The 280,896-nt window shown below is 50.7% G+C and overlaps 6 protein-coding genes and 2 pseudogenes across 11 annotated transcripts in view; 4 read left to right on the top strand and 4 right to left on the bottom strand.

Moving 5' to 3' along the window:
* The window catches only part of LOC111943906 (uncharacterized), a 261,321-nt gene extending 260,947 nt beyond the window's left edge, over positions 1–374 (top strand). The window contains exon 23 of the mRNA XM_086853479.1: positions 255–374. The gene's annotated coding sequence lies outside the window, so the exon portion shown is untranslated. The remainder of the gene's footprint in view (positions 1–254) is intronic.
* The window catches only part of LOC147650241 (uncharacterized), a 293,456-nt gene extending 266,063 nt beyond the window's left edge, over positions 1–27,393 (bottom strand). Inside the window, exons 1-3 of one of the 2 annotated variants that reach the window (XM_086853483.1) lie at positions 27,218–27,393; positions 26,477–26,611; positions 26,056–26,201 (exon numbers count right to left, since the gene is read on the bottom strand). In XM_086853483.1, coding sequence (XP_086709609.1) covers positions 26,056–26,097 — 42 coding nt within the window. In that variant the 5' untranslated portion in view covers positions 26,098–26,201; positions 26,477–26,611; positions 27,218–27,393. The remainder of the gene's footprint in view (positions 1–26,055; positions 26,202–26,476; positions 26,612–27,217) is intronic. The other variant, XM_086853484.1, reaches the window with a different exon arrangement.
* A 21,350-nt stretch (positions 27,394–48,743) lies between these two features.
* On the top strand, positions 48,744–219,055 carry LOC147650238 (maestro heat-like repeat-containing protein family member 7). 2 transcript variants are annotated; one of them, XM_086853476.1, is made up of 16 exons: positions 48,745–49,296; positions 49,558–49,622; positions 49,731–49,880; positions 50,054–50,202; positions 50,487–50,634; positions 50,881–51,068; positions 51,158–51,295; positions 51,565–51,679; positions 51,833–51,970; positions 52,173–52,349; positions 52,474–52,629; positions 52,788–52,889; positions 128,590–128,748; positions 183,213–183,747; positions 185,242–186,610; positions 218,984–219,055. In XM_086853476.1, exons 1-13 carry the CDS (start codon positions 49,158–49,160, stop codon positions 128,641–128,643), a joined length of 1,719 nt encoding a protein of 572 aa, XP_086709602.1. In that variant the 5' UTR covers positions 48,745–49,157; the 3' UTR covers positions 128,644–128,748; positions 183,213–183,747; positions 185,242–186,610; positions 218,984–219,055. The 2 variants fall into 2 exon arrangements, with proteins under 2 accessions (XP_086709601.1, XP_086709602.1); XM_086853475.1 differs by lacking the exons at positions 183,213–183,747; positions 185,242–186,610; positions 218,984–219,055 and having other exon boundaries at positions 48,744–49,296; positions 128,399–129,046.
* On the bottom strand, positions 72,491–73,962 carry LOC147650240 (uncharacterized; annotated as a pseudogene).
* Positions 104,248–109,039, bottom strand: LOC111944951 (uncharacterized). Of its 2 annotated transcripts, XM_086853488.1 has the most exons (6): positions 108,883–109,039; positions 108,388–108,490; positions 108,068–108,124; positions 107,545–107,774; positions 105,997–106,807; positions 104,248–105,908 (listed from the first exon to the last, which is right to left on the bottom strand). In XM_086853488.1, exons 1-4 carry the CDS (start codon positions 108,922–108,924, stop codon positions 107,584–107,586), a joined length of 393 nt encoding a protein of 130 aa, XP_086709614.1. In that variant the 5' UTR covers positions 108,925–109,039; the 3' UTR covers positions 104,248–105,908; positions 105,997–106,807; positions 107,545–107,583. The 2 variants fall into 2 exon arrangements, 1 of the variants encoding a protein (XP_086709614.1); XR_015277139.1 differs by lacking the exons at positions 107,545–107,774; positions 108,883–109,039 and having other exon boundaries at positions 108,388–108,599.
* Positions 140,080–249,431, top strand: LOC147650237 (maestro heat-like repeat-containing protein family member 7). Of its 3 annotated transcripts, none has more exons than XM_086853469.1 (15): positions 140,080–141,223; positions 141,496–141,560; positions 141,652–141,801; positions 141,975–142,123; positions 142,408–142,555; positions 142,798–142,985; positions 143,075–143,212; positions 143,482–143,596; positions 143,750–143,887; positions 144,083–144,259; positions 144,384–144,539; positions 144,698–144,799; positions 248,356–248,458; positions 248,722–248,778; positions 249,071–249,431. In XM_086853469.1, exons 1-15 carry the CDS (start codon positions 141,085–141,087, stop codon positions 249,259–249,261), a joined length of 2,016 nt encoding a protein of 671 aa, XP_086709595.1. In that variant the 5' UTR covers positions 140,080–141,084; the 3' UTR covers positions 249,262–249,431. The 3 variants fall into 3 exon arrangements, 2 of the variants coding, with proteins under 2 accessions (XP_086709595.1, XP_086709593.1); XM_086853467.1 differs by lacking the exons at positions 248,356–248,458; positions 248,722–248,778; positions 249,071–249,431 and adding exons at positions 145,192–145,294; positions 145,558–145,614; positions 145,906–146,266 and having other exon boundaries at positions 140,634–141,223; XR_015277138.1 differs by lacking the exons at positions 248,356–248,458; positions 248,722–248,778; positions 249,071–249,431 and adding exons at positions 145,192–145,366; positions 145,417–145,614; positions 145,906–146,266 and having other exon boundaries at positions 140,647–141,223.
* LOC147650239 (uncharacterized) lies at positions 158,302–159,702 on the bottom strand (annotated as a pseudogene).
* Positions 249,432–253,324: 3,893 nt separating the features above from the next.
* Positions 253,325–258,953, top strand: LOC147650236 (maestro heat-like repeat-containing protein family member 7). The gene is made up of 14 exons (XM_086853121.1): positions 253,325–253,881; positions 254,159–254,223; positions 254,332–254,481; positions 254,655–254,803; positions 255,088–255,235; positions 255,482–255,669; positions 255,759–255,896; positions 256,166–256,280; positions 256,434–256,571; positions 256,768–256,944; positions 257,069–257,224; positions 257,383–257,484; positions 257,877–258,299; positions 258,592–258,953. Exons 1-13 carry the CDS (start codon positions 253,743–253,745, stop codon positions 258,144–258,146), a joined length of 1,935 nt encoding a protein of 644 aa, XP_086709247.1. The 5' UTR covers positions 253,325–253,742; the 3' UTR covers positions 258,147–258,299; positions 258,592–258,953.
* Positions 258,954–280,896: the final 21,943 nt, after the last annotated feature.

Raw genomic sequence — 280,896 nt, 5'->3', positions numbered from 1 at the left:
GGCAGCTCGTGCCCAAAGGAACACGGGAGTGGAGCTGCCAGAGGTCAGGGACGGGCAGAAAGGAAGCTGGGATGGGCTGAGCGAGCTGGGAAAGAGGCAGCGTCAAGGGGGGCCCAGCCAAGGTCTGCAGCAGCCCGAGAGGCAGAGAGAGAGGGGGGCAGCACGTGCCTGCCCCTGCAGCAGGAGTCCAGATCTGGTATGAGAAGCAAACCAAGGGAGGCAATGAGTGAGTCTTCTTCTCCCTGTTTTGGAAGCATGAACGGGAATTGTACCACCAGCAGCTGAGAGACCTGGAAAAGGACATGGGTGCACCTGACATCCAAAGAGGGAAGAAGATAACCCAGGAATTGGAAGTGGAGAGGGAAGACATGCAAGAAGAGTTGGACCACGGGACTGCTGCTGCCTTGAAGAAGAGAGGAAGAGAAGAAATCAAAGGGACAGAGAATGCTCAACTCCTGAGTGCTGCACTGAGGAAGAGTGAAATGGCCAAGGGGACTCTGAAGAAAAACTTTGTAATCCTGCAGAGAAAATCTCCTGACAACTGCATGGGCCAGTCTCATCTCCAGGTAGGCACAGGCACTGACCTTCAGTCCACTCCAATGTCCCTGAAGGATTCCAGTGATATTTCCCATAAAGAAGTGGGACTCTATATCCCTGTGAGTCCAGGCCTGCTTGGCCAAAGCAGCCCAAGCTGCGGCAGGCAGCCTTGTCTGTCTGCCTGGCCCCAGCCAGAGACCATTGACTGGCAGATTGTTTCCTGGCATGCCCAGAATGACTGCTACAGCTCTGGAGTTTGCTGTTCAGATCAGCTGCAGGCCAAATGCTGGGCATGGGGAGCTGCTTCTCCTGTGCTCACACAAGATCATGGCAACACGTGGGGATTTGGATTTGGTGTGGGAAGGAATGGAGCAGGTGAGCAGGGCGATGGACTAAACCCAGCAGAGTTTTGTACCAAGAGATGTGAGCAGCAGCAGCTGCACTGCTGGTGCCTCGAGGATGCTTGCCAAGATGGAGATTTCTGAGGGACAGCTCTTGTGGTGTTTGAAATAAGGCAATCATCTCCCCTCTGAATCCCCAGCAGGCTGTTGGAGCACAAGAGGAGCAGCTGTTACTTGTCTCACAGAGCAGGCTGGAACCTCAGCAACCGCTTGCATCAGCAGATGATGCCTGAATGAACCACTGAGCCCAGGAGAACTTTTGAGCACGTAAAATGGGCTTTCTGTGCCTCCACGGAGCCTCAGGCTCCTCTGGAGCACAGCACGTTTGCCCAGGCAGTGCTTTGCAGTGCCCTGCTTGTTTCCTTGCCTCTCCCTGTCCCTGCTGCAGGCACAGCCTTTTGTTTGTTCTGTCTCTTGCGGCAGCCCATGGCTTTCTCAAAGGTGCCTTCACTGCACTGTCTCCCTCCCTGGCCCCGTGTCCCTGGACACACCCTGGCCTCTCTTGCGCAGCCCCCAGCGAGAGCTTTTTGCCCCCAGTGTTGTCTGGTGCAATTCAGGCTCTCAGAGCAGAGATCTTGCATTGATGTCCAGAGGTTCTTTTGCTCCATGTTTGCTGACAGGTTTCTGTGACCTTTCTCCCATCCAATGTGCAGGTGGAACCTGAAGGAAGAAGAATCAGAACTTTTAGGAGAGTGTTCCCCCCAGAGTCCTTTACGTTCAGTGTCTCCAAGTCTGAGCAGCAAAATAGGTCAACTTCTGAAAGAAGCTCCAGCAGCTCAGGGGAGCAGCAGTAGCCCTCCTGCTGATGCACAGCCTGTGGAGCAAGGGGTCAGTGGCCCAAATGTGTCCTTTGGAAATGAGAGTTGGGTTCCTCACTGCTGTTGGAACTCGCTCTGCTAGACCTGTGGGGGCTGAGGGATGTATGTGGGAAGGGTTTGGCAGCCTTGGACTGGACTTGTTGATCATCTGAGCTCTGTTCAGGGCCAGTCTGGGAGCCTGTTCCTTTCCCCTTCCCCGAGGGCAGAGTGTTGGTGAGGGCTGCAGTTGGAGGCTGTGTCTGCCCTGACAGCCGGTACCGTGGGGCTGTGGATGCTGCTGCCAGCGTGGGCTTGTCTGAGCCGGGCCTTGTGCCTCTTTCAGGTGTCCCTGCTGCAGTCACAGCTGGCCCGAGACCGACAGCACCACCAGCAGAACTACATTGAGAGCTGTTCAAGGACCAGCCAGGAGCTGTCAGACCTTCACCAGGAGCTGTCCTGCTCCTTTGCAGCTGTGCTCAAGGAGCCCAAAGCTGCTCTTGTGGAAGCAGAGACTTGAAGCTGCATCAGTCTCTGAATCTTAACTTGGCAGGGACATCCTTGGGCCATCAGTCTCTGGAGAGACAGGCCCTGGAGAAGGCAGGTGCAGCTCTTGTGCACAGAGGATTTGTGCCCTGCTCAGAAGGCAGTTCCTGTCAACTGGGGCACAGAAATCCTCCCTAGGACACAGACAAACACTATCAAAGATGAGGGCAAAAAACACCTGCCAAAGCTCTTCCAAGCAGACCCATTTGGTTCTTGAAGGTCTGTTCCTAGTGAGGAATCTTTGATGTAAGCAGCAGGACTTTTCTTCTGCCTAGAAGACCTAGTGATATATTCGCAAACAGAGAGCAGAGCAAGAAAAACATGCACTTGTGGCTGTCTCAGGATTCTTAATCCATTTTATGAGCTGACGCTGCTCTTGGCCGCCCCGGAGCTCTGGGCTGGCTCCACAGTGCCCAGGGTCCAATGGGAGCTCGCGGAGGGAGGGGTAAGGGGAGGAGGTTACAATACCAGGGACCAATGGGGATACAAAGAAGGCGGGAATACAACATAACAACCAATAGTGTTTTGAGGAAGGGATGACATACATGGAAGGAGCTGGAAGGGGAGGTGGGGTTTACAGGGATGGATGGGGAGCTGGGGCAGGGTAAAGGTGATTGACGGGGAACATTCAGAAAAACTGGGAGGGGTTTACATAACAGACAAATGGAACCAACCAAAGCAGTAAATGGGAGACAACCAGGAACATATCAAACAGACGAAATACTAACAATTTTAACAGAACTGAATAAACATACTACAACAATGAGCCTTAAACACTGCAGCTCTAGGCATTTCTGTGTAGGAATTTGAAAAGTCCCTGAAACACCATTTTTCCTCCTCAGGTGGCTGTCCTAAAGGCAAAGCTTTACTTTCCATGAATATTTATAAACACCAAGAACCTTTTTAGGATTTTTCTTACATTTCCCCTTGGTCAGTGTCCTGGGGTGACTTTATGATACTGGTATCCCAAATCGTCTGGTTTATGTTATATATTAAGTTGTGCACCTTTAAGACTGGCTTTGAGAGCAAGAGAGGGGGAAGAAGAAGCGTGCAGTGTGTTAAGGAAAAACATCACTCCCACACATCCCGCTTCTGGACTGTGGTGTCGGCAGCACAGACAGACAGCGGGACAGAGCTTCTCTCTGGCTTTTAGTTGGTTTTAGCTAGCTGAGGCAGAGGAGTTCCCTGGACCTTTGTTTTTTTTCCAATTTTTTTGGATCTGTGCAAGCCTGCTCTGGACTGAACACCCAGCCAAACCCCGGGAGCTCACGCCTGTGGCCCACCGGGGCCTGGGCCTCGGCACTTTCCAGCGCCGGAGGGACTGATAAGAACCTGAGCGAGCCGAGCTACACCACATGAAAAAGACTTTTTCTTCCTAGATTTGCCATCCCATCGAACAGCAAGAGGTTTTATTATTTAATATTATTCAATTTCTGTTAAAAAACCAGCTTTTTCCACTTCTCTCCAAGGAATCTTTTTTTTTTCTCTTTTTTTCCTTTTCCTGAACCAGTTGGTAGGGAGGGGCATTTCCCTGTGGAAATCCCCATTTAGAGTTTTCCTTCCTGATTTGCCCTAAACTAGGACAGTCAGGGAAGACAGGAGAATTCCTGTGACTCAGGAACTAATCGCATCCCAGAAGAGCATGTGGGTCTTGAGAATGCTGAGCCTTAAAACTGGTGCTGCCTGGAGCAGCAACATGGAACTCATGTTATGAGCCAGGTCCCTGCCCAGCTGCCCAGCTTGGGCTTGGACCTTGCGACGGCCAACAGCACTTTGATCGTGTGCTAGTGACCCTGCAAAGGCCAAGAACGTTTGAATATTTGGGTTAGGACCCGGCAAAGGCCAAGGGCCTTTGGACACTGGGGTTAAACCCTGCGAAGGCCAAGGGCCTTTGGACACTGCACTTTGGACACTGTTTGTGCCAAGGAGCGGATGGACATGCGACGGGTGAGTGAGAAAGCCACTGCTCTCCTTGTGCCAAGCCCTGCAGGGGCCTGGGTGGGCCTGGGCTGTGCCTCAGGGAAGGCTTCCCTCTGGGAATAGCAAGGGTTTAACAGTTGCTGTTCCAGAGCTCCAGCAGCTTTGGTGCTTGCTGTGGGGACAGGCCTGGGAGGGAATGGGGGGCACCTGGCCATCCCAGAGCACAGCCACATCTCCTCCTCTATCCTTGTCCAACGGGAGGGGCCATGGGCACAAACAAGGGTCATCCCCTTCCCCTCAGCCTAATTTACAGTGCAGCCTCAGCGCTTCCCAGAGGCAAACCGGGGTTTCTCTCAGACATTTCTGAGATGATCCCCAGTGGCCTAGGGGAGGCCATGGGGATAACAGGAAGATGCTCCAAGGGCTGGAGCACCTGTGCCAAGGGCAAAGGAGGCAAGAGTTGGGGTTGTCCAGGTGGGAGAAGGTTCCAGGGTGATCTTAGAGCTCCTATCAATGCGTGAAGGAAGGGCCTGCAAGAGAGCTGGACAGTGACTTAAGGCAGGGGCCTGCAAGGACAGGACGAGGGAAAATGGCTTCCCACTGAGACAGGGCAGGGATGGATGGGCTATTTGCAGGGAATTCTGCCTTGTCAGGGTGCTGGGGCCCTGGCATAGGATGCCCAGGGAAGTCTGAGTGTGCTCTTCCCTGTGCTCTTCCAGGGAGCTCGAGGTCTTTCTCACCAGGGACAATCCTCCCGAGCCCCTGAGGTGAGTAAACTGTGCTGAGCTGGCTGGGATTTTGAAACTGAATGGACACTGGTTCTTGTGGGATCAGAAGAGGCATCTCAGTGGTCCTTTGGAATAGGAAGAGAATGCATGACTAACAGCTGGATGTGGGCTTTCAGGCACTGACAGACGACAGTGACAGCATGGCCCATTCCGTCGTCTGCACTGACAATCCTGGCAGCATCCTCTCAACTCTGACATCCACAGATAAACAGGATCCCTTTGCATTGCTTTGGGAAGTCTCAGGGAATTGTGGGCGCTTGCAGGAAAGTATTGGTCAAATGGACGAGGAAACCCAAACGGTCACAAGCCGCTATCAGAAGATGGAGGATCTGATAGAAGAAATCAGAGGGTGAACATTTCCTCCTCCTCCTCCTCCTCCTCTTGCATTCCAGATGCAATCTGCTTCCAGGTCTGGGAGTTCAGAGGTTCCTGGGTGAAGAAATCACCTGCCCTACCATGTGTGGCTCTTGAGCATCGTCCTGTCAGGGTTTTTCATGCTCTACTGTGACTCCTAAGGCTGTGTGGGAGATGCACAGCCATGTTGGAATAGAAGACTCCTTCTTCTCACCATACCGCTTCCCTGAATTCTGTTCTTTGCGTGCCTCTGCCCAGCCACTGCTTCTCACTGAAGGAAGGCAAAATCCTGCCTTCCTTTCCCTTTGCCTCTGGAGGATTTCCTTGGGAGGGAAAGAGCAAGGTCTTTCTTAGCCCACTGCCCCCTGCTCCAGCCTGGAGTGCTAGAAATGGGATCGGTGACTCTTGAGGCCTCTTTGTTCTTCTGACTGAGCCTTGTCTCTGCAGTTGCTGTGAAAACATTGAGAAGTCCAGGGAAAAGCTGCAGCAATGCATGGGAATCCCAGAGCCAGGAGCCTTGTGGCTGCGTCAAAGGAACACCGAGCAGCAGAAGGAAACGTCACCCCAGGTGGAAAAGGCCCAGCAGCAGGACAGGATGGAGGTTGGTTTTTGAAATGAAACTGGCTTTCCCTTGAAAACTTGTCTTGGCCCTTCTTGTACAGTGGAGGCTGCACTGGAGGGAGAAGACCCCTCATTGCAGAGCGAGCTGTAAGTCAAGAGGCAGACACTGGAGGAATTGCAGCTTCAGAGGGATCTGCTGGAGCAAAGGAGGGATGATGTCACCATGGCTCTGGACACCTCATTGCTAGGCAGCACCTGTGGGAGTGGGAGTTGTGCCAGCCAGATCAGCCCAGATGCTGTTTCTGGCAGAAGAAGACAGGGACACTGCTGTGGACAGCTGCCTCAAAATGGCACACACCATCATTGAGGAAGGGCTCAAGGTGTACCTTGTCCTGTTTCCAGGTTTCCAAGGAGCAAGAGTCATCGAGCAGGGCCCTGGAGCAGCTGTGCCAGCAATCCTCTGGCCAAGGGCAACCACTGGCCCAGGTGCACAGAGAGAAGGAGCTGCTGGGCCAGGAGAAGGCTGCCTTTAAGGGACGACTGGCAGCTATGGAGCAGCAGAGGCAAGAGCTTTCCAAGCAGCTGGCAGACACCAGGTAAAGGCAGGGAGCAGAGCCTTTCAGATGTTTTTACATTCCACGGACATAAAATGGAAGTGTCTCAAAAGAAAAAAAAGTCACAATATGAAGGTTATTTTTCTGACATCTAAAGCCAACAAAGCTCTCGTCAGCCTTGGGCTCCTGTTTGTGCTGCCAAGCACATTCCTGTGGGAAGTCAAAAGCAAGCCACCCAGCCCTGAATTGAGTAGTAGTTAAAGCATGCAGAGGTTGAGTGAAACCTCAAGTTTCTCTTAGGTTTGGTTCCTTATGCTGGGCATTGAACATCCCTCGTTTGTTACCAAGTAGCTTGACATGATCTTGATCTTCAGAACTGAAGCTCCATCTTGAGCATTCCAGGCTCTTACCTGGGGATGTTGGGAGTAGTGCACTGCGATTCTGGGTGAAGCCAGAGGCTCCTGCTGAAAGTCTTGAGGCTTTCTGCTTCCAAGCCTACTCTTGAGAAGTGTGGGCCAGGTGCTAGGGCTGGTTAGAAAGCAGCAGGGAAAGCCCTTTGGAATCCTCAACGACCTCTGGGGATTCTTTGTAATTCTTGATGGGCATCCACCTGCCAAGTCAATCAAAGTCCCTTTGCACGGTCCCTCTCACTCTGTAAAGAAGGACAAGCCAATTGGGCTACTGCCTGTTTAGCCAACAATACTAAAATAATGGTGGCAAGCCTACTCCTTGACCTTGCAAGAGTTTAAACAGCAGTCTCTGCATTTAGGGTGTTGGTATTTCTTACAAGAGCTACCACGACCTTGAGATTTTTCTGCATCATGCCAAGTAGTTCTGAAGTCTCTTAAATACACGGTGTCTGGAAAATGATGTACCTTTATGTCCATTTTCAAGAGTATTAAAATGTCAGGAGTTGAGCAGGACAAGAGACTGTCCTGTCCCCCTGCAGAGCAGCTTGCAAGTGCTGATGACAGAAGGGCTGTGAGCATAGGCTGAGACTTTGCTCATCAGCCCATCCTGTCCGGGCACAGCTCCCCAGTGTCATAGGTCAGGAACAGCAAGTGAAGCTTTGGCTGTTGAGGTCAAGTTGGGCTGGGCTGTGTGTGCTGTGCCAGGCCATAAGGAAGGCCAGGGCACTCCCTCAGAGGGCCCTGCTTTGCTATGGAAATGGCACAAAAGTGCCTTCTCTGGACGAGTTTCCATGTGATCCATTTTCCCTACTGATGTGTGGGGATCTTGAGCCTCGTTGTCCTGGAATAACAAGCTGTGGGTGTCAGGAGCAAGCAGCTCATGTCTCTCTGTATTTGCAACTTGTAGGTCGGCAAAGGACATCCTGGAATCCAGCCTGTCTGCTGCTCAGCAGCAGATATCTCAGCTGGAGATGAGCAGGAACCATGTGGAGGCTCAAGTGCTCAGAGTCACGCAGGCCAAGGCAGTGGTAGAAGGTGAGGACCTCGTGTGCTTTGTTTGTGGTGCCGCCCCTGCCGAGAAAAGCTAAGCACCCTGTAAAGCCACCTCTGTCCACAGGGCTTCTGAGGAGTGGTGGGGCTGGAGGTCCTGAAAGGGCCTGAGGTCAGTAAAGTCAGTAAAGACTCTGACTCCTGCTGTTGGTGATGTTTGCAGGACAAGTGAAATTCCTGCAACAAGAGCTGGAAGCAGAGGGAGCTCTCAGGAGAAAGGAACTGGAAGAGACAGCTCAGCAGCTCATGCAGGCAGAAAAGCAGAGTCAAGAAATGCTCAGGCTTCCAGGAACCGCAAAGCAAAGAGAAATAAACAAGCTCCTGCAAGACCTGGTAGGGGACAATATGCTTCTGAATTCAGGCTGGTGCTGGGACAGTAAATGCAGCCATGGCTCCAGTGAGGGTGTAAGAGGAGTTCCAGAGCAGGTTGGGCAGTGCCCACCCAAAGTGTGACAGCCCAGGGCAGGATCATCCCTGAATCCCTCCTGCCACGGAGCAGATGCCAACATGGAGCAGATGCCAACATGGAGCAGATGCCATCAGTGCCGCTGGCTGCAGGAGCGGGAACTTGGGTCCTTTCTTGCTGTGCTTCCATGATTGACACAGGGATTAGGTTTGGGCTGGAAGCCAATGGAACAGGCCCCTGGTCCTTCAGTGCTTGTGGCTGGGGCATCAGGGAGGGGAAGGTGACACCTCCTTTTGTGACTGCTTGGGCTCAATGCTTGTGAAGGTTTTTCCCAACAGAAATGATTCCATGAGGCTGTGATTCTTGCAGCTGCTGAGCCTCCTCTTAAATTCCCAGGCGGGACATGGTTTATGGAGTGCAGAAAGCCAGTGCTGTTGTCTTTTCAGGCTGGGGTTTGTGGGATGGATGAAGCTTCACTTTTTTCAGCAGGGAGCTTCCCTGCAACTTCATCTTGAAAATTTTTCTCCCCTCTTCAAAAAACCTTTTTTGAAAAAAGACACCATGCAGAGTTACAAGAGATGGCTCCCACTCTCCTTGCACTGCCATGACGAGAACCAGCGTGTCGTTGATGTGAGGACTCGGCAGCTGCCGTGGCTCCCTGGCAGGGCGCTCGGCTGCCTCCTGCTCTGCTGCCTCGCAGGCTGCAGCTCCCTCCTGGTCTTGGCCCAGGGACGTGGGTCCTGTGCCCTGGGCTGTGGTGCCATCTCTGGGTCTCTGCTGCTCTCCAGGCCTCCCGGGAAACGCTGCTCTGTTCCGCCCGATTGCTGAAGAGGCAGGATCTCCAGCAGATGCTGCAGGTGGATCAGACCTGGAGGTTCTGCGAGGGCCTGGTAAGGGCGGGCTGGAAGCCCCAGCCCCAGGCTGGAGAAGCTCAGTGTGTGCGGCTGGCAGCTGTGCCCTGCCCAGTGCCGCACCCAGGGCCGCCAGCCTGTGCCCCACACGCTGCTCCCTTCCCTGGGTCCCGCGGGCTCTACTCCAGCCCCCTGTGGCCCCGAGCCGTGTGCCCATGGAGCCCCGGCACCGCTGGTCTGTCGGGCAGGGCAGCACCGCGGCTCCCCGGGCAGCAGCCGGCCCTCTGCCCCCTCCAGAGCCCGGCGCCAGCGGCTGCTGCCCGGTGCCTCAGGGCTGGGCGGGCACGGGAGGCCGGGGCTGGCCGCAGGCAGCAGTGCCCGGCCGAGGGGCAGAGCCTGCACCAACCCTTCCCTCCCGCCGCCCTCTGCAGCTGGCACAGGACAGGAGCCGAGCGGCTGAGCACCTGCACCGGGCCCTGCTGTACCTGGACAGCCCACAGGAGTCCCTGCGAGCGGCGGCCATCAGGTTCATTGGTGAGCCACGAACCGGGCTGGGCTCCCTCCCTGCCCCGCCGCAGCTCGGCCCCAGCCCCGGCTGCTGCCCCGGCCCTGGAGCCCCGGCTGCCCTCGGGGCTGCTGCTGCCGGCCTCTGGCAGCCGGGCCCTTGGGCTGAGTCAGGATGCGGCAAGGGCCGGGGCTGAGCCCTGCCGGGGCAGGAGGCCGTGTGGCCCCAGGGCTGGCAGCGCCGCTGGCAGGGAGCTGTGCTGCTGGGACCCTGACAGGCTCTGTGTTCCCAGGGATGGCCGGGCAGCACCTCCGGGGGAACAAACGAGAGCTCCAGAGCATCTGTCAGGGTGAGTGAGGGCAGCGGGCTGCCAGCCCCGGCTGCCAAGGGGAGCTGCAATCCCTGCCCCGGCTGCCGAGGGCTCTGCTCCCTGTGCGGACCAGGCCTGGTGTGGCCAGGGCACACACAGAGATTTCAGGGGCACGAGTGCCAATAGTGTCCAGTGGCTTTGGGCTGATCCCTTTGGTCCCTGCTCCCTCCTGGCCATGGCCAGAGCCACCTGGGTTGGCCCTTGCACGGGGCTCTCCTCGGGTCCCTGCAGATCCAGATCTGACCATGGCTCTGTTCCTCTCTCTTGCAGCCCTTGATGACAAGGCACAGGACATCAGCCCTGCCATCAGAAGGCTGGCTCTGGAAACAGCCTTTGTCCTCCGGGCAGCTCCAGGCTCCATCTTGCAGAAGTGGCAAGATGGATTCCGCAGGGCACGCAAGAACCGCCCTTGTCTGTGGGCCCGTGGCTGGCTGTGCTGCTGGAGCTCTGAGGAGAGCTGATTTGAGAGGCTCTCTGTCTGTCGGGGCCATCTGAGCCGGGCAGGATTTTTCTTTAAGATGGTTTCTTTTTCCTTTTTCTTAGTTCTTCTTTAATATAGAAATATAGAAATATAGAAATACATAGAATATAGATATAGAATTATATATAGAAATATAGAATGTGCTCTCATACCCAGTGTCTCAGGTGCTTTCTCTGGTGCCCAGTGTGCGCAGGGCATAGGGGGAGAGGGGAAAAGGGTGCTTGTGCTTAGCAAGCTGCCCAGGAGTGCAGTGGGGAAGGGAAAATGGCCAGAAGGCCCTCGGCCTTGGGTGGTTCTGCTGAAGCCTTAATGCTGCCCACAGAGGAGCTGGGCAGGGGCTGGAGCTGTGGGGATCGCTGTGATTGTGGTGCCTGGAGATGGGCACGAGGCTTCTCCCAGCCAGGAAGCGCCGTCTGTGTCCTGCATCCTGTGGGTTGCTGGCGGGATTGCTGAGGGCTCTGATGCTCTCTCAATCCGGTTCCTCTGGAGCTCCATCGGGGCTGCGCCGCTGCCGGGCAGGTTGGCCGGGCTGGGGGAGACCAGAGGGGCTGGGGTGGAGGGAGGCCCGGAAGGAATGCGGTGCTGCAGAGGCCTTGATGGGACAAGGCAGTGGGAAGGCACAAGGGGCAGGTGTGAGGGAGGAGGTGGCAGGAGGTTCCAAGGGTACAGGAGGCCCCTGAGGGGCCGGGGTGGTGGAAGCACTGAGGTTTGGTCAACATGGAAGAGACATTTCCTTCCCCCATCTTGTATGTCCAGGTGGGAGGAGCAGCACCCTACAGCCAGGGGACGTCTGGCAAGTTCCCTGAGATTTACCAGCACCCATCCTACTTTCAGCTGGAGGAACAAAGGCCCAAGGCAGAAGTGGCAACAGAGGCTTGGAGCTCAAGCTGATGAAAGATGCAGAAACCTCCAGGCAAGCAAGAGTGCTCTGCCTTTCCTTTGTCTTCTTCTTGGAAGAAGAATCCTGTGGCACTGAAGACTGGCTTGACTTGATCAGCTGGAGGAGCCCCCCTAACCTTGCTCTGGTTTCTTGCATTCTTTGCACAGTCAGTAACACCTGTGAGTGTGGAGGGTGGCAGGGACCCTGCTTGAGCCCCTCCAGGCACCAGGGGGGCATTTTATCAGGAACAATGCACCAGAGACATTCTTGTTTCTTGGGTGCCTCCCAGGGCAATCTGGGCTTGATCAGCACTCAGGGCCTTAAGAAGGTTCTGCCCAGCAAAGGCATCAGATGCCAGGCTGATCAGATCCCAAAGGCCTCAAGTTACAGCAGCCAAGGTGGAGCTGATGGATGTATCCAGCTCCTTACACTGCAGCTCCAGCACTGTTAACACACCCACCTAACCTAACCTAACCTAACCTAACCTAACCTAACCTAACCTAACAGCACAACACTCCCTAGAGGGAAAGAGCTACCCCAAAAGCCTGTCTTCAGAAAAACTCCAACTGAAGGCTTAAAATATTAGAGAATGAACACAACATACAGATAATGAGATGTGTCTTCATGGAGAGTTCAGAATCTGCCACTTAGGAAATGCTGCCAGAGCCCCAGGTAGGTGCAAAGATGGCAAAGAGGGAATGCATTCACCACATTGCAGAGTCCCACAGGCTTTCATTTACCTGTCTCTTTCCCTCTCTAGGACATTCACGGAAGCCTGCAATTCAAAATTTTCCAGTGCCACTTCTTTGCATTCACTCCATTCCCTCTCCAGTTTCTGCAGCTTCACTTGGAGCTCCTTCTTCTGATGTTCTGCCTCCTCCAGCCTCTTCTGGATGTGTTCAGCCTCCAATTGCTTCTGCCTTGACTGTGCCTGGGCCTCGCTCACATCTTGCTGGGCTCTCTGGACTCTGCTTTCCAGGAACTCTCGGGAGGCTGCCAGCTGAGATGTCAACTCTTCCACCTCCAGTCAAACAGAACAAAGCACTCAGAGGCGACAGCCACAGCCTGCCACTGTCAGCCACAGCAGAGGCCATGAGGAAAGGGAAAGGACAACTTCCCATTTCTCCCTGTCCTGAAAGCACCAGATTCCAAATGGATATGGACAACTTGGTTAAGTCTCTAAGTGGCCCACCTGAAAAAGCACCTCCCAAACCAAGGCTAGCAAGAAGAGGCCAGCAGGAGTCCATGCTGATGGTTGCTGGCCAACAGCCCAGAGGACTGGCCCAGCTGTCCAGGGGGCAGCAGCTGAGATTCAGCAGAGCACTGAGTGTCCTTCAGAGCAGCTGCCATGGAGCCCCCAGAGCATGAGGCAGCCCCAGGGATCACTCCATCAGCTGCTGCTCTGCCATGGAAAAGCAAGAAGGCCACAGAGTCCTCCCTGGCTGACTGCAGTGCCACTGCTGTTTCACTCATCTGCTTTTGTAGAGCGTCCCTCTGCTCAAGGAGGACATTCATCTCCTCTCTCTGATGCCCTGAAGTTCTTCCTTGTGCCTCCTCTGCACTGCCAGCATTTCATTGTGAGCTTCCTGCAGCTCAGCTTGCAGCTTTGCCTTGATGGTCTGGCAACAAAATGCAGAGCGACTTCCTGGGACCTGCCCTCAGGCTCAGATTTTTGCACTTGCTGTCTCCAAATCCCATTCCTTCAGCCACTTCTTGTGGCTTCTCAACCCAGCTCTGCTTGTACTGCAAGCCCTCCTTCCTGGGCCTGAGCTCTGGAGCTTACCAGGCTCTGTGCTCCCACAGCCTGAGGCAGCCCTTGCCTCCTCACTCCCAGGAGCTGCCTTTTGTGCCCTTGTCCCTGCCCTGCACTCCATTCCCTGCCTACTCAGACTTACCTGTCCCTTCTCTTGCTGCTCTTTCACCTCCTGCCTGAGCTGCTGGACCTGCTGGCACACTTGGCTGAGCTGTCCCCGAGTTTGGAGCAGTGTCTCTGTTAAAGCCCTCTTCTCATTCTGCTCTTCCTGCAGCACCTGCACAGAAGCAAAGAGCAGAGGGTTTCACACTTGCCTGCAACATCTGTGTGGCAAGAGGCAAAGACGGATGGGCTCACGCGCCCTCAGAGCACTTGGCTGCTGCTCCCCTGGGCCACTGTCTGCCCTGGGGAGCCACAGCTGCCCAGGAAGTGACTTAAAACACAGCCCAGAAGACATCTCTGGGTTCCTCTTCAGAAATACTCCACATGAATCGTTAAATAGATTTTTCTCATCCTTGTCAGCATTTCTGACACCCTCCCTGTGCCCACAAAAGTCCTATGTCGTGGTTTTAATCCAATTACTAAGAAAATTACTTATTTCTTGTTGTGAGATATGGATTAGAACAAGAGCAAAACAGGCATAAAACTTAAAAGGAAAAAAAAAAAAAAGTTTTTTGACAAACTACAATAATAAGAACACCAGAATAAACTTCCAGAAAAACCTTTTCATCCCCTATTCACCCACTATTCCCTTGTTCACATGACAACAGAGACAAAAACTTCGGAACTTTGATGGTTAAAACAGTCCCAATTCTTGCTACAGTCTTTTCACCAGTCTTTGTAGAGAAACAGAAGTTTCTTCCTGTTAATTTATGGAGTTTCTCACAAGAAAACTATTTTTGTTATAGTTTTCCATTGCCCTAATGTTAGCTGCCCAGAGCTGCTATTATTAGAGCTCACTCCTCCCATTTTCACATCACTCTGAAGTGTGTATGGGCCATGAGTCCAGGGATAGCATTTTTAAGGATAAGTTATTCAAAGGCAAAAAAGTCTTCTTCATCTGTTTCTGTGAGCTTCACTAGAAAACAGTTTTCTCATTGCCTCTCAAGGCTTCAAATCTCCCAGCACTTCACTATACCATAATTACTCTACTTTTTACTCCAATTTACACTTTGAACCCTATTATTCCTCCCTAGATACTGTATCATGAATTAAAGGAGTTCTTTTCAGGACTTCATTGTCCATCTCCATAGTTTTAACAGAAAGATATTTCAGCTTAATGAAAGCATCTTCTTAATTCTCTACCTCTTCTGAAGCTTCTTTTCTTTCCTGTCACTGGTAGTTTATAAAGTCTCTTTTCATGTTGATCACTCTCTTTTTCTCTCTCTGGATAAAAAGATTAATCCGCAAGTCTCATCTGGGTAATGAAAGAGTTAAAATCTTGCCCAGGCTTTTGTAGATGGTTCGGTGATCTCTGCCGAACAGGAGCTGGAGCCGTCTGCGATGGGAAGTTCTTCATAGCTGCTCTGGAGAGTGTGGTCGCTGTCTCTGCTTGCTGCAGGTCCAGAGCCTCTCTCCTTCTTCACTCAGCAGTTTCTAGTGAATTTAGTTACAGCAAAACCTGCAGCCGAGCCAGAGATCGGCCTGGCCCGGCCCGGGCCCGAGGAAAACCTTCCCCAGGCCCCCCCATCTCCCGGGCAGGAGACGCGGCAGGCCCAGCCCCGGCCCCGCCCGGCCGCATGGCCTGGGCAGGGAACGGGAGGCCTGGAGCTCCGCCACCCTTCCAGCCAGGAAACAAAGAGAACCCAGAGAGCTCTGCTTTTACACTTTAAGGTAGGGTTCACAAGTTGATCCCACTTTTCAATGGCCTAAACTGCTGTCAATTCTCAGCAATGACTGATAATTGGTCAGGAGAAAAGACTCCAGGCAGTTCCCAGCAACTCCAACTCCCTTAAAGGTAAAGTAACTCCATGACACCCAGCTTGAGGAAATGAATGCAGAAGGAGGTGCAGAGTTGTTCAGAGAAGGTTTGGTGAAGATAAAACTAAGATAAAAAAGAGATTTGCTGCTTCTTTCTACCAAACTTCCAGTGTTTGGTGTGTTTGCAAAGCCCCTGCTTTGGTCAAGTGGCACATGACCATTTTCTCTCTCTCAAGATGGGTGCACAGGGGAAAGAGGTGCCTGTGTGGAAAATCTTGACATTTCCTGCAAAACAGTGAATTGCCTGGGTGTAAAAATAAACATCATAAACATAAACATAATATTATAATAGTTAATAATAATAATAATAATAATAATAATAATAATAATAATAATAATAGTAATGGCAGGGTGGAGGCAAGGGCTCTCTGCTTCTGCAGCAATGGGAGCACAAGCTTCTTGAACTGTAGAACTGGTGAGGACTCTGAAAAGCCTCTCCAGACCCCTGCAGCCAAAACATCTTCGAGACAGCAAGACAATAAAATTCCCTTTGAAAAGATCAAAGGGCAAAACTCCACTTAAAAATACTCAAAGTATTTTAGGGCATTTTTCTTTTAAATCTTTTTTCTCGCTCAAAACCATTCACTGAACCTCACCCTGAGCTGTTTCACGCCCTAGAAACATGGTTTTAGGGCAAACTCCCTGCAAATGACAATGTTTCACCCAGCTCTTGTTTTATAGCCAACGAGCATCAAATTTACAGATGCAGGAGGCACAAAGGTGCCTTATCCTGGTGCCAGGAGCTTGGAGCAAGAGGCCTGGGCTGTGCAGTCCCTGCTGTGAGCAGCCCTGAAATGAGTGCAGGTTTCTATGACAGCCCCCAAATGGCAGATCTGGGCCTGTCATGCACAATCCCGTTTTCTGAACCTCCACCCCTGAATCTCATCACTCAGGTTTTGTTATCCGCATCCTATCCTGACACTGAAGATCTCAAGGAGATAAGGGCTCAGATGCTGCTGGTATTGGACACCAGCACCAGCTGCTCCCCGTCCTCATTCACTCTACATTAAAGACCAGAAAGATCTCATGAAGTCAGAAGAAAGAAAAAACCATGGATATGTCATCTGGGATTCCTGCTGTTTGCTGGTAATTAAGTTTGTCACAATCTTGACAGAGCTGGGAACGATGGAGGGAATCAGAAAGAAAAGGCAGAGGGAGGGAAAATATAATAAGAGTCACTCTGGAGCTTTTTCCTTCTGATTCTCTTGCCAAAGAAAATGATTAAAGAAAATAACGTTATCTCCATGGTGGTTGCTCTCCAGTTCCACTAGAGACAGGAATTCAGCCTAACAATTTGTCAATTTTCTCTCAAGCTCAGGTGTTGCTATATTTTATATATTAGTAAAGGCCTGTATGCACAAACCAGCCTTTGAAATAAGTCGTGATATTAAGGGCTGAAATCCTTGAAACTTGCCTGCAGAAGAGAGAGTAAAGCAAAACAATATCCTTGTGTACAAGGATAAGAATGTAAACCTGTGTGTGTTAGCCAGTAGTAACTTGCTCTGCCCACAGACCCTGTAGAACCCTATAAAAGGTGTGTTAATAATAGAAATAAACGGCATTCACAATTACTTCTGCGAAGACTGGTGAACAGCTCGGGGGTCTTTCAACATCTGGCGCCCGAACAGGGACACCCCTGCGGGCAGAGGGGCTTTGGAGTCAGCGGAGTGGATCTGGGCATTAGACGTCGCGGGCTTGGATCGGCACCGGATAGGCAGCCTGAGCGCGGTGAAACGCTGAGCGGTAGGACGTGGAAAGTCAGGCTGCTGGGGGGGGCCCAGGAAGGCAAGGGCGTGGTAGAAGGGTCGCAACCTTCCCCCTTGCGGGTGGCCGTCAGCATGGAGGCAGAGTTTGCGGCGGCAGATAAACTGCTTCTCTGCATCCTCGTTAAACGAGGCGAAGCAGCCCAGGAAAAGGACCTGGATATGCTCATTATATGGGCTAATTGTCATGGGCATTTGCAGTGCTCACACTGCTTTTTGCGGTGCAAGAACGGACTGGTATGTCGGCTCTGATATGGGAAATGGCAATTACAGAAAAGAGCAAGGACACTGTGTCTCTCGGTTGAACTTGGCAGATTGCAATTAATACCTTAAAAGACAGAAAAGTGAGATATGCTGAGGCTGTGAGCCCCGTAATTCTACCTGCGTCACAGCGGCAGATGCCTTTACCTCCCACTGCTGGACAAGCACTCCTATCTATGCTGCCCATGGAGAGAGGGAGGGAGAGTCAGAGAGAAGAAAATAAAGAAAAAAAAAAAAAAAAGTTCCACAGCGAACGCTGAAACAACGAACAGAATCTGTTCAGTTATGGCAGGATGTGATACATCCAGAAATATTTGCTTCATTTTTGGAGTCACTTTTAGCATTACAATCTTATTAAAGTTCCATCTTTACCACCCTGGAAGAAAAGAAGCCAAATTTAGATTGGTTTCCACCCGAAGCAGGGGGACATGGGGGAGCACAGAGGTGGGCTCTGTGAGAACAAAGGCACCCTGGGGGCAGAAGCAGCGCAAGAAAAGTTCCAAGGCCACGCTGATAAGCTGCAATGATCGCTGTTGTTAGCACCTGGCCTGAGAGACTTTTCGTGTAACATCGCCTGCTTTTGTAAAATCGTGCCCTTTTTTCCTCTGTCAGAGAACAACATGAGAGATTGAGAGAAAAAACTGCATTTGTTAAAGTTAACTTTGTGAGGTTTTTCTTTCCCTTTCTCTCCGTTTTCCTCGCTGCGAGAGTATGTAGAGAATGTGAAGGAAGATAAGAGCAGAGCTGCAGCAGCAGCAGGGTGGGCAGCTCACCCCCCCTGCTCCCTCTCTAAGAAGAAGCACCCAGATAATACCAAGTTTGTTAAAAAGTCATAATTTATTGGGTTTTCAAAATGTTTTTATATGCCATTGTAGAGTTAATTTTGTGTTTTAAGTAATTATGAGTTTATGTAATTGGAGTTTTTAAGATTTTACTAGAGAAGTTATTGTGATTCTTTGAACGTTTAAAAAAAAAAAAAAAGAAAAAAAAGAAAAAAAAAGAAGAAAAAATAGAAAAAAAAAAAAAAAGAGTGAGAAAAAGTGTTTAAACATGGTGTGATTTACAGCTTCTAGGAAAACCTTCCAATTAATGATATCTACAGAAGAGATTTGTGGTTTAAAAAATAATTAGTTAAGAGAACTTTACTGTACAAGACAAAGTTAAGTTAAAGTATATATTATCTATTTGCTTGTTTTTTCCACAATTTTAATAAGGTAATTTTAATGTGAGTCCTTTTGTTATATAAAGCACATATAACTGCATATACACCAATTTGGATTTTGGGTTTTAGTTTAAGAATTGGACTTGATGTTTCTGAAAAAATGTAAATGTAGTACTTTTGAAAAGTGCTACAAAGCTGGATGGCAACTCACCAAATCCTGTGTTGTTGTGGTTTTTCTCTAGAAAAACTGCACTTTCAAATCCTAACCAATTTAAGCATATACTAAGCAAATTCCTGTTATGAATAAGTATTTTTAGTAACATTTGCAGTTATTGTGAGTTATTCTCAGAGCTAGATGACATAGAATTGTGATGTATTTGTTACATTCTTATAATCTTTATAGTGAATTCATGTTACTGTTATATTGTGTTTAAAAAGTATATATCAAACTTTTAGTTGCCTTTTTGTACTAACAGAATAATATTAAGTTATGATTTTATTTAATATAGATTAAGTGTTAATAGAATTAAGGATAGTTAAGTTTTATAATGTTTAGGCTTGAATGTTTTTAAGTTAAGTTTTCTAACTTAGATATTCTTTTAAGGTTAAGTTTGTTATTTCCTTTTATCATATATAATTATTGTTAGGTTTAAATATTGTTTAATTTAAATTGTTTTATGTTTTATTGGAGACACTTGTTTAAACTGAAAAGTATAGTTATTTTCCTAGAGATATGAAGACAGCCACAACTGAAACAGCAGTGATGGAACACTGGTGAACACCTGCTTGTGGATAGAAGGGAATGCAGTCTGTGACACCCTTGACTTCATCGGGAGTTCTATTGGTTGTTGCAATCTCTGCAGTTTTGTTTGTTATAGCTTTCTTATTTTTCAGTGTTTCCAGAATTTTAAGAAGATGTACCATTGCTGAGGATCAGCTGCCATAGGAGAGGCTTCAGATTAAACCAACTGCTGCATGGTTTAATTGGTCTGGTACCTGAGGCTTCTGATCATTTGATTTGTACAAATGCATTTTAACAGTTTGCTGTGCTGTAAGCATCTCATGGCTGCTACTATTGAGAACCTTGTTCTAGAAATATGTTAAGAGGCATCTTTCCAGTTTAAAGCCAGGCCCTGGCCAAGCCTTGACTTTACCTGGAGGGAACGTTTGCCATCAGATCCAGATGTTTTCTGTCCCAAATCATTATTTGAGTCACTTTTTGACTCAGCAATTTGACCCTGTTGATATGACAGCTGGATCAGTTTTGAAGTGGGCTTGGAGAATCATTTCCGGAGGTGATTACCCAATCCTTCACTGATTGTTTTGTTTCTGTTTGTTTGCTAACTATGGGATGCTGGTGCAGTGTTTTAGTAATTAATAGTAGTTTTATATTACATATGTTATTAATAATGTTTATGATTTAATTGATTTTTAACCGGTATAAGTTCTTATTAATTGTGTATATGGTTTTGTGTTGCTGTTGATGTTTATAACAGAAGTACACCTCATTTTATTTTTTTTTAAGAAAACGGGGGAAATGGATGCCCTAAAAACATTTGATTAGTGTAATTCATTAACTTCAAGGAGAGAAGTGCCTGTGTTTTGTTGGCAGGTTCAAAAAGGTCACCTGTTCATCTGACCAGACTGTCTGCCTCTGAACACATGAGATCCAGTGAACAGAGATGTCATCACACAGCCTTGGTACTCCAGACATGGATCAGAAGTGGAGCTGTCAGGACACAGTTGTGTCTGAACACTACACAGACAGTTGCCAACAGAACTTTTATGTCGTTACTATGATGTTATGTCTCTACCAATTTTTCAGGTATCCTTTGTTTTAAGATTTAGAAGGATCTGAAGAAGAACTTGAACATCAAAACCCTCAGTCACCCATCAGCTGCCAGCTGACATCACGGGAGCAGTGAACGTTCCAGGACTGAATCGTGTTAGAGAAATTCTGTAGAAGATCTAAGAAGTGTAGAGACTCCATTTAACTGTATATAAAGCAAATTGTAGTTGTGTGTTTACCCTTTCAGCAAATTGCTTTCACGCTTAGACTACATATATACCAAAGCACGTGTGTTAAAAGTAGTTCTATAATAGGTTAAGATAGTTTAGCCTGTGTAGTAATTGTTATGTTAGTATAAAGTATAAGTATTCCCCCTTCAAGAGCTAGTGTAAGCATCTTTGAAAGTTCATTTAACGATTGGAGTTTTAGCTGTAAGTTTGCAAATATGGTGTCATTTGCATGGAACAAACTGCTTATGGTAATTGTGTTGTGTATAGTCCTGACTAACTGTCTGCTAACTAACATCCAAAAGAGGCAGAACATGTGGGTCACTCTGGCACATTGAACTGGCCAAAAGTCAGTGTGTCTAAGCCTAGCCACACCTAGAGATCCTTTCGCACCTGTCTCGTAGGAGTCCCTGAATGGGATCCTCCAGCATTTAAAGATTTAATTAGTAATGAGACTCGACTGAATCGATTGGCAACGTTGCAAGAGTGCAATTGCACTGTTGGCTTCACATTAAGACAACCTGAAGCCTGTTGGCAAGCAAAAAATTACCAAAGTTGTCAATGTTACAACCCTCAGAAGAATTAGATTTGTTAAGTTCCACCAATACCGCAGGTGGATGGATAATGTTTGAACCCCCGACAAAAAGTCATTCTAACAAAGTAATGTAGCCCTGAGCTGCAGTCAACCCTATAGCTGATCTCGTTACTACCACTGAAAGTAAAGCCTTTGTTCGTGGTACAATCTCACAGGACAATTACCAAAGCGATTACCTAGTTCCATCTTCCTAATCTGTGGGGATAGGGCATGGAATGGGATTCCTGCTAGTCCACATGGAAGACCCTGTTATCTTGGGAAACATAACCTTGTTCCACCCAAGCTAACACCAATTGTTGAATATAGCTAGCAAAATGAAGAACATCAAACAGTCAAAGCGAAGCCTGAATGAATTAAAGTTTAGCCACCCTAAAAAGGCTCGCTTGCTGGACTAAGGTAGGATTGAACTTAACATCCACAATGTTAAGTGAGCTTTCAGCCAATGTGAGTAGTGTATGTCATGCAATATTATGAAATCGAGCTGCAATGGACCTTTTGCTCTTGGCACAGGGACGTGGTTGTGAGGAGTTTGAAGGCATGTGCTGCTTGGATCTTACTGATCATTCAGCTTCCATCCATAAGAACTGCAACAGCTACAGGATGTGTTACATGCCCTGAAAGAAGATAGTGACCCCACTGGAAGCTGGTTCGCCAGCTGGGGCAACACCGGATGGTTGAGGTCTCTTGTGCTAGAAGGGGGACGGACTTTACTTATAATGTTAATTGGGATGACAGTCTAAGTGGCATGATATCTTATCCAAAGCCTGGTTTGTGCAAAAAGAGAAAGGGGGAATTGTTGCTATATTTTATATATTAGTAAAGGCCTGTATGCACAAACCAGCCTTTGAAATAAGTCGTGATATTAAGGGCTGAAATCCTTGAAACTTGCCTGCAGAAGAGAGAGTAAAGCAAAACAATATCCTTGTGTACAAGGATAAGAATGTAAACCTGTGTGTGTTAGCCAATAGTAACTTGCTCTGCCCACAGACCCTGTAGAACCCTATAAAAGGTGTGTTAATAATAGAAATAAACGGCATTCACAATTACTTCTGTGAAGACTGGTGAACAGCTCGGGGGTCTTTCAACACTCAGGTAATGTCATTCCAATATTTACTGGGCTGCACACCGGTTCCTGGGGTTTCTGTCAATTCAAACCCAGGCTCTTCCTTTTTGTCTCTCCCTCTTTGTTGTTTTGTCCTAGTTTCAGCCTGTCTTTTACTTTGGGAGAGAAAACAAAGCTGAGCCCAGCTCGGCAGCAGTGTCCCAGTGTTGGGCTGAAGGGCACCTCAGAGGAAGGACTTGCCCATCCTCATCTTCCTGCAGGAAAAAGGCATCACTGGAGTTCATTTTCATCTCTTGCTGTGCTCACTGCAGCTCATTTGGGCTGGGAAAAGCTCTCAGATCATCAGACAGTGTGCAAGGATGCAGCAGAAGCAGGAGGTGTTGGCAGAGCTTCTTCTGGGTGCTGAGAGCTGCAGAGCCCAAACCAAGGGGCCACCACAGGCTTTGCCCTGCAGCATCCACAGAGCGCAAGAAGGGCTCTGCTGCTGGGGCTTCTCCAGTGGAGAGGAGTTTCTGGGCTGGAAAGACACATTTCCAGGGAAAACAGCAGCCTTGGTACCAGGAGTAGAGGATTCAGGGGTGAGGGGGGGTCATTGGGAAGCAGTTCTGGACTTGGCCTCATCCCTGCTCTGTCACAGCCCAGCTCTGGGGCTGCTGCTGGCACCTCCCTCTCCATGGGATCACTGGGAGGCCTGGAAAGGTTGGCTTCATGGTTGGATTGCATCTTAGAATCTCCTAGATCTTGGGATCTTTTCCAACCTAAAAATTTCTGTTATTTCTCCTTATGTTCCTTTGGTTTCCTGGACCAAATAATAATAATAATAATTTGCTCCTTATTTGAAAATACAAACCCTACCAAAATAACAGCAGGAAGTTGGAAGTATTCTCAAGGAAACAGGAGGAGAAATTGAGTCCATCTCACCTGTATCCTCAGAGCAAAACTTCAGAGGCATTTCCTGTGCATTCCCAACTTCATGGCCAGAGTTGGGGCAGGGTTTGAAAATGTGGACACCACAGGGCTGATGTGTGATGTGCACCTGGTGCTGCCCCACCTCCTCCCAAAGTGCTACATCTGCACAGGGCTCTCAGAGTGGACTTTGCAGAGGGCCATGAAAACAGATTTATTTTGGAATATTTTCACTTGCCATTACAATTTATCACCAGAAGCCAAGGCAAAGGAGTGGAGTTTATGAAAACATCAAGCAGGGAATGTGCCTGCAGGAAGCTGACAAATGGGACAGCCACACAGAGAGATGGTTTAGAATAATCCATTTTCATGCCAGCTCCAGTAAAGAGAACAGAGAAAGACTGAGCAGCATCCTTCCTTCTGACAACCTCCAGAGCATAACTGTGGCCCTCATCTGAAACCTTGCAGTGGCTCCTCAGAACATTTTTGAAAGACAAGGCAGTGTATTTTTCAATCTCTGTCTCAAGCAGGAAACTCAAAAGAGTTCCTTCTGCTGTGAAAAAATAAATGTTCCTCTATAAAAGAAGTAAATCCACATTTTTCAAACCCAGCCTCAACTCTGGCCATGAAGTTGGGAATACACAGAATAATGCCTTCTAAAGTTTTGCTCTGAGGCATTGGTGAGCTGGACTCAGTTTCTCCCTTTTTCCTTGGGAATGCTTTCACTTCCTTCCAGCACCTGCCAGGACGCAACAGGCTCCTCTGGGATGGGTCTTTGTAGGATAATGATGGGTTGCCATCATTAGGATGTCAGAGAAGTGGGGAGTGGCCTTTCCTCACTCAGCCTGGGTGTCCCTGCCCCAGTGAAGTGTCCCAACCTCCAATTTACCTGTGATGATGAAGAGAGCAGGAGGAAGAGAAGATCCCCTTGTAGTGATCCCACCTTTGGCTCTGTGCAGTGTCAGGTGCTCACAGGAGAGCGGATGGTTCAGGCCAACAGGAATTCCTCCACACTTGCACTGCACACACCAGAAATGGATTTTGTGTCCATCCAAACCATTGTGTTTGTTGCATCGTGGCAGCTGAGCTGTAAAGGGAGAACAAATGCCCAAAGTGCAGCCCTGCCCTGGGGAATCAGCTCCTAAATGCCCTGGATGCAGGTGTTTGGGGAAGGCTGGGGGGTCTGCAGTTTGGCCCTGTGGGACAGAGGGATGGAGTTCCCATGCCTGGGCAGTCCAGGGGAGGATGATCCAGAGCCTCATGGCTCTTGTCAAGTCTCTGTGTGAGGCAGATTTCCCCCAAGACCTCACTCCAGCCTTCCAGAAAGCAAATAGTTCTGTGTTCTGCTTCCCCAAACCTGTGTCTCCTCATCTGCTCCACCCTCTGAGTGCACTCACAGCCTGGCCAAAAAGAATTAAAAGTTTTTTGTGGCTGGCAATTCAAAAACTATGAAAGCTCACAGACAAATTCTGTGGGGTTGGTTGGAAAGACAGAGTGAGTTTTGGAGGGTCTTTGTTCTCTTTGCTCTTCATCTGCACAAGTCTTCACACTTTCCATTACAAGTCCCAGCCAGAGCTCCTGCTGGGGGAAGGAAAAGCTCCATAGCCATGAAGTGGAGCATTCCCTTCATTCCAGCAGCCCCTCATTGACCAGGAACTCCACAGGTCACCGTGAGGCAGTTCATTGCCAGATTTCAGCAGGAGTAATTCATAACCAGGAAAAGGCATCCCTGGGACTCCCAGAACTCCTGAATAGTTCATTATCCAAGGCACAATGCCTTCTGAGCATCCTCCTAGCAGGGAGGCTCCCATGTGGATACACCAAAATCCTCTCCAGCATTCCCCAGCAAGGAATCCCTCAGCTGGCATCTGCTCATTGCTGCAATAGCTGAAATTTAATTTGATCTTAATAATTAAACCTCCAAATAACAGCTTTCACATGCCAGCTGAACCATTAAATTCCAGGAGTGGATACAAGCCTTTTTGCAGTGAGTGGAGTTTACTCATGTGGAAATTTCCTGGTGTGCTACTGGACTTGTTATTGATGCAAATTTTGTGGCACTGAATAAAAATGTTTCTTTTCCCTTTCAGACGACGATAGAATCCGTGAGTTGTTTGGTTGGGTTGGTTTGGGTATTTTTAATCCGCTTGGCACAAAGAAACTCCTCGTTGTTTGAGCTGTGCCTCAGTGCTGATGCACAGGACCTTTTCCAGAGCTGGTTTTAGAACTGGAGTCACTTTGCAGCAGCCTCAGCTGGAATCTGTGGGGGTAAAAATCAACAGTGGTGCCTCCAGAACCCCTCTGAGAGTCTTCTGCAGGGCCTTGTCCTGAGCCTCACCCTCCAGGACACACCAGCCAAGAAATGCAGTGGGACCACCATGGCACCAGCACTCCCTGATAGACTCAACCACAGGAAATTACACCAGAGGGTGTGAAATATCAGATTTTCTCTTGTCCCTTGCTCTACTCAGTGCCCGTGGCTGTACAACACAGCCAAACATCCATCCCTGAGCTTGGCTCAGGAATCCTGGCAGCTTTGGAAAAAACCACTTTGCCACCACACGTGTAAGGCCAGCAGAAAGGCTTCCCCCGAGCAGCTCCTCCTGGATTCCAACCACAGACCTCTTCTTCTGGACACCTCATTGCTAGGCAGCACCTGTGGGAGTGGGAGTTGTGCCAGCCAGATCAGCCCAGATGCTGTTTCTGGCAGAAGAAGACAGGGACACTGCTGTGGACAGCTGCCACTGTCAGCCACAGCAGAGGCACTTAGGAATGAGAAAGGAAAACTTTCCCTTTCTCCCTGTCCTGGGACTGGCAGATTCCCAATAGAGATGGACAACTTAAGGTTAAATCTCTAAGTGGCCCACCTGAAAAAGCACCTCCCAAACCAAGGCTAGCAAGAAGAGGCCAGCAGGAGTCCATGCTGATGGTTGCTGGCCAACAGCCCAGAGGACTGGCCCAGCTGTCCAGGGGGCAGCAGCTGAGATTCAGCAGAGCACTGAGTGTCCTTCAGAGCAGCTGCCATGGAGCCCCCAGAGCATGAGGCAGCCCCAGGGATCACTCCATCAGCTGCTGCTCTGCCATGGAAAAGCAGGAAGGCCACAGAGTCCTCCCTGGCTGACTGCAGTGCCACTGCTGTTTCACTCACCTGATTTTGTAGAGCATCCCTCTGCTCAAGGAGGACATTCATCTCCTCTCTCTGATGCCCTGAAATTCTTCCTTGTGCCTCCTCTGCACTGCCAGCATTTCATTGTGAGCTTCCTGCAGCTCAGCTTGCAGCTTTGCCTTGATGGTCTGGCTACAAAATGCAGAGTGACTTCCTGGGACCTGCCCTCAGGCTCAGATTTTTGCACTTGCTGTCTCCAAATCCCACTCCTTCAGCCACTTCTTGTGGCTTCTCAACGCAGCTCTGCTTGTACTGCAAGCCCTCCTTTCTGGCCTGAGCTCTGGAGCTTACCAGGCTCTGTGCTCCAACAGCCTGAGGCAGCCCTTGCCTCCTCACTCCCAGGAGCTGCCTTTTGTGCCCTTGTCCCTGCCCTGCACTCCATTCCCTGCCTACTCAGACTTACCTGTCCCTTCTCTTGCTGCTCTTTCACCTCCTGCCTGAGCTGCTGGACCTGCTGGCACGCTTGGCTGAGCTGTCCCCGAGTTTGGAGCAGTGTCTCTGTTAAAGCCCTCTTCTCATTCTGCTCTTCCTGCAGCACCTGCACAGAAGCAAAGAGCAGAGGGTTTCACACTTGCCTGCAACATCTGTGTGGCAAGAGGCAAGGACGGATGGGCTCACGCGCCCTCAGAGCACTTGGCTGCTGCTCCCCTGGGCCACTGTCTGCCCCGGGGAGCCACAGCTGCCCAGGAAGTGACTTAAAACACAGCCCAGAAGACATCTCTGGGTTCCTCTTCAGAAATACTCCACATGAGTCGTTAAATAGATTTTTCTCATCCTTGTCAGCATTTCTGCTTCACACTCCCTGTGCCCACAAAAGTCCTACAATCTCACTTTGGCACTGAACACCTACCAGCACACACCAGAAGGGGAGTGGTAAGAGAACAGTGAAGAAACTCTGAGGTATGTCTTAGAAAAACAGAACACAAGAGCAGCACAAAAATCTCAACTTAAAGCTGATGTTTCTGCCTGTCTTCCTGTGACAGGGCTCATTCCTGGTCCCAAAGACAGACCCGATCATCTTTCACCTGCCCAAATTCAATGGAGAGGACATGGAGGACATGCTCCACACAGCCCCCATAGCCTGCTATCTCCACAGCTCCAGCCTTGCAAAAAATCACACCAGTTCTCCCTTCAGAACCATTACCTGTCGCTTGGCTTTTTCAAATCTAATTTGTTCATCTTGTTGGGCCTGCAGGGTGGCAACTTTCTGCCTCAGCTCAAGCAGCACCTTCTCGTGTTCCCGCTCTCTCTTTGCCTTCTCTTCTTGCCATTGTTCCAACACCTCAGCACGGTGCCTTTCACGTTCACTTCCCTGAGGAGGGGAGGTTTCTGCATTCCAGAAACAATGTCCTGACAGCTCTCTCTGCTTCCAGCTCTTGTTGCCAGGAATTTCACTTGTCCTGCAAACATCACCAACAGCAGGAGTCAGAGTCTTTGCTGACTTACTGACCTCAGGCCCTTTCAGTGCCTCCAGCCCCACCACTCCTCAAAAGCCCTGTGGACAGAGGTGGCTTTACAGGGTGCTTAGCTTTTCTCGGCAGGGGCGGCACCACAAACAAAGCACACGAGGTCCTCACCTTCTACCACTGCCTTGGCCTGCGTGACTCTGAGCACTTGAGCCTCCAGATGGTTCCTGCTCATCTCCAGCTGAGATATCTGCTGCTGAGCAGCAGACAGGCTGGATTCCAGGCTCTCCTTTGCTGACCTACAAATTGCAAATACAGAGAGACATGAGCTGCTTGCTCCTGACACCCACAGCTGGTTATTCCAGGACAACGAGGCTCAAGATCCCCACACATCAGTATGGAAAATGGGTCACATGGAAACTCGTCCAGAGAAGGCACTTTTGTGCCATTTCCATAGCAAAGCAGGGCCCTCTGAGGGAGTGCCCTGGCCTTCCTTATGGCCTGGCACAGCACACACAGCCCAGCCCAACTTGACCTCAACAGCCAAAGCTTCACTTGCTGTTCCTGACCTATGACACTGGGGAGCTGTGCCCAGACAGGATGGGCTGACGAGCAAAGTCTCAGCCTCTGCTCACAGCCCTTCTGTCATCAGCACTTGCAAGCTGCTCTGCAGGGGGACAGGACAGACTCTTGCTCTGGCTGACTCCTGACTTTTTAATGCTCTTGAAAATGGACATAAAGGTACATCATCTTCCAGACACCATGTATTTAAGAGACTTCAGAACTACTTGGCATGATGCAGTAAAATCTCATGGTCATGGCAGCACTTGTAAAAAATACCAACACCCTTTTGTCTGAACAAAAACTACCTGAATGCAGAGACTGCTGTTTAAACTCTTGCAAGGTCAAGGAGTAGGCTTGCCACCTTTATTTTAGTATTGTTGGCTAAACAGGCAGTAGCCCAATTGGCTTGTCCTTCTTTACAGAGAGAGGGACCGTGCAAAGGGACCTCGGTGGGTTTGGCAGGTGGATGCCCATCAACAATTAGCAAGAATCCCCAGAGGTCGTTGAGGATTCCAAAGGGCTTTCCCTGCTGCTCTCTAACCACCTCTAGCACCTGGCCCACAATTCTCAAGAGCGGGCTTGGAAGCAGGAAGCCTCAAGACTTTCAGCAGGAGCCTCTGGCTTCACCCACAATGGCAGCAAGCAACAAGGGAAAACATACAGGACTTCCCCTTCTAGAACAAAACACTCCCAATGTCCCCAGGTAAGAGCCTGGAATGCTCAAGATGGGGCTTCAGTTCTGAAGATCAAGATCATGTCAAGCTACTTGGTAAGGAACGACGGATGTTCAGTGAACAAGGGATGCTCACAAAAAGGAAGCAAACGCAAGAGAAACTTGAGGTTTCACTCAACCTCTGCATGCTTTAACTACTACTCAATTCAGGACTAGGTGGCTTGCTTTTGACTTCCCACAGGAATGTGCTTGGCAGCACAAACAGGAGCCCAAGGCTCATGAGAGCTTTATTGGCTTTAGATGTCAGAAAAATAACCTTCACATTGTGACATATTTCTCTTTTTTTGGAGACATTTCCATTTTCTTTCCATGGAATGTAAAAACACCTGAAAGGCTCTGCTCCCTGCCATTACCTGGTCTCTGCCAGCTGCTTGCAAAGCTCTTGTCGGTGCCGTTCTATGTTATCCATTCCTCCCTTAAGGGCAGCCTTCTCCTGGCCCAGCAGCTCCTTCTCTCTGCACACCTGGGCCAGTGGTTGCCCTTGGCCAGAGGATTGCTGGCGCAGCTGCTCCAGGGCCCTGCTCGATGACTCTTGCTCCTGGGAAACCTGGAAACAGGACAAGGTACACCTTGAGCCCTTCCTCAATGATGGTGTGTGCCATTTTGAGGCAGCTGTCCACAGCAGTGTCCCTGTCTTCTTCTGCCAGAAACAGCATCTGGGCTGATCTGGCTGGCACAACTCCCACTCCCACAGGTGCTGCCTAGCAATGAGGTGTCCAGAGCCATGGTGACATCATCCCTCCTTTACTCCAGCAGATCCCTCTGAAGCTGCAATTCCTCCAGTGTCTGCCTCTTGACTTCCAGCTCGCTCTGCAATGAGGGGTCTTCTCCCTCCAGTGCAGCCTCCACTGTACAAGAAGGGCCAAGACAAGTTTTCAAGGGAAAGCCAGTCTCATTTCCAAAACCAACCTCCATCCTGTCCTGCTGCTGGGCCTTTTCCACCTGGGGTGACGTTTCCTTCTGCTGCTCGGTGTTCCTTTGACGCAGCCACAAGGCTCCTGGCTCTGGGATTCCCATGCATTGCTGCAGCTTTTCCCTGGACTTCTCAACATTTTTGCAGCAACTGCAGAGACAAGGCTCAGTCAGAAGAACAAAGAGGCCTCAAGAGTCACCAATCCCATTTCCAGCACTCCAGGCTGGAGCAGGGGGCAGTGGGCTAAGGAAGACCTTGCTCTTTCCCTCCCAAGGAAATCCTCCAGAGGCAAAGGGAAAGGAAGGCAGGATTTTGCCTTCCTTCAGTGAGAAGCAGTGGCTGGGCAGAGGCACGCAAAGAACAGAATTCAGGGAAGCGGTATGGTGAGAAGAAGGAGTCTTCTATTCCAACATGGCTGTGCATCTCCCACACAGCCTTAGGAGTCACAGTAGAGCATGAAAAACCCTGACAGGACGATGCTCAAGAGCCACACATGGTAGGGCAGGTGATTTCTTCACCCAGGAACCTCTGAACTCCCACACCTGGAAGCAGATTGCATCTGGAATGCAAGAGGAGGAGGAGGAGGAAATGTTCACCCTCTGATTTCTTCTATCAGATCCTCCATCTTCTGATAGCGGCTTGTGACTGTTTGGGTTTCCTTGTCCATTTGACCAATATGTTCCTGCAAGGGCCCACAATTCCCTGAGACTTCCCAAAGCAATGCAAAGGGATCCTGTTTATCCGTGGATGTCAGAGTTGAGAGGATGCTGCCAGGATTGTCAGTGCAGACGATGGAATGGGCCATGCTGTCACTGTCGTCTGTCAGTGCCTGAAAGCCCACATCCAGCTGTTAGTCAGGCATTCTCTTCCTATTCCAAAGGACCACTGAGATGCCTCTTCCGATCCCACAAGAACCAGTGTCCATTCAGTTTCAAAATCCCAGCCAGCTCAGCACAGTTTACTCACCTCAGGGGCTCGGGAGGATTGTCCCTGATGAGAAAGACCTCGAGCTCCCTGGAAGAGCACAGGGAAGAGCACACTCAGACTGCATGCCTGCCCAGTCGCATCTAAGTGCTTCCCAGCCTGTCCCAGAGCGCAGCAATTCCAGCTGAGCTCTTCCTCCCCTCCTTGGGAATATTTTCAGCCCACTAGTTTGACAGCAGCACAAACAAACATGCTGGAATGTGTCTCATCATTTCTAAGGACACCAAAACAGGAGTTGCCCAGAGACCCATCCAACCTGGCCTTGAACACTCCCAGGGATCCAGTGGCAGCCACAGCTTCCCTGGGCATCCTATGCCAGGGCCCCAGGTCCCCAGCACCCTGACAGGGCAGAATTCCCTGCAAATAGCCCATCCATCCCTGCCCTGTCTCAGTGGGAAGCCATTTTCCCTCGTCCTGTCCTTGCAGTCCCCTGCCTTAAGTCGCTGTCCAGCTCTCTTGCAGGCCCTTCCTTCATGCATTGATAGGGGCTCTAAGATCACCCCGGAACCTTCTCCCACCTGGACAACCCCAACTCTTGCCTCCTTTGCCCTTGGCACAGGTGCTCCAGCCCTTGGAGCATCTTCCTGTTATCCCCATGGCCTCCCCTAGGCCACTGGGGATCATCTCAGAAATGTCTGAGAGAAACCCCGGTTTGCCTCTGGGAAGCGCTGAGGCTGCACTGTAAATTAGGCTGAGGGGAAGGTGATGACTCTTGTTTGTGCCCATGGCCCCTCCGGTTGGACAAGGATGGAGGAGGAGATGTGGCTGTGCTCTGGGATGGCCAGGTGCCCCCCATTCCCTCCCAGGCCTGTCCCCACAGCAGGCACCAAAGCTGCTGGAGCTCTGGAACAGCAACTGTTAAACCCTTGCTATTCCCAGAGGGAAGCCTTCCCTGAGGCACAGCCCAGGCCCACCCAGGCCCCTGCAGGGCTTGGCACAAGGAGAGCAGTGGCTTTCTCACTCACCCGTCGCGTGTCCATCCGCTCCTTGGCACAAACAGTGTCCAAAGTGCAGTGTCCAAAGGCCCTTGGCCTTCTCAGGGTTTAACTCTCAGTGCCTAAAGGGCATTGGCATTTGCAAAGTCTAAACCTCAATGTCCAATGGAGTTTGACTTTGCAGGGCCCAAACCCCAGTATCTAAAGGCCCTTGGCCTTTGCAGGGTCCAAACCCCAATCTCCAAAGGTTCTTGGCCTTTGCAGGGTCAATAGCGATCAAACACGATCAAAGTGCTGTTGGCCGTTGCAAGGTCCAAGCCCCAATGGTCACAAGCTGTTGACAGCTCCATGGTCCAAACCCAAATTGCCAAGAGCTGTTGATTGTTTCCAGGGTGCAACCCCCAACATTTCATGGACTGTTGACGGTTGCCACGGTCTGAGTCCCAACATTGCAGGGACTGTTGGAGAGGCCCTCCCCGGCTCTCGCCTCATCCCTGCTCCCTGCTGGCCCAGGCACCAGCCCTGCCTCCCCCATGTCCACACAACCCTGCTGGGCAGCTGGGCAGGGACCCAGCTCATGAGTTCCAAGTTCCTGCACCAGGCAGCATCAGTTTGCAGAGCCTCATCGGACAGAGCAGTTTTCTCTGAGGTGGAGCAAATCTTAAGAATTTATAAAATGTGATCGCATACAGTAATGAGTTGCATGCTTCCTATCTAGGCTGATTCTGTCTCTGGAGGAAAAGACCCTGTGCCTCAGATCACTGGAAGAAAGGAACCAGGTGCTGAACAATGAGCTGTCTCAGTTTCATTCTGCTCTTCAGCAGGCTGAACAACTCTCTTCAATTTGTGCAGGACAACTGAAGCAGCTCAACACCCAGGTAAGCTGTGCACTCCATCCTCTTCTCCAGGGACACACAACACCACCTTTGGCATGCTAGTCCCAACCTCTTTCCCCTCCCAGCAGCATCCACATGTTCTTCCCAGGCCTGCTGCTGCTGCTGCACCCTCAGGCCAAGGCTGGATCTGGTGTCTGCTGCCAAAGTTTTCCCCCATTCTTTCCTGGGTCCCAGCAGGAAATCTGGGAGCAGAAGCAGCAGCACACTCCTCTGGAGCTTCTCTGTCCCTCTGTTAGCAGTGCTGTCCCTGACAGGATTGGTGCCTGTGCCAGGCACTGAGCAATGTGGGGACACAGACGTGGCTATGGCAGGCTGGGCAGGGCACTTCCACCACAGCCAGTTCAGCCCGTGTTCAGAGCTGCAGCCTCAAGGATGCCCCTTGCCTCCCTTCCCCTGTTTTCTCTACCTTTGTCTCTACTGGATTCCTGGTTCTGCACCTTCTGTTTCTGGTGTATTTCTACCTGAAGTCATTTCTCCTTCAATGCTCTCCCTACTGCCCGCTCTGCTGCCTCAGGAGCAGCCCAGTCCCTGAGGCTCTCTGCATCCATCTTCCAGATCCAGGCCCTGCAGGATGCAGTGACAGAGAAGGCAGCTCAGCAGGACACTCAAGAGAAGGAGCTGCTGCAGGAGCTGGAAAAGTCCCAAGCAGGAGAACAGAGCTTGAGGGACGCTGTGCATGTGCTGCAGGCTGAGATGTCTGAGCTGCGTCTGAGGCTCCAGAGCTCTGAGGAAAGAGCAGAGGCCATGGCCACACACTGTGAGGCCATGGAGATGGAGCTGAGGATGGCTCAGGCTGACAACAACCAAATCAAGGCCTGCAAACAGGAGCTGCAGACACTGTTGGAGGAAACTCAGCAAGGTACAACTTCTCTCCCATCCATTGCCCCATCCTGTTCCACCAGCGGGGATCTCTGATCCCATGCAGAGGTAAAGGCCTTTGCCCAGAGATGGCAGACAGGAAAAACAACCAGCACGAGACTTCTCCATCCAGGCGCCAGTCAAAGTTTATCTCAAGGATGATGCTGTGGCTGGCGGTGCCAACTGGCTCTGCTGTGGCTGATCCCATACACAGCTGGTGCCTTTCAGGTGCTGTGTCTGTGCTAAGCAGCTGAAGCTGGATGCCTCAGCTCAATTCCCCCAAATTTCAGGCCCTGTCAAAGCCTCCAGGCTATTGGCCTCTCTGGAGCAGGGCTGCACAGGCATCCCAGCTGCTTTGTCTCTCTTGGAGTGCTCACTCTGCACAAGGCCAAGAGCAAACACACTTTGCTATTCCTCTGAACCTTGCCCCTGCCATTCCTGCTTTTTTCTCTGCCTGGAAATTTCCTTCATTTCTCTCACTTTTGGAAGCTCTTGTGGGCTTAAGGCCTGGCAAACCACGGCAGGCAGAGAAGACAGTGCTGTTGTCTCTGCAGGGTGCCCATCAGTTTACTTTGCTTTGCTTTCTCCCTTCTCTTTCCCCTTCCCTCCTGCAGCAATATGGAGGGCAGAACAGCAGAAGACCTCTCTAGAAACTGCCTTGAAGGAAGAGGCTGTGACTGTTCGTCAGAGGTGGCATCACTGCAGAGGAAACTGGAGAGTCAGGAGAAGGAAAGGAAGGATGTGCTGGTGAGAATGGCAGATGCCACAAAGGGCCATTTCCTAGCTATGTTTGCACCTTGTGTTACCAGTTCTAAGGAGCACCTTTTTCCAGTTTAACTTTCCTAATTGCATTCTTCTGAACAAGGAGGAAATGATGTTGTAGCCATGTCAAAGCCAGTTAGCACTGAGGCTGCTGATTTTCCTCCATGCTGGAGTTCTGTGCCCTGGAAGCTTTAGTTCTCCATGTCCACACTGTCTCCATTGACATTGCATGGTTTGGGCAATTTCTGGTGTCCAAATCCATGTTCAGATTTCTAAATATCTGGAGCTGGCAGGAGGGATGAGAAGACCTAGGTTGCTGTTAATTGAAAGGTGTTTGGCCTTGGCCGTGTGAGAGCAGGCAGTGGGGAGAGAAGAGAGGAAAGCCAGGTGCTGATGCAGATCAGGACGTGTGCCTGCAAGGGGAGAACTCGTCCTGAGTGGCAGCAGGGAATGACTGATCTGGCCATTGGTGCTGCAAGAGAGGGCAGTGGGGCTCTCGGGGATGCTGCCATGGAAAGTCTACACAGGAGTGTTGGAAAACCACTCCTGTTGCCCCAAGGCCTTGGAATGAAATGCTGAGGGTGTTTGCTCCTCCTTCCTGATGGAGAGCACATCCTCATGGCACTGCCTAAATCCTGCTTAGCATTGACTTGAAATCCTGGCTGCAGTTCTGGCAGCTCGTGCCCAAAGGAACACGGGAGTGGAGCTGCCAGAGGTCGGGGACGGGCAGAAAGGAAGCTGGGATGGGCTGAGCGAGCTGGGAAAGAGGCAGCGTCAAGGGGGGCCCAGCCAAGGTCTGCAGCAGCCCGAGAGGCAGAGAGAGAGGGGGGCAGCACGTGCCTGCCCCTGCAGCAGGAGTCCAGATCTGGTATGAGAAGCAAACCAAGGGAGGCAATGAGTGAGTCTTCTTCTCCCTGTTTTGGAAGCATGAACGGGAATTGTACCACCAGCAGCTGAGAGACCTGGAAAAGGACATGGGTGCACCTGACATCCAAAGAGGGAAGAAGATAACCCAGGAATTGGAAGTAGAGAGGGAAGACATGCAAGAAGAGTTGGACCACGGGACTGCTGCTGCCTTGAAGAAGAGAGGAAGAGAAGAAATCAAAGGGACAGAGAATGCTCAACTCCTGAGTGCTGCACTGAGGAAGAGCGAAATGGCCAAGGGGACTCTGAAGAAAAACTTTGTAATCCTGCAGAGAAAATCTCCTGACAACTGCATGGGCCAGTCTCATCTCCAGGTAGGCACAGGTACTGACCTCCACTCCAATGTCCCTGAAGGATTCCAGTGATATTTCCCATAAAGAAGTGGGACTCTATATCCCTGTGAGTCCAGGCCTGCTTGGCCAAAGCAGCCCAGGCTGCGGCAGGTAGCCTTGTCTGTCTGCCTGGCCCCAGCCAGAGACCATTGACTGGCAGATTGTTTCCTGGCATGCCCAGAATGACTGCTACAGCTCTGGAGTTTGCTGTTCAAATCAGCTGCAGGCCAAATGCTGGGCATGGGGAGCTGCTTCTCCTGTGCCCACACAAGATCATGGCAACACGTGGGGATTTGGATTTGGTGTGGGAAGGAATGGAGCAGGTGAGCAGGGCGATGGACTAAACCCAGCAGAGTTTTGTACCAAGTGATCTGAGCAGCAGCAGCTGCACTACTGGTGCCTCGAGGATGCTTGCCAAGATGGAGATTTCTGAGGGACAGCTCTTGTGGTGTTTGAAATAAGGCAATCATCTCCCCTCTGAATCCCCAGCAGGCTGTTGGAGCACAAGAGGAGCAGCTGTTACTTGTCTCACAGAGCAGGCTGGAACCTCAGCAACCGCTTGCATCAGCAGATGATGCCTGAATGAACCACTGAGCCCAGGAGAACTTTTGAGCACGTAAAATGGGCTTTCTGTGCCTCCACGGAGCCTCAGGCTCCTCTGGAGCACAGCACGTTTGCCCAGGCAGTGCTTTGCAGTGCCCTGCTTGTTTCCTTGCCTCTCCCTGTCCCTGCTGCGGGCACAGCCTTTTGTTTGTTCTGTCTCTTGCGGCAGCCCAGAGCTTTCTCAAAGGTGCCTTCACTGCACTGTCCCCGTGTCCCTGGCCCCGTGTCCCTGGACACACCCTGGCCTCTCTTGCGCAGCCCCCAGCGAGAGCTTTTTGCCCCCCGTGTTGTCTGGTGCAATTCAGGCTCTCAGAGCAGAGATCTTGCATTGATGTCCAGAGGTTCTTTTGCTCCATGTTTGCTGACAGGTTTCTGTGACCTTTCTCCCATCCAATGTGCAGGTGGAACCTGAAGGAAGAAGAATCAGAACTTTTAGGAGAGTGTTCCCCCCAGAGTCCTTTACGTTCAGTGTCTCCAAGTCTGAGCAGCAAAATAGGTCAACTTCTGAAAGAAGCTCCAGCAGCTCAGGGGAGCAGCAGTAGCCCTCCTGCTGATGCACAGCCTGTGGAGCAAGGGGTCAGTGGCCCAAATGTGTCCTTTGGAAATGAGAGTTGGGTTCCTCACTGCTGTTGGAACTCGCTCTGCTAGACCTGTGGGGGCTGAGGGATGTATGTGGGAAGGGTTTGGCAGCCTTGGACTGGACTTGTTGATCATCTGAGCTCTGTTCAGGGCCAGTCTGGGAGCCTGTTCCTTTCCCCTTCCCCGAGGGCAGAGTGTTGGTGAGGGCTGCAGTTGGAGGCTGTGTCTGCCCTGACAGCCGGTACCGTGGGGCTGTGGATGCTGCTGCCAGCGTGGGCTTGTCTGAGCCGGGCCTTGTGCCTCTTTCAGGTGTCCCTGCTGCAGTCACAGCTGGCCCGAGACCGACAGCACCACCAGCAGAACTACATTGAGAGCTGTTCAAGGACCAGCCAGGAGCTGTCAGACCTTCACCAGGAGCTGTCCTGCTCCTTTGCAGCTGTGCTCAAGGAGCCCAAAGCTGCTCTTGTGGAAGCAGAGACTTGAAGCTGCATCAGTCTCTGAATCTTAACTTGGCAGGGACATCCTTGGGCCATCAGTCTCTGGAGAGACAGGCCCTGGAGAAGGCAGGTGCAGCTCTTGTGCACAGAGGATTTGTGCCCTGCTCAGAAGGCAGTTACTGTCAACTGGGGCACAGAAATCCTCCCTAGGACACAGACAAACACTATCAAAGATGAGGGCAAAAAACACCTGCCAAAGCTCTTCCAAGCAGACCCATTTGGTTCTTGAAGGTCTGTTCCTAGTGAGGAATCTTTGATGTAAGCAGCAGGACTTTTCTTCTGCCTAGAAGACCTAGTGATATATGCGCAAACAGAGAGCAGAGCAGGAAAAACATGCACTTGTGGCTGTCTCAGGATTCTTAATCCATTTTATGAGCTGACGCTGCTCTTGGCCGCCCCGGAGCTCTGGGCTGGCTCCACAGTGCCCAGGGTCCAATGGGAGCTCGCGGAGGGAGGGGTAAGGGGAGGAGGTTACAATACCAGGGACCAATGGGGATACAAAGAAGGCGGGAATACAACATAACAACCAATAGTGTTTTGAGGAAGGGATGACATACATGGAAGGAGCTGGAAGGAGAGGTGGGGTTTACAGGGATGGATGGGGAGCTGGGGCAGGGTAAAGGTGATTGACGGGGAACATTCAGAAAAACTGGGAGGGGTTTACATAACAGACAAATGGAACCAACCAAAGCAGTAAATGGGAGACAACCAGGAACATATCAAACAGACGAAATACTAACAATTTTAACAGAACTGAATAAACATACTACAACAATGAGCCTTAAACACTGCAGCTCTAGGCATTTCTGTGTAGGAATTTGAAAAGTCCCTGAAACACCATTTTTCCTCCTCAGGTGGCTGTCCTAAAGGCAAAGCTTTACTTTAGATGAATATTTATAAACACCAAGAACCTTTTTAGGATTTTTCTTACATCTCCCCTTGGTCAGAGAAGACAGGAGAATTCCTGTGACTCAGGAACTAATCGCATCCCAGAAGAGCATGTGGGTCTTGAGAATGCTGAGCCTTAAAACTGGTGCTGCCTGGAGCAGCAACTTGGAACTCATGTTATGAGCCAGGTCCCTGCCCAGCTGCCCAGCTTGGGCTTGGACCTTGCGACGGCCAACAGCACTTTGATCGTGTGCTAGTGACCCTGCAAAGGTCAAGAACGTTTGAATATTTGGGTTAGGACCCGGCAAAGGCCAAGGGCCTTTGGACACTGGGGTTAAACCCTGCGAAGGCCAAGGGCCTTTGGACACTGCACTTTGGACACTGTTTGTGCCAAGGAGCGGATGGACATGCGACGGGTGAGTGAGAAAGCCACTGCTCTCCTTGTGCCAAGCCCTGCAGGGGCCTGGGTGGGCCTGGGCTGTGCCTCAGGGAAGGCTTCCCTCTGGGAATAGCAAGGGTTTAACAGTTGCTGTTCCAGAGCTCCAGCAGCTTTGGTGCTTGCTGTGGGGACAGGCCTGGGAGGGAATGGGGGGCACCTGGCCATCCCAGAGCACAGCCACATCTCCTCCTCCATCCTTGTCCAACGGGAGGGGCCATGGGCACAAACAAGGGTCATCACCTTCCCCTCAGCCTAATTTACAGTTCAGCCTCAGCGCTTCCCAGAGGCAAACTGGGGTTTCTCTCAGACATTTCTGAGATGATCCCCAGTGGCCTAGGGGAGGCCACGGGGATAACAGGAAGATGCTCCAAGGGCTGGAGCACCTGTGCCAAGGGCAAAGGAGGCAAGAGTTGGGGTTGTCCAGGTGGGAGAAGGTTCCAGGGTGATCTTAGAGCCCCTATCAATGCATGAAGGAAGGGCCTGCAAGAGAGCTGGACAGCGACTTAAGGCAGGGGCCTGCAAGGACAGGATGAGGGAAAATGGCTTCCCACTGAGACAGGGCAGGGATGGATGGGCTATTTGCAGGGAATTCTGCCTTGTCAGGGTGCTGGGGCCCTGGCATAGGATGCCCAGGGAAGTCTGAGTGTGCTCTTCCCTGTGCTCTTCCAGGGAGCTCGAGGTCTTTCTCACCAGGGACAATCCTCCCGAGCCCCTGAGGTGAGTAAACTGTGCTGAGCTGGCTGGGATTTTGAAACTGAATGGACACTGGTTCTTGTGGGATCAGAAGAGGCATCTCAGTGGTCCTTTGGAATAGGAAGAGAATGCCTGACTAACAGCTGGATGTGGGCTTTCAGGCACTGACAGACGACAGTGACAGCATGGCCCATTCCATCTTCTGCACTGACAATCCTGGCAGCATCCTCTCAACTCTGACATCCACGGATAAACAGGATCCCTTTGCATTGCTTTGGGAAGTCTCAGGGAATTGTGGGCCCTTGCAGGAACATATTGGTCAAATGGATGAGGAAACCCAAACGGTCACAAGCGGCTATCAGCAGATGGAGGATCTGATAGAAGAAATCAGAGGGTGAACATTTCCTCCTCCTCCTCCTCCTCCTTCTCTTGAATTCCAGATGCAATCTGCTTCCAGGTGTGGGAGTTCAGAGGTTCCTGGGTGAAGAAATCACCTGCCCTACCATGTGTGGCTCTTGAGCATCGTCCTGTCAGAGTTTTTCATGCTCTACTGTGACTCCTAAGGCTGTGTGGGAGATGCACAGCCATGTTGGAATAGAAGACTCCTTCTTCTCACCATACCGCTTCCCTGAATTCTGTTCTTTGCGTGCCTCTGCCCAGCCACTGCTTCTCACTGAAGGAAGGCAAAATCCTGCCTTCCTTTCCCTTTGCCTCTGGAGGATTTCCTTGGGAGGGAAAGAGCAAGGTCTTCCTTAGCCCACTGCCCCCTGCTCCAGCCTGGAGTGCTGGAAATGGGATTGGTGACTCTTGAGGCCTCTTTGTTCTTCTGACTGAGCCTTGTCTCTGCAGTTGCTGTGAAAACATTGAGAAGTCCCGGGAAAAGCTGCAGCAATGCATGGGAATCCCAGAGCCAGGAGCCTTGTGGCTGCGTCAAAGGAACACCGAGCAGCAGAAGGAAACGTCACCCCAGGTGGAAAAGGCCCAGCAGCAGGACAGGATGGAGGTTGGTTTTTGAAATGAGACTGGCTTTCCCTTGAAAACTTGTCTTGGCCCTTCTTGTACAGTGGAGGCTGCACTGGAGGGAGAAGACCCCTCATTGCAGAGCGAGCTGTAAGTCAAGAGGCAGACACTGGAGGAATTGCAGCTTCAGAGGGATCTGCTGGAGCAAAAGAGGGATGATGTCACCATGGCTCTGGACACCTCATTGCTAGGCAGCACCTGTGGGAGTGGGAGTTGTGCCAGCCAGATCAGCCCAGATGCTGTTTCTGGCAGAAGAAGACAGGGACACTGCTGTGGACAGCTGCCTCAAAATGGCACACACCATTATTGAGGAAGGGCTCAAGGTGTACCTTGTCCTGTTTCCAGGTTTCCCAGGAGCAAGAGTCATTGAGCAGGGCCCTGGAGCAGCTGCGCCAGCAATCCTCTGGCCAAGGGCAACCACTGGCCCAGGTGCACAGAGAGAAGGAGCTGCTGGGCCAGGAGAAGGCTGTCTTTAAGGGACGACTGGCAGCTATGGAGCAGCAGAGGCAAGAGCTTTGCAAGCAGATGGCAGAGACCAGGTAAAGGCAGGGAGCAGAGCCTTTCAGATGTTTTTACATTCCACGGACATAAAATGGTAGTGTCTCAAAAAAAAAAAAAGTCACAATATGAAGGTTATTTTTCTGACATCTAAAGCCAACAAAGCTCTCGTCAGCCTTGGGCTCCTGTTTGTGCTGCCAAGCACATTCCTGTGGGAAGTCAAAAGCAAGCCACCCAGCCCTGAATTGAGTAGTAGTTAAAGCATGCAGAGGTTGAGGGCAAGCTCATGTTTCTCTTAGGTTTGGTTCCTTATGCTGGGCATTGAACATCCCTCGTTTGTTACCAAGTAGCTTGACATGATCTTGATCTTCAGAACTGAAGCTCCATCTTGAGCATTCCAGGCTCTTACCTGGGGATGTTGGGAGTAGTGCGCTGCGATTCTGGGTGAAGCCAGAGGCTCCTGCTGAAAGTCTTGAGGCTTTCTGCTTCCAAGCCTACTCTTGAGAAGTGTGGGCCAGGTGCTAGGGCTGGTTAGAAAGCAGCAGGGAAAGCCCTTTGGAATCCTCAACGACCTCTGGGGATTCTTGCTAATTGTTGATGGGCATCCACCTGCCAAGCCAATCAAAGTCCCTTTGCACGGTCCCTCTCACTCTGTAAAGAAGGACAAGCCAATTGGGCTACTGCCTGTTTAGCCAACAATACTAAAATAATGGTGGCAAGCCTACTCCTTGACCTTGCAAGAGTTTAAACAGCAGTCTCTGCATTTAGGGTGTTGGTATTTTTCACAAGTGCTACCACGACCTTGAGATTTTTCTGCATCATGCCAAGTAGTTCTGAAGTCTCTTAAATACACGGTGTCTGGAAAATGATGTACCTTTCTGTCCATTTTCAAGAGTATTAAAATGTCAGGAGTTGGGCAGGACAAGAGTCTGTCCTGTCCCCCTGCAGAGCAGCTTGCAAGTGCTGATGACAGAAGGGCTGTGAGCAGAGGCTGAGACTTTGCTCATCAGCCCATCCTGTCCGGGCACAGCTCCCCAGTGTCATAGGTCAGGAACAGCAAGTGAAGCTTTGGCTGTTGAGGTCAAGTTGGGCTGGGCTGTGTGTGCTGTGCCAGGCCATAAGGAAGGCCAGGGCACTCCCTCAGAGGGCCCTGCTTTGCTATGGAAATGGCACAAAAGTGCCTTCTCTGGAAGAGTTTCCATGTGATCCATTTTCCCTACTGATGTGTGGGGATCTTGAGCCTCGTTGTCCTGGAATAACCAGCTGTGGGTGTCAGGAGCAAGCAGCTCATGTCTCTCTGTATTTGCAATTTGTAGGTCAGCAAAAGGAGAGCCTGGAATCCAGCCTGTCTGCTGCTCAGCAGCAGATATCTCAGCTGGAGATGAGCAGGAACCATCTGGAGGCTCAAGTGCTCAGAGTCACACAGGCCAAGGCAGTGGTAGAAGGTGAGGACCTCGTGTGCTTTGTTTGTGGTGCCGCCCCTGCCGAGAAAAGCTAAGCACCCTGTAAAGCCACCTCTGTCCACAGGGCTTCTGAGGAGTGGTGGGGCTGGAGGTCCTGAAAGGGCCTGAGGTCAGTAAAGTCAGCAAAGACTCTGACTCCTGCTGTTGGTGATGTTTGCAGGACAAGTGAAATTCCTGCAACAAGAGCTGGAAGCAGAGGGAGCTCTCAGGAGAAAGGAACTGGAAGAGACAGCTCAGCAGCTCATGCAGGCAGAAAAGCAGAGTCAAGAAATGCTCAGGCTTCCAGGAACCGCAAAGCAAAGGGAAATAAACAAGCTCCTGCAAGACCTGGTAGGGGACAATATGCTTCTGAATTCAGGCTGGTGCTGGGACAGTAAATGCAGACATGGCTCCAGTGAGGGTGTAAGAGGAGTTCCAGAGCAGGTTGGGCAGGGCCCACCCAAAGTGTGACAGCCCAGGGCAGGATCATCCCTGAATCCCTCCTGCCACGGAGCAGATGCCATCATGCAGCAGATGCCAACATGGAGCAGATGCCAACATGGAGCAGATGCCATCAGTGCTGCTGGCTGCAGGAGCGGGAACTTGGGTCCTTTCTTGCTGTGCTTCCATGATTGACACAGGGATTAGGTTTGGGCTGGAAGCCAATGGAACAGGCCCCTGGTCCTTCAGTGCTTGTGGCTGGGGCATCAGGGAGGGGAAGGTGACACCTCCTTTTGTGAGTGCTTGGGCTCAATGCTTGTGAAGGTTTTTCCCAACAGAAATGATTCCATGAGGCTGTGATTCTTGCAGCTGCTGAGCCTCCTCTTAAATTCCCAGACAGGACATGGTTTCTGGAGTGCAGAAAGCCAGTGCTGGTGTCTTTTCAAGCTGGGGTTTGTGGGATGGATGAAGCTTCACATTTTTCAGCAGGGAGCTTCCCTGCAACTTCATCTTGAAAATTTTTCTCCCCTCTTCAAAAAACCTTTTTTGAAGAAAGACACCATGCAGAGTTACAAGAGATGGCTCCCACTCTCCTTGCACTGCCATGACGAGAACCAGCGCGTGGTTGATGTGAGGACTCGGCAGCTGCCGTGGCTCCCTGGCAGGGCGCTCGGCTGCCTCCTGCTCTGCTGCCTCGCAGGCTGCAGCTCCCTCCTGGTCTTGGCCCAGGGACGTGGGTCCTGTGCCCTGGGCTGTGGTGCCATCTCTGGGTCTCTGCTGCTCTCCAGGCCTCCCGGGAAACGCTGCTCTGTTCCGCCCGATTGCTGAAGAGGCAGGATCTCCAGCAGATGCTGCGGGTGGATCAGACCTGGAGGTTCGGCGAGGGCCTGGTAAGGGCGGGCTGGAAGCCCCAGCCCCAGGCTGGAGAAGCTCAGTGTGTGCGGCTGGCAGCTGTGCCCTGCCCAGTGCCGCACCCAGGGCCGCCAGCCTGTGCCCCACACGCTGCTCCCTTCCCTGGGCCCCGCGTGCTCTACTCCAGCCCCCTGTGGCCCCGAGCCGTGTGCCCATGGAGCCCCGGCACCGCTGCTCTGTCGGGCAGGTCAGCAGCGCGGCTCCCCGGGCAGCAGCCGGCCCTCTGCCCCCTCCAGAGCCCGGCGCCAGCGGCTGCTGCCCGGTGCCTCAGGGCTGGGCGGGCACGGGAGGCCGGGGCTGGCCGCAGGCAGCAGTGCCCGGCCGAGGGGCAGAGCCCGCACCAACCCTTCCCTCCCGCCGCTCTCTGCAGCTGGCACAGGACAGGAGCCGAGCGGCTGAGCACCTGCACCGGGCCCTGCTGTACCTGGACAGCCCACAGGAGTCCCTGCGAGCGGCGGCCATCAGGTTCATTGGTGAGCCACGAACCGGGCTGGGCTCCCTCCCTGCCCCGCCGCAGCTCGGCCCCAGCCCCGGCTGCTGCCCCGGCCCTGGAGCCCCGGCTGCCCTCGGGGCTGCTGCTGCCGGCCTCTGGCAGCCGGGCCCTTGGGCTGAGTCAGGATGCGGCAAGGGCCGGGGCTGAGCCCTGCCGGGGCAGGAGGCCGTGTGGCCCCAGGGCTGGCAGCGCCGCTGGCAGGGAGCTGTGCTGCTGGGACCCTGACAGGCTCTGTGTTCCCAGGGATGGCCGGGTGGCACCTCCGGGGGAACAAACGAGAGCTCCAGAGCATCTGTCAGGGTGAGTGCAAGTAGCGGGCTGCCAGCCCCGGCTGCCAAGGGGAGCTGCAATCCCTGCCCCGGCTGCCGAGGGCTCTGCTCCCTGTGCGGACCAGGCCTGGTGTGACCAGGGCACACACAGAGATTTCAGGGGCACGAGTGCCAATAGTGTCCAGTGGCTTTGGGCTGATCCCTTTGGTCCCTGCTCCCTCCTGGCCATGGCCAGAGCCACCTGGGTTGGCCCTTGCACGGGGCTCTCCTTGGGTCCCTCCAGATCCAGATCTGACCATGGCTCTGTTCCTCTCTCTTGCAGCCCTTGATGACAAGGCACAGGACATCAGCCCTGCCATCAGAAGGCTGGCTCTGGAAACAGCCTTTGTCCTCCGGGCAGCTCCAGGCTCCATCTTGCAGAAGTGGCAAGATGGATTCCGCAGGGCACGCAAGAACCGCCCTTGTCTGTGGGCCTGTGGCTGGCTGTGCTGCTGGAGCTCTGAGGAGAGCTGATTTGAGAGGCTCTCTGTCTGCCGGGGCCATCTGAGCCGGGCAGGATTTTTCTTTAAGATGGTTTTTTTTTTCCTTTTTCTTAGTTCTTCTTTAATATAGAAATATAGAATTAGAAATATATAGAATATAGATATAGAATTATATATAGAAATATAGAATGTGTTCTCATACCCAGTGTCTCAGGTGCTTTCTCTGGTGCCCAGTGTGCGCAGGGCATAGGGGGAGAGGGGAAAAGGGTGCTTGTGCTCAGCAAGCCGCCCAGGCATGCAGTGGGGAAGGGAAAATGGCCCGAAGGCCCTCGGCCTTTGGTGCTTCTGCTGAAGCCTTAACGCTGCCCACAGAGGGGCTGGGCAGGGGCTGGAGCTGTGGGGATTGCTGTGATTGTGGTGCCTGGAGATGGGCACGAGGCTTCTCCCAGGCAGGAAGCGCCGTCTGTGTCCTCCAGCCTGTGGGTTGCTGGCGGGATTGCTGAGGGCTCTGAGGCTCTCTCTATTCGGTTCCTCTGGAGCTCCATCGGGGCTGCGCCGCTGCCGGGCAGGTTGGCCGGGCTGGGGGAGACCAGAGGGGCTGGGGTGGAGGGAGGCCTGGAAGGAATGCGGTGCTACAGAGGCCTTGATGGGACAAGGCAGTGGGAAGGCACAAGGGGCAGGTGTGAGGGAGGAGGTGGCAGGAGGTTCCAAGGGCACAGGAGGCCCCTGAGGGGCCGGGGTGGTGGAAGCCCTGAGGAATTGGGTGTCAGAGGCCACGAGCAGCCCCCGGGCAGTCACCTTGTTCCTGTCACCCGCTGCTCTGGTGCTTCCCCTGAGAGACTGCCATGCCTGCAGCAGAAGCCCTCGAGGCTGGGCCTCAGCAGCCCCGAGGTGCCCAGGCTGGGCTGGCTGGGGACAAGGAGGGCAAGGAGGCCCTGGCAGGGCACAGCCACTGGGTGCTGCCAGGGCAGCGGGCAGAGGCAGGGCTGGCGGCCAGCCCGGGCCCCCGCGCCTGCCCAGGCCACGGTGCTGAGACCGAGGCTCCCCTGACACAGAGCTCTGTGTCTGCACAGCTTCTGCCTCCATGGGGAGGGTGGTGATGTCTCTCGAGCAGCGCTGCTGAGTCGCTGCTGCTGAAGCGGCTCTGGACAGAGCAGAAACGGCACCAGAGCGTGCACAGGAACAGCCCTCAGGGCTGGGCTGGAGTGGCCAAGATGCCTCCTTCTCTTGCAGGAATAACAGAGATGGTGGACACAGTCCCTTCAGTATATATGTTCTATAGGCTGCAGTTAGGTTCTAATGTAAATACATTTCTTAGATTGCAATTGCTATAGAGGTCCTTTCATTGTAAATACATTTTATAGATTGTTGCTATGAAGATTCTTATAACGTAAATACATTCTGTAGTTCATTGGTGGTGGTGGTGCTGTTGTGTAAATAAATTGTCCTTGTTTGTCACAGGCTGTCTGTCTTTGCATTTGCTTTGGGCACAGGCAGCATTTGCACAGCTGTGGTTTCCCCTTGCCCTGGGTTCCTGAGGCTGGAGGTCCCTGGGGGTGCTGGCACAGCCACCTTGGGGCTGGGGTCCCCGTGCACAGGGGGGAACCACTGGTGGCACTCCCAGCACTGGGCACCGCTCGTGTTCCTGGGCTGCTGCAGAGCGGTGTCCCCAAGAGCAAAGCTGTCACCAGCAGAGAGGGGGCTCTGACAGGAGCAGCCCCTGCAGCAATGCAAAGCAGGCAGGAAACCTTCTGCCACCCTTCCTGCTGCAGCCACAGGGACTCCTGGGCTGAGAGCTGGCACCAAGCTACACGGATGCAAAATCCACATTCAGGCTCTGAAGGCCTTTATGGCCTTGGGAATTGCTGGAGCCAGCATCTGGGGAGCGGCTTTTTCAGCTGCAGGGGCTGATATTAAGGGCTTGGAGCCCCCAAAAGCTCTGGCCCTCCTCTGCTTTGCATTGCCAGTGCTCAGATTGTTCAAGAGACAAAAGCCAAGCGAGGGGATCCTGCCCTGCTTGCGTTTCTGCTGCTGGAACACGGGCTGAGACATCACAACTCTGGGGGCAGTGATGTTACAGGAGTCCTGGGACCACTTCCATTAGGGCCTGGAATGATGGAATCCTGGAATGGTTTGGCTTGGGTGGGACCCTATAGGTCCTCTTGTTCAGCCCTGAGTAACCTCCCACCTCCCCAGGTTGCTCAGGGCCCTGTTCAGCCTGTCCTTTAATGCCTCTCTGCACAGCCTGGCCAGGGCCTCACCCACCTCACACCAAAGAATATTTTCCTAACATCAAATCCACTCCTATTCCCCATTGGAACCCATTTCCCCTTGTCCTGTCACTACAGTTCCTGACAAAGAGTCACTCTCCCACTTCTCTGTAGCCCCTTCACACCCTGGAAAGGTGCTGCTCTTGCTCTCTTGGCTGCACGCGAGCATCACAGCCCCGTCTCCTCAGCAGCCATCCGTGGCTTCACATGTTCCTAGCGCAGGGCACAAATCAACTGCAGCCCTGCTGCTTTGGTTGGAGCCTCCCAGTTGGATCCTAAATGAGCTGCAGAAATGCCCAGGTGCTTCTGTGACTCCAGTGGATACACAAACGGTTGGCTTGAGATAACAATAGCCCTGCTTTCTACTGCCACTGTTGTGTTGGAGGTACCAACACTGCCTTGTTCCATTTTATTGCAGTGTCCTAGTTTGACACTAGGCTGGACACCAGGCACGCTGGTGCCGAGGCAGTGAGATAATGCTTCAGCTATGCAAAAAGCTGGATGCAGAAAGAATTAATTACTTTGTAAAAGGGTATGTGAATGCAGAATTTTTTGGAAATCAGCAAATTTAGCATGTGATTATGAAATAGGTTGCAATATGAAGGTTTGGAAAGTATAATGTGAACATTAAGTTAAAAAAATGTATAAAAGGTAGTACTGTGTGAAGAATGGAGGAGTGAGTTTGTGCTGAAGCTATGCCACTCCCTCCCGGCATCAAATAAATAAATACCTGCTCTATAGGCCTTTATACCATGGAGTACTGTTTTCTTGCCCAGCTTTAGGGCATCAGCACCATGATCAGAGACACAGACCAGCTTCTGTTCCCACAGTTATCCCTATGCTCTGCACTTCCCCAGGTGTCTGCCTCGATGTTCACTGGGGACCTCCCTGTTTGTGGCCGTCCATTGCCGTGCTCAGCAGGCCGCCAGCTGTGTTTGCACATGAGCTGCCACAGGCAGACACACAGCAACTGCAGCAGAGGCTGGGCCAATTCTTTTTCTTCCAAAATGCAAGAAAGGCAGAAAGGCACAAGGATACATGACAGCATCTCTGTGGAGTCTCTTTGTCCAGCGAAATTCAGTAGCTGTTGGTGTTTTTGTGCTACTGCTAATCCCTTCCACGAAAAACAACATTCCAGGAAGGAGCAACATCATCTGACACATCCCAAGTGTTGCCACCAGTTGTTCCAGGTGCTCTGGCCAACAGTCCCTGTAGGATGGAGCACAGCCCCCAATGCATGTTGGCTTTGGCTGCCCTCTGGCACAGAAGCCCCCCCAGGGCACAGGTCTCTGGGGCAGGAGATGGGCACCAGCACTGCCAGGGCTCGGGGGGTGGCAGGCCTGCTTTGGCAAGGATTCTGACACCCCTGCTGATTTCAGTGGGGTCAGAACAGCACTCGGGCCCTGGCCCACACGTTCCTGGTCTGTGTCACACCGCCACGTTTAGGATGGCCACCAGGCGGGACATGTCCCAAGGAGGCCGTGACAGCTTCTGTGGAGGGCCCCGCGCCCTTCCCGCCACGGCTGCCTCGGCAGCCCAGGGGGCTCCTTCTGCTGCCCTGAGCCCACAGAGCAGGGCAGCCTTTGCTGATGGTTTGAGCTGTTCCTAAAGATCCTGTTGGGCTGTCTGAGACACTTGGGCCAAGGCATTGCTTCCAAGCTGGGCCACTTTGGCCGGGCTGGGTGGAGCCCCAGGGCAGGGGGCAGCGTGTGCAACGGCCCTTGGTGACACGGTGCAGCATGGTAACCGTGGAATGGAACGGGACAGGGTGTCCAAGGGCCCTTTGTGACATGGGGCCTTGACATGGACATTAGTGTTGGCGGTGACACAGCCACACCACAGTGCCTGGTGCACGTGACAGGGCAGGACGGGACAGAGTGGTGCTGTGAGGAGCCCCCGCACGGCACACTCACTCCTTGCTGACCCAGAGCCTTTCTGAGGCGTTACTCCTGCAGGTCACCTCGAGGCCAGACCACAGCACTCGGTGACCTGCAGCCTTCCCGAGGCTTCACTTCTGGTGAGGTGAAGCACCACACTTCTCAGGTGTGCTCGAGCCCAGACCGTGGCATTTCCTCACCGCGGTCCTTGACGACGAGTCTCCTGTCCTTGTGGCACGAGCCCCTGAGACCCAAGTGCAAGACTGGCTGTCCTGCAGCCTTGCCAAGACTTCACTCCTGCAGGTGCCTTCCAGGCACAGCTGCAGGACTTGCCAACTCAGACCTTTTCTGAGCCACCTCTGCTGCAAGTAGCCATGAATCCAGGCAGTGATGTTGAGCAGAGACCTCCGAGTGTCCCCAAGATGACCTGGGTGAAGGAGGAGAAAGAAGGCCCTGGGACTGCCCCAGCACAGCAGCATGAAGAGCTGGAGCAATTCCAGCCACCGCAGCAGGGCGAGAGCAGACCTGGGCCTGCAGCCAGCTTGGCCTTGCCCCATCCCATCCCATCCCATCCCATCCCATCCCATCCCATCCCATCCCCCGGGGACACGTCCATGGACAGGACAGAAGTGGGGCTGGGGCAGACGCCCTGGAGCTGTACTCTGTGCCCTGGGGCCTCCTGGGGCTGTCCCTGCCTGGGGAGTGCAGGGCTGGGCTGTGTTCTCCGGCCTCTCCCGCAGCCCCTCAGCTCAAGCTGCGCTCGCTCTTTGCCAGGAGCAGCCATGGAGCGCACTCGAGAGCAGGAACGCAGCCGTGGCCTCTTCCGCACAACAGCGCAGGTACCTGCAGCCATCCCCCCCTGGGCTGGGCCTGCTGTCCCTGCTCAGCCCAGCACCACGCTTGGAGCATCCATACAATGTCCCTCATTTCTTGCCCTTCTGCTGCAGATGATTTGCAAATTCATGAAGAGAATTCGGGAGGAAGAGACCAGTGCCATGGGCACTGTGGTCAGAGCATACTCTCCCATCTTCAAAACCAAGGCCAGTGCTGCCCTGCTGGACATGCTTGTGGAGGAGGGTCCTTCCAATCCAAAGCAAGTAAGCAGCCTGTGGCCTGGCTTCGATCCTCCCAGGAATTGCTTGGCCACGCCAGCTGCTCACTGCGAGCCTTTGAGGCCGTGGCAGTGCGGTGGGAAGGGAAGCACTTCTCTGGGAAGCTGGGCACATTACTCCTGCTGGCAGCTTTCCAAGTTTCCCTGTGCCTTCTCCAGGTGCTCCCCATGGTGAGGTTCATCCACCAGTGGCTCAAGGCTAATGAGTTTCCTGAGTACAATCTGTGCAGGCCCCTTCTGGATCTGACAGAGGCACAGCCTGCTGACGTGGTGATGGCTCTCCTGCGTGTGGCCCCATGGTGTGACAGGTACAGGGCCCACGTGCCCAGAGGGCTCAGGGCATCCCCCTGCACAGCCTGGCCCAGGTGTCTGACAAACAGAGGATTCCAGGGCCCTGTGGCTCCTCCCTTTGTCAGCCCTGGCACAGCAGCCCCCGAGCCTGCTGCCCGCAGGGGCCAGTCCCCACAGGGCTGGGCTGCCACAGAGGGGCAGTGGGCAGAGGCAGGGCTGGCAGCCAGCTCAGCTCCCTGCTGCTGCCCAGGCCACGGGGATGTGTCCCAGACCCCCCTGACACAGAACTCTGTCCCCACAGAGCTGCTACCACCATGTGGAAGAGCATCATGTGCTCGTGCAGGGCTGCAGAGCCGGCCATGCTGATACTCTTGGATGTGCTGGGCACCTGGCCAGAGCTCAGCATGTGCACCTCCGACAGGGACCACACGGCTGTCCTTGCCCTGGCTGTGAGTTTCTGCAACTGACCTTTGCTCACCCCAAGGTCACCTCTCCCTCAGGTCTCCATCCTCCCTCCTCCCATGGCATCTCCCTGCCTCAGGCACTGGGCTCAAACCTGGCCTAGGAGCAGCTCCAGGGCCACCAGGCCGGCTGCTGTCCCTACATCTCCACTGGCCTCTCCCTGCCACGCTCGGGCCCTGCCACATGGACACCTGAGCACTGAGCACTGACTCAGGCTGCTCTGTCCTTCGCAGGCAACTGTGGTGATATGGAAGATACTCCAGCTGCCCTGTGTCCCACATGCAGTGACAGTGTATTTCCCCCGTCTCTTGGTGCATCTGCTCTTGCAAGTGCTCTTCAGCACATTGGATCTGCCAGAGAAGGTCGATACCTTCTGGAAGAGATGCCAGCAGCAACACGGCCTTGCCATCAGCCCCAACAGGTGCTCCATGCCAGTCCTCCTGTCCCTGCCATGTCCCCAGGGCAGCAGCCCGTGCTCCCAGCATCACCTGGGCTTTGCCGTGCACACAGGTTTGCAGTGCAGACCCTGAAGGCCCTGCTCTGCCGACTGCACTATGAGGATGTGGTGGCGGCAGTGGAAGACGAGTGTGGCTGGGACACGCTGCTGTGTGCTGGCACGCACCACTGTGCTGTGGGTGTGCTGGCCAGGTGAGCTGCCACCAAACAGCGCTTGTGCCCCGTGCCTGGGGTGCCCCACACAGTCCCCGTGGTCAGGGGCCAGAGGGCCTTGTCACCAAGGGATGGCCAAGGACACTGCACAAGCCTGGGAGAGGAGGGTGCCCAAGAGCAGCTGCTTCCCAAAGGGCCTGGGTCCCCTTGCAGGGTGGTGGAGAAGGGCCAAGCTCCTCCTGGGAGTCAGTCCATGGAGAGGTTTGTCCCGCTGGCTCAGGGTCTTGGTTCCTTTTTCCTCCCGTCAGAGCAATGCGTCACGTGTCCCTACCCTTGTGTTCTGCGATTGCATTCTACCTGCTCGGGCTGCTCAGCAAAGACACGGCACACGGGGATTTGGCCGCCATGGCGTTCCTTGTGGAGGTGAGCCTGAAGGGCAGCGCTGTCTCGCTGAGCTGTCTCCCAGCTCTCTGCCCTCTCGGTGCCGCAGCCGCCCGGGACGGTGCCCACGCCCTGTGCTGCTGCCTGGGCCCAGCCCTGTGCGCTGCTGCCCCATCACCGGCCTGTGCCCTTCAGATGTTGGAGTGCCTGGACTCGAGTGAATACCGTGACAGCGTCCTGGAGATCGCATCAAACAAACTGCAGAGCGAGTGCAGGGAGAGGCGTCGCTTGGCACTCAGAGGCCTTGTGGTGCTCGGCAAGAATTCCTCCATGGTGAGAAGGGGGCAGCGGCTGCCGGCGTGGGGCTGGGGAAGGCAGTGGCTTGCGCTTGGTTGGCCTTTGGGCACTGAGGCAGCTGCTGCCAGCTCTCCTGCCTCCTGCCTCTTGCCTCCTGCCCCAGGCCTTTGGCACAGGCCTTTGGCCTCTGGGCCCTGTGGCAGCAGGGTGGCATTTCACACTCTTGTGTTCCACACAGGCCAAAAGAATGTGGAGCCTGCATGAAAGGCTCGTGGAGCTCCTGTGGGAAAATGACAGCCATGTGCTTGGGATGAGCATCGCTCTCCTCAGCCGTTTGTTCCTGTACAATGGTGGCCCGATAACCATCCCCCTCGGCCTGCAGCTGGCTGAGGCGCTCCTGCCGCTCTTTGACAATGTAAGGCTCTGTGTCTCCAGCCATGGCTGCTGCCTGGGCATTGTGCCCTGGGCATTTGCAGGCCTCTGCCCAGGTGGGCCTGAAGCAGCTGATGATGAGGTCTTTATTTCTTCCTTTCGTACAGGACGATAGCCAGGTGCAGCTGTGCTCCATGTTCATCTTCCAAGAGATGATGGATTTAGTACCAAAGGAGGGGAAAAAGGCCCTGAAGTCCCACGTGCAGCAGAGCCTGCTCCCACTCTCCTTGCACTGCCATGACGAGAACCAGCGCGTGGTTGATGTGAGGACTCGGCAGCTGCCGTGGCTCCCTGGCAGGGCGCTCGGCTGCCTCCTGCTCTGCTGCCTCGCAGGCTGCAGCTCCCTCCCGGTCTTGGTCCAGGGACGTGGGTCCTGTGCCCTGGGCTGTGGTGCCATCTCTGGGTCTCTGCTGCTCTCCAGGCCTCCCGGGAAACGCTGCTCTGTTCCGCCCGATTCCTGAAGAGGAAGGATCTCCAGCAGATGCTGCGGGTGGATCAGACCTGGAGGTTCGGCGAGGGCTTGGTAAGGGCGGGCTGGAAGCCCCAGCCCCAGGCTGGAGAAGCTCAGTGTGTGCGGCTGGCAGCTGTGCCCTGCCCAGTGCCGCACCCAGGGCCGCCAGCCTGTGCCCCACACGCTGCTCCCTTCCCTGGGCCCCGCGGGCTCTACTCCAGCCCCCTGTGGCCCCGAGCCGTGTACCCATGGAGCCCCGGCACCGCTGCTCTGTCGGGCAGGCCAGCAGCGCGGCTCCCCGGGCAGCAGCCGGCCCTCTGCCCCCTCCAGAGCCCGGCGCCAGCGGCTGCTGCCCGGTGCCTCAGGGCTGGGCGGGCACGGGAGGCCGGGGCTGGCCGCAGGCAGCAGTGCCCGGCCGAGGGGCAGAGCCCGCACCAACCCTTCCCTCCCGCCGCCCTCTGCAGCTGGCACAGGACAGGAGCCGAGCGGCTGAGCACCTGCACCGGGTCCTGCTGTACCTGGACAGCCCGCAGGAGTCCCTGCGAGCGGCGGCCATCAGGTTCATTGGTGAGCCACGAACCGGGCTGGGCTCCCTCCCTGCCCCGCCGCAGCTCGGCCCCAGCCCCGGCTGCTGCCCCGGCCCTGGAGCCCCGGCTGCCCTCGGGGCTGCTGCTGCCGGCCTCTGGCAGCCGGGCCCTTGGGCTGAGTCAGGATGCGGCAAGGGCCGGGGCTGAGCCCTGCCGGGGCAGGAGGCCGTGTGGCCCCAGGGCTGGCAGCGCCGCTGGCAGGGAGCTGTGCTGCTGGGACCCTGACAGGCTCTGTGTTCCCAGGGATGGCCGGGTGGCACCTCCGGGGGAACAAACGAGAGCTCCAGAGCATCTGTCAGGGTGAGTGCAAGTAGCGGGCTGCCAGCCCCGGCTGCCAAGGGGAGCTGCAATCCCTGCCCCGGCTGCCGAGGGCTCTGCTCCCTGTGCGGACCAGGCCTGGTGTGACCAGGGCACACACAGAGATTTCAGGGGCACGAGTGCCAATAGTGTCCAGTGGCTTTGGGCTGATCCCTTTGGTCCCTGCTCCCTCCTGGCCATGGCCAGAGCCACCTGCGTTGGCCCTTGCACGGGGCTCTCCTTGGGTCCCTGCAGATCCAGATCTGACCATGGAGAACTGTTCCTCTCTCTTGCAGCCCTTGATGACAAGGCACAGGACATCAGCCCTGCCATCAGAAGGCTGGCTCTGGAAACAGCCTTTGTCCTCCGGGCAGCTCCAGGCTCCATCTTGCAGAAGTGGCAAGATGGATTCCGCAGGGCACGCAAGAACCGCCCTTGTCTGTGGGCCCGTGGCTGGCTGTGCTGCTGGAGCTCTGAGGAGAGCTAAATTGAGAGGCTCTCTGTCTGCCGGGGCCATCTGAGCCGGGCAGGAATTTTCTTTAAGATGGTTTTTTTTTTTCCTTCTTCTTTGTTCTTCTTTAATATAGAAATATAGAATTAGAAATATATAGAATATAGATACAGAATTATATATAGAAATATAGAATGTGTTCTCATACCCAGTGTCTCAGGTGCTTTCTCTGGTGCCCAGTGTGCGCAGGGCATAGGGGGAGAGGGGAAAGGGGTGCTTGTGCTCAGCAAGCTGCCCAGGCGTGCAGTGGGGAAGGGAAAATGGCCAGAAGGCCCTCGGCCTTTGGTGCTTCTGCTGAAGCCTTAACGCTGCCCACAGAGGGGCTGGGCAGGGGCTGGAGCTGTGGGGATCGCTGTGATTGTGGTGCCTGGAGATGGGCACGAGGCTTCTCCCAGCCAGGAAGCGCCGTCTGTGTCCTCCAGCCTGTGGGTTGCTGGCGGGATTGCTGAGGGCTCCGAGGCTCTCTCTATTCGGTTCCTCCGGAGCTCCTCAGAAGGGAGCCCTGGGGCCTCTGAGCCTGGGCTCAGGCTCCAGGAAGCCTTGGGGACAGTCTGGGCTGTGTGGGTACCCCAAGGTGCTGCAGGCTCGGCCTCAGCTGCAGGGTGCCAGTGTTGCACGGCTGCAGTGTCCCCATGGGCAGGGTTTGCTTTGGAGCCTGTGCTTGTGGTGGCACAGGGAGCTCCGAACTGAGCTGGGCACGGACCCGCAGCCCAGCCCTGCCATCCTTGCAGCTGCTTTGGGCTGGGGGCCGGAGCAAGGGGAGCCCTGGGATCTGCCCCTGACAGATCCCTTCAGACTGCACAAGGAAATGCTGGTGCTGGTGGCAACCCTGCCCAGGGTAGGCTTGATTCCTTTCATTTTATCCCTCAACACCAGAGTGCATTTAGTTCCTCTCCAGGGATAACACAAAATTCCCTGCTGGTGCCCATGAAGCTGCAGCCCCTCCCGGGCTCACCCCTGCCCCAGCTCTGGGGTCCTGAGCACAGAAGGAGCTGGAGCTGTTGGAGGCAAGGCAGTGGAGGCCCCAGAGATGCCGCAGGCTGGAGCCCCTCTGCTCTGAGGAAAGGCTGAGAGAGCTAGGGCTGCTCAGCCAGGAGGAGAGAAGACCTTGAGGAGGCTTCACTGCGGCCTCCCTGGCTGGGGGCTGGACATGGGGGTGTTCCTGAACACTCATGAATCTCAGCCCAGCCCTCTCCTCAAGCAGAAAATAGAAAGAAAAAAATATTAAATGGACAAAGAAAAGGGGGAAGTGTGTTTATTTATGTATCAAGAACTTGGGGTGAAAAAATTAGCCAGGTGTCCTCAGATCCTTTGTGTGATGCAATGGATAGGTACAATAAATCCAGTGGAATCCCAGTGTTTCCTTGGCTGAGGACAGCCAGCTGCCCCTGATGGGGACACCAGCCCAGGAGGCTCCAGGGCTTTCTGGGATTTGGGAGCCTTTTTCCTCCAGCTTGTTTTCCTGCTGACAGGTGCACAGCTTCCAGGCCACTTCCACTCTCCCAGGCAAGGCATCAGAGGGGTTTAATGCAAGCTGTGGTAAAATGTCTCTGTCCTTCCTCACAGCTATAAACCAACCAAGGAAAGCAGTACTCCTGGTAAAAATCACTGGATCACTTTGGACTTCAGGCTTTAATTTTTACCAAGCTTTGATTTTCATCAGGATTTAATTTTACTCAGATCATCTGACTTTCAGGACATATATTAATCTTTCATTTTCATCAGACAGTGAAAAGCTGTCTGATTGGTAAAAACCCATTGGTGAAAGCTCAATGGGTTCTGGTTATGCTGGTGGGCCTGAGCTTTGTGGGTGTCTCACTGCATTCCCTGGCTTGGACAAGCTGCTCTTGGTCCAAGTGTCCCGAGCCAGAAGCCTGATGAAGAGAAAGGCATATGGGAAAACAAGTTTCAATAAAACCTTTGAGCTTTTGTTATAAATGTTGGGAAGAGTTGCTGACTATTCCTTGCTCACCAGGTAAAGCTAAGGAGTTTTTAAGCATGGAGCTGAGAATAGCAGATTGGCTGGAGAAGAGGGTGATGCCCAGACGTGCACACTGCCCACCAAGGCAGGAGAGGACCGTGCCCTCACACCCCATGAGACAGCCCTGGTGGTTGTGCTGACCCTGTGCCAGGATTCCCTGGGGCTGCTCTGCCTGAGCCCCCCTCAGCCGGCTGTGCTTGTCCTGCCTCCCTCCTCCTGTGGTTGTGCTTCCAGAGGGGTGTTTGTGAGGGGCTGTTGGAAAAGCAGATTAATGAGCGAGACATTGAGAATTAAACCAATCCAAATCCACACAGTAAATAGGGCTGCTGTCAAGTGCCGTTCCCGAGAGAGATAATATCCCTTCCCCCTTAATTTCTTAGTAAATCCATTATGATTAATGCTAGTACAGTGGGAACACTGTTATTATAAATACATGGGTGATGGCAGAGCTGCAGCATTAATAACACTGGGTATTACTTAACTAATTAGCTGCTGTTTTTGGTAGGACTCTTACCCTGCTGCATTAAGCTGAGCCTTGCATTGCAGCCTTCTCTGGGCTGTCTCTGCTGCAAGGACACAAAGTGAGAAGCATCTCCTTCCTTCTGGCCAAAAGCCACCCCCCCCACCCCCCGTGGCACTGGCACTCAGCTGAGCTCCCAGTGGGTTGGTGGCACCTGTGGAAAGCCTGGGACACTACTGATGGAGTCTTGTGGTGTTGGAGACTAGCAACAAGTGAAGGAGGGAATGGAAGCAGGACCTGGCACCTCCAGGTGAACCTCAGCCCTTGGGGACCAGGGGACATGAGAGGACACTGCAGCCCATGGGGACCTGTCGCCCTGAAAACTCAGCTTCTGAGCTTGCTAACATAGTTTTCTAAGGACTTTCCCAGGACAGTAACTGTAAACATAGATATGTGTACATTCTTTCTGTTACACGTCTTCTGATGGGCATTTCTCATGGCCAGTGCAGTGAGAAAGTGTTATCCTGAGCATCCAATGCCTGGCCATGGTAAGAAGCCTATAAATCCTGGGAGGAAAAATAAACTCTGCTCTTTCTTCACCACACCTCAACCTGTGTCCGCGTGATCTATTGATCTTCAGCGGTAACAGGGACCAGGGCCAGCTTGGCAATATTCTTGTCCCTCCTTGTGGCCTCACGGCTTCAGAGCTTCTCTGAAGGATTTTCCAACACCTTTTTTGCTGTATTTTGTTGGGAAGGTAGAATTAGAAAGAAATTATAAATATGACTTTGTAGCCAGAAAGGCTAAGGATGAAATACAAATGATAGCACGGTTTGAATAATTCAAAGAAACCGGGCTAGTATGCCAGAACACATTCTTTCCTGCAATAAAACCAAGCTGAGACCCCTCATCCCAGCCTTATAAGGAAAGGTCTGAAGGACCCTGAGATAACTAAAAATATGCAAAAATAGCGATTTCTATAGGTTGTACACAAATGTTACTATATTAGTATACTTAGAAAGATTGGTTAGTTAAGGAATAGAATATTCAAAAGTATAGGTTATATAAGTAGTGGTATAGAAGAGCTCGGTCTCTTTTTTCTCTCTCTTTTCGGTCTCTTTTTTCTCTTGCTTGCTCTTTTTTCCGTCTCTCTTGCCCTCTCTTGTTCTCTCTCTACCTCTCTACCCCACGCCCTGAAATAAACTTCTAACACTTAACTCGATTATAGAGGTCTTTGCCGTGTCTCTGACCGTCCCCAGAAAGCGTCTCCTACAGATTGGCGAGCCAGGCAGGAGCAGATCGTTTTCTTCAGCTGTAAGAGACCCTCATGGACGGTAACTAAGACTTATCTGTCGTGCCTGCTTTCCCAGTACCGTGAGCAAGGACCACGCTGCTTAGCAGCGAGTTGGGCCGAAGCTCTTTAAAGTTGCAAGGGGAGTTCCTGAGTCCAGAGACGCTGAGGATCGGTGTCTTTTGGAGCTCTGGGAGACTCAGCCCGGGAGTGGAGCACAGCGAGGTGCCTGGCACTGCTTGGTGCTGTGCTGGAAAGGGGTTCTGAGCTCGCTGCAGTGTTGCAAAGCAACAGCTAGAAGCGGAGCTTGGTGAAGGAACCCGAAAAGCAGCGTCTGGAGCCGCAGCAGGGGAGCCTGGCCAGCCCCCACGAGAAGCTGGGATTGGATACGCTGTTTTCTCCGGTACTGAGGTTAGTGCGCACAAGTTTTAATCATGGGACAATCTTACTCTATTCACGACAGAGACCTCTATAAGCGACTAAAACATTTATTACGCTCTGAGTCCAATAATTTACCGAAACAAGAGCTAAAAGATCTTTTAGAATGGACTCTACTTAACTTCCCCAACGCTGACCGTTCAGCTGTATTTACTAGAGATTTTTGGGACATGGTCGGTATTAAACTCTTTAATAATATCTCACACCGCGATATGACTGCCGCGCAGCTAGTCCCAGCGTGTAGAGCTCTCGTAGAACTCTTTCATAATAAGCAACAACCATCAGTGGCTGTCACGTCGGATCCGGTCCCTACTACGCGTTTGTCCCTGGCCACGGAGACCCGAAACGTGGCCAGGCCCGTTCCGGCCCCCCGAAACTCAGCAACTCCGGCATCCGCAGTCTCGCGCGTCCCTTCCCCACCCCCCCCAGCCCCCGTGATTTCGCAATCTGTTCCGGTGACCCCATCCCCCTCGGCGGACCCTGCGGCCCCCGCCCCTGCTCCCCCTCCCCCTCCCGATACTGTTCCCGCCCCCAGTGTAGCAAGCGGCGAGCTCCCCGCTCCCTCAAGAAACCCCGTCTCCGCTGTCACAACCCCCACGCTGCCCACCCCCGGCTCTGCCCTCGCGGTGCACCCCGCCCCTCCCGCTCCCGTCACCGGTGCGACCCCGCCCCTTGACTCTGCCCTTGCGCCTCCGCCCAGCGATGTCATCGTGGCTCCTCCCCCCGTCGGTGCTGTCGCCTCAACTCCACCACCCCTCCTCCCCACCGGAGAATCTCCCGCTCCTCCCCCGCTGCACCCTGCGGCCGTCATCGCGGCTACCGCTTATATTCTCTCTGCACTACAAAGCCACACTGCAGCCTCTTCCCTAACTCCTCCACTACCTCCTGTCACCGCTGAGTCAGCCCCGCCGGCAGCAGCGGGTCACACCTCGGCCCCTGAGCCGACACAGACCACTGCTGCCTCGAAGATCTCGTTGTTTCATTTTTCTCCGCCTCCCGTTTTGCCGCGGCCCGCAGACGTTCCAGCCTCCGCTGCCCGGCCCACCCCGGCCCCCTCAGCTCCTTCTGCTGTTTCTCTCTGGCCACGCGGTCCCGAGCCGCAGCAGGTCCCGGTTCTGTCTGCCACGAGGGCCACCACCACCGACCCTGGACCGGAACTTACACAAACGCAGTGTCAGCCACAGGTTTCCACACGGTCACAAAACACCGCGCTACTCCCGCCAGCTTCTGGTCCTGTGTATTCCCCCGATCCTCTACCAGACCCGGCTGTAATATCACCAAGAACTGCCGCTTCGCTGTCAGATGCCCCCGCGCATTATAACCGCGAACAACCGAAACCTGCTTCCCTGCCCTCGTCCGTGCCGCAGCTCCCAGAGGCTTATCCGCAAGTGCAGCATCCCGTTCTGCCCCCTGACCGTCCCCTATCGCAGCTACTGTCAGCCGACACTACAACTACAAGGCCGCCGCTACACCTGGCTACACAAAAGGTACAAAAGGAAGGGGGAATTTCTAACACAGTATCTGCATTAATAAATACAGGAGAGACAGTGAACTATTCTATGCATGCAACAGCTAATCCCCTGACTTTACCACTTCAAAGTGAGATTGTAAAATCCGAAGCTCCACTACACATAAATTCCCAAGAATGTTATGATGATAGCCAACTTACAAACTGGCTGGAAGTCAAAAGACAAATTTGCAAAGAAGAAAACATAAACCCCCTAGCAATGCCGGTGTTATTTAGTCAGCAGGCGGGCGGTCCAAGAACATGGACAGCTATTCCACCCCAGGAGATAAAAGAACTGCGAAAAGCGATAAAGGACAGTGGCATTTGCTCTCCATATTTTAAACAACTACTGAAAAGTACACTAGAAGAGCATACTCTCACGCCCAATGACTGCAAAAATCTTGCTAGCATTACCCTTAGAGATTCGCAATTTATGCTATGGGAATTGAAATGGAAGAGACTACTCAGAAATGTATTGGACAATTATAGACGTAGTAATGATCCAGATTTGCGTGCTTTCACCCTGTCAAAGCTCACAGGTGAACCTCCAGATGACCAAAATGAAAATCAGATAAACCTGCCTAGGGTAGCATTAGATGACATCAAAAAAATGGCATGGCGAGCCTTCTTGCAAATTCAGCCTGCTGGAACTTTTGAAAAAGCTTGTAACCTTATTAGCCAAGAAGCCTCTGAGCCATTCACAACATTTGTGGATCGTGTAATTCAATCTGCTGAACGCCAGTGTGGTGATGATATAGCCCGTCCAATTATGATACGGGACATTATCGAAAATAATGCTAATGCCGAATGTAAGAAGGTGATCAAAGCCCTGGGAAAAGAAAAGCCAACAGTGCCAGAAATGATAGACGCTTGTAACAAAATAGGAAGTCCACAACATATAGCAGCAATTCAAGCAACTGAATTGGGGAGAACCTTAGGGGAGAAGCTGGAAAAAGCTCTTTTAGCACAAACATCACAAGCTGCAGTAATCGCGGCTCAAGCAGAGGCACGAGATCAAAAGCTCACTGAAATCCTAACTGCGCTACACCTGAATTCACAGAAAACCCTACTGCACATCGAAGTCTGCTGAAACCTCCACACCAACCAGTGACCCTGCAAAAAAGAGCCAAGAAGCAGACGCCCAAGCCTGATCTACGCAGAATCTTCAAAAAGAAAGTGATCTACCAGAAGCAGCTCAAGAAAAAAAAATGGAGTTCTGTCGTTTACCCAAGTGCATGTTGTTTTTATCTTTTTGTTTTAATCTGTATTGTAGGAGACGCTTTCTGGGGACGGTCAGAGACACGGCAAAGACCTCTATAATCGAGTTAAGTGTTAGAAGTTTATTTCAGGGCGTGGGGTAGAGAGGTAGAGAGAGAACAAGAGAGGGCAAGAGAGACGGAAAAAAGAGCAAGCAAGAGAAAAAAGAGACCGAAAAGAGAGAGAAAAAAGAGACCGAGCTCTTCTATACCACTACTTATATAACCTATACTTTTGAATATTCTATTCCTTAACTAACCAATCTTTCTAAGTATACTAATATAGTAACATTTGTGTACAACCTATAGAAATCGCTATTTTTGCATATTTTTAGTTATCTCAGGGTCCTTCAGACCTTTCCTTATAAGGCTGGGATGAGGGGTCTCAGCTTGGTTTTATTGCAGGAAAGAATGTGTTCTGGCATACCAGCCCGGTTGGTTTCTTTGAATTATTCAAACCGTGCTATCATTTGTATTTCTTCCTTAGCCTTTCTGGCTACAAAATCATATTTATAATTTCTTTCTAATTCTACCTTCCCAACACTGTATAGTGAAGCCTTACCTGTGAATCAACCAAAAACTAATGTATGGGTTTCTTTAGCCAGGTCTGCAGGTTCTGACACTATATGTTTATCTGACACAAGCCCTGACAAACCTTTCTCGACTTGTCTAGTTGGGGTACCTTTTCCAGAAGGTTTTGATAATGTTACCTTTGAGAGATATTGGCCATATGATGATCACCCTGAAGCTTTAGATCCTACCCAAAAACACCAAACTTATATTGACAATTCTAAAGTTTATGAATCTGAAATCCAAGAACTTGAAATCCTAGGCTCAGTAACTATGGATATCTGTTACAGCTTTCTTCTCATGGAAGGAGAGGGTCCTCGTTTAAATGTCACCCCATACCATCCAGTTTATAGTAATGTGACTTTCTGGTGTCATCAAAATAAGCTCATTTCATATGTTCAACCTTATGGAAAACAATTTAGCAAATTACCTATACGTTTTCCAAAAGGAATTTGGCTCATCTGTGGAGACAGAGCTTGGCAAGGCATACCCTCGAATATAGAGGGTGGCCCTTGTGCCCTGGGACAGCTTACAGTAATCGCTCCCAGTGTTAAAGAAGTAGTCAAAAAGAAAAACAGAAAAAGTAGATCCCCCACAGGAAATAAATATGAGAATGATTGTGACAGCAACTTTCAGCCTTGGAATTCTGGAGAATCTATTGCTGCGAGTATCTTTTTACCCCAATTAAGTTCCGCAATTGCATTGAAACAGTTGAATAAGTTAGGCTGTTAGCTCAGTAAAGAAGTAAATGCCACGTCAGTCATGATAAGTGATCTACTGACAGATGAAGAAGCAATCAGACATGCCACATTACAAAATAGAGCAGCCATTGATTACCTTTTACTGGCTCATGGACATGGCTGTGAGGATTTTCAAGGCTTATGTTGCATGAATTTATCAGATCATTCTGTCTCCATCCATAGACAGCTGCAAAATCTAAGAGACTTAGCAGACCAAATCACAATCAGTGACCCATCTTGGCTAGATGGTTTGTTTGATAATTGGAGCTTTGCACCCTGGCTTAAGGAACTTTGTAAAATAAGCTTGATTATTTTGATAGTGATAATTGTAGTTTTAATAGCTATACCTTGTATACTCCAATGCATGCAGAAACTAATGAGTAGAACCGTATCTAATATCTTAGTTATTCATAGACAAAACGGGGGAGATGTTGGGAAGGTAGAATTAGAAAGAAATTATAAATATGACTTTGTAGCCAGAAAGGCTAAGGAAGAAATACAAATGATAGCACGGTTTGAATAATTCAAAGAAACCGGGCTGGTATGCCAGAACACATTCTTTCCTACAATAAAACCAAGCTGAGACCCCTCATCCCAGCCTTATAAGGAAAGGTCTGAAGGACCCTGAGATAACTAAAAATATGCAAAAATAGCGATTTCTATAGGTTGTACACAAATGTTACTATATTAGTATACTTAGAAAGATTGGTTAGTTAAGGAATAGAATATTCAAAGGTATAGGTTATATAAGTAGTGGTATAGAAGAGCTCGCTTTCTCTCTCTCTCTCTCTCTCTCTCGCTCTCTCTCTCTCTCGCTCTCTCTCGCGCTCTCTCGCGCTCTCTCTTTTTCCGGCTCTCTCACTTCTGTTATGTTTTGTAACTCTCTTTCGTAGAAATCTTAAGTCTTAAACTCATGTATTCGTATCTTACCCTCTTTTGTATTGCTCTCCCTGAGCCCGCCTTGAGCTCTATCTGTTGGCTCATAGCAGGCTCTCTCTCTCTCTCTCTACCCCACGCCCTGAAATAAACTTCTAACACTTAACTCGATTATAGAGGTCTTTGCCGTGTCTCTGACCGTCCCCAGAAAGCGTCTCCTACAGTATTTCATAGATCTGTGGAATCATTAAGGTTGGAAAAGTGCTCTATGATCATTGACTGCCAGCTGTTCTCCCAGCACTGCTAAACTAAACCATGTTCCCAAGTGCCACATCAACAGGGGTTTGAAATTCCTCCAGGGATGGAGGATCCACCACTGCCCTGGGCAGCTGTTCCAGTGTTTGACAGCCCTTTCCATGAAGAAATTTTCCCTAACATCCAACCTAAACTTCCCCTGGTGTAACTGGAGGCCCTACTCCTTTTGTCACTTGTTGGGAGAAAAGCCTGACTCCCACCTGGCTCCACCCTCCTGCAGGAATGGAATCAGCAGGAGCCCTCCTTAGCTGGGGGGTGGCTCTGCCTTTTGCTGCTCCTGCCTTAGTGCCCTGCCCCTGCTCCCCAGGGACCCCAGGTGCTGCAGAGGGTCCTTCCCCTCCTCCATCCCCATCCCCTGCTGCTCCTCACACAAGCAGGCTGCACGGCTCTTTTTCATCCCTTCAAATTAACACCTACTTAAAATTCCAAAGCAAATACATTTTTAATTTCCTTAATTAAAATGATTTCCTCGTTAGAGCTGAATAATGGGATTTGAAGCACTGAAGTAATGGGGTGTGCCAGGCTGCATGGGAGCTGAGGCACTGGTGAGCACAGTGAGGTCTTGGGAGTGATGGGATCATGTCCCACCTTAGGGAGCCAGAATGAGCCAGAGCTCAGCATCCTTTGCACCTCTAGGGAGTAAAATTCACCCAAGTGGCAGCTTAAAATGATATCCCAGCAGTCACTGGTTTTCCAAAGGTTGAGGGTGATGGATTGCTCCCACTGCCTCCCCTACAGCCCAAAATGACACCCAAAGGGCATGCTGAGGGGGCTGGCCCCTTCTCACTGTGGGGGGCTTTGGGGGGGATCAGGGTCTGGGGTGAATGTGGAGGAAAATCATACCAGGACCCCAAGATGAGATGGGGTGACCTCCTCTCCGTGTGCTGCTTTACCCCAAGATGCCTGCGCCCAGAATAACTCTGGGGTTTGGCTTTGCAGGGGTTTCTCAGCCTGGAAGTTGTGTCGGTGGGATACCAGAGAGCTGTGTGCTGGGGCTCTGGTGAACATGTGACAGGGGAGGAAAAGGGAGAATACATGATGATAATGAGTTAAAATGCATTTAACGAGCTCCTGCTGCCCTTACACACCCCAGTGCTGGGGCTCATGGATGGGAGGTTCTGCAGCAAAGGGATGGATTAGTCCCACTTGGATCTGACTGAAAAACTGCTCAAAGCACAGATTTCCAGCTCCAAACCTCCAAACCCTCTCTGCTGTTTCTGTCTGGATGCCTCCTTCCCCTTCCCAAACTCTCTCCTCTGATGTATTTGGGAGTTTTTCATGTATTTATTTAAATTAATAATAATTTACCCATTAAAATGCTGCAGATCAGTGGGTTCTTCCTGAAGGAGGAGTGTGTTTGGCTCCGGAGGGTTCATTAGCCGCATGTTGGGATTGGGGGGTGCTGTGTATGGAATGATTTATGCACATCCCTGCCACTCGAGCCAATCCAGCCTAGAATAATTCAAAACCAATTCCATAAATCACTTATTAGTTATTACTGAAATATTTATGCAGCAGAGGTGTCTTCCTGTGAATTGTTGGGGGTTTTTGCCAGCTTTTTCTTCACGGACAAAAAAAAAATGTTGACTCTTGGGGCATCTTGAGTGCAAGAAGATCCAAAGTTTTGGAGTTGCCTTGCTCTGCCTGGCTGGGGTTTGAGCAGAGCCTCTCACTACAGCCCCAAGCCTGACCACAGTGTGTGTGCCTGCTCTGTGAGTAACGAGCAGGTATCCTAATTAATCCTCATTTCCAGCAGCAGCCCGAAGGAGCTGCACGATGAGCATGGTGCTGTTTGATGCAGATGAACTGTGCTTTGGTGGGAATTCAATTACCCAGCTTTTCCTTGCTGAACATAATGCATTTGGACGATACAGTAGTTCCGGTGTTAATGAGATGCATTTTCACTGCTCTGAAGTCTGTATTTCTCCCTGTACTTAGTGCACAGCATCCACATTAATTACAGTTCCAGTGGAGAAAAACCCGCAGAGTTACTACCTGCATTTTCCTCCTGGTAATAGCAGTTTCCTTACATGGCCAGGAACATTATGGATTCACTCCTCAGCCACATTTTATACCAAACAACTTGATTGTGATAGCAGGGAGAGAACAACTCTGCTTCCCTTCAGCTGCTCAGGCTGTGCTGTAAAAGGGTCCTTTTGGGGGGGGGGGATGAATCAGATGCATTCAAGTCAGAACATCCTCGGAATAAAAGCATTTCTGGAAGTTGTTTAAAGAGGGTTTTGTGAGACATGTGGAACTCACGGCCAAATTAAACCAGCAGCTGATGGGCCCACACAAAACGGAGAATCCCCTGGGATGGGGGGCTGCAGCCAGCATGGGAAACCACAGGTATTTTATTCCAAGGAACAAACACATTTGTGCTTTGATTTCTTTTTTGGTTTTGAGAGTTTTCAAACTCCCAAGCCTGGCAGCATGGAGTTTCCCTGAGATTTCTCCAGCAGGAGTTGTGCATTAGGGGATATCCCACTGTTGGCTCCAAACCATCGCATTTTGGCCACAGATGTTGTTGTCACCATCCCTGGAAGTGTTCAAAAGCCAAGTATTCGTGGCACGTGGCAATACAGTTTAGTGGGAATGCTGGTGTTTGGTTAAAAATTGGACTTGATGATCTTAGAGGGCTTTTCCAACCTTAATGATCCTGTGATTTCATGGAAAGCTGAGCAGTTTTAAGTTGTGTAAAACAGGAATTCCCAGGGAATAGCACTGCAGAGACATTTAATAAAAAAGTGAGCAGAAGTGTTGTAGCACATCGTATAAATCACTCTTTGACCTTCATTGAACACCACTGCCTCCTCACCTGTTAATAGCTGGAAATCCCTTGTAGCCTCTACTGCATCTTGGCAATTGGCATGGAAACAATTAACAGTTATTAACAGTTTTTTCTGTTAATCATTCATGTCTTTATTCAGGTATTTACACATCTCTCTTTGTTTAAATCTCCCCTCCCTCTCAGGAGTTGAAAGTGCCTGAATAGCGGGTGTGGTTAAAAATATAATGAGGTGCACAAAGTCTTGGCTTCCCTGAGGAGCAGCTGTGCAGGAGGAGGGGAGAACACTGGGATCTGGGGCTGTTGTGGTGGCCATGGATGGCAGAGGGGCTTTAGGAAAAGGATTTTCACTGGGGAGAGAAATCCTCAGTCTCTGTGTCCAGCTCAGTGTATCTGGCGAAAAAGCAATGAGAAGGATCTTATCCCATTTTTTCTGTAATTCCTTTGAAAATTAACATTTCTGTTTTTCCAAATAGGCCTCTTTATTTTTATGTTTTCTCCCCCCTTTTTGATACTGGTGTTTAAAATAAAACCAGGAGCTCACCCTCTCACGCTCATGGTGTGGTTCCCTGTTTGCTGGCAGCTCCCAGCAAGATTTTCAGGGGAAACCACCTTTTTCTGAAGCTCTGAGCCCTTCTGGTGTGGTGGAGGCTTTCAAAGACAATGGAGGAGTCAAGACGTGAAAAGTCGGAATCCTTCTGAAAACCAGAGCTGTGTTTGAGCCACCTGAGCCCTGCTGCTGCTCTGCTCTTTCAGAGGTTGCAGAGCTTGTGAACAACACTTTTTGCAGCCCCAAGTACTTCCAAGTTGAAAACTAACCAGAGGATTTAAAAGAAGAGAGAATCCCTGTCCTTTTGGTACCTTCCTGGCTGTAAATGCACCTGAACTGTGTTTTTATGGTGTCACCAGCAGCAGCAACAGCTGCAAATGGGGGGAATCGTGAAGCGCAAAGTCTCTGGAAATCCTGTGGCTCCAGGAGCTTCCCCAGATGTGGAGACAGGATAAATCCAGGGTGCCTTGCACTAGATGGAGCTCCAGGACAGCTGGCTCTCCTCAGTGCCCAGCTCCTGCTCCTGCCCAGCACTGGACACAGGGAGCTGCTGGACGTGACCTGCACATCAGTGACCACCCTGCCCATCCCAGCAAAACCCTCAGGATGCCTTTAGCTGATGTTGTTTGGTGCCTCCAGGCTGGCTTGGCTGCCTGCAAAACAAACAAAAAAAAAAGTCTCAAAAATGTGAAATACCAACTCCTCTTTTCCTCTTCCATCCCTCTGGTCAGCCCCATGCTTGAGGCAGGAGCATCCCATCCCATCCTCCTGGGAATGAGGACAGAGAAGTGCTAGCAGACCTTGCCCTCAGCTCTCCTGCTGCTGGCTGAATCTGGAGACATTTACTTGAGGGTAGAGACTTCTTTGCTTCTTTAAATAAAATTTGCTGGCAAATTCTTGTGGTTCAAATTTCCCTTAAATCTGGCTTAGAAGACGCCTATGGAGGTTTAATTGGAGCTAAGAGGAAGGGCTGGGTTTGGTAATTAGGGGAGAATGAATGAAAATTCAAAATTTAAAATGCAGCAGGTGAATGGTTGTGGTGGAGCTTTTCAATACTTCTGAAGTTCTTGGGCTCTCAGTGAGATCCTGCTCTCCAGGCAGGAGTGGTTTACTACAAATTCCACTTATAAATGATACTAAAGCCTCTGTTAAGACTCCAGAATATTGACTGTGATTATTTTTGTAGCTCTTCTGAGTACAGTGCTACTGAAGGGCTCTAGAAATGGAAGCATTATATATTAGGGAAAGGTGTTGCGCTGTACAGAGGCTGCCCAGATATCTGCTGCTGGAATGGGGAATCTCTCTGGTTTAAGGAGATACTGTCTGGTATTCAGTATGGCCCCTCAGCAGGAGAGCAGGGCTGGATAAAGCAGCTTTTGTTCTCTAATTGATCAGAGACTCCCCATGGGAATTCCACAGGGAATTGTGTCTCAACCAAAGCTCTGCTTCCAGGGAAGGCTCCAAGCCCAGCTCTGGGTTATTTTTTAGATGAAACTTTGCTGATTTTGTGGCTGTTTTTGTGGGCCACTGAAAACTTTCATGGGAACTATGCCCTGGCTGAGGATGGGGGAGGAGGGAGCTGCTCTTTGGGGTGAGGGCTGGTCACCCCTGGAGCTGGCTCTGAGCAGGGGATGGTCCCTCCGGGTGATCTCCCTTTGGCTGCTGGGGAGCAAGAGACAGAGGGGTTTTTGAATTTGGACCAAAAGCTGAGTGCCTGGGCTGGGACTTTGGCTGAGGTCCTGCTGCTCAGATCCCATCCTGCTGCAGGTGGAGGTAGGGATGAGGGAGGGCTGGAGCACCTCTGATGTGTAGAGACAGACCTGGAGAGCTGGGGAGGTTCAGCCTGGAGAAGAGAAGGTTTTGGGGAGTCCTCAGAGCCACTTCCCATGCCTGAAGTGGCCTATGAAACAGAGGAAGAGAGGCTTTTCATATGGGCAGACAGTGTCAGGACAAGGGGAATGGTTCTAAACTGAAGGAGGACAAACTTAGATTGGATAATGGCAAAGAAATCTTTTACTCTGGGTGGGCAGGCCCTGGCACAGGGTGCCCAGAGCAGCTGGGGCTGCCCCTGGATCCCTGGAAGTGTCCAAGGCCAGTCTGGACAGGGCTTGGAGCAGCTGGGACAGTGGAAGGTGTCCCTGCCATGGCAGGGGTGGGACTGGGTGACCTTTAAGGTCCCTCCCAACCCAAACCAGTCTGAGATTCCAAGAGCAGTTTCTTAATTGTGAGCACATCTGCCTTTATTGAGCTTTTGCTGGGAATTAAGTGTGAAGCTTGGCTCTGTGTCCTAAATCATCCTAGGCTTCTCTAATCCCTCCCACCTTTCTCCCCCCAAATTTAGGTCTTCAGGGTCTGTTACAAAGAGCCCCCAGCTGTCTGCCCTGCCTGAGCTTTTCTGTTCATTCTCCTGCCCTCAGCTGGGAGGAGACAGCACCTTGCAAATGCCAGATGCCCAGGATTGTGCCCTTGTGCTTTCCCACAAGCACTAAAATCTCATAAGCAACCTGCTCAGACAGGATTGCCAGCCCTGCCTCACTCACCAGAGGGGAATGGAGATTTGCATCTATTTCAGAGAGGCAGCCATGATTTTGATTCTTTTTGTGAGATTAATTGAACCATGACGAGTTTTCTGCTTCACCAGCTCCAGAGCTGTGGCTGCAGGAATTCTTCCTCCTCACCTTCTTGGAAGCAGATGGTGATTTATTCCATAGTCATGTTGGGATAATGTGTGTTTCTTTGTGTTTGGATGGTCAATAGGGAGCACTCCATCTCCATGGGATTTTAAATATCTTGGAGGACCCAAAAGCACAGAGCTGCACGTGGGGACTTTGTGTAGATTTGTGATCCTTTTTAGAGGAGCTGAGGCCATATACTAGTGACTGAAATTCAGGGGGCCATAAAGAGCATATTTCCATCTGTGGCAGCTCTGACTTGGCTTGACTGTTGTTCCTGTTACTTAGAGGGAATATGGACACTTTGGGTTATTTAAACAGTCTGGAAGCTCCAAGATGGGATGGAGGAAGGAGTTCTGATAATGGAATAAACTGCCCAGAGCTTGGAAAGCAGCTGAATGTCCTCTGGAAGAAAAATAAACAGTTATTTTTAGGCTTTTCTAGTGGTTTATTTATGGAGGGAGCTCCTGCAGTCTGGAGTGGGGCTTGGTTGGTGGGAAGAGCATCTCTGCCTTCATGGGAAAGTCATGTGCCATGTTTTAATGATTTTTGGTGGCGGCTGTGGGTGAAAGTCAGGTTTTCCATAGTTCAGAGCTGGAAATCTGTTTTGTGTAGTCCCAGAGATGGGAAAGAGATGGAAATCGTGGGGTGGGTCTAAGATAAGCCCAGCTTTAGCACTTCCTGCTCCTCAGCAAGGTCAGCTCTCTAGTTTGGGTTTTCCAGGAGTCAAATCATACATATGAATTACTTCTTGTACAAAGTTTTCGATTGTCAACAGAGTGATTTGTGAATAAATGTTTTCATTACTTGGCTGGCTCCATGGATGGATGAATAATATCCGTCAAATAAATTATTCATCCCTTTCTCTCCTTGCCATCATCAGATAAATTCCTTGTGATTTATATTTGTTCCTTATTCATCTGGCTACGAGGAGCAGACATATTAGAGATGGGTTAGGAGCTAAATCTGCTTTATGGAACCCAAGAAGGGAGCTCTGGTTGCTGTTGTTGGGGTCTGTATCCACACAAACCTCATCCCATGGAGTGCCAGTGCCCTCTGCATGCTTGGGGTGGCTCCATGGGGAGTCCCCAAGTGCTGAGCTGAGGGCAGAGCCCTCATTCCTGACAGAAATCTGTGTTTAACAGAGGGGAGGGGGGTTTTGGCCAGTCTTCAGGGCAGTTTTTGCAGCATTTTACACAGCACAGAGGCTGCAGACCTTCCATCCTTTCCCAGGCTCCCACTTTGCACCTTCCTCAGACTGCTTTTACCCCTGACAAAGCCACACCAGCCTCCTGCAGAGCACTCCAGCAGGGATGGGAGAAGATTTTCCACCGGTGCCAGAAGGGGAGTGGAGGGGAAAGGAATTAGTTTGCCTCCTCTACAGAAAGAAGCAAAGAAAAGCATCACACAGAAGCTGACTGAAGGGACAGAGATCAGCTGCTCCTGCTCAGAAGTGACCTGATTTATTAATCTGATTTTCAAGTGTTTCACTTGAAACTGTTGATTGTGCTTTTTTTGTTTTTTTTTTTTTTAAACTGGTGTTATTCCAGTTCTGAAAAATGCATCTATGCTTATTTTCCTTTCAAATCACTGGGGAAAGCATCTTTCAATTCCCAAAAAAACCCCAAAAAAGACACAATATTCTTCAAACCATTTTCCTTCTCAAACAGTTCAGGCAGACACAAACCACAGAAGGTTTCACCTTTAAATAGTAAAAGTTGGAAATGGAAAAGGAAAAGTTACCTGGATGTGAAAAGCAGAGGTAAGAACAGATCTTATTTGGAGCTTTAACTCGAGGATGCTGTGTCAGACCTGGCTGATCCCTGTGAGGATCCCTTTCCTGGAACACCAGGAAAGCTTTGATTTTTCATTCCCAGTATCAAATCCAAACACAAGCACTGGGATGCAGCTGAAGAGAAGGAATGACAATGGAGGGAAAAGCCCTGTGGCTCAGAGGATGAGGAAGGAGCATCCTCTGCAGGGAGGGAGGAGGAAGGAAAGTGGCTCAGGGGTTTCTCCCAGTGCTCCCCAGCCTTTGCTGGTTTTCTCAGTGTGTTGTGCTGCAGAAATGAGCCCAGAGATGCTCTGGAACGATCCCATCCCTCCCAGAACACCTCACAGCGATGCCCCACACACATTTTGTGTCTGTTATATGCAGGATCCACTTAAATGATCCACTCAGCTGCTGCAATCCGTGTGTTCCCTAAAGAAAGCAAATCCCAAAGAAAGAGAATACAGCACCAAGCAGGGACCTTCCTGCCTGAAGGACGTATTGGAGTATAATTTGTGGAGTGATTGATGTATTTTATTTTTAGTAATATTTTCCCCCTCTTGTCAGCTTTCTCGTTCAGGGGACACATCAATCTTAGAGCCCTTTCCAATTGAGAGCTGTATTTCAGCAGGAATGGTTTGCCTTGCCCACCTGGCTGGGAGGGGGAAGGGGAAGGAGCAGGGTTTGCTCTGCTTGTTTTGTTTGGCTTTGGCCTTGGAATTCAGGGTGCCAGGGAATGCAGGAGTTCTCACTCAGCCTGTGAAGAGATCTTCCCTTTGCCCCCAAAGTAAATCCAAGCTAGCTCTGTCGAATGGAGGGGTCAGGGAGGCTCTTCAAGACCAAGAAAAGACCAAAAAGGTGCTGCTTCTCCCTCCAGGGGATCGGAGGATGTTTATTCTGGCTAGCTTCCAGAAGAGAGAAGAGGCTGGGTGCCTCTTTCCCGGACTCTTTCAAACCTCGGGAGAGGGGCGGGGGGACACACAACACCAAGCCATGGGATAACGTTTCAGGGACAGGGAGGGGAGGGGAAAGACACGTCACAGAGAAACAAAGTAACTCCCAGAAATATGCTCCACCACATCTGCCCCTACTTTGATATATGTAATTGAATGAAAGGTAATGAGCTTATACTACTTACTGACCTGAAGTGGCCCACCAATCCCCATTTGCAGGCTGGTGAGGGTTACTCTGGTCTGCCAACTCTATATGGTTGACGTCTGAGGTAGCTGAGATTAGCTTAACTATGCTTCTGTACAGTATTTTGCTTAGCACTCCAAACACTAACACCGTCAGCAGAACAATGACTAGCAGTGACAGAATAGTTTTCACTACTGAAGCCCACCACCCCGAGAGTCCCCAGTTTTTAAACAGTCCATTGAACCAGTCATCTGCTTCTTGCTTGACTTGTCTGATCATGCTTTTCATCTCTCGGAGCGTGGCATGGATGTTAGGAGCTTTTGATGTTAGATCCATACAGCAAAGACCCTCGAACTCCTGGCACTCGTGCCCGTGGAGCAACAGGAGAAAGTCTATTGCAGCACGGTTTTGAAGTGTCGTCTGCCTGGTAATTTCCTCATCTTCTAGGAGGGCACTTATGGCATTAGATGTTAAATTCGCTTGTTTTACCACCCAGCATTCTAGGTGTCCCAATTCACCTAGAGCCTTAGCTGCAGCTACCCAGGGAAGGAAAATGGATGCAGCAATCCTTTTTTGATTTTGACCAATGGAAAATCTCTGAGTCACAATTTTCATCATCTGATTTTGTAGCACTTCTCTTTTGAATTCTTTTTGTCAAATTGTTTTTATGGGTCCACTCGCCAATTAATGTTTGATTGGGCGCTAACAGTGATAGACGCCCTATGGTACACGGCCCTCCGAGGAGACGGGATGGAATTCCTGCCCATGCACGGTCCCAACAAATGAGGAACAGTCCTTTGGGGAGGCTTTTGGGATGTGTATGAGCTGAAGAGTGCACTTTGATGTAGCTTAGTACACGGCACCACCTTTTTGCTGTGAACTCTTCTCGATGTTGTACTATATGGTGGAATGTTTCTTTATGAGTTGGAGGACTGACCCTAAAGTGTACACAGTATGATGCTGGGGAGGAACCCAGTAGCTCTAACTCCTGGGGTTCCTGGGTTGCCTTAGGAAAATGGGGCAGCCACTCTTCTACTGGGCTTCTTAACTCTGCTTCTACATGAGTGCTGTGTAGTTTATTATCTGCCTCAGGAGTCAGTGTACTAAAGCTGTGTGTGAATTCATCATGCTGCAAGGGAATTCCTACCAGGCAGGTAGACATAGGGTTTTTTGCTGCTGCAGTTGATAGACATATGTTTTCCTGTTTGAGTGTTTGTGCCAGGGTAACCCAGACGTTCTGGTGTGGCTGTGGGACGATCCAGGCTGCTGTCAGGCTGCTCAGTGCGAGCAGGATGACAGCAGGGTTAAGGCTCATCATGGATTTGAGTAAGAGGTAGGTTATTTCTAAAAAAAAGGAAACAGACATTCTTTAAAACATATTCACAGTTATAGTATGCAGGTCAGAGGCTAGAGAGGTTTCTTCTTGCTCTCTTCAGCGGCGTCTTCTCTTGGAAGTGACAGCCACTTGCTTCTCTTCTCTTCTTGCTGGTGCTGGATTCTTTGGAACAAAAGGTTTTACCCATTTCTGAGGGATCCATCGGGGGCCTGAAGGGGTGGATACACACGCATAACCTCGCCCCCAGGTGACAAGTTCATAGGGACCCTTGGTTTGCCAAGTTTCAGGGTCCCTGATTAACACCGATGGATGCTGTGACAATTTAAACTGATCACCACTGTTAAAATGCCGAGTTACAGGAGGATTCATGTTTTCAAATGAGCAGTTTAGGAAATTATTAGTAAACAGAGCTTTACAGAGTTTCTGCTGGGGAGACATCCACACTGCTTTGCTACCTTGCCTGGCTAGGACTTGTTTGAGCGTCTGGTGTGTACGCTCGATTACAGCTTGACCTGTGGGGGAGTGGGGGATGCCAGTTTTATGTTCCACTCCCCACTGCTGGACAAATTCCAGGAACTCCTTGGATTTATATGCTGGGCCATTATCTATTTTAATTTCTTTAGGGATTCCCAATACAGAAAAGGCCTGTACTAAGTGTTGTTTAGCATGCACAGACTTTTCTCCTGCATGAGCAGAGGCATACACCGCTCCTGAGTATGTATCAATACTCACATGTACATACTTAAGGCGACCAAAACTGGGAATGTGAGTGATATCTGTTTGCCACACCTCACAGCTCTTAAAGCCTCTGGGATTAACCCCGATGCCTAATGATGGCACTGCCTGAAGCTGACAATTGGGACAGGTAGCCACGATGGCTTTGGCCTGATTCCGTGTCAGCTGGAACTGACGAATCAGTCCTGGCACATTTTGATGATATTGCTGGTGACTTATTTTTGCCTGCTGAAACACATCAGGGAGACATACCTTTTCGGCTGGGGCAGCAAGGGAGTCAGCCTTCCGGTTCCCCTCAGCGATTTCACCTTGCAATGGGGTGTGCGATCTTATATGCATCACATAGAAAGGTTGTTCTCTATTCGAGACCAAGTAAATCAGTTTTGAAAGCAATCTAAAGAGATGCTCGTTCTCAATGTCCTTGAGAACTGCCTGTTCCGCTCTGGACACCACTCCTGCTACGCAGGCTGAGTCAGTAACTAAATTAATTGGTTCTGAAAATTTTTCAAAGGCTCTCACGACCGCAGCTAGTTCAGCTATCTGGGGTGACCCCTCTACAAACTCAACATCAGCTTCCCAAAGCTGAGTCTGTGGATTTCTCCAAGTCATCACTGACTTGTGGGATGTCCCAGATGCATCAGTGAACACTGTGAGAGCCTTGAGTGGCCTCCGGCTCCTTTTCTCACGAGGAATGAGATGGAATTCCTCACGAAACAATTTGTGTGATGGTGCATGAACTGAAATTTGCCCACTATAGCTGTCCAGAGCTAACTGGAGGTTAGCATTGCTCTGCAGCAGATGCTCAAACATCTCTTTGGTCAGTCTCTCAGGGGAGTTTTTGCCTTCTCCAGAGAGCCTGACTGGGAGGTGAATACACATAAAGTCACAACCTGCCAGTTCTTGCAGCCTTACTTTGGCCTTTTGAATTAGCTGAGCCATCAGCTCTTGTGGCTTGGTGATAGTCCTGGGTCTTTGATAAGAGAAGAAAACCCATTCTATTATTAAGAGTGGGTCCCTCTGCCCCTCGGCCCACTGGAATATTAACCCATGTAGGTGTGGCAATTTCCCCAGGACAATAAATTTGAAAGGCAGCTCAGGTTTGAAGCGGTGTGCCTGTCTTTCTGTCAAGGTCCTTTGTGCCTTTTCAATTACAGTTTTTGCTTCTGGAGTCAGCTTCCTAGGAGACAGTAACTCTCTCTCCCCTTTTAATCAATTGAGTAGAGGGCCCAGGTCCTCATTGGTGAGACCTAGCCAGGGTCTGACCCAGTTTAGTGACCCGCATAAGGAATGGAGATCTGCTAGAGTTTTAGGATTACCAATAATTACCAATTTTTGTGGAACAACAGTCCATGCTGTAATTTCCAAGCCCAGGTATTTCCAAGGTGGCATCCTTTGAACTTTGTCTTCCTGCAATTGGAATCCAGCAGAGGTTAAAACTTTAACCACTAGGTCAAGGGTATCTTTCAGTATGTTGTTATTGGGACAGCATATTAAAATATCGTCCATATAATGCAAAATGATAGCCTCTCTCTTTTCAGCACGCACTGAGGACAGCAATGACCCCACATACCACTGGCAGATGAAGGGGCTTGCTTTCATCCCCTGAGGTAGAACTGTCCAGTGGTACCGTTTCATTGGAGCTTCCCTGTTAATGGTAGGAATGGAAAAGGCAAACCTTGGTGCATCCTCTGGATGCAGGGGAATTTGAAAAAAGCAATCTTTAATATCCAGTACTGCTAGTAGCCAATCTTGTGGTAGCATGGTTGGGGAGGGCATTCCTGGTTTGAGAGATCCCATGTCTTGTATTTTTTTGTTTATTTCTCTTAAATTTTGAAGGAGACGCCATTTATCTTTCCCTGGCTTTTTTATTACAAACACCGGGGAATTCCGAGGGCTGGTTGTTTCTACTATGTGTCCCTTAGCCAATTCTTCTTCCACTAATTTTTCTAGCGCCCCAAGTTTTTGTTTGCTGAGAGGCCACTGGTTCACCCAAATTGGATCATTATCTAGCCAAGATAATTTTTGGACAGGACGCTCTACAGTGGCCTCTATCAAAGATCCTGAGGTGTCTCAGGAATAGTGAGTTTCACCCCCCACTGAGACATGGTATCTCTCCCCCACAAGGGGCACTTGTAGTCAATAACAAAAGGTCGGACACTAGCTATCCTACCGTCCGGACCTTCTATCTGGACGATATCTCTAGCAATTTTTGCCAGTTTCATCCCTCCAACACCCTGTATTTTTCCTGCCACTGGTTGTAGTTCCCAGTGTGAGGGCCACTCCTTTTCCGGTATGATGGTCACATCTGCCCCAGTGTCAATTAGCCCTTCTACATGGAGATGTTCTGATTTATGTGTTAAGTTACATCCCTTAATGGGCTTGTTTTCACCCACTAGTTCTGCCCAGTAGACTCCTGTTGCTTTGTCATCTACTGGGACTTCTGTTGGAACAGGGATTACCTGGGCTATTACCTGCCCTTTATCTATATAGTAAGGTGGTTGGGGGCACCTAGCTAAGAGAATGAGGTGTGTTAGGTCTCCCTTAATTGTCATGGGAGCCACCCATGGGAGCCACCTCAATCTCTATTGGTGTGTGTGCTGTGTCTCCAATAACAAAATACCTGCTATCCAGTCCAGCCAGGTCTTGTGAATTATCCTGCAAATCTACTCCCACGACAGTCCAGCAGTCAGATCTGAAACAAAAAGCTTTAGAAGTTATAAGTCTGAATCGCTTTTGCGGTTGCCAGACCTTATTAGGCAAACGTTTTTCACAATTATATTTTTGCAGTTTTTCACCCCCCTTCCCCCTTTTTATTAAAGGACAGAGATTCGTTTCCACTTCATTTATGTCTGCACGCTGAGTGGATAAGCGCTGTGATGTAAGTTTTTTGGCAAGCTGGTATCCGTGTGTTTCTGTTGTTTTAAAGGACAGTTTTTAGCAAAATGTCCCAGTTTTCTGCAGTAAAAACAAATTCCCTGTTGCTGGTCAGATGTCATCTGTTCATTCCTTGTCTCAGATGAAACTGCAGCAACAGATCTTGGGGTGGTCCAGGGAGGTCTCTTTTTCTGCAAAAACATCTCTGCTTTCCTTGCACAGGCTGCTGACATCTGTGCAAGGGTCGGAGGGGGATCCACAGGCAAACCTAAAATAATTCTACGGCAAGATTCATTAGCATTTCTCTGAGCAAGTTCCTTGACTAACTCTGTCTGTACTACAGGGCCTTCTACCTGACGGGAGACTTGTTCTCTTAATCGGTCTAAGAATTGCAGGAATCCTTCTGAGGGCATTTGTTTTACATTAATATAACTGCCCTTAGTGTCAGCTGTAGGTAGGTAGCTGTGTGAAAGCCTTTTCTGCAGCTGTAGTGATTTTATCTATCACAGCTTTTAGCAATGCCCTAGTTTGGTCCTCAGGTTTTTCCCATACTCCTTCACCACATAAATGCTCTAAAGTAATAGGATTATTTAATAAATCTACATATTGGTGATTAGTTTTTAATAATTCCACCAGTATGTTTTTTAGAAATCGCTTCCATGTGTTTTCCCATAATTCAAATTCAGATGGTGTAAGCAAACACCTAAAAAGATCTTTAATATCTGTAGGAACTAAATCATTTGAGGTTAATGTTGTTTTAACAATGCTTTTAAATACTTCACTATTACGGCCAAATTCTCTTTGTACTTTGCAAATTTCCTTTTTGTCTTGGTATGAAAACGGCTTGTAATGCCGATTCTGTGGTCTTGTTCCAGTAAAAGTCACCGGAGCAGCAGTAGGGAAAAAGGCTGAGTCACAACCATTTTGTTCTCCATTCCCAGGAGTTGCATTGAACCGGCAGGGGGGAGAGGTTTGTCCTGCCCGGATATCGAGAAGGCTCGCATTCCCCCATCCCCCAGGGGCACCATGTGGCTCCACACTGGGAGCAGGCTGAGAGGATTCACCCTTCCATTCCCCGGGGCATCCCCCGGGGCCATCAGGGCAATTTGCAGCAGCGCAACCACACCCGCCTTTGGAATGTGGTGAGGCAACCTCACCTCCCTGCTCGGTCTCGGGCCCGCCCCCCGGACCGTGGGAACTGGGAAGGGCTCCGCCCCTCACCCCCCACTCGGCCCAGCCCCCAGCCCCGCCCCCAGCTCCCACCCCATCCCCGCCCCCAGCCCCGCCCCCACAGGAGCTGGGCGGGGGGGCCCTCACCCCCATGCCGGGCCCTGGGGTCCCGCACACCCCCATGCCGGGTCCCGGGGGTTTCATTCCCTCATCGGGTCTGTGGAGAGACTCAGCCCCACCCCTGCAGGAGCCAGGAGAGAGCCCGCAACCCCCCATGCCGGGCCCGGGAGGCTCGCAGCCTCCCATCGGGGCGCAGGGCCGGGACACCCCTCCCCCTGCCCCTCTGCAGGAGCAAGGGGTGTAACTCCCTCCCTCCCCGTTCCTCCTCCCCACGGGACAGGGGCCGGAGGGACAGGGGATAGGGTTACAGCCTCGCGGGACAGGGTCATAGGGTGGGGCCAGGCAGGGCTGGCGGGTGGTGCAGGGTGGAATGTCAGGGGGAACAAAGGGGTTGTGATAAGGGTTGGGGGCAGGAACCGGTGGGTGGGAGGGATTATGGGTAGGAGAAAGGGGATACACAGGGGGATTCACCATGTGGCCAGGTAACACGCGGCCGGCGCCATTTTGGCTCTGCACATGTTCTTGAGTAAGTTCAGCAGAGCTCTCTCCTCCTTGCAGGGAGGATTTAAAGCTATGTTTTTCGGGGTTTTCTGCGGGGAGGGAAGGGTACAGGCAGTTTTTGTCTGCCTGTAATGCCTGGGACAAGCCCTCTGACGGAGGTGCTGAGGGAAGGTGAGGGGAAGAGCAAGCCAGAGGCTTTTGCCTCTGTAGGATGGTTTTCCGAATTAAAAGGAAAAGGGGGAGGTATTTGCCAGCTGTGCTGTCCCCCAATTCAACTTGCATAGTAAGGGCTTGTCTAACCTTGTCCCAGTCAGGCAGGGAATCAACATTTAAATCCGGAAAATGCAAAAAAAAACCCTTTTACTAATTTCCTCAGCTTATTTTTTGAGAAATTGATATTTCCAGCCTTTAAAATATTCTTAATAAGGGAATATTTATTCCTTTCCTGTGTAGACAAAAGAGTACCCATGGCCAATCTTAAGGCTTTACTACACAGGCTGGTCTAACCTTTTTTTTACCTCCGAAAAAACAGAAAAGATCCAAACTGCGGTCAGGGTTTAGAAACCACCGCGGAGCCCAGGACCTGCTGCCGGTGCACCTCCCCCACTCCACGTGGATTCCGCTGGTCCCGATACCAGGGAGAGGCTCTGGCACCGGCACTACCACCACCGTGCCCCGCTAAAACCCCACAACAACCGCCGGATTTCCCACACCCCCCGCAACCCCCCCAGTACCTGTTTCCTGAAGGATGCGCGGTGTTCAAAGAAAAGAAAAGAAAAAAAAAAAAGGTTCTCGGTCTGAGTTGACTCGTTGTCGTGGTTTTAAACCAGTAATTAAAAAAATTATTTATTTCTTGTTGTGAGATATGGATTAGAACAAGAGCAAAACAGGCTTAAAACTTAAAAGGAATAAAGACAGTTTATTAACAAACTACAAGAATAAGAACACCAGAATAAACTTTCAGAAAACCCCCTTATCTTTCACATCTTAACTATTTCTCTGTACACATGACAACGTAGAGACAAATAATTTTAGGACTTTGGTGGTTAAAAACAGTCTTAATTCTTGCTACAGTCTTTTCATCAGTCTTTGTAGAGAAACAGAAGCCTCTTTCTGTTAGCTTACGGAGTTTCTCACGAGAAAACTATTTTTGTCATAGTTTTTTATTTCTCTAATGCCAGCTGCCCGGAAATCTGTCATTAGATCTTCTCCTCCCATCTCACATCTCTCCGAGGTGTGTATGGGTCACTGAGCTTAGGGATTTTATTTTTAAGGATAAGTCATTCAAAGGCAGAAGTCTTCTTCATTTGTTTCTGAGAGCCTTCCTGGAACACAGTTTTCTCTTTGCCCCCCAAAGCTTCAAAATCTTCACTCAACTCAATTCCAGCAACTCACAGTATCACAAGTACTCTCTCTCTTTTGCTCAAAACTTACACTTTGAATACTCTATTCCTCCCAACACTCATCATGAATTAAAGGAGTCTTTTTATACTATTATTGTCTATCTCCATAGCTTTAACAGAAAGATATTTCAGCTGTAAAGCATCTCCTTATTCTCTCTTTCTTATTTAAACTTAACTCTTTTCTTCACTGTTTTTGGTGGTTCTATGATGTCTTCTCTATGTTGATTGTCTCTCTCTTTCTCTGTCTTTCTGAGAAAAGGAGTAATCTGTATGTTTATCCAGGTAGTAAAAGAATTAAAAGCTTTAGGAAAACTGCAAGAGTTCATGGTGTTAAGTTTCAGTCTAGCAGCAAAAACTGAAAACCAAGCTCGGCTGCTTCTCTTCCCCCCTCCCCCCCCCTCCACCCCGCGGCCTTGTCGGCCTGGAGAGGGGGCGAGGAGGCCAAGACAGAGCCTTGTTACCTCTTCAGAAGCCGGAAACCAAAGAGAATAAGAGAATTCTGTCTGTACTTCTTAAGGGGGTGTTTACCAGTTGAATTCACTTTTTAATGGTCAGATCTGCTGTCAATTCTTGGAAATGACTGATAATTAGTCAGGAGGAAAAACTCCCATCAGCCACCAGCAGCTTCAACTTCCCCTCTTTCTAAGCTGTCTTAAAAGTAAAGCCACCCCATGACACTCGTGTACTCACCGAGCTACCAACTCGACCCCCGTCAGAAGAACTGCGAGGTAGGTGACAGTACCTAGGCTTGTTAAAACACCCATGGGGTGTTTTCCAGCCGTCCGGAGGGGTTCTAAAGCCCCCGCGATGGGCGCCACCTGAAGAGACCTTCCCTTTGCCCCCCGGAAGTAAATCCAAGCTAGCTCTGTCGAATGGAGGGGTCAGGGAGATCCTTCGAGACCAAGAAAAGACCAAAAAGGTGCTGCTTCTCCCTCCGGGGGATCGGAGGATGTTTATTCTGGCTAGCTTCCAGAAGAGAGAAGAGGCTGGGTGCCTCTTTCCCGGACTCTTTCAAACCTCGGGAGAGGGGCGGGGGGACACACAACACCAAGCCATGGGATAACGTTTCAGGGACAGGGAGGGGAGGGGAAAGACACGTCACAGACAAACAAAGTAACTCCCAGAAATATGCACCACCACAAGCCTGGTGGGGATCCTGATGGCTGATCCACTAAAACTTGGTGCTGGAGAGGCTGTGAGAGACTTTGGCACAAAACTGAGCCTATTTCAGTGTCCTTTTTAAAGCTCAGCAGGTTTTGGGAGGAATCATGGGGGACAAGAGTGTCCTGAGCCTCAGTCACATCAACCCTTGCTTGGACATCCTCAGGTTGGCTTTTATTCTTTTATTGTTTTTCTGCATTTTTCCCCTCTATCCATAGCAAAGAAAGCCCTTTGACAGCAAGAACTTGGAGTTCTGTGTAGGATGGAGGGGTGAGGAGTGTCCCAGTGGCTGCTGTGTGTCCAGGAGTGCCCATCTCACCAGCTGCAGTCATGGCAGGCCTGGCTGTGAGTGGCTGGACTTGGGGTTCTCTTTGTGCCGCCTCCCTGCTGCCCCAGATCCATTTGACAGCTGGGATTTGCTGGAGTTGAGGCACATCCCTGCTCTTCCCAGAGGCCACAGGAGCAGAGGTGTGTTGGGAGGGAGGGAAAGCACAGGTGAAACCAACACTGGTTGTGTTTGAGGTACCTGACGTGAGCACCCCTTCACAGAATCCCAGGATCACTGAGGCTGGAAAAGATCCCCAAGGTCACTGAGCCCAACCTGTGCCCAATGCCCACCTTGTCCCCAGCCCAGAGCTCTGAGTGCCACATCCAGACCTTCCTTGGACACCTCCAGGGATGGGGAGTCCACCACTGCACTGGGCAGCCCCTGCCAGTGCCTGACAATGAAGAAATCAATTTCTTCCATGAAGAAATCCTTCCAGATCTCCCCCCTGAGCCTTCCCTGGCCCAGCCTGAGGCCATTCCCTCTCCTCCTGTCGCTGTTCCCTGGGAGCAGAGCCCGACCTCCCCGGCTGTCCCCTCCTGGCAGGGATTGTGCAGAGCCAGAAGGGCCCCCTGAGCCTCCTTTGCTCCAGGCTGAGCCCCTTTCCAGCTCCCTCAGCCCCTCCTGGGGCTCCAGACCCTTCCCCAGCTCCATTCCCACCTCTGGACATTCCAGCCCCTCGGTGCCTTTCTCGTGAGGGGCCCAGAACTGGGCCCAGCTCTGGGGGTGCCCCAGCAGTGCCAGCACAGGGGACAATCACTGTCCTGCTGCTCCTGCTCACTCTGTTTTGGATACAAGCCAGGATTGTTCTCCTTGCCCACCTGGGCTCGTGTCCAGCAGCCCAGGTCCCTTCCCAGCCACTGTGCAGGGGTGGTGGCCGAGGAGCAGGGACCCTTCCTGCTGTCCCTGTCAGCGATCCCACGCGGCAGAGCCGGGCAGACACCAGTGCCACGGAGCTGTGGTGGCTCCAGGAGCTCTGCTGTGTGCCCTGGAGCCGGGCACAGCCTGGGGACACGTGCAGGGCAGCACAGCTGGCGCTGCCTCCAGAGGTGCTGCTGCCTCCTGGCTCTGCTGGGCTCCATCACATCCCGGCTGGATCCTTGGGATGGGCTCAGCACACAGAGCTGGGGCTGGGATGGCAGCTGGGAGCCTGAATCCTGTTAGATCCACAAGGAAAAGGTGAGGAGGTGTGTCCCAGCCCTGCATAACCAGGGAGGCTTTTCCTGCAGATCCTGCAGCACTGCAGGTTAAACTCACCCTGCTCAGAACCTGCCTGTGCACAGGAATGTGTACAGTAATTGCCATTGCTGTAACAAATCAACTTGTTCTGCAGAGCTGAATTGTTGTTGTTGTTGTTGTTGTTGTTGTTGTTTTTGGGTGAGGGGTTTTTGTTTGGTTGGGGTTTTTTTAGGTGGGGAATATCGAGTTCTCATCATTTTCAGTGTTTGTCCAAAACCATGGAAAATTCCATCCTCCCATGAAGTTGTGAGAGCACAGCACTCTGGCTTGTCCAGTATTTCCTAGAGCTGTCCTGGATTTTAGCAGGAGAGCTGCATCCTGCAGGCATTCCCTGCACTGAGCACATCCATTGTGATACCCTTGGGATATGTGATACACCCATTGTGTGGCCCTTGGGATACAGAGGTGGCACTGGGAAAATCACCATCTGCTCAGGGCTGCCTGCAGCCTTAGCCTGTGGCAGGGGTTTACTGGGATACATTTGATGCAAATCCCACTGCTCACCTCAAGTTAAGCAGCAGGCAGTTGCACTGCTGCATCTCCTGCACGTGTTTCAATGAGTCCTGTGGATGCAGGCTGGGAAGTGGGAGGATGGAGACTGCTAGGGCAGGTGTTCCATGTGTCCCTGCTGATGGAGAGGTGCAGATCTCTCTCCCCCAAAGAGCTGTGAGAGGGGCAGGGGTTGGTGTCTCTGGCAGAAGCAGGATTTTCCAGCCTGTTGCTTCCAGAGTCTCTTCACCTGCGAGTGCTTTGCAGGAATGTCACATCCCCTGTGTCAGAGCAAAGGGCATGATTGATATATTCCCTCTCCTGAAAGGGCAGCTGGTGTCTGGATGGGCTGGCTGGCCCTGGAAAGGTGACCTGGGGGCACTCAGACCTCCTGCTGCTGGCCCAGGCTGTAGGAATTGCCTTTGCACAGCTCTGGGTATGTGTGCAGGTCCTTAAACCAACAGATTGTTATTCCACCAGTCCTGTCCCCTCTCAGCAGCTCCCAGCCATCCCTTGGTGCCCTCCTGGCACGGAATTCCCCAGGGCAGCATGGATCTGGGGACAGCGTGGATCTGGGGACAGCGTGGATCTGGGGACAGCATGGATCTGTGGACAGCATGGATCTGGGGACAGTGTGGATCTGGGGACAGCGTGGATCTGGGGACAGCGTGGATTTGGGGGCTGGCACCTCTCCCCATGGGGCTGGGGGTGGCTGGGCAGCCCATGGAGATGTTTCTCATTGAGGTTTGCAAGGCACAGGGCAGAGCTGCTGGGGTCACCTGCCCAGGGCTGCTTGCTCTGCCTCTGGATTACAAGATTTATTTATTTTTTTCCCCCAGGAAAGTGGCAGAGGCTGGACAGGCTGGTGGGGATGCTGAGGCAGCTTTCCCTCAGTCAGACCCCAGGGCTGCTCCTGGAAAAACATCATTTTCTTTTGGCTCCAAAGGGCTCTTCCCAAACAGAGCCCCACGGGGGCAGGGTCACTTTTACCAGGGATGCTTTGTCATTTTTCTTTTGCTAACAAGAGCTCCAGGAAGATTCTGCTGAGACTCCCCCTTCATGTGCAGCCCAGGTGTTTCCAGCTCAGCTGCTGGAGCTTCCAGTACCAGTTTCTCTAACACTTATTTCACCCAGAATATTCTGTAACTCGCTTAAAATGAAAAATGTAGGAGTTGGGTAAAACAAATTGTATTTAATATCAACTTAATTAGCCCAATGATATTGCACAGATGGCATTCTGGATTTTCATGTTTTATTCAAGAAACCTTTTGGGTTTGGGATAATATATCTGAAACTGGGACGGAATTCAACAGCCTCACCTTGGCATTTAAACCAAGTCTGCTGCAGAGCTCGGGAGGGCTGGGCTGGGCTCTCTGGTTTTGGGGTTCTGGTCTTGGGTGGGCAAGAGTAAATGTGGAGATTTCCAGCTGGACTCACAGGCAGGAATAAAGCTGGATGATGGAAGACAGCCTAATAGACAGCAAATGATAAACAGGCTTTGAAAGGGGAAAGAAAGGTGAAAAGCTGTGTTTCTTGGAGACCAGGCAGGAGCTCTGGGAGTTTCTGTGGGCAGAGCAACTGCTTGGGCCAGGAGAAATGAAGAGAAGGATCCAGGGAGAGCTCAGAGCCCCTTCCAGTGCTTAAAGGGGCTCCAGGAGAGCTGGAGAGGGACTGGGGACAAGGGATGGAGGGACAGGACACAGGGAATGGCTCCCAGTGCCAGAGAGTGGGTTGGATGGGGTATTGGGCAGGAATTGTTCCTTGGCAGGGTGGGCAGGCCCTGGCACAGGGTGCCCAGAGCAGCTGGGGCTGCCCCTGGATCCCTGGAAGTGTCCAAGGCCAGGCTGGACGGGGCTTGGAGCAGCCTGGGATAGTGGAAGGTGTCCCTGCCATGGCTGGGGGAGGAACAATACGAACTTTAAGGTCCCTTCCACCCCAAACATTTCTGTGATAATTTTTCCTCTTCAGCCCCAGTTATTGTCAGTGTTGTTTTTTTAAGTGAAGACCAAGTGGACCAATTTCCAGAGCTCTGTTCCTTTCCTTCTCTGTGATGTCCCTAAAAGTGATGCCTTAGAGGCTCCCAGTGGTCCTGAGCTCTGAGAGAAAATCTTGTCTCCCTTTTTTTCTGAGGACACACCATGAGCCCCAGCCCTGGCCCTGCCTCTCAGCTGCCCTCTGTTCTCTGAGCCTCCTTCATCCACTGCTGACTGTCCTTGAAGAGCTCCTCAGGAGCAGCAGTTTTCCTTTGGAGCCCAGGCTGAGGCTCCTGGGAGCATCACAGCGGGATCACACGGTGTGCAATTCCCAAATTCCCTGTGTAGCCCTTGCCTGGGGCAGAGGAGCTGCGTGGCTGTGTCAGGCTGTGTCAGGCTGTGTCCCACCTCCCTGTCCCAGCTTCACTGAGCAGTTTCCTGCCTCAGAACATTCCAGCCCCCTTTTCTTGGTGACCCTGCTCTGCTCCCAGCCTTAGCAGCCAGCCCAGTTTCAGGGCCAGTAGCAGACTTTTCCAAAATCCTTCTGCTTTATTGAGCCAGCACCCCCAGGGTCCCCAGGGAAGGGCTGTGCCCAGGAATTCTGCTTCCACTTCAGTGTTTTGTCCTTGTGTGACCTTCTGGACCCTGGTGAGGCCTGATCTGAAGCTCCTGGATGAAGGAGGTGTCCATCCCCAGTGCGAGGGTCTCCAGTGCTAATCCCTGGCAGAAGCAGGCTTGGCTGCCAAAATTTTCTCTTCAGTGTCAGAGTGTGCTTCTGTTTTGCAAAGGAGTGAAATTTCCATGTGGGCAAAGTCCTGGGCTGATTTGGGTCCAGGACAAATCCCATTTGGACCATCCCACGTGAGCAGGTGAAGCTCCCTCAGTTCCCAGCAGGCTGTGTCCTGGAGGACAGGAGAGCTGCTGGGTGGCCAGGCTTTGAGGAGTGCTGGCCAGGAGGTGTGGGGAGACAATCCTGATGCACAGGACGTGCTCCAGGAAGAGCCCTGCGGCTGAAGGGGTCAGTAAGAGACAGCCAAGGCAGCTGGAGGGAGAATCAAACTGTGCTGCTCCCCCAGGGAAAGCACTTCACTCACGGCCAGGAGGGCTGGCAAACACAGGCTGGGCTTGGGGTCTCCTGCAGCTGGGAAAAACCTTTCCTTGGAGCAGGCAGACTCCAGCCCTGCTCACCTGTGGCTCGGAGCTGGGAGGTTGTGATGTGCTGCTGGTGCTGGGAATCAGCTGGGAAGAGTGGGGCACCCTGCACCTCAGCAGATGTGACCAGAGGTGCCCAAACCCTTCACTGGTGTCCTCCTGTGTGCCTGAGGAGCGCTTGACAGACCTCAGCTTAGCCAGAAGTGGCTCATGGCCCTGCTGGGATGGATGTCTAAAGTTTAGATAGGTGGCAGGGGGTTCAGTATTTCCAGGGCCCTCTAGGCAGTACTGAATGTGACAAGCTAAAACTCCATTTTCATGCCTCAGTTACTCCACTTGTGCCCTTTCTCTCATCATTCCTGGTTGTTTTGAAGACTCCCTTGTTCTGTTTTTAGCTGTGGATCTTTTTCCAGAGACAGGAACAGGGAGAAAATGTGTGGGATTTTTGGTGGTGGTAGGTTTTTTAGCCTTTTGTAATAGAAATACACTTGTCTGACTCTGCACATGGTCATTTACCTGGGCAGGGATGGCACCAGCCCCCAGAGAGCCCATTTGTGCTGGTGTTGCTCTGCAGCCCCTGATTCCTGGTGGGATCTGTTCAGCCAGAGCACTTCAGCACGTCCTGTTCCACCTGGGGACACCTCTCCGTGTCAGTGCTGTGAGGAGGAGGAGGAGGAGGAGGAGGCTGCAAGGAGCAGAAGAGCAGCTGTGACCTGCAGGGAGGCACAGGGTGAGGGGCAGGAACACAGATGGATACTCCAAGGCCCAGGAAAAGGGGATGTGCTGGTGCTGAAAGAGAAGGGAACAGTTTGGGTGAACCCAGACAAGATCCTGCAGCCTCTGGCCCTGGCTTCTCCCAGGGCTGGGCTGGCATCTTGGGGACAACCCTGGGCTTGGTTTGGTGCCATGGAACCCTCAAAACTCTTCATTCTCAATCCCCAAACTCTTCAGGCCTGCAATTATCCTGTTAGATTAAGTCAAATCATCCTCTCTGTCCATGAAGGTCCATTTTTGCTGCTGACCCCATCCCCCAGCACAAAATGGTTCTGTTTTCATGCTCTGTCTAATTTGTAATTTTCATGGGTGTTTGAGCAGCCACTTCCACCTTTCTGGGTGCAGTGTGGAGTGCTGGAAGTCAGGAATGCCAGTGTGTATAACATTGTTAATTTTAGGCATTTCTCTAATCACTGCCTGCCTTTGCTGCTGCCGCCCCTCCAGAACCACAGCAAAAACATCTCTCAACATCCCTAAAGAGCAAACAAGATTTAAATTGTGCTTTGAATTCAGATATGTTCTCCTTCCAACACTCAGAGTGGCAGGGAAAGGGCTGATGAAACCCTGCAGCCACCCCTGCCACGTCCAGCCTCTTTCCTGGTGCTTCCTCAGTGTGTTGATCTGTGAGCTGCCAAATGTGGAGCAAGATTTGGGTGTAATCCTGATGGAAACCCCCAGCAATAACCAACTTTGGGGGTTTTACTGCTGCTTTGACACAGATGCTCAAACTGAAGCTGTGTCCTGTCCATGCCAACCCCCAGCTTATTCCAAGCTGCAGACTTACTTGGGAATCTTTGCCTTGGATTTGGCCCCTTGCTGCCTTCAGTGAATGAATCCCTTTGTGTGCTGGGTTCAGCTTCCAGCTGAAGCTGAGGCAGCTCCTGGGAGCAATTTGAATTATTTTTTATTTTGGCCACGACAGTGGAGAGAGGTGGTGACCCCAGAGGGCAGCAGGACTAATTTGGAGGTTGGAGAGAGCTCAGTGGTGTCCCCACAGCCCCCAGGAGCTCATGGGGACTGAGGGAGGTTGGGTGGGGAGAGGAAATCTGCATCATCCAACTTTGTGTACCTCCAGTGTCTGAGCAAGTTATTCAGGCTTTCTTTGGAGCTGAGAGAGAGACACTGATTTTTCTGGAGTGCCATTCACCAGCCTGGGTTTCAATATCTGAAATGAGTGAGAATGGGTGTCCTGGAAAAGCCTTTTTTTAAAACATGGAACCTGCAAAAGCTGGCTTGGACAGAGCAGTTAACTACAAGAGTAGTTAATATCTAAATTCAGGCAAATTTAAATGTTTCTTCCCTGCCCAGGTATTTCCACCCAGCTAAGGCAGACCCAAGCTCGCTGCTCTTTCCAGTTCTCTTTCCTCTGCCCCCAAACACAATGTGAAACACTGCTTTAGAATGTTTTACCCTGTAAAACAACATATTGCACTGTTCCCTGTTCACTTTCAATTTTATGCAACTTTCTCTGCTGGAATAGGCTCAGTGATCCCAGGAAATAATTGGTGAGCTTGTTAGACTAATGGGATTTTTTATTTTCAAGGCTATAGATCAAACAAGTATGCCTGAAAATTCATTATACATGCAGTGAGCACAAAATAATTATTCCTTCCCATGGAAGTGCCGGAGGAGAGACTGTGATAAGGTGGGGCTTTAAAAAAACCTGCTTGATTTATCATTTGAGGCAAAGTTCCTGTGAGATGCACAAATTCAGTATTGAGTGACAGTCACCTGGCTGGCCAGGGGGCAGGGGACAGCCTGGAAAGGATTTTGACTTTGCTTTTTTGACTTTATTTTTGGTCTGGAGCTAAGCAGCCCCTGAGTTGTGCTCGTCCTTTGCAGCAAACAGCCCCAGGTGTTGTTTGGAACAGCAGAATTTTGTGTTGCTCCCAGGTGGTGAAAAAGGGATGGTTTCCCACCTCCCTCTTCTCCAGGGCTTTGGTTTTCCATCTCCTTCCCCTCTGGGGAAGCCAAGGAAATCTCAGCCAGGAGAGAGGATTTGTTCAGTCCTGCAGGTGGACACGTGAGAAAGGGGATGTCAGCAGTGGAGGATCTAGCCCAGAATAAAATGCTGGATATTGACTGAGATGTGGGCTGTGCTGCCTCATGTTCAGCCTCACCATCCCGAGCATTTTGGGTCTAAATTGCAGTGTCTGGGGTTGTCCAGGTTTGGGGCTGCTGGGATCTTGCCCACGAGCTCAGCCTGAGCAGTTCCATCAGTTGTGTCCCACGAGGAACCAGGAGGAGATGCTGGCAAGGGAACTGGAGCTCCTTCCCTGTGGGGACAGGCTGGGAAAGCTGAACCTGGAGAAGAGAAGGTTGTGAGGAGACCTCAGAGCTCCTTCCCAGGGTGTGAAGGGGCTGCAGGGAAGTGGGAGAGTGACTCTTCCTCAGGAGCTGCAGTGACAGGACAAGGGGGAATGGGATCAAACTGAAAGAGGGGAAATTTAAGTCAGAAATACACAAGAAATTCTCCCCTGTGAGGGTGGGCAGGCCCTGGCACAGGGTGCCCAGAGCAGCTGTGGCTGCCCCTGGATCCCTGGAAGTGCCCAAGGCCAGGCTGGACAGGGTTTGGAGCAGCCTGGGATAGTGGGAGGTGTCCCTGCCCATGGCTGGGGGAGGAATGAGATGATCTCTAAGGTCCCTTCCAACCCAACCCATTCTGGTGGGGAATTTTACCTTCAGTGTATTTGCAAATTGCAATTTATTTTTGCATCTTTGTTTGAAAATTAATTTGTCTTAAAGATATTTTGTGTATTTCTTGAGTTGTCCACATATTGCTGCTCTTCAATCAAGTATTTTCCATTTGCAGAGCTGGCCAAAGAATTAATTGTTCACTGAGAAGTTCCATAGAAAACCCCTTTATAAAAAAGCACAAGTGGATACTGTCTTTGTGGGGAAAATTGGTGAATGTTTGGGATATGACAGGAGAGAGAAAAAAGGAAAAGAAGCAAAGACAAGTCATAAAAAGGCTCAAAAGCGCAAGCTGTGACATCTTGGAGAGAAAAATGCTTGCTATACCTTGGAAAAGCTCGAAAACAAATCTCCAACATAACTTAAAAATAGTTCTTCTCGTTCTGCAGGCACAAAGACTAATTGGAAGTGACACCATTTAAGAATGTCACTTCCAGTCTGTCTCATTGCCCTGGTGTTTGTGCCTCCCATCCTGTGCTGGGCTGGGATGGCTCCGTGAGCAGGGAGAGGGAATTTTGTCCCTCAGAAGAGACTGGGCTTGGTGGCCAGCTCCTTCTGGGCAAGCAGCTCCTGATCCCCATGGATGCACCCACAAGTGCAGGGATCTGGACTTGGCATCTCCAAGCCAGCATTTGCCTTTTTGATGGACACCTCTCACAGCCAGTGTGGTTGGGAAGGTGGTGACCTGACTATCCATTCTCTGGTGGTGGTCAAAAACTTATAAATACTGAGAGAATAAAGGACTCTGTTGCACCACACCTCGAGCTGTGTCCCTGTGACTCATTTTGTGTCCAGCAGTGACACCCATCCTGGTGCACTGAGTGAGGGGAGGATGGACAGGCCAGCAGCAGTTCTGGCTGGAGGATTCCTGCTGGGCTGAGGGCAGTGGCTGCGCCCATCCACTCAGGAAACATCAGTGTGTGTCCAACACCTCCTGAGGGAGCCCCTTAGGCACAGCTTCTGCCCAAGTTTTGCCAACATCTCCCTGGGCAAAGCATCCAGGGCAGTTCTTGCAAAGGCAGCACCTTTGAGGAACCCACAGTTGACAGCAAATTGCACACAATTACTCTGCAGTGCATAAGCAGTAAGTAATCAAGCATGCTAATGACCAGCAGCGTTAATTACTGACCACTTCCCCCAGCTGTTCCTCACCTCTGGTCCCAGCTGCAAAACCAGCTCACAGTGTGCAACAGCTGCATTTGGAGGCCCAGAACAGCCCTGGCCTTTGGCTGACTGTGTAAAAGTTGGATGACAATTTGTAGCTCCACGTGGGAATTTTGGAGCTTCCCCAATTAACCCCTGAGTGCTGTGGGATTCTCTGCTGGAGGATCTGAGTGTGACAAGCTGCTGATATTGCCTGAGTTGGTGTTGGGGCATCACAAAGGAGCCTGGACACCTTCCCCTATCCCAGGCTGCTCCAAGCCCCATCCAGCCTGGCCTTGGACATTTCCAGGCATCCAGGGGCAGCCACAGGAAACCTGTGCCAGGGCCTCAGCAGCCTCACAGGGAAGAATTGACATAATTAATGTAACTAACATAGTTCCTTCTGAAGGTCCAATGGTGAAAAGCATCCCTGTAGCTTCAGCTGATGAATTTCAACACTGAAAGGCACAAAAAACCCCAGAAGAAACGGAGCTCAAGCTGGCCAGGACGAACATTTCCTCTCCTGCTGCCAATTATGGGGCAAGGATTACATCACAACGTGTTAGTAGAATTAAATATCTATTTGAACTTTGCTTCTCGTGTACTTTTTAATTTTAATATTATTTATTCTTTGACTTTCAATAATTCATCGAGGTGCGTCCATATCGGTAATTAAAACATGTACAGTAAGAAACAGAGCTCACATAAATTATTCCACGGCATTCATTATTTATTTGGCCACTTACAGCTGTGCAAAATTTACAGAGAAAATATGTACATTAATTAACATGTACATTACAATTTCATGAGTGCACTTTTTCGGTGAGTAAAGATACTCAGATATGGGTGTGTGAGCAGCTAGAGAGGTCTTGCTTGTGCCTTTTAAATTATTTAGGTTTAAGAAGAGGTCTGTGGTTGGAATCCAGGAGGAGCTGCTCGGGGGAAGCCTTTCTGCTGGCCTTACACGTGTGGTGGCAAAGTGGTTTTTTCCAAAGCTGCCAGGATTCCTGAGCCAAGCTCAGGGATGGATGTTTGGCTGTGTTGTACAGCCACGGGCACTGAGTAGAGCAAGGGACAAGAGAAAATCTGATATTTCACACCCTCTGGTGTAATTTCCTGTGGTTGAGTCTATCAGGGAGCGCTGGTGCCATGGTGGTCCCACTGCATTTCTTGGCTGGTGTGTCCTGGAGGGTGAGGCTCAGGACAAGGCCCTGCAGAAGACTCTCAGAGGGGTTCTGGAGGCACCACTGTTGATTTTTACCCCCACAGATTCCAGCTGAGGCTGCTGCAAAGTGACTCCAGTTCTAAAACCAGCTCTGGAAAAGGTCCTGTGCATCAGCACTGAGGCACAGCTCAAACAACGAGGAGTTTCTTTGTGCCAAGTGCATTAAAAATACCCAAACCAACCCAACCAAACAACTCACGGATTCTATCGTCGTCTGAAAGGGAAAAGAAATATTTATTCAGTGCCACAAAATTTGCATCAATAACAAGTCCAGTAGCACACCAGGAAATTTCCACATGAGTAAACTCCACTCACTGCAAAAAGGCTTGTATCCACTCCTGGAATTTAATGGTTCAGCTGGCATGTGAAAGCTGTTATTTGGAGGTTTAATTATTAAGATCAAATTAAATTTCAGCTATTGCAGCAATGAGCAGATGCCAGCTGAGGGATTCCTTGCTGGGGAATGCTGGAGAGGATTTTGGTGTATCCACATGGGAGCCTCCCTGCTAGGAGGATGCTCAGAAGGCATTGTGCCTTGGATAATGAACTATTCAGGAGTTCTGGGAGTCCCAGGGATGCCTTTTCCTGGTTATGAATTACTCCTGCTGAAATCTGGCAATGAACTGCCTCACGGTGACCTGTGGAGTTCCTGGTCAATGAGGGGCTGCTGGAATGAAGGGAATGCTCCACTTCATGGCTATGGAGCTTTTCCTTCCCCCAGCAGGAGCTCTGGCTGGGACTTGTAATGGAAAGTGTGAAGACTTGTGCAGATGAAGAGCAAAGAGAACAAAGACCCTCCAAAACTCACTCTGTCTTTCCAACCAACCCCACAGAATTTGTCTGTGAGCTTTCATAGTTTTTGAATTGCCAGCCACAAAAAACTTTTAATTCTTTTTGGCCAGGCTGTGAGTGCACTCAGAGGGTGGAGCAGATGAGGAGACACAGGTTTGGGGAAGCAGAACACAGAACTATTTGCTTTCTGGAAGGCTGGAGTGAGGTCTTGGGGGAAATCTGCCTCACACAGAGACTTGACAAGAGCCATGAGGCTCTGGATCATCCTCCCCTGGACTGCCCAGGCATGGGAACTCCATCCCTCTGTCCCACAGGGGCAAACTGCAGACCCCCCAGCCTTCCCCAAACACCTGCATCCAGGGCATTTAGGAGCTGATTCCCCAGGGCAGGGCTGCACTTTGGGCATTTGTTCTCCCTTTACAGCTCAGCTGCCACGATGCAACAAAGACAATGGTTTGGATGGACACAAAATCCATTCCTGGTGTGTGCAGTGCAAGTGTGGAGGAATTCCTGTTGGCCTGAACCATCCGCTCTCCTGTGAGCACCTGACACTGCACAGAGCCAAAGGTGGGATCACTACAAGGGGATCTTCTCTTCCTCCTGCTCTCTTCATCATCACAGGTAAATTGGAGGTTGGGACACTTCACTGGGGCAGGGACACCCAGGCTGAGTGAGGAAAGGCCACTCCCCACTTCTCTGACATCCTAATGATGGCAACCCATCATTATCCTACAAAGACCCATCCCAGAGGAGCCTGTTGCGTCCTGGCAGGTGCTGGAAGGAAGTGAAAGCATTCCCAAGGAAAAAGGGAGAAACTGAGTCCAGCTCACCAATGCCTCAGAGCAAAACTTTAGAAGGCATTATTCTGTGTATTCCCAACTTCATGGCCAGAGTTGAGGCTGGGTTTGAAAAATGTGGATTTACTTCTTTTATAGAGGAACATTTATTTTTTCACAGCAGAAGGAACTCTTTTGAGTTTCCTGCTTGAGACAGAGATTGAAAAATACACTGCCTTGTCTTTCAAAAATGTTCAGAGGAGCCACTGCAAGGTTTCAGATGAGGGCCACAGTTATGCTCTGGAGGTTGTCAGAAGGAAGGATGCTGCTCAGTCTTTCTCTGTTCTCTTTACTGGAGCTGGCATGAAAATGGATTATTCTAAACCATCTCTCTGTGTGGCTGTCCCATTTGTCAGCTTCCTGCAGGCACATTCCCTGCTTGATGTTTTCATAAACTCCACTCCTTTGCCTTGGCTTCTGGTGATAAATTGTAATGGCAAGTGAAAATATTCCAAAATAAATCTGTTTTCATGGCCCTCTGCAAAGTCCACTCTGAGAGCCCTGTGCAGATGTAGCACTTTGGGAGGAGGTGGGGCAGCACCAGGTGCACATCACACATCAGCCCTGTGGTGTCCACATTTTCAAACCCTGCCCCAACTCTGGCCATGAAGTTGGGAATGCACAGGAAATGCCTCTGAAGTTTTGCTCTGAGGATACAGGTGAGATGGACTCAATTTCTCCTCCTGTTTCCTTGAGAATACTTCCAACTTCCTGCTGTTATTTTGGTAGGGTTTGTATTTTCAAATAAGGAGCAAATTATTATTATTATTATTTGGTCCAGGAAACCAAAGGAACATAAGGAGAAATAACAGAAATTTTTAGGTTGGAAAAGATCCCAAGATCTAGGAGATTCTAAGATGCAATCCAACCATGAAGCCAACCTTTCCAGGCCTCCCAGTGATCCCATGGAGAGGGAGGTGCCAGCAGCAGCCCCAGAGCTGGGCTGTGACAGAGCAGGGATGAGGCCAAGTCCAGAACTGCTTCCCAATGACCCCCCCTCACCCCTGAATCCTCTACTCCTGGTACCAAGGCTGCTGTTTTCCCTGGAAATGTGTCTTTCCAGCCCAGAAACTCCTCTCCACTGGAGAAGCCCCAGCAGCAGAGCCCTTCTTGCGCTCTGTGGATGCTGCAGGGCAAAGCCTGTGGTGGCCCCTTGGTTTGGGCTCTGCAGCTCTCAGCACCCAGAAGAAGCTCTGCCAACACCTCCTGCTTCTGCTGCATCCTTGCACACTGTCTGATGATCTGAGAGCTTTTCCCAGCCCAAATGAGCTGCAGTGAGCACAGCAAGAGATGAAAATGAACTCCAGTGATGCCTTTTTCCTGCAGGAAGATGAGGATGGGCAAGTCCTTCCTCTGAGGTGCCCTTCAGCCCAGCACTGGGACACTGCTGCCGAGCTGGGCTCAGCTTTGTTTTCTCTCCCAAAGTAAAAGACAGGCTGAAACTAGGACAAAACAACAAAGAGGGAGAGACAAAAAGGGAGAGCCTGGGTTTGAATTGACAGAAACCCCAGGAACCGGTGTGCAGCCCAGTAAATATTGGAATGACATTACCTGAGTGTTGAAAGACCCCCGAGCTGTTCACCAGTCTTCACAGAAGTAATTGTGAATGCCGTTTATTTCTATTATTAACACACCTTTTATAGGGTTCTACAGGGTCTGTGGGCAGAGCAAGTTACTATTGGCTAACACACACAGGTTTACATTCTTATCCTTGTACACAAGGATATTGTTTTGCTTTACTCTCTCTTCTGCAGGCAAGTTTCAAGGATTTCAGCCCTTAATATCACGACTTATTTCAAAGGCTGGTTTGTGCATACAGGCCTTTACTAATATATAAAATATAGCAACAATTCCCCCTTTCTCTTTTTGCACAAACCAGGCTTTGGATAAGATATCATGCCACTTAGACTGTCATCCCAATTAACATTATAAGTAAAGTCCGTCCCCCTTCTAGCACAAGAGACCTCAACCATCCGGTGTTGCCCCAGCTGGCGAACCAGCTTCCAGTGGGGTCACTATCTTCTTTTAGGGCATGTAACCCATCCTGTAGCTGTTGCAGTTCTTATGGATGGAAGCTGAATGATCAGTAAGATCCAAGCAGCACATGCCTTCAAACTCCTCACAACCACGTCCCTGTGCCAAGAGCAAAAGGTCCATTGCAGCTCGATTTCATAATATTGCATGACATACACTACTCACATTGGCTGAAAGCTCACTTAACATTGTGGATGTTAAGTTCAATCCTACCTTAGTCCAGCAAGTGAGCCTTTTTAGGGTGGCTAAACTTTAATTCATTCAGGCTTCGCTTTGACTGTTTGATGTTCTTCATTTTGCTAGCTATATTCAACAATTGGTGTTAGCTTGGGTGGAACAAGGTTATGTTTCCCAAGATAACAGGGTCTTCCATGTGGACTAGCAGGAATCCCATTCCATGCCCTATCCCCACAGATTAGGAAGATGGAACTAGGTAATCGCTTTGGTAATTGTCCTGTGAGATTGCACCACGAACAAAGGCTTTACTTTCAGTGGTATTAACGAGATCAGCTATAGGGTTGACTGCAGCTCAGGGCTACATTACTTTGTTAGAATGACTTTTTGTCGGGGGTTCAAACATTATCCATCCACCTGCGGTATTGGTGGAACTTAACAAATCTAATTCTTCTGAGGGTTGTAACATTGACAACTTTGGTAATTTTTTGCTTGCCAACAGGCTTCAGGTTGTCTTAATGTGAAGCCAACAGTGCAATTGCACTCTTGCAACGTTGCCAATCGATTCAGTCGAGTCTCATTACTAATTAAATCTTTAAATGCTGGAGGATCCCATTCAGGGACTCCTACGAGACAGGTGCGAAAGGATCTCTAGGTGTGGCTAGGCTTAGACACACTGACTTTTGGCCAGTTCAATGTGCCAGAGTGACCCACATGTTCTGCCTCTTTTGGATGTTAGTTAGCAGACAGTTAGTCAGGACTATACACAACACAATTACCATAAGCAGTTTGTTCCATGCAAATGACACCATATTTGCAAACTTACAGCTAAAACTCCAATCGTTAAATGAACTTTCAAAGATGCTTACACTAGCTCTTGAAGGGGGAATACTTATACTTTATACTAACATAACAATTACTACACAGGCTAAACTATCTTAACCTATTATAGAACTACTTTTAACACACATGCTTTGGTATATATGTAGTCTAAGCGTGAAAGCAATTTGCTGAAAGGGTAAACACACAACTACAATTTGCTTTATATACAGTTAAATGGAGTCTCTACACTTCTTAGATCTTCTACAGAATTTCTCTAACACGATTCAGTCCTGGAACGTTCACTGCTCCCGTGATGTCAGCTGGCAGCTGATGGGTGACTGAGGGTTTTGATGTTCAAGTTCTTCTTCAGATCCTTCTAAATCTTAAAACAAAGGATACCTGAAAAATTGGTAGAGACATAACATCATAGTAACGACATAAAAGTTCTGTTGGCAACTGTCTGTGTAGTGTTCAGACACAACTGTGTCCTGACAGCTCCACTTCTGATCCATGTCTGGAGTACCAAGGCTGTGTGATGACATCTCTGTTCACTGGATCTCATGTGTTCAGAGGCAGACAGTCTGGTCAGATGAACAGGTGACCTTTTTGAACCTGCCAACAAAACACAGGCACTTCTCTCCTTGAAGTTAATGAATTACACTAATCAAATGTTTTTAGGGCATCCATTTCCCCCGTTTTCTTAAAAAAAAATAAAATGAGGTGTACTTCTGTTATAAACATCAACAGCAACACAAAACCATATACACAATTAATAAGAACTTATACCGGTTAAAAATCAATTAAATCATAAACATTATTAATAACATATGTAATATAAAACTACTATTAATTACTAAAACACTGCACCAGCATCCCATTGTTAGCAAACAAACAGAAACAAAACAATCAGTGAAGGATTGGGTAATCACCTCCGGAAATGGTTCTCCAAGCCCACTTCAAAACTGATCCAACTGTCATATCAACAGGGTCAAATTGCTGAGTCAAAAAGTGACTCAAATAATGATTTGGGACAGAAAACATCTGGATCTGATGGCAAACGTTCCCTCCAGGTAAAGTCAAGGCTTGGCCAGGGCCTGGCTTTAAACTGGAAAGATGCCTCTTAACATATTTCTAGAACAAGGTTCTCAATAGTAGCAGCCATGAGATGCTTACAGCACAGCAAACTGTTAAAATGCATTTGTACAAATCAAATGATCAGAAGCCTCAGGTACCAGACCAATTAAACCATGCAGCAGTTGGTTTAATCTGAAGCCTCTCCTATGGCAGCTGATCCTCAGCAATGGTACATCTTCTTAAAATTCTGGAAACACTGAAAAATAAGAAAGCTATAACAAACAAAACTGCAGAGATTGCAACAACCAATAGAACTCCCGATGAAGTCAAGGGTGTCACAGACTGCATTCCCTTCTATCCACAAGCAGGTGTTCACCAGTGTTCCATCACTGCTGTTTCAGTTGTGGCTGTCTTCATATCTCTAGGAAAATAACTATACTTTTCAGTTTAAACAAGTGTCTCCAATAAAACATAAAACAATTTAAATTAAACAATATTTAAACCTAACAATAATTATATATGATAAAAGGAAATAACAAACTTAACCTTAAAAGAATATCTAAGTTAGAAAACTTAACTTAAAAACATTCAAGCCTAAACATTATAAAACTTAACTATCCTTAATTCTATTAACACTTAATCTATATTAAATAAAATCATAACTTAATATTATTCTGTTAGTACAAAAAGGCAACTAAAAGTTTGATATATACTTTTTAAACACAATATAACAGTAACATGAATTCACGATAAAGATTATAAGAATGTAACAAATACATCACAATTCTATGTCATCTAGCTCTGAGAATAACTCACAATAACTGCAAATGTTACTAAAAATACTTATTCATAACAGGAATTTGCTTAGTATATGCTTAAATTGGTTAGGATTTGAAAGTGCAGTTTTTCTAGAGAAAAACCACAACAACACAGGATTTGGTGAGTTGCCATCCAGCTTTGTAGCACTTTTCAAAAGTACTACATTTACATTTTTTCAGAAACATCAAGTCCAATTCTTAAACTAAAACCCAAAATCCAAATTGGTGTATATGCAGTTATATGTGCTTTATATAACAAAAGGACTCACATTAAAATTACCTTATTAAAATTGTGGAAAAAACAAGCAAATAGATAATATATACTTTAACTTAACTTTGTCTTGTACAGTAAAGTTCTCTTAACTAATTATTTTTTAAACCACAAATCTCTTCTGTAGATATCATTAATTGGAAGGTTTTCCTAGAAGCTGTAAATCACACCATGTTTAAACACTTTTTCTCACTCTTTTTTTTTTTTTTTTCTATTTTTTCTTCTTTTTTTTTCTTTTTTTTCTTTTTTTTTTTTTTTAAACGTTCAAAGAATCACAATAACTTCTCTAGTAAAATCTTAAAAACTCCAATTACATAAACTCATAATTACTTAAAACACAAAATTAACTCTACAATGGCATATAAAAACATTTTGAAAACCCAATAAATTATGACTTTTTAACAAACTTGGTATTATCTGGGTGCTTCTTCTTAGAGAGGGAGCAGGGGGGGTGAGCTGCCCACCCTGCTGCTGCTGCAGCTCTGCTCTTATCTTCCTTCACATTCTCTACATACTCTCGCAGCGAGGAAAACGGAGAGAAAGGGAAAGAAAAACCTCACAAAGTTAACTTTAACAAATGCAGTTTTTTCTCTCAATCTCTCATGTTGTTCTCTGACAGAGGAAAAAAGGGCACGATTTTACAAAAGCAGGCGATGTTACACGAAAAGTCTCTCAGGCCAGGTGCTAACAACAGCGATCATTGCAGCTTATCAGCGTGGCCTTGGAACTTTTCTTGCGCTGCTTCTGCCCCCAGGGTGCCTTTGTTCTCACAGAGCCCACCTCTGTGCTCCCCCATGTCCCCCTGCTTCGGGTGGAAACCAATCTAAATTTGGCTTCTTTTCTTCCAGGGTGGTAAAGATGGAACTTTAATAAGATTGTAATGCTAAAAGTGACTCCAAAAATGAAGCAAATATTTCTGGATGTATCACATCCTGCCATAACTGAACAGATTCTGTTCGTTGTTTCAGCGTTCGCTGTGGAACTTTTTTTTTTTTTTTCCTTTATTTTCTTCTCTCTGACTCTCCCTCCCTCTCTCCATGGGCAGCATAGATAGGAGTGCTTGTCCAGCAGTGGGAGGTAAAGGCATCTGCCGCTGTGACGCAGGTAGAATTACGGGGCTCACAGCCTCAGCATATCTCACTTTTCTGTCTTTTAAGGTATTAATTGCAATCTGCCAAGTTCAACCGAGAGACACAGTGTCCTTGCTCTTTTCTGTAATTGCCATTTCCCATATCAGAGCCGACATACCAGTCCGTTCTTGCACCGCAAAAAGCAGTGTGAGCACTGCAAATGCCCATGACAATTAGCCCATATAATGAGCATATCCAGGTCCTTTTCCTGGGCTGCTTCGCCTCGTTTAACGAGGATGCAGAGAAGCAGTTTATCTGCCGCCGCAAACTCTGCCTCCATGCTGACGGCCACCCGCAAGGGGGAAGGTTGCGACCCTTCTACCACGCCCTTGCCTTCCTGGGCCCCCCCCAGCAGCCTGACTTTCCACGTCCTACCGCTCAGCGTTTCACCGCGCTCAGGCTGCCTATCCGGTGCCGATCCAAGCCCGCGACGTCTAATGTCCAGATCCACTCCGCTGACTCCAAAGCCCCTCTGCCCGCAGGGGTGTCCCTGTTCGGGCGCCAGATGTTGAAAGACCCCCGAGCTGTTCACCAGTCTTCACAGAAGTAATTGTGAATGCCGTTTATTTCTATTATTAACACACCTTTTATAGGGTTCTACAGGGTCTGTGGGCAGAGCAAGTTACTACTGGCTAACACACACAGGTTTACATTCTTATCCTTGTACACAAGGATATTGTTTTGCTTTACTCTCTCTTCTGCAGGCAAGTTTCAAGGATTTCAGCCCTTAATATCACGACTTATTTCAAAGGCTGGTTTGTGCATACAGGCCTTTACTAATATATAAAATATAGCAACACCTGAGCTTGAGAGAAAATTGACAAATTGTTAGGCTGAATTCCTGTCTCTAGTGGAACTGGAGAGCAACCACCATGGAGATAACGTTATTTTCTTTAATCATTTTCTTTGGCAAGAGAATCAGAAGGAAAAAGCTCCAGAGTGACTCTTATTATATTTTCCCTCCCTCTGCCTTTTCTTTCTGATTCCCTCCATCGTTCCCAGCTCTGTCAAGATTGTGACAAACTTAATTACCAGCAAACAGCAGGAATCCCAGATGACATATCCATGGTTTTTTCTTTCTTCTGACTTCATGAGATCTTTCTGGTCTTTAATGTAGAGTGAATGAGGACGGGGAGCAGCTGGTGCTGGTGTCCAATACCAGCAGCATCTGAGCCCTTATCTCCTTGAGATCTTCAGTGTCAGGATAGGATGCGGATAACAAAACCTGAGTGATGAGATTCAGGGGTGGAGGTTCAGAAAACGGGATTGTGCATGACAGGCCCAGATCTGCCATTTGGGGGCTGTCATAGAAACCTGCACTCATTTCAGGGCTGCTCACAGCAGGGACTGCACAGCCCAGGCCTCTTGCTCCAAGCTCCTGGCACCAGGATAAGGCACCTTTGTGCCTCCTGCATCTGTAAATTTGATGCTCGTTGGCTATAAAACAAGAGCTGGGTGAAACATTGTCATTTGCAGGGAGTTTGCCCTAAAACCATGTTTCTAGGGCGTGAAACAGCTCAGGGTGAGGTTCAGTGAATGGTTTTGAGCGAGAAAAAAGATTTAAAAGAAAAATGCCCTAAAATACTTTGAGTATTTTTAAGTGGAGTTTTGCCCTTTGATCTTTTCAAAGGGAATTTTATTGTCTTGCTGTCTCAAAGATGTTTTGGCTGCAGGGGTCTGGAGAGGCTTTTCAGAGTCCTCACCAGTTCTACAGTTCAAGAAGCTTGTGCCCCCATTGCTGCAGAAGCAGGGAGCCCTTGCCTCCACCCTGCCATTACTATTATTATTATTATTATTATTATTATTATTATTAACTATTATAATATTATGTTTATGTTTATGATGTTTATTTTTACACCCAGGCAATTCACTGTTTTGCAGGAAATGTCAAGATTTTCCACACAGGCACCTCTTTCCCCTGTGCACCCATCTTGAGAGAGAGAAAATGGTCATGTGCCACTTGACCAAAGCAGGGGCTTTGCAAACACACCAAACACTGGAAGTTTGGTAGAAAGAAGCAGCAAATCTCTTTTTTATCTTAGTTTTATCTTCACCAAACCTTCTCTGAACAACTCTGCACCTCCTTCTGCATTCATTTCCTCAAGCTGGGTGTCATGGAGTTACTTTACCTTTAAGGGAGTTGGAGTTGCTGGGAACTGCCTGGAGTCTTTTCTCCTGACCAATTATCGGTCATTGCTGAGAATTGACAGCAGTTTAGGCCATTGAAAAGTGGGATCAACTTGTGAACCCTACCTTAAAGTGTAAAAGCAGAGCTCTCTGGGTTCTCTTTGTTTCCTGGCTGGAAGGGTGGCGGAGCTCCAGGCCTCCCGTTCCCTGCCCAGGCCATGCGGCCGGGCGGGGCCGGGGCTGGGCCTGCCGCGTCTCCTGCCCGGGAGATGGGGGGGCCTGGGGAAGGTTTTCCTCGGGCCCGGGCCGGGCCAGGCCGATCTCTGGCTCGGCTGCAGGTTTTGCTGTAACTAAATTCACTAGAAACTGCTGAGTGAAGAAGGAGAGAGGCTCTGGACCTGCAGCAAGCAGAGACAGCGACCACACTCTCCAGAGCAGCTATGAAGAACTTCCCATCGCAGACGGCTCCAGCTCCTGTTCGGCAGAGATCACCGAACCATCTACAAAAGCCTGGGCAAGATTTTAACTCCTTCATTACCCAGATGAGACTTGCGGATTAATCTTTTTATCCAGAGAGAGAAAAAGAGAGTGATCAACATGAAAAGACACTTTATAAACTACCAGTGACAGGAAAGAAAAGAAGCTTCAGAAGAGGTAGAGAATTAAGAAGATGCTTTCATTAAGCTGAAATATCTTTCTGTTAAAACTATGGAGATGGACAATGAAGTCCTGAAAAGAACTCCTTTAATTCATGATACAGTATCTAGGGAGGAATAATAGGGTTCAAAGTGTAAATTGGAGTAAAAAGTAGAGTAATTATGGTATAGTGAAGTGCTGGGAGATTTGAAGCCTTGAGAGGCAATGAGAAAACTGTTTTCTAGTGAAGCTCACAGAAACAGATGAAGAAGACTTTTTTGCCTTTGAATAACTTATCCTTAAAAATGCTATCCCTGGACTCATGGCCCATACACACTTCAGAGTGATGTGAAAATGGGAGGAGTGAGCTCTAATAATAGCAGCTCTGGGCAGCTAACATTAGGGCAATGGAAAACTATAACAAAAATAGTTTTCTTGTGAGAAACTCCATAAATTAACAGGAAGAAACTTCTGTTTCTCTACAAAGACTGGTGAAAAGACTGTAGCAAGAAATGGGACTGTTTTAACCATCAAAGTTCCAAAGTTTTTGTATCTGTTGTCATGTGAACAAAGGAATAGTTTGTAGATAGGGGATGAAAAGGTTTTTCTGGAAGTTTATTCTGGTGTTCTTATTATTGTAGTTTGTCAATAAACGTTTTTTTTTTTTCCTTTTAAGTTTTATGCCTGTTTTGCTCTTGTTCTAATCCATATCTCACAGCAAGAAATAAGTAATTTTCTTAGTAATTGGATTAAAACCACGACATAGGACTTTTGTGGGCACAGGGAGGGTGTCAGAAATGCTGACAAGGATGAGAAAAATCTATTTAACGATTCATGTGGAGTATTTCTGAAGAGGAACCCAGAGATGTCTTCTGGGCTGTGTTTTAAGTCACTTCCTGGGCAGCTGTGGCTCCCCGGGGCAGACAGTGGCCCAGGGGAGCAGCAGCCAAGTGCTCTGAGGGCGCGTGAGCCCATCCGTCCTTGCCTCTTGCCACACAGATGTTGCAGGCAAGTGTGAAACCCTCTGCTCTTTGCTTCTGTGCAGGTGCTGCAGGAAGAGAAGAATGAGAAGAGGGCTTTAACAGAGACACTGCTCCAAACTTGGGGACAGCTCAGCCAAGCGTGCCAGCAGGTCCAGCAGCTCAGGCAGGCGGTGAAAGAGCAGCAAGAGAAGGGACAGGTAAGTCTGAGTAGGCAGGGAATGGAGTGCAGGGCAGGGACAAGGGCACAAAAGGCAGCTCCTGGGAGTGAGGAGGCAAGGGCTGCCTCAGGCTGTGGGAGCACAGAGCCTGGTAAGCTCCAGAGCTCAGGCCCAGGAAGGAGGGCTTGCAGTGCAAGCAGAGCTGGGTTGAGAAGCCACAAGAAGTGGCTGAAGGAATGGGATTTGGAGACAGCAAGTGCAAAAATCTGAGCCTGAGGGCAGGTCCCAGGAAGTCGCTCTGCATTTTGTTGCCAGACCATCAAGGCAAAGCTGCAAGCTGAGCTGCAGGAAGCTCACAATGAAATGCTGGCAGTGCAGAGGAGGCACAAGGAAGAACTTCAGGGCATCAGAGAGAGGAGATGAATGTCCTCCTTGAGCAGAGGGACGCTCTACAAAAGCAGGTGAGTGAAACAGCAGTGGCACTGCAGTCAGCCAGGGAAGACTCTGTGGCCTTCTTGCTTTTCCATGGCAGAGCAGCAGCTGATGGAGTGATCCCTGGGGCTGCCTCATGCTGTGGGGAGCAGCATGGCAGCTGCTCTGAAGGACACTCAGTGCTCTGCTGAATCTCAGCTGCTGCCCCCTGGACAGCTGGGCCAGTCCTCTGGGCTGTTGGCCAGCAACCATCAGCATGGACTCCTGCTGGCCTCTACTTGCTAGCCTTGGTTTGGGAGGTGCTTTTTCAGGTGGGCCACTTAGAGACTTAACCAAGTTGTCCATATCCATTGGGAATCTGGTGCTTTCAGGACAGGGAGAAATGGGAAGTTGTCCTTTCCCTTTCCTCATGGCCTCTGCTGTGGCTGACAGTGGCAGGCTGTGGCTGTCGCCTCTGACTGCTTTGTTCTGTTTGACTGGAGGTGGAAGAGTTGACATCTCAGCTGGCAGCCTCCCGAGATTTCCTGGAAAGCAGAGTCCAGAGAGCCCAGCAAGATGTGAGCGAGGCCCAGGCACAGTCAAGGCAGAAGCAATTGGAGGCTGAACACATCCAGAAGAGGCTGGAGGAGGCAGAACATCAGAAGAAGGAGCTCCAAGTGAAGCTGCAGAAACTGGAGAGGGAATGGAGTGAATGCAAAGAAGTGGCACTGGAAAATTTTGAATTGCAGGCTTCTGTGAATGTCCTAGAGAGGGAAAGAGACAGGTAAATGAAAGCCTGTGGGACTCTGCAATGTGGTGAATGCATTCCCTCTTTGCCATCTTTGCACCTACCTGGGGCTCTGGCAGCATTTCCTAAGTGGCAGATTCTGAACTCTCCATGAAGACACATCTCATTATCTGTATGTTGTGTTCATTCTCTAATATTTTAAGCCTTCAGTTGGAGTTTTTCTGAAGACAGGCTTTTGGGGTAGCTCTTTCCCTCTAGGGAGTGTTGTGCTGTTAGGTTAGGTTAGGTTAGGTTAGGTTAGGTTAGGTTAGGTTAGGTTAGGTTAGGTTAGGTGGGTGTGTTAACAGTGCTGGAGCTGCAGTGTAAGGAGCTGGATACATCCATCAGCTCCACCTTGGGTGCTGTAACTTGAAGCCTTTGGGATCTGATCAGCCTGGCATCTGATGCCTTTGCTGGGCAGAACCTTCTTAAGGCCCTGAGTGCTGATCAAGCCCAGATTGCCCTGGGAGGCACCCAAGAAACAAGAATGTCTCTGGTGCATTGTTCCTGATAAAATGCCCCCCTGGTGCCTGGAGGGGCTCAAGCAGGGTCCCTGCCACCCTCCACACTCACAGGTGTTACTGACTGTGCAAAGAATGCAAGAAACCAGAGCAAGGTTAGGGGGGCTCCTCCAGCTGATCAAGTCAAGCCAGTCTTCAGTGCCACAGGATTCTTCTTCCAAGAAGAAGACAAAGGAAAGGCAGAGCACTCTTGCTTGCCTGGAGGTTTCTGCATCTTTCATCAGCTTGAGCTCCAAGCCTCTGTTGCCACTTCTGCCTTGGGCCTTTGTTCCTCCAGCTGAAAGTAGGATGGGTGCTGGTAAATCTCAGGGAACTTGCCAGACGTCCCCTGGCTGTAGGATGCTGCTCCTCCCACCTGGACATACAAGATGGGGGAAGGAAATGTCTCTTCCATGTTGACCAAACCTCAGTGCTTCCACCACCCCGGCCCCTCAGGGGCCTCCTGTACCCTTGGAACCTCCTGCCACCTCCTCCCTCACACCTGCCCCTTGTGCCTTCCCACTGCCTTGTCCCATCAAGGCCTCTGCAGCACCGCATTCCTTCCGGGCCTCCCTCCACCCCAGCCCCTCTGGTCTCCCCCAGCCCGGCCAACCTGCCCAGCAGCGGCGCAGCCCCGATGGAGCTCCAGAGGAACCGGATTGAGAGAGCCTCAGAGCCCTCAGCAATCCCGCCAGCAACCCACAGGCTGCAGGACACAGACGGCGCTTCCTGGCTGGGAGAAGCCTCGTGCCCATCTCCAGGCACCACAATCACAGCGATCCCCACAGCTCCAGCCCCTGCCCAGCCCCTCTGTGGGCAGCATTAAGGCTTCAGCAGAAGCACCAAAGGCCGAGGGCCTTCTGGCCATTTTCCCTTCCCCACTGCACTCCTGGGCAGCTTGCTGAGCACAAGCACCCTTTTCCCCTCTCCCCCTATGCCCTGCGCACACTGGGCACCAGAGAAAGCACCTGAGACACTGGGTATGAGAACACATTCTATATTTTTATATATAATTCTATACCTATATTCTATGTATTTCTATATTTCTATATTTCTATATTAAAGAAGAACTAAGAAAAAGGAAAAAGAAACCATCTTAAAGAAAAATCCTGCCCGGCTCAGATGGCCCCGGCAGACAGAGAGCCTCTCAATTCAGCTCTCCTCAGAGCTCCAGCAGCACAGCCAGCCACAGGCCCACAGACAAGGGCGGTTCTTGCGTGCCCTGCGGAATCCATCTTGCCACTTCTGCAAGATGGAGCCTGGAGCTGCCCGGAGGACAAAGGCTGTTTCCAGAGCCAGCCTTCTGATGGCAGGGCTGATGTCCTGTGCCTTGTCATCAAGGGCTGCAAGAGAGAGGAACAGATCTCCATGGTCAGATCTGGATCTGCAGGGACCCGAGGAGAGCCCCGTGCAAGGGCCAACGCAGGTGGCTCTGGCCATGGCCAGGAGGGAGCAGGGACCAAAGGGATCAGCCCAAAGCCACTGGACACTATTGGCACTCGTGCCCCTGAAATCTCTGTGTGTGCCCTGGCCACACCAGGTCTGGTCCGCACAGGGAGCAGAGCCCTCGGCAGCCGGGGCAGGGATTGCAGCTCCCCTTGGCAGCCGGGGCTGGCAGCCCGCTGCCCTCACTCACCCTGACAGATGCTCTGGAGCTCTCGTTTGTTCCCCCGGAGGTGCCACCCGGCCATCCCTGGGAACACAGAGCCTGTCAGGGTCCCAGCAGCAAAGCTCCCTGCCAGCGGCGCTGCCAGCCCTGGGGCCACACGGCCTCCTGCCCCGGCAGGGCTCAGCCCCAGCCCTTGCCGCATCCTGACTCAGCCCAAGGGCCCGGCTGCCAGAGGCCGGCAGCAGCAGCCCCGAGGGCAGCCGGGGCTCCAGGGCCGGGGCAGCAGCCGGGGCTGGGGCCGAGCTGCGGCGGGGCAGGGAGGGAGCCCAGCCCGGTTCGTGGCTCACCAATGAACCTGATGGCCGCCGCTCGCAGGGACTCCTGCGGGCTGTCCAGGTACAGCAGGGCCCGGTGCAGGTGCTCAGCCGCTCGGCTCCTGTCCTGTGCCAGCTGCAGAGGGCGGCGGGAGGGAAGGGTTGGTGCGGGCTCTGCCCCTCGGCCGGGCACTGCTGCCTGCGGCCAGCCCCGGCCTCCCGTGCCCGCCCAGCCCTGAGGCACCGGGCAGCAGCCGCTGGCGCCGGGCTCTGGAGGGGGCAGAGGGCCGGCTGCTGCCCGGGGAGCCGGGCTGCTGCCCTGCCCGACAGACCAGCGGTGCCGGGGCTCCATGGGCACACGGCTCGGGGCCACAGGGGGCTGGAGTAGAGCCCGCGGGGCCCAGGGAAGGGAGCAGCGTGTGGGGCACAGGCTGGCGGCCCTGGGTGCGGCACTGGGCAGGGCACAGCTGCCAGCCGCACACACTGAGCTTCTCCAGCCTGGGGCTGGGGCTTCCAGCCCGCCCTTACCAGGCCCTCGCAGAACCTCCAGGTCTGATCCACCCGCAGCATCTGCTGGAGATCCTGCCTCTTCAGCAATCGGGCGGAACAGAGCAGCGTTTCCCGGGAGGCCTGGAGAGCAGCAGAGACCCAGAGATGGCACCACAGCCCAGGGCACAGGACCCACGTCCCTGGGCCAAGACCAGGAGGGAGATGCAGCCTGCGAGGCAGCAGAGCAGGAGGCAGCCGAGCGCCCTGCCAGGGAGCCACGGCAGCTGCTGAGTCCTCACATCAACCACACGCTGGTTCTCGTCATGGCAGTGCAAGGAGAGTGGGAGCCATCTCTTGTAACTCTGCATGGTGTCTTTTTTCAAAAAAGGTTTTTTGAAGAGGGGAGAAAAATTTTCAAGATGAAGTTGCAGGGAAGCTCCCTGCTGAAAAATGTGAAGCTTCATCCATCCCACAAACCCCAGCCTGAAAAGACAACAGCACTGGCTTTCTGCACTCCATAAACCATGTCCCGCCTGGGAATTTAAGAGGAGGCTCAGCAGCTGCAAGAATCACAGCCTCATGGAATCATTTCTGTTGGGAAAAACCTTCACAAGCATTGAGCCCAAGCACTCACAAAAGGAGGTATCACCTTCCCCTCCCTGATGCCCCAGCCACAAGCACTGAAGGACCAGGGGCCTGTTCCATTGGCTTCCAGCCCAAACCTAATCCCTGTGTCAATCATGGAAGCACAGCAAGAAAGGACCCGAGTTCCCGCTCCTGCAGCCAGCGGCACTGATGGCATCTGCTCCATGTTGGCATCTGCTCCATGTTGGCATCTGCTCCGTGGCAGGAGGGATTCAGGGATGATCCTGCCCTGGGCTGTCACACTTTGGGTGGGCACTGCCCAACCTGCTCTGGAACTCCTCTTACGCCCTCACTGGAGCCATGTCTGCATTTACTGTCCCAGCACCAGCCTGAATTCAGAAGCATATTGTCCCCTACCAGGTCTTGCAGGAGCTTGTTTATTTCCCTTTGCTTTGCGGTTCCTGGAAGCCTGAGCATTTCTTGACTCTGCTATTCTGCCTGCATGAGCTGCTGAGCTGTCTCTTCCAGTTCCTTTCTCCTGAGAGCTCCTTCTGCTTCCAGCTCTTGTTGCAGGAATTTCACTTGTCCTGCAAACATCACCAACAGCAGGAGTCAGAGTCTTTGCTGACTTTACTGACCTCAGGCCTTTTCAGTGCCTGCAGCCCCACCACTCCTCAGAAGCCCTGTGGACAGAGGTGGCTTTACAGGGTGCTTAGCTTTTCTCGGCAGGGGCGGCACCACAAACAAAGCACACGAGGTCCTCACCTTCTACCACTGCCTTGGCCTGCGTGACTCTGAGCACTTGAGCCTCCAGATGGTTCCTGCTCATCTCCAGCTGAGATATCTGCTGCTGAGCAGCAGACAGGCTGGATTCCAGGCTCTCCTTTGCTGACCTACAAATTGCAAATACAGAGAGACATGAGCTGCTTGCTCCTGACACCCACAGCTGGTTATTCCAGGACAACGAGGCTCAAGATCCCCACACATCAGTAGGGAAAATGGATCACATGGAAACTCTTCCAGAGAAGGCACTTTTGTGCCATTTCCATAGCAAAGCAGGGCCCTCTGAGGGAGTGCCCTGGCCTTCCTTATGGCCTGGCACAGCACACACAGCCCAGCCCAACTTGACCTCAACAGCCAAAGCTTCACTTGCTGTTCCTGATCTATGACACTGGGGAGCTGTGCCCGGACAGGATGGGCTGATGAGCAAAGTCTCAGCCTCTGCTCACAGCCCTTCTGTCATCAGCACTTGCAAGCTGCTCTGCAGGGGGACAGGACAGACTCTTGTCCTGCCCAACTCCTGACATTTTAATACTCTTGAAAATGGACAGAAAGGTACATCATTTTCCAGACACCGTGTATTTAAGAGACTTCAGAACTACTTGGCATGATGCAGAAAAATCTCAAGGTCGTGGTAGCACTTGTAAGAAATACCAACACCCTAAATGCAGAGACTGCTGTTTAAACTCTTGCAAGGTCAAGGAGTAGGCTTGCCACCATTATTTTAGTATTGTTGGCTAAACAGGCAGTAGCCCAATTGGCTTGTCCTTCTTTACAGAGTGAGAGGGACTGTGTAAATGGACTTTGATTGGCTTGGCAGGTGGATGCCCATCAAGAATTAGAAAGAATCCCCAGAGGTCGTTGAGGATTCCAAAGGGCTTTCCCTGCTGCTTTCTAACCAGCCCTAGCACCTGGCCCACACTTCTCAAGAGTAGGCTTGGAAGCAGAAAGCCTCAAGACTTTCAGCAGGAGCCTCTGGCTTCACCCAGAATCGCAGTGCACTACTCCCAACATCCCCAGGTAAGAGCCTGGAATGCTCAAGATGGAGCTTCGGTTCTGAAGATCAAGATCATGTCAAGCTACTTGGTAACAAACGAGGGATGTTCAATGCCCAGCATAAGGAACCAAACCTAAGAGAAACTTGAGGTTTCACTCAACCTCTGCATGCTTTAACTACTACTCAATTCAGGGCTGGGTGGCTTGCTTTTGACTTCCCACAGGAATGTGCTTGGCAGCACAAACAGGAGCCCAAGGCTGACGAGAGCTTTGTTGGCTTTAGATGTCAGAAAAATAACCTTCATATTGTGACTTTTTTTTCTTTTGAGACACTTCCATTTTATGTCTGTGGAATGTAAAAACATCTGAAAGGCTCTGCTCCCTGCCTTTACCTGGTCTCTGCCAGCTGCTTGGAAAGCTCTTGCCTCTGCTGCTCCATAGCTGCCAGTCGTCCCTTAAAGGCAGCCTTCTCCTGGCCCAGCAGCTCCTTCTCTCTGTGCACCTGGGCCAGTGGTTGCCCTTGGCCAGAGGATTGCTGGCACAGCTGCTCCAGGGCCCTGCTCGATGACTCTTGCTCCTGGGAAACCTGGAAACAGGACAAGGTACACCTTGAGCCCTTCCTCAATGATGGTGTGTGCCATTTTGAGGCAGCTGTCCACAGCAGTGTCCCTGTCTTCTTCTGCCAGAAACAGCATCTGGGCTGATCTGGCTGGCACAACTCCCACTCCCACAGGTGCTGCTTAGCAATGAGGTGTCCAGAGCCATGGTGACATCATCCCTCCTTTGCTCCAGCAGATCCCTCTGAAGCTGCAATTCCTCCAGTGTCTGCCTCTTGACTTACAGCTCGCTCTGCAATGAGGGGTCTTCTCCCTCCAGTGCAGCCTCCACTGTACAAGAAGGGCCAAGACAAGTTTTCAAGGGAAAGCCAGTCTCATTTCCAAAACCAACCTCCATCCTGTCCTGCTGCTGGGCCTTTTCCACCTGGGGTGACGTTTCCTTCTGCTGCTCGGTGTTCCTTTGATGCAGCCACAAGGCTCCTGGCTCTGGGATTCCCATGCATTGCTGCAGCTTTTCCCTGGACTTCTCAATGTTTTCACAGCAACTGCAGAGACAAGGCTCAGTCAGAAGAACAAAGAGGCCTCAAGAGTCACCGATCCCATTTCTAGCACTCCAGGCTGGAGCAGGGGGCAGTGGGCTAAGGAAGACCTTGCTCTTTCCCTCCCTAGGAAATCCTCCAGAGGCAAAGGGAAAGGAAGGCAGGATTTTGCCTTCCTTCAGTGAGAAGCAGTGGCTGGGCAGAGGCACGCAAAGAACAGAATTCAGGGAAGCGGTATGGTGAGAAGAAGGAGTCTTCTATTCCAACATGGCTGTGCATCTCCCACACAGCCTTAGGAGTCACAGTAGAGCATGAAAAACCCTGACAGGACGATACTCAAGAGCCACACATTGTAGGGCAGGTGATTTCTTCACCCAGGAACCTCTGAACTCCCAGACCTGGAAGCAGATTGCATCTGGAATGCAAGAGGAGGAGGAAGAGGAGGAGGAAATGTTCACCCTCTGATTTCTTCTATCAGATCCTCCATCTGCTGATAGCGGCTTGTGACCGTTTGGGTTTCCTCGTCCATTTGACCAATACGTTCCTGCAAGCGCCCACAATTCCCTGAGACTTCCCGAAGCAATGCAAAGGGATCCTGTTTATCCGTGGATGTCAGAGTTGAGAGGATGCTGCCAGGATTGTCAGTGCAGACGACGGAATGGGCCATGCTGTCACTGTCGTCTGTCAGTGCCTGAAAGCCCACATCCAGCTGTTAGTCAGGCATTCTCTTCCTATTCCAAAGGACCACTGAGATGCCTCTTCTGATCCCACAAGAACCAGTGTCCATTCAGTTTCAAAATCCCAGCCAGCTCAGCACAGTTTACTCACCTCAGGGGCTCGGGAGGATTGTCCCTGGTGAGAAAGACCTCGAGCTCCCTGGAAGAGCACAGGGAAGAGCACACTCAGACTTCCCTGGGCATCCTATGCCAGGGCCCCAGCATCCTGACAAGGCAGAATTCCCTGCAAATAGCCCATCCATCCCTGCCCTGTCTCAGTGGGAAGCCATTTTCCCTCGTCCTGTCCTTGCAGGCCCCTGCCTTAAGTCACTGTCCAGCTCTCTTGCAGGCCCTTCCTTCACGCATTGATAGGAGCTCTAAGATCACCCTGGAACCTTCTCCCACCTGGACAACCCCAACTCTTGCCTCCTTTGCCCTTGGCACAGGTGCTCCAGCCCTTGGAGCATCTTCCTGTTATCCCCGTGGCCTCCCCTAGGCCACTGGGGATCATCTCAGAAATGTCTGAGAGAAACCCCGGTTTGCCTCTGGGAAGCGCTGAGGCTGCACTGTAAATTAGGCTGAGGGGAAGGCGATGACCCTTGTTTGTGCCCATGGCCCCTCCCGTTGGACAAGGATGGAGGAGGAGATGTGGCTGTGCTCTGGGATGGCCAGGTGCCCCCCATTCCCTCCCAGGCCTGTCCCCACAGCAAGCACCAAAGCTGCTGGAGCTCTGGAACAGCAACTGTTAAACCCTTGCTATTCCCAGAGGGAAGCCTTCCCTGAGGCACAGCCCAGGCCCACCCAGGCCCCTGCAGGGCTTGGCACAAGGAGAGCAGTGGCTTTCTCACTCACCCGTCGCGTGTCCATCCGCTCCTTGGCACAAACAATGTCCAAAGTGCAGTGTCCAAAGGCCCTTGGCCTTCGCAGGGTTTAACCCCAGTGTCCAAAGGCCCTTGGCCTTTGCCGGGTCCTAACCCAAATATTCAAACGTTCTTGGCCTTTGCAGGGTCACTAGCACACGATCAAAGTGCTGTTGGCCGTCGCAAGGTCCAAGCCCAAGCTGGGCAGCTGGGCAGGGACCTGGCTCATAACATGAGTTCCAAGTTGCTGCTCCAGGCAACACCAGTTTTAAGGCTCAGCATTCTCAAGACCCACATGCTCTTCTGGGATGCGATTAGTTCCTGAGTCACAGGAATTCTCCTGTCTTCCCTGACTGTCCTAGTTTAGGGCAAATCAGGAAGGAAAACTCTAAATGGGGATTTCCACAGGGAAATGCCCCTCCCTACCAACTGGTTCAGGAAAAGGAAAAAAAGAAAAAAAAAAAAATTCCTTGGAGAGAAGTGGAAAAAGCTGGTTTTTAAACAGAAATTGAATAATATTAAATAATAAAACCTCTTGCTGTTCGATGGGATGGCAAATCTAGGAAGAAAAAGTCTTTTTCATGTGGTGTAGCTCGGCTCGCTCAGGTTCTTATCAGTCCCTCCGGTGCTGGAAAGTGCCGAGGCCCAGGCCCCGGTGGGCCACAGGCGTGAGCTCCCGGGGTTTGGCTGGGTGTTCAGTCCAGAGCAGGCTTGCACAGATCCAAAAAAATTGGAAAAAAAACAAAGGTCCAGGGAACTCCTCTGCCTCAGCTAGCTAAAACTAACTAAAAGCCAGAGAGAAGCTCTGTCCCGCTGTCTGTCTGTGCTGCCGACACCACAGTCCAGAAGCGGGATGTGTGGGAGTGATGTTTTTCCTTAACACACTGCACGCTTCTTCTTCCCCCTCTCTTGCTCTCAAAGCCAGTCTTAAAGGTGCACAACTTAATATATAACATAAACCAGACGATTTGGGATACCAGTATCATAAAGTCACCCCAGGACACTGACCAAGGGGAAATGTAAGAAAAATGCTAAAAAGGTTCTTGGTGTTTATAAATATTCATGGAAAGTAAAGCTTTGCCTTTAGGACAGCCACCTGAGGAGGAAAAATGGTGTTTCAGGGACTTTTCAAATTCCTACACAGAAATTCCTAGAGCTGCAGTGTTTAAGGCTCATTGTTGTAGTATGTTTATTCAGTTCTGTTAAAATTGTTAGTATTTCGTCTGTTTGATATGTTCCTGGTTGTCTCCCATTTACTGCTTTGGTTGGTTCCATTTGTCTGTTATGTAAGCCCCTCCCAGTTTTTCTGAATGTTCCCCGTCAATCACCTTTACCCTGCCCCAGCTCCCCATCCATCCCTGTAAACCCCACCTCTCCTTCCAGCTCCTTCCATGTATGTCATCCCTTCCTCAAAACACTATTGGTTGTTATGTTGTATTCCCGCCTTCTTTGTATCCCCATTGGTCCCTGGTATTGTAACCTCCTCCCCTTACCCCTCCCTCCGCGAGCTCCCATTGGACCCTGGGCACTGTGGAGCCAGCCCAGAGCTCCGGGGCGGCCAAGAGCAGCGTCAGCTCATAAAATGGATTAAGAATCCTGAGACAGCCACAAGTGCATGTTTTTCCTGCTCTGCTCTCTGTTTGCGCATATATCACTAGGTCTTCTAGGCAGAAGTCCTGCTGCTTACATCAAAGATTCCTCACTAGGAACAGACCTTCAAGAACCAAATGGGTCTGCTTGGAAGAGCTTTGGCAGGTGTTTTTTGCCCTCATCTTTGATAGTGTTTGTCTGTGTCCTAGGGAGGATTTCTGTGCCCCAGTTGACAGGAACTGCCTTCTGAGCAGGGCACAAATCCTCTGTGCACAAGAGCTGCACCTGCCTTCTCCAGGGCCTGTCTCTCCAGAGACTGATGGTCCAAGGATGTCCCTGCCAAGTTAAGATTCAGAGACTGATGCAGCTTCAAGTCTCTGCTTCCACAAGAGCAGCTTTGGGCTCCTTGAGCACAGCTGCAAAGGAGCAGGACAGCTCCTGGTGAAGGTCTGACAGCTCCTGGCTGGTCCTTGAACAGCTCTCAATGTAGTTCTGCTGGTGGTGCTGTCGGTCTCGGGCCAGCTGTGACTGCAGCAGGGACACCTGAAAGAGGCACAAGGCCCGGCTCAGACAAGCCCACGCTGGCAGCAGCATCCACAGCCCCACGGTACCGGCTGTCAGGGCAGACACAGCCTCCAACTGCAGCCCTCACCAACACTCTGCCCTCGGGGAAGGGGAAAGGAACAGGCTCCCAGACTGGCCCTGAACAGAGCTCAGATGATCAACAAGTCCAGTCCACGGCTGCCAAACCCTTCCCACATACATCCCTCAGCCCCCACAGGTCTAGCAGAGCGAGTTCCAACAGCAGTGAGAAACCCAACTCTCATTTCCAAAGGACACATTTGGGCCACTGACCCCTTGCTCCACAGGCTGTGCATCAGCAGGAGGGCTACTGCTGCTCCCCTGAGCTGCTGGAGCTTCTTTCAGAAGTTGACCTATTTTGCTGCTCAGACTTGGAGACACTGAACGTAAAGGACTCTGGGGGGAACACTCTCCTAAAAGTTCTGATTCTTCTTCCTTCACGTTCCACCTGCACATTGGATGGGAGAAAGGTCACAGAAACCTGTCAGCAAACATGGAGCAAAAGAACCTCTGGACATCAATGCAAGATCTCTGCTCTGAGAGCCTGAATTGCACCAGACAACACTGGGGGCAAAAAGCTCTCGCTGGGGGCTGCGCAAGAGAGGCCAGGGTGTGTCCAGGGACACGGGGCCAGGGAGGGAGACAGTGCAGTGAAGGCACCTTTGAGAAAGCCATGGGCTGCCGCAAGAGACAGAACAAACAAAAGGCTGTGCCTGCAGCAGGGACAGGGAGAGGCAAGGAAACAAGCAGGGCACTGCAAAGCACTGCCTGGGCAAACGTGCTGTGCTCCAGAGGAGCCTGAGGCTCCGTGGAGACACAGAAAGCCCATTTTACGTGCTCAAAAGTTCTCCTGGGCTCAGTGGTTCATTCAGGCATCATCTGCTGATGCAAGCGGTTGCTGAGGTTCCAGCCTGCTCTGTGAGACAAGTAACAGCTGCTCCTCTTGTGCTCCAACAGCCTGCTGGGGATTCAGAGGGGAGATGATTGCCTTATTTCAAACACCACAAGAGCTGTCCCTCAGAAATCTCCATCTTGGCAAGCATCCTCGAGGCACCAGCAGTGCAGCTGCTGCTGCTCAGATCTCTTGGTACAAAACTCTGCTGGGTTTAGTCCATCGCCCTGCTCACCTGCTCCATTCCTTCCCACACCAAATCCAAATCCCCACGTGTTGCCATGATCTTGTGTGAGCACAGGAGAAGCAGCTCCCCATGCCCAGCATTTGGCCTGCAGCTGATCTGAACAGCAAACTCCAGAGCTGTAGCAGTCATTCTGGGCATGCCAGGAAACAATCTGCCAGTCAATGGTCTCTGGCTGGGGCCAGGCAGACAGACAAGGCTGCCTGCCGCAGCTTGGGCTGCTTTGGCCAAGCAGGCCTGGACTCACAGGGATATAGAGTCCCACTTCTTTATGGGAAATATCACTGGAATCCTTCAGGGACATTGGAGTGGACTGAAGGTCAGTGCCTGTGCCTACCTGGAGATGAGACTGGCCCATGCAGTTGTCAGGAGATTTTCTCTGCAGGATTACAAAGTTTTTCTTCAGAGTCCCCTTGGCCATTTCACTCTTCCTCAGTGCAGCACTCAGGAGTTGAGCATTCTCTGTCCCTTTGATTTCTTCTCTTCCTCTCTTCTTCAAGGCAGCAGCAGTCCCATGGTCCAACTCTTCTTGCATGTCTTCCCTCTCCACTTCCAATTCCTGGGTTATCTTCTTCCCTCTTTGGATGTCAGGTGCACCCATGTCCTTTTCCAGGTCTCTCAGCTGCTGGTGGTACAATTCCCGTTCATGCTTCCAAAACAGGGAGAAGAAGACTCACCCATTGCCTCCCTTGGTTTGCTTCTCATACCAGATCTGGACTCCTGCTGCAGGGGCAGGCACGTGCTGCCCCCCTCTCTCTCTGCCTCTCGGGCTGCTGCAGACCTTGGCTGGGCCCCCCTTGACGCTGCCTCTTTCCCAGCTCGCTCAGCCCATCCCAGCTTCCTTTCTGCCCGTCCCCGACCTCTGGCAGCTCCACTCCCGTGTTCCTTTGGGCACGAGCTGCCAGAACTGCAGCCAGGATTTCAAGTCAATGCTAAGCAGGATTTAGGCAGTGCCATGAGGATGTGCTCTCCATCAGGAAGGAGGAGCAAACACCCTCAGCATTTCATTCCAAGGCCTTGGGGCAACAGGAGTGGTTTTCCAACACTCCTGTGTAGACTTTCCATGGCAGCATCCCCGAGAGCCCCACTGCCCTCTCTTGCAGCACCAATGGCCAGATCAGTCATTCCCTGCTGCCACTCAGGACGAGTTCTCCCCTTGCAGGCACACGTCCTGATCTTCATCAGCACCTGGCTTTCCTCTCTTCTCTCCCCACTGCCTGCTCTCACACGGCCAAGGCCAAACACCTTTCAATTAACAGCAACCTAGGTCTTCTCATCCCTCCTGCCAGCTCCAGATATTTAGAAATCTGAACATGGATTTGGACACCAGAAATTGCCCAAACCATGCAATGTCAATGGAGACAGTGTGGACATGGAGAACTAAAGCTTCCAGGGCACAGAACTCCAGCATGGAGGAAAATCAGCAGCCTCAGTGCTAACTGGTTTTGACATGGCTACAACATCATTTCCTCCTTGTTCAGAAGAATGCAATTAGGAAAGTTAAACTGGAAAAAGGTGCTCCTTAGAACTGGTAACACAAGGTGCAAACATAGCTAGGAAATGGCCCTTTGTGGCAGCTGCCATTCTCACCAGCACATCCTGCCTTTCCTTCTCCTGGCTCTCCAGTTTCCTCTGCAGTGATGCCACCTCTGACGAACAGTCACAGCCTCTTCCTTCAAGGCAGTTTCTAGAGAGGTCTTCTGCTGTTCTGCCCTCCATATTGCTGCAGGAGGTGTTATAAATACACTAGAAAAAGATATATAAGAAAAGGTTTTTATTAATTATAGCAAGCCAGCAATAAGCAAAGTCGGTGCCGGGCGGCAGGGAGGAGGAGGAGAAACCTCTTCCCCACGGAGCTGCCGCGCTTCCCGCTTCTGTGTTTGTCCTTTTATTCGTTTCGGCCTCCTGGTGATGTGGCTTTCTTCCGGCGTTTCTGAGCATGCGTCTCTGGTCATTAGATGATCCTTTTCTACCCTCTTGTGGTCGTAGAAGGGAGGCTTCAAGTCTTCCTCACTCCTATTCCATTGACCTTTTCTCACTGTTCTCTCTCCAAGTTTATCTTGTCCTAGTGTTCCAGGAATTTCTGGTAGGCTGTTATTAATTATGCCAACTTCAGCAAGTTAGTGGCCTTCAAACCCCTTTCTCAACTTTATATCTAAAGTACAATTTCGCAAAGCATTCTATCATATCTATATATTTAGGCGAACAAAAGAGTTTCTATCTATCACAAACCCCCCTTTTTCTATTTTTTTTACTTTTGTTCGCTGAATCTTTGTAGTTCTTTTCTACTTAATTCTAAATAATCTTCTGTTTCCTCTCCCTTTAAAGCTTCATATTTGGCATGTATTAACATAAGGTGTGCTGCTTCTAATCTGTTTTTTACGATATTAATAATTTTATTGAGAATGCAAGGGCCTAAAGTAAGTATTAAAATTAGTAAAATTAAGGGCCCCATTATGGTGGATAATAAAGTAGTTAACCAGGGGGAATAATTAAACCAAGATTCATACCAGTTTTGGTGCATTTCTTGTTCTTTTTTTCTCTTTTCCAGTCCTTCCTGTAATTTAGCCATGGTCTCTCTTACTATTCCACTTTTATTTACATATACACAACATTCTTCTTTAAGGGCAGCACAAAGGCCTCCTTGTCGTAAAAATAATAGATTTAATCCCCTTCTATTTTGTAAGGCCACTTCAGCCAGTGAGTCTAGGGAGTCTGTGAGATCTTTTATAGATTTATCAATCCTTCTTAAATCTTCATCTACTGAAATTCTAAGCTCTTTGAGCCCCTGGTGCTGATTTACTAAGGATGCTACACCTGTTCCCAATCCAGCCCCTCCTATGCCTAGCAATACAGCTACTGTTAGTGCTGTGAGGGGTTCTCGCTTCACTAAATGATGTTCTGGGTTTTGATATTGTGTATACACATATTCTTCAGAATGATAAATAATCCTGGGAACTATTATAACCTGTATGCAGAATTCATAGGTTTCATTAAAGGTTGTTATAGAAACACATGGAGTTACTCCTAAAGTGTTACAAACCCATTTAGTATTAGGTGCTGGAATCAGCCACTGAGCTGGCTTGCGAGGGTCATTAATCTGTATTTTTGTTTGGCATAAGTAGTTCTTATCTAGGGGCACATTTCCCACACATTTCCCTTTTCCAGTGACTCGAGATAAGGTTATTCCTGGAGTATTTTCCCTTCCCGATTTCCATAAGCAAGCAGCAGGATTGGTACCATTCACTCTTTTTGGTTCTGCTATGGAGCCTATGGCTTCATAAAAAGGTGGGTTAATGTTATAACATAACCAACATTCTCTAGTTAAATTTGGATGTGTATCATTTAATACTCTAAAGGTAGCTTGCAGAATTTTCCAAAGAGCTTCATTTCCATACTCTTGGGGTGTCTCTACCGTGGTTAATACTTGGGTGTTATTTTCTAATTTTTCTGAATGGTTATTCTGATCTCTTACTTTAGGGTCTTCTACTCTCCACACCACTGGATTTGGTCCAACAGATCCCGAGTCATGGGGAACCACCTCTTTCTTTATGAGTATATGCACCCCCCGATCCCTTCCGGGTTCCCATACTCTGAGACCCCAGGTTCTTCCCAATAACCACCCAGGATCTTGGGATTCTGTAATATTCTGTATATAGTGAAATTTACAAGTTCCAATATATGTTATCTCCCCTGAGGGGCCTATCCAGGGCTTTACACATCTGTGTGGACCCTGTTCGACCTTTAGATACTTATCTGGGTTCTGTACTTGCCATCCCATGGAAATTGTTTCACAGCCCCAATATTTACAGTAAAATTCTCCGGGATAATTACAATATCCTCTGCCTGGGTTAGAAGCTGGGCACATGTATAATACCTTATGACCAGGTGGGAAATAATTAATACCCTTCCACTTAATGAGAGAGTCTAGTGTAACTTGAAAGCTAGGGGCTCCAGAGGTAATTTGTGATTGAATAATAACCTGGTCTTCCCATCGAATTAAGGACCAGTTAAAGGGTTCATGCGTCTTACTTGAACAAAGGTTAAATGTGCTAATTAAAATTATAAATGTTACTGACCTTTTTAATGAGCATTGGTTTCCCTTGCTATAATAGAGGCTTTTCCTTTGTAAAATACTAATTTGGGCTTCCCATAAATTATTTTGCTGGGCTGTCTTATTCCCATTCTTGTGGCATTTCCAGGACCATGACCTTTTGGTCCCATGTATATTGGAGTGTTTCCCTCCACAGTTTATTACTCCTCTGCCTCTCCCGTCGTCGACCCGGTTGCCTCGGGCCACGGGGTGTACCATCTTCTCGGCAGCAAGAGTATTCTTCAGGAGGGAGATTACTCCTTTTTTTATTCTTTCTTTGTATATATTTTTCCCAATTTCTATGTTTTACTAAAGGGGTATCACACCTCAATTCCTGAAGCCTCCGTCTGCACAACCCAGCTACTATATTTACTACAAAAGGTGCAGATTCGTTTGGATGGTAACAATAATACAAGGAATTGACTCCTTTTGAGTAAGTGGCCCACCACTTTTCTGATCCTTTTTCAAATTCCCCTGCCTGTGTTTTGGTTCTTAAGGCCCAATCAGTGAGTCTTCTCTGGGCAATGTAGCAAAATCTACACACCCCTCTCGGTGGGTAGCCTCTATGACAGTGGGTCCACCAATGTTCTTCACATACTATACATTTAAAACAAACAAAAGGGTAACAATTCTGGCATACAGCACAACCTATTTTAACATTTCTATTATATATTTCCTCACTACTAGATGGGGGTATCTTATATTCTATATAAAAGCCTTTATGGAGTTTACTATTCATAAGTCTCTATGCAGATTAATAATTTTCAGATATCATTTTTTTTTCCAGGATATTTGAAGTCTCAGGTCCCCAGCCGGGCTAATCACTTTCTAGTTATTAGTTTGTTTTTGGTGGCTCCACAGGTCCCTTAATTCGACTTGCATGTGTCCATCCTTTCTCTGCGGTTCGGATTGCAGAATCAGTTGTTAGTAAGACTTGATACGGTCCTTCCCACTTCGGTGTTAGGGGATTCTCTTTCCAACTTCTTATCAACACCCAATCTCCGGGTTGTACCTGATGTAATATAAAATCCAATGGTGGTCTTTGAGCTAGCATTCCTTTTTCCCATAATGCCTTCTTATACTTCATTAATTTTATTAAGTACTTATTGATATATTGGTCACTCACATTTGGATGTGTTTGAACTTCTTCTGTATTATAAGGCATCCCATATAACATCTCAAAAGGGGAAATTCCCAAATCTGCCCTTGGCTGAGTTCGAATATTTAGAAGGGCTAGTGGAACACATTTGACCCATGATAGTTTTGTTTCCATCACCAGTTTAGTAAGTTGTTTTTTTATTTCCCCATTCATTCTTTCTACTCTCCCAGAACTTTGAGGGTGCCAAGGGGTGTGTTGTTCCCACTTTATTCCTAATGCCTCCGACACCTCTTGAGTTATTTTTGATGTAAAATGGGGACCTTTGTCAGAATCTATTGTCTCTGGTACCCCATACCTGGGAATTATTTCTTCCAATAACACCTTTACAACTGTTCGTGAAGTTTCCCTAGATGTAGGGAAAGCTTCTACAAAATGGGTGAGATGATCCACTAGGACCAGGAGATATTTAAGTCTCCCTACCTTTGGTAGTTCTGTAAAGTCAATTTGAATATTTGCAAAAGGTCTTTTTGCCAAGGGTCTCCCTCCATAAGGTAATTTTCTAAGATTTTTCCTATTTGCTTTTAAACATGGGAGGCAGCTTCTAGTAATTTGCTTAGCTAAGTCTCGAATACCTTTGCTCATATACTTTGCTGCAAAATAGTCTATTAGTCCTTGTGCTCCCCAACGTGTCCTTTGATGTATTTTTTCTAATATTCTCTGAGCTATGGCTTTTGGTAGTACTTCCCGGCCATCTGGAAGGAACCATCTCCCCTCTGAGTTTTCTACCGCCCCTGTCTCTGGGAGTTTTAATCTCTCTTCCTCAGTAAATTTACTTCTTAAACCACTATCCTTATGTTCCATAATTTCTTCATGCCCCCCTTTTTCTTTTAGGACCATTGTCCGTAATGCCGCCCGTTTTGCCTCCTGATCTGCAGCATTATTTCCCCTACTCCTCAAGTCCATTCCCTTCTGATGTCCTTTCAAATGAACCACGGCCAACCTTTTGGGCCCTCTCAGGGCCTTTAATACTGCAATTATGAGTTTTTGATGGACTAAATCTTTCCCTTGGGAATTTATTAAACCTCTTTCTTCCCACAATTTACCGAACGTATGCACCACCCCATAACTATATCTGGAATCTGCATATATTGTCCCCTCCTTCCCTTCTAATAATTCCAATGCTCTTAATACTGCATACAATTCACAGGCTTGGGCTGACCAGGATTTATCTAATGGACCTGATTCTAGGACTTGCAAATCAGGTCCTCTTACTATGGCATAGCCTGTTTTCCTCTTTCCTTTTATTACTCTGGAGGACCCATCCACAAACAACTTTTCTCCGCTTTCTAATTCCTCTTCTTCTAAATCAGGTCTAATTTTGGTCTGTTCCTCAATTGTAGTTATACAATCATGTATCAGGGATTTTCCTTCGGGTTCTCCATACAAAAATGCAGCCGGATTTTGTAAAGTGGTGGTTTCTAATATTAAGTTTGGGGCCTCAACTAAAACTCCTTCATATTTTAAAAGTCTAGCATCTGAAATCCACTTATCCGCCTTTTGTTGTAACACACCCCGAATATTATGGGGGGACATTAGCTTCAAATTGCTATTAAAGGTAATTTTCCTAGCTTCCTCTACCAGCAGGGCACATCCTGCTATTACTTGCAGACAAGTTGGCCAGCCCTTACTCACGGGGTCCAAAATCTTTGATAGATACCCTATCGGCTTCTTTCTCCCTGCCCACTCTTGAGTCAGGACTCCAAAGGCAATTCCATCCTCCACATTTACAAACAAATAAAAAGGTCTTCTTAAATCTGGGAGACTCAAGACAGGAGCATGAATTAAACTCTCTTTTAGCTCCTGAAATTTTTCTGTATCTTCTAAACTCCATTTCATTAATCTCTCTTGTGTCAATTTATGATACAAAAATTTAACTTTACCACTATAATTTTCAATCCACTGTCTACAGTATCCTGTTAATCCCAAGATTTGACGTACCTGTCTTTTATTTTTTGGAATTGGTAATGATAAAATTCCTTGTACTCTCTCAGGATCTATCTTTTTTTTTCCTTCCTTCAGATAATGACCTAAATATTTTACCTCTTTTTCAACGAATTGGAGCTTTGCTTTGGATACTTTCAATCCCTTTAAACTCAGAAAATTTAATAACTTAATACTCTCTCTCCTTACGTCTTCTTCTTCTTTCCCAGCTAAAAGTAAATCATCCACATATTGTATCAAGGTCACTCCCGGGTCTATTTGATAATCCTGTAAAACCTGTTCTAATGCTTGCCCAAATAAATTAGGGGATTCCGTGAATCCCTGGGGCAATACTGTCCATCTCAGTTGTTGTCTCCTCCCCGTATCTGGATCTTCCCATTCAAAAGCGAAATAATCTCGACTAGCCTCATCCAGAGGGCAGGCCCAGAATGCATCTTTTAAATCTATAACACTGTACCACAAACTGTCAGGCCCCAACTTGCTTAGTAACGTGTACGGATTTGCAACTACGGGGAACCGTGCTACTGGACGTTTGTTAATTTCTCTTAAATCTTGTACCAAACGATAAGTCCCATCTGGCTTCTTTACTGGCAGTATGGGTGTGTTAAAAGGTGACATACATGGTTCTAATAGTCCCTTGCTTAACAATCTATCAATTTCTGGTTTCAACCCTCTTCGTCCCTCAAGTGACAAGGGATATTGTTTTATTCTGACTGGAATTTCTGGGTTTTTAATAGTGACTGAGAATGGGGTTATCTTCAGTTGTCCCACACTCTCAGGTGTATACCACACTTCTGGGTTTATTTTATCTTCATCTTCTACTCTTAAAGGACATAATCTTATTTTCCACTCCCTATCAACTACATCTAAATGTATTCCCAATTCAGTAATTAAATCTCATCCCAACAAATTATAATCTGCTTCTGGTACTAACAAAAAATTTCCCACCCCAATCTTTGACTCTGATTCTATTATCACATCTTTAATAACCCCCACTTCAAAGGGTTCCCCCTTTGCTCCCACTACCGTGGCAGTTTCTTTAGATATACTACATCCTGTAGGTAAAAACTGAATGGTTGATCTCTCAGCTCCAGTATCCACCAAGAAAGTTATTTCTTGGTGCTGGCGACCCACTTTTAGCTTTATCAAGGGCTCTTTCTGGTGGTCTTGGGTCCCTAAAAAGAAGAGCCCCTGACTCCCCTAGTCTTCTTTGAACATCTTTTCATCCTTAATCCTTACCCTACATTCTCTTTTAAAATGCCCTTTCTTTCCACAATAAAAACAAGTCTTAGCGTTTTGTTGTTCTTTTGAATCTCTAATTGGTCTCTGTTGTTTCCCTTTCCATGTTTGATCCCTACTCTCTCTTACAGCAGCCGCCATCATTTTAATCTGCCTCTTCTGAGCCTCCTCTTCTCTTCTAACATACACTTTTTGTGCTTCTGTCAAAAGTTCATCCAAACTTTTATCTTGCCACCCATCCCATTTTTCTATCTTCCTCCGAATATCCTCCCAGGCTTTTGCCACAAATTGTGTTTTAAGCAATGCTTGTCCCAATTGAGTATCTGGATTCATTCCAGAATATAATTGAAAATTTTTTCTTAGTCTCTCTAACCATTCTGTAGGAGTTTCATCTTTCTTCTGCCTCTCATTAAATGCTTTATTAATATTATGACCCCTTGGGACTGCCTCCCTAATTCCCTGGATTATAATAGTTCTTAAATCCTGCATGTGCACTCTATGGGCTGGATTCTGATGATCCCAATGGGGATTTTGGAGGGGCCACTTTACATCGGCCAGTGGTCCCTGGGCATGCTGAGCATCCCAGATACGCATTCCTTCCCTTCTAATCATGTTTCTATCTTCTGCCGTAAATAAAATACTCAAAATGGATTGTAATTCTTCCCAAGTGTATATATTAGGTCCTAAGAATTGATCAACTCTTTCTGCAACCCCCAACGGATCTTCCAATAAATGCCCCATCTCCTTTTTAAAATCTCTGACATCCCCCGAATTAAGGGGGACAGATATAAACCCTATTCCAGCTTGGGGGCCACCCATTGGCATCTCTCTTAATGGGAATAGGTTCTCCTGTCTCCTTCTGAATCTGTTCCTGGTAACAGGCCCCACCTCTGGCAGGTCTAAATCCTCCTCCTCGAGATTCGGAGCGGGAGGAGGAGGGGCTCGTGGTGGCGGTGGTGGTGGTGGTGGTACAAACGGAGGTGGGGGGATTATCAAAGCATCTTCTTTTCGAGATTTCTTTTTCTTTCCCTTCCCCTCCCCCAAATTCTCTGTCAACCTAAATATAAAAGCCTCGGGATTCACTACCCAGATCTCTGCATAAGCACTTTCCTCTGGGTTAAAGGGAATCTTTATTCTTACCCATGAATTTAACTTTTGTTTAACCCAATCTTCAGTTGATCCAAATACAGGCCAAAATACATTCCTTGAAATTTCCTTTCCTCCCCATACTTCTACACAATAATGAATCATTTTTGCCTTATCCTTATTTTCTGTTCCGGGGAAATGCTCCCAATTCTCTAATATAAAACCCGACGGACTATCTCTAGGTACCGGTGGGAGTTTAATGGATACAGGGTGCTTGCTCTTCCCCTGTCCCATTCTTCTGGGGTGCCTTCAATCACACAGCCGCTTTCGCTTCCCCTCGTTTGTGGCCCAGGCCCTCGCGTGCCAATAGGAACCGCACTACTGAAGGGTCCGCTCTCGCTTGGGGAATCTGGCTGCCAGTCCCCCTCTCACACACACCCCACTCGCCACACTCCGGGACCCCGACCACGACCAAACGGCTCTCGTAATACTCACGCGTCCTGCGTCTTCGTCCGGACACTGTGCACAGATTTTAAGGGGTCGACCGGTCTCCCTTTTGCTTATTGCTTGGATCTTTTAGGTTCGTCGGTACAACTGAGGCAGAAAGCAGTCCTCCGGACCGCTAAATATTAAAGCGGGGGCGCCCACCGGTGGTACCGAGAATCCGTCCTGCAGATTGTATCTGAGTCACGGGCACCAAATTTGTTATAAATACACTAGAAAAAGATATATAAGAAAAGGTTTTTATTAATTATAGCAAGCCAGCAATAAGCAAAGTCGGCGCCGGGCGGCAGGGAGGAGGAGGAGAAACCTCTTCCCCACGGAGCTGCCGCGCTTCCCGCTTCCCTGTTTGTCCTTTTATTCGTTTCGGCCTCCTGGTGATGTGACTTTCTTCCGGCGTTTCTGAGCATGCGTCTCTGGTCATTAGATGATCCTTTTCTACCCTCTTGTGGTCGTAGAAGGGAGGCTTCAAGTCTTCCTCACTCCTGTTCCATTCACCTTTTCTCACTGTTCTCTCTCCAAGTTTATCTTGTCCTAGTGTTCCAGGAATTTCTGCTAGGCTGTTATTAATTATGCCAACTTCAGCGAGTTAGTGGCCTTCAAACCCCTTTCTCAACTTTATATCTAAAGTACAATTTCGCAAAGCATTCTATCATATCTATATATTTAGGCGAACAAAAGAGTTTCTATCTATCACAAACCCCCCTTGTGCAGAGTGAACAATCCAAGAGAGACAAAGCAGCTGGGATGCCTGTGCAGCCCTGCTCCAGAGAGGCCAATAGCCTGGAGGCTTTGACAGGGCCTGAAATTTGGGGGAATTGAGCTGAGGCATCCAGCTCCAGCTGCTTAGCACAGACACAGCACCTGAAAGGCACCAGCTGTGTATGGGATCAGCCACAGCAGAGCCAGTTGGCACCGCCAGCCACAGCATCATCCTTGAGATAAACTTTGACTGGCGCCTGGATGGATAAGTCTCGTGCTGGTTGTTTTTCCTGTCTGCCATCTCTGGGCAAAGGCCTTTACCTCTGCATGGGATCAGAGATCCCCGCTGGTGGAACAGGATGGGGCAATGGATGGGAGAGAAGTTGTCCCTTGCTGAGTTTCCTCCAACAGTGTCTGCAGCTCCTGATTGCAGACCTTGATTTGGTTGTTGTCAGCCTGAGCCATCCTCAGCTCCATCTCCATGGCCTCACAGTGTGTGGCCATGGCCTCTGCTCTTTCCTCAGAGCTCTGGAGCCTCAGACGCAGCTCAGACATCTCAACCTGCAGCACATGCACAGCGTCCCTCAAGCTCTGTTCTCCTGCTTGGGACTTTTCCAGCTCCTGCAGCAGCTCCTTCTCTTGAGTGTCCTGCTGAGCTGCCTTCTCTGTCACTGCATCCTGCAGGGCCTGGATCTGGAAGATGGATGCAGAGAGCCTCAGGGACTGGGCTGCTCCTGAGGCAGCAGAGCGGGCAGTAGGGAGAGCATTGAAGGAGAAAAGACTTCAGGTAGAAATACACCAGAAACAGAAGGTGCAGTACCAAGGATTCCAGTGGAGACAAAGGTAGAGAAAACAGGGAAAGGGAGGCAAGGGGCACCCTTGAGGCTGCAGCTCTGAACACGGGCTGAACTGGCTGTGGTGGAAGTGCCCTGCCCAGCCTGCCATAGCCACGTCTGTGTCCCCACATTGCTCAGTGCCTGGCACAGGCACCAATCCTGTCAGGGACAGCACTGCTAACAGAGGGACAGAGAAGCTCCAGAGGAGTGTGCTGCTGCTTCTGCTCCCAGATTTCCTGCTGGGACCCAGGAGAGAATGGGGGAAAACTTTGGCAGCAGACACCAGATCCAGCCTTGGCCTGAGGGTGCAGCAGCAGCAGCAGCAGGCCTGGGAAGAACATGGCAGCAGTGGATGCTGCTGGGAGGGGAAAGAGGTTGGGACTAGCATGCCAAAGGTGGTGTTGTGTGTCCCTGGAGAAGAGGATGGAGTGCCCAGCTTACCTGGGTGTTGAGCTGCTTCAGTTGTCGTGCACAAATTGAAGAGAGTTGTTCGGCCTGCTGAAGAGCAGAATGAAACTGAGACAGCTCATTGTTCAGCGCCTGGTTCCTTTCTTCCAGCAATCTGAGGCACAGGGTCTTTTCCTCCAGAGACAGAATCAGCCTAGAAAGGAAGCATGCAACTCATTACTGTATGCGATCACATTTTATAAATTCTTAAGATTTGCTCCACCTCGGAGAAAACTGCTCTGTCCCATGAGGCTCTGCAAACTGATGCTGCCTGGAGCAGGAACTTGGAACTCATGAGCTGGGTCCCTGCCCAGCTGCCCAGCAGGGTTGTGGGGACATGGGGGAGGCAGGGCTGGTGCCTGGGCCAGCAGGGAGCAGGGATGAGGCGAGAGCCGGGAAGGGCCTCTCCAACAGTCCCTGCAATGTTGGGACTCAGACCGTGGCAACCGTCAACAGTCCATGAAATGTTGGGGATTGCACCCTGGAAACAATCAACAGCTCTTGGCTATTTGGGTTTGGACCATGGAGCTGTCAACAGCTTGTGACCATTGGGGCTTGGACCTTACAACGGCCAACAGCACTTTGATCGTGTTTGATCGCTATTGACCCTGCAAAGGCCAAGAACCTTTGGAGATTGGGGTTTGGACCCTGCAAAGGCCAAGGGCTTTTAGATACTGGGGTTTGGACCCTGCAAAAGCAAACTCCATTGGACACTGAGGTTTAGACTTTGCAAATGCCAAGGCCTTTTAGGCACTGAGAGTTAAACCCTGCGAAGGCCAAGGGTGTTTGAACATTAAGGGTTAAACCCTGCGAAGGCCAAGGGCCTTTGGACACTGCACTTTGGACACTGTTTGTGCCAAGGAGCGGATGGACACGCGACGGGTGAGTGAGAAAGCCACTGCTCTCCTTGTGCCAAGCCCTGCAGGGGCCTGGGTGGGCCTGGGCTGTGCCTCAGGGAAGGCTTCCCTCTGGGAATAGCAAGGGTTTAACAGTTGCTGTTCCAGAGCTCCAGCAGCTTTGGTGCTTGCTGTGGGGACAGGCCTGGGAGGGAATGGGGGGCACCTGGCCATCCCAGAGCACAGCCACATCTCCTCCTCCATCCTTGTCCAACGGGATGGGCCATGGGCACAAACAAGGGTCATCACCTTCCCCTCAGCCTAATTTACAGTGCAGCCTCAGCGCTTCCCAGAGGCAAACCGGGGTTTCTCTCAGTCATTTCTGAGATGATCCCCAGTGGCCTAGGGGAGGCCATGGGGATAACAGGAAGATGCTCCAAGGGCTGGAGCACCTGTGCCAAGGGCAAAGGAGGCAAGAGTTGGGGTTGTCCAGGTGGGAGAAGGTTCCAGGGTGATCTTAGAGCTCCTATCAATGCATGAAGGAAGGGCCTGCAAGAGAGCTGGACAGCGACTTAAGGCAGGGGACTGCAAGGACAGGACGAGGGAAAATGGCTTCCCACTGAGACAGGGCAGGGATGGATGGGCTATTTGCAGGGAATTCTGCCCTGTCAGGGTGCTGGGGACCTGGGGCCCTGGCATAGGATGCCCAGGGAAGCTGTGGCTGCCACTGGATCCCTGGGAGTGTTCAAGGCCAGGTTGGATGGGTCTCTGGGCAACTCCCATTTTGGTGTCCTTAGAAATGATGAGACACATTCCAGCATGTTTGTTTGTGCTGCTGTCAAACTAGTGGGCTGAAAATATTCCCAAGGAGGGGAGGAAGAGCTCAGCTGGAATTGCTGCGCTCTGGGACAGTCTGGGAAGCACTTAGATGCGACTGGGCAGGCATGCAGTCTGAGTGTGCTCTTCCCTGTGCTCTTCCAGGGAGCTCGAGGTCTTTCTCACCAGGGACAATCCTCCCGAGCCCCTGAGGTGAGTAAACTGTGCTGAGCTGGCTGGGATTTTGAAACTGAATGGACACTGGTTCTTGTGGGATCAGAAGAGGCATCTCAGTGGTCCTTTGGAATAGGAAGAGAATGCCTGACTAACAGCTGGATGTGGACTTTCAGGCACTGACAGACGACAGTGACAGCATGGCCCATTCCATCGTCTGCACTGACAATCCTGGCAGCATCCTCTCAACTCTGACATCCACGGATAAACAGGATCCCTTTCCATTGCTTCGGGAAGTCTCAGGGAATTGTGGGCCCTTGCAGGAACGTATTGGTCAAATGGACGAGGAAACCCAAACGGTCACAAGCCGCTATCAGCAGATGGAGGATCTGACAGAAGAAATCAGAGGGTGAGCATTTCCTCCTCCTCTTCCTCCTCCTTCTCTTGAATTCCAGATGCAATCTGCTTCCAGGTGTGGGAGTTCAGAGGTTCCTGGGTGAAGAAATCACCTGCCCTACCATGTGTGGCTCTTGAGCATCGTCCTGTCAGGGTTTTTCATGCTCTACTGTGACTCCTAAGGCTGTGTGGGAGATGCACAGCCATGTTGGAATAGAAGACTCCTTCTTCTCACCATACCGCTTCCCTGAATTCTGTTCTTTGCGTGCCTCTGCCCAGCCACTGCTTCTCACTGAAGGAAGGCAAAATCCTGCCTTCCTTTCCCTTTGCCTCTGGAGGATTTCCTTGGTAGGGAAAGAGCGAGGTCTTCCTTAGCCCACTGCCCCCTGCTCCAGCCTGGAGTGCTGGAAATGGGATCGGTGACTCTTGAGGCCTCTTTGTTCTTCTGACTGAGCCTTGTCTCTGCAGTTGCTGTGAAAACATTGAGAAGTCCAGGGAAAAGCTGCAGCAATGCATGGGAATCCCAGAGCCAGGAGCCTTGTGGCTGCGTCAAAGGAACACCGAGCAGCAGAAGGAAACGTCACCCCAGGTGGAAAAGGCCCAGCAGCAGGACAGGATGGAGGTTGGTTTTTGAAATGAGACTGGCTTTCCCTTGAATACTTGTCTTGGCCCTTCTTGTACAGTGGAGGCTGCACTGGAGGGAGAAGACCCCTCATTGCAGAGCGAGCTGGAAGTCAAGAGGCAGACACTGGAGGAATTGCAGCTTCAGAGGGATCTGCTGGAGCAAAGGAGGGATGATGTCACCATGGCTCTGGACACCTCATTGCTAGGCAGCACCTGTGGGAGTGGGAGTTGTGCCAGCCAGATCAGCCCAGATGCTGTTTCTGGCAGAAGAAGACAGGGACACTGCTGTGGACAGCTGCCTCAAAATGGCACACACCATCATTGAGGAAGGGCTCAAGGTGTACCTTGTCCTGTTTCCAGGTTTCCAAGGAGCAAGAGTCATTGAGCAGGGCCCTGGAGCAGCTGCGCCAGCAATCCTCTGGCCAAGGGCAACCACTGGCCCAGGTGCACAGAGAGAAGGAGCTGCTGGGCCAGGAGAAGGCTGCCTTTAAGGGACGACTGGCAGCTATGGAGCAGCAGAGGCAAGAGCTTTGCAAGCAGATGGCAGAGACCAGGTAAAGGCAGGGAGCAGAGCCTTTCAGGTGTTTTTACATTCCACAGACATAAAATGGTAGTGTCTCAAAAAAAAAAAAAGTCACAATATGAAGGTTATTTTTCTGACATCTAAAGCCAACAAACCTCTCGTCAGCTTTGGGCTCCTGTTTGTGCTGCCAAGTGTGCTACCCACTTCCTGTGGGAAGTCAAAAGCAAGCCACCCAGCCCTGAATTGAGTAGTAGTTAAAGCATGCAGAGGTTGAGTGCAAGCTCATGTTTCTCTTAGGTTTGGTTCCTTATGCTGGGCATTGAACATCCCTCGTTTGTTACCAAGTAGCTTGACATGATCTTGATCTTCAGAACTGAAGCTCCATCTTGAGCATTCCAGGCTCTTACCTGGGGATGTTGGGAGTAGTGCGCTGCGATTCTGGGTGAAGCCAGAGGCTCCTGCTGAAAATCTTGAGGCTTTCTGCTTCCAAGCCTACTCTTGAGAAGTGTGGGCCAGGTGCTAGGGCTGGTTAGAAAGCAGCAGGGAAAGCCCTTTGGAATCCTCAACGACCTCTGGGGATTCTTTCTAATTCTTGATGGGCATCCACCTGCCAAGCCAATCAAAGTCCATTTACACAGTCCCTCTCACTCTGTAAAGAAGGACAAGCCAATTGGGCTACTGCCTGTTTAGCCAACAATACTAAAATAATGGTGGCAAGCCTACTCCTTGACCTTGCAAGAGTTTAAACAGCAGTCTCTGCATTTAGGGTGTTGGTATTTTTTACAAGTGCTACCACGACCTTGAGATTTTTCTGCATCGTGCCAAGTAGTTCTGAAGTCTCTTAAATACACGGTGTCTGGAAAATGATGTACCTTTATGTCCATTTTCAAGAGTATTAAAATGTCAGGAGTTGGGCAGGACAAGAGTCTGTCCTGTCCCCCTGCAGAGCAGCTTGCAAGTGCTGATGACAGAAGGGCTGTGAGCAGAGGCTGAGACTTTGCTCGTCAGCCCATCCTGTCCGGGCACAGCTCCCCAGTGTCATAGGTCAGGAACAGCAAGTGAAGCTTTGGCTGTTGAGGTCAAGTTGGGCTGGGCTGTGTGTGCTGTGCCAGGCCATAAGGAAGGCCAGGGCACTCCCTCAGAGGGCCCTGCTTTGCTATGGAAATGGCACAAAAGTGCCTTCTCTGGAAGAGTTTCCATGTGATCCATTTTCCCTACTGATGTGTGGGGATCTTGAGCCTCGTTGTCCTGGAATAACCAGCTGTGGGTGTCAGGAGCAAGCAGCTCATGTCTCTCTGTATTTGCAATTTGTAGGTCAGCAAAAGGAGAGCCTGGAATCCAGCCTGTCTGCTGCTCAGCAGCAGATATCTCAGCTGGAGATGAGCAGGAACCATCTGGAGGCTCAAGTGCTCAGAGTCACGCAGGCCAAGGCAGTGGTAGAAGGTGAGGACCTCGTGTGCTTTGTTTGTGGTGCCGCCCCTGCCGAGAAAAGCTAAGCACCCTGTAAAGCCACCTCTGTCCACAGGGCTTCTGAGGAGTGGTGGGGCTGGAGGTCCTGAAAGGGCCTGAGGTCAGTAAAGTCAGTAAAGACTCTGACTCCTGCTGTTGGTGATGTTTGCAGGACAAGTGAAATTCCTGCAACAAGAGCTGGAAGCAGAGGGAGCTCTCAGGAGAAAGGAACTGGAAGAGACAGCTCAGCAGCTCATGCAGGCAGAAAAGCAGAGTCAAGAAATGCTCAGGCTTCCAGGAACCGCAAAGCAAAGGGAAATAAACAAGCTCCTGCAAGACCTGGTAGGGGACAATATGCTTCTGAATTCAGGCTGGTGCTGGGACAGTAAATGCAGACATGGCTCCAGTGAGGGTGTAAGAGGAGTTCCAGAGCAGGTTGGGCAGTGCCCACCCAAAGTGTGACAGCCCAGGGCAGGATCATCCCTGAGTCCCTCCTGACACGGAGCAGATGCCATCATGCAGCAGATGCCAACATGGAGCAGATGCCATCAGTGCCGCTGGCTGCAGGAGCGGGAACTCGGGTCCTTTCTTGCTGTGCTTCCATGATTGACACAGGGATTAGGTTTGGGCTGGAAGCCAATGGAATAGGCCCCTGGTCCTTCAGTGCTTGTGGCTGGGGCATCAGGGAGGGGAAGGTGACACCTCCTTTTGTGAGTGCTTGGGCTCAATGCTTGTGAAGGTTTTTCCCAACAGAAATGATTCCATGAGGCTGTGATTCTTGCAGCTGCTGAGCCTCCTCTTAAATTCCCAGACAGGACATGGTTTCTGGAGTGCAGAAAGCCAGTGCTGGTGTCTTTTGAAGCTGGAGTTTGTGGGATGGATGAAGCTTCACATTTTTCAGCAGGGAGCTTCCCTGCAACTTCATCTTGAAAATTGTTCTCCCCTCTTCAAAAAACCTTTTTTGAAGAAAGACACCATGCAGAGTTACAAGAGATGGCTCCCACTCTCCTTGCACTGCCATGATGAGAACCAGCGCGTAGTTGATGTGAGGACTCGGCAGCTGCCGTGGCTCCCTGGCAGGGCGCTCGGCTGCCTCCTGCTCTGCTGCCTCGCAGGCTGCAGCTCCCTCCTGGTCTTGGCCCAGGGACGTGGGTCCTGTGCCCTGGGCTGTGGTGCCATCTCTGGGTCTCTGCTGCTCTCCAGGCCTCCCGGGAAACGCTGCTCTGTTCCGCCCGATTCCTGAAGAGGAAGGATCTCCAGCAGATGCTGCGGGTGGATCAGACCTGGAGGTTCGGCGAGGGCTTGGTAAGGGCGGGCTGGAAGCCCCAGCCCCAGGCTGGAGAAGCTCAGTGTGTGCGGCTGGCAGCTGTGCCCTGCCCAGTGCCGCACCCAGGGCCGCCAGCCTGTGCCCCACACACTGCTCCCTTCCCTGGGCCCCGCGGGCTCTACTCCAGCCCCCTGTGGCCCCGAGCCGTGTGCCCATGGAGCCCCGGCACCGCTGCTCTGTCGGGCAGGGCAGCAGCGCGGCTCCCCGGGCAGCAGCCGGCCCTCTGCCCCCTCCAGAGCCCGGCGCCAGCGGCTGCTGCCCGGTGCCTCAGGGCTGGGCGGGCACGGGAGGCCGGGGCTGGCCGCAGGCAGCAGTGCCCGGCCGAGGGGCAGAGCCCGCACCAACCCTTCCCTCCCGCCGCTCTCTGCAGCTGGCACAGGACAGGAGCCGAGCGGCTGAGCACCTGCACCGGGCCCTGCTGTACCTGGACAGCCCACAGGAGTCCCTGCGAGCGGCGGCCATCAGGTTCATTGGTGAGCCACGAACCGGGCTGGGCTCCCTCCCTGCCCCGCCGCAGCTCGGCCCCAGCCCCGGCTGCTGCCCCGGCCCTGGAGCCCCGGCTGCCCTCGGGGCTGCTGCTGCCGGCCTCTGGCAGCCGGGCCCTTGGGCTGAGTCAGGATGCGGCAAGGGCCGGGGCTGAGCCCTGCCGGGGCAGGAGGCCGTGTGGCCCCAGGGCTGGCAGCGCCGCTGGCAGGGAGCTGTGCTGCTGGGACCCTGACAGGCTCTGTGTTCCCAGGGATGGCCGGGTGGCACCTCCGGGGGAACAAACGAGAGCTCCAGAGCATCTGTCAGGGTGAGTGAGGGCAGCGGGCTGCCAGCCCCGGCTGCCAAGGGGAGCTGCAATCCCTGCCCCGGCTGCCGAGGGCTCTGCTCCCTGTGCGGACCAGGCCTGGTGTGGCCAGGGCACACACAGAGATTTCAGGGGCACGAGTGCCAATAGTGTCCAGTGGCTTTGGGCTGATCCCTTTGGTCCCTGCTCCCTCCTGGCCATGGCCAGAACCACCTGCGTTGGCCCTTGCACGGGGCTCTCCTTGGGTCCCTGCAGATCCAGATCTGACCATGGCTCTGTTCCTCTCTCTTGCAGCCCTTGATGACAAGGCACAGGACATCAGCCCTGCCATCAGAAGGCTGGCTCTGGAAACAGCCTTTGTCCTCCGGGCAGCTCCAGGCTCCATCTTGCAGAAGTGGCAAGATGGATTCCGCAGGGCACGCAAGAACCGCCCTTGTCTGTGGGCCCGTGGCTGGCTGTGCTGCTGGAGCTCTGAGGAGAGCTGAATTGAGAGGCTCTCTGTCTGCCGGGGCCATCTGAGCCAGGCAGGATTTTTCTTTAAGATGGTTTTTTTTATCCTTCTTCTTTTTTGTTCTTTAAAATAGAAATATAGAAATATATAGAACATAGATATAGAATTATATATAGAAATATAGAATGTGTTCTCATACCCAGTGTCTCAGGTGCTTTCTCTGGTGCCCAGTGTGCGCAGGGCATAGGGGGAGAGGGGAAAAGGGTGCTTGTGCTCAGCAAGCTGCCCAGGCGTGCAGTGGGGAAGGGAAAATGGCCAGAAAGCCCTCGGCCTTTGGTGCTTCTGCTGAAGCCTTAACGCTGCCCACAGAGGAGCTGGGCAGGGGCTGGAGCTGTGGGGATCGCTGTGATTGTGGTGCCTGGAGATGGGCACGAGGCTTCTCCCAGCCAGGAAGCACCGTCTGTGTCCTGCAGCCCGTGGGTTGCTGGCGGGATTGCTGAGGGCTCTGAGGCTCTCTCAATCCGGTTCCTCTGGAGCTCCATCGGGGCTGCGCCGCTGCCGGGCAGGTTGGACAGGCTGGGGGAGACCAGAGGGGCTGGGGTGGAGGGAGGCCTGGAAGGAATGCGGTGCTGCAGAGGCCTTGATGGGACAAGGCAGTGGGAAGGCACAAGGGGCAGGTGTGAGGGAGGAGGTGGCAGGAGGCTCCAAGGGCACAGGAGGCCCCTGAGGGGCCGGGGTGGTGGAAGCACTGAGGAATTGGGTGTCAGAGGCCACGAGCAGCCCCCGGGCAGTCACCTTGTTCCTATCACCCGCTGCTCTGGTGCTTCCCCTGAGAGACTGCCATGCCTGCAGCAGAAGCCCTCGAGGCTGGGCCTCAGCAGCCCCGAGGTGCCCAGGCTGGGCTGGCTGGCGACAAGGAGGGCAAGGAGGCCCTGGCAGGGCACAGCCACTGGGTGCTGCCAGGGCAACGGGCAGAGGCAGGGCTGGCGGCCAGCCCGGGCCCCCGCGCCTGCCCAGGCCACGGTGCTGAGACCAAGGCTCCCCTGACACAGAGCTCTGCGTCTGCACAGCTTCTGCCTCCATGGGGAGGGTGGTGATGTCTCCTCGAGCAGCGCTGCTGAGTCGCTGCTGCTGAAGCGGCTCTGGACAGAGCAGAAACGGCACCAGAGCGTGCACAGGAACAGCCCTCAGGGCTGGGCTGGAGTGGCCAAGATGCCTCCTTCTCTTGCAGGAATAACAGAGATGATGGACACAGTCCCTTCAGTATATATGTTCTATAGGCTGCAGTTAGGTTCTAATGTAAATACATTTCTTAGATTGCAATTGCTATAGAGGTCCTTTCATTGTAAATACATTTTATAGATTGTTGCTATGAAGATTCTTATAACGTAAATACATTCTGTAGTTCATTGGTGGTGGTGGTGCTGTTGTGTAAATAAATTGTCCTTGTTTGTCACAGGCTGTCTGTCTTTGCATTTGCTTTGGGCACAGGCAGCATTTGCACAGCTGTGGTTTCCCCTTGCCCTGGGTTCCTGAGGCTGGAGGTCCCTGGGGGTGCTGGCACAGCCACCCTGGGGCTGGGGTCCCCGTGCACAGGGGGGAACCACTGGTGGCGCTCCCGGCACTGGGCACCGCTCGTGTTCCTGGGCTGCTGCAGAGCGGTGTCCCCAAGAGCAAAGCTGTCACCAGCAGAGAGGGGGCTCTGACAGGAGCAGCCCCTGCAGCAATGCAAAGCAGGCAGGAAACCTTCTGCCACCCTTCCTGCTGCAGCCACAGGGACTCCTGGGCTGAGAGCTGGCACCAGGCTACACGGATGCAAAATCCACATTCAGGCTCTGAAGGCCTTTATGGCCTTGGGAATTGCTGGAGCCAGCATCTGGGGAGAGGCTTTTTCAGCTGCAGGGGCTGATATTAAGGGCTTGGAGCCCCCAAAAGCTCTGGCCCTCCTCTGCTTTGCATTGCCAGTGCTCAGATTGTTCAAGAGACAAAAGCCAAGCGAGGGGATCCTGCCCTGCTTGCGTTTCTGCTGCTGGAACACGGGCTGAGACATCACAACTCTGGGGCTAGTGATGTTACAGGAGTCCTGGGACCACTTCCATTAGGGCCTGGAATGATGGAATCCTGGAATGGTTTGGCTTGGGTGGGACCCTATAGGTCCTCTTGTTCAGCCCTGAGTAACCTCCCACCTCCCCAGGTTGCTCAGGGCCCTGTTCAGCCTGTCCTTTAATGCCTCTCTGCACAGCCTGGCCAGGGCCTCACCCACCTCACACCAAAGAATATTTTCCTAACATCAAATCCACTCCTATTCCCCATTGGAACCCATTTCCCCTTGTCCTGTCACTACAGTTCCTGACAAAGAGTCACTCTCCCACTTCTCTGTAGCCCCTTCACACCCTGGAAAGGTGCTGCTCTTGCTCTCTTGGCTGCACGCGAGCATCACAGCCCCGTCTCCTCAGCAGCCATCCGTGGCTTCACATGTTCCTAGCGCAGGGCACAAATCAACTGCAGCCCTGCTGCTTTGGTTGGAGCCTCCCAGCTGGATCCTAAATGAGCTGCAGAAATGCCCAGGTGCTTCTGTGACTCCAGTGGATACACAAATGGTTGGCTTGAGATAACAACAGCCCTGCTTTCTACTGCCACTGTTGTGTTGGAGGTACCAACACTGCCTTGTTCCATTTTATTGCAGTGTCCTAGTTTGACACTAGGCTGGACACCAGGCACGCTGGTGCCGAGGCAGTGAGATAATGCTTCAGCTATGCAAAAAGCTGGATGCAGAAAGAATTAATTACTTTGTAAAAGGGTATGTGAATGCAGAATTTTTTGGAAATCAGCAAATTTAGCATGTGATTATGAAATAGGTTGCAATATGAAGGTTTGGAAAGTATAATGTGAACATTAAGTTAAAAAAATGTATAAAAGGTAGTACTGTGTGAAGAATGGAGGAGTGAGTTTGTGCTGAAGCTATGCCACTCCCTCCCGGCATCAAATAAATAAATACCTGCTCTATAGGCCTTTATACCATGGAGTACTGTTTTCTTGCCCAGCTTTAGGGCATCAGCACCATGATCAGAGACACAGACCAGCTTCTGTTCCCACAGTTATCCCTATGCTCTGCACTTCCCCAGGTGTCTGCCTCGATGTTCACTGGGGACCTCCCTGTTTGTGGCCGTCCATTGCCGTGCTCAGCAGGCCGCCAGCTGTGTTTGCACATGAGCTGCCACAGGCAGACACACAGCAACTGCAGCAGAGGCTGGGCCAATTCTTTTTCTTCCAAAATGCAAGAAAGACAGAAAGGCACAAGGATACAAGACAGCATCTCTGTGGAGTCTCTTTGTCCAGCGAAGTTCAGTAGCTGTTGGTGGTTTTGTGCTACTGCTAATCCCTTCCATGAAAAACAACATTCCAGGAAGGAGCAACATCATCTGACACGTCCCAAGTGTTGCCACCAGTTGTTCCAGGTGCTCTGGCCAACAGTCCCTGTAGGATGGAGCACAGCCCCCAATGCACGTTGGCTTTGGCTGCCCTCTGGCACAGAAGCCCCCCCAGGGCACAGGTCTCTGGGGCAGGAGATGGGCACCAGCGCTGCCAGGGCTCGGGGGGTGGCAGGCCTGCTTTGGCAAGGATTCTGACACCCCTGCTGATTTCAGTGGGGTCAGAACAGCACTCGGGCCCTGGCCCACACGTTCCTGGTCTGTGTCACACCGCCACGTTTAGGATGGCCACCAGGCGGGACATGTCCCAAGGAGGCCGTGACAGCTTCTGTGGAGGGCCCCGCGCCCTTCCCGCCACGGCTGCCTCGGCAACCCAGGGGGCTCCTTCTGCTGCCCTGAGCCCACAGAGCAGGGCAGCCTTTGCTGATGGTTTGAGCTGTTCCTAAAGATCCTGTTGGGCTGTCTGAGACACTTGGGCCAAGGCATTGCTTCCAAGCTGGGCCACTTTGGCCGGGCTGGGTGGAGCCCCAGGGCAGGGGGCAGCGTGTGCAACGGCCCTTGGTGACACGGTGCAGCATGGTAACCGTGGAATGGAACGGGACAGGGTGTCCAAGGGCCCTCTGTGACATGGGGTGACATTAGTGTTGGCGGTGACACAGCCACACCACAGTGCCTGGTGCACGTGACAGGGCAGGACGGGACAGAGTGGTGCTGTGAGGAGCCCCCGCACGGCGCACTCATTCCTTGCTGACCCAGAGCCTTTCTGAGGCGTTACTCCTGCAGGTCACCTCGAGGCCAGACCACAGCACTCGGTGACCTGCAGCCTTCCCGAGGCTTCACTTCTGGTGAGGTGAAGCACCACACTTCTCAGGTGTGCTCGAGCCCAGACCGTGGCATTTCCTCACCACGGTCCTTGACGACGAGTCTCCTGTCCTTGTGGCACGAGCCCCTGAGACCCAAGTGCAGGACTGGCTGTCCTGCAGCCTTGCCAAGACTTCACTCCTGCAGGTGCCTTCCAGGCACAGCTGCAGGACTTGCCAACTCAGACCTTTTCTGAGCCACCTCTGCTGCAAGTAGCCATGAATCCAGGCAGTGATGTTGAGCAGAGACCTCCGAGTGTCCCCAAGATGACCTGGGTGAAGGAGGAGAAAGAAGGCCCTGGGACTGCCCCAGCACAGCAGCATGGAGAGCTGGAGCAATTCCAGCCACCGCAGCAGGGTGAGCTGCAGACCTGGGCCTGCAGCCAGCTTGGCCTCGTCCCATCCCATCCCATCCCATCCCATCCCATCCCATCCCATCCCATCCCATCCCATCCCCCGGGGACACGTCCATGGACAGGACAGAAGTGGGGCTGGGGCAGACGCCCTGGAGCTGTACTCTGTGCCCTGGGGCCTCCTGGGGCTGTCCCTGCCTGGGGAGTGCAGGGCTGGGCTGTGTTCTCCAGCCTCTCCCGCAGCCCCTCAGCTCAAGCTGCGCTCGCTCTTTGCCAGGAGCAGCCATGGAGCGCACTCGAGAGCAGGAACGCAGCCGTGGCCTCTTCCGCACAACAGCGCAGGTACCTGCAGCCATCCCCTCTCCTGCTCAGCCCAGCACCACGCTTGGAGCACTCCATGCAATGTCCCTCATTTCTTGCCCTTCTGCTGCAGATGATTTGCAAATTCATGAAGAGAATTCGGGAGGAAGAGACCAGTGCCATGGGCACTGTGGTCAGAGCATACTCTCCCATCTTCAAAACCAAGGCCAGTGCTGCCCTGCTGGACATGCTTGTGGAGGAGGGTCCTTCCAATCCCAAGCAAGTAAGCAGCCTGTGGCCTGGCTTCGATCCTCCCAGGAATTGCTTGGCCACGCCAGCTGCTCACTGCGAGCCTTTGAGGCCGTGGCAGTGCGGTGGGAAGGGAAGCACTTCTCTGGGAAGCTGGGCACATTACTCCTGCTGGCAGCTTTCCAAGTTTCCCTGTGCCTTCTCCAGGTGCTCCCCATGGTGAGGTTCATCCACCAGTGGCTCAAGGCTAATGAGTTTCCTGAGTACAATCTGTGCAGGCCCCTTCTGGATCTGACAGAGGCACAGCCTGCTGACGTGGTGATGGCTCTCCTGCGTGTGGCCCCATGGTGTGACAGGTACAGGGCCCACGTGCCCAGAGGGCTCAGGGCATCCCCCTGCACAGCCTGGCCCAGGTGTCTGACAAACAGAGGATTCCAGGGCCCTGTGGCTCCTCCCTTTGTCAGCCCTGGCACAGCAGCCCCCGAGCCTGCTGCCCTCAGGGGCCAGTCCCCACAGGGCTGGGCTGCCACAGAGGGGCAGTGGGCAGAGGCAGGGCTGGCAGCCAGCTCAGCTCCCTGCTGCTGCCCAGGCCACGGGGATGTGTCCCAGACCCCCCTGACACAGAACTCTGACCCCACAGAGCTGCTACCACCATGTGGAAGAGCATCATGTGCTCGTGCAGGGCTGCAGAGCCGGCCATGCTGATACTTCTGGATGTGCTGGGCACCTGGCCAGAGCTCAGCATGTGCACCTCCGACGGGGACCACACGGCTGTCCTTGCCCTGGCTGTGAGTTTCTGCAACTGACCTTTGACCCAAGGTCACCTGTCCCTCAGGTCTCCATCCTCCCTCCTCCCATGGCATCTCCCTGCATCAGGCACTGGGCTCAAACCTGGCCTAGGAGCAGCTCCAGGGCCACCAGGCCGGCTGCTGTCCCTACATCTCCACTGGCCTCTCCCTGCCACGCTCGGGCCCTGCCACATGGACACCTGAGCACTGAGCACTGACTCAGGCTGCTCTGTCCTTCGCAGGCAACTGTGGTGATATGGAAGATACTCCAGCTGCCCTGTGTCCCACATGCAGTGACAGTGTATTTCCCCCGTCTCTTGGTGCATCTGCTCTTGCAAGTGCTCTTCAGCACATTGGATCTGCCAGAGAAGGTCGATACCTTCTGGAAGAGATGCCAGCAGCAACACGGCCTTGCCATCAGCCCCAACAGGTGCTCCATGCCAGTCCTCCTGTCCCTGCCATGTCCCCAGGGCAGCAGCCCGTGCTCCCAGCATCACCTGGGCTTTGCTGTGCACGCAGGTTTGCAGTGCAGACCCTGAAGGCCCTGCTCTGCCGACTGCACTATGAGGATGTGGTGGCGGCAGTGGAAGACGAGTGTGGCTGGGACACGCTGCTGTGTGCTGGCACGCACCACTGTGCTGTGGGTGTGCTGGCCAGGTGAGCAGCCACCAAACAGCGCTTGTGCCCCGTGCCTGGGGTGCCCCACACAGTCCCCATGGTCAGGGGCCAGAGGGCCTTGTCACCAAGGGATGGCCAAGGACACTGCACAAGCCTGGGAGAGGAGGGTGCCCAAGAGCAGCTGCTTCCCAAAGGGCCTGGGTCCCCTTGCAGGGTGGTGGAGAAGGGCCAAGCTCCTCCTGGGAGTCAGTCCATGGAGAGGTTTGTCCCGCTGGCTCAGGGTCTTGGTTCCTTTTTCCTCCCGTCAGAGCAATGCGTCACGTGTCCCTGCCCTTGTGTTCTGCGATTGCATTCTACCTGCTCGGGCTGCTCAGCAAAGACACGGCACACGGGGATTTGGCCGCCATGGCGTTCCTTGTGGAGGTGAGCCTGAAGGGCAGCGCTGTCTCGCTGAGCTGTCTCCCAGCTCTCTGCCCTCTCGGTGCCGCAGCCGCCCGGGACGGTGCCCACGCCCTGTGCTGCTGCCTGGGCCCAGCCCTGTGCGCTGCTGCCCCATCACCGGCCTGTGCCCTTCAGATGTTGGAGTGCCTGGACTCGAGTGAATACCGTGACAGCGTCCTGGAGATCGCATCAAGCAAACTGCAGAGCGAGTGCAGGGAGAGGCGTCGCTTGGCACTCAGAGGCCTTGTGGTGCTCGGCAAGAATTCCTCCATGGTGAGAAGGGGGCAGCGGCTGCCGGCGTGGGGCTGGGGAAGGCAGTGGCTTGCGCTTGGTTGGCCTTTGGGCACTGAGGCAGCTGCTGCCAGCTCTCCTGCCTCTTGCCTCCTGCCCCAGGCCTTTGGCACAGGCCTTTGGCCTCTGGGCCCTGTGGCAGCAGGGTGGCATTTCACATACTTGTGTTCCACACAGGCCAAAAGAATGTGGAGCCTGCATGAAAGGCTCGTGGAGCTCCTGGGGGAAAATGACAGCCATGTGCTTGGGATGAGCATCGCTCTCCTCAGCCGTTTGTTCCTGTACAATGGTGGCCCGATAACCATCCCCCTCGGCCTGCAGCTGGCTGAGGCGCTCCTGCCGCTCTTTGACAATGTAAGGCTCTGTGTCTCCAGCCATGGCTGCTGCCTGGGCATTGTGCCCTGGGCATTTGCAGGCCTGTGCCCAGGTGGGCCTGAAGCAGCTGATGCTGAGGTCTTTATTTCTTCCTTTCGTACAGGACGATAGCCAGGTGCAGCTGTGCTCCATGTTCATCTTCCAAGAGATGATGGATTTAGTACCAAAGGAGGGGAAAAAGGCCCTGAAGTCCCACGTGCAGCAGAGCCTGCTCCCACTCTCCTTGCACTGCCATGACGAGAACCAGCGCGTGGTTGATGTGAGGACTCGGCAGCTGCCATGGCTCCCTGGCAGGGCGCTCGGCTGCCTCCTGCTCTGCTGCCTCGCAGGCTGCAGCTCCCTCCCGGTCTTGGTCCAGGGACGTGGGTCCTGTGCCCTGGGCTGTGGTGCCATCTCTGGGTCTCTGCTGCTCTCCAGGCCTCCCGGGAAACGCTGCTCTGTTCCGCCCGATTCCTGAAGAGGAAGGATCTCCAGCAGATGCTGCGGGTGGATCAGACCTGGAGGTTCGGCGAGGGCCTGGTAAGGGCGGGCTGGAAGCCCCAGCCCCAGACTGGAGAAGCTCAGTGTGTGCGGCTGGCAGCTGTGCCCTGCCCAGTGCCGCACCCAGGGCCGCCAGCCTGTGCCCCACACGCTGCTCCCTTCCCTGGGCCCCGCGGGCTCTACTCCAGCCCCCTGTGGCCCCGAGCCGTGTGCCCATGGAGCCCCGGCACCGCTGGTCTGTTGGGCAGGGCAGCAGCGCGGCTCCCCGGGCAGCAGCCGGCCCTCTGCCCCCTCCAGAGCCCGGCGCCAGCGGCTGCTGCCCGGTGCCTCAGGGCTGGGCGGGCACGGGAGGCCGGGGCTGGCCGCAGGCAGCAGTGCCCGGCCGAGGGGCAGAGCCCGCACCAACCCTTCCCTCCCGCCGCCCTCTGCAGCTGGCACAGGACAGGAGCCGAGCGGCTGAGCACCTGCACCGGGCCCTGCTCTACCTGGACAGCCCACAGGAGTCCCTGCGAGCGGCGGCCATCAGGTTCATTGGTGAGCCACGAACCGGGCTGGGCTCCCTCCCTGCCCCGCCGCAGCTCGGCCCCAGCCCCGGCTGCTGCCCCGGCCCTGGAGCCCCGGCTGCCCTCGGGGCTGCTGCTGCCGGCCTCTGGCAGCCGGGCCCTTGGGCTGAGTCAGGATGCGGCAAGGGCCGGGGCTGAGCCCTGCCGGGGCAGGAGGCCGTGTGGCCCCAGGGCTGGCAGCGCCGCTGGCAGGGAGCTGTGCTGCTGGGACCCTGACAGGCTCTGTGTTCCCAGGGATGGCCGGGTGGCACCTCCGGGGGAACAAACGAGAGCTCCAGAGCATCTGTCAGGGTGAGTGAGGGCAGCGGGCTGCCAGCCCCGGCTGCCAAGGGGAGCTGCAATCCCTGCCCCGGCTGCCGAGGGCTCTGCTCCCTGTGCGGACCAGGCCTGGTGTGGCCAGGGCACACACAGAGATTTCAGGGGCACGAGTGCCAATAGTGTCCAGTGGCTTTGGGCTGATCCCTTTGGTCCCTGCTCCCTCCTGGCCACGGCCAGAGCCACCTGGGTTGGCCCTTGCACGGGGCTCTCCTCGGGTCCCTGCAGATCCAGATCTGACCATGGCTCTGTTCCTCTCTCTTGCAGCCCTTGATGACAAGGCACAGGACATCAGCCCTGCCATCAGAAGGCTGGCTCTGGAAACAGCCTTTGTCCTCCGGGCAGCTCCAGGCTCCATCTTGCAGAAGTGGCAAGATGGATTCCGCAGGGCACGCAAGAACCGCCCTTGTCTGTGGGCCCGTGGCTGGCTGTGCTGCTGGAGCTCTGAGGAGAGCTAAATTGAGAGGCTCTCTGTCTGCCGGGGCCATCTGAGCCAGGCAGGAATTTTCTTTAAGATGGTTTTTTTTTTCCTTCTTCTTTGTTCTTCTTTAATATAGAAATATAGAATTAGAAATATATAGAATATAGATACAGAATTATATATAGAAATATAGAATGTGTTCTCATACCCTGTGTCTCAGGTGCTTTCTCTGGTGCCCAGTGTGCGCAGGGCATAGGGGGAGAGGGGAAAAGGGTGCTTGTGCTCAGCAAGCTGCCCAGGCGTGCAGTGGGGAAGGGAAAATGGCCAGAAGGCCCTCGGCCTTTGGTGCTTCTGCTGAAGCCTTAACGCTGCCCACAGAGGAGCTGGGCAGGGGCTGGAGCTGTGGGGATCGCTGTGATTGTGGTGCCTGGAGATGGGCACGAGGCTTCTCCCAGCCAGGAAGCGCCGTCTGTGTCCTGCAGCCCGTGGGTTGCTGGCGGGATTGCTGAGGGCTCCGAGGCTCTCTCTATTCGGTTCCTCTGGAGCTCCCCAGAAGGGAGCCCTGGGGCCTCTGAGCCTGGGCTCAGGCTCCAGGAAGCCTTGGGGACAGTCTGGGCTGTGTGGGTACCCCAAGGTGCTGCAGGCTCGGCCTCAGCTGCAGGGTGCCAGTGTTGCACGGCTGCAGTGTCCCCATGGGCAGGGTTTGCTTTGGAGCCTGTGCTTGTGGTGGCACAGGGAGCTCCGAACTGAGCTGGGCACGGACCCACAGCCCAGCCCTGCCATCCTTGCAGCTGCTTTGGGCTGGGGGCCGGAGCAAGGGGAGCCCTGGGATCTGCCCCTGACAGATCCCTTCAGACTGCACAAGGAAATGCTGGTGCTGGTGGCAACCCTGCCCAGGGCAGGCTTGATTCCTTTCATTTTATCCCTCAACACCAGAGTGCATTTAGTTCCTCTCCAGGGATAACACAAAATTCCCTGCTGGTGCCCATGAAGCTGCAGCCCCTCCCGGGCTCACCCCTGCCCCAGCTCTGGGGTCCTGAGCACAGAAGGAGCTGGAGCTGTTGGAGGCAAGGCAGTGGAGGCCCCAGAGATGCCGCAGGCTGGAACCCCTCTGCTCTGAGGAAAGGCTGAGAGAGCTGGGGCTGCTCAGCCAGGAGGAGAGAAGACCTTGAGGAGGCTTCACTGCGGCCTCCCTGGCTGGGGGCTGGACATGGGGGTGTTCCTGAACACTCATGAATCTCAGCCCAGCCCTCTCCTCAAGCAGAAAATAGAAAGAAAAAAATATTAAATGGACAAAGAAAAGGGGGAAGTGTGTTTATTTGTGTATCAAGAACTTGGGGTGAAAAAATTAGCCAGGTGTCCTCAGATCCTTTGTGTGATGCAATGGATAGGTACAATAAATCCAGTGGAATCCCAGTGTTTCCTTGGCTGAGGACAGCCAGCTGCCCCTGATGGGGACACCAGCCCAGGAGGCTCCAGGGCTTTCTGGGATTTGGGAGCCTTTTTCCTCCAGCTTGTTTTCCTGCTGACAGGTGCACAGCTTCCAGGCCACTTCCACTCTCCCAGGCAAGGCATCAGAGGGGTTTAATGCAAGCTGTGATAAAATGTCTCTGTCTTTACTCACAGCTATAAACTAACCAAGGAAAGCCGTACTCCTGGTAAAAATCACTGGATCACTTTGGACTTCAGGCTTTAATTTTTACCAAGCTTTGATTTTCATCAGGATTTAATTTTACTCAGATCATCTGACTTTCAGGACATACATTAATCTTTCATTTTCATCAGACAGTGAAAAGCTGTCTGATTGGTAAAAACCCATTGGTGAAAGCTCAATAGGTTCTGGTTAGGCTGGTGGGCCTGAGCTTTGTGGGTGTCTCACTGCATTCCCTGGCTTGGACAAGCTGTTCTTGGTCCAAGTGTCCCGAGCCAGAAGCCTGATGAAGAGAAAGGCATATGGGAAAACAAGTTTCAATAAAACCTTTGAGCTCTTGTTATAAATGTTGGGAAGAGATGCTGACTATTCCTTGCTCACCAGGTAAAGCTAAGGAGTTTTTAAGCATGGAGCTGAGAATAGCAGATTGGCTGGAGAAGAGGGTGATGCCCAGACGTGCACACTGCCCACCAAGGCAGGAGAGGACCGTGCCCTCACACCCCATGAGACAGCCCTGGTGGTTGTGCTGACCCTGTGCCAGGATTCCCTGGGGCTGCTCTGCCTGAGCCCCCCTCAGCCGGCTGTGCTTGTCCTGCCTCCCTCCTCCTGTGGTTGTGCTCCCAGAGGGGTGTTTGTGAGGGGCTGTTGGAAAAGCAGATTAATGAGCGAGACATTGAGAATTAAACCAATCCAAATCCACACAGTAAATAGGGCTGCTGTCAAGTGCCGTTCCCGAGAGAGATAATATCCCTTCCCCCTTAATTTCTTAGTAAATCCATTATGATTAATGCTAGTACAGTGGGAACACTGTTATTATAAATACATGGGTGATGGCAGAGCTGCAGCATTAATAACACTGGGTATTACTTAACTAATTAGCTGCTGGTTTTGATAGGACTCTTACCCTGCTGCATTAAGCTGAGCCTTGCATTGCAGCCTTCTCTGGGCTGTCTCTGCTGCAAGGACACAAAGTGAGAAGCATCTCCTTCCTTCTGGCCAAAAGCCACCCCCCCCACCCCCCGTGGCACTGGCACTCAGCTGAGCTCCCAGTGGGTTGGTGGCACCTGTGGAAAGCCTGGGACACTGCTGATGGAGTCTTGTGGTGTTGGAGACTAGCAACAAGTGAAGGAGGGAATGGAAGCAGGACCTGGCACCTCCAGGTGAACCTCAGCCCTTGGGGACCAGGGGACATGAGAGGACACTGCAGCCCATGGGGACCTGTCACCCTGAAAACTCAGCTTCTGAGCTTGCTAACATAGTTTTCTAAGGACTTTCCCAGGACAGTAACTGTAAACATAGATATGTGTACATTCTTTCTGTTACACGTCTTCTGATGGGCATTTCTCATGGCCAGTGCAGTGAGAAAGTGTTATCCTGAGCATCCAATGCCTGGCCATGGTAAGAAGCCTATAAATCCTGGGAGGAAAAATAAACTCTGCTCTTTCTTCACCACACCTCAACCTGTGTCCGCGTGATCTATTGATCTTCAGCGGTAACAGGGACCAGGGCCAGCTTGGCAATATTCTTGTCCCTCCTTGTGGCCTCACGGCTTCAGAGCTTCTCTGAAGGATTTTCCAACACCTTTTTTGCTGTATTTCATAGATCTGTGGAATCATTAAGGTTGGAAAAGTGCTCTATGATCATTGACTGCCAGCTGTTCTCCCAGCACTGCTAAACTAAACCATGTTCCCCAGTGCCACATCAACAGGGGTTTGAAATTCCTCCAGGGATGGAGGATCCACCACTGCCCTGGGCAGCTGTTCCAGTGTTTGACAGCCCTTTCCATGAAGAAATTTTCCCTAACATCCAACCTAAACTTCCCCTGGTGTAACTGGAGGCCCTACTCCTTTTGTCACTTGTTGGGAGAAAAGCCTGACTCCCACCTGGCTCCACTCTCCTGCAGGAATGGAATCAGCAGGAGCCCTCCTTAGCTGGGGGGTGGCTCTGCCTTTTGCTGCTCCTGCCTTAGTGCCCTGCCCCTGCTCCCCAGGGACCCCAGGTGCTGCAGAGGGCCCTTCCCCTCCTCCATCCCCATCCCCTGCTGCTCCTCACACAAGCAGGCTGCACGGCTCTTTTTCATCCCTTCAAATTAACACCTACTTAAAATTCCAAAGCAAATACATCTTTAATTTCCTTAATTAAAATGATTTCCTCGTTAGAGCTGAATAATGGGATTTGAAGCACTGAAGTAATGGGGTGTGCCAGGCTGCATGGGAGCTGAGGCACTGGTGAGCACAGTGAGGTCTTGGGAGTGATGGGATCATGTCCCACCTTAGGGAGCCAGAATGAGCCAGAGCTCAGCATCCTTTGCACCTCTAGGGAGTAAAATTCACCCAAGTGGCAGCTTAAAATGATATCCCAGCAGTCACTGGTTTTCCAAAGGTTGAGGGTGATGGATTGCTCCCACTGCCTCCCCTACAGCCCAAAATGACACCCAAAGGGCATGCTGAGGGGGCTGGCCCCTTCTCACTGTGGGGGGCTTTGGGGGGGATCAGGGTCTGGGGTGAATGTGGAGGAAAATCATACCAGGACCCCAAGATGAGATGGGGTGACCTCCTCTCCGTGTGCTGCTTTAGCCCAAGATGCCTGTGCCCAGAATAACTCTGGGGTTTGGCTTTGCAGGGGTTTCTCAGCCTGGAAGTTGTGTCGGTGGGATACCAGAGAGCCGTGTGCTGGGGCTCTGGTGAACATGTGACAGGGGAGGAAAAGGGAGAATACATGATGATAATGAGTTAAAATGCATTTAACGAGCTCCTGCTGCCCTTACACACCCCAGTGCTGGGGCTCATGGATGGGAGGTTCTGCAGCAAAGGGATGGATTAGTCCCACTTGGATCTGACTGAAAGACTGCTCAAAGCACAGATTTCCAGCTCCAAACCTCCAAACCCTCTCTGCTGTTTCTGTCTGGATGCCTCCTTCCCCTTCCCAAACTCTCTCCTCTGATGTATTTGGGAGTTTTTCATGTATTTATTTAAATTAATAATAATTTACCCATTAAAATGCTGCAGATCAGTGGGTTCTTCCTGAAGGAGGAGTGTGTTTGGCTCCGGAGGGTTCATTAGCCGCATGTTGGGATTGGGGGGTGCTGTGCATGGAATGATTTATGCACATCCCTGCCACTCGAGCCAATCCAGCCTAGAATAATTCAAAACCAATTCCATAAATCACTTATTAGTTATTACTGAAATATTTATGCAGCAGAGGTGTCTTCCTGTGAATTGTTGGGGGTTTTTGCCAGCTTTTTCTTCACGGACAAAAAAAAAAATGTTGATTCTTGGGGCATCTTGAGTGCAAGAAGATCCAAAGTTTTGGAGTTGCCTTGCTCTGCCTGGCTGGGGTTTGAGCAGAGCCTCTCACTACAGCCCCAAGCCTGACCACAGTGTGTGTGCCTGCTCTGTGAGTAACGAGCAGGTATCCTAATTAATCCTCATTTCCAGCAGCAGCCCGAAGGAGCTGCACGATGAGCATGGTGCTGTTTGATGCAGATGAACTGTGCTTTGGTGGGAATTCAATTACCCAGCTTTTCCTTGCTGAACATAATGCATTTGGACGATACAGTAGTTCCGGTGTTAATGAGATGCATTTTCACTGCTCTGAAGTCTGTATTTCTCCCTGTACTTAGTGCACAGCATCCACATTAATTACAGTTCCAGTGGAGAAAAACCCGCAGAGTTACTACCTGCATTTTCCTCCTGGTAATAGCAGTTTCCTTACATGGCCAGGAACATTATGGATTCACTCCTCAGCCACATTTTATACCAAACAACTTGATTGTGATAGCAGGGAGAGAACAACTCTGCTTCCCTTCAGCTGCTCAGGCTGTGCTGTAAAAGGGTCATTTTCGGGGGGGGGGGGATGAATCAGATGCATTCAAGTCAGAACATCCTCGGAATAAAAGCATTTCTGGAAGTTGTTTAAAGAGGGTTTTGTGAGACATGTGGAACTCACGGCCAAATTAAACCAGCAGCTGATGGGCCCACACAAAACGGAGAATCCCCTGGGATGGGGGGCTGCAGCCAGCATGGGAAACCACAGGTATTTTATTCCAAGGAACAAACACATTTGTGCTTTGATTTCTTTTTTGGTTTTGAGAGTTTTCAAACTCCCAAGCCTGGCAGCATGGAGTTTCCCTGAGATTTCTCCAGCAGGAGTTGTGCATTAGGGGATATCCCACTGTTGGCTCCAAACCATCACATTTTGGCCACAGATGTTGTTGTCACCATCCCTGGAAGTGTTCAAAAGCCAAGTATTCGTGGCACGTGGCAATACAGTTTAGTGGGAATGCTGGTGTTTGGTTAAAAATTGGACTTGATGATCTTAGAGGGCTTTTCCAACCTTAATGATCCTGTGATTTCATGGAAAGCTGAGCAGTTTTAAGTTGTGTAAAACAGGAATTCCCAGGGAATAGCACTGCAGAGACATTTAATAAAAAAGTGAGCAGAAGTGTTGTAGCACATCGTATAAATCACTCTTTGACCTTCATTGAACACCACTGCCTCCTCACCTGTTAATAGCTGGAAATCCCTTGTAGCCTCTACTGCATCTTGGCAATTGGCATGGAAACAATTAACAGTTATTAACAGTTTTTTCTGTTAATCATTCATGTCTTTATTCAGGTATTTACACATCTCTCTTTGTTTAAATCTCCCCTCCCTCTCAGGAGTTGAAAGTGCCTGAATAGCGGGTGTGGTTAAAAATATAATGAGGTGCACAAAGTCTTGGCTTCCCTGAGGAGCAGCTGTGCAGGAGGGGGGGAGAACACTGGGATCTGGGGCTGTTGTGGTGGCCATGGATGGCAGAGGGGCTTTAGGAAAAGGATTTTCACTGGGGAGAGAAATCCTCAGTCTCTGTGTCCAGCTCAGTGTATCTGGCGAAAAAGCAATGAGAAGGATCTTACCCCATTTTTTCTGTAATTCCTTTGAAAATTAACATTTCTGTTTTTCCAAATAGGCCTCTTTATTTTTATGTTTTCTCCCCCCTTTTTGATACCGGTGTTTAAAATAAAACCAGGAGCTCACCCTCTCACGCTCATGGTGTGGTTCCCTGTTTGCTGGCAGCTCCCAGCAAGATTTTCAGGGGAAACCACCTTTTTCTGAAGCTCTGAGCCCTTCTGGTGTGGTGGAGGCTTTCAAAGACAATGGAGGAGTCAAGACGTGAAAAGTCGGAATCCTTCTGAAAACCAGAGCTGTGTTTGAGCCACCTGAGCCCTGCTGCTGCTGTGCTCTTTCAGAGGTTGCAGAGCTTGTGAACAACACTTTTTGCAGCCCCAAGTACTTCCAAGTTGAAAACTAACCAGAGGATTTAAAAGAAGAGAGAATCCCTGTCCTTTTGGTACCTTCCTGGCTGTAAATGCACCTGAACTGTGTTTTTATGGTGTCACCAGCAGCAGCAACAGCTGCAAATGGGGGGAATCGTGAAGCGCAAAGTCTCTGGAAATCCTGTGGCTCCAGGAGCTTCCCCAGATGTGGAGACAGGATAAATCCAGGGTGCCTTGCACTAGATGGAGCTCCAGGACAGCTGGCTCTCCTCAGTGCCCAGCTCCTGCTCCTGCCCAGCACTGGACACAGGGAGCTGCTGGACGTGACCTGCACATCAGTGACCACCCTGCCCATCCCAGCAAAACCCTCAGGATGCCTTTAGCTGATGTTGTTTGGTGCCTCCAGGCTGGCTTGGCTGCCTGCAAAACAAACAAAAAAAAAGTCTCAAAAATGTGAAATACCAACTCCTCTTTTCCTCTTCCATCCCTTTGGTCAGCCCCATGCTTGAGGCAGGAGCATCCCATCCCATCCTCCTGGGAATGAGGACAGAGAAGTGCTAGCAGACCTTGCCCTCAGCTCTCCTGCTGCTGGCTGAATCTGGAGACATTTACTTGAGGGTAGAGACTTCTTTGCTTCTTTAAATAAAATTTGCTGGCAAATTCTTGTGGTTCAAATTTCCCTTAAATCTGGCTTAGAAGACGCCTATGGAGGTTTAATTGGAGCTAAGAGGAAGGGCTGGGTTTGGTAATTAGGGGAGAATGAATGAAAATTCAAAATTTAAAATGCAGCAGGTGAATGGTTGTGGTGGAGCTTTTCAATACTTCTGAAGTTCTTGGGCTCTCAGTGAGATCCTGCTCTCCAGGCAGGAGTGGTTTACTACAAATTCCACTTATAAATGGTACTAAAGCCTCTGTTAAGACTCCGGAATATTGACTGTGATTATTTTTGTAGCTCTTCTGAGTACAGTGCTACTGAAGGGCTCTAGAAATGGAAGCATGATATATTAGGGAAAGGTGTTGCGCTGTACAGAGGCTGCCCAGATATCTGCTGCTGGAATGGGGAATCTCTCTGGTTTAAGGAGATACTGTCTGGTATTCAGTATGGCCCCTCAGCAGGAGAGCAGGGCTGGATAAAGCAGCTTTTGTTCTCTAATTGATCAGAGACTCCCCATGGGAATTCCACAGGGAATTGTGTCTCAACCAAAGCTCTGCTTCCAGGGAAGGCTCCAAGCCCAGCTCTGGGTTATTTTTTAGATGAAACTTTGCTGATTTTGTGGCTGTTTTTGTGGGCCACTGAAAACTTTCATGGGAACTATGCCCTGGCTGAGGATGGGGGAGGAGGGAGCTGCTCTTTGGGGTGAGGGCTGGTCACCCCTGGAGCTGGCTCTGAGCAGGGGATGGTCCCTCCGGGTGATCTCCCTTTGGCTGCTGGGGAGCAAGAGACAGAGGGGTTTTTGAATTTGGACCAAAAGCTGAGTGCCTGGGCTGGGACTTTGGCTGAGGTCCTGCTGCTCAGATCCCATCCTGCTGCAGGTGGAGGTAGGGATGAGGGAGGGCTGGAGCACCTCTGATGTGTAGAGACAGACCTGGAGAGCTGGGGAGGTTCAGCCTGGAGAAGAGAAGGTTTTGGGGAGTCCTCAGAGCCACTTCCCATGCCTGAAGTGGCCTATGAAACAGAGGAAGAGAGGCTTTTCATATGGGCAGACAGTGTCAGGACAAGGGGAATGGTTCTAAACTGAAGGAGGACAAACTTAGATTGGATAATGGCAAAGAAATCTTTTACTCTGGGTGGGCAGGCCCTGGCACAGGGTGCCCAGAGCAGCTGGGGCTGCCCCTGGATCCCTGGAAGTGTCCAAGGCCAGTCTGGACAGGGCTTGGAGCAGCTGGGACAGTGGAAGGTGTCCCTGCCATGGCAGGGGTGGGACTGGGTGACCTTTAAGGTCCCTCCCAACCCAAACCAGTCTGAGATTCCAAGAGCAGTTTCTTAATTGTGAGCACATCTGCCTTTATTGAGCTTTTGCTGGGAATTAAGTGTGAAGCTTGGCTCTGTGTCCTAAATCATCCTAGGCTTCTCTAATCCCTCCCACCTTTCTCCCCCCAAATTTAGGTCTTCAGGGTCTGTTACAAAGAGCCCCCAGCTGTCTGCCCTGCCTGAGCTTTTCTGTTCATTCTCCTGCCCTCAGCTGGGAGGAGACAGCACCTTGCAAATGCCAGATGCCCAGGATTGTGCCCTTGTGCTTTCCCACAAGCACTAAAATCTCATAAGCAACCTGCTCAGACAGGATTGCCAGCCCTGCCTCACTCACCAGAGGGGAATGGAGATTTGCATCTATTTCAGAGAGGCAGCCATGATTTTGATTCTTTTTGTGAGATTAATTGAACCATGACGAGTTTTCTGCTTCACCAGCTCCAGAGCTGTGGCTGCAGGAATTCTTCCTCCTCACCTTCTTGGAAGCAGATGGTGATTTATTCCATAGTCATGTTGGGATAATGTGTGTTTCTTTGTGTTTGGATGGTCAATAGGGAGCACTCCATCTCCACGGGATTTTAAATATCTTGGAGGACCCAAAAGCACAGAGCTGCACGTGGGGACTTTGTGTAGATTTGTGATCCTTTTTAGAGGAGCTGAGGCCATATACTAGTGACTGAAATTCAGGGGGCCATAAATAGCATATTTCCATCTGTAGCAGCTCTGACTTGGCTTGACTGTTGTTCCTGTTACTTAGAGGGAATATGAACACTTTGGGTTATTTAAACAGTCTGGAAGCTCTAAGATGGGATGGAGGAAGGAGTTCTGATAATGGAATAAACTGCCCAGAGCTTGGAAAGCAGCTGAATGTCCTCTGGAAGAAAAATAAACAGTTATTTTTAGGCTTTTCTAGTGGTTTATTTATGGAGGGAGCTCCTGCACTCTGGAGTGGGGCTTGGTTGGTGGGAAGAGCATCTCTGCCTTCATGGGAAAGTCATGTGCCATGTTTTAATGATTTTTGGTGGCGGCTGTGGGTGAAAGTCAGGTTTTCCATAGTTCAGAGCTGGAAATCTGTTTTGTGTAGTCCCAGAGATGGAAAAAGATGGAAATCGTGGGGTGGGTCTAAGATAAGCCCAGCTTTAGCACTTCCTGCTCCTCAGCAAGGTCAGCTCTCTAGTTTGGGTTTTCCAGGAGTCAAATCATACATATGAATTACTTCTTGTACAAAGTTTTCGATTGTCAACAGAGTGATTTGTGAATAAATGTTTTCATTACTTGGCTGGCTCCATGGATGGATGAATAATATCCGTCAAATAAATTATTCATCCCTTTCTCTCCTTGCCATCATCAGATAAATTCCTTGTGATTTATATTTGTTCCTTATTCATCTGGCTACGAGGAGCAGACATATTAGAGATGGGTTAGGAGCTAAATCTGCTTTATGGAACCCAAGAAGGGAGCTCTGGTTGCTGTTGTTGGGGTCTGTATCCACACAAACCTCATCCCATGGAGTGCCAGTGCCCTCTGCATGCTTGGGGTGGCTCCATGGGGAGTCCCCAAGTGCTGAGCTGAGGGCAGAGCCCTCATTCCTGACAGAATCTGTGTTTAACAGAGGGGAGGGGGGTTTTGGCCAGACTTCAGGGCAGTTTTTGCAGCATTTTACACAGCACAGAGGCTGCAGACCTTCCATCCTTTCCCAGGCTCCCACTTTGCACCTTCCTCAGACTGCTTTTACCCCTGACAAAGCCACACCAGCCTCCTGCAGAGCACTCCAGCAGGGATGGGAGAAGATTTTCCACCGGTGCCAGAAGGGGAGTGGAGGGGAAAGGAATTAGTTTGGCTCCTCTACAGAAAGAAGCAAAGAAAAGCATCACACAGAAGCTGACTGAAGGGACAGAGATCAGCTGCTCCTGCTCAGAAGTGACCTGATTTATTAATCTGATTTTCAAGTGTTTCACTTGAAACTGTTGATTGTGCTTTTGTTTTTTTTTTTTTAAACTGGTGTTATTCCAGTTCTGAAAAATGCATCTATGCTTATTTTCCTTTCAAATCACTGGGGAAAGCATCTTTCAATTCCCAAAAATACCCCAAAAAAGACACAATATTCTTCAAACCATTTTCCTTCTCAAACAGTTCAGGCAGACACAAACCACAGAAGGTTTCACCTTTAAATAGTAAAAGTTGGAAATGGAAAAGGAAAAGTTACCTGGATGTAAAAAGCAGAGGTAAGAACAGATCTTATTTGGAGCTTTAACTCGAGGATGCTGTGTCAGACCTGGCTGATCCCTGTGAGGATCCCTTTCCTGGAACACCAGGAAAGCTTTGATTTTTCATTCCCAGTATCAAATCCAAACACAAGCACTGGGATGCAGCTGAAGAGAAGGAATGACAATGGAGGGAAAAGCCCTGTGGCTCAGAGGATGAGGAAGGAGCATCCTCTGCAGGGAGGGAGGAGGAAGGAAAGTGGCTCAGGGGTTTCTCCCAGTGCTCCCCAGCCCTTGCTGGTTTTCTCAGTGTGTTGTGCTGCAGAAATGAGCCCAGAGATGCTCTGGAAGGATCCCATCCCTCCCAGAACACCTCACAGCGATGGCTCACACACATTTTGTGTCTGTTATATGCAGGATCCACTTAAATGATCCACTCAGCTGCTGCAATCCGTGTGTTCCCTAAAGAAAGCAAATCCCAAAGAAAGAGAATACAGCACCAAGCAGGGACCTTCCTGCCTGAAGGACGTATTGGAGTATAATTTGTGGAGTGATGGATGTATTTTATTTTTAGTAATATTTTCCCCCTCTTGTCAGCTTTCTCGTTCAGGGGACACAATCTTGGGGCCCTTTCCAATTGAGAGCTGTATTTCAGCAGGAATGGTTTGCCTTGCCCACCTGGCTGGGAGGGGGAAGGGGAAGGAGCAGGGTTTGCTCTGCTTGTTTTGTTTGGCTTTGGCCTTGGAATTCAGGGTGCCAGGGAATGCAGGAGTTCTCACTCAGCCTGTGAAGAGATCTTCCCTTTGCCCCCAAAGTAAATCCAAGCTAGCTCTGTCGAATGGAGGGGTCAGGGAGATCCTTCGAGACCAAGAAAAGACCAAAAAGGTGCTGCTTCTCCCTCCGGGGGATCGCAGGATGTTTATTCTGGCTAGCTTCCAGAAGAGAGAAGAGGCTGGGTGCCTCTTTCCCGGACTCTTTCAAACCTCGGGAGAGGGGCGGGGGGACACACAACACCAAGCCATGGGATAACGTTTCAGGGACAGGGAGGGGAGGGGAAAGGCACGTCACAGAGAAACAAAGTAACTCCCAGAAATATGCACCACCACATCTGCCCCTACTTTGATATATGTAATTGAATGAAAGGTAATGAGCTTATACTACTTACTGACCCGAAGTGGCCCACCAATCCCCATTTGCAGGCTGGTGAGGGTTACTCTGGTCTGCCAACTCTATATGGTTGACATCTGAGGTAGCTGAGATTAGCTTAACTATGCTTCTGTACAGTATTTTGCTTAGCACTCCAAACACTAACACCGTCAGCAAAACAATGACTAGCAGTGACAGAATAGTTTTCACTACTGAAGCCCACCACCCCGAGAGTCCCCAGTTTTTAAACAGTCCATTGAACCAGTCATCTGCTTCTTGCTTGACTTGTCTGATCATGCTTTTCATCTCTCGGAGCGTGGCATGGATGTTAGGAGCTTTCGATGTTAGATCCATACAGCAAAGACCCTCGAACTCCTGGCACTCGTGCCCGTGGAGCAACAGGAGAAAGTCTATTGCAGCACGGTTTTGAAGTGTCGCCTGCCTGGTAATTTCCTCATCTTCTAGGAGGGCACTTATGGCATTAGATGTTAAATTCGCTTGTTTTACCACCCAGCATTCTAGGTGTCCCAATTCACCTAGAGCCTTAGCTGCAGCTACCCAGGGAAGGAAAATGGATGCAGCAATCCTTTTTTGATTTTGACCAATGGAAAATCTCTGAGTCACAATTTTCATCATCTGATTTTGTAGCACTTCTCTTTTGAATTCTTTTTGTCAAATTGTTTTTATGGGTCCACTCGCCAATTAATGTTTGATTGGGCGCTAACAGTGATAGACGCCCTATGGTACACGGCCCTCCGAGGAGACGGGATGGAATTCCTGCCCATGCACGGTCCCAACAAATGAGGAACAGTCCTTTGGGGAGGCTTTTGGGATGTGTATGAGCTGAAGAGTGCACTTTGATGTAGCTTAGTACACGGCACCACCTTTTTGCTGTGAACTCTTCTCGATGTTGTACTATATGGTGGAATGTTTCTTTATGAGTTGGAGGACTGACCCTAAAGTGTACACAGTATGATGCTGGGGAGGAACCCAGTAGCTCTAACTCCTGGGGTTCCTGGGTTGCCTTAGGAAAATGGGGCAGCCACTCTTCTACTGGGTTTCTTAACTCTGCTTCTACATGAGTGCTGTGTAGTTTATTATCTGCCTCAGGAGTCAGTGTACTAAAGCTGTGTGTGAATTCATTATGCTGCAAGGGAATTCCTACCAGGCAGGTAGACATAGGGTTTTTTGCTGCTGCAGTCGATAGACATATGTTTTCCTGTTGGAGTGTTTGTGCCAGGGTCACCCAGACGTTCTGGTGTGGCTGTGGGACGATCCAGGCTGCTGTCAGGCTGCTCAGTGCGAGCAGGATGACAGCAGGGTTAAGGCTCATCATGGATTTGAGTAAGAGGTAGGTTATTTCTAAAAAAAAGGAAACAGACATTCTTTAAAACATATTCACAGTTATAGTATGCAGGTCAGAGGCTAGAGAGGTTTCTTCTTGCTCTCTTCAGCGGCGTCTTCTCTTGGAAGTGACAGCCACTTGCTTCTCTTCTCTTCTTGCTGGTGCTGGATTCTTTGGAACAAAAGGTTTTACCCATTTCTGAGGGATCCATCGGGGGCCTGAAGGGGTGGATACACACGCATAACCTCGCCCCCAGGTGACAAGTTCATAGGGACCCTTGGTTTGCCAAGTTTCAGGGTCCCTGATTAACACCGGTGGATGCTGTGACAATTTAAACTGATCACCACTGTTAAAATGCCGAGTTACAGGAGGATTCATGTTTTCAAATGAGCAGTTTAGGAAATTATTAGTAAACAGAGCTTTACAGAGTTTCTGCTGGGGAGACATCCACACTGCTTTGCTACCTTGCCTGGCTAGGACTTGTTTGAGCGTCTGGTGTGTACGCTCGATTACAGCTTGACCTGTGGGGGAGTGGGGGATGCCAGTTTTATGTTCCACTCCCCACTGCTGGACAAATTCCAGGAACTCCTTGGATTTATATGCTGGGCCATTATCTATTTTAATTTCTTTAGGGATTCCCAATACAGAAAAGGCCTGTACTAAGTGTTGTTTAGCATGCACAGACTTTTCTCCTGCATGAGCAGAGGCATACACCACTCCTGAGTATGTATCAATACTCACATGTACATACTTAAGGCGACCAAAACTGGGAATGTGAGTGATATCTGTTTGCCACACCTCACAGCTCTTAAAGCCTCTGGGATTAACCCCGATGCCTAATGATGGCACTGCCTGAAGCTGACAATTGGGACAGGTAGCCACGATGGCTTTGGCCTGATTCCGTGTCAGCTGGAACTGACGAATCAGTCCTGGCACATTTTGATGATATTGCTGGTGACTTATTTTTGCCTGCTGAAACACATCAGGGAGACATACCTTTTCGGCTGGGGCAGCAAGGGAGTCAGCCTTCCGGTTCCCCTCAGCGATTTCACCTTGCAATGGGGTGTGCGATCTTATATGCATCACATAGAAAGGTTGTTCTCTATTCGAGACCAAGTAAATCAGTTTTGAAAGCAATCTAAAGAGATGCTCGTTCTCAATGTCCTTGAGAACTGCCTGTTCCGCTCTGGACACCACTCCTGCTACGTAGGCTGAGTCAGTAACTAAATTAATTGGTTCTGAAAATTTTTCAAAGGCTCTCACGACCGCAGCTAGTTCAGCTATCTGGGGTGACCCCTCTACAAACTCAACATCAGCTTCCCAAAGCTGAGTCTGTGGATTTCTCCAAGTCATCACCGACTTGTGGGATGTCCCAGATGCATCAGTGAACACTGTGAGAGCCTTGAGTGGCCTCCGGCTCCTTTTCTCATGAGGAATGAGATGGAATTCCTCACGAAACAATTTGTGTGATGGTGCATGAACTGAAATTTGCCCACTATAGCTGTCCAGAGCTAACTGGAGGTTAGCATTGCTCTGCAGCAGATGCTCAAACATCTCTTTGGTCAGTCTCTCAGGGGAGTTTTTGCCTTCTCCAGAGAGCCTGACTGGGAGGTGAATACACATAAAGTCACAACCTGCCAGTTCTTGCACCCTTACTCTGGCCTTTTGAATCAGCTGAGCCATCAGCTCTTGTGGCTTGGTGATAGTCCTGGGTCTTTGATAAGAGAAGAAAACCCATTCTATTATTAAGAGTGGGTCCCTCTGCCCCTCGGCCCACTGGAATATTAACCCATGTAGGTGTGGCAATTTCCCCAGGACAATAAATTTGAAAGGCAGCTCAGGTTTGAAGCGGTGTGCCTGTCTTTCTGTCAAGGTCCTTTGTGCCTTTTCAATTACAGTTTTTGCTTCTGGAGTCAGCTTCCTAGGAGACAGTAACTCTCTCTCCCCTTTTAATCAATTGAGTAGGGGGCCCAGGTCCTCATTGGTGAGACCTAGCCAGGGTCTGACCCAGTTTAGTGACCCGCATAGGAAATGGAGATCTGCTAGAGTTTTAGGATTACCAATAATTTCCAAATTTTGTGGAACAACAGTCCATGCTGTAATTTCCAGGCCCAGGTATTTCCAAGGTGGCATCCTTTGAACTTTGTCTTCCTGCAATTGGAATCCAGCAGAGGCTAAAACTTTAACCACTAGGTCAAGGGTATCTTTCAGTATGTTGTTATTGGGACAGCATATTAAAATATCGTCCATATAATGCAAAATGATAGCCTCTCTCTTTTCAGCACGCACTGAGGACAGCAATGACCCCACATACCACTGGCAGATGAAGGGGCTTGCTTTCATCCCCTGAGGTAGAACTGTCCAGTGGTACCGTTTCATTGGAGCTTCCCTGTTAATGGTAGGAATGGAAAAGGCAAACCTTGGTGCATCCTCTGGATGCAGGGGAATTTGAAAAAAGCAATCTTTAATATCCAGTACTGCTAGTAGCCAATCTTGTGGTAGCATGGTTGGGGAGGGCATTCCTGGTTGGAGAGATCCCATGTCTTGTATTTTTTTCTTTATTTCTCTTAAATCTTGAAGGAGAAGCCATTTATCTTTCCCTGGCTTTTTTATTACAAACACCGGGGAATTCCGAGGGCTGGTTGTTTCTACTATGTGTCCCTTAGCCAATTCTTCTTCCACTAATTTTTCTAGCGCCCCAAGTTTTTGTTTGCTGAGAGGCCACTGGTTCACCCAAATTGGATCATTATCTAGCCAAGATAATTTTTGGACAGGACGCTCTACAGTGGCCTCTATCAAAGATCCTGAGGTGTCTCAGGAATAGTGAGTTTCACCCCCCACTGAGACATGGTATCTCTCCCCCACAAGGGGCACTTGTAGTCAATTACAAAAGGTCGGACACTAGCTATCCTACCGTCTGGACCTTCGATCTGGACGATATCTCTAGCAATTTTTGCCAGTTTCATCCCTCCAACACCCTGTATTTTTCCTGCCACTGGTTGTAGTTCCCAGTGTGAGGGCCACACCTTTTCCGGTATGATGGTCACATCTGCCCCAGTGTCAATTAACCCTTCTACATGGAGATGTTCTGATTTATGTGTTAAGTTACATCCCATAATGGGCTTGTTTTCACCCACTACTTCTGCCCAGTAGACTCCTGGTGCTTTGTCATCTACTGGGACTTCTGTTGGAACAGGGATTACCTGGGCTATTACCTGCCCTTTATCTATATAGTAAGGTGGTTGGGGGCACCTAGCTAAGAGAATGAGGTGTGTTAGGTCTCCCTTAATTGTCATGGGAGCCACCCATGGGAGCCACCTCAATCTCTATTGGTGTGTGTGCTGTGTCTCCAATAACAAAATACCTGCTATCCAGTCCAGCCAGGTCTTGTGAATTATCCTGCAAATCTACTCCCACGACAGTCCAGCAGTCAGATCTGAAACAAAAAGCTTTAGAAGTTATAAGTCTGAATCGCTTTTGCGGTTGCCAGACCTTATTAGGCAAACGTTTTTCACAATTATATTTTTGCAGTTTTTCACCCCCCTTCCCCCTTTTTATTAAAGGACAGAGATTCGTTTCCACTTCATTTATGTCTGCACGCTGAGTGGATAAGTGCTGTGATGTAAGTTTTTTGGCAAGCTGGTATCCGTGTGTTTCTGTTGTTTTAAAGGACAGTTTTTAGCAAAATGTCCCGGTTTTCTGCAGTAAAAACAAATTCGCTGTTGCTGGTCAGATGTCATCTGTTCATTCCTTGTCTCAGATGAAACTGCAGCAACAGATCTTGGGGTGGTCCAGGGAGGTCTCTTTTCCTGCAAAAACATCTCTGCTTTCCTTGCACAGGCTGCTGACATCTGTGCAAGGGTCGGAGGGGGATCCACAGGCAAACCTAAAATAATTCTAGGGCAAGATTCATTAGCATTTCTCTGAGCAAGTTCCTTGACTAACTCTGTCTGTACTACAGGGCCTTCTACCTGACGGGAGACTTGTTCTCTTAATCGGTCTAAGAATTGCAGGAATCCTTCTGAGGGCATTTGTTTTACATTAATATAACTGCCCTTAGTGTCAGCTGTAGGTAGCTGTGTGAAAGCCTTTTCTGCAGCTGTAGTGATTTTATCTATCACAGCTTTTGGCAATGCCCTAGTTTGGTCCTCAGGTTTTTCCCATACTCCTTCACCACATAAATGCTCTAAAGTAATAGGATTATTTAATAAATCTACATATTGGTGATTAGTTTTTAATAATTCCACCAGTATGTTTTTTAGAAATCGCTTCCATGTGTTTTCCTATAATTCAAATTCAGATGGTGTAAGCAAACACCTAAAAAGATCTTTAATATCTGTAGGAACTAAATCATTTGAGGTTAATGTTGTTTTAACAATGCTTTTAAATATTTCACTATTACGGCCAAATTCTCTTTGTACTTTGCAAATTTCCTTTTTGTCTTGGTGTGAAAACGGCTTGTAATGCCGATTCTGTGGTCTTGTTCCAGTAAAAGTCACCGGAGCAGCAGTAGGGAAAAAGGCTGAGTCACAACCATTTTGTTCTCCATTCCCAGGAGTTGCATTGAACCGGCAGGGGGGAGAGGCTTGTCCTGCCCGGATATCGAGAAGGCTCGCATTCCCCCATCCCCCAGGGGCACCATGTGGCTCCACACTGGGAGCAGGCTGAGAGGATTCACCCTTCCATTCCCCGGGGCATCCCCCGGGGCCATCAGGGCAATTTGCAGCAGCGCAACCACACCCGCCTTTGGAATGTGGTGAGGCAACCTCACCTCCCTGCTCGGTCTCGGGCCCGCCCCCCGGACCGTGGGAACTGGGAAGGGCTCCGCCCCTCACCCCCCACTCGGCCCAGCCCCCAGCCCCGCCCCCAGCTCCCACCCCATCCCCGCCCCCAGCCCCGCCCCCACAGGAGCTGGGCGGGGGGGCCCTCACCCCCATGCCGGGCCCTGGGGTCCCGCACACCCCCATGCCGGGTCCCGGGGGTTTCATTCCCTCATCGGGTCTGTGGAGAGACTCAGCCCCACCCCTGCAGGAGCCAGGAGAGAGCCCGCAACCCCCCATGCCGGGCCCGGGAGGCTCGCAGCCTCCCATCGGGGGGCAGGGCCGGGACACCCCTCCCCCTGCCCCTCTGCAGGAGCAAGGGGTGTAACTCCCTCCCTCCCCGTTCCTCCTCCCCACGGGACAGGGGCCGGAGGGACAGGGGATAGGGTTACAGCCTCGGGGGACAGGGTCATAGGGTGGGGCCAGGCAGGGCTGGCGGGTGGTGCAGGGTGGAATGTCAGGGGGAACAAAGGGGTTGTGATAAGGGTTGGGGGCAGGAACCGGTGGGTGGGAGGGATTATGGGTAGGAGAAAGGGGATACACAGGGGGATTCACCATGTCGCCAGGTAACACACGGCCGGCGCCATTTTGGCTCTGCACATGTTCTTGAGTAAGTTCAGCAGAGCTCTCTCCTCCTTGCAGGGAGGATTTAAAGCTATGTTTTTCGGGGTTTTCTGCGGGGAGGGAAGGGTACAGGCAGTTTTTGTCTGCCTGTAATGCCTGGGACAAGCCCTCTGACGGAGGTGCTGAGGGAAGGTGAGGGGAAGAGCAAGCCAGAGGCTTTTGCCTCTGTAGGATGGTTTTCCGAATTAAAAGGAAAAGGGGGAGGTATTTGCCAGCTGTGCTGTCCCCCAATTCAACTTGCATAGTAAGGGCTTGTCCAACCTTGTCCCAGTCAGGCAGGGAATCAACATTTAAATCCGGAAAATGCAAAAAAAACCATTTTACTAATTTCCTCAGCTTATTTTTTGAGAAATTGATATTTCCAGCCTTTAAAATATTCTTAATAAGGGAATATTTATTCCTTTCCTGTGTAGACAAAAGAGTACCCATGGCCAATCTTAAGGCTTTACTACACAGGCTGGTCTAACCTTTTTTTTACCTCCGAAAAAACCAGAAAAGATCCAAACTGCGGTCAGGGTTTAGAAACCACCGCGGAGCCCAGGACCTGCTGCCGGTGCACCTCCCCCACTCCACGTGGATTCCGCTGGTCCCGATACCAGGGAGAGGCTCTGGCACCGGCACTACCACCACCGTGCCCCGCTAAAACCCCACAACAACCGCCGGATTTCCCACACCCCCCGTGACCCCCCCAGTACCTGTTTCCTGAAGGATGCGCGGTGTTCAAAGAAAAGAAAAGAAAAAAAAAAAGGTTCTCGGTCTGAGTTGACTCGTTGTCGTGGTTTTAAACCAGTAATTTAAAAAATTATTTATTTCTTGTTGTGAGATATGGATTAGAAAAAGAGCAAAACAGGCTTAAAACTTAAAAGGAATAAAGACAGTTTATTAACAAACTACAAGAATAAGAACACCAGAATAAACTTTCAGAAAACCCCCTTATCTTTCACATCTTAACTATTTCTCTGTACACATGACAACGTAGAGACAAATAATTTTAGGACTTTGGTGGTTAAAAACAGTCTTAATTCTTGCTACAGTCTTTTCATCAGTCTTTGTAGAGAAACAGAAGTCTCTTTCTGTTAGCTTACGGAGTTTCTCACGAGAAAACTATTTTTGTCATAGTTTTTTATTTCTCTAATGCCAGCTGCCCGGAAATCTGTCATTAGATCTTCTCCTCCCATCTCACATCTCTCCGAGGTGTGTATGGGTCACTGAGCTTGGGGATTTTATTTTTAAGGATAAGTCATTCAAAGGCAGAAGTCTTCTTCATTTGTTTCTGAGAGCCTTCCTGGAAAACAGTTTTCTCTTTGCCCCCCAAAGCTTCAAAATCTTCACTCAACTCAATTCCAGCAACTCACAGTATCACAAGTACTCTCTCTCTTTTGCTCAAAACTTACACTTTGAATACTCTATTCCTCCCAACACTCATCATGAATTAAAGGAGTCTTTTTATACTATTATTGTCTATCTCCATAGCTTTATTCTCTCTTTCTTATTTAAACTTAACTCTTTTCTTCACTGTTTTTGGTGGTTCTATGATGTCTTCTTTATGTTGATTGTCTCTCTCTGTCTTTCTGAGAAAAGGAGTAATCTGTATGTTTATCCAGGTAGTAAAAGAATTAAAAGCTTTAGGAAAACTGCAAGAGTTCATGGTGTTAAGTTTCAGTCTAGCAGCAAAAACTGAAAACCAAGCTCGGCTGCTTCTGTTCCCGCCTCCCCCCCCCTCCACCCCGCGGCCTTGTCGGCCTGGAGAGGGGGCGAGGAGGCCAAGACAGAGCCTTGTTACCTCTTCAGAAGCCGGAAACCAAAGAGAATAAGAGAATTCTGTCTGTACTTCTTAAGGGGGTGTTTACCAGTTGAATTCACTTTTTAATGGTCAGATCTGCTGTCAATTCTTGGAAATGACTGATAATTAGTCAGGAGGAAAAACTCCTATCAGCCACCAGCAGCTTCAACTTCCCCTCTTTCTAAGCTGTCTTAAAAGTAAAGCCACCCCATGACACTCGTGTACTCACCGAGCTACCAACTCGACCCCCGTCAGAAAAACTGCGAGGTAGGTGACAGTACCTAGGCTTGTTAAAACACCCATGGGGTGTTTTCCAGCCGTCCGGAGGGGTTCTAAAGCCCCCGCGATGGGCGCCACCTGAAGAGTCCTTCCCTTTGCCCCCCGGAAGTAAATCCAAGCTAGCTCTGTCGAATGGAGGGGTCAGGGAGATCCTTCGAGACCAAGAAAAGACCAAAAAGGTGCTGCTTCTCCCTCCGGGGGATCGCAGGATGTTTATTCTGGCTAGCTTCCAGAAGAGAGAAGAGGCTGGGTGCCTCTTTCCCGGACTCTTTCAAACCTCGGGAGAGGGGCGGGGGGACACACAACACCAAGCCATGGGATAACGTTTCAGGGACAGGGAGGGGAGGGGAAAGACATGTCACAGAGAAACAAAGTAACTCCCAGAAATATGCACCACCACAAGCCTGGTGGGGATCCTGATGGCTGATCCACTAAAACTTGGTGCTGGAGAGGCTGTGAGAGACTTTGGCACAAAACTGAGCCTATTTCAGTGTCCTTTTTAAAGCTCAGCAGGTTTTGGGAGGAATCATGGGGGACAAGAGTGTCCTGAGCCTCAGTCAGATCAACCCTTGCTTGGACATCCTCAGGTTGGCTTTTATTCTTTTATTGTTTTTCTGCATTTTTCCCCTCTATCCATAGCAAAGAAAGCCCTTTGACAGCAAGAACTTGGAGTTCTGTGTAGGATGGAGGGGTGAGGAGTGTCCCAGTGGCTGCTGTGTGTCCAGGAGTGCCCATCTCACCAGCTGCAGTCATGGCAGGCCTGGCTGTGAGTGGCTGGACTTGGGGTTCTCTTTGTGCCGCCTCCCTGCTGCCCCAGATCCATTTGACAGCTGGGATTTGCTGGAGTTGAGGCACATCCCTGCTCTTCCCAGAGGCCACAGGAGCAGAGGTGTGTTGGGAGGGAGGGAAAGCACAGGTGAAACCAACACTGGTTGTGTTTGAGGTACCTGACGTGAGCACCCCTTCACAGAATCCCAGGATCACTGAGGCTGGAAAAGATCCCCAAGGTCACTGAGCCCAACCTGTGCCCAATGCCCACCTTGTCCCCAGCCCAGAGCTCTGAGTGCCACATCCAGACCTTCCTTGGACACCTCCAGGGATGGGGACTCCACCACTGCACTGGGCAGCCCCTGCCAGTGCCTGACAATGAAGAAATCAATTTCTTCCATGAAGAAATCCTTCCAGATCTCCCCCCTGAGCCTCCCCTGGCCCAGCCTGAGGCCATTCCCTCTCCTCCTGTCGCTGTTCCCTGGGAGCAGAGCCCGACCTCCCCGGCTGTCCCCTCCTGGCAGGGATTGTGCAGAGCCAGAAGGGCCCCCTGAGCCTCCTTTGCTCCAGGCTGAGCCCCTTTCCAGCTCCCTCAGCCCCTCCTGGGGCTCCAGACCCTTCCCCAGCTCCATTCCCACCTCTGGACATTCCAGCCCCTCGGTGCCTTTCTCGTGAGGGGCCCAGAACTGGGCCCAGCTCTGGGGGTGCCCCAGCAGTGCCAGCACAGGGGACAATCACTGTCCTGCTGCTCCTGCTCACTCTGTTTTGGATACAAGCCAGGATTGTTCTCCTTGCCCACCTGGGCTCGTGTCCAGCATCCCAGGTCCCTTCCCAGCCACTGTGCAGGGGTGGTGGCCGAGGAGCAGGGACCCTTCCTGCTGTCCCTGTCAGCGATCCCACGCGGCAGAGCCGGGCAGACACCAGTGCCACGGAGCTGTGGTGGCTCCAGGAGCTCTGCTGTGTGCCCTGGAGCCGGGCACAGCCTGGGGACACGTGCAGGGCAGCACAGCTGGCGCTGCCTCCAGAGGTGCTGCTGCCTCCTGGCTCTGCTGGGCTCCATCACATCCCGGCTGGATCCTTGGGATGGGCTCAGCACACAGAGCTGGGGCTGGGATGGCAGCTGGGAGCCTGAATCCTGTTAGATCCACAAGGAAAAGGTGAGGAGGTGTGTCCCAGCCCTGCATAACCAGGGAGGCTTTTCCTGCAGGTCCTGCAGCACTGCAGGTTAAACTCACCCTGCTCAGAACCTGCCTGTGCACAGGAATGTGTACAGTAATTGCCATTGCTGTAACAAATCAACTTGTTCTGCAGAGCTGAATTGTTGTTGTTGTTGTTGTTGTTGTTGTTGTTGTTGTTGTTTTTGGGTGAGGGGTTTTTGTTTGGTTGGGTTTTTTTTAGGTGGGGAATATCGAGTTCTCATCATTTTCAGTGTTTGTCCAAAACCATGGAAAATTCCATCCTCCCATGAAGTTGTGAGAGCACAGCACTCTGGCTTGTCCAGTATTTCCTAGAGCTGTCCTGGATTTTAGCAGGAGAGCTGCATCCTGCAGGCATTCCCTGCACTGAGCACATCCATTGTGATACCCTTGGGATATGTGATACACCCATTGTGTGGCCCTTGGGATACAGAGGTGGCACTGGGAAAATCACCATCTGCTCAGGGCTGCCTGCAGCCTTAGCCTGTGGCAGGGGTTTACTGGGATACATTTGATGCAAATCCCACTGCTCACCTCAAGTTAAGCAGCAGGCAGTTGCACTGCTGCATCTCCTGCACGTGTTTCAATGAGTCCTGTGGATGCAGGCTGGGAAGTGGGAGGATGGAGACTGCTAGGGCAGGTGTTCCATGTGTCCCTGCTGATGGAGAGGTGCAGATCTCTCTCCCCCAGAGAGCTGTGAGAGGGGCAGGGGTTGGTGTCTCTGGCAGAAGCAGGATTTTCCAGCCTGTTGCTTCCAGAGTCTCTTCACCTGCGAGTGCTTTGCAGGAATGTCACATCCCCTGTGTCAGAGCAAAGGGCATGATTGATATATTCCCTCTCCTGAAAGGGCAGCTGGTGTCTGGATGGGCTGGCTGGCCCTGGAAAGGTGACCTGGGGGCACTCAGACCTCCTGCTGCTGGCCCAGGCTGTAGGAATTGCCTTTGCACAGCTCTGGGTATGTGTGCAGGTCCTTAAACCAACAGATTGTTATTCCACCAGTCCTGTCCCCTCTCAGCAGCTCCCAGCCATCCCTTGGTGCCCTCCTGGCACGGAATTCCCCAGGGCAGCATGGATCTGGGGACAGCGTGGATCTGAGGACAGCATGGATCTGGGGACAGCATGGATCTGGGGACAGCGTGGATCTGGGGACAGCATGGATCTGGGGACAGCGTGGATCTGGGGACAGCGTGGATTTGGGGGCTGGCACCTCTCCCCATGGGGCTGGGGGGTGGCTGGGCAGCCCATGGAGATGTTTCTCATTGAGGTTTGCAAGGCACAGGGCAGAGCTGCTGGGGTCACCTGCCCAGGGCTGCTTGCTCTGCCTCTGGATTACAAGATTTATTTATTTTTTTCCCCCAGGAAAGTGGCAGAGGCTGGACAGGCTGGTGGGGATGCTGAGGCAGCTTTCCCTCAGTCAGACCCCAGGGCTGCTCCTGGAAAAACATCATTTTCTTTTGGCTCCAAAGGGCTCTTCCCAAACAGAGCCCCACGGGGGCAGGGTCACTTTTACCAGGGATGCTTTGTCATTTTTCTTTTGCTAACAAGAGCTCCAGGAAGATTCTGCTGAGACTCCCCCTTCATGTGCAGCCCAGGTGTTTCCAGCTCAGCTGCTGGAGCTTCCAGTACCAGTTTCTCTAACACTTATTTCACCCAGAATATTCTGTAACTCGCTTAAAATGAAAAATGTAGGAGTTGGGTAAAACAAATTGTATTTAATATCAACTTAATTAGCCCAATGATATTGCACAGATGGCATTCTGGATTTTCATGTTTTATTCAAGAAACCTTTTGGGTTTGGGATAATATATCTGAAACTGGGACGGAATTCAACAGCCTCACCTTGGCATTTAAACCAAGTCTGCTGCAGAGCTCGGGAGGGCTGGGCTGGGCTCTCTGGTTTTGGGGTTCTGGTCTTGGGTGGGCAAGAGTAAATGTGGAGATTTCCAGCTGGACTCACAGGCAGGAATAAAGCTGGATGATGGAAGACAGCCTAATAGACAGCAAATGATAAACAGGCTTTGAAAGGGGAAAGAAAGGTGAAAAGCTGTGTTTCTTGGAGACCAGGCAGGAGCTCTGGGAGTTTCTGTGGGCAGAGCAACTGCTTGGGCCAGGAGAAATGAAGAGAAGGATCCAGGGAGAGCTCAGAGCCCCTTCCAGTGCTTAAAGGGGCTCCAGGAGAGCTGGAGAGGGACTGGGGACAAGGGATGGAGGGACAGGACACAGGGAATGGCTCCCAGTGCCAGAGAGTGGGTTGGATGGGGTATTGGGCAGGAATTGTTCCTTGGCAGGGTGGGCAGGCCCTGGCACAGGGTGCCCAGAGCAGCTGGGGCTGCCCCTGGATCCCTGGAAGTGTCCAAGGCCAGGCTGGACAGGGCTTGGAGCAGCCTGGGACAGTGGAAGGTGTCCCTGCCATGGCTGGGGGAGGAACAATACGAACTTTAAGGTCCCTTCCACCCCAAACATTTCTGTGATAATTTTTCCTCTTCAGCCCCAGTTATTGTCAGTGTTGTTTTTTTAAGTGAAGACCAAGTGGACCAATTTCCAGAGCTCTGTTCCTTTCCTTCTCTGTGATGTCCCTAAAAAGTGATGCCTTAGAGGCTCCCAGTGGTCCTGAGCTCTGAGAGAAAATCTTGTCTCCCTTTTTTTCTGAGGACACACCATGAGCCCCAGCCCTGGCCCTGCCTCTCAGCTGCCCTCTGTTCTCTGAGCCTCCTTCATCCACTGCTGACTGTCCTTGAAGAGCTCCTCAGGAGCAGCAGTTTTCCTTTGGAGCCCAGGCTGAGGCTCCTGGGAGCATCACAGCGGGATCACACGGTGTGCAATTCCCAAATTCCCTGTGTAGCCCTTGCCTGGGGCAGAGGAGCTGCGTGGCTGTGTCAGGCTGTGTCAGGCTGTGTCCCACCTCCCTGTCCCAGCTTCACTGAGCAGTTTCCTGCCTCAGAACATTCCAGCCCCCTTTTCTTGGTGACCCTGCTCTGCTCCCAGCCTTAGCAGCCAGCCCAGTTTCAGGGCCAGTAGCAGACTTTTCCAAAATCCTTCTGCTTTATTGAGCCAGCACCCCCAGGGTCCCCAGGGAAGGGCTGTGCCCAGGAATTCTGCTTCCACTTCAGTGTTTTGTCCTTGTGTGACCTTCTGGACCCTGGTGAGGCCTGATCTGAAGCTCCTGGATGAAGGAGGTGTCCATCCCCAGTGCGAGGGTCTCCAGTGCTAATCCCTGGCAGAAGCAGGCTTGGCTGCCAAAATTTTCTCTTCAGTGTCAGAGTGTGCTTCTGTTTTGCAAAGGAGTGAAATTTCCACGTGGGCAAAGTCCTGGGCTGATTTGGGTCCAGGACAAATCCCATTTGGACCATCCCACGTGAGCAGGTGAAGCTCCCTCAGTTCCCAGCAGGCTGTGTCCTGGAGGACAGGAGAGCTGCTGGGTGGCCAGGCTTTGAGGAGTGCTGGCCAGGAGGTGTGGGGAGACAATCCTGATGCACAGGACGTGCTCCAGGAAGAGCCCTGCGGCTGAAGGGGTCAGTAAGAGACAGCCAAGGCAGCTGGAGGGAGAATCAAACTGTGCTGCTCCCCCAGGGAAAGCACTTCACTCAGGGCCAGGAGGGCTGGCAAACACAGGCTGGGCTTGGGGTCTCCTGCAGCTGGGAAAAACCTTTCCTTGGAGCAGGCAGACTCCAGCCCTGCTCACCTGTGGCTCGGAGCTGGGAGGTTGTGATGTGCTGCTGGTGCTGGGAATCAGCTGGGAAGAGTGGGGCACCCTGCACCTCAGCAGATGTGACCAGAGGTGCCCAAACCCTTCACTGGTGTCCTCCTGTGTGCCTGAGGAGTGCTTGACAGACCTCAGCTTAGCCAGAAGTGGCTCATGGCCCTGCTGGGATGGATGTCTAAAGTTTAGATAGGTGGCAGGGGGTTCAGTATTTCCAGGGCCCTCTAGGCAGTACTGAATGTGACAAGCTAAAACTCCATTTTCATGCCTCAGTTACTCCACTTGTGCCCTTTCTCTCATCATTCCTGGTTGTTTTGAAGACTCCCTTGTTCTGTTTTTAGCTGTGGATCTTTTTCCAGAGACAGGAACGGGGAGAAAATGTGTGGGATTTTTGGTGGTGGTAGGTTTTTTAGCCTTTTGTAATAGAAATACACTTGTCTGACTCTGCACATGGTCATTTACCTGGGCAGGGATGGCACCAGCCCCCAGAGAGCCCATTTGTGCTGGTGTTGCTCTGCAGCCCCTGATTCCTGGTGGGATCTGTTCAGCCAGAGCACTTCAGCACGTCCTGTTCCACCTGGGGACACCTCTCCGTGTCAGTGCTGTGAGGAGGAGGAGGAGGAGGAGGCTGCAAGGAGCAGAAGAGCAGCTGTGACCTGCAGGGAGGCACAGGGTGAGGGGCAGGAACACAGATGGATACTCCAAGGCCCAGGAAAAGGGGATGTGCTGGTGCTGAAAGAGAAGGGAGCAGTTTGGGTGAACCCAGACAAGATCCTGCAGCCTCTGGCCCTGGCTTCTCCCAGGGCTGGGCTGGCATCTTGGGGACAACCCTGGGCTTGGTTTGGTGCCATGGAACCCTCAAAACTCTTCATTCTCAATCCCCAAACTCTTCAGGCCTGCAATTATCCTGTTAGATTAAGTCAAATCATCCTCTCTGTCCATGAAGGTCCATTTTTGCTGCTGACCCCATCCCCCAGCACAAAATGGTTCTGTTTTCATGCTCTGTCTAATTTGTAATTTTCATGGGTGTTTGAGCAGCCACTTCCACCTTTCTGGGTGCAGTGTGGAGTGCTGAAAGTCAGGAATGCCAGTGTGTATAACATTGTTAATTTTAGGCATTTCTCTAATCACTGCCTGCCTTTGCTGCTGCCGCCCCTCCAGAACCACAGCAAAAACATCTCTCAACATCCCTAAAGAGCAAACAAGATTTAAATTGTGCTTTGAATTCAGATATGTTCTCCTTCCAACACTCAGAGTGGCAGGGAAAGGGCTGATGAAACCCTGCAGCCACCCCTGCCACGTCCAGCCTCTTTCCTGGTGCTTCCTCAGTGTGTTGATCTGTGAGCTGCCAAATGTGGAGCAAGATTTGGGTGTAATCCTGATGGAAACCCCCAGCAATAACCAACTTTGGGGGTTTTACTGCTGCTTTGACACAGATGCTCAAACTGAAGCTGTGTCCTGTCCATGCCAACCCCCAGCTTATTCCAAGCTGCAGACTTACTTGGGAATCTTTGCCTTGGATTTGGCCCCTTGCTGCCTTCAGTGAATGAATCCCTTTGTGTGCTGGGTTCAGCTTCCAGCTGAAGCTGAGGCAGCTCCTGGGAGCAATTTGAATTATTTTTTATTTTGGCCACGGCAGTGGAGAGAGGTGGTGACCCCAGAGGGCAGCAGGACTAATTTGGAGGTTGGAGAGAGCTCAGTGGTGTCCCCACAGCCCCCAGGAGCTCATGGGGACTGAGGGAGGTTGGGTGGGGAGAGGAAATCTGCATCATCCAACTTTGTGTACCTCCAGTGTCTGAGCAAGTTATTCAGGCTTTCTTTGGAGCTGAGAGAGAGACACTGATTTTTCTGGAGTGCCATTCACCAGCCTGGGTTTCAATATCTGAAATGAGTGAGAATGGGTGTCCTGGAAAAGCCTTTTTTTAAAACATGGAACCTGCAAAAGCTGGCTTGGACAGAGCAGTTAACTACAAGAGTAGTTAATATCTAAATTCAGGCAACTTTAAATGTTTCTTCCCTGCCCAGGTATTTCCACCCAGCTAAGGCAGACCCAAGCTTGCTGCTCTTTCCAGTTCTCTTTCCTCTGCCCCCAAACACAATGTGAAACACTGCTTTAGAATGTTTTACCCTGTAAAACAACATATTGCACTGTTCCCTGTTCACTTTCAATTTTATGCAACTTTCTCTGCTGGAATAGGCTCAGTGATCCCAGGAAATAATTGGTGAGCTTGTTAGACTAATGGGATTTTTTATTTTCAAGGCTATAGATCAAACAAGTATGCCTGAAAATTCATTATACATGCAGTGAGCACAAAATAATTATTCCTTCCCATGGAAGTGCCGGAGGAGAGACTGTGATAAGGTGGGGCTTTAAAAAAACCTGCTTGATTTATCATTTGAGGCAAAGTTCCTGTGAGATGCACAAATTCAGTATTGAGTGACAGTCACCTGGCTGGCCAGGGGGCAGGGGACAGCCTGGAAAGGATTTTGACTTTGCTTTTTTGACTTTATTTTTGGTCTGGAGCTAAGCAGCCCCTGAGTTGTGCTCGTCCTTTGCAGCAAACAGCCCCAGGTGTTGTTTGGAACAGCAGAATTTTGTGTTGCTCCCAGGTGGTGAAAAAGGGATGGTTTCCCACCTCCCTCTTCTCCAGGGCTTTGGTTTTCCATCTCCTTCCCCTCTGGGGAAGCCAAGGAAATCTCAGCCAGGAGAGAGGATTTGTTCAGTCCTGCAGGTGGACACGTGAGAAAGGGGATGTCAGCAGTGGAGGATCTAGCCCAGACTAAAATGCTGGATATTGACTGAGATGTGGGCTGTGCTGCCTCATGTTCAGCCTCACCATCCCGAGCATTTTGGGTCTAAATTGCAGTGTCTGGGGTTGTCCAGGTTTGGGGCTGCTGGGATCTTGCCCACGAGCTCAGCCTGAGCAGTTCCATCAGTTGTGTCCCACGAGGAACCAGGAGGAGATGCTGGCAAGGGAACTGGAGCTCCTTCCCTGTGGGGACAGGCTGGGGAAGCTGAACCTGGAGAAGAGAAGGTTGTGAGGAGACCTCAGAGCTCCTTCCCAGGGTGTGAAGGGGCTGCAGGGAAGTGGGAGAGTGACTCTTCCTCAGGAGCTGCAGTGACAGGACAAGGGGGAATGGGATCAAACTGAAAGAGGGGAAATTTAAGTCAGAAATACACAAGAAATTCTCCCCTGTGAGGGTGGGCAGGCCCTGGCACAGGGTGCCCAGAGCAGCTGGGGCTGCCCCTGGATCCCTGGAAGTGGCCAAGGCCAGGCTGGACAGGGTTTGGAGCAGCCTGGGATAGTGGGAGGTGTCCCTGCCCATGGCTGGGGAAGGAATGAGATGATCTCTAAGGTCCCTTCCAACCCAACCCATTCTGGGGGGGAATTTTACCTTCAGTGTATTTGCAAATTGCAATTTATTTTTGCATCTTTGTTTGAAAATTAATTTGTCTTAAAGATATTTTGTGTGTTTCTTGAGTTGTCCACATATTGCTGCTCTTCAATCAAGTATTTTCCATTTGCAGAGCTGGCCAAAGAATTAATTGTTCACTGAGAAGTTCCATAGAAAACCCCTTTATAAAAAAGCACAAGTGGATACTGTCTTTGTGGGGAAAATTGGTGAATGTTTGGGATATGACAGGAGAGAGAAAAAAGGAAAAGAAGCAAAGACAAGTCATAAAAAGGCTCAAAAGCGCAAGCTGTGACATCTTGGAGAGAAAAATGCTTGCTATACCTTGGAAAAGCTCGAAAACAAATCTCCAACATAACTTAAAAATAGTTCTTCTCGTTCTGCAGGCACAAAGACTAATTGGAAGTGACACCATTTAAGAATGTCACTTCCAGTCGGTCTCATTGCCCTGGTGTTTGTGCCTCCCATCCTGTGCTGGGCTGGGATGGCTCCGTGAGCAGGGAGAGGGAATTTTGTCCCTCAGAAGAGACTGGGCTTGGTGGCCAGCTCCTTCTGGGCAAGCAGCTCCTGATCCCCATGGATGCACCCACAAGTGCAGGGATCTGGACTTGGCATCTCCAAGCCAGCATTTGCCTTTTTGATGGACACCTCTCACAGCCAGTGTGGTTGGGAAGGTGGTGACCTGACTATCCATTCTCTGGTGGTGGTCAAAAACTTATAAATACTGAGAGAATAAAGGACTCTGTTGCACCACACCTCGAGCTGTGTCCCTGTGACTCATTTTGTGTCCAGCAGTGACACCCATCCTGGTGCACTGAGTGAGGGGAGGATGGACAGGCCAGCAGCAGTTCTGGCTGGAGGATTCCTGCTGGGCTGAGGGCAGTGGCTGCGCCCATCCACTCAGGAAACATCAGTGTGTGTCCAACACCTCCTGAGGGAGCCCCTTAGGCACAGCTTCTGCCCAAGTTTTGCCAACATCTCCCTGGGCAAAGCACCCAGGGCAGTTCTTGCAAAGGCAGCACCTTTGAGGAACCCACAGTTGACAGCAAATTGCACACAATTACTCTGCAGTGCATAAGCAGTAAGTAATCAAGCATGCTAATGACCAGCAGCGTTAATTACTGGCCACTTCCCCCAGCTGTTCCTCACCTCTGGTCCCAGCTGCAAAACCAGCTCACAGTGTGCAACAGCTGCATTTGGAGGCCCAGAACAGCCCTGGCCTTTGGCTGACTGTGTAAAAGTTGGATGACAATTTGTAGCTCCACGTGGGAATTTTGGAGCTTCCCCAATTAACCCCTGAGTGCTGTGGGATTCTCTGCTGGAGGATCTGAGTGTGACAAGCTGCTGATATTGCCTGAGTTGGTGTTGGGGCATCACAAAGGAGCCTGGACACCTTCCCCTATCCCAGGCTGCTCCAAGCCCCATCCAGCCTGGCCTTGGACATTTCCAGGCATCCAGGGGCAGCCACAGGAAACCTGTGCCAGGGCCTCAGCAGCCTCACAGGGAAGAATTGACATAATTAATGTAACTAACATAGTTCCTTCTGAAGGTCCAATGGTGAAAAGCATCTCTGTAGCTTCAGCTGATGAATTTCAACACTGAAAGGCACAAAAAACCCCAGAAGAAATGGAGCTCAAGCTGGCCAGGACGAACATTTCCTCTCCTGCTGCCAATTATGGGGCAAGGATTACATCACAGCGTGTTAGTAGAATTAAATATCTATTTGAACTTTGCTTCTCGTGTACTTTTTAATTTTAATATTATTTATTCTTTGACTTTCAATAATTCATCGAGATGCGTCCATATCGGTAATTAAAACATGTACAGTAAGAAACAGAGCTCACATAAATTATTCCACGGCATTCATTATTTATTTGGCCACTTACAGCTGTGCAAAATTTACAGAGAAAATATGTACATTAATTAACATGTACATTACAATTTCATGAGTGCACTTTTTCGGTGAGTAAAGATACTCAGATATGGGTGTGTGAGCAGCTAGAGAGGTCTTGCTTGTGCCTTTTAAATTATTTAGGTTTAAGAAGAGGTCTGTGGTTGGAATCCAGGAGGAGCTGCTCGGGGGAAGCCTTTCTGCTGGCCTTACACGTGTGGTGGCAAAGTGGTTTTTTCCAAAGCTGCCAGGATTCCTGAGCCAAGCTCAGGGATGGATGTTCGGCTGTGTTGTACAGCCACGGGCACTGAGTAGAGCAAGGGACAAGAGAAAATCTGATATTTCACACCCTCTGGTGTAATTTCCTGTGGTTGAGTCTATCAGGGAGCGCTGGTGCCATGGTGGTCCCACTGCATTTCTTGGCTGGTGTGTCCTGGAGGGTGAGGCTCAGGACAAGGCCCTGCAGAAGACTCTCAGAGGGGTTCTGGAGGCACCACTGTTGATTTTTACCCCCACAGATTCCAGCTGAGGCTGCTGCAAAGTGACTCCAGTTCTAAAACCAGCTCTGGAAAAGGTCCTGTGCATCAGCACTGAGGCACAGCTCAAACAACGAGGAGTTTCTTTGTGCCAAGCGGATTAAAAATACCCAAACCAACCCAACCAAACAACTCACGGATTCTATCGTCGTCTGAAAGGGAAAAGAAACATTTTTATTCAGTGCCACAAAATTTGCATCAATAACAAGTCCAGTAGCACACCAGGAAATTTCCACATGAGTAAACTCCACTCACTGCAAAAAGGCTTGTATCCACTCCTGGAATTTAATGGTTCAGCTGGCATGTGAAAGCTGTTATTTGGAGGTTTAATTATTAAGATCAAATTAAATTTCAGCTATTGCAGCAATGAGCAGATGCCAGCTGAGGGATTCCTTGCTGGGGAATGCTGGAGAGGATTTTGGTGTATCCACATGGGAGCCTCCCTGCTAGGAGGATGCTCAGAAGGCATTGTGCCTTGGATAATGAACTATTCAGGAGTTCTGGGAGTCCCAGGGATGCCTTTTCCTGGTTATGAATTACTCCTGCTGAAATCTGGCAATGAACTGCCTCACGGTGACCTGTGGAGTTCCTGGTCAATGAGGGGCTGCTGGAATGAAGGGAATGCTCCACTTCATGGCTATGGAGCTTTTCCTTCCCCCAGCAGGAGCTCTGGCTGGGACTTGTAATGGAAAGTGTGAAGACTTGTGCAGATGAAGAGCAAAGAGAACAAAGACCCTCCAAAACTCACTCTGTCTTTCCAACCAACCCCACAGAATTTGTCTGTGAGCTTTCATAGTTTTTGAATTGCCAGCCACAAAAAACTTTTAATTCTTTTTGGCCAGGCTGTGAGTGCACTCAGAGGGTGGAGCAGATGAGGAGACACAGGTTTGGGGAAGTAGAACACAGAACTATTTGCTTTCTGGAAGGCTGGAGTGAGGTCTTGGGGGAAATCTGCCTCACACAGAGACTTGACAAGAGCCATGAGGCTCTGGATCATCCTCCCCTGGACTGCCCAGGCATGGGAACTCCATCCCTCTGTCCCACAGGGCCAAACTGCAGACCCCCCAGCCTTCCCCAAACACCTGCATCCAGGGCATTTAGGAGCTGATTCCCCAGGGCAGGGCTGCCCTTGCCTCCACCCTGCCATCATTATTAATAGTATTAGTAGTATTAGTATTAGTATTAGTGTTATTATTATTAACTATTATAATATTATGTTTATGTTTATGATGTTTATTTTTACACCCAGGCAATTCACTGTTTTGCACGAAATGTCAAGATTTTCCACACAGGCACCTCTTTCCCCTGTGCACCCATCTTGAGAGAGAGAAAATGGTCATGTGCCACTTGACCAAATCAGGGCAAACACACCAAACACTGGAAGTTTGGTAGAAAGAAGCAGCAAATCTCTTTTTTATCTTAGTTTTATCTTCACCAAACCTTCTCTGAACAACTCTGCACCTCCTTCTGCATTCATTTCCTCAAGCTGGGTGTCATGGAGTTACTTTACCTTTAAGGGAGTTGGAGTTGCTGGGAACTGCCTGGAGTCTTTTCTCCTGACCAATTATCGGTCATTGCTGAGAATTGACAGCAGTTTAGGCCATTGAAAAGTGGGATCAACTTGTGAACCCTACCTTAAAGTGTAAAAGCAGAGCTCTCTGAGTTCTCTTTGTTTCCTGGCTGGAAGGGTGGCGGAGCTCCAGGCCTCCCGTTCCCTGCCCAGGCCATGCGGCCGGGCGGGGCCGGGGCCGGGCCTGCCGCGTCTCCTGCCCGGGAGATGGGGGGGCCTGGGGAAGGTTTTCCTCGGGCCCGGGCCGGGCCAGGCCGATCTCTGGCTCGGCTGCAGGTTTTGCTGTAACTAAATTCACTAGAAACTGCTGAGTGAAGAAGGAGAGAGGCTCTGGACCTGCAGCAAGCAGAGACAGCGACCACACTCTCCAGAGCAGCTATGAAGAACTTCCCATCGCAGACGGCTCCAGCTCCTGTTCGGCAGAGATCACCGAACCATCTACAAAAGCCTGGGCAAGATTTTAACTCCTTCATTACCCAGATGAGACTTGCGGATTAATCTTTTTATCCAGAGAGAGAAAAAGAGAGTGATCAACATGAAAAGACACTTTATAAACTACCAGTGACAGGAAAGAAAAGAAGCTTCAGAAGAGGTAGAGAATTAAGAAGATGCTTTCATTAAGCTGAAATATCTTTCTGTTAAAACTATGGAGATGGACAATGAAGTCCTGAAAAGAACTCCTTTAATTCATGATACAGTATCTAGGGAGGAATAATAGGGTTCAAAGTGTAAATTGGAGTAAAAAGTAGAGTAATTATGGTATAGTGAAGTGCTGGGAGATTTGAAGCCTTGAGAGGCAATGAGAAAACTGTTTTCTAGTGAAGCTCACAGAAACAGATGAAGAAGACTTTTTTGCCTTTGAATAACTTATCCTTAAAAATGCTATCCCTGGACTCATGGCCCATACACACTTCAGAGTGATGTGAAAATGGGAGGAGTGAGCTCTAATAATAGCAGCTCTGGGCAGCTAACATTAGGGCAATGGAAAACTATAACAAAAATAGTTTTCTTGTGAGAAACTCCATAAATTAACAGGAAGAAACTTCTGTTTCTCTACAAAGACTGGTGAAAAGACTGTAGCAAGAATTGGGACTGTTTTAACCATCAAAGTTCCAAAGTTTTTGTCTCTGTTGTCATGTGAACAAGGGAATAGTGGGCAGATAGGGGATGAAAAGGTTTTTCTGGAAGTTTATTCTGGTGTTCTTATTATTGTAGTTTGTCAAAAAACTTTTTTTTTTTTTTCCTTTTAAGTTTTATGCCTGTTTTGCTCTTGTTCTAATCCATATCTCACAACAAGAAATAAGTAATTTTCATAGTAATTGGATTAAAACCATGACATAGGACTTTTGTGGGCACAGGGAGGGTGTCAGAAATGCTGACAAGGATGAGAAAAATCTATTTAACGACTCATCTGGAGTATTTCTGAAAGGGAACCCAGAGATGTCTTCTGGGCTGTGTTTTAAGTCACTTCCTGGGCAGCTGTGGCTCCCCGGGGCAGACAGTGGCCCAGGGGAGCAGCAGCCAAGTGCTCTGAGGGCGCGTGAGCCCATCCGTCTTTGCCTCTTGCCACACAGATGTTGCAGGCAAGTGTGAAACCCTCTGCTCTTTGCTTCTGTGCAGGTGCTGCAGGAAGAGCAGAATGAGAAGAGGGCTTTAACAGAGACACTGCTCCAAACTCGGGGACAGCTCAGCCAAGCGTGCCAGCAGGTCCAGCAGCTCAGGCAGGAGGTGAAAGAGCAGCAAGAGAAGGGACAGGTAAGTCTGAGTAGGCAGGGAATGGAGTGCAGGGCAGGGACAAGGGCACAAAAGGCAGCTCCTGGGAGTGAGGAGGCAAGGGCTGCCTCAGGCTGTGGGAGCACAGAGCCTGGTAAGCTCCAGAGCTCAGGCCAGGAAGGAGGGCTTGCAGTACAAGCAGAGCTGGGTTGAGAAGCCACAAGAAGTGGCTGAAGGAATGGGATTTGGAGACAGCAAGTGCAAAAATCTGAGCCTGAGGGCAGGTCCCAGGAAGTCACTGCATTTTGTTGCCAGACCATCAAGGCAAAGCTGCAAGCTGAGCTGCAGGAAGCTCACAATGAAATGCTGGCAGTGCAGAGGAGGCACAAGGAAGAACTCCAAGGCATCAGAGAGGAGATGAATGTCCTCCTTAGATGAGGGAGGCTCTGCAAAGTGGCAACAGCACTGTCTTCTCTGCCTGACTGGGTTTGCCTGGTCTTAAGCCCACAAAATCTTCCAAAGCTGACAGAAGTGAACGAATCTTCCAAGCAGAGAAAAATACAGGAATGGCAGGGGCAAGGTTCGGAGGAATAGCAAAGTGTGTTTGCTCTTGGCCTTGTGCTGAGTGAGCAATCCAAGAGAGACAAAGCAGCTGGGATGCCTGTGCAGGATTCCAGGGCATTCCAGTGGAACCAAGGATTCCAGTGGAGACAAAGGTAGAGAAAACAGGGAAAGGGAGGCAAGGGGCACCCTTGAGGCTGCAGCTCTGAACACGGGCTGAACTGGCTGTGGTGGAAGTGCCCTGCCCAGCCTGCCATAGCCATGTCTGTGTCCCCACATTGCTCAGTGCCTGGCACAGGCACCAATCCTGTCAGGGACAGCACTGCTAACAGAGGGACAGAGAAGCTCCAGAGGAGTGTGCTGCTGCTTCTGCTCCCACATTTTCTGCTGGGACCCAGGAAAGAATGGGGGAAAACTTTGGCAGCAGACACCAGATCCAGCCTTGGCCTGAGGGTGCAGCAGCAGCAGCAGGCCTGGGAAGAACATGTGGATGCTGCTGGGAGGGGAAAGAGGTTGGGACTAGCATGCCAAAGGTGGTGTTGTGTGTCCCTGGAGAAGAGGATGGAGTGCACAGCTTACCTGGGTGTTGAGCTGCTTCAGTTGTCCTGCACGGCTTGAAGGGACCAGTTCGGCCTGCTGAAGAGCAGAATGAAACTGAGACAGCTGATTGTTCAGCGCCAGGTTCCTTTGTTCCAGCATTCTGAGATCCATGCTCTTTTCCTCCAGAGACAGAATCAGCCTAGAAGGGAAGCATGCAACTCATTACTAATGGTATCACATTTTATAAACTCCTAGGACTTGCACCACCTCAGAGAAAACTGCTCTATCCAATGAGGTTTGTCTAAACAACTTGGCTGTTTGTTCCCCCCTGCAGTCACAGCCCAGAATGTGCCCACTCTGCTTTTGTTCCTGAAAGAACAGGGAGTTCCTGCCTTCATGGCCTACCTTCTATTTGAGCTGGGAAAGTGAATACAAACCTAACAAAATCCTGCAATGAAGACATTAGGGAAGAGGAAGAATTTTCTTCTGACTAACCAGGCTCCAAGGGGAAGAGGTTTGGTCAACATGGAAGAGACGTTTCCTTCCCCCATCTTGTATGTCCAGGTGGGAGGAGCAGCACCCTACAGCCAGGGGTCGTCTGGCAAGTTCCCTGAGATTTACCAGCACCCATCCTACTTTCAGCTGGAGGAACAAAGGCCCAAGGCAGAAGTGGCAACAGAGGCTTGGAGCTCAAGCTGATGGAAGATGCAGAAACCTCCAGGCAAGCAAGAGTGCTCTGCCTTTCCTTTGTCTTCTTCTTGGAAGAAGAATCCTGTGGCACTGAAGACTGGCTTGACTTGATCAGCTGGAGGAGCCCCCCTAACCTTGCTCTGGTTTCTTGCATTCTTTGCACAGTCAGTAACACCTGTGAGTGTGGAGGGTGGCAGGGACCCTGCTTGAGCCCCTCCAGGCACCGGGGCGGGGGGGGGGGGGGGGGGGGGCATTTTATCAGGAGCAATGCACCAGAGATATCATGAATAAAATCTCTCAAGAAATCCACCCCAGTTAAAATACTGTGTTTAGTTACGTACAGTTAATGTTCTTATCCCATTTGTAAACCTTGTACCCCTTGTTTACTCCGATGGTTATTAGTAATGTTAATTACGTACCAGGTTCTGAAGTGTTTGAAAGGTTCTTATGAGATATTCCTGTACCTTTCCCTTCCTTCCCTGCTACTACTGTAACAGAGCTGCTCCCATGGGGGCTAAATTAAACTAACAAAAGCAAGCCATTAGAAAGGTATGCCACAGAAGGAGACAACTCCCATGGTTGCTGTGCCACACTAGAACAAAGAAACTCCCAGGAAGCTGTGCAACCAAGTAATACGCAAACTAAGGCATGCAAGACACCAAAACAATGAGCTAACAGAGGAATAAAAGGACAAGGAAACATATTCTAGCAAGCTGAGATCATCTCCCTGCATCACCTAAGCCTGCTTAGAAACCATCTTCCTGCATCACCATGACCTAAGAGGACTGGAAAGGACTGACACCCCTAGACAACGAGCCAGAACAACAGGCCTTCTGGCTACTCTCATGAGGACAGAAGCCCCAGCTCTGCAGTGTGTGCTGCAAAGCTGAATTGTGCCTCCTCCTTGGAGCTGCCAGTGTGGGAACGGCCATGGTGCAAACAAGCCCTCGGGCCCCCCACCCCAAGAGCTGAATCCTAATTAAAGGCATCAAACAGGAGTCTTGTCTCCTGGCCAATTTCTTTCAAGAAACATTCTTGTTTCTTGGGTGCCTCCCAAGGCAATCTGGGCTTGATCAGCACTCAGGGCCTTAAGAAGGTTCTGCCCAGCAAAGGCATCAGATGCCAGGCTGATCAGATCCCAAAGGCTTCAAGTTACAGCAGCCAAGGTGGAGCTGATGGATGTATCCAGCTCCTTACACTGCAGCTCCAGCACTGTTAACACACTAACCTAACCTAACCTAACCTAACCTAACCTAACCTAACCTAACAGCACAACACTCCCTAGAGGGAAAGAGCTACCCCAAAAGCCTTTGTCTTCAGAAAAACTCCAACTGAAGGCTTAAAATATTAGAGAATGAACACAACATACAGATAATGAGATGTGTCTTCATGGAGAGTTCAGAATCTGCCACTTAGGAAATGCTGCCAGAGCCCCAGGTAGGTGCAAAGATGGCAAAGAGGGAATGCATTCACCACATTGCAGAGTCCCACAGGCTTTCATTTACCTGTCTCTTTCCCTCTCTAGGACATTCACGGAAGCCTGCAATTCAAAATTTTCCAGTGCCACTTCTTTGCATTCACTCCATTCCCTCTCCAGTTTCTGCAGCTTCACTTGGAGCTCCTTCTTCTGATGTTCTGCCTCCTCCAGCCTCTTCTGGATGTGTTCAGCCTCCAATTGCTTCTGCCTTGACTGTGCCTGGGCCTCGCTCACATCTTGCTGGGCTCTCTGGACTCTGCTTTCCAGGAACTCTCGGGAGGCTGCCAGCTGAGATGTCAACTCTTCCACCTCCAGTCAAACAGAACAAAGCAGTCAGAGGCGACAGCCACAGCCTGCCACTGTCAGCCACAGTAGAGGCACTTAGGAATGAGAAAGGAAAACTTTCCCTTTCTCCCTGTCCTGGGACTGGCAGATTCCCAATAGAGATGGACAACTTAAGGTTAAGTCTCTAAGTGGCCCACCTGAAAAAGCACCTCCCAAACCAAGGCTAGCAAGAAGAGGCCAGCAGGAGTCCATGCTGATGGGTGCTGGCCAACAGCCCAGAGGACTGGCCCAGCTGTCCAGGGGGCAGCAGCTGAGATTCAGCAGAGCACTGAGTGTCCTTCAGAGCAGCTGCCATGGAGCCCCCAGAGCATGAGGCAGCCCCAGGGATCACTCCATCAGCTGCTGCTCTGCCATGGAAAAGCAAGAAGGCCACAGAGTCCTCCCTGGCAGACTGCAGTGCCACTGCTGTTTCACTCACCTGATTTTGTAGAGCGTCCCTCTGCTCAAGGAGGACATTCATCTCCTCTCTCTGATGCCCTGAAGTTCTTCCTGTGCCTCCTCTGCACTGCCAGCATTTCATTGTGAGCTTCCTGCAGCTCAGCTTGCAGCTTTGCCTTGATGGTCTGGCAACAAAATGCAGAGCGACTTCCTGGGACCTGCCCTCAGGCTCAGATTTTTGCACTTGCTGTCTCCAAATCCCATTCCTTCAGCCACTTCTTGTGGCTTCTCAACCCAGCTCTGCTTGTACTGCAAGCCCTCCTTCCTGGGCCTGAGCTCTGGAGCTTACCAGGCTCTGTGCTCCCACAGCCTGAGGCAGCCCTTGCCTCCTCACTCCCAGGAGCTGCCTTTTGTGCCCTTGTTCCTGCCCTGCACTCCATTCCCTGCCTACTCAGACTTACCTGTCCCTTCTCTTGCTGCTCTTTCACCTCCTGCCTGAGCTGCTGGACCTGCTGGCACGCTTGGCTGAGCTGTCCCCGAGTTTGGAGCAGTGTCTCTGTTAAAGCCCTCTTCTCATTCTGCTCTTCCTGCAGCACCTGCACAGAAGCAAAGAGCAGAGGGTTTCACACTTGTCTGCAACATCTGTGTGGCAAGAGGCAAAGACGGATGGGCTCACGCGCCCTCAGAGCACTTGGCTGCTGCTCCCCTGGGCCACTGTCTGCCCTGGGGAGCCACAGCTGCCCAGGAAGTGACTTAAAACACAGCCCAGAAGACATCTCTGGGTTCCTCTTCAGAAATACTCCAGATGAGTCGTTAAATAGATTTTTCTCATCCTTGTCAGCATTTCTGCTTCACACTCCCTGTGCCCACAAAAGTCCTACAATCTCACTTTGGCACTGAACACCTACCAGCACACACCAGAAGGGGAGTGGTAAGAGAACAGTGAAGAAACTCTGAGGTATGTCTTAGAAAAACAGAACACAAGAGCAGCACAAAAATCTCAACTTAAAGCTGATGTTTCTGCCTGGCTTCCTGTGAGAGGGCTCATTCCTGGTCCCAAAGACAGACCCGGTCACCTTTCACCTGCCCAAATTCAATGGAGAGGACATGGAGGACATGCTCCACACAGCCCCCATAGCCTGCTATCTCCACAGCTCCAGCCTTGCAAAAAATCACACCAGTTCTCCCTTCAGAACCATTACCTGTCGCTTGGCTTTTTCAAATCTAATTTGTTCATCTTGTTAGACCTGCAGGGTGGCAACTTTCTGCCTCAGCTCAAGCAGCACCTTCTTGTGTTCCTGCTCTCTCTTTGCCTTCTCTTCTTGCCATTGTTCCAGCACCTCAGCACGGTGCCTTTCACGTTCACTTCCCTGAGGAGGGGAGGTTTCTGCACTCCAGAAACAATGTCCTGACAGCTCTCTCTGCTTCCAGCTCTCGTTGCAGGAATTTCACTTGTCCTGCAAACATCACCAACAGCAGGAGTCAGAGTCTTTGCTGACTTTACTGACCTCAGGCCCTTTCAGTGCCTCCAGCCCCACCACTCCTCAGTAGCCCTGTGGACAGAGGTGGCTTTACAGGGTGCTTAGCTTTTCTCGGCAGGGGCGGCACCACAAACAAAGCACACGAGGTCCTCACCTTCTACCACTGCCTTGGCCTGCGTGACTCTGAGCACTTGAGCCTCCAGATGGTCCCTGCTCATCTCCATCTGAGATATCTGCTGCTGAGCAGCAGACAGGCTGGGTTCCAGGCTCTCCTTTTGCTGACCTACAAATTGCAAATACAGAGAGACATGAGCTGCTTGCTCCTGACACCCACAGCTGGTTATTCCAGGACAACGAGGCTCAAGATCCCCACACATCAGTATGGAAAATGGATCACATGGAAACTCGTCCAGAGAAGGCACTTTTGTGCCATTTCCATAGCAAAGCAGGGCCCTCTGAGGGAGTGCCCTGGCCTTCCTTATGGCCTGGCACAGCACACACAGCCCAGCCCAACTTGACCTCAACAGCCAAAGCTTCACTTGCTGTTCCTGACCTATGACACTGGGGAGCTGTGCCCGGACAGGATGGGCTGATGAGCAAAGTCTCAGCCTCTGCTCACAGCCCTTCTGTCATCAGCACTTGCAAGCTGCTCTGCAGGGGGACAGGACAGACTCTTGCTCTGGCTGACTCCTGACTTTTTAATGCTCTTGAAAATGGACATAAAGTTACATCATCTTCCAGACACCATGTATTTAAGAGACTTCAGAACTACTTGGCATGATGCAGTAAAATCTCATGGTCATGGCAGCACTGGTAAAAAATACCAACACCCTTTTGTCTGAACAAAAACTACCTGAATGCAGAGACTGCTGTTTAAACTCTTGCAAGGTCAAGGAGTAGGCTTGCCACCATTATTTTAGTATTGTTGGCTAAACAGGCAGTAGCCCAATTGGCTTGTCCTTCTTTACAGAGTGAGAGGGACTGTGTAAATGGACTTTGATTGGCTTGGCAGGTGGATGCCCATCAACAATTAGCAAGAATCCCCAGAGGTCGTTGAGGATTCCAAAGGGCTTTCCCTGCTGCTCTCTAACCAGCTCTAGCGCCTGGCCCACACTTCTCAAGAGCGGGCTTGGAAGCAGAAAGCCTCAAGACTTTCAGCAGGAGCCTCTGGCTTCACCCACAATGGCAGCAAGCAACAAGGGAAAACATACAGGACTTCCCCTTCTAGAACAAAACACTCCCAATGTCCCCAGGTAAGAGCCTGGAATGCTCAAGATGGAGCTTCAGTTCTGAAGATCAAGATCACGTCAAGCTACTTGGTAAGGAACGAGGGATGTTCAGTGAACCAGGGATGCTCACAAAAAGGAACCAAATGCAAGAGAAACTTGAGGTTTCACTCAACCTCTGCATGCTTTAACTACTACTCAATTCAGGGCTGGGTGGCTTGCTTTTGACTTCCCACAGGAATGTGCTTGGCAGCACAAACAGGAGCCCAAGGCTCATGAGAGCTTTATTGGCTTTAGATGTCAGAAAAATAACCTTCACATTGTGGCATATTTCTCTTTTTTTGGAGACATTTCCATTTTCTTTCCATGGAATGTAAAAACATCTGAAAGGCTCTGCTCCCTGCCTTTACCTGGTCTCTGCCAGCTGCTTGCAAAGCTCTTGTCGGTGCCGTTCGATGTTATCCATTCCTTCCTTAAGGGCAGCCTTCTCCTGGCCCAGCAGCTCCTTCTCTCTGCACACCTGGGCCAGTGCGTGCCCTTGGCCAGAGGATTGCTGGCACAGCTGCTCCAGGGCCCTGCTCGATGACTCTTGCTCCTGGGAAACCTGGAAACAGGACAAGGTACAGCTTGAGCCCTTCCTCAGGAGCCCTGTGCAGAGCCAGCCAGTGCCACCTCGCAGGCAGCCAGAGGACAAGGAGCACCTGTGCTCTGGCCTCCAAGGTTCACAGCACTGCCCTATGCAGCTCTGATACCCTGGGCTGCAAAAGCCGCTGCCACTGTTACCTTGGAGCTGCTGTGTCAGGCCCTGCTGCCTTGCCTGGGACTTGACAGCTCCTTGCCAACAAACATCCCTACTCCAAACTCCATGTTGTCACCCAAAAACACTGCATCTTCCTCAAGTGACACTTGGCAAACAAAATATCTATCAGGATCTTTTTCAGCCCTGGATATTTTCAGGAAGGTTGGGGAAAGCAATTTTGCTCCCTGAAGGAAGGGAAAATACACAGGACTTCCTCTTCTAGAACAAAACCCCCATCAAAGTGTCACCTCTCCACATGTTCAGAGCAGCTCTCTGCAACGAGGGGATGCTTGGCAGGGAAATGGCTCTTGTGGTGAGCAGACATTTAGTGACTGATGGAAGTCTGGCTGATGTGGCCAATGCAGATGTCTTGGTGCAGCAATTCACACCAACAATACCACTGACTTGTCTTACACAGAGAAGGTGTCTAATGGCCCTTGCTGCTATTCAAGCCAGATGACCAAACCGTGTTTTTGAGCTCTTTTCTCCAAAAGCAAAATCTCTGCTGTGTATTTGCCAAACCTACCACATACCCCAGAACGGAGACTGTCTGAGAGGGACCATCAGAAACAAACCCTTCTCTTGCAGCTATCCTGTAACGCCCAATCCAAACCTCTCCTGGCACAGCTTGGAGCCGTTTCCTCGTGTCCTGTCCCTTGCTCCCTGGGAGCAGAGCCCAACCCTCACCTGCTGCACCTTCCTGTCACAGGAAGTTGTAGAGATCAAGAAGGTGCCCCCTGAGCCTCCTTTTCTCCAGGCTGAGCCCCGCCAGCTCCCTCAGCTGCTCTTTGTCAAACCTGTGCTCCAGACCCTTCCCCAGCTCCATTCCCTGTTTTAGAGGCTCTGTGGCTGCCCAAAGCAACAAATTTTGTAGAAGCATCCAACACATTGCTGACAAACACCCATATCCCTGGCTAAAAAATGCGTGTGCCATCTTGAGGCAGCTGTCCACAGCAGTGTCCCTGTCTTCTTCTGCCAGAAACAGCATCTGGGCTGATCTGGCTGGCACAACTCCCACTCCCACAGGTGCTGCCTAGCAATGAGGTGTCCAGAGCCATGGTGACATCATCCCTCCTTTGCTCCAGCAGATCCCTCTGAAGCTGCAATTCCTCCAGTGTCTGCCTCTTGACTTACAGCTCGCTCTGCAATGAGGGGTCTTCTCCCTCCAGTGCAGCCTCCACTGTACAAGAAGGGCCAAGACAAGTTTTCAAGGGAAAGCCAGTCTCATTTCCAAAACCAACCTCCATCCTGTCCTGCTGCTGGGCCTTTTCCACCTGGGGTGACGTTTCCTTCTGCTGCTCGGTGTTCCTTTGACGCAGCCACAAGGCTCCTGGCTCTGGGATTCCCATGCATTGCTGCAGCTTTTCCCTGGACTTCTCAATGTTTTCACAGCAACTGCAGAGACAAGGCTCAGTCAGAAGAACAAAGAGGCCTCAAGAGTCACCGATCCCATTTCCAGCACTCCAGGCTGGAGCAGGGGGCAGTGGGCTAAGGAAGACCTTGCTCTTTCCCTCCCTAGGAAATCCTCCAGAGGCAAAGGGAAAGGAAGGCAGGATTTTGCCTTCCTTCAGTGAGAAGCAGTGGCTGGGCAGAGGCACGCAAAGAACAGAATTCAGGGAAGCGGTATGGTGAGAAGAAGGAGTCTTCTATTCCAACATGGCTGTGCATCTCCCACACAGCCTTAGGAGTCACAGTAGAGCATGAAAAACCCTGACAGGACGATGCTCAAGAGCCACACATGGTAGGGCAGGTGATTTCTTCACCCAGGAACCTCTGAACTCCCACACCTGGAAGCAGATTGCATCTGGAATTCAAGAGAAGGAGGAGGAAGAGGAGGAGGAAATGCTCACCCTCTGATTTCTTCTGTCAGATCCTCCATCTGCTGATAGCGGCTTGTGACCGTTTGGGTTTCCTCGTCCATTTGACCAATACGTTCCTGCAAGGGCCCACAATTCCCTGAGACTTCCCGAAGCAATGCAAAGGGATCCTGTTTATCCGTGGATGTCAGAGTTGAGAGGATGCTGCCAGGATTGTCAGTGCAGACGATGGAATGGGCCATGCTGTCACTGTCGTCTGTCAGTGCCTGAAAGCCCACATCCCGCTGTTAGTCAGGCATTCTCTTCCTATTCCAAAGGACCACTGAGATGCCTCTTCTGATCCCACAAGAACCAGTGTCCATTCAGTTTCAAAATCCCAGCCAGCTCAGCACAGTTTACTCACCTCAGGAGCTCGGGAGGATTGTCCCTGGTGAGAAAGACCTCGAGCTCCCTGGAAGAGCACAGGGAAGAGCACACTCAGACTGCATGCCTGCCCAGTCGCATCTAAGTGCTTCCCAGCCTGTCCCAGAGCGCAGCAATTCCAGCTGAGCTCTTCCTCCCCTCCTTGGGAATATTTTCAGCCCACTAGTTTGACAGCAGCACAAACAAACATGCTGGAATGTGTCTCATCATTTCTAAGGACACCAAAATGGGAGTTGCCCAGAGACCCATCCAACCTGGCCTTGAACACTCCCAGGGATCCAGTGGCAGCCACAGCTTCCCTGGGTATCCTATGCCAGGGCCCCAGGTCCCCAGCACCCTGACAGGGCAGAATTCCCTGCAAATATCCCATCCATCCCTGCCCTGTCTCAGTGGGAAGCCATTTTCCCTCGTCCTGTCCTTTCAGGCCCCTGCCTTAAGTCGCTGTCCAGCTCTCTTGCAGGCCCTTCCTTCATGCATTGATAGGAGCTCTAAGATCACCCTGGAACCTTCTCCCACCTGGACAACCCCAACTCTTGCCTCCTTTGCCCTTGGCACAGGTGCTCCAGCCCTTGGAGCATCTTCCTGTTATCCCCATGGCCTCCCCTAGGCCACTGGGGATCATCTCAGAAATGTCTGAGAGAAACCCCGGTTTGCCTCTGGGATGTGCTGAGGCTGCACTGTAAATTAGGCTGAGGGGAAGGTGATGACCCTTGTTTGTGCCCATGGCCCCTCCCGTTGGACAATGATGGAGGAGGAGATGTGGCTGTGCTCTGGGATGGCCAGGTGCCCCCCATTCCCTCCCAGGCCTGTCCCCACAGCAAGCACCAAAGCTGCTGGAGCTCTGGAACAGCAACTGTTAAACCCTTGCTATTCCCAGAGGGAAGCCTTCCCTGAGGCACAGCCCAGGCCCACCCAGGCCCCTGCAGGGCTTGGCACAAGGAGAGCAGTGGCTTTCTCACTCACCCGTCGCGTGTCCATCCGCTCCTTGGCACAAACAGTGTCCAAAGTGCAGTGTCCAAAGGCCCTTGGCCTTCGCAGGGTTTAACCCTTAATGTTCAAACACCCTTGGCCTTCGCAGGGTTTAACTCTCAGTGCCTAAAAGGCCTTGGCATTTGCAAAGTCTAAACCTCAGTGTCCAATGGAGTTTGCTTTTGCAGGGTCCAAACCCCAGTATCTAAAGGCCCTTGGCCTTTGCAGGGTCCAAACCCCAATCTCCAAAGGTTCTTGGCCTTTGCAGGGGCAATAGCGATCAAACACGATCAAAGTGCTGTTGGCCGTTGCAAGGTCCAAGCCCCAATGGTCACAAGCTGTTGACAGCTCCATGGTCCAAACCCAAATAGCCAAGAGCTGTTGATTGTTTCCAGGGTGCAATCCCCAACATTTCATGGACTGTTGACGGTTGCCACGGTCTGAGTCCCAACATTGCAGGGACTGTTGGAGAGGCCCTTCCCGGCTCTCGCCTCATCCCTGCTCCCTGCTGGCCCAGGCACCAGCCCTGCCTCCCCCATGTCCACACAACCCTGCTGGGCAGCTGGGCAGGGACCCAGCTCATGAGTTCCAAGTTCCTGCTCCAGGCAGCATCAGTTTGCAGAGCCTCATCGGACAGAGCAGTTTTCTCCGAGGTGGAGCAAATCTTAAGAATTTATAAAATGTGATCGCATACAGTAATGAGTTGCATGCTTCCTTTCTAGGCTGATTCTGTCTCTGGAGGAAAAGACCCTGTGCCTCAGATTGCTGGAAGAAAGGAACCAGGCGCTGAACAATGAGCTGTCTCAGTTTCATTCTGCTCTTCAGCAGGCCGAACAACTCTCTTCAATTTGTGCAGGACAACTGAAGCAGCTCAACACCCAGGTAAGCTGGGCACTCCATCCTCTTCTCCAGGGACACACAACACCACCTTTGGCATGCTAGTCCCAACCTCTTTCCCCTCCCAGCAGCATCCACTGCTGCCGTGTTCTTCCCAGGCCTGCTGCTGCTGCTGCTGCACCCTCAGGCCAAGGCTGGATCTGGTGTCTGCTGCCAAAGTTTTCCCCCATTCTCTCCTGGGTCCCAGCAGGAAATCTGGGAGCAGAAGCAGCAGCACACTCCTCTGGAGCTTCTCTGTCCCTCTGTTAGCAGTGCTGTCCCTGACAGGATTGGTGCCTGTGCCAGGCACTGAGCAATGTGGGGACACAGACGTGGCTATGGCAGGCTGGGCAGGGCACTTCCACCACAGCCAGTTCAGCCCGTGTTCAGAGCTGCAGCCTCAAGGGTGCCCCTTGCCTCCCTTCCCCTGTTTTCTCTACCTTTGTCTCCACTGGAATCCTTGGTACTGCACCTTCTGTTTCTGGTGTATTTCTACCTGAAGTCTTTTCTCCTTCAATGCTCTCCCTACTGCCCGCTCTGCTGCCTCAGGAGCAGCCCAGTCCCTGAGGCTCTCTGCATCCATCTTCCAGATCCAGGCCCTGCAGGATGCAGTGACAGAGAAGGCAGCTCAGCAGGACACTCAAGAGAAGGAGCTGCTGCAGGAGCTGGAAAAGTCCCAAGCAGGAGAACAGAGCTTGAGGGACGCTGTGCATGTGCTGCAGGCTGAGGTGTCTGAGCTGCGTCTGAGGCTCCAAAGCTCTGAGGAAAGAGCAGAGGCCATGGCCACACACTGTGAGGCCATGGAGATGGAGCTGAGGATGGCTCAGGCTGACAACAACCAAATCAAGGTCTGCAATCAGGAGCTGCAGACACTGTTGGAGGAAACTCAGCAAGGTACAACTTCTCTCCCATCCATTGCCCCATCCTGTTCCACCAGTGGGGATCTCTGATCCCATGCAGAGGTAAAGGCCTTTGCCCAGAGATGGCAGACAGGAAAAACAACCAGCACGAGACTTATCCATCCAGGCGCCAGTCAAAGTTTATCTCAAGGATGATGCTGTGGCTGGCGGTGCCAACTGGCTCTGCTGTGGCTGATCCCATACACAGCTGGTGCCTTTCAGGCGCTGTGTCTGTGCTAAGCAGCTGAAGCTGGATGCCTCAGCTCAATTCCCCCAAATTTCAGGCCCTGTCAAAGCCTCCAGGCTATTGGCCTCTCTGGAGCAGGGCTGCACAGGCATCCCAGCTGCTTTGTCTCTCTTGGATTGTTCACTCTGCACAAGGGGGGTTTGTGATAGATAGAAACTCTTTTGTTCGCCTAAATATATAGATATGATAGAATGCTTTGCGAAATTGTACTTTAGATATAAAGTTGAGAAAGGGGTTTGAAGGCCACTAACTCGCTGAAGTTGGCATAATTAATAACAGCCTAGCAGAAATTCCTGGAACACTAGGACAAGATAAACTTGGAGAGAGAACAGTGAGAAAAGGTCAATGGAACAGGAGTGAGGAAGACTTGAAGCCTCCCTTCTACGACCACAAGAGGGTAGAAAAGGATCATCTAATGACCAGAGATGCATGCTCAGAAACGCCGGAAGAAAGTCACATCACCAGGAGGCCGCAACGAATAAAAGGACAAACAGGGAAGCGGGAAGCGCGGCAGCTCCGTGGGGAAGAGGTTTCTCCTCCTCCTCCCTGCCGCCCGGCGCCGACTTTGCTTATTGCTGGCTTGCTATAATTAATAAAAACCTTTTCTTATATATCTTTTTCTAGTGTATTTATAACAAATTTGGTGCCCGTGACTCAGATACAATCTGCAGGACGGATTCTCGGTACCACCGGTGGGCGCCCCCGCTTTAATATTTAGCGGTCCGGAGGACCGCTTTCTGCCTCAGTTGTACCGACGAACTTAAAAGATCCAAGCAATAAGCAAAAGGGAGACCGGTCGACCCCTTAAAATCTGTGCACAGTGTCCGGACGAAGACGCAGGACGCGTGAGTATTACGAGAGCCGTTTGGTCGTGGTCGGGGTCCCGGAGTGTGGCGAGTGGGGTGTGTGTGAGAGGGGGACTGGCAGCCAGATTCCCCAAGTGAGTTTGGACCCTCAAGTAGTGCGGTTCCCATTGGCCCACGAGGGCCTGGGCCACAAACGAGGGGAAGCGAAAGCGGCTGTGTCATTGCAGGCACTCCGGAAGAATGGGACAGGGGAAGAGCAAGCACCCTGTATCCATTAAACTCCCACCGGTACCTAGAGATAGTCCGTCGAGTTTTATATTAGAGAATTGGGAGCATTTCCCCGGAACAGAAAATAAGGATAAGGCAAAAATGATTGATTATTGTGTAGAAGTATGGGGAGGAAAGGAAATTTCAAGGAATGTATTTTGGCCTGTATTTGGATCAACTGAAGATTGGGTTAAACAAAAGTTAAATTCATGGGTAAGAAAAAAGATTCCCTTTAACCCAGAGGAAAGTGCTTATGCAGAGATCTGGGTAGTGAATCCCGAGGCTTTTATATTTAGGTTGACAGAGAATTTGGGGGAGGGGAAGGGAAAGAAAAAGAAATCTCGAAAAGAAGATGCTTTGATAATCCCCCCACCTCCGTTTGTACCACCACCACCGCCACCACGAGCCCCTCCTCCTCCCGCTCCGAATCTCGAGGAGGAGGATTTCGACCTGCCAGAGGTGGGGCCTGTTACCAGGAACAGATTCAGAAGGAGACAGGAGAACCTATTCCCATTAAGAGAGATGCCAATGGGTGGCCCCCAAGCTGGAATAGGGTTTATATCTGTCCCCCTTAATTCGGGGGATGTCAGAGATTTTAAAAAGGAGATGGGGCATTTATTGGAAGATCCGTTGGGGGTTGCAGAAAGAGTTGATCAATTCTTAGGACCTAATATATACACTTGGGAAGAATTACAATCCATTTTGAGTATTTTATTTACGGCAGAAGATAGAAACATGATTAGAAGGGAAGGAATGCGTATCTGGGATGCTCAGCATGCCCAGGGACCACTGGCCGATGTAAAGTGGCCCCTCCAAAATCCCCATTGGGATCATCAGAATCCAGCCCATAGAGTGCACATGCAGGATTTAAGAACTATTATAATCCAGGGAATTAGGGAGGCAGTCCCAAGGGGTCATAATATTAATAAAGCATTTAATGAGAGGCAGAAGAAAGATGAAACTCCTACAGAATGGTTAGAGAGACTAAGAAAAAATTTTCAATTATATTCTGGAATGAATCCAGATACTCAATTGGGACAAGCATTGCTTAAAACACAATTTGTGGCAAAAGCCTGGGAGGATATTCGGAGGAAGATAGAAAAATGGGATGGGTGGCAAGATAAAAGTTTGGATGAACTTTTGACAGAAGCACAAAAAGTGTATGTTAGAAGAGAAGAGGAGGCTCAGAAGAGGCAGATTAAAATGATGGCGGCTGCTGTAAGAGAGAGTAGGGATCAAACATGGAAAGGGAAACAACAGAGACCAATTAGAGATTCAAAAGAACAACAAAACGCTAAGACTTGTTTTTATTGTGGAAAGAAAGGGCATTTTAAAAGAGAATGTAGGGTAAGGATTAAGGATGAAAAGATGTTCAAAGAAGACTAGGGGAGTCAGGGGCTCTTCTTTTTAGGGACCCAAGACCACCAGAAAGAGCCCTTGATAAAGCTAAAAGTGGGTCGCCAGCACCAAGAAATAACTTTCTTGGTGGATACTGGAGCTGAGAGATCAACCATTCAGTTTTTACCTACAGGATGTAGTATATCTAAAGAAACTGCCACGGTAGTGGGAGCAAAGGGGGAACCCTTTGAAGTGGGGGTTATTAAAGATGTGATAATAGAATCAGAGTCAAAGATTGGGGTGGGAAATTTTTTGTTAGTACCAGAAGCAGATTATAATTTGTTGGGATGAGATTTAATTATTGAATTGGGAATACATTTAGATGTAGTTGATAGGGAGTGGAAAATAAGATTATGTCCTTTAAGAGTAGAAGATGAAGATAAAATAAACCCAGAAGTGTGGTATACACCTGAGAGTGTGGGACAACTGAAGATAACCCCATTCTCGGTCACTATTAAAAACCCAGAAATTCCAGTCAGAATAAAACAATATCCCTTGTCACTTGAGGGACGAAGAGGGTTGAAACCAGAAATTGATAGATTGTTAAGCAAGGGACTATTAGAACCATGTATGTCACCTTTTAACACACCCATACTGCCAGTAAAGAAGCCAGATGGGATTTATCGTTTGGTACAAGATTTAAGAGAAATTAACAAACGTCCAGTAGCACGGTTCCCCGTAGTTGCAAATCCGTACACGTTACTAAGCAAGTTGGGGCCTGACAGTTTGTGGTACAGTGTTATAGATTTAAAAGATGCATTCTGGGCCTGCCCTCTGGATGAGGCTAGTCGAGATTATTTCGCTTTTGAATGGGAAGATCCAGATACGGGGAGGAGACAACAACTGAGATGGACGGTATTGCCCCAGGGATTCACGGAATCCCCTAATTTATTTGGGCAAGCATTAGAACAGGTTTTACAGGATTATCAAATAGACCCGGGAGTGACCTTGATACAATATGTGGATGATTTACTTTTAGCTGGGAAAGAAGAAGAAGACGTAAGGAGAGAGAGTATTAAGTTATTAAATTTTCTGAGTTTAAAGGGATTGAAAGTATCCAAAGCAAAGCTCCAATTCGTTGAAAAAGAGGTAAAATATTTAGGTCATTATCTGAAGGAAGGAAAAAAAAAGATAGATCCTGAGAGAGTACAAGGAATTTTATCATTACCAATTCCAAAAAATAAAAGACAGGTACGTCAAATCTTGGGATTAACAGGATACTGTAGACAGTGGATTGAAAATTATAGTGGTAAAGTTAAATTTTTGTATCATAAATTGACACAAGAGAGATTAATGAAATGGAGTTTAGAAGATACAGAAAAATTTCAGGAGCTAAAAGAGAGTTTAATTCATGCTCCTGTCTTGAGTCTCCCAGATTTAAGAAGACCTTTTTATTTGTTTGTAAATGTGGAGGATGGAATTGCCTTTGGAGTCCTGACTCAAGAGTGGGCAGGGAGAAAGAAGCCGATAGGGTATCTATCAAAGATTTTGGACCCCGTGAGTAAGGGCTGGCCAACTTGTCTGCAAGTAATAGCAGGATGTGCCCTGCTGGTAGAGGAAGCTAGGAAAATTACCTTTAATAGCAATTTGAAGGTAATGTCCCCCCATAATATTCGGGGTGTGTTACAACAAAAGGCGGATAAGTGGATTTCAGATGCTAGACTTTTAAAATATGAAGGAGTTTTAGTTGAGGCCCCAAACTTAATATTAGAAACCACCACTTTACAAAATCCGGCTGCATTTTTGTATGGAGAACCCGAAGGAAAATCCCTGATACGTGATTGTATAACTACAATTGAGGAACAGACCAAAATTAGACCTGATTTAGAAGAAGAGGAATTAGAAAGCGGAGAAAAGTTGTTTGTGGATGGGTCCTCCAGAGTAATAAAAGGAAAGAGGAAAACAGGCTATGCCATAGTAAGAGGACCTGATTTGCAAGTCCTAGAATCAGGTCCATTAGATAAATCCTGGTCAGCCCAAGCCTGTGAATTGTATGCAGTATTAAGAGCATTGGAATTATTAGAAGGGAAGGAGGGGACAATATATGCAGATTCCAGATATAGTTATGGGGTGGTGCATACGTTCGGTAAATTGTGGGAAGAAAGAGGTTTAATAAATTCCCAAGGGAAAGATTTAGTCCATCAAAAACTCATAATTGCAGTATTAAAGGCCCTGAGAGGGCCCAAAAGGTTGGCCGTGGTTCATTTGAAAGGACATCAGAAGGGAATGGACTTGAGGAGTAGGGGAAATAATGCTGCAGATCAGGAGGCAAAACGGGCGGCATTACGGACAATGGTCCTAAAAGAAAAAGGGGGGCATGAAGAAATTATGGAACATAAGGATAGTGGTTTAAGAAGTAAATTTACTGAGGAAGAGAGATTAAAACTCCCAGAGACAGGGGCGGTAGAAAACTCAGAGGGGAGATGGTTCCTTCCAGATGGCCGGGAAGTACTACCAAAAGCCATAGCTCAGAGAATATTAGAAAAAATACATCAAAGGACACGTTGGGGAGCACAAGGACTAATAGACTATTTTGCAGCAAAGTATATGAGCAAAGGTATTCGAGACTTAGCTAAGCAAATTACTAGAAGCTGCCTCCCATGTTTAAAAGCAAATAGGAAAAATCTTAGAAAATTACCTTATGGAGGGAGACCCTTGGCAAAAAGACCTTTTGCAAATATTCAAATTGACTTTACAGAACTACCAAAAGTAGGGAGACTTAAATATCTCCTGGTCCTAGTGGATCATCTCACCCATTTTGTAGAAGCTTTCCCTACATCTAGGGAAACTTCACGAACAGTTGTAAAGGTGTTATTGGAAGAAATAATTCCCAGGTATGGGGTACCAGAGACAATAGATTCTGACAAAGGTCCCCATTTTACATCAAAAATAACTCAAGAGGTGTCGGAGGCATTAGGAATAAAGTGGGAACAACACACCCCTTGGCACCCTCAAAGTTCTGGGAGAGTAGAAAGAATGAATGGGGAAATAAAAAAACAACTTACTAAACTGGTGATGGAAACAAAACTATCATGGGTCAAATGTGTTCCACTAGCCCTTCTAAATATTCGAACTCAGCCAAGGGCAGATTTGGGAATTTCCCCTTTTGAGATGTTATATGGGATGCCTTATAATACAGAAGAAGTTCAAACACATCCAAATGTGAGTGACCAATATATCAATAAGTACTTAATAAAATTAATGAAGAAGGCATTATGGGAAAAAGGAATGCTAGCTCAAAGACCACCATTGGATTTTATATTACATCAGGTACAACCCGGAGATTGGGTGTTGATAAGAAGTTGGAAAGAGAATCCCCTAACACCGAAGTGGGAAGGACCGTATCAAGTCTTACTAACAACTGATTCTGCAATCCGAACCGCAGAGAAAGGATGGACACATGCAAGTCGAATTAAGGGACCTGTGGAGCCACCAAAAACAAACTAATAACTAGAAAGTGGTTAGCCCGGCTGGGGACCTGAGACTTAAAATATCCTGGAAAAAAAAATGATATCTGAAAATTATTAATCTGCATAGAGACTTATGAATAGTAAACTCCATAAAGGCTTTTATACAGAATATAAGATACCCCCATCTAGTAGTGAGGAAATATATAATAGAAATGTTAAAATAGGTTGTGCTGTATGCCAGAATTGTTATCCTTTTGTTTGTTTTAAATGTATAGTATGTGAAGAACATTGGTGGACCCACTGTCATAGAGGCTACCCACCGAGAGGGGTGTGTAGATTTTGCTACATTGCCCAGAGAAGACTCACTGATTGGGCCTTAAGAACCAAAACACAGGCAGGGGAATTTGAAAAAGGATCAGAAAAGTGGTGGGCCACTTACTCAAAAGGAGTCAATTCCTTGTATTATTGTTACCATCCAAACGAATCTGCACCTTTTGTAGTAGATATAGTAGCTGGGTTGTGCAGACGGAGGCTTCAGGAATTGAGGTGTGATACCCCTTTAGTAAAACATAGAAATTGGGAAAAATATATACAAAGAAAGAATAAAAAAAGGAGTAATCTCCCTCCTGAAGAATACTCTTGCTGCCGAGAAGATGGTACACCCCGTGGCCCGAGGCAACCGGGTCGACGACGGGAGAGGCAGAGGAGTAATAAACTGTGGAGGGAAACACTCCAATATACATGGGACCAAAAGGTCATGGTCCTGGAAATGCCACAAGAATGGGAATAAGACAGCCCAGCAAAATAATTTATGGGAAGCCCAAATTAGTATTTTACAAAGGAAAAGCCTCTATTATAGCAAGGGAAACCAATGCTCATTAAAAAGGTCAGTAACATTTATAATTTTAATTAGCACATTTAACCTTTGTTCAAGTAAGATACATGAACCCTTTAACTGGTCCTTAATTCGATGGGAAGACCAGGTTATTATTCAATCACAAATTACCTCTGGAGCCCCTAGCTTTCAAGTTACACTAGACTCTCTCATTAAGTGGAAGGGTATTAATTATTTCCCACCTGGTCATAAGGTATTATACATGTGCCCAGCTTCTAACCCAGGCAGAGGATATTGTAATTATCCCAGAGAATTTTACTGTAAATATTGGGGCTGTGAAACAATTTCCATGGGATGGCAAGTACAGAACCCAGATAAGTATCTAAAGGTCGAACGGGGTCCACACGGATGTGTAAAGCCCTGGATAGGCCCCTCAGGGGAGATAACATATATTGGAACTTGTAAATTTCACTATATACAGAATATTACAGAATCCCAAGATCCTGGGTGGTTATTGGGAAGAACCTGGGGTCTCAGAGTATGGGAACCCGGAAGGGATCGGGGGGTGCATATACTCATAAAGAAAGAGGTGGTTCCCCATGACTCGGGATCTGTTGGACCAAATCCAGTGGTGTGGGGAGTAGAAGACCCTAAAGTAAGGGATCAGAATAACCATTCAGAAAAATTAGAAAATAACACCCAAGTATTAACCACGGTAGAGACACCCCAAGAGTATGGAAATGAAGCTCTTTGGAAAATTCTGCAAGCTACCTTTAGAGTATTAAATGATACACATCCAAATTTAACTAGAGAATGTTGGTTATGTTATAACATTAACCCACCTTTTTATGAAGCCATAGGTTCCATAGCAGAACCAAAGAGAGTGAATGGTACCAATCCTGCTGCTTGCTTATGGAAATCGGGAAGGGAAAATACTCCAGGAATAACCTTATCTCAAGTCACTGGAAAAGGGAAATGTGTGGGAAATGTGCCCCTAGATAAGAACTACTTATGCCAAACAAAAATACAGATTAATGACCCTCGCAAGCCAGCTCAGTGGCTGATTCCAGCACCTAATACTAAATGGGTTTGTAACACTTTAGGAGTAACTCCATGTGTTTCTATAACAACCTTTAATGAAACCTATGAATTCTGCATACAGGTTATAATAGTTCCCAGGATTATTTATCATTCTGAAGAATATGTGTATACACAATATCAAAACCCAGAACATCATTTAGTGAAGCGAGAACCCCTCACAGCACTAACAGTAGCTGTATTGCTAGGCATAGGAGGGGCTGGATTGGGAACAGGTGTAGCATCCTTAGTAAATCAGCACCAGGGGCTCAAAGAGCTTAGAATTTCAGTAGATGAAGATTTAAGAAGGATTGATAAATCTATAAAAGATCTCACAGACTCCCTAGACTCACTGGCTGAAGTGGCCTTACAAAATAGAAGGGGATTAAATCTATTATTTTTACGACAAGGAGGCCTTTGTGCTGCCCTTAAAGAAGAATGTTGTGTATATGTAAATAAAAGTGGAATAGTAAGAGAGACCATGGCTAAATTACAGGAAGGACTGGAAAAGAGAAAAAAAGAACAAGAAATGCACCAAAACTGGTATGAATCTTGGTTTAATTATTCCCCCTGGTTAACTACTTTATTATCCACCATAATGGGGCCCTTGATTTTACTAATTTTAATACTTACTTTAGGCCCTTGCATTCTCAATAAAATTATTAATATCGTAAAAAACAGATTAGAAGCAGCACACCTTATGTTAATACATACCAAATATGAAGCTTTAAAGGGAGAAGAAACAGAAGATTATTTAGAATTAAGTAGAAAAGAACTACAAAGATTCAGCGAACAAAAGTAAAAAAAATAGAAAAAGGGGGGTTTGTGATAGATAGAAACTCTTTTGTTCGCCTAAATATATAGATATGATAGAATGCTTTGCGAAATTGTACTTTAGATATAAAGTTGAGAAAGGGGTTTGAAGGCCACTAACTCGCTGAAGTTGGCATAATTAATAACAGCCTAGCAGAAATTCCTGGAACACTAGGACAAGATAAACTTGGAGAGAGAACAGTGAGAAAAGGTGAATGGAACAGGAGTGAGGAAGACTTGAAGCCTCCCTTCTACGACCACAAGAGGGTAGAAAAGGATCATCTAATGACCAGAGACGCATGCTCAGAAACGCCGGAAGAAAGCCACATCACCAGGAGGCCGAAACGAATAAAAGGACAAACAGGGAAGCGGGAAGCGCGGCAGCTCCGTGGGGAAGAGGTTTCTCCTCCTCCTCCCTGCCGCCCGGCGCCGACTTTGCTTATTGCTGGCTTGCTATAATTAATAAAAACCTTTTCTTATATATCTTTTTCTAGTGTATTTATAACACCTCCTGCAGCAATATGAAGGGCAGAAGAGCAGAAGACCTCTCTAGAAACTGCCTTGAAGGAAGAGGCTGTGACTGTTCGTCAGAGGTGGCATCACTGCAGAGGAAACTGGAGAGCCAGGAGAAGGAAAGGAAGGATGTGCTGGTGAGAATGGCAGCTGCCACAAAGGGCCATTTCCTAGCTATGTTTGCACCTTGTGTTACCAGTTCTAAGGAGCACCTTTTTCCAGTTTAACTTTCCTAATTGCATTCTTCTGAACAAGGAGGAAATGATGTTGTAGCGATGTCAAAGCCAGTTAGCACTGAGGCTGCTGATTTTCCTCCATGCTGGAGTTCTGTGCCCTGGAAGCTTTAGTTCTCCATGTCCACACTGTCTCCATTGACATTGCATGGTTTGGGCAATTTCTGGTGTCCAAATCCATGTTCAGATTTCTAAATATCTGGAGCTGGCAGGAGGGATGAGAAGACCTAGGTTGCTGTTAATTGAAAGGTGTTTGGCCTTGGCCGTGTGAGAGCAGGCAGTGGGGAGAGAAGAGAGGAAAGCCAGGTGCTGATGAAGATCAGGACGTGTGCCTGCAAGGGGAGAACTCGTCCTGAGTGGCAGCAGGGAATGACTGATCTGGCCATTGGTGCTGCAAGAGAGGGCAGTGGGGCTCTCAGGGATGCTGCCATGGAAAGTCTACACAGGAGTGTTGGAAAACCACTCCTGTTGCCCCAAGGCCTTGGAATGAAATGCTGAGGGTGTTTGCTCCTCCTTCCTGATGGAGAGCACATCCTCATGGCACTGCCTAAATCCTGCTTAGCATTGACTTGAAATCCTGGCTGCAGTTCTGGCAGCTCGTGCCCAAAGGAACACGGGAGTGGAGCTGCCAGAGGTCGGGGACGGGCAGAAAGGAAGCTGGGATGGGCTGAGCGAGCTGGGAAAGAGGCAGCGTCAAGGGGGGCCCAGCCAAGGTCTGCAGCAGCCCGAGAGGCAGAGAGAGAGGGGGGCAGCACGTGCCTGCCCCTGCAGCAGGAGTCCAGATCTGGTATGAGAAGCAAACCAAGGGAGGCAATGAGTGAGTCTTCTTCTCCCTGTTTTGGCAGCATGAACGGGAATTGTACCACCAGCAGCTGAGAGACCTGGAAAAGGACATGGGTGCACCTGACATCCAAAGAGGGAAGAAGATAACCCAGGAATTGGAAGTGGAGAGGGAAGACATGCAAGAAGAGTTGGACCATGGGACTGCTGCTGCCTTGAAGAAGAGAGGAAGAGAAGAAATCAAAGGGACAGAGAATGCTCAACTCCTGAGTGCTGCACTGAGGAAGAGTGAAATGGCCAAGGGGACTCTGAAGAAAAACTTTGTAATCCTGCAGAGAAAATCTCCTGACAACTGCATGGGCCAGTCTCATCTCCAGGTAGGCACAGGCACTGACCTTCAGTCCACTCCAATGTCCCTGAAGGATTCCAGTGATATTTCCCATAAAGAAGTGGGACTCTATATCCCTGTGAGTCCAGGCCTGCTTGGCCAAAGCAGCCCAAGCTGCGGCAGGCAGCCTTGTCTGTCTGCCTGGCCCCAGCCAGAGACCATTGACTGGCAGATTGTTTCCTGGCATGCCCAGAATGACTGCTACAGCTCTGGAGTTTGCTGTTCAAATCAGCTGCAGGCCAAATGCTGGGCATGGGGAGCTGCTTCTCCTGTGCCCACACAAGATCATGGCAACACGTGGGGATTTGGATTTGGTGTGGGAAGGAATGGAGCAGGTGAGCAGGGCGATGGACTAAACCCAGCAGAGTTTTGTACCAAGAGATCTGAGCAGCAGCAGCTGCACTACTGGTGCCTCGAGGATGCTTGCCAAGATGGAGATTTCTGAGGGACAGCTCTTGTGGTGTTTGAAATAAGGCAATCATCTCCCCTCTGAATCCCCAGCAGGCTGTTGGAGCACAAGAGGAGCAGCTGTTACTTGTCTCACAGAGCAGGCTGGAACCTCAGCAACCGCTTGCATCAGCAGATGATGCCTGAATGAACCACTGAGCCCAGGAGAACTTTTGAGCACGTAAAATGGGCTTTCTGTGCCTCCACGGAGCCTCAGGCTCCTCTGGAGCACAGCACGTTTGCCCAGGCAGTGCTTTGCAGTGCCCTGCTTGTTTCCTTGCCTCTCCCTGTCCCTGCTGCAGTCACAGCCTTTTGTTTGTTCTGTCTCTTGCGGCAGCCCATGGCTTTCTCAAAGGTGCCTTCACTGCACTGTCCCCGTGTCCCTGGCCCCGTGTCCCTGGACACACCCTGGCCTCTCTTGCGCAGCCCCCAGCGAGAACTTTTTGCCCCCCGTGTTGTCTGGTGCAATTCAGGCTCTCAGAGCAGAGATCTTGCATTGATGTCCAGAGGTTCTTTTGCTCCATGTTTGCTGACAGGTTTCTGTGACCTTTCTCCCATCCAATGTGCAGGTGGAACGTGAAGGAAGAAGAATCAGAACTTTTAGGAGAGTGTTCCCCCCAGAGTCCTTTACGTTCGGTGTCTCCAAGTCTGAGCAGCAAAATAGGTCAACTTCTGAAAGAAGCTCCAGCAGCTCAGGGGAGCAGCAGTAGCCCTCCTGCTGATGCACAGCCTGTGGAGCAAGGGGTCAGTGGCCCAAATGTGTCCTTTGGAAATGAGAGTTGGGTTCCTCACTGCTGTTGGAACTTGCTCTGCTAGACCTGTGGGGGCTGAGGGATGTACATGGGAAGGGTTTGGCAGCCTTGGACTGGACTTGTTGATCATCTGAGCTCTGTTCAGGGCCAGTCTGGGAGCCTGTTCCTTTCCCCTTCCCCGAGGGCAGAGTGTTGGTGAGGGCTGCAGTTGGAGGCTGTGTCTGCCCTGACAGCCGGTACCGTGGGGCTGTGGATGCTGCTGCCAGCGTGGGCTTGTCTGAGCCGGGCCTTGTGCCTCTTTCAGGTGTCCCTGCTGCAGTCACAGCTGGCCCGAGACCAACAGCACCACCAGCAGAACTACATTGAGAGCTGTTCAAGGAGCAGCCAGGAGCTGTCAGACCTTCACCAGGAGCTGTCCTGCTCCTTTGCAGCTGTGCTCAAGGAGCCCAAAGCTGCTCTTGTGGAAGCAGAGACTTGAAGCTGCATCAGTCTCTGAATCTTAACTTGGCAGGGACATCCTTGGGCCATCAGTCTCTGGAGAGACAGGCCCTGGAGAAGGCAAGTGCAGCTCTTGTGCACAGAGGATTTGTGCCCTGCTCAGAAGGCAGTTCCTGTCAACTGGGGCACAGAAATCCTCCCTAGGACACAGACAAACACTATCAAAGATGAGGGCAAAAAACACCTGCCAAAGCTCTTCCAAGCAGACCCATTTGGTTCTTGAAGGTCTGTTCCTAGTGAGGAATCTTTGATGTAAGCAGCAGGACTTTTCTTCTGCCTAGAAGACCTAGTGATATATTCGCAAACAGAGAGCAGAGCAGGAAAAACATGCACTTGTGGCTGTCTCAGGATTCTTAATCCATTTTATGAGCTGACGCTGCTCTTGGCCGCCCCGGAGCTCTGGGCTGGCTCCACAGTGCCCAGGGTCCAATGGGAGCTCGCGGAGGGAGGGGTAAGGGGAGGAGGTTACAATACCAGGGACCAATGGGGATACAAAGAAGGCGGGAATACAACATAACAACCAATAGTGTTTTGAGGAAGGGATGACATACATGGAAGGAGCTGGAAGGAGAGGTGGGGTTTACAGGGATGGATGGGGAGCTGGGGCAGGGTAAAGGTGATTGACGGAGAACATTCAGAAAAACTGGGAGGGGTTTACATAACAGACAAATGGAACCAACCAAAGCAGTAAATGGGAGACAACCAGGAACATATCAAACAGACGAAATACTAACAATTTTAACAGAACTGAATAAACATACTACAACAATGAGCCTTAAACACTGCAGCTCTAGGCATTTCTGTGTAGGAATTTGCAAAGTCCCTGAAACACCATTTTTCCTCCTCAGGTGGCTGTCCTAAAGGCAAAGCTTTACTTTCCATGAATATTTATAAACACCACGAACCTTTTTAGGATTTTTCTTACATTTCCCCTTGGTCAGTGTCCTGGGGTGACTTTATGATACTGGTATCCCAAATCGTCTGGTTTATGTTATATATTAAGTTGTGCACCTTTAAGACTGGCTTTGAGAGCAAGAGAGGGGGAAGAAGAAGCGTGCAGTGTGTTAAGGAAAAACATCACTCCCACACATCCCGCTTCTGGACTGTGGTGTCGGCAGCACAGACAGACAGCGGGACAGAGCTTCTCTCTGGCTTTTAGTTGGTTTTAGCTAGCTGAGGCAGAGGAGTTCCCTGGACCTTTGTTTTTTTTCCAATTTTTTTGGATCTGTACAAGCCTACTCTGGACTGAACACCCAGCCAAACCCCGGGAGCTCACGCCTGTGGCCCACCGGGGCCTGGGCCTCGGCACTTTCCAGCGCCGGAGGGACTGATAAGAACCTGAGCGAGCCGAGCTACACCACATGAAAAAGACTTTTTCTTCCTAGATTTGCCATCCCATCGAACAGCAAGAGGTTTTATTATTTAATATTATTCAATTTCTGTTAAAAAACCAGCTTTTTCCACTTCTCTCCAAGGAATCTTTTTTTTTTCTCTTTTTTTCCTTTTCCTGAACCAGTTGGTAGGGAGGGGCATTTCCCTGTGGAAATCCCCATTTAGAGTTTTCCTTCCTGATTTGCCCTAAACTAGGACAGTCAGGGAAGACAGGAGAATTCCTGTGACTCAGGAACTAAGCGCATCCCAGAAGAGCATGTGGGTCTTGAGAATGCTGAGCCTTAAAACTGGTGCTGCCTGGAGCAGCAACATGGAACTCATGTTATGAGCCAGGTCGCTGCCCAGCTTGGGCTTGGACCTTGCGACGGCCAACAGCACTTTGATCGTGTGCTAGTGACCCTGCAAAGGCCAAGAACGTTTGAATATTTGGGTTAGGACCCGGCAAAGGCCAAGGGCCTTTGGACACTGGGGTTAAACCCTGCGAAGGCCAAGGGCCTTTGGACACTGCACTTTGGACACTGTTTGTGCCAAGGAGCGGATGGACACGCGACGGGTGAGTGAGAAAGCCACTGCTCTCCTTGTGCCAAGCCCTGCAGGGGCCTGGGTGGGCCTGGGCTGTGCCTCAGGGAAGGCTTCCCTCTGGGAATAGCAAGGGTTTAACAGTTGCTGTTCCAGAGCTCCAGCAGCTTTGGTGCTTGCTGTGGGGACAGGCCTGGGAGGGAATGGGGGGCACCTGGCCATCCCAGAGCACAGCCACATCTCCTCCTCTATCCTTGTCCAACGGGAGGGGCCATGGGCACAAACAAGGGTCATCACCTTCCCCTCAGCCTAATTTACAGTGCAGCCTCAGCGCTTCCCAGAGGCAAACCGGGGTTTCTCTCAGACATTTCTGAGATGATCCCCAGTGGCCTAGGGGAGGCCATGGGGATAACAGGAAGATGCTCCAAGGGCTGGAGCACCTGTGCCAAGGGCAAAGGAGGCAAGAGTTGGGGTTGTCCAGGTGGGAGAAGGTTCCAGGGTGATCTTAGAGCTCCTATCAATGCGTGAAGGAAGGGCCTGCAAGAGAGCTGGACAGTGACTTAAGGCAGGGGCCTGCAAGGACAGGACGAGGGAAAATGGCTTCCCACTGAGACAGGGCAGGGATGGATGGGCTATTTGCAGGGAATTCTGCCTTGTCAGGGTGCTGGGGCCCTGGCATAGGATACCCAGGGAAGTCTGAGTGTGCTCTTCCCTGTGCTCTTCCAGGGAGCTCGAGGTCTTTCTCACCAGGGACAATCCTCCCGAGCCCCTGAGGTGAGTAAACTGTGCTGAGCTGGCTGGGATTTTGAAACTGAATGGACACTGGTTCTTGTGGGATCAGAAGAGGCATCTCAGTGGTCCTTTGGAATAGGAAGAGAATGCATGACTAACAGCGGGATGTGGGCTTTCAGGCACTGACAGACGACAGTGACAGCATGGCCCATTCCATCGTCTGCACTGACAATCCTGGCAGCATCCTCTCAACTCTGACATCCACGGATAAACAGGATCCCTTTGCATTGCTTCGGGAAGTCTCAGGGAATTGTGGGCGCTTGCAGGAACGTATTGGTCAAATGGACGAGGAAACCCAAACGGTCACAAGCCGCTATCAGAAGATGGAGGATCTGATAGAAGAAATCAGAGGGTGAACATTTCCTCCTCCTCCTCCTCCTCCTCTTGCATTCCAGATGCAATCTGCTTCCAGGTCTGGGAGTTCAGAGGTTCCTGGGTGAAGAAATCACCTGCCCTACCATGTGTGGCTCTTGAGCATCGTCCTGTCAGGGTTTTTCATGCTCTACTGTGACTCCTAAGGCTGTGTGGGAGATGCACAGCCATGTTGGAATAGAAGACTCCTTCTTCTCACCATACCGCTTCCCTGAATTCTGTTCTTTGCGTGCCTCTGCCCAGCCACTGCTTCTCACTGAAGGAAGGCAAAATCCTGCCTTCCTTTCCCTTTGCCTCTGGAGGATTTCCTTGGGAGGGAAAGAGCAAGGTCTTTCTTAGCCCACTGCCCCCTGCTCCAGCCTGGAGTGCTAGAAATGGGATCGGTGACTCTTGAGGCCTCTTTGTTCTTCTGACTGAGCCTTGTCTCTGCAGTTGCTGTGAAAACATTGAGAAGTCCAGGGAAAAGCTGCAGCAATGCATGGGAATCCCAGAGCCAGGAGCCTTGTGGCTGCGTCAAAGGAACACCGAGCAGCAGAAGGAAACGTCACCCCAGGTGGAAAAGGCCCAGCAGCAGGACAGGATGGAGGTTGGTTTTTGAAATGAGACTGGTTTTCCCTTGAAAACTTGTCTTGGCCCTTCTTGTACAGTGGAGGCTGCACTGGAGGGAGAAGACCCCTCATTGCAGAGCGAGCTGTAAGTCAAGAGGCAGACACTGGAGGAATTGCAGCTTCAGAGGGATCTGCTGGAGCAAAGGAGGGATGATGTCACCATGGCTCTGGACACCTCATTGCTAGGCAGCACCTGTGGGAGTGGGAGTTGTGCCAGCCAGATCAGCCCAGATGCTGTTTCTGGCAGAAGAAGACAGGGACACTGCTGTGGACAGCTGCCTCAAAATGGCACACACCATCATTGAGGAAGGGCTCAAGGTGTACCTTGTCCTGTTTCCAGGTTTCCCAGGAGCAAGAGTCATCGAGCAGGGCCCTGGAGCAGCTGTGCCAGCAATCCTCTGGCCAAGGGCAACCACTGGCCCAGGTGCACAGAGAGAAGGAGCTGCTGGGCCAGGAGAAGGCTGTCTTTAAGGGACGACTGGCAGCTATGGAGCAGCAGAGGCAAGAGCTTTCCAAGCAGCTGGCAGAGACCAGGTAAAGGCAGGGAGCAGAGCCTTTCAGATGTTTTTACATTCCACGGACATAAAATGGAAGTGTCTCAAAAGAAAAAAAAGTCACAATATGAAGGTTATTTTTCTGACATCTAAAGCCAACAAAGCTCTCGTCAGCCTTGGGCTCCTGTTTGTGCTGCCAAGCACATTCCTGTGGGAAGTCAAAAGCAAGCCACCCAGCCCTGAATTGAGTAGTAGTTAAAGCATGCAGAGGTTGAGTGAAACCTCAAGTTTCTCTTAGGTTTGGTTCCTTATGCTGGGCATTGAACATCCCTCGTTTGTTACCAAGTAGCTTGACATGATCTTGATCTTCAGAACTGAAGCTCCATCTTGAGCATTCCAGGCTCTTACCTGGGGATGTTGGGAGTAGTGCACTGCGATTCTGGGTGAAGCCAGAGGCTCCTGCTGAAAGTCTTGAGGCTTTCTGCTTCCAAGCCTACTCTTGAGAAGTGTGGGCCAGGTGCTAGGGCTGGTTAGAAAGCAGCAGGGAAAGCCCTTTGGAATCCTCAACGACCTCTGGGGATTCTTTCTAATTCTTGATGGGCATCCACCTGCCAAGTCAATCAAAGTCCCTTTGCACGGTCCCTCTCACTCTGTAAAGAAGGACAAGCCAATTGGGCTACTGCCTGTTTAGCCAACAATACTAAAATAATGGTGGCAAGCCTACTCCTTGACCTTGCAAGAGTTTAAACAGCAGTCTCTGCATTTAGGGTGTTGGTATTTCTTACAAGAGCTACCACGACCTTGAGATTTTTCTGCATCATGCCAAGTAGTTCTGAAGTCTCTTAAATACACGGTGTCTGGAAAATGATGTACCTTTATGTCCATTTTCAAGAGTATTAAAATGTCAGGAGTTGAGCAGGACAAGAGACTGTCCTGTCCCCCTGCAGAGCAGCTTGCAAGTGCTGATGACAGAAGGGCTGTGAGCATAGGCTGAGACTTTGCTCATCAGCCCATCCTGTCCGGGCACAGCTCCCCAGTGTCATAGGTCAGGAACAGCAAGTGAAGCTTTGGCTGTTGAGGTCAAGTTGGGCTGGGCTGTGTGTGCTGTGCCAGGCTATAAGGAAGGCCAGGGCACTCCCTCAGAGGGCCCTGCTTTGCTATGGAAATGGCACAAAAGTGCCTTCTCTGGACGAGTTTCCATGTGATCCATTTTCCCTACTGATGTGTGGGGATCTTGAGCCTCGTTGTCCTGGAATAACAAGCTGTGGGTGTCAGGAGCAAGCAGCTCATGTCTCTCTGTATTTGCAACTTGTAGGTCGGCAAAGGACATCCTGGAATCCAGCCTGTCTGCTGCTCAGCAGCAGATATCTCAGCTGGAGATGAGCAGGAACCATGTGGAGGCTCAAGTGCTCAGAGTCACGCAGGCCAAGGCAGTGGTAGAAGGTGAGGACCTCATGTGCTTTGTTTGTGGTGCCGCCCCTGCCGAGAAAAGCTAAGCACCCTGTAAAGCCACCTCTGTCCACAGGGCTTCTGAGGAGTGGTGGGGCTGGAGGTCCTGAAAGGGCCTGAGGTCAGTAAAGTCAGTAAAGACTCTGACTCCTGCTGTTGGTGATGTTTGCAGGACAAGTGAAATTCCTGCAACAAGAGCTGGAAGCAGAGGGAGCTCTCAGGAGAAAGGAACTGGAAGAGACAGCTCAGCAGCTCATGCAGGCAGAAAAGCAGAGTCAAGAAATGCTCAGGCTTCCAGGAACCGCAAAGCAAAGGGAAATAAACAAGCTCCTGCAAGACCTGGTAGGGGACAATATGCTTCTGAATTCAGGCTGGTGCTGGGACAGTAAATGCAGCAATGGCTCCAGTGAGGGTGTAAGAGGAGTTCCAGAGCAGGTTGGGCAGTGCCCACCCAAAGTGTGACAGCCCAGGGCAGGATCATCCCTGAATCCCTCCTGCCACGGAGCAGATGCCAACATGGAGCAGATGCCAACATGGAGCAGATGCCATCAGTGCCGCTGGCTGCAGGAGCGGGAACTTGGGTCCTTTCTTGCTGTGCTTCCATGATTGACACAGGGATTAGGTTTGGGCTGGAAGCCAATGGAACAGGCCCCTGGTCCTTCAGTGCTTGTGGCTGGGGCATCAGGGAGGGGAAGGTGACACCTCCTTTTGTGAGTGCTTGGGCTCAATGCTTGTGAAGGTTTTTCCCAACAGAAATGATTCCATGAGGCTGTGATTCTTGCAGCTGCTGAGCCTCCTCTTAAATTCCCAGGCGGGACATGGTTTATGGAGTGCAGAAAGCCAGTGCTGTTGTCTTTTCAGGCTGGGGTTTGTGGGATGGATGAAGCTTCACTTTTTTCAGCAGGGAGCTTCCCTGCAACTTCATCTTGAAAATTTTTCTCCCCTCTTCAAAAAACCTTTTTTGAAAAAAGACACCATGCAGAGTTACAAGAGATGGCTCCCACTCTCCTTGCACTGCCATGACGAGAACCAGCGTGTGGTTGATGTGAGGACTCGGCAGCTGCCGTGGCTCCCTGGCAGGGCGCTCGGCTGCCTCCTGCTCTGCTGCCTCGCAGGCTGCAGCTCCCTCCTGGTCTTGGCCCAGGGACGTGGGTCCTGTGCCCTGGGCTGTGGTGCCATCTCTGGGTCTCTGCTGCTCTCCAGGCCTCCCGGGAAACGCTGCTCTGTTCCGCCCGATTGCTGAAGAGGCAGGATCTCCAGCAGATGCTGCAGGTGGATCAGACCTGGAGGTTCTGCGAGGGCCTGGTAAGGGCGGGCTGGAAGCCCCAGCCCCAGGCCGGAGAAGCTCAGTGTGTGCGGCTGGCAGCTGTGCCCTGCCCAGTGCCGCACCCAGGGCCGCCAGCCTGTGCCCCACACGCTGCTCCCTTCCCTGGGTCCCGCGGGCTCTACTCCAGCCCCCTGTGGCCCCGAGCCGTGTACCCATGGAGCCCCGGCACCGCTGGTCTGTCGGGCAGGGCAGCACCGCGGCACCCCGGGCAGCAGCCGGCCCTCTGCCCCCTCCAGAGCCCGGCGCCAGCGGCTGCTGCCCGGTGCCTCAGGGCTGGGCGGGCACGGGAGGCCGGGGCTGGCCGCAGGCAGCAGTGCCCGGCCGAGGGGCAGAGCCTGCACCAACCCTTCCCTCCCGCCGCCCTCTGCAGCTGGCACAGGACAGGAGCCGAGCGGCTGAGCACCTGCACCGGGCCCTGCTCTACCTGGACAGCCCGCAGGAGTCCCTGCGAGCGGCGGCCATCAGGTTCATTGGTGAGCCACGAACCGGGCTGGGCTCCCTCCCTGCCCCGCCGCAGCTCGGCCCCAGCCCCGGCTGCTGCCCCGGCCCTGGAGCCCCGGCTGCCCTCGGGGCTGCTGCTGCCGGCCTCTGGCAGCCGGGCCCTTGGGCTGAGTCAGGATGCGGCAAGGGCCGGGGCTGAGCCCTGCCGGGGCAGGAGGCCGTGTGGCCCCAGGGCTGGCAGCGCCGCTGGCAGGGAGCTGTGCTGCTGGGACCCTGACAGGCTCTGTGTTCCCAGGGATGGCCGGGCAGCACCTCCGGGGGAACAAACGAGAGCTCCAGAGCATCTGTCAGGGTGAGTGCAAGCAGCGGGCTGCCAGCCCCGGCTGCCAAGGGGAGCTGCAATCCCTGCCCCGGCTGCCGAGGGCTCTGCTCCCTGTGCGGACCAGGCCTGGTGTGGCCAGGGCACACACAGAGATTTCAGGGGCACGAGTGCCAATAGTGTCCAGTGGCTTTGGGCTGATCCCTTTGGTCCCTGCTCCCTCCTGGCCATGGCCAGAGCCACCTGGGTTGGCCCTTGCACGGGGCTCTCCTCGGGTCCCTGCAGATCCAGATCTGACCATGGCTCTGTTCCTCTCTCTTGCAGCCCTTGATGACAAGGCACAGGACATCAGCCCTGCCATCAGAAGGCTGGCTCTGGAAACAGCCTTTGTCCTCCGGGCAGCTCCAGGCTCCATCTTGCAGAAGTGGCAAGATGGATTCCGCAGGGCACGCAAGAACCGCCCTTGTCTGTGGGCCCGTGGCTGGCTGTGCTGCTGGAGCTCTGAGGAGAGCTGATTTGAGAGGCTCTCTGTCTGTCGGGGCCATCTGAGCCGGGCAGGATTTTTCTTTAAGATGGTTTCTTTTTCCTTTTTCTTAGTTCTTCTTTAATATAGAAATATAGAAATATAGAAATACATAGAATATAGATATAGAATTATATATAGAAATATAGAATGTGCTCTCATACCCAGTGTCTCAGGTGCTTTCTCTGGTGCCCAGTGTGCGCAGGGCATAGGGGGAGAGGGGAAAAGGGTGCTTGTGCTCAGCAAGCTGCCCAGGAGTGCAGTGGGGAAGGGAAAATGGCCAGAAGGCCCTCGGCCTTGGGTGGTTCTGCTGAAGCCTTAACGCTGCCCACAGAGGAGCTGGGCAGGGGCTGGAGCTGTGGGGATCGCTGTGATTGTGGTGCCTGGAGATGGGCACGAGGCTTCTCCCAGCCAGGAAGCGCCGTCTGTGTCCTGCAGCCTGTGGGTTGCTGGCGGGATTGCTGAGGGCTCTGAGGCTCTCTCAATCCGGTTCCTCTGGAGCTCCATCGGGGCTGCGCCGCTGCCGGGCAGGTTGGCCGGGCTGGGGGAGACCAGAGGGGCTGGGGTGGAGGGAGGCCCGGAAGGAATGCGGTGCTGCAGAGGCCTTGATGGGACAAGGCAGTGGGAAGGCACAAGGGGCAGGTGTGAGGGAGGAGGTGGCAGGAGGTTCCAAGGGTACAGGAGGCCCCTGAGGGGCCGGGGTGGTGGAAGCACTGAGGTTTGGTCAACATGGAAGAGACATTTCCTTCCCCCATCTTGTATGTCCAGGTGGGAGGAGCAGCACCCTACAGCCAGGGGACGTCTGGCAAGTTCCCTGAGATTTACCAGCACCCATCCTACTTTCAGCTGGAGGAACAAAGGCCCAAGGCAGAAGTGGCAACAGAGGCTTGGAGCTCAAGCTGATGAAAGATGCAGAAACCTCCAGGCAAGCAAGAGTGCTCTGCCTTTCCTTTGTCTTCTTCTTGGAAGAAGAATCCTGTGGCACTGAAGACTGGCTTGACTTGATCAGCTGGAGGAGCCCCCCTAACCTTGCTCTGGTTTCTTGCATTCTTTGCACAGTCAGTAACACCTGTGAGTGTGGAGGGTGGCAGGGACCCTGCTTGAGCCCCTCCAGGCACCAGGGGGGCATTTTATCAGGAACAATGCACCAGAGACATTCTTGTTTCTTGGGTGCCTCCCAGGGCAATCTGGGCTTGATCAGCACTCAGGGCCTTAAGAAGGTTCTGCCCAGCAAAGGCATCAGATGCCAGGCTGATCAGATCCCAAAGGCCTCAAGTTACAGCAGCCAAGGTGGAGCTGATGGATGTATCCAGCTCCTTACACTGCAGCTCCAGCACTGTTAACACACCCACCTAACCTAACCTAACCTAACCTAACCTAACCTAACCTAACCTAACCTAACAGCACAACACTCCCTAGAGGGAAAGAGCTACCCCAAAAGCCTGTCTTCAGAAAAACTCCAACTGAAGGCTTAAAATATTAGAGAATGAACACAACATACAGATAATGAGATGTGTCTTCATGGAGAGTTCAGAATCTGCCACTTAGGAAATGCTGCCAGAGCCCCAGGTAGGTGCAAAGATGGCAAAGAGGGAATGCATTCACCACATTGCAGAGTCCCACAGGCTTTCATTTACCTGTCTCTTTCCCTCTCTAGGACATTCACGGAAGCCTGCAATTCAAAATTTTCCAGTGCCACTTCTTTGCATTCACTCCATTCCCTCTCCAGTTTCTGCAGCTTCACTTGGAGCTCCTTCTTCTGATGTTCTGCCTCCTCCAGCCTCTTCTGGATGTGTTCAGCCTCCAATTGCTTCTGCCTTGACTGTGCCTGGGCCTCGCTCACATCTTGCTGGGCTCTCTGGACTGTGCTTTCCAGGAACTCTCGGGAGGCTGCCAGCTGAGATGTCAACTCTTCCACCTCCAGTCAAACAGAACAAAGCAGTCAGAGGCGACAGCCACAGCCTGCCACTGTCAGCCACAGCAGAGGCCATGAGGAAAGGGAAAGGACAACTTCCCATTTCTCCCTGTCCTGAAAGCACCAGATTCCAAATGGATATGGACAACTTGGTTAAGTCTCTAAGTGGCCCACCTGAAAAAGCACCTCCCAAACCAAGGCTAGCAAGAAGAGGCCAGCAGGAGTCCATGCTGATGGTTGCTGGCCAACAGCCCAGAGGACTGGCCCAGCTGTCCAGGGGGCAGCAGCTGAGATTCAGCAGAGCACTGAGTGTCCTTCAGAGCAGCTGCCATGGAGCCCCCACAGCATGAGGCAGCCCCAGGGATCACTCCATCAGCTGCTGCTCTGCCATGGAAAAGCAAGAAGGCCACAGAGTCTTCCCTGGCTGACTGCAGTGCCACTGCTGTTTCACTCATCTGCTTTTGTAGAGCGTCCCTCTGCTCAAGGAGGACATTCATCTCCTCTCTCTGATGCCCTGAAGTTCTTCCTTGTGCCTCCTCTGCACTGCCAGCATTTCATTGTGAGCTTCCTGCAGCTCAGCTTGCAGCTTTGCCTTGATGGTCTGGCAACAAAATGCAGAGCGACTTCCTGGGACCTGCCCTCAGGCTCAGATTTTTGCACTTGCTGTCTCCAAATCCCATTCCTTCAGCCACTTCTTGTGGCTTCTCAACGCAGCTCTGCTTGTACTGCAAGCCCTCCTTCCTGGCCTGAGCTCTGGAGCTTACCAGGCTCTGTGCTCCCACAGCCTGAGGCAGCCCTTGCCTCCTCACTCCCAGGAGCTGCCTTTTGTGCCCTTGTCCCTGCCCTGCACTCCATTCCCTGCCTACTCAGACTTACCTGTCCCTTCTCTTGCTGCTCTTTCACCTCCTGCCTGAGCTGCTGGACCTGCTGGCACACTTGGCTGAGCTGTCCCCGAGTTTGGAGCAGTGTCTCTGTTAAAGCCCTCTTCTCATTCTGCTCTTCCTGCAGCACCTGCACAGAAGCAAAGAGCAGAGGGTTTCACGCTTGCCTGCAACATCTGTGTGGCAAGAGGCAAAGACGGATGGGCTCACGCGCCCTCAGAGCACTTGGCTGCTGCTCCCCTGGGCCACTGTCTGCCCTGGGGAGCCACAGCTGCCCAGGAAGTGACTTAAAACACAGCCCAGAAGACATCTCTGGGTTCCTCTTCAGAAATACTCCACATGAATCGTTAAATAGATTTTTCTCATCCTTGTCAGCATTTCTGACACCCTCCCTGTGCCCACAAAAGTCCTATGTCGTGGTTTTAATCCAATTACTAAGAAAATTACTTATTTCTTGCTGTGAGATATGGATTAGAACAAGAGCAAAACAGGCATAAAACTTAAAAGGAAAAAAAAAAACGTTTATTGACAAACTACAATAATAAGAACACCAGAATAAACTTCCAGAAAAACCTTTTCATCCCCTATCTACCCACTATTCCCTTGTTCACATGACAACAGAGACAAAAACTTTGGAACTTTGATGGTTAAAACAGTCCCATTTCTTGCTACAGTCTTTTCACCAGTTGTAGTAGAGAAACAGAAGTTTCTTCCTGTTAATTTATGGAGTTTCTCACAAGAAAACTATTTTTGTTATAGTTTTCCATTGCCCTAATGTTAGCTGTCCAGAGCTGCTATTATTAGAGCTCACTCCTCCCATTTTCACATCACTCTGAAGTGTGTATGGGCCATGAGTCCAGGGATAGCATTTTTAAGGATAAGTTATTCAAAGGCAAAAAAGTCTTCTTCATCTGTTTCTGTGAGCTTCACTAGAAAACAGTTTTCTCATTGCCTCTCAAGGCTTCAAATCTCCCAGCACTTCACTATACCATAATTACTCTACTTTTTACTCCAATTTACACTTTGAACCCTATTATTCCTCCCTAGATACTGTATCATGAATTAAAGGAGTTCTTTTCAGGACTTCATTGTCCATCTCCATAGTTTTAACAGAAAGATATTTCAGCTTAATGAAAGCATCTTCTTAATTCTCTACCTCTTCTGAAGCTTCTTTTCTTTCCTGTCACTGGTAGTTTATAAAGTGTCTTTTCATGTTGATCACTCTCTTTTTCTCTCTCTGGATAAAAAGATTAATCCGCAAGTCTCATCTGGGTAATGAAGGAGTTAAAATCTTGCCCAGGCTTTTGTAGATGGTTCGGTGATCTCTGCCGAACAGGAGCTGGAGCCGTCTGCGATGGGAAGTTCTTCATAGCTGCTCTGGAGAGTGTGGTCGCTGTCTCTGCTTGCTGCAGGTCCAGAGCCTCTCTCCTTCTTCACTCAGCAGTTTCTAGTGAATTTAGTTACAGCAAAACCTGCAGCCGAGCCAGAGATCGGCCTGGCCCGGCCCGGGCCCGAGGAAAACCTTCCCCAGGCCCCCCCATCTCCCGGGCAGGAGACGCGGCAGGCCCGGCCCCGGCCCCGCCCGGCCGCATGGCCTGGGCAGGGAACGGGAGGCCTGGAGCTCCGCCACCCTTCCAGCCAGGAAACAAAGAGAACCCAGAGAGCTCTGCTTTTACACTTTAAGGTAGGGTTCACAAGTTGATCCCACTTTTCAATGGCCTAAACTGCTGTCAATTCTCAGCAATGACCGATAATTGGTCAGGAGAAAAGACTCCAGGCAGTTCCCAGCAACTCCAACTCCCTTAAAGGTAAAGTAACTCCATGACACCCAGCTTGAGGAAATGAATGCAGAAGGAGGTGCAGAGTTGTTCAGAGAAGGTTTGGTGAAGATAAAACTAAGATAAAAAAGAGATTTGCTGCTTCTTTCTACCAAACTTCCAGTGTTTGGTGTGTTTGCAAAGCCCCTGCTTTGGTCAAGTGGCACATGACCATTTTCTCTCTCTCAAGATGGGTGCACAGGGGAAAGAGGTGCCTGTGTGGAAAATCTTGACATTTCCTGCAAAACAGTGAATTGCCTGGGTGTAAAAATAAACATCATAAACATAAACATAATATTATAATAGTTAATAATAATAATAATAATAATAATAATAATAATAATAATAATAGTAATGGCAGGGTGGAGGCAAGGGCTCTCTGCTTCTGCAGCAATGGGAGCACAAGCTTCTTGAACTGTAGAACTGGTGAGGACTCTGAAAAGCCTCTCCAGACCCCTGCAGCCAAAACATCTTTGAGACAGCAAGACAATAAAATTCCCTTTGAAAAGATCAAAGGGCAAAACTCCACTTAAAAATACTCAAAGTATTTTAGGGCATTTTTCTTTTAAATCTTTTTTCTCGCTCAAAACCATTCACTGAACCTCACCCTGAGCTGTTTCACGCCCTAGAAACATGGTTTTAGGGCAAACTCCCTGCAAATGACAATGTTTCACCCAGCTCTTGTTTTATAGCCAACGAGCATCAAATTTACAGATGCAGGAGGCACAAAGGTGCCTTATCCTGGTGCCAGGAGCTTGGAGCAAGAGGCCTGGGCTGTGCAGTCCCTGCTGTGAGCAGCCCTGAAATGAGTGCAGGTTTCTATGACAGCCCCCAAATGGCAGATCTGGGCCTGTCATGCACAATCCCGTTTTCTGAACCTCCACCCCTGAATCTCATCACTCAGGTTTTGTTATCCGCATCCTATCCTGACACTGAAGATCTCAAGGAGATAAGGGCTCAGATGCTGCTGGTATTGGACACCAGCACCAGCTGCTCCCCGTCCTCATTCACTCTACATTAAAGACCAGAAAGATCTCATGAAGTCAGAAGAAAGAAAAAACCATGGATATGTCATCTGGGATTCCTGCTGTTTGCTGGTAATTAAGTTTGTCACAATCTTGACAGAGCTGGGAACGATGGAGGGAATCAGAAAGAAAAGGCAGAGGGAGGGAAAATATAATAAGAGTCACTCTGGAGCTTTTTCCTTCTGATTCTCTTGCCAAAGAAAATGATTAAAGAAAATAACGTTATCTCCATGGTGGTTGCTCTCCAGTTCCACTAGAGACAGGAATTCAGCCTAACAATTTGTCAATTTTCTCTCAAGCTCAGGTGTTGCTATATTTTATATATTAGTAAAGGCCTGTATGCACAAACCAGCCTTTGAAATAAGTCGTGATATTAAGGGCTGAAATCCTTGAAACTTGCCTGCAGAAGAGAGAGTAAAGCAAAACAATATCCTTGTGTACAAGGATAAGAATGTAAACCTGTGTGTGTTAGCCAGTAGTAACTTGCTCTGCCCACAGACCCTGTAGAACCCTATAAAAGGTGTGTTAATAATAGAAATAAACGGCATTCACAATTACTTCTGTGAAGACTGGTGAACAGCTCGGGGGTCTTTCAACATCTGGCGCCCGAACAGGGACACCCCTGCGGGCAGAGGGGCTTTGGAGTCAGCGGAGTGGATCTGGGCATTAGACGTCGCGGGCTTGGATCGGCACCGGATAGGCAGCCTGAGCGCGGTGAAACGCTGAGCGGTAGGACGTGGAAAGTCAGGCTGCTGGGGGGGGCCCAGGAAGGCAAGGGCGTGGTAGAAGGGTCGCAACCTTCCTCCTTGCGGGTGGCCGTCAGCATGGAGGCAGAGTTTGCAGCGGCAGATAAACTGCTTCTCTGCATCCTCGTTAAACGAGGCGAAGCAGCCCAGGAAAAGGACCTGGATATGCTCATTATATGGGCTAATTGTCATGGGCATTTGCAGTGCTCACACTGCTTTTTGCGGTGCAAGAACGGACTGGTATGTCGGCTCTGATATGGGAAATGGCAATTACAGAAAAGAGCAAGGACACTGTGTCTCTCGGTTGAACTTGGCAGATTGCAATTAATACCTTAAAAGACAGAAAAGTGAGATATGCTGAGGCTGTGAGCCCCGTAATTCTACCTGCGTCACAGCGGCAGATGCCTTTACCTCCCACTGCTGGACAAGCACTCCTATCTATGCTGCCCATGGAGAGAGGGAGGGAGAGTCAGAGAGAAGAAAATAAAGAAAAAAAAAAAAAAAAGTTCCACAGCGAACGCTGAAACAACGAACAGAATCTGTTCAGTTATGGCAGGATGTGATACATCCAGAAATATTTGCTTCATTTTTGGAGTCACTTTTAGCATTACAATCTTATTAAAGTTCCATCTTTACCACCCTGGAAGAAAAGAAGCCAAATTTAGATTGGTTTCCACCCGAAGCAGGGGGACATGGGGGAGCACAGAGGTGGGCTCTGTGAGAACAAAGGCACCCTGGGGGCAGAAGCAGCGCAAGAAAAGTTCCAAGGCCACGCTGATAAGCTGCAATGATCGCTGTTGTTAGCACCTGGCCTGAGAGACTTTTCGTGTAACATCGCCTGCTTTTGTAAAATCGTGCCCTTTTTTCCTCTGTCAGAGAACAACATGAGAGATTGAGAGAAAAAACTGCATTTGTTAAAGTTAACTTTGTGAGGTTTTTCTTTCCCTTTCTCTCCGTTTTCCTCGCTGCGAGAGTATGTAGAGAATGTGAAGGAAGATAAGAGCAGAGCTGCAGCAGCAGCAGGGTGGGCAGCTCACCCCCCCTGCTCCCTCTCTAAGAAGAAGCACCCAGATAATACCCAGTTTGTTAAAAAGTCATAATTTATTGGGTTTTCAAAATGTTTTTATATGCCATTGTAGAGTTAATTTTGTGTTTTAAGTAATTATGAGTTTATGTAATTGGAGTTTTTAAGATTTTACTAGAGAAGTTATTGTGATTCTTTGAACGTTTAAAAAAAAAAAAAGAAAAAAAAGAAAAAAAAAGAAGAAAAAATAGAAAAAAAAAAAAAAAAGAGTGAGAAAAAGTGTTTAAACATGGTGTGATTTACAGCTTCTAGGAAAACCTTCCAATTAATGATATCTACAGAAGAGATTTGTGGTTTAAAAAATAATTAGTTAAGAGAACTTTACTGTACAAGACAAAGTTAAGTTAAAGTATATATTATCTATTTGCTTGTTTTTTCCACAATTTTAATAAGGTAATTTTAATGTGAGTCCTTTTGTTATATAAAGCACATATAACTGCATATACACCAATTTGGATTTTGGGTTTTAGTTTAAGAATTGGACTTGATGTTTCTGAAAAAATGTAAATGTAGTACTTTTGAAAAGTGCTACAAAGCTGGATGGCAACTCACCAAATCCTGTGTTGTTGTGGTTTTTCTCTAGAAAAACTGCACTTTCAAATCCTAACCAATTTAAGCATATACTAAGCAAATTCCTGTTATGAATAAGTATTTTTAGTAACATTTGCAGTTATTGTGAGTTATTCTCAGAGCTAGATGACATAGAATTGTGATGTATTTGTTACATTCTTATAATCTTTATAGTGAATTCATGTTACTGTTATATTGTGTTTAAAAAGTATATATCAAACTTTTAGTTGCCTTTTTGTACTAACAGAATAATATTAAGTTATGATTTTATTTAATATAGATTAAGTGTTAATAGAATTAAGGATAGTTAAGTTTTATAATGTTTAGGCTTGAATGTTTTTAAGTTAAGTTTTCTAACTTAGATATTCTTTTAAGGTTAAGTTTGTTATTTCCTTTTATCATATATAATTATTGTTAGGTTTAAATATTGTTTAATTTAAATTGTTTTATGTTTTATTGGAGACACTTGTTTAAACTGAAAAGTATAGTTATTTTCCTAGAGATATGAAGACAGCCACAACTGAAACAGCAGTGATGGAACACTGGTGAACACCTGCTTGTGGATAGAAGGGAATGCAGTCTGTGACACCCTTGACTTCATCGGGAGTTCTATTGGTTGTTGCAATCTCTGCAGTTTTGTTTGTTATAGCTTTCTTATTTTTCAGTGTTTCCAGAATTTTAAGAAGATGTACCATTGCTGAGGATCAGCTGCCATAGGAGAGGCTTCAGATTAAACCAACTGCTGCATGGTTTAATCGGTCTGGTACCTGAGGCTTCTGATCATTTGATTTGTACAAATGCATTTTAACAGTTTGCTGTGCTGTAAGCATCTCATGGCTGCTACTATTGAGAACCTTGTTCTAGAAATATGTTAAGAGGCATCTTTCCAGTTTAAAGCCAGGCCCTGGCCAAGCCTTGACTTTACCTGGAGGGAACGTTTGCCATCAGATCCAGATGTTTTCTGTCCCAAATCATTATTTGAGTCACTTTTTGACTCAGCAATTTGACCCTGTTGATATGACAGCTGGATCAGTTTTGAAGTGGGCTTGGAGAATCATTTCCGGAGGTGATTACCCAATCCTTCACTGATTGTTTTGTTTCTGTTTGTTTGCTAACTATGGGATGCTGGTGCAGTGTTTTAGTAATTAATAGTAGTTTTATATTACATATGTTATTAATAATGTTTATGATTTAATTGATTTTTAACCGGTATAAGTTCTTATTAATTGTGTATATGGTTTTGTGTTGCTGTTGATGTTTATAACAGAAGTACACCTCATTTTATTTTTTTTTAAGAAAACGGGGGAAATGGATGCCCTAAAAACATTTGATTAGTGTAATTCATTAACTTCAAGGAGAGAAGTGCCTGTGTTTTGTTGGCAGGTTCAAAAAGGTCACCTGTTCATCTGACCAGACTGTCTGCCTCTGAACACATGAGATCCAGTGAACAGAGATGTCATCACACAGCCTTGGTACTCCAGACATGGATCAGAAGTGGAGCTGTCAGGACACAGTTGTGTCTGAACACTACACAGACAGTTGCCAACAGAACTTTTATGTCGTTACTATGATGTTATGTCTCTACCAATTTTTCAGGTATCCTTTGTTTTAAGATTTAGAAGGATCTGAAGAACAACTTGAACATCAAAACCCTCAGTCACCCATCAGCTGCCAGCTGACATCACGGGAGCAGTGAACGTTCCAGGACTGAATCGTGTTAGAGAAATTCTGTAGAAGATCTAAGAAGTGTAGAGACTCCATTTAACTGTATATAAAGCAAATTGTAGTTGTGTGTTTACCCTTTCAGCAAATTGCTTTCACGCTTAGACTACATATATACCAAAGCACGTGTGTTAAAAGTAGTTCTATAATAGGTTAAGATAGTTTAGCCTGTGTAGTAATTGTTATGTTAGTATAAAGTATAAGTATTCCCCCTTCAAGAGCTAGTGTAAGCATCTTTGAAAGTTCATTTAACGATTGGAGTTTTAGCTGTAAGTTTGCAAATATGGTGTCATTTGCATGGAACAAACTGCTTATGGTAATTGTGTTGTGTATAGTCCTGACTAACTGTCTGCTAACTAACATCCAAAAGAGGCAGAACATGTGGGTCACTCTGGCACATTGAACTGGCCAAAAGTCAGTGTGTCTAAGCCTAGCCACACCTAGAGATCCTTTCGCACCTGTCTCGTAGGAGTCCCTGAATGGGATCCTCCAGCATTTAAAGATTTAATTAGTAATGAGACTCGACTGAATCGATTGGCAACGTTGCAAGAGTGCAATTGCACTGTTGGCTTCACATTAAGACAACCTGAAGCCTGTTGGCAAGCAAAAAATTACCAAAGTTGTCAATGTTACAACCCTCAGAAGAATTAGATTTGTTAAGTTCCACCAATACCACAGGTGGATGGATAATGTTTGAACCCCCGACAAAAAGTCATTCTAACAAAGTAATGTAGCCCTGAGCTGCAGTCAACCCTATAGCTGATCTCGTTACTACCACTGAAAGTAAAGCCTTTGTTCGAGGTGCAATCTCACAGGACAATTACCAAAGCGATTACCTAGTTCCATCTTCCTAATCTGTGGGGATAGGGCATGGAATGGGATTCCTGCTAGTCCACATGGAAGACCCTGTTATCTTGGGAAACATAACCTTGTTCCACCCAAGCTAACACCAATTGTTGAATATAGCTAGCAAAATGAAGAACATCAAACAGTCAAAGCGAAGCCTGAATGAATTAAAGTTTAGCCACCCTAAAAAGGCTCGCTTGCTGGACTAAGGTAGGATTGAACTTAACATCCACAATGTTAAGTGAGCTTTCAGCCAATGTGAGTAGTGTATGTCATGCAATATTATGAAATCGAGCTGCAATGGACCTTTTGCTCTTGGCACAGGGACGTGGTTGTGAGGAGTTTGAAGGCATGTGCTGCTTGGATCTTACTGATCATTCAGCTTCCATCCATAAGAACTGCAACAGCTACAGGATGTGTTACATGCCCTGAAAGAAGATAGTGACCCCACTGGAAGCTGGTTCGCCAGCTGGGGCAACACCGGATGGTTGAGGTCTCTTGTGCTAGAAGGGGGACGGACTTTACTTATAATGTTAATTGGGATGACAGTCTAAGTGGCATGATATCTTATCCAAAGCCTGGTTTGTGCAAAAAGAGAAAGGGGGAATTGTTGCTATATTTTATATATTAGTAAAGGCCTGTATGCACAAACCAGCCTTTGAAATAAGTCGTGATATTAAGGGCTGAAATCCTTGAAACTTGCCTGCAGAAGAGAGAGTAAAGCAAAACAATATCCTTGTGTACAAGGATAAGAATGTAAACCTGTGTGTGTTAGCCAATAGTAATTTGCTCTGCCCACAGACCCTGTAGAACCCTATAAAAGGTGTGTTAATAATAGAAATAAACGGCATTCACAATTACTTCTGTGAAGACTGGTGAACAGCTCGGGGGTCTTTCAACACTCAGGTAATGTCATTCCAATATTTACTGGGCTGCACACCGGTTCCTGGGGTTTCTGTCAATTCAAACCCAGGCTCTCCCTTTTTGTCTCTCCCTCTTTGTTGTTTTGTCCTAGTTTCAGCCTGTCTTTTACTTTGGGAGAGAAAACAAAGCTGAGCCCAGCTCGGCAGCAGTGTCCCAGTGTTGGGCTGAAGGGCACCTCAGAGGAAGGACTTGCCCATCCTCATCTTCCTGCAGGAAAAAGGCATCACTGGAGTTCATTTTCATCTCTTGCTGTGCTCACTGCAGCTCATTTGGGCTGGGAAAAGCTCTCAGATCATCAGACAGTGTGCAAGGATGCAGCAGAAGCAGGAGGTGTTGGCAGAGCTGCTTCTGGGTGCTGAGAGCTGCAGAGCCCAAACCAAGGGGCCACCACAGGCTTTGCCCTGCAGCATCCACAGAGCGCAAGAAGGGCTCTGCTGCTGGGGCTTCTCCAGTGGAGAGGAGTTTCTGGGCTGGAAAGACACATTTCCAGGGAAAACAGCAGCCTTGGTACCAGGAGTAGAGGATTCAGGGGTGAGGGGGGGTCATTGGGAAGCAGTTCTGGACTTGGCCTCATCCCTGCTCTGTCACAGCCCAGCTCTGGGGCTGCTGCTGGCACCTCCCTCTCCATGGGATCACTGGGAGGCCTGGAAAGGTTGGCTTCATGGTTGGATTGCATCTTAGAATCTCCTAGATCTTGGGATCTTTTCCAACCTAAAAATTTCTGTTATTTCTCCTTATGTTCCTTTGGTTTCCTGGACCAAATAATAATAATAATAATTTGCTCCTTATTTGAAAATACAAACCCTACCAAAATAACAGCAGGAAGTTGGAAGTATTCTCAAGGAAACAGGAGGAGAAATTGAGTCCATCTCACCTGTATCCTCAGAGCAAAACTTCAGAGGCATTTCCTGTGCATTCCCAACTTCATGGCCAGAGTTGGGGCAGGGTTTGAAAATGTGGACACCACAGGGCTGATGTGTGATGTGCACCTGGTGCTGCCCCACCTCCTCCCAAAGTGCTACATCTGCACAGGGCTCTCAGAGTGGACTTTGCAGAGGGCCATGAAAACAGATTTATTTTGGAATATTTTCACTTGCCATTACAATTTATCACCAGAAGCCAAGGCAAAGGAGTGGAGTTTATGAAAACATCAAGCAGGGAATGTGCCTGCAGGAAGCTGACAAATGGGACAGCCACACAGAGAGATGGTTTAGAATAATCCATTTTCATGCCAGCTCCAGTAAAGAGAACAGAGAAAGACTGAGCAGCATCCTTCCTTCTGACAACCTCCAGAGCATAACTGTGGCCCTCATCTGAAACCTTGCAGTGGCTCCTCAGAACATTTTTGAAAGACAAGGCAGTGTATTTTTCAATCTCTGTCTCAAGCAGGAAACTCAAAAGAGTTCCTTCTGCTGTGAAAAAATAAATGTTCCTCTATAAAAGAAGTAAATCCACATTTTTCAAACCCAGCCTCAACTCTGGCCATGAAGTTGGGAATACACAGAATAATGCCTTCTAAAGTTTTGCTCTGAGGCATTGGTGAGCTGGACTCAGTTTCTCCCTTTTTCCTTGGGAATGCTTTCACTTCCTTCCAGCACCTGCCAGGACGCAACAGGCTCCTCTGGGATGGGTCTTTGTAGGATAATGATGGGTTGCCATCATTAGGATGTCAGAGAAGTGGGGAGTGGCCTTTCCTCACTCAGCCTGGGTGTCCCTGCCCCAGTGAAGTGTCCCAACCTCCAATTTACCTGTGATGATGAAGAGAGCAGGAGGAAGAGAAGATCCCCTTGTAGTGATCCCACCTTTGGCTCTGTGCAGTGTCAGGTGCTCACAGGAGAGCGGATGGTTCAGGCCAACAGGAATTCCTCCACACTTGCACTGCACACACCAGAAATGGATTTTGTGTCCATCCAAACCATTGTCTTTGTTGCATCGTGGCAGCTGAGCTGTAAAGGGAGAACAAATGCCCAAAGTGCAGCCCTGCCCTGGGGAATCAGCTCCTAAATGCCCTGGATGCAGGTGTTTGGGGAAGGCTGGGGGGTCTGCAGTTTGGCCCTGTGGGACAGAGGGATGGAGTTCCCATGCCTGGGCAGTCCAGGGGAGGATGATCCAGAGCCTCATGGCTCTTGTCAAGTCTCTGTGTGAGGCAGATTTCCCCCAAGACCTCACTCCAGCCTTCCAGAAAGCAAATAGTTCTGTGTTCTGCTTCCCCAAACCTGTGTCTCCTCATCTGCTCCACCCTCTGAGTGCACTCACAGCCTGGCCAAAAAGAATTAAAAGTTTTTTGTGGCTGGCAATTCAAAAACTATGAAAGCTCACAGACAAATTCTGTGGGGTTGGTTGGAAAGACAGAGTGAGTTTTGGAGGGTCTTTGTTCTCTTTGCTCTTCATCTGCACAAGTCTTCACACTTTCCATTACAAGTCCCAGCCAGAGCTCCTGCTGGGGGAAGGAAAAGCTCCATAGCCATGAAGTGGAGCATTCCCTTCATTCCAGCAGCCCCTCATTGACCAGGAACTCCACAGGACACCGTGAGGCAGTTCATTGCCAGATTTCAGCAGGAGTAATTCATAACCAGGAAAAGGCATCCCTGGGACTCCCAGAACTCCTGAATAGTTCATTATCCAAGGCACAATGCCTTCTGAGCATCCTCCTAGCAGGGAGGCTCCCATGTGGATACACCAAAATCCTCTCCAGCATTCCCCAGCAAGGAATCCCTCAGCTGGCACCTGCTCATTGCTGCAATAGCTGAAATTTAATTTGATCTTAATAATTAAACCTCCAAATAACAGCTTTCACATGCCAGCTGAACCATTAAATTCCAGGAGTGGATACAAGCCTTTTTGCAGTGAGTGGAGTTTACTCATGTGGAAATTTCCTGGTGTGCTACTGGACTTGTTATTGATGCAAATTTTGTGGCACTGAATAAAAATGTTTCTTTTCCCTTTCAGACGACGATAGAATCCGTGAGTTGTTTGGTTGGGTTGGTTTGGGTATTTTTAATGCACTTGGCACAAAGAAACTCCTCGTTGTTTGAGCTGTGCCTCAGTGCTGATGCACAGGACCTTTTCCAGAGCTGGTTTTAGAACTGGAGTCACTTTGCAGCAGCCTCAGCTGGAATCTGTGGGGGTAAAAATCAACAGTGGTGCCTCCAGAACCCCTCTGAGAGTCTTCTGCAGGGCCTTGTCCTGAGCCTCACCCTCCAGGACACACCAGCCAAGAAATGCAGTGGGACCACCATGGCACCAGCACTCCCTGATAGACTCAACCACAGGAAATTACACCAGAGGGTGTGAAATATCAGATTTTCTCTTGTCCCTTGCTCTACTCAGTGCCCGTGGCTGTACAACACAGCCAAACATCCATCCCTGAGCTTGGCTCAGGAATCCTGGCAGCTTTGGAAAAAACCACTTTGCCACCACACGTGTAAGGCCAGCAGAAAGGCTTCCCCCGAGCAGCTCCTCCTGGATTCCAACCACAGACCTCTTCTTCTGGACACCTCATTGCTAGGCAGCACCTGTGGGAGTGGGAGTTGTGCCAGCCAGATCAGCCCAGATGCTGTTTCTGGCAGAAGAAGACAGGGACACTGCTGTGGACAGCTGCCACTGTCAGCCACAGTAGAGGCACTTAGGAATGAGAAAGGAAAACTTTCCCTTTCTCCCTGTCCTGGGACCGGCAGATTCCCAATAGAGATGGACAACTTAAGGTTAAATCTCTAAGTGGCCCACCTGAAAAAGCACCTCCCAAACCAAGGCTAGCAAGAAGAGGCCAGCAGGAGTCCATGCTGATGGGTGCTGGCCAACAGCCCAGAGGACTGGCCCAGCTGTCCAGGGGGCAGCAGCTGAGATTCAGCAGAGCACTGAGTGTCCTTCAGAGCAGCTGCCATGGAGCCCCCAGAGCATGAGGCAGCCCCAGGGATCACTCCATCAGCTGCTGCTCTGCCATGGAAAAGCAGGAAGGCCACAGAGTCCTCCCTGGGTGACTGCAGTGCCACTGCTGTTTCACTCACCTGATTTTGTAGAGCATCCCTCTGCTCAAGGAGGACATTCATCTCCTCTCTCTGATGCCCTGAAATTCTTCCTTGTGCCTCCTCTGCACTGCCAGCATTTCATTGTGAGCTTCCTGCAGTTCAGCTTGCAGCTTTGCCTTGATGGTCTGGCTACAAATTGCAGAGTGACTTCCTGGGACCTGCCCTCAGGCTCAGATTTTTGCACTTGCTGTCTCCAAATCCCATTCCTTCAGCCACTTCTTGTGGCTTCTCAACGCAGCTCTGCTTGTACTGCAAGCCCTCCTTCCTGGCCTGAGCTCTGGAGCTTACCAGGCTCTGTGCTCCCACAGCCTGAGGCAGCCCTTGCCTCCTCACTCCCAGGAGCTGCCTTTTGTGCCCTTGTCCCTGCCCTGCACTCCATTCCCTGCCTACTCAGACTTACCTGTCCCTTCTCTTGCTGCTCTTTCACCGCCTGCCTGAGCTGCTGGACCTGCTGGCACGCTTGGCTGAGCTGTCCCCGAGTTTGGAGCAGTGTCTCTGTTAAAGCCCTCTTCTCATTCTGCTCTTCCTGCAGCACCTGCACAGAAGCAAAGAGCAGAGGGTTTCACACTTGCCTGCAACATCTGTGTGGCAAGAGGCAAGGACGGATGGGCTCACGCGCCCTCAGAGCACTTGGCTGCTGCTCCCCTGGGCCACTGTCTGCCCCGGGGAGCCACAGCTGCCCAGGAAGTGACTTAAAACACAGCCCAGAAGACATCTCTGGGTTCCTCTTCAGAAATACTCCAGATGAGTCGTTAAATAGATTTTTCTCATCCTTGTCAGCATTTCTGCTTCACACTCCCTGTGCCCACAAAAGTCCTACAATCTCACTTTGGCACTGAACACCTACCAGCACACACCAGAAGGGGAGTGGTAAGAGAACAGTGAAGAAACTCTGAGGTATGTCTTAGAAAAACAGAACACAAGAGCAGCACAAAAATCTCAACTTAAAGCTGATGTTTCTGCCTGGCTTCCTGTGAGAGGGCTCATTCCTGGTCCCAAAGACAGACCCGATCACCTTTCACCTGCCCAAATTCAATGGAGAGGACATGGAGGACATGCTCCACACAGCCCCCATAGCCTGCTATCTCCACAGCTCCAGCCTTGCAAAAAATCACACCAGTTCTCCCTTCAGAACCATTACCTGTCGCTTGGCTTTTTCAAATCTAATTTGTTCATCTTGTTGGGCCTGCAGGGTGGCAACTTTCTGCCTCAGCTCAAGCAGCACCTTCTCGTGTTCCCGCTCTCTCTTTGCCTTCTCTTCTTGCCATTGTTCCAGCACCTCAGCACGGTGCCTTTCACGTTCACTTCCCTGAGGAGGGGAGGTTTCTGCATTCCAGAAACAATGTCCTGACAGCTCTCTCTGCTTCCAGCTCTCGTTGCAGGAATTTCACTTGTCCTGCAAACATCACCAACAGCAGGAGTCAGAGTCTTTGCTGACTTTACTGACCTCAGGCCCTTTCAGGACCTCCAGCCCCACCACTCCTCAGAAGCCCTGTGGACAGAGGTGGCTTTACAGGGTGCTTAGCTTTTCTCGGCAGGGGCGGCACCACAAACAAAGCACACGAGGTCCTCACCTTCTACCACTGCCTTGGCCTGCGTGACTCTGAGCACTTGAGCCTCCAGATGGTTCCTGCTCATCTCCAGCTGAGATATCTGCTGCTGAGCAGCAGACAGCCTGGATTCCAGGCTCTCCTTTGCTGACCTACAAATTGCAAATACAGAGAGACATGAGCTGCTTGCTCCTGACACCCACAGCTGGTTATTCCAGGACAACGAGGCTCAAGATCCCCACACATCAGTATGGAAAATGGATCACATGGAAACTCGTCCAGAGAAGGCACTTTTGTGCCATTTCCATAGCAAAGCAGGGCCCTCTGAGGGAGTGCCCTGGCCTTCCTTATGGCCTGGCACAGCACACACAGCCCAGCCCAACTTGACCTCAACAGCCAAAGCTTCACTTGCTGTTCCTGACCTATGACACTGGGGAGCTGTGCCCAGACAGGATGGGCTGACGAGCAAAGTCTCAGCCTCTGCTCACAGCCCTTCTGTCATCAGCACTTGCAAGCTGCTCTGCAGGGGGACAGGACAGACTCTTGCTCTGGCTGACTCCTGACTTTTTAATGCTCTTGAAAATGGACATAAAGTTACATCATCTTCCAGACACCATGTATTTAAGAGACTTCAGAACTACTTGGCATGATGCAGTAAAATCTCATGGTCATGGCAGCACTGGTAAAAAATACCAACACCCTTTTGTCTGAACAAAAACTACCTGAATGCAGAGACTGCTGTTTAAACTCTTGCAAGGTCAAGGAGTAGGCTTGCCACCATTATTTTAGTATTGTTGGCTAAACAGGCAGTAGCCCAATTGGCTTGTCCTTCTTTACAGAGTGAGAGGGACCGTGCAAAGGGACCTCGGTGGGTTTGGCAGGTGGATGCCCATCAACAATTAGCAAGAATCCCCAGAGGTCGTTGAGGATTCCAAAGGGCTTTCCCTGCTGCTCTCTAACCACCTCTAGCACCTGGCCCACACTTCTCAAGAGCGGGCGTGGAAGCAGAAAGCCTCAAGACTTTCAGCAGGAGCCTCTGGCTTCACCCACAATGGCAGCAAGCAACAAGGGAAAACATACAGGACTTCCCCTTCTAGAACAAAACACTCCCAATGTCCCCAGGTAAGAGCCTGGAATGCTCAAGATGGGGCTTCAGTTCTGAAGATCAAGATCATGTCAAGCTACTTGGTAAGGAACGAGGGATGTTCAGTGAACCAGGGATGCTCACAAAAAGGAACCAAACGCAAGAGAAACTTGAGGTTTCACTCAACCTCTGCATGCTTTAACTACTACTCAATTCAGGACTAGGTGGCTTGCTTTTGACTTCCCACAGGAATGTGCTTGGCAGCACAAACAGGAGCCCAAGGCTCATGAGAGCTTTATTGGCTTTAGATGTCAGAAAAATAACCTTCACATTGTGGCATATTTCTCTTTTTTTGGAGACATTTCCATTTTCTTTCCATGGAATGTAAAAACACCTGAAAGGCTCTGCTCCCTGCCATTACCTGGTCTCTGCCAGCTGCTTGCAAAGCTCTTGTCGGTGCCGTTCTATGTTATCCATTCCTCCCTTGAGGGCAGCCTTCTCCTGGCCCAGCAGCTCCTTCTCTCTGCGCACCTGGGCCAGTGCGTGCCCTTGGCCAGAGGATTGCTGGCGCAGCTGCTCCAGGGCCCTGCTCGATGACTCTTGCTCCTGGGAAACCTGGAAACAGGACAAGGTACACCTTGAGCCCTTCCTCAATGATGGTGTGTGCCATTTTGAGGCAGCTGTCCACAGCAGTGTCCCTGTCTTCTTCTGCCAGAAACAGCATCTGGGCTGATCTGGCTGGCACAACTCCCACTCCCACAGGTGCTGCCTAGCAATGAGGTGTCCAGAGCCATGGTGACATCATCCCTCCTTTGCTCCAGCAGATCCCTCTGAAGCTGCAATTCCTCCAGTGTCTGCCTCTTGACTTACAGCTCGCTCTGCAATGAGGGGTCTTCTCCCTCCAGTGCAGCTTCCACTGTACAAGAAGGGCCAAGACAAGTTTTCAAGGGAAAGCCAGTCTCATTTCCAAAACCAACCTCCATCCTGTCCTGCTGCTGGGCCTTTTCCACCTGGGGTGACGTTTCCTTCTGCTGCTCGGTGTTCCTTTGACGCAGCCACAAGGCTCCTGGCTCTGGGATTCCCATGCATTGCTGCAGCTTTTCCCTGGACTTCTCAACATTTTTGCAGCAACTGCAGAGACAAGGCTCAGTCAGAAGAACAAAGAGGCCTCAAGAGTCACCAATCCCATTTCCAGCACTCCAGGCTGGAGCAGGGGGCAGTGGGCTAAGGAAGACCTTGCTCTTTCCCTCCCAAGGAAATCCTCCAGAGGCAAAGGGAAAGGAAGGCAGGATTTTGCCTTCCTTCAGTGAGAAGCAGTGGCTGGGCAGAGGCACGCAAAGAACAGAATTCAGGGAAGTGGTATGGTGAGAAGAAGGAGTCTTCTATTCCAACATGGCTGTGCATCTCCCACACAGCCTTAGGAGTCACAGTAGAGCATGAAAAACCCTGACAGGACGATGCTCAAGAGCCACACATGGTAGGGCAGGTGATTTCTTCACCCAGGAACCTCTGAACTCCCAGACCTGGAAGCAGATTGCATCTGGAATGCAAGAGGAGGAGGAGGAGGAAATGTTCACCCTCTGATTTCTTCTATCAGATCCTCCATCTGCTGATAGCGGCTTGTGACCGTTTGGGTTTCCTCGTCCATTTGACCAATATGTTCCTGCAAGGGCCCACAATTCCCTGAGACTTCCCAAAGCAATGCAAAGGGATCCTGTTTATCCGTGGATGTCAGAGTTGAGAGGATGCTGCCAGGATTGTCAGTGCAGACGATGGAATGGGCCATGCTGTCACTGTCGTCTGTCAGTGCCTGAAAGCCCACATCCAGCTGTTAGTCAGGCATTCTCTTCCTATTCCAAAGGACCACTGAGATGCCTCTTCCGATCCCACAAGAACCAGTGTCCATTCAGTTTCAAAATCCCAGCCAGCTCAGCACAGTTTACTCACCTCAGGGGCTCGGGAGGATTGTCCCTGATGAGAAAGACCTCGAGCTCCCTGGAAGAGCACAGGGAAGAGCACACTCAGACTGCATGCCTGCCCAGTCGCATCTAAGTGCTTCCCAGCCTGTCCCAGAGCGCAGCAATTCCAGCTGAGCTCTTCCTCCCCTCCTTGGGAATATTTTCAGCCCACTAGTTTGACAGCAGCACAAACAAACATGCTGGAATGTGTCTCATCATTTCTAAGGACACCAAAACAGGAGTTGCCCAGAGACCCATCCAACCTGGCCTTGAACACTCCCAGGGATCCAGTGGCAGCCACAGCTTCCCTGGGCATCCTATGCCAGGGCCCCAGGTCCCCAGCACCCTGACAGGGCAGAATTCCCTGCAAATAGCCCATCCATCCCTGCCCTGTCTCAGTGGGAAGCCATTTTCCCTCGTCCTGTCCTTGCAGGCCCCTGCCTTAAGTCGCTGTCCAGCTCTCTTGCAGGCCCTTCCTTCATGCATTGATAGGGGCTCTAAGATCACCCTGGAACCTTCTCCCACCTGGACAACCCCAACTCTTGCCTCCTTTGCCCTTGGCACAGGTGCTCCAGCCCTTGGAGCATCTTCCTGTTATCCCCATGGCCTCCCCTAGGCCACTGGGGATCATCTCAGAAATGTCTGAGAGAAACCCCGGTTTGCCTCTGGGAAGCGCTGAGGCTGCACTGTAAATTAGGCTGAGGGGAAGGTGATGACCCTTGTTTGTGCCCATGGCCCCTCCCGTTGGACAAGGATGGAGGAGGAGATGTGGCTGTGCTCTGGGATGGCCAGGTGCCCCCCATTCCCTCCCAGGCCTGTCCCCACAGCAGGCACCAAAGCTGCTGGAGCTCTGGAACAGCAACTGTTAAACCCTTGCTATTCCCAGAGGGAAGCCTTCCCTGAGGCACAGCCCAGGCCCACCCAGGCCCCTGCAGGGCTTGGCACAAGGAGAGCAGTGGCTTTCTCACTCACCCGTCGCGTGTCCATCCGCTCCTTGGCACAAACAATGTCCAAAGTGCAGTGTCCAAAGGCCCTTGGCCTTCTCAGGGTTTAACTCTCAGTGCCTAAAGGGCATTTGCATTTGCAAAGTCTAAACCTCAATGTCCAATGGAGTTTGACTTTGCAGGGCCCAAACCCCAGTATCTAAAGGCCCTTGGCCTTTGCAGGGTCCAAACCCCAATCTCCAAAGGTTCTTGGCCTTTGCAGGGTCAATAGCGATCAAACACGATCAAAGTGCTGTTGGCCGTTGCAAGGTCCAAGCCCCAATGGTCACAAGCTGTTGACAGCTCCATGGTCCAAACCCAAATAGCCAAGAGCTGTTGATTGTTTCCAGGGTGCAATCCCCAACATTTCATGGACTGTTGACGGTTGCCACGGTCTGAGTCCCAACATTGCAGGGACTGTTGGAGAGGCCCTCCCCGGCTCTCGCCTCATCCCTGCTCCCTGCTGGCCCAGGCACCAGCCCTGCCTCCCCCATGTCCACACAACCCTGCTGGGCAGCTGGGCAGGGACCCAGCTCATGAGTTCCAAGTTCCTGCTCCAGGCAGCATCAGTTTGCAGAGCCTCATCGGACAGAGCAGTTTTCTCCGAGGTGGAGCAAATCTTAAGAATTTATAAAATGTGATCGCATACAGTAATGAGTTGCATGCTTCCTATCTAGGCTGATTCTGTCTCTGGAGGAAAAGACCCTGTGCCTCAGATCACTGGAAGAAAGGAACCAGGTGCTGAACAATGAGCTGTCTCAGTTTCATTCTGCTCTTCAGCAGGCTGAACAACTCTCTTCAATTTGTGCAGGACAACTGAAGCAGCTCAACACCCAGGTAAGCTGTGCACTCCATCCTCTTCTCCAGGGACACACAACACCACCTTTGGCATGCTAGTCCCAACCTCTTTCCCCTCCCAGCAGCATCCACATGTTCTTCCCAGGCCTGCTGCTGCTGCTGCACCCTCAGGCCAAGGCTGGATCTGGTGTCTGCTGCCAAAGTTTTCCCCCATTCTTTCCTGGGTCCCAGCAGGAAATCTGGGAGCAGAAGCAGCAGCACACTCCTCTGGAGCTTCTCTGTCCCTCTGTTAGCAGTGCTGTCCCTGACAGGATTGGTGCCTGTGCCAGGCACTGAGCAATGTGGGGACACAGACGTGGCTATGGCAGGCTGGGCAGGGCACTTCCACCACAGCCAGTTCAGCCCGTGTTCAGAGCTGCAGCCTCAAGGATGCCCCTTGCCTCCCTTCCCTTGTTTTCTCTACCTTTGTCTCTACTGGATTCCTGGTTCTGCACCTTCTGTTTCTGGTGTATTTCTACCTGAAGTCATTTCTCCTTCAATGCTCTCCCTACTGCCCGCTCTGCTGCCTCAGGAGCAGCCCAGTCCCTGAGGCTCTCTGCATCCATCTTCCAGATCCAGGCCCTGCAGGATGCAGTGACAGAGAAGGCAGCTCAGCAGGACACTCGAGAGAAGGAGCTGCTGCAGGAGCTGGAAAAGTCCCGAGCAGGAGAACAGAGCTTGAGGGACGCTGTGCATGTGCTGCAGGCTGAGATGTCTGAGCTGCGTCTGAGGCTCCAGAGCTCTGAGGAAAGAGCAGAGGCCATGGCCACACACTGTGAGGCCATGGAGATGGAGCTGAGGATGGCTCAGGCTGACAACAACCAAATCAAGGCCTGCAAACAGGAGCTGCAGACACTGTTGGAGGAAACTCAGCAAGGGACAACTTCTCTCCCATCCATTGCCCCATCCTGTTCCACCAGCGGGGATCTCTGATCCCATGCAGAGGTAAAGGCCTTTGCCCAGAGATGGCAGACAGGAAAAACAACCAGCACGAGACTTATCCATCCAGGCGCCAGTCAAAGTTTATCTCAAGGATGATGCTGTGGCTGGCGGTGCCAACTGGCTCTGCTGTGGCTGATCCCATACACAGCTGGTGCCTTTCAGGTGCTGTGTCTGTGCTAAGCAGCTGAAGCTGGATGCCTCAGCTCAATTCCCCCAAATTTCAGGCCCTGTCAAAGCCTCCAGGCTATTGGCCTCTCTGGAGCAGGGCTGCACAGGCATCCCAGCTGCTTTGTCTCTCTTGGAGTGCTCACTCAGCACAAGGCCAAGAGCAAACACACTTTGCTATTCCTCTGAACCTTGCCCCTGCCATTCCTGCTTTTTTCTCTGCCTGGAAATTTCCTTCATTTCTCTCACTTTTGGAAGCTCTTGTGGGCTTAAGGCCTGGCAAACCACAGCAGGCAGAGAAGACAGTGCTGTTGTCTCTGCAGGGTGCCCATCAGTTTACTTTGCTTTGCTTTCTCCCTTCTCTTTCCCCTTCCCTCCTGCAGCAATATGGAGGGCAGAAGAGCAGAAGACCTCTCTAGAAACTGCCTTGAAGGAAGAGGCTGTGACTGTTCGTCAGGAGGTGGCATCACTGCAGAGGAAACTGGAGAGTCAGGAGAAGGAAAGGAAGGATGTGCTGGTGAGAATGGCAGATGCCACAAAGGACCATTTCCTAGCTATGTTTGCACCTTGTGTTACCAGTTCTAAGGAGCACCTTTTTCCAGTTTAACTTTCCTAATTGCATTCTTCTGAACAAGGAGGAAATGATGTTGTAGCCATGTCAAAGCCAGTTAGCACTGAGGCTGCTGATTTTCCTCCATGCTGGAGTTCTGTGCCCTGGAAGCTTTAGTTCTCCATGTCCACACTGTCTCCATTGACATTGCATGGTTTGGGCAATTTCTGGTGTCCAAATCCATGTTCAGATTTCTAAATATCTGGAGCTGGCAGGAGGGATGAGAAGACCTAGGTTGCTGTTAATTGAAAGGTGTTTGGCCTTGGCCGTGTGAGAGCAGGCAGTGGGGAGAGAAGAGAGGAAAGCCAGGTGCTGATGAAGATCAGGACGTGTGCCTGCAAGGGGAGAACTCGTCCTGAGTGGCAGCAGGGAATGACTGATCTGGCCATTGGTGCTGCAAGAGAGGGCAGTGGGGCTCTCGGGGATGCTGCCATGGAAAGTCTACACAGGAGTGTTGGAAAACCACTCCTGTTGCCCCAAGGCCTTGGAATGAAATGCTGAGGGTGTTTGCTCCTCCTTCCTGATGGAGAGCACATCCTCATGGCACTGCCTAAATCCTGCTTAGCATTGACTTGAAATCCTGGCTGCAGTTCTGGCAGCTCGTGCCCAAAGGAACACGGGAGTGGAGCTGCCAGAGGTCGGGGACGGGCAGAAAGGAAGCTGGGATGGGCTGAGCGAGCTGGGAAAGAGGCAGCGTCAAGGGGGGCCCAGCCAAGGTCTGCAGCAGCCCGAGAGGCAGAGAGAGAGGGGGGCAGCACGTGCCTGCCCCTGCAGCAGGAGTCCAGATCTGGTATGAGAAGCAAACCAAGAGAGGCAATGAGTGAGTCTTCTTCTCCCTGTTTTGGCAGCATGAACGGGAATTGTACCACCAGCAGCTGAGAGACCTGGAAAAGGACATGGGTGCACCTGACATCCAAAGAGGGAAGAAGATAACCCAGGAATTGGAAGTGGAGAGGGAAGACATGCAAGAAGAGTTGGACCATGGGACTGCTGCTGCCTTGAAGAAGAGAGGAAGAGAAGAAATCAAAGGGACAGAGAATGCTCAACTCCTGAGTGCTGCACTGAGGAAGAGTGAAATGGCCAAGGGGACTCTGAAGAAAAACTTTGTAATCCTGCAGAGAAAATCTCCTGACAACTGCATGGGCCAGTCTCATCTCCAGGTAGGCACAGGTACTGACCTTCAGTCCACTCCAATGTCCCTGAAGGATTCCAGTGATACTTCCCAAAAGAAGTGGGACTCTATATCCCTGTGAGTCCAGGCCTGCTTGGCCAAAGCAGCCCAGGCTGCGGCAGGCAGCCTTGTCTGTCTGCCTGGCCCCAGCCAGAGACCATTGACTGGCAGATTGTTTCCTGGCATGCCCAGAATGACTGCTACAGCTCTGGAGTTTGCTGTTCAGATCAGCTGCAGGCCAAATGCTGGGCACGGGGAGCTGCTTCTCCTGTGTCCACACAAGATCATGGCAACACGTGGGGATTTGGATTTGGTGTGGGAAGGAATGGAGCAGGTGAGCAGGGCGATGGACTAAACCCAGCGGAGTTTTGTACCAAGAGATCTGAGCAGCAGCAGCTGCACTGCTGGTGCCTCGAGGATGCTTGCCAAGATGGAGATTTCTGAGGGACAGCTCTTGTGGTGTTTGAAATAAGGCAATCATCTCCCCTCTGAATCCCCAGCAGGCTGTTGGAGCACAAGAGGAGCAGCTGTTACTTGTCTCACAGAGCAGGCTGGAACCTCAGCAACCGCTTGCATCAGCAGATGATGCCTGAATGAACCACTGAGCCCAGGAGAACTTTTGAGCACGTAAAATGGGCTTTCTGTGCCTCCACGGAGCCTCAGGCTCCTCTGGAGCACAGCACGTTTGCCCAGGCAGTGCTTTGCAGTGCCCTGCTTGTTTCCTTGCCTCTCCCTGTCCCTGCTGCAGGCACAGCCTTTTGTTTGTTCTGTCTCTTGCGGCAGCCCATGGCTTTCTCAAAGGTGCCTTCACTGCACTGTCTCCCTCCCTGGCCCCGTGTCCCTGGACACACCCTGGCCTCTCTTGTGCAGCCCCCAGCGAGAGCTTTTTGCCCCCAGTGTTGTCTGGTGCAATTCAGGCTCTCAGAGCAGAGATCTTGCATTGATGTCCAGAGGTTCTTTTGCTCCATGTTTGCTGACAGGTTTCTGTGACCTTTCTCCCATCCAATGTGCAGGTGGAACGTGAAGGAAGAAGAATCAGAACTTTTAGGAGAGTGTTCCCCCCAGAGTCCTTTACGTTCAGTGTTTCCAAGTCCGAGCAGCAAAATAGGTCAACTTCTGAAAGAAGCTCTAGCAGCTCAGGGGAGCAGCAGTAGCCCTCCTGCTGATGCACAGCCTGTGGAGCAAGGGGTCAGTGGCCCAAATGTGTCCTTTGGAAATGAGAGTTGGGTTCCTCACTGCTGTTGGAACTCGCTCTGCTAGACCTGTGGGGGCTGAGGGATGTATGTGGGAAGGGTTTGGCAGCCGTGGACTGGACTTGTTGATCATCTGAGCTCTGTTCAGGGCCAGTCTGGGAGCCTGTTCCTTTCCCCTTCCCCGAGGGCAGAGTGTTGGTGAGGGCTGCAGTTGGAGGCTGTGTCTGCCCTGACAGCCGGTACCGTGGGGCTGTGGATGCTGCTGCCAGCGTGGGCTTGTCTGAGCCGGGCCTTGTGCCTCTTTCAGGTGTCCCTGCTGCAGTCACAGCTGGCCCGAGACCGACAGCACCACCAGCAGAACTACATTGAGAGCTGTTCAAGGACCAGCCAGGAGCTGTCAGACCTTCACCAGGAGCTGTCCTGCTCCTTTGCAGCTGTGCTCAAGGAGCCCAAAGCTGCTCTTGTGGAAGCAGAGACTTGAAGCTGCATCAGTCTCTGAATCTTAACTTGGCAGGGACATCCTTGGGCCATCAGTCTCTGGAGAGACAGGCCCTGGAGAAGGCAGGTGCAGCTCTTGTGCACAGAGGATTTGTGCCCTGCTCAGAAGGCAGTTACTGTCAACTGGGGCACAGAAATCCTCCCTAGGACACAGACAAACACTATCAAAGATGAGGGCAAAAAACACCTGCCAAAGCTCTTCCAAGCAGACCCATTTGGTTCTTGAAGGTCTGTTCCTAGTGAGGAATCTTTGATGTAAGCAGCAGGACTTTTCTTCTGCCTAGAAGACCCAGTAATATATTCGCAAACAGAGAGCAGAGCAGGAAAAACAAGCACTTGTGGCTGTCTCAGGATTCTTAATCCATTTTATGAGCTGACGCTGCTCTTGGCCGCCCCGGAGCTCTGGGCTGGCTCCACAGTGCCCAGGGTCCAATGGGAGCTCGCGGAGGGAGGGGTAAGGGGAGGAGGTTACAATACCAGGGACCAATGGGGATACAAAGAAGGCGGGAATACAACATAACAACCAATAGTGTTTTGAGGAAGGGATGACATACATGGAAGGAGCTGGAAGGGGAGGTGGGGTTTACAGGGATGGATGGGGAGCTGGGGCAGGGTAAAGGTGATTGACGGGGAACATTCAGAAAAACTGGGAGGGGTTTACATAACAGACAAATGGAACCAACCAAAGCAGTAAATGGGAGACAACCAGGAACATATCAAACAGACGAAATACTAACAATTTTAACAGAACTGAATAAACATACTACAACAATGAGCCTTAAACACTGCAGCTCTAGGCATTTCTGTGTAGGAATTTGAAAAGTCCCTGAAACACCATTTTTCCTCCTCAGGTGGCTGTCCTAAAGGCAAAGCTTTACTTTCCATGAATATTTATAAACACCAAGAACCTTTTTAGGATTTTTCTTACATCTCCCCTTGGTAAGAGAAGACAGGAGAATTCCTGTGACTCAGGAACTAATCGCATCCCAGAAGAGCATGTGGGTCTTGAGAATGCTGAGCCTTAAAACTGGTGCTGCCTGGAGCAGCAACTTGGAACTCATGTTATGAGCCAGGTCCCTGCCCAGCTGCCCAGCTTGGGCTTGGACCTTGCGACGGCCAACAGCACTTTGATCGTGTGCTAGTGACCCTGCAAAGGCCAAGAACGTTTGAATATTTGGGTTAGGACCCGGCAAAGGCCAAGGGCCTTTGGACACTGGGGTTAAACCCTGCGAAGGCCAAGGGCCTTTGGACACTGCACTTTGGACATTGTTTGTGCCAAGGAGCGGATGGACACGCGACGGGTGAGTGAGAAAGCCACTGCTCTCCTTGTGCCAAGCCCTGCAGGGGCCTGGGTGGGCCTGGGCTGTGCCTCAGGGAAGGCTTCCCTCTGGGAATAGCAAGGGTTTAACAGTTGCTGTTCCAGAGCTCCAGCAGCTTTGGTGCTTGCTGTGGGGACAGGCCTGGGAGGGAATGGGGGGCACCTGGCCATCCCAGAGCACAGCCACATCTCCTCCTCCATCCTTGTCCAACGGGAGGGGCCATGGGCACAAACAAGGGTCATCACCTTCCCCTCAGCCTAATTTACAGTTCAGCCTCAGCGCTTCCCAGAGGCAAACTGGGGTTTCTCTCAGACATTTCTGAGATGATCCCCAGTGGCCTAGGGGAGGCCACGGGGATAACAGGAAGATGCTCCAAGGGCTGGAGCACCTGTGCCAAGGGCAAAGGAGGCAACAGTTGGGGTTGTCCAGGTGGGAGAAGGTTCCAGGGTGATCTTAGAGCCCCTATCAATGCATGAAGGAAGGGCCTGCAAGAGAGCTGGACAGCGACTTAAGGCAGGGGCCTGCAAGGACAGGATGAGGGAAAATGGCTTCCCACTGAGACAGGGCAGGGATGGATGGGCTATTTGCAGGGAATTCTGCCTTGTCAGGGTGCTGGGGCCCTGGCATAGGATGCCCAGGGAAGTCTGAGTGTGCTCTTCCCTGTGCTCTTCCAGGGAGCTCGAGGTCTTTCTCACCAGGGACAATCCTCCCGAGCCCCTGAGGTGAGTAAACTGTGCTGAGCTGGCTGGGATTTTGAAACTGAATGGACACTGGTTCTTGTGGGATCAGAAGAGGCATCTCAGTGGTCCTTTGGAATAGGAAGAGAATGCCTGACTAACAGCTGGATGTGGACTTTCAGGCACTGACAGACGACAATGACAGCATGGCCCATTCCATCTTCTGCACTGACAATCCTGGCAGCATCCTCTCAACTCTGACATCCACGGATAAACAGGATCCCTTTGCATTGCTTCGGGAAGTCTCAGGGAATTGTGGGCCCTTGCAGGAACATATTGGTCAAATGGACGAGGAAACCCAAACGGTCACAAGCGGCTATCAGCAGATGGAGGATCTGATAGAAGAAATCAGAGGGTGAACATTTCCTCCTCCTCCTCCTCCTCCTTCTCTTGAATTCCAGATGCAATCTGCTTCCAGGTCTGGGAGTTCAGAGGTTCCTGGGTGAAGAAAACACCTGCCCTACCATGTGTGGCTCTTGAGCATCGTCCTGTCAGAGTTTTTCATGCTCTACTGTGACTCCTAAGGCTGTGTGGGAGATGCACAGCCATGTTGGAATAGAAGACTCCTTCTTCTCACCATACCGCTTCCCTGAATTCTGTTCTTTGCGTGCCTCTGCCCAGCCACTGCTTCTCACTGAAGGAAGGCAAAATCCTGCCTTCCTTTCCCTTTGCCTCTGGAGGATTTCCTTGGGAGGGAAAGAGCGAGGTCTTCCTTAGCCCACTGCCCCCTGCTCCAGCCTGGAGTGCTGGAAATGGGATTGGTGACTCTTGAGGCCTCTTTGTTCTTCTGACTGAGCCTTGTCTCTGCAGTTGCTGTGAAAACATTGAGAAGTCCAGGGAAAAGCTGCAGCAATGCATGGGAATCCCAGAGCCAGGAGCCTTGTGGCTGCGTCAAAGGAACACTGAGCAGCAGAAGGAAACGTCACCCCAGGTGGAAAAGGCCCAGCAGCAGGACAGGATGGAGGTTGGTTTTTGAAATGAGACTGGCTTTCCCTTGAAAACTTGTCTTGGCCCTTCTTGTACAGTGGAGGCTGCACTGGAGGGAGAAGACCCCTCATTGCAGAGCGAGCTGTAAGTCAAGAGGCAGACACTGGAGGAATTGCAGCTTCAGAGGGATCTGCTGGAGCAAAGGAGGGATGATGTCACCATGGCTCTGGACACCTCATTGCTAGGCAGCACCTGTGGGAGTGGGAGTTGTGCCAGCCAGATCAGCCCAGATGCTGTTTCTGGCAGAAGAAGACAGGGACACTGCTGTGGACAGCTGCCTCAAAATGGCACACACCATTATTGAGGAAGGGCTCAAGGTGTACCTTGTCCTGTTTCCAGGTTTCCCAGGAGCAAGAGTCATTGAGCAGGGCCCTGGAGCAGCTGCGCCAGCAATCCTCTGGCCAAGGGCACGCAGTGGCCCAGGTGCACAGAGAGAAGGAGCTGCTGGGCCAGGAGAAGGCTGTCTTTAAGGGACGACTGGCAGCTATGGAGCAGCAGAGGCAAGAGCTTTCCAAGCAGCTGGCAGAGACCAGGTAAAGGCAGGGAGCAGAGCCTTTCAGATGTTTTTACATTCCACGGACATAAAATGGTAGTGTCTCAAAAAAAAAAAAAGTCACAATATGAAGGTTATTTTTCTGACATCTAAAGCCAATAAAGCTCTCGTCAGCCTTGGGCTCCTGTTTGTGCTGCCAAGCACATTCCTGTGGGAAGTCAAAAGCAAGCCACCCAGCCCTGAATTGAGTAGTAGTTAAAGCATGCAGAGGTTGAGTGAAACCTCAAGTTTCTCTTAGGTTTGGTTCCTTATGCTGGGCATTGAACATCCCTCGTTTGTTACCAAGTAGCTTGACATGATCTTGATCTTCAGAACTGAAGCTCCATCTTGAGCATTCCAGGCTCTTACCTGGGGATGTTGGGAGTAGTGCACTGCGATTCTGGGTGAAGCCAGAGGCTCCTGCTGAAAATCTTGAGGCTTTCTGCTTCCAAGCCTACTCTTGAGAAGTGTGGGCCAGGTGCTAGGGCTGGTTAGAAAGCAGCAGGGAAAGCCCTTTGGAATCCTCAACGACCTCTGGGGATTCTTGCTAATTGTTGATGGGCATCCACCTGCCAAGTCAATCAAAGTCCCTTTGCGTGGTCCCTCTCACTCTGTAAAGAAGGACAAGCCAATTGGGCTACTGCCTGTTTAGCCAACAATACTAAAATAAAGGTGGCAAGCCTACTCCTTGACCTTGCAAGAGTTTAAACAGCAGTCTCTGCATTTAGGGTGTTGGTATTTTTCACAAGTGCTACCACGACCATGAGATTTTTCTGCATCATGCCAAGTAGTTCTGAAGTCTCTTAAATACACGGTGTCTGGAAAATGATGTACCTTTCTGTCCATTTTCAAGAGTATTAAAATGTCAGGAGTTGGGCAGGACAAGAGTCTGTCCTGTCCCCCTGCAGAGCAGCTTGCAAGTGCTGATGACAGAAGGGATGTGAGCAGAGGCTGAGACTTTGCTCATCAGCCCATCCTGTCCGGGCACAGCTCCCCAGTGTCATAGGTCAGGAACAGCAAGTGAAGCTTTGGCTGTTGAGGTCAAGTTGGGCTGGGCTGTGTGTGCTGTGCCAGGCCATAAGGAAGGCCAGGGCACTCCCTCAGAGGGCCCTGCTTTGCTATGGAAATGGCACAAAAGTGCCTTCTCTGGAAGAGTTTCCATGTGATCCATTTTCCATAGTGATGTGTGGGGATCTTGAGCCTCGTTGTCCTGGAATAACCAGCTGTGGGTGTCAGGAGCAAGCAGCTCATGTCTCTCTGTATTTGCAATTTGTAGGTCAGCAAAAGGAGAGCCTGGAATCCAGCCTGTCTGCTGCTCAGCAGCAGATATCTCAGCTGGAGATGAGCAGGAACCATCTGGAGGCTCAAGTGCTCAGAGTCACACAGGCCAAGGCAGTGGTAGAAGGTGAGGACCTCGTGTGCTTTGTTTGTGGTGCCGCCCCTGCCGAGAAAAGCTAAGCACCCTGTAAAGCCACCTCTGTCCACAGGGCTACTGAGGAGTGGTGGGGCTGGAGGTCCTGAAAGGGCCTGAGGTCAGTAAAGTCAGCAAAGACTCTGACTCCTGCTGTTGGTGATGTTTGCAGGACAAGTGAAATTCCTGCAACAAGAGCTGGAAGCAGAGGGAGCTCTCAGGAGAAAGGAACTGGAAGAGACAGCTTAGAAGCTCATGCAGGCAGAAAAGCAGAGTCAAGAAATGCTCAGGCTTCCAGGAACCGCAAAGCAAAGGGAAATAAAAAAGCTCCTGCAAGACCTGGTAGGGGACAATATGCTTCTGAATTCAGGCTGGTGCTGGGACAGTAAATGCAGCAATGGCTCCAGTGAGGGTGTAAGAGGAGTTCCAGAGCAGGTTGGGCAGTGCCCACCCAAAGTGTGACAGCCCAGGGCAGGATCATCCCTGAATCCCTCCTGCCACGGAGCAGATGCCATCATGCAGCAGATGCCAACATGGAGCAGATGCCAACATGGAGCAGATGCCATCAGTGCTGCTGGCTGCAGGAGCGGGAACTTGGGTCCTTTCTTGCTGTGCTTCCATGATTGACACAGGGATTAGGTTTGGGCTGGAAGCCAATGGAACAGGCCCCTGGTCCTTCAGTGCTTGTGGCTGGGGCATCAGGGAGGGGAAGGTGACACCTCCTTTTGTGAGTGCTTGGGCTCAATGCTTGTGAAGGCTTTTCCCAACAGAAATGATTCCATGAGGCTGTGATTCTTGCAGCTGCTGAGCCTCCTCTTAAATTCCCAGACAGGACATGGTTTCTGGAGTGCAGAAAGCCAGTGCTGGTGTCTTTTCAAGCTGGGGTTTGTGGGATGGATGAAGCTTCACATTTTTCAGCAGGGAGCTTCCCTGCAACTTCATCTTGAAAATTTTTCTCCCCTCTTCAAAAAACCTTTTTTGAAGAAAGACACCATGCAGAGTTACAAGAGATGGCTCCCACTCTCCTTGCACTGCCATGACGAGAACCAGCGCGTGGTTGATGTGAGGACTCGGCAGCTGCCGTGGCTCCCTGGCAGGGCGCTCGGCTGCCTCCTGCTCTGCTGCCTCGCAGGCTGCAGCTCCCTCCTGGTCTTGGCCCAGGGACGTGGGTCCTGTGCCCTGGGCTGTGGTGCCATCTCTGGGTCTCTGCTGCTCTCCAGGCCTCCCGGGAAACGCTGCTCTGTTCCGCCCGATTGCTGAAGAGGCAGGATCTCCAGCAGATGCTGCGGGTGGATCAGACCTGGAGGTTCGGCGAGGGCTTGGTAAGGGCGGGCTGGAAGCCCCAGCCCCAGGCTGGAGAAGCTCAGTGTGTGCGGCTGGCAGCTGTGCCCTGCCCAGTGCCGCACCCAGGGCCGCCAGCCTGTGCCCCACACGCTGCTCCCTTCCCTGGGCCCCGTGGGCTCTACTCCAGCCCCCTGTGGCCCCGAGCCGTGTACCCATGGAGCCCCGGCACCGCTGCTCTGTCGGGCAGGGCAGCAGCGCGGCTCCCCGGGCAGCAGCCGGCCCTCTGCCCCCTCCAGAGCCCGGCGCCAGCGGCTGCTGCCCGGTGCCTCAGGGCTGGGCGGGCACGGGAGGCCGGGGCTGGCCGCAGGCAGCAGTGCCCGGCCGAGGGGCAGAGCCCGCACCAACCCTTCCCTCCCGCCGCTCTCTGCAGCTGGCACAGGACAGGAGCCGAGCGGCTGAGCACCTGCACCGGGCCCTGCTGTACCTGGACAGCCCACAGGAGTCCCTGCGAGCGGCGGCCATCAGGTTCATTGGTGAGCCACGAACCGGGCTGGGCTCCCTCCCTGCCCCGCCGCAGCTCGGCCCCAGCCCCGGCTGCTGCCCCGGTCCTGGAGCCCCGGCTGCCCTCGGGGCTGCTGCTGCCGGCCTCTGGCAGCCGGGCCCTTGGGCTGAGTCAGGATGCGGCAAGGGCCGGGGCTGAGCCCTGCCGGGGCAGGAGGCCGTGTGGCCCCAGGGCTGGCAGCGCCGCTGGCAGGGAGCTGTGCTGCTGGGACCCTGACAGGCTCTGTGTTCCCAGGGATGGCCGGGTGGCACCTCCGGGGGAACAAACGAGAGCTCCAGAGCATCTGTCAGGGTGAGTGAGGGCAGCGGCTGCCAGCCCCGGCTGCCAAGGGGAGCTGCAATCCCTGCCCCGGCTGCCGAGGGCTCTGCTCCCTGTGCGGACCAGGCCTGGTGTGGCCAGGGCACACACAGAGATTTCAGGGGCACGAGTGCCAATAGTGTCCAGTGGCTTTGGGCTGATCCCTTTGGTCCCTGCTCCCTCCTGGCCATGGCCAGAGCCACCTGCGTTGGCCCTTGCACGGGGCTCTCCTCGGGTCCCTGCAGATCCAGATCTGACCATGGAGATCTGTTCCTCTCTCTTGCAGCCCTTGATGACAAGGCACAGGACATCAGCCCTGCCATCAGAAGGCTGGCTCTGGAAACAGCCTTTGTCCTCCGGGCAGCTCCAGGCTCCATCTTGCAGAAGTGGCAAGATGGATTCCGCAGGGCACGCAAGAACCGCCCTTGTCTGTGGGCCCGTGGCTGGCTGTGCTGCTGGAGCTCTGAGGAGAGCTGATTTGAGAGGCTCTCTGTCTGCCGGGGCCATCTGAGCCAGGCAGGATTTTTCTTTAAGATGGTTTTTTTTTTCCTTTTTCTTAGTTCTTCTTTAATATAGAAATATAGAATTAGAAATATATAGAATATAGATATAGAATTATATATAGAAATATAGAATGTGTTCTCATACCCAGTGTCTCAGGTGCTTTCTCTGGTGCCCAGTGTGCGCAGGGCATAGGGGGAGAGGGGAAAGGGTTGCTTGTGCTCAGCAAGCCGCCCAGGCATGCAGTGTGGAAGGGAAAATGGCCAGAAGGCCCTCGGCCTTTGGTGCTTCTGCTGAAGCCTTAACGCTGCCCACAGAGGGGCTGGGCAGGGGCTGGAGCTGTGGGGATCGCTGTGATTGTGGTGCCTGGAGATGGGCACGAGGCTTCTCCCAGGCAGGAAGCGCCGTCTGTGTCCTGCAGCCCGTGGGTTGCTGGCGGGATTGCTGAGGGCTCTGAGGCTCTCTCAATCCGGCTCCTCTGGAGCTCCATCGGGGCTGCACCGCTGCCGGGCAGGTTGGACAGGCTGGGGGAGACCAGAGGGGCTGGGGTGGAGGGAGGCCTGGAAGGAATGCGGTGCTACAGAGGCCTTGATGGGACAAGGCAGTGGGAAGGCACAAGGGGCAGGTGTGAGGGAGGAGGTGGCAGGAGGTTCCAAGGGCACAGGAGGCCCCTGAGGGGCCGGGGTGGTGGAAGCACTGAGGAATTGGGTGTCAGAGGCCACGAGCAGCCCCCGGGCAGTCACCTTGTTCCTGTCACCCGCTGCTCTGGTGCTTCCCCTGAGAGACTGCCATGCCTGCAGCAGAAGCCCTCGAGGCTGGGCCTCAGCAGCCCCGAGGTGCCCAGGCTGGGCTGGCTGGGGACAAGGAGGGCAAGGAGGCCCTGGCAGGGCACAGCCACTGGGTGCTGCCAGGGCAGCGGGCAGAGGCAGGGCTGGCGGCCAGCCCGGGCCCCCGCGCCTGCCCAGGCCACGGTGCTGAGACCGAGGCTCCCCTGACACAGAGCTCTGTGTCTGCACAGCTTCTACCTCCATGGGGAGGGTGGTGATGTCTCTCGAGCAGCGCTGCTGAGTCGCTGCTGCTGAAGCAGCTCTGGACAGAGCAGAAACGGCACCAGAGCGTGCACAGGAACAGCCCTCAGGGCTGGGCTGGAGTGGCCAAGATGCCTCCTTCTCTTGCAGGAATAACAGAGATGGTGGACACAGTCCCTTCAGTATATATGTTCTATAGGCTGCAGTTAGGTTCTAATGTAAATACATTTCTTAGATTGCAATTGCTATAGAGGTCCTTTCATTGTAAATACATTTTATAGATTGTTGCTATGAAGATTCTTATAACGTAAATACATTCTGTAGTTCATTGGTGGTGGTGGTGCTGTTGTGTAAATAAATTGTCCTTGTTTGTCACAGGCTGTCTGTCTTTGCATTTGCTTTGGGCACAGGCAGCATTTGCACAGCTGTGGTTTCCCCTTGCCCTGGGTTCCTGAGGCTGGAGGTCCCTGGGGGTGCTGGCACAGCCACCTTGGGGCTGGGGTCCCCGTGCACAGGGGGGAACCACTGGTGGCGCTCCCGGCACTGGGCACCGCTCGTGTTCCTGGGCTGCTGCAGAGCGGTGTCCCCAAGAGCAAAGCTTTCACCAGCAGAGAGGGGGCTCTTACAGGAGCAGCCCCTGCAGCAATGCAAAGCAGGCAGGAAACCTTCTGCCACCCTTCCTGCTGCAGCCACAGGAACTCCTGGGCTGAGAGCTGGCACCAAGCTACACGGATGCAAAATCCACATTCAGGCTCTGAAGGCCTTTATGGCCTTGGGAATTGCTGGAGCCAGCATCTGGGGAGCGGCTTTTTCAGCTGCAGGGGCTGATATTAAGGGCTTGGAGCCCCCAAAAGCTCTGGCCCTCCTCTGCTTTGCATTGCCAGTGCTCAGATTGTTCAAGAGACAAAAGCCAAGCGAGGGGATCCTGCCCTGCTTGCGTTTCTGCTGCTGGAACACGGGCTGAGACATCACAACTCTGGGGGCAGTGATGTTACAGGAGTCCTGGGACCACTTCCATTAGGGCCTGGAATGATGGAATCCTGGAATGGTTTGGCTTGGGTGGGACCCTATAGGTCCTCTTGTTCAGCCCTGAGTAACCTCCCACCTCCCCAGGTTGCTCAGGGCCCTGTTCAGCCTGTCCTTTAATGCCTCTCTGCACAGCCTGGCCAGGGCCTCACCCACCTCACACCAAAGAATATTTTCCTAACATCAAATCCACTCCTATTCCCCATTGGAACCCATTTCCCCTTGTCCTGTCACTACAGTTCCTGACAAAGAGTCACTCTCCCACTTCTCTGTAGCCCCTTCACACCCTGGAAAGGTGCTGCTCTTGCTCTCTTGGCTGCACGCGAGCATCACAGCCCCGTCTCCTCAGCAGCCATCCGTGGCTTCACATGTTCCTAGCGCAGGGCACAAATCAACTGCAGCCCTGCTGCTTTGGTTGGAGCCTCCCAGTTGGATCCTAAATGAGCTGCAGAAATGCCCAGGTGCTTCTGTGACTCCAGTGGATACACAAACGGTTGGCTTGAGATAACAATAGCCCTGCTTTCTACTGCCACTGTTGTGTTGGAGGTACCAACACTGCCTTGTTCCATTTTATTGCAGTGTCCTAGTTTGACACTAGGCTGGACACCAGGCACGCTGGTGCCGAGGCAGTGAGATAATGCTTCAGCTATGCAAAAAGCTGGATGCAGAAAGAATTAATTACTTTGTAAAAGGGTATGTGAATGCAGAATTTTTTGGAAATCAGCAAATTTAGCATGTGATTATGAAATAGGTTGCAATATGAAGGTTTGGAAAGTATAATGTGAACATTAAGTTAAAAAAATGTATAAAAGGTAGTACTGTGTGAAGAATGGAGGAGTGAGTTTGTGCTGAAGCTATGCCACTCCCTCCCGGCATCAAATAAATAAATACCTGCTCTATAGGCCTTTATACCATGGAGTACTGTTTTCTTGCCCAGCTTTAGGGCATCAGCACCATGATCAGAGACACAGACCAGCTTCTGTTCCCACAGTTATCCCTATGCTCTGCACTTCCCCAGGTGTCTGCCTCGATGTTCACTGGGGACCTCCCTGTTTGTGGCCGTCCATTGCCGTGCTCAGCAGGCCGCCAGCTGTGTTTGCACATGAGCTGCCACAGGCAGACACACAGCAACTGCAGCAGAGGCTGGGCCAATTCTTTTTCTTCCAAAATGCAAGAAAGGCAGAAAGGCACAAGGATACATGACAGCATCTCTGTGGAGTCTCTTTGTCCAGCGAAATTCAGTAGCTGTTGGTGTTTTTGTGCTACTGCTAATCCCTTCCACGAAAAACAACATTCCAGGAAGGAGCAACATCATCTGACACATCCCAAGTGTTGCCACCAGTTGTTCCAGGTGCTCTGGCCAACAGTCCCTGTAGGATGGAGCACAGCCCCCAATGCACGTTGGCTTTGGCTGCCCTCTGGCACAGAAGCCCCCCCAGGGCACAGGTCTCTGGGGCAGGAGATGGGCACCAGCGCTGCCAGGGCTCGGGGGGTGGCAGGCCTGCTTTGGCAAGGATTCTGACACCTCTGCTGATTTCAGTGGGGTCAGAACAGCACTCGGGCCCTGGCCCACACGTTCCTGGTCTGTGTCACACCGCCACGTTTAGGATGGCCACCAGGCGGGACATGTCCCAAGGAGGCCGTGACAGCTTCTGTGGAGGGCCCCGCGCCCTTCCCGCCACGGCTGCCTCGGCAGCCCAGGGGGCTCCTTCTGCTGCCCTGAGCCCACAGAGCAGGGCAGCCTTTGCTGATGGTTTGAGCTGTTCCTAAAGATCCTGTTGGGCTGTCTGAGACACTTGGGCCAAGGCATTGCTTCCAAGCTGGGCCACTTTGGCCGGGCTGGGTGGAGCCCCAGGGCAGGGGGCAGCGTGTGCAACGGCCCTTGGTGACACGGTGCAGCATGGTAACCGTGGAATGGAATGGGACAGGGTGTCCAAGGGCCCTTTGTGACATGGGGTGACATTAGTGTTGGCGGTGACACAGCCACACCACAGTGCCTGGTGCACGTGACAGGGCAGGACGGGACAGAGTGGTGCTGTGAGGAGCCCCCGCACGGCGCACTCATTCCTTGCTGACCCAGAGCCTTTCTGAGGCGTTACTCCTGCAGGTCACCTCGAGGCCAGACCACAGCACTCGGTGACCTGCAGCCTTCCCGAGGCTTCACTTCTGGTGAGGTGAAGCACCACACTTCTCAGGTGTGCTCGAGCCCAGACCGTGGCATTTCCTCACCACGGTCCTTGACGACGAGTCTCCTGTCCTTGTGGCACGAGCCCCTGAGACCCAAGTGCAGGACTGGCTGTCCTGCAGCCTTGCCAAGACTTCACTCCTGCAGGTGGGTTCCAGGCACAGCTGCAGGACTTGCCAACTCAGACCTTTTCTGAGCCACCTCTGCTGCAAGTAGCCATGAATCCAGGCAGTGATGTTGAGCAGAGACCTCCGAGTGTCCCCAAGATGACCTGGGTGAAGGAGGAGAAAGAAGGCCCTGGGACTGCCCCAGCACAGCAGCATGGAGAGCTGGAGCAATTCCAGCCACCGCAGCAGGGTGAGCGGCAGACCTGGGCCTGCAGCCAGCTTGGCCTTGCCCCATCCCATCCCATCCCATCCCATCCCATCCCATCCCATCCCATCCCATCCCATCCCATCCCCCGGGGACACGTCCATGGACAGGACAGAAGTGGGGCTGGGGCAGACGCCCTGGAGCTGTACTCTGTGCCCTGGGGCCTCCTGGGGCTGTCCCTGCCTGGGGAGTGCAGGGCTGGGCTGTGTTCTCCGGCCTCTCCCGCAGCCCCTCAGCTCAAGCTGCGCTCGCTCTTTGCCAGGAGCAGCCATGGAGCGCACTCGAGAGCAGGAACGCAGCCGTGGCCTCTTCCGCACAACAGCGCAGGTACCTGCAGCCATCCCCCCCTGGGCTGGGCCTGCTGTCCCTGCTCAACCCAGCACCACGCTTGGAGCATCCATACAATGTCCCACATTTCTTGCCCTTCTGCTGCAGATGATTTGCAAATTCATGAAGAGAATTCGGGAGGAAGAGACCAGTGCCATGGGCACTGTGGTCAGAGCATACTCTCCCATCTTCAAAACCAAGGCCAGTGCTGCCCTGCTGGACATGCTTGTGGAGGAGGGTCCTTCCAATCCAAAGCAAGTAAGCAGCCTGTGGCCTGGCTTCGATCCTCCCAGGAATTGCTTGGCCACGCCAGCTGCTCACTGCGAGCCTTTGAGGCCGTGGCAGTGCGGTGGGAAGGGAAGCACTTCTCTGGGAAGCTGGGCACATTACTCCTGCTGGCAGCTTTCCAAGTTTCCCTGTGCCTTCTCCAGGTGCTCCCCATGGTGAGGTTCATCCACCAGTGGCTCAAGGCTAATGAGTTTCCTGAGTACAATCTGTGCAGGCCCCTTCTGGATCTGACAGAGGCACAGCCTGCTGACGTGGTGATGGCTCTCCTGCGTGTGGCCCCATGGTGTGACAGGTACAGGGCCCACGTGCCCAGAGGGCTCAGGGCATCCCCCTGCACAGCCTGGCCCAGGTGTCTGACAAACAGAGGATTCCAGGGCCCTGTGGCTCCTCCCTTTGTCAGCCCTGGCACAGCAGCCCCCGAGCCTGCTGCCCGCAGGGGCCAGTCCCCACAGGGCTGGGCTGCCACAGAGGGGCAGTGGGCAGAGGCAGGGCTGGCAGCCAGCTCAGTTCCCTGCTGCTGCCCAGGCCACGGGGATGTGTCCCAGACCCCCCTGACACAGAACTCTGTCCCCACAGAGCTGCTACCACCATGTGGAAGAGCATCATGTGCTCGTGCAGGGCTGCAGAGCCGGCCATGCTGATACTCCTGGATGTGCTGGGCACCTGGCCAGAGCTCAGCATGTGCACCTCCGACGGGGACCACACGGCTGTCCTTGCCCTGGCTGTGAGTTTCTGCAACTGACCTTTGCTCACCCCAAGGTCACCTCTCCCTCAGGTCTCCATCCTCCCTCCTCCCATGGCATCTCCCTGCCTCAGGCACTGGGCTCAAACCTGGCCTAGGAGCAGCTCCAGGGCCACCAGGCCGGCTGCTGTCCCTACATCTCCACTGGCCTCTCCCTGCCACACTCGGGCCCTGCCACATGGACACCTGAGCACTGAGCACTGACTCAGGCTGCTCTGTCCTTCGCAGGCAACTGTGGTGATATGGAAGATACTCCAGCTGCCCTGTGTCCCACATGCAGTGACAGTGTATTTCCCCCGCCTCTTGGTGCATCTGCTCTTGCAAGTGCTCTTCAGCACATTGGATCTGCCAGAGAAGGTCGATACCTTCTGGAAGAGATGCCAGCAGCAACACGGCCTTGCCATCAGCCCCAACAGGTGCTCCATGCCAGTCCTCCTGTCCCTGCCATGTCCCCAGGGCAGCAGCCAGTGCTCCCAGCATCACCTGGGCTTTGCTGTGCACACAGGTTTGCAGTGCAGACCCTGAAGGCCCTGCTCTGCCGACTGCACTATGAGGATGTGGTGGCGGCAGTGGAAGACGAGTGTGGCTGGGACACGCTGCTGTGTGCTGGCACGCACCACTGTGCTGTGGGTGTGCTGGCCAGGTGAGCTGCCACCAAACAGCGCTTGTGCCCCGTGCCTGGGGTGCCCCACACAGTCCCCGTGGTCAGGGGCCAGAGTGCCTTGTCACCAAGGGATGGCCAAGGACACTGCACAAGCCTGGGAGAGGAGGGTGCCCAAGAGCAGCTGCTTCCCAAAGGGCCTGGGTCCCCTTGCAGGGTGGTGGAGAAGGGCCAAGCTCCTCCTGGGAGTCAGTCCATGGAGAGGTTTGTCCCGCTGGCTCAGGGTCTTGGTTCCTTTTTCCTCCCGTCAGAGCAATGCGTCACGTGTCCCTACCCTTGTGTTCTGCGATTGCATTCTACCTGCTCGGGCTGCTCAGCAAAGACACGGCACACAGGGATTTGGCCGCCATGGCGTTCCTTGTGGAGGTGAGCCTGAAGGGCAGCGCTGTCTCGCTGAGCTGTCTCCCAGCTCTCTGCCCTCTCGGTGCCGCAGCCGCCCGGGACGGTGCCCACGCCCTGTGCTGCTGCCTGGGCCCAGCCCTGTGCGCTGCTGCCCCATCACCGGCCTGTGCCCTTCAGATGTTGGAGTGCCTGGACTCGAGTGAATACCGTGACAGAGTCCTGGAGATCGCATCAAGCAAACTGCAGAGCGAGTGCAGGGAGAGGCGTCGCTTGGCACTCAGAGGCCTTGTGGTGCTCGGCAAGAATTCCTCCATGGTGAGAAGGGGGCAGCGGCTGCCGGCGTGGGGCTGGGGAAGGCAGAGGCTTGGTTGGCCTTTGGGCACTGAGGCAGCTGCTGCCAGCTCTCCTGCCTCCTGCCTCTTGCCTCCTGCCCCAGGCCTTTGGCACAGGCCTTTGGCCTCTGGGCCCTGTGGCAGCAGGGTGGCATTTCACATTCTTGTGTTCCACACAGGCCAAAAGAATGTGGAGCCTGCATGAAAGGCTCGTGGAGCTCCTGGGGGAAAATGACAGCCATGTGCTTGGGATGAGCATCGCTCTCCTCAGCCGTTTGTTCCTGTACAATGGTGGCCCGATAACCATCCCCCTCGGCCTGCAGCTGGCTGAGGCGCTCCTGCCGCTCTTTGACAATGTAAGGCTCTGTGTCTCCAGCCATGGCTGCTGCCTGGGCATTGTGCCCTGGGCATTTGCAGGCCTCTGCCCAGGTGGGCCTGAAGCAGCTGATGATGAGGTCTTTATTTCTTCCTTTCGTACAGGACGATAGCCAGGTGCAGCTCTGCTCCATGTTCATCTTCCAAGAGATGATGGATTTAGTACCAAAGGAGGGGAAAAAGGCCCTGAAGTCCCACGTGCAGCAGAGCCTGCTCCCACTCTCCTTGCACTGCCATGACGAGAACCAGCGTGTGGTTGATGTGAGGACTCGGCAGCTGCCGTGGCTCCCTGGCAGGGCGCTCGGCTGCCTCCTGCTCTGCTGCCTCGCAGGCTGCAGCTCCCTCCTGGTCTTGGCCCAGGGACGTGGGTCCTGTGCCCTGGGCTGTGGTGCCATCTCTGGGTCTCTGCTGCTCTCCAGGCCTCCCGGGAAACGCTGCTCTGTTCCGCCCGATTCCTGAAGAGGAAGGATCTCCAGCAGATGCTGCGGGTGGATCAGACCTGGAGGTTCGGCGAGGGCTTGGTAAGGGCGGGCTGGAAGCCCCAGCCCCAGGCTGGAGAAGCTCAGTGTGTGCGGCTGGCAGCTGTGCCCTGCCCAGTGCCGCACCCAGGGCCGCCAGCCTGTGCCCCACACGCTGCTCCCTTCCCTGGGCCCCGCGGGCTCTCCTCCAGCCCCCTGTGGCCCCGAGCCGTGTGCCCATGGAGCCCCGGCACCGCTGCTCTGTCGGGCAGGCCAGCAGCGCGGCTCCCCGGGCAGCAGCCGGCCCTCTGCCCCCTCCAGAGCCCGGCGCCAGCGGCTGCTGCCCGGTGCCTCAGGGCTGGGCGGGCACGGGAGGCCGGGGCTGGCCGCAGGCAGCAGTGCCCGGCCGAGGGGCAGAGCCCGCACCAACCCTTCCCTCCCGCCGCCCTCTGCAGCTGGCACAGGACAGGAGCCGAGCGGCTGAGCACCTGCACCGGGTCCTGCTGTACCTGGACAGCCCGCAGGAGTCCCTGCGAGCGGCGGCCATCAGGTTCATTGGTGAGCCACGAACCGGGCTGGGCTCCCTCCCTGCCCCGCCGCAGCTCGGCCCCAGCCCCGGCTGCTGCCCCGGCCCTGGAGCCCCGGCTGCCCTCGGGGCTGCTGCTGCCGGCCTCTGGCAGCCGGGCCCTTGGGCTGAGTCAGGATGCGGCAAGGGCCGGGGCTGAGCCCTGCCGGGGCAGGAGGCCGTGTGGCCCCAGGGCTGGCAGCGCCGCTGGCAGGGAGCTGTGCTGCTGGGACCCTGACAGGCTCTGTGTTCCCAGGGATGGCCGGGTGGCACCTCCGGGGGAACAAACGAGAGCTCCAGAGCATCTGTCAGGGTGAGTGAGGGCAGCGGCTGCCAGCCCCGGCTGCCAAGGGGAGCTGCAATCCCTGCCCCGGCTGCCGAGGGCTCTGCTCCCTGTGCGGACCAGGCCTGGTGTGGCCAGGGCACACACAGAGATTTCAGGGGCACGAGTGCCAATAGTGTCCAGTGGCTTTGGGCTGATCCCTTTGGTCCCTGCTCCCTCCTGGCCATGGCCAGAGCCACCTGCGTTGGCCCTTGCACGGGGCTCTCCTTGGGTCCCTGCAGATCCAGATCTGACCATGGAGAACTGTTCCTCTCTCTTGCAGCCCTTGATGACAAGGCACAGGACATCAGCCCTGCCATCAGAAGGCTGGCTCTGGAAACAGCCTTTGTCCTCCGGGCAGCTCCAGGCTCCATCTTGCAGAAGTGGCAAGATGGATTCCGCAGGGCACGCAAGAACCGCCCTTGTCTGTGGGCCCATGGCTGGCTGTGCTGCTGGAGCTCTGAGGAGAGCTAAATTGAGAGGCTCTCTGTCTGCCGGGGCCATCTGAGCCGGGCAGGAATTTTCTTTAAGATGGTTTTTTTTTTTCCTTCTTCTTTGTTCTTCTTTAATATAGAAATATAGAATTAGAAATATATAGAATATAGATACAGAATTATATATAGAAATATAGAATGTGTTCTCATACCCAGTGTCTCAGGTGCTTTCTCTGGTGCCCAGTGTGCGCAGGGCATAGGGGGAGAGGGGAAAGGGGTGCTTGTGCTCAGCAAGCTGCCCAGGCGTGCAGTGGGGAAGGGAAAATGGCCAGAAGGCCCTCGGCCTTTGGTGCTTCTGCTGAAGCCTTAACGCTGTCCAGAGAGGAGCTGAGCAGGGGCTGGAGCTGTGGGGATCGCTGTGATTGTGGTGCCTGGAGATGGGCACGAGGCTTCTCCCAGCCAGGAAGCGCCGTCTGTGTCCTCCAGCCTGTGGGTTGCTGGCAGGATTGCTGAGGGCTCTGAGTCTCTCTCTATTCGGTTCCTCCGGAGCTCCCCAGAAGGGAGCCCTGGGGCCTCTGAGCCTGGGCTCAGGCTCCAGGAAGCCTTGGGGACAGTCTGGGCTGTGTGGGTACCCCAAGGTGCTGCAGGCTCGGCCTCAGCTGCAGGGTGCCAGTGTTGCACGGCTGCAGTGTCCCCATGGGCAGGGTTTGCTTCGGAGCCTGTGCTTGTGGTGGCACAGGGAGCTCCGAACTGAGCTGGGCACGGACCCACAGCCCAGCCCTGCCATCCTTGCAGCTGCTTTGGGCTGGGGGCCGGAGCAAGGGGAGCCCTGGGATCTGCCCCTGACAGATCCCTTCAGACTGCACAAGGAAATGCTGGTGCTGGTGGCAACCCTGCCCAGGGTAGGCTTGATTCCTTTCATTTTATCCCTCAACACCAGAGTGCATTTAGTTCCTCTCCAGGGATAACACAAAATTCCCTGCTGGTGCCCATGAAGCTGCAGCCCCTCCCGGGCTCACCCCTGCCCCAGCTCTGGGGTCCTGAGCACAGAAGGAGCTGGAGCTGTTGGAGGCAAGGCAGTGGAGGCCCCAGAGATGCCGCAGGCTGGAGCCCCTCTGCTCTGAGGAAAGGCTGAGAGAGCTGGGGCTGCTCAGCCAGGAGGAGAGAAGACCTTGAGGAGGCTTCACTGCGGCCTCCCTGGCTGGGGGCTGGACATGGGGGTGTTCCTGAACACTCATGAATCTCAGCCCAGCCCTCTCCTCAAGCAGAAAATAGAAAGAAAAAAATATTAAATGGACAAAGAAAAGGGGGAAGTGTGTTTATTTGTGTATCAAGAACTTGGGGTGAAAAAATTAGCCAGGTGTCCTCAGATCCTTTGTGTGATGCAATGGATAGGTACAATAAATCCAGTGGAATCCCAGTGTTTCCTTGGCTGAGGACAGCCAGCTGCCCCTGATGGGGACACCAGCCCAGGAGGCTCCAGGGCTTTCTGGGATTTGGGAGCCTTTTTCCTCCAGCTTGTTTTCCTGCTGACAGGTGCACAGCTTCCAGGCCACTTCCACTCTCCCAGGCAAGGCATCAGAGGGGTTTAATGCAAGCTGTGGTAAAATGTCTCTGTCTTTCCTCACAGCTATAAACCAACCAAGGAAAGCCATACTCCTGGTAAAAATCACTGGATCACTTTGGACTTCAGGCTTTAATTTTTACCAAGCTTTGATTTTCATCAGGATTTAATTTTACTCAGATCATCTCACTTTCAGGACATATATTAATCTTTCATTTTCATCAGACAGTGAAAAGCTGTCTGATTGGTAAAAACCCATTGGTGAAAGCTCAATGGGTTCTGGTTATGCTGGTGGGCCTGAGCTTTGTGGGTGTCTCACTGCATTCCCTGGCTTGGACAAGCTGCTCTTGGTCCAAGTGTCCCGAGCCAGAAGCCTGATGAAGAGAAAGGCATATGGGAAAACAAGTTTCAATAAAACCTTTGAGCTCTTGTTAGAAATGTTGGGAAGAGATGCTGACTATTCCTTGCTCACCAGGTAAAGCTAAGGAGTTTTTAAGCATGGAGCTGAGAATAGCAGATTGGCTGGAGAAGAGGGTGATGCCCAGACGTGCACACTGCCCACCAAGGCAGGAGAGGACCGTGCCCTCACACCCCATGAGACAGCCCTGGTGGTTGTGCTGACCCTGTGCCAGGATTCCCTGGGGCTGCTCTGCCTGAGCCCCCCTCAGCTGGCTGTGCTTGTCCTGCCTCCCTCCTCCTGTGGTTGTGCTCCCAGAGGGGTGTTTGTGAGGGGCTGTTGGAAAAGCAGATTAATGAGCGAGACATTGAGAATTAAACCAATCCAAATCCACACAGTAAATAGGGCTGCTGTCAAGTGCTGTTCCCGAGGGAGATAATATCCCTTCCCCCTTAATTTCTTAGTAAATCCATTATGATTAATGCTAGTACAGTGGGAACACTGTTATTATAAATACATGGGTGATGGCAGAGCTGCAGCATTAATAACACTGGGTATTACTTAACTAATTAGCTGCTGTTTTTGGTAGGACTCTTACCCTGCTGCATTAAGCTGAGCCTTGCATTGCAGCCTTCTCTGGGCTGTCTCTGCTGCAAGGACACAAAGTGAGAAGCATCTCCTTCCTTCTGGCCAAAAGCCACCCCCCCACCCCCCGTGGCACTGGCACTCAGCTGAGCTCCCAGTGGGTTGGTGGCACCTGTGGAAAGCCTGGGACACTACTGATGGAGTCTTGTGGTGTTGGAGACTAGCAACAAGTGAAGGAGGGAATGGAAGCAGGACCTGGCACCTCCAGGTGAACCTCAGCACTTGGGGACCAGGGGACATGAGAGGACACTGCAGCCCATGGGGACCTGTCGCCCTGAAAACTCAGCTTCTGAGCTTGCTAACATAGTTTTCTAAGAACTTTCCCAGGACAGTAACTGTAAACATAGATATGTGTACATTCTTTCTGTTACACGTCTTCTGATGGGCATTTCTCATGGCCAGTGCAGTGAGAAAGTGTTATCTTGAGCATCCAATGCCTGGCCATGGTAAGAAGCCTATAAATCCTGGGAGGAAAAATAAACTCTGCTCTTTCTTCACCACACCTCAACCTGTGTCCGCGTGATCTATTGATCTTCAGCGGTAACAGGGACCAGGGCCAGCTTGGCAATATTCTTGTCCCTCCTTGTGGCCTCACGGCTTCAGAGCTTCTCTGAAGGATTTTCCAACACCTTTTTTGCTGTATTTTGTTGGGAAGGTAGAATTAGAAAGAAATTATAAATATGACTTTGTAGCCAGAAAGGCTAAGGAAGAAATACAAATGATAGCACGGTTTGAATAATTCAAAGAAACCGGGCTGGTATGCCAGAACACATTCTTTCCTACAATAAAACCAAGCTGAGACCCCTCATCCCAGCCTTATAAGGAAAGGTCTGAAGGACCCTGAGATAACTAAAAATATGCAAAAATAGCGATTTCTATAGGTTGTACACAAATGTTACTATATTAGTATACTTAGAAAGATTGGTTAGTTAAGGAATAGAATATTCAAAGGTATAGGTTATATAAGTAGTGGTATAGAAGAGCTCGCTTTCTCTCTCTCTCTCTCTCTCTCTCTCGCTCTCTCTCGCGCTCTCTCGCGTTCTCTCTTTTTCCGGCTCTCTCACTTCTGTTATGTTTTGTAACTCTCTTTCGTAGAAATCTTAAGTCTTAAACTCATGTATTCGTATCTTACCCTCTTTTGTATTGCTCTCCCTGAGCCCGCCTTGAGCTCTATCTGTTGGCTCATAGCAGGCTCTCTCTCTCTCTCTCTACCCCACGCCCTGAAATAAACTTCTAACACTTAACTCGATTATAGAGGTCTTTGCCGTGTCTCTGACCGTCCCCAGAAAGCGTCTCCTACAGTATTTCATAGATCTGTGGAATCATTAAGGTTGGAAAAGTGCTCTATGATCATTGACTGCCAGCTGTTCTCCCAGCACTGCTAAACTAAACCATGTTCCCAAGTGCCACATCAACAGGGGTTTGAAATTCCTCCAGGGATGGAGGATCCACCACTGCCCTGGGCAGCTGTTCCAGTGTTTGACAGCCCTTTCCATGAAGAAATTTTCCCTAACATCCAACCTAAACTTCCCCTGGTGTAACTGGAGGCCCTACTCCTTTTGTCACTTGTTGGGAGAAAAGCCTGACTCCCACCTGGCTCCACTGTCCTGCAGGAATGGAATCAGCAGGAGCCCTCCTTAGCTGGGGGGTGACTCTGCCTTTTGCTGCTCCTGCCTTAGTGCCCTGCCCCTGCTCCCCAGGGACCCCAGGTGCTGCAGAGGGTCCTTCCCCTCCTCCATCCCCATCCCCTGCTGCTCCTCACACAAGCAGGCTGCACGGCTCTTTTTCATCCCTTCAAATTAACACCTACTTAAAATTCCAAAGCAAATACATTTTTAATTTCCTTAATTAAAATGATTTCCTCCTTAGAGCTGAATAATGGGATTTGAAGCACTGAAGTAATGGGGTGTGCCAGGCTGCATGGGAGCTGAGGCACTGGTGAGCACAGTGAGGTCTTGGGAGTGATGGGATCATGTCCCACCTTAGGGAGCCAGAATGAGCCAGAGCTCAGCATCCTTTGCACCTCTAGGGAGTAAAATTCACCCAAGTGGCAGCTTAAAATGATATCCCAGCAGTCACTGGTTTTCCAAAGGTTGAGGGTGATGGATTGCTCCCACTGCCTCCCCTACAGCCCAAAATGACACCCAAAGGGCATGCTGAGGGTGCTGGCCCCTTCTCATTGTGGGGGGCTTTGGGGGGGATCAGGGTCTGGGGTGAATGTGGAGGAAAATCATACCAGGACCCCAAGATGAGATGGGGTGCCCTCCTCTCCGTGTGCTGCTTTAGCCCAAGATGCCTGTGCCCAGAATAACTCTGGGGTTTGGCTTTGCAGGGGTTTCTCAGCCTGGAAGTTGTGTCGGTGGGATACCAGAGAGCCGTGTGCTGGGGCTCTGGTGAACATGTGACAGGGGAGGAAAAGGGAGAATACATGATGATAATGAGTTAAAATGCATTTAACGAGCTCCTGCTGCCCTTACACACCCCAGTGCTGGGGCTCATGGATGGGAGGTTCTGCAGCAAAGGGATGGATTAGTCCCACTTGGATCTGACTGAAAGACTGCTCAAAGCACAGATTTCCAGCTCCAAACCTCCAAACCCTCTCTGCTGTTTCTGTCTGGATGCCTCCTTCCCCTTCCCAAACTCTCTCCTCTGATGTATTTGGGAGTTTTTCATGTATTTATTTAAATTAATAATAATTTACCCATTAAAATGCTGCAGATCAGTGGGTTCTTCCTGAAGGAGGAGTGTGTTTGGCTCCGGAGGGTTCATTAGCCGCATGTTGGGATTGGGGGGTGCTGTGCATGGAATGATTTATGCACATCCCTGCCACTCGAGCCAATCCAGCCTAGAATAATTCAAAACCAATTCCATAAATCACTTATTAGTTATTACTGAAATATTTATGCAGCAGAGGTGTCTTCCTGTGAATTGTTGGGGGTTTTTGCCAGCTTTTTCTTCACGGACAAAAAAAAAATGTTGACTCTTGGTGCATCTTGAGTGCAAGAAGATCCAAAGTTTTGGAGTTGCCTTGCTCTGCCTGGCTGGGGTTTGAGCAGAGCCTCTCACTACAGCCCCAAGCCTGACCACAGTGTGTGTGCCTGCTCTGTGAGTAACGAGCAGGTATCCTAATTAATCCTCATTTCCAGCAGCAGCCCGAAGGAGCTGCACGATGAGCATGGTGCTGTTTGATGCAGATGAACTGTGCTTTGGTGGGAATTCAATTACCCAGCTTTTCCTTGCTGAACATAATGCATTTGGACGATACAGTAGTTCCGGTGTTAATGAGATGCATTTTCACTGCTCTGAAGTCTGTATTTCTCCCTGTACTTAGTGCACAGCATCCACATTAATTACAGTTCCAGTGGAGAAAAACCCGCAGAGTTACTACCTGCATTTTCCTCCTGGTAATAGCAGTTTCCTTACATGGCCAGGAACATTATGGATTCACTCCTCAGCCACATTTTATACCAAACAACTTGATTGTGATAGCAGGGAGAGAACAACTCTGCTTCCCTTCAGCTGCTCAGGCTGTGCTGTAAAAGGGTCATTTTCGGGGGTGGGGGATGAATCAGATGCATTCAAGTCAGAACATCCTCGGAATAAAAGCATTTCTGGAAGTTGTTTAAAGAGGGTTTTGTGAGACATGTGGAACTCACGGCCAAATTAAACCAGCAGCTGATGGGCCCACACAAAACGGAGAATCCCCTGGGATGGGGGGCTGCAGCCAGCATGGGAAACCACAGGTATTTTATTCCAAGGAACAAACACATTTGTGCTTTGATTTCTTTTTTGGTTTTGAGAGTTTTCAAACTCCCAAGCCTGGCAGCATGGAGTTTCCCTGAGATTTCTCCAGCAGGAGTTGTGCATTAGAGGATATCCCACTGTTGGCTCCAAACCATCACATTTTGGCCACAGATGTTGTTGTCACCATCCCTGGAAGTGTTCAAAAGCCAAGTATTCGTGGCACGTGGAAATACAGTTTAGTGGGAATGCTGGTGTTTGGTTAAAAATTGGACTTGATGATCTTAGAGGGCTTTTCCAACCTTAATGATCCTGTGATTTCATGGAAAGCTGAGCAGTTTTAAGTTGTGTAAAACAGGAATTCCCAGGGAATAGCACTGCAGAGACATTTAATAAAAAAGTGAGCAGAAGTGTTGTAGCACATTGTATAAATCACTCTTTGACCTTCATTGAACACCACTGCCTCCTCACCTGTTAATAGCTGGAAATCCCTTGTAGCCTCTACTGCATCTTGGCAATTGGCATGGAAACAATTAACAGTTATTAACAGTTTTTTCTGTTAATCATTCATGTCTTTATTCAGGTATTTACACATCTCTCTTTGTTTAAATCTCCCCTCCCTCTCAGGAGTTGAAAGTGCCTGAATAGCGGGTGTGGTTAAAAATATAATGAGGTGCACAAAGTCTTGGCTTCCCTGAGGAGCAGCTGTGCAGGAGGAGGGGAGAACACTGGGATCTGGGGCTGTTGTGGTGGCCATGGATGGCAGAGGGGCTTTAGGAAAAGGATTTTCACTGGGGAGAGAAATCCTCAGTCTCTGTGTCCAGCTCAGTGTATCTGGCGAAAAAGCAATGAGAAGGATCTTATCCCATTTTTTCTGTAATTCCTTTGAAAATTAACATTTCTGTTTTTCCAAATAGGCCTCTTTATTTTTATGTTTTCTCCCCCCTTTTTGATACCGGTGTTTAAAATAAAACCAGGAGCTCACCCTCTCACGCTCATGGTGTGGTTCCCTGTTTGCTGGCAGCTCCCAGCAAGATTTTCAGGGGAAACCACCTTTTTCTGAAGCTCTGAGCCCTTCTGGTGTGGTGGAGGCTTTCAAAGACAATGGAGGAGTCAAGACGTGAAAAGTCGGAATCCTTCTGAAAACCAGAGCTGTGTTTGAGCCACCTGAGCCCTGCTGCTGCTCTGCTCTTTCAGAGGTTGCAGAGCTTGTGAACAACACTTTTTGCAGCCCCAAGTACTTCCAAGTTGAAAACTAACCAGAGGATTTAAAAGAAGAGAGAATCCCTGTCCTTTTGGTACCTTCCTGGCTGTAAATGCACCTGAACTGTGTTTTTATGGTGTCACCAGCAGCAGCAACAGCTGCAAATGGGGGGAATCGTGAAGCGCAAAGTCTCTGGAAATCCTGTGGCTCCAGGAGCTTCCCCAGATGTGGAGACAGGATAAATCCAGGGTGCCTTGCACTAGATGGAGCTCCAGGACAGCTGGCTCTCCTCAGTGCCCAGCTCCTGCTCCTGCCCAGCACTGGACACAGGGAGCTGCTGGACGTGACCTGCACATCAGTGACCACCCTGCCCATCCCAGCAAAACCCTCAGGATGCCTTTAGCTGATGTTGTTTGGTGCCTCCAGGCTGGCTTGGCTGCCTGCAAAACAAACAAAAAAAAAAGTCTCAAAAATGTGAAATACCAACTCCTCTTTTCCTCTTCCATCCCTTTGGTCAGCCCCATGCTTGAGGCAGGAGCATCCCATCCCATCCTCCTGGGAATGAGGACAGAGAAGTGCTAGCAGACCTTGCCCTCAGCTCTCCTGCTGCTGGCTGAATCTGGAGACATTTACTTGAGGGTAGAGACTTCTTTGCTTCTTTAAATAAAATTTGCTGGCAAATTCTTGTGGTTCAAATTTCCCTTAAATCTGGCTTAGAAGACACCTATGGAGGTTTAATTGGAGCTAAGAGGAAGGGCTGGGTTTGGTAATTAGGGGAGAATGAATGAAAATTCAAAATTTAAAATGCAGCAGGTGAATGGTTGTGGTGGAGCTTTTCAATACTTCTGAAGTTCTTGGGCTCTCAGTGAGATCCTGCTCTCCAGGCAGGAGTGGTTTACTACAAATTCCACTTATAAATGGTACTAAAGCCTCTGTTAAGACTCCAGAATATTGACTGTGATTATTTTTGTAGCTCTTCTGAGTACAGTGCTACTGAAGGGCTCTAGAAATGGAAGCATTATATATTAGGGAAAGGTGTTGCGCTGTACAGAGGCTGCCCAGATATCTGCTGCTGGAATGGGGAATCTCTCTGGTTTAAGGAGATACTGTCTGGTATTCAGTATGGCCCCTCAGCAGGAGAGCAGGGCTGGATAAAGCAGCTTTTGTTCTCTAATTGATCAGAGACTCCCCATGGGAATTCCACAGGGAATTGTGTCTCAACCAAAGCTCTGCTTCCAGGGAAGGCTCCAAGCCCAGCTCTGGGTTATTTTTTAGATGAAACTTTGCTGATTTTGTGGCTGTTTTTGTGGGCCACTGAAAACTTTCATGGGAACTATGCCCTGGCTGAGGATGGGGGAGGAGGGAGCTGCTCTTTGGGGTGAGGGCTGGTCACCCCTGGAGCTGGCTCTGAGCAGGGGATGGTCCCTCCGGGTGATCTCCCTTTGGCTGCTGGGGAGCAAGAGACAGAGGGGTTTTTGAATTTGGACCAAAAGCTGAGTGCCTGGGCTGGGACTTTGGCTGAGGTCCTGCTGCTCAGATCCCATCCTGCTGCAGGTGGAGGTAGGGATGAGGGAGGGCTGGAGCACCTCTGATGTGTAGAGACAGACCTGGAGAGCTGGGGAGGTTCAGCCTGGAGAAGAGAAGGTTTTGGGGAGTCCTCAGAGCCACTTCCCATGCCTGAAGTGGCCTATGAAACAGAGGAAGAGAGGCTTTTCATATGGGCAGACAGTGTCAGGACAAGGGGAATGGTTCTAAACTGAAGGAGGACAAACTTAGATTGGATAATGGCAAAGAAATCTTTTACTCTGGGTGGGCAGGCCCTGGCACAGGGTGCCCAGAGCAGCTGGGGCTGCCCCTGGATCCCTGGAAGTGTCCAAGGCCAGTCTGGACAGGGCTTGGAGCAGCTGGGACAGTGGAAGGTGTCCCTGCCATGGCAGGGGTGGGACTGGGTGACCTTTAAGGTCCCTCCCAACCCAAACCAGTCTGAGATTCCAAGAGCAGTTTCTTAATTGTGAGCACATCTGCCTTTATTGAGCTTTTGCTGGGAATTAAGTGTGAAGCTTGGCTCTGTGTCCTAAATCATCCTAGGCTTCTCTAATCCCTCCCACCTTTCTCCCCCCAAATTTAGGTCTTCAGGGTCTGTTACAAAGAGCCCCCAGCTGTCTGCCCTGCCTGAGCTTTTCTGTTCATTCTCCTGCCCTCAGCTGGGAGGAGACAGCACCTTGCAAATGCCAGATGCCCAGGATTGTGCCCTTGTGCTTTCCCACAAGCACTAAAATCTCATAAGCAACCTGCTCAGACAGGATTGCCAGCCCTGCCTCACTCACCAGAGGGGAATGGAGATTTGCATCTATTTCAGAGAGGCAGCCATGATTTTGATTCTTTTTGTGAGATTAATTGAACCATGACGAGTTTTCTGCTTCACCAGCTCCAGAGCTGTGGCTGCAGGAATTCTTCCTCCTCACCTTCTTGGAAGCAGATGGTGATTTATTCCATAGTCATGTTGGGATAATGTGTGTTTCTTTGTGTTTGGATGGTCAATAGGGAGCACTCCATCTCCACGGGATTTTAAATATCTTGGAGGACCCAAAAGCACAGAGCTGCACGTGGGGACTTTGTGTAGATTTGTGATCCTTTTTAGAGGAGCTGAGGCCATATACTAGTGACTGAAATTCAGGGGGCCATAAATAGCATATTTCCATCTGTGGCAGCTCTGACTTGGCTTGACTGTTGTTCCTGTTACTTAGAGGGAATATGGACACTTTGGGTTATTTAAACAGTCTGGAAGCTCCAAGATGGGATGGAGGAAGGAGTTCTGATAATGGAATAAACTGCCCAGAGCTTGGAAAGCAGCTGAATGTCCTCTGGAAGAAAAATAAACAGTTATTTTTAGGCTTTTCTAGTGGTTTATTTATGGAGGGAGCTCCTGCACTCTGGAGTGGGGCTTGGTTGGTGGGAAGAGCATCTCTGCCTTCATGGGAAAGTCATGTGCCATGTTTTAATGATTTTTGGTGGCGGCTGTGGGTGAAAGTCAGGTTTTCCATAGTTCAGAGCTGGAAATCTGTTTTGTGTAGTCCCAGAGGTGGGAAAGAGATGGAAATCGTGGGGTGGGTCTAAGATAAGCCCAGCTTTAGCACTTCCTGCTCCTCAGCAAGGTCAGCTCTCTAGTTTGGGTTTTCCAGGAGTCAAATCATACATATGAATTACTTCTTGTACAAAGTTTTCGATTGTCAACAGAGTGATTTGTGAATAAATGTTTTCATTACTTGGCTGGCTCCATGGATGGATGAATAATATCCGTCAAATAAATTATTCATCCCTTTCTCTCCTTGCCATCATCAGATAAATTCCTTGTGATTTATATTTGTTCCTTATTCATCTGGCTACGAGGAGCAGACATATTAGAGATGGGTTAGGAGCTCAATCTGCTTTATGGAACCCAAGAAGGGAGCTCTGGTTGCTGTTGTTGGGGTCTGTATCCACACAAACCTCATCCCATGGAGTGCCAGTGCCCTCTGCATGCTTGGGGTGGCTCCATGGGGAGTCCCCAAGTGCTGAGCTGAGGGCAGAGCCCTCATTCCTGACAGAAATCTGTGTTTAACAGAGGGGAGGGGGGTTTTGGCCAGTCTTCAGGGCAGTTTTTGCAGCATTTTACACAGCACAGAGGCTGCAGACCTTCCATCCTTTCCCAGGCTCCCACTTTGCACCTTCCTCAGACTGCTTTTACCCCTGACAAAGCCACACCAGCCTCCTGCAGAGCACTCCAGCAGGGATGGGAGAAGATTTTCCACCGGTGCCAGAAGGGGAGTGGAGGGGAAAGGAATTAGTTTGGCTCCTCTACAGAAAGAAGCAAAGAAAAGCATCACACAGAAGCTGACTGAAGGGACAGAGATCAGCTGCTCCTGCTCAGAAGTGACCTGATTTATTAATCTGATTTTCAAGTGTTTCACTTGAAACTGTTGATTGTGCTTTTTTTGTTTTTTTTTTCTTAAACTGGTGTTATTCCAGTTCTGAAAAATGCATCTATGCTTATTTTCCTTTCAAATCACTGGGGAAAGCATCTTTCAATTCCAAAAAAAACCCCAAAAAAGACACAATATTCTTCAAAGCATTTTCCTTCTCAAACAGTTCAGGCAGACACAAACCACAGAAGGTTTCACCTTTAAATAGTAAAAGTTGGAAATGGAAAAGGAAAAGTTACCTGGATGTGAAAAGCAGAGGTAAGAACAGATCTTATTTGGAGCTTTAACTCGAGGATGCTGTGTCAGACCTGGCTGATCCCTGTGAGGATCCCTTTCCTGGAACACCAGGAAAGCTTTGATTTTTCATTCCCAGTATCAAATCCAAACACAAGCACTGGGATGCAGCTGAAGAGAAGGAATGACAATGGAGGGAAAAGCCCTGTGGCTCAGAGGATGAGGAAGGAGCATCCTCTGCAGGGAGGGAGGAGGAAGGAAAGTGGCTCAGGGGTTTCTCCCAGTGCTCCCCAGCCCTTGCTGGTTTTCTCAGTGTGTTGTGCTGCAGAAATGAGCCCAGAGATGCTCTGGAACGATCCCATCCCTCCCAGAACACCTCACAGCGATGCCCCACACACATTTTGTGTCTGTTATGTGCAGGATCCACTTAAATGATCCACTCAGCTGCTGCAATCCGTGTGTTCCCTAAAGAAAGCAAATCCCAAAGAAAGAGAATACAGCACCAAGCAGGGACCTTCCTGCCTGAAGGACGTATTGGAGTATAATTTGTGGAGTGATTGATGTATTTTATTTTTAATAATATTTTCCCCCTCTTGTCAGCTTTCTCGTTCAGGGGACACATCAATCTTGGAGCCCTTTCCAATTGAGAGCTGTATTTCAGCAGGAATGGTTTGCCTTGCCCACCTGGCTGGGAGGGGGAAGGGGAAGGAGCAGGGTTTGCTCTGCTTGTTTTGTTTGGCTTTGGCCTTGGAATTCAGGGTGCCAGGGAATGCAGGAGTTCTCACTCAGCCTGTGAAGAGATCTTCCCTTTGCCCCCAAAGTAAATCCAAGCTAGCTCTGTCGAATGGAGGGGTCAGGGAGGCTCTTCAAGACCAAGAAAATACCAAAAAGGTGCTGCTTCTCCCTCCGGGGGATCGCAGGATGTTTATTCTGGCTAGCTTCCAGAAGAGAGAAGAGGCTGGGTGCCTCTTTCCCAGACTCTTTCAAACCTCGGGAGAGGGGCGGGGGGACACACAACACCAAGCCATGGGATAACGTTTCAGGGACAGGGAGGGGAAAGACATGTCACAGAGAAACAAAGTAACTCCCAGAAATATGCACCACCACATCTGCCCCTACTTTGATATATGTAATTGAATGAAAGGTAATGAGCTTATACTACTTACTGACCTGAAGTGGCCCACCAATCCCCATTTGCAGGCTGGTGAGGGTTACTCTGGTCTGCCAACTCTATATGGTTGACATCTGAGGTAGCTGAGATTAGCTTAACTATGCTTCTGTACAGTATTTTGCTTAGCACTCCAAACACTAACACCGTCAGCAGAACAATGACTAGCAGTGACAGAATAGTTTTCACTACTGAAGCCCACCACCCCGAGAGTCCCCAGTTTTTAAACAGTCCATTGAACCAGTCATCTGCTTCTTGCTTGACTTGTCTGATCATGCTTTTCATCTCTCGGAGCGTGGCATGGATGTTAGGAGCTTTCGATGTTAGATCCATACAGCAAAGACCCTCGAACTCCTGGCACTCGTGCCCGTGGAGCAACAGGAGAAAGTCTATTGCAGCACGGTTTTGAAGTGTCGTCTGCCTGGTAATTTCCTCATCTTCTAGGAGGGCACTTATGGCATTAGATGTTAAATTCGCTTGTTTTACCACCCAGCATTCTAGGTGTCCCAATTCACCTAGAGCCTTAGCTGCAGCTACCCAGGGAAGGAAAATGGATGCAGCAATCCTTTTTTGATTTTGACCAATGGAAAATCTCTGAGTCACAATTTTCATCATCTGATTTTGTAGCACTTCTCTTTTGAATTCTTTTTGTCAAATTGTTTTTATGGGTCCACTCGCCAATTAATGTTTGATTGGGCGCTAACAGTGATAGACGCCCTATGGTACACGGCCCTCCGAGGAGACGGGATGGAATTCCTGCCCATGCACGGTCCCAACAAATGAGGAACAGTCCTTTGGGGAGGCTTTTGGGATGTGTATGAGATGAAGAGTGCACTTTGATGTAGCTTAGTACACGGCACCACCTTTTTGCTGTGAACTCTTCTCGATGTTGTATTATATGGTGGAATGTTTCTTTATGAGTTGGAGGACTGACCCTAAAGTGTACACAGTATGATGCTGGGGAGGAACCCTGTAGCTCTAACTCCTGGGGTTCCTGGGTTGCCTTAGGAAAATGGGGTAGCCACTCTTCTACTGGGCTTCTTAACTCTGCTTCTATATGAGTGCTGTGTAGTTTACTATCTGCCTCAGGAGTCAGTGTACTAAAGCTGTGTGTGAATTCATTATGCTGCAAGGGAATTCCTACCAGGCAGGTAGACATAGGGTTTTTTGCTGCTGCAGTCGATAGACATATGTTTTCCTGTTGGAGTGTTTGTGCCAGGGTAACCCAGACGTTCTGGTGTGGCTGTGGGACGATCCAGGCTGCTGTCAGGCTGCTCAGTGCGAGCAGGATGACAGCAGGGTTAAGGCTCATCATGGATTTGAGTAAGAGGTAGGTTATTTCTAAAAAAAAGGAAACAGACATTCTTTAAAACATATTCACAGTTATAGTATGCAGGTCAGAGGCTAGAGAGGTTTCTTCTTGCTCTCTTCAGCGGCGTCTTCTCTTGGAAGTGACAGCCACTTGCTTCTCTTCTCTTCTTGCTGGTGCTGGATTCTTTGGAACAAAAGGTTTTACCCATTTCTGAGGGATCCATCGGGGGCCTGAAGGGGTGGATACACACGCATAACCTCGCCCCCAGGTGACAAGTTCATAGGGACCCTTGGTTTGCCAAGTTTCAGGGTCCCTGATTAACACCGGTGGATGCTGTGACAATTTAAACTGATCACCACTGTTAAAATGCCGAGTTACAGGAGGATTCATATTTTCAAATGAGCAGTTTAGGAAATTATTAGTAAACAGAGCTTTACAGAGTTTCTGCTGGGGAGACATCCACACTGCTTTGCTACCTTGCCTGGCTAGGACTTGTTTGAGCGTCTGATGTGTACGCTCGATTACAGCTTGACCTGTGGGGGAGTGGGGGATGCCAGTTTTATGTTCCACTCCCCACTGCTGGACAAATTCCAGGAACTCCTTGGATTTATATGCTGGGCCATTATCTATTTTAATTTCTTTAGGGATTCCCAATACAGAAAAGGCCTGTACTAAGTGTTGTTTAGCATGCACAGACTTTTCTCCTGCATGAGCAGAGGCATACACCGCTCCTGAGTATGTATCAATACTCACATGTACATACTTAAGGCAACCAAAACTGGGAATGTGAGTGATATCTGTTTGCCACACCTCACAGCTCTTAAAGCCTCTGGGATTAACCCCGATGCCTAATGATGGCACTGCCTGAAGCTGACAATTGGGACAGGTAGCCACGATGGCTTTGGCCTGATTCCGTGTCAGCTGGAACTGACGAATCAGTCCTGGCACATTTTGATGATATTGCTGGTGACTTATTTTTGCCTGCTGAAACACATCAGGGAGACATACCTTTTCGGCTGGGGCAGCAAGGGAGTCAGCCTTCCGGTTCCCCTCAGCGATTTCACCTTGCAATGGGGTGTGCGATCTTATATGCATCACATAGAAAGGTTGTTCTCTATTCGAGACCAAGTAAATCAGTTTTGAAAGCAATCTAAAGAGATGCTCGTTCTCAATGTCCTTGAGAACTGCCTGTTCCGCTCTGGACACCACTCCTGCTACGCAGGCTGAGTCAGTAACTAAATTAATTGGTTCTGAAAATTTTTCAAAGGCTCTCACGACCGCAGCTAGTTCAGCTATCTGGGGTGACCCCTCTACAAACTCAACATCAGCTTCCCAAAGCTGAGTCTGTGGATTTCTCCAAGTCATCACCGACTTGTGGGATGTCCCAGATGCATCAGTGAACACTGTGAGAGCCTTGAGTGGCCTCCGGCTCCTTTTCTCACGAGGAATGAGATGGAATTCCTCACAAAACAATTTGTGTGATGGTGCATGAACTGAAATTTGCCCACTATAGCTGTCCAGAGCTAACTGGAGGTTAGCATTGCTCTGCAGCAGATGCTCAAACATCTCTTTGGTCAGTCTCTCAGGGGAGTTTTTGCCTTCTCCAGAGAGCCTGACTGGGAGGTGAATACACATAAAGTCACAACCTGCCAGTTCTTGCAGCCTTACTTTGGCCTTTTGAATCAGCTCTTGTGGCTTGGTGATAGTCCTGGGTCTTTGATAAGAGAAGAAAACCCATTCTATTATTAAGAGTGGGTCCCTCTGCCCCTCGGCCCACTGGAATATTAACCCATGTAGGTGTGGCAATTTCCCCAGGACAATAAATTTGAAAGGCAGCTCAGGTTTGAAGCGGTGTGCCTGTCTTTCTGTCAAGGTCCTTTGTGCCTTTTCAATTACAGTTTTTGCTTCTGGAGTCAGCTTCCTAGGAGACAGTAACTCTCTCTCCCCTTTTAATCAATTGAGTAGAGGGCCCAGGTCCTCATTGGTGAGACCTAGCCAGGGTCTGACCCAGTTTAGTGACCTGCATAAGGAATGGAGATCTGCTAGAGTTTTAGGATTACCAATAATTTCCAATTTTTGTGGAACAACAGTCCATGCTGTAATTTCCAGGCCCAGGTATTTCCAAGGTGGCATCCTTTGAACTTTGTCTTCCTGCAATTGGAATCCAGCAGAGGTTAAAACTTTAACCACTAGGTCAAGGGTATCTTTCAGTATGTTGTTATTGGGACAGCATATTAAAATATCGTCCATATAATGCAAAATGATAGCCTCTCTCTTTTCAGCACGCACTGAGGACAGCAATGACCCCACATACCACTGGCAGATGAAGGGGCTTGCTTTCATCCCCTGAGGTAGAACTGTCCAGTGGTACCGTTTCATTGGAGCTTCCCTGTTAATGGTAGGAATGGAAAAGGCAAACCTTGGTGCATCCTCTGGATGCAGGGGAATTTGAAAAAAGCAATCTTTAATATCCAGTACTGCTAGTAGCCAATCTTGTGGTAGCATGGTTGGGGAGGGCATTCCTGGTTGGAGAGATCCCATGTCTTGCATTTTTTTGTTTATTTCTCTTAAATCTTGAAGGAGACGCCATTTATCTTTCCCTGGCTTTTTTATTACAAACACCGGGGAATTCCGAGGGCTGGTTGTTTCTACTATGTGTCCCTTAGCCAATTCTTCTTCCACTAATTTTTCTAGCGCCCCAAGTTTTTGTTTGCTGAGAGGCCACTGGTTCACCCAAATTGGATCATTATCTAGCCAAGATAATTTTTGGACAGGACGCTCTACAGTGGCCTCTATCAAAGATCCTGAGGTGTCTCAGGAATAGTGAGTTTCACCCCCCCACTGAGACATGGTATCTCTCCTCCACAAGGGGCACTTGTAGTCAATTACAAAAGGTCGGACACTAGCTATCCTACCATCCGGACCTTTGATCTGGACGATATCTCTAGCAATTTTTGCCAGTTTCATCCCTCCAACACCCTGTATTTTTCCTGCCACTGGTTGTAGTTCCCAGTGTGAGGGCCACTCCTTTTCCAGTATGATGGTCACATCTGCCCCAGTGTCAATTAACCCTTCTACATGGAGATGTTCTGATTTATGTGTTAAGTTACATCCCATAATGGGCTTGTTTTCACCCACTACTTCTGCCCAGTAGACTCCTGGTGCTTTGTCATCTACTGGGACTTCTGTTGGAACAGGGATTACCTGGGCTATTACCTGCCCTTTATCTATATAGTAAGGTGGTTGGGGGCACCTAGCTAAGAGAATGAGGTGTGTTAGGTCTCCCTTAATTGTCATGGGAGCCACCCATGGGAGCCACCTCAATCTCTATTGGTGTGTGTGCTGTGTCTCCAATAACAAAATACCTGCTATCCAGTCCAGCCAGGTCTTGTGAATTATCCTGCAAATCTACTCCCACGACAGTCCAGCAGTCAGATCTGAAACAAAAAGCTTTAGAAGTTATAAGTCTGAATCGCTTTTGCGGTTGCCAGACCTTATTAGGCAAACGTTTTTCACAATTATATTTTTGCAGTTTTTCACCCCCCTTCCCCCTTTTTATTAAAAGACAGAGATTCGTTTCCACTTCATTTATGTCTGCATGCTGAGTGGATAAGCGCTGTGATGTAAGTTTTTTGGCAAGCTGGTATCCGTGTGTTTCTGTTGTTTTAAAGGACAGTTTTTAGCAAAATGTCCCGGTTTTCTGCAGTAAAAACAAATTCGCTGTTGCTGGTCAGATGTCATCTGTTCATTCCTTGTCTCAGATGAAACTGCAGCAACAGATCTTGGGGTGGTCCAGGGAGGTCTCTTTTCCTGCAAAAACATCTCTGCTTTCCTTGCACAGGCTGCTGACATCTGTGCAAGGGTCGGAGGGGGATCCACAGGCAAACCTAAAATAATTCTACGGCAAGATTGATTAGCATTTCTCTGAGCAAGTTCCTTGACTAACTCTGTCTGTACTACAGGGCCTTCTACCTGACGGGAGACTTGTTCTCTTAATCGGTCTAAGAATTGCAGGAATCCTTCTGAGGGCATTTGTTTTACATTAATATAACTGGCCTTAGTGTCAGCTGCAGGTAGCTGTGTGAAAGCCTTTTCTGCAGCTGTAGTGATTTTATCTATCACAGCTTTTAGCAATGCCCTAGTTTGGTCCTCAGGTTTTTCCCATACTCCTTCACCACATAAATGCTCTAAAGTAATAGGATTATTTAATAAATCTACATATTGGTGATTAGTTTTTAATAATTCCACCAGTATGTTTTTTAGAAATCGCTTCCATGTGTTTTCCCATAATTCAAATTCAGATGGTGTAAGCAAACACCTAAAAAGATCTTTAATATCTGTAGGAACTAAATCATTTGAGGTTAATGTTGTTTTAACAATGCTTTTAAATATTTCACTATTACGGCCAAATTCTCTTTGTACTTTGCAAATTTCCTTTTTGTCTTGGTATGAAAACGGCTTGTAATGCCGATTCTGTGGTCTTGTTCCAGTAAAAGTCACCGGAGCAGCAGTAGGGAAAAAGGCTGAGTCACAACCATTTTGTTCTCCATTCCCAGGAGTTGCATTGAACCGGCAGGGGGGAGAGGCTTGTCCTGCCCGGATATCGAGAAGGCTCGCATTCCCCCATCCCCCAGGGGCACCACGTGGCTCCACACTGGGAGCAGGCTGAGAGGATTCACCCTTCCATTCCCCGGGGAGTCCCCCGGGGCCATCAGGGCAATTTGCAGCAGCGCAACCACACCCGCCTTTGGAATGTGGTGAGGCAACCTCACCTCCCTGCTCGGTCTCGGGCCCGCCCCCCGGACCGTGGGAACTGGGAAGGGCTCCGCCCCTCGCCCCCCACTCGGCCCAGCCCCCAGCCCCGCCCCCAGCTCCCACCCCATCCCCGCCCCCAGCCCCGCCCCCACAGGAGCTGGGCGGGGGGGCCCTCACCCCCATGCCGGGCCCTGGGGTCCCGCACACCCCCATGCCGGGTCCCGGGGGTTTCATTCCCTCATCGGGTCTGTGGAGAGACTCAGCCCCACCCCTGCAGGAGCCAGGAGAGAGCCCGCAACCCCCCATGCCGGGCCCGGGAGGCTCGCAGCCTCCCATCGGGGGGCAGGGCCGGGACACCCCTCCCCCTGCCCCTCTGCAGGAGCAAGGGGTGTAACTCCCTCCCTCCCCGTTCCTCCTCCCCACGGGACAGGGGCCGGAGGGACAGGGGATAGGGTTACAGCCTCGGGGGACAGGGTCATAGGGTGGGGCCAGGCAGGGCTGGCGGGTGGTGCAGGGTGGAATGTCAGGGGGAACAAAGGGGTTGTGATAAGGGTTGGGGGCAGGAACCGGTGGGTGGGAGGGATTATGGGTAGGAGAAAGGGGATACACAGGGGGATTCACCATGTGGCCAGGTAACACGCGGCCGGCGCCATTTTGGCTCTGCACATGTTCTTGAGTAAGTTCAGCAGAGCTCTCTCCTCCTTGCAGGGAGGATTTAAAGCTATGTTTTTCGGGATTTTCTGCGGGGAGGGAAGGGTACAGGCAGTTTTTTCTGCCTGTAATGCCTGGGACAAGCCCTCTGACGGAGGTGCTGAGGGAAGATGAGGGGAAGAGCAAGCCAGAGGCTTTTGCCTCTGTAGGCTGGTTTTCCGAATTAAAAGGAAAAGGGGGAGGTATTTGCCAGCTGTGCTGTCCCCCAATTCAACTTGCATAGTAAGGGCTTGTCCAGCCTTGTCCCAGTCAGGCAGGGAATCAACATTTAAATCCGGAAAATGCAAAAAAAAACCCTTTTACTAATTTCCTCAGCTTTTTTTTTGAGAAATTGATATTTCCAGCCTTTAAAATATTCTTAATAAGGGAATATTTATTCCTTTCCTGTGTAGACAAAAGAGTACCCATGGCCAATCTTAAGGCTTTACTACACAGGCTGGTCTAACCTTTTTTTTACCTCCGAAAAAAACAGAAAAGATCCAAACTGCGGTCAGGGTTTAGAAACCACCGCGGAGCCCAGGACCTGCTGCCGGTGCACCTCCCCCACTCCACGTGGATTCCGCTGGTCCCGATACCAGGGAGAGGCTCTGGCACCGGCACTACCACCACCGTGCCCCGCTAAAACCCCACAACAACCGCCGGATTTCCCACACCCCCTGCGACCCCCCCAGTACCTGTTTCCTGAAGGATGCGCGGTGTTCAAAGAAAAGAAAAGAAAAAAAAAAAGGTTCTCGGTCTGAGTTGACTCGTTGTCGTGGTTTTAAACCAGTAATTAAAAAAATTATTTATTTCTTGTTGTGAGATATGGATTAGAACAAGAGCAAAACAGGCTTAAAACTTAAAAGGAATAAAGACAGTTTATTAACAAACTACAAGAATAAGAACACCAGAATAAACTTTCAGAAAACCCCCTTATCTTTCACATCTTAACTATTTCTCTGTACACATGACAACGTAGAGACAAATAATTTTAGGACTTTGGTGGTTAAAAACAGTCTTAATTCTTGCTACAGTCTTTTCATCAGTCTTTGTAGAGAAACAGAAGCCTCTTTCTGTTAGCTTACGGAGTTTCTCACGAGAAAACTATTTTTGTCATAGTTTTTTATTTCTCTAATGCCAGCTGCCCGGAAATCTGTCATTAGATCTTCTCCTCCCATCTCACATCTCTCCGAGGTGTGTATGGGTCACTGAGCTTAGGGATTTTATTTTTAAGGATAAGTCATTCAAAGGCAGAAGTCTTCTTCATTTGTTTCTGAGAGCCTTCCTGGAACACAGTTTTCTCTTTGCCCCCCAAAGCTTCAAAATCTTCACTCAACTCAATTCCAGCAACTCACAGTATCACAAGTACTCTCTCTCTTTTGCTCAAAACTTACACTTTGAATACTCTATTCCTCCCAACACTCATCATGAATTAAAGGAGTCTTTTTATACTATTATTGTCTATCTCCATAGCTTTAACAGAAAGATATTTCAGCTGTAAAGCATCTCCTTATTCTCTCTTTCTTATTTAAACTTAACTCTTTTCTTCACTGTTTTTGGTGGTTCTATGATGTCTTCTCTATGTTGATTGTCTCTCTCTTTCTCTGTCTTTCTGAGAAAAGGAGTAATCTGTATGTTTATCCAGGTAGTAAAAGAATTAAAAGCTTTAGGAAAACTGCAAGAGTTCATGGTGTTAAGTTTCAGTCTAGCAGCAAAAACTGAAAACCAAGCTCGGCTGCTTCTGTTCCCGCCTCCCCCCCCCTCCACCCCGCGGCCTTGTCGGCCTGAGAGGGGGCGAGGAGGCCAAGACAGAGCCTTGTTACCTCTTCAGAAGCCGGAAACCAAAGAGCATAAGAGAATTCTGTCTGTACTTCTTAAGGGGGTGTTTACAAGTTGAATTCACTTTTTAATGGTCAGATCTGCTGTCAATTCTTGGAAATGACTGATAATTAGTCAGGAGGAAAAACTCCCATCAGCCACCAGCAGCTTCAACTTCCCCTCTTTCTAAGCTGTCTTAAAAGTAAAGCCACCCCATGACACTCGTGTACTCACCGAGCTACCAACTCGACCCCCGTCAGAAAAACTGCAAGGTAGGTGACAGTACCTAGGCTTGTTAAAACACCCATGGGGTGTTTTCCAGCCGTCCGGAGGGGTTCTAAAGCCCCCGCGATGGGCGCCACCTGAAGAGACCTTCCCTTTGCCCCCCGGAAGTAAATCCAAGCTAGCTCTGTCGAATGGAGGGGTCAGGGAGATCCTTCGAGACCAAGAAAAGACCAAAAAGGTGCTGCTTCTCCCTCCGGGGGATCGCAGGATGTTTATTCTGGCTAGCTTCCAGAAGAGAGAAGAGGCTGGGTGCCTCTTTCCCGGACTCTTTCAAACCTCGGGAGAGGGGCGGGGGGACACACAACACCAAGCCATGGGATAACGTTTCAGGGACAGGGAGGGGAGGGGAAAGACATGTCACAGAGAAACAAAGTAACTC

The sequence above is a fragment of the Cyanistes caeruleus genome, chromosome 16, assembly GCF_971803275.1.
Source record: "Cyanistes caeruleus chromosome 16, bCyaCae1.hap1.1, whole genome shotgun sequence".
In the NCBI taxonomy this organism is placed as follows: Eukaryota; Metazoa; Chordata; class Aves; order Passeriformes; family Paridae; genus Cyanistes; species Cyanistes caeruleus.
This window is presented reverse-complemented; position numbering and strand designations above follow the sequence as displayed.

Excerpts from the sequence above, each read along its gene's own strand:
- LOC147650238 (XM_086853475.1), top strand. The coding sequence starts at position 49,158 with ATGAATCCAGGCAGTGATGTTGAGCAGAGACCTCCGAGTGTCCCCAAG. Across the intron at positions 49,623-49,730 it reads TCTTCCGCACAACAGCGCAG|ATGATTTGCAAATTCATGAA; the intron begins GTACCTGCAGCC and ends CTTCTGCTGCAG. Across the intron at positions 52,890-128,398 it reads GGAGGTTCGGCGAGGGCTTG|TGTGTGGCCATGGCCTCTGC; the intron begins GTAAGGGCGGGC and ends ATGGCCTCACAG.
- LOC111944951 (XM_086853488.1), bottom strand. The coding sequence starts at position 108,924 with ATGCTGCGGGTGGATCAGACCTGGAGGTTCTGCGAGGGCCTG. Across the intron at positions 108,491-108,882 it reads GGAGGTTCTGCGAGGGCCTG|CTGGCACAGGACAGGAGCCG; the intron begins GTAAGGGCGGGC and ends CGCCCTCTGCAG. Across the intron at positions 108,125-108,387 it reads GGCGGCCATCAGGTTCATTG|GGATGGCCGGGTGGCACCTC; the intron begins GTGAGCCACGAA and ends CTGTGTTCCCAG.
- LOC147650237 (XM_086853469.1), top strand. The coding sequence starts at position 141,085 with ATGAATCCAGGCAGTGATGTTGAGCAGAGACCTCCGAGTGTCCCCAAG. Across the intron at positions 141,561-141,651 it reads TCTTCCGCACAACAGCGCAG|ATGATTTGCAAATTCATGAA; the intron begins GTACCTGCAGCC and ends CTTCTGCTGCAG. Across the intron at positions 142,124-142,407 it reads GTGGCCCCATGGTGTGACAG|AGCTGCTACCACCATGTGGA; the intron begins GTACAGGGCCCA and ends CTGACCCCACAG.
- LOC147650236 (XM_086853121.1), top strand. The coding sequence starts at position 253,743 with ATGAATCCAGGCAGTGATGTTGAGCAGAGACCTCCGAGTGTCCCCAAG. Across the intron at positions 255,670-255,758 it reads CTTGCCATCAGCCCCAACAG|GTTTGCAGTGCAGACCCTGA; the intron begins GTGCTCCATGCC and ends CTGTGCACACAG. Across the intron at positions 257,485-257,876 it reads GGAGGTTCGGCGAGGGCTTG|CTGGCACAGGACAGGAGCCG; the intron begins GTAAGGGCGGGC and ends CGCCCTCTGCAG.